This window comes from Schistocerca serialis, chromosome 5, assembly GCF_023864345.2.
Source record: "Schistocerca serialis cubense isolate TAMUIC-IGC-003099 chromosome 5, iqSchSeri2.2, whole genome shotgun sequence".
Classification (NCBI taxonomy): domain Eukaryota; kingdom Metazoa; phylum Arthropoda; class Insecta; order Orthoptera; family Acrididae; genus Schistocerca; species Schistocerca serialis.
In genome coordinates, this window is record NC_064642.1 from 564,786,944 (window position 1) to 565,075,301 (window position 288,358).

At 40.0% G+C, this 288,358-nt stretch overlaps 3 protein-coding genes and 1 long non-coding RNA gene across 4 annotated transcripts in view; 2 read left to right on the forward strand and 2 right to left on the reverse strand.

The window, feature by feature from the left end:
* The first annotated feature begins 7,587 nt into the window (after positions 1-7,587).
* LOC126481063 (tetratricopeptide repeat protein 37) lies at positions 7,588-166,032 on the forward strand. Its single transcript, XM_050104546.1, has 20 exons — positions 7,588-7,742; positions 8,718-8,840; positions 8,984-9,216; positions 23,475-23,670; positions 29,311-29,671; positions 29,902-30,134; positions 36,671-36,970; positions 60,973-61,152; positions 90,420-90,580; positions 91,339-91,474; positions 91,623-91,807; positions 111,966-112,160; positions 128,148-128,362; positions 128,948-129,135; positions 129,601-129,820; positions 145,545-145,814; positions 159,976-160,129; positions 160,264-160,438; positions 160,530-160,715; positions 165,472-166,032. The coding sequence occupies exons 2-20, from the start codon at positions 8,751-8,753 to the stop codon at positions 165,766-165,768; spliced, it is 3,975 nt and encodes a 1,324-aa protein (XP_049960503.1). The 5' UTR covers positions 7,588-7,742; positions 8,718-8,750; the 3' UTR covers positions 165,769-166,032.
* A 29,312-nt stretch (positions 166,033-195,344) lies between these two features.
* On the reverse strand, positions 195,345-258,421 carry LOC126481359 (28S ribosomal protein S27, mitochondrial). The gene is made up of 7 exons (XM_050105057.1): positions 258,265-258,421; positions 232,777-232,866; positions 227,080-227,150; positions 222,168-222,420; positions 220,117-220,274; positions 195,966-196,196; positions 195,345-195,880 (listed from the first exon to the last, which is right to left on the reverse strand). Exons 1-7 carry the CDS (start codon positions 258,335-258,337, stop codon positions 195,395-195,397), a joined length of 1,362 nt encoding a protein of 453 aa, XP_049961014.1. The 5' UTR covers positions 258,338-258,421; the 3' UTR covers positions 195,345-195,394.
* Positions 258,422-279,074: 20,653 nt separating this feature from the next.
* Positions 279,075-283,627, reverse strand: LOC126481486 (ATP synthase subunit e, mitochondrial). Its single transcript, XM_050105267.1, has 3 exons — positions 283,496-283,627; positions 279,360-279,516; positions 279,075-279,235 (listed from the first exon to the last, which is right to left on the reverse strand). Exons 1-3 carry the CDS (start codon positions 283,589-283,591, stop codon positions 279,186-279,188), a joined length of 303 nt encoding a protein of 100 aa, XP_049961224.1. The 5' UTR covers positions 283,592-283,627; the 3' UTR covers positions 279,075-279,185.
* A 311-nt stretch (positions 283,628-283,938) lies between these two features.
* Positions 283,939-288,358, forward strand: part of LOC126481009 (uncharacterized) — an 18,235-nt gene continuing 13,815 nt past the window's right edge. Inside the window, exon 1 of the long non-coding RNA XR_007587497.1 lies at positions 283,939-284,290. This is a non-coding gene — a long non-coding RNA (uncharacterized LOC126481009). The remainder of the gene's footprint in view (positions 284,291-288,358) is intronic.

The following is a 288,358-nucleotide window of genomic DNA, read 5'->3' on the forward strand; positions in this document are numbered from 1 at the left end:
TAAATCGACTCCTGCTTCTTCTTCTATCACATCAGACAAATCTTCACCCTCATAGAGGCTTTCAGTGTATTCTTTCCACCTATCTGCTCTCTCCTCTGCATTTAACAGTGGAATTCCCGTTGCACTCTTAATGTTACCACCGTTGCTTTTAATGTCACCAAAGATTGTTTTGACTTTCCTGTATGCTGAGTCTTCCTTCCGACAATCATATCTTTTTCGATGTCTTCACATTTTTCCTGCAGCCATTTCGTCTTAGCTTCCCTGCACTTCCTATTTATTTCATTCCTCAGCAACTTGTATTTCTGTATTCCTGATTTTCCCGGAACATGTTTGTACTTCCTCCTTTCATCAATCAACTGAAGTATTTCTTCTGTTAGCCATGGTTTCTTCGCAGCTACCTTCTTTGTACCTATGTTTTCCTTCCCAACTTCTGTGATGGCCCTTTTTAGAGATGTCCATTCCTCTTCAACTGTACTGCCTACTGCGCTATTCCTTATTGCTGTATCTATAGCGTTAGAGAACTTCGAACGTATCTCGTCATTCCTTAGTACTTCCGTATCCCACTTCTTTGCGTATTGATTCTTCCTGGCTAATGTCTTGAACTTGAGTCTACTCTTCATCACTACTACACTCCTGGAAATTGAAATAAGAACACCGTGAATTCATTGTCCCAGGAAGGGGAAACTTTATTGACACATTCCTGGGGTCAGATAAATCACATGATCACACTGACAGAACCACAGGCACATAGACACAGGCAACAGAGCATGCACAATGTCGGCACTAGTACAGTGTATATCCACCTTTCGCAGCAATGCAGGCTGCTATTCTCCCATGGAGACGGTCGTAGAGATGCTGGATGTAGTCCTGTGGAACGGCTTGCCATGCCATTTCCACCTGGCGCCTCAGTTGGACCAGCGTTCGTGCTGGACGTGCAGACCGCGTGAGACGACGCTTCATCCAGTCCCAAACATGCTCAATGGGGGACAGATCCGGAGATCTTGCTGGCCAGGGTAGTTGACTTACACCTTCTAGAGCATGTTGGGTGGCACGGGATACATGCGGACGTGCATTGTCCTGTTGGAACAGCAAGTTCCCTTGCCGGTCTAGGAATGGTAGAACGATGGGTTCGATGACGGTTTGGATGTACTGTGCACTATTCAGTGTCCCCTCGACGATCACCAGTGGTGTACGGCCAGTGTAGGGAATCGCTCCCCACACCATGATGCCGGGTGTTGGCCCTGTGTGCCTCGGTCGTATGCAGTCCTGATTGTGGCGCTCACCTGCACGGCGCCAAACACGCATACGACCATCATTGGCACCAAGGCAGAAGCGACTCTCATCGCTGAAGACGACACGTCTCCATTCGTCCCTCCATTCACGCCTGTCGGGACACCACTGGAGGCGGGCTGCACGATGTTGGGGCGTGAGCGGGAGACGGCCTAACGGTGTGCGGGACCGTAGCCCAGCTTCATGGAGACGGTTGCGAATGGTCCTCGCCGATACCCCAGGAGCAACAGTGTCCCTAATTTGCTGGGAAGTGGCGGTGCGGTCCCCTACGGCACTACGTAGGATCCTACGGTCTTGGCGTGCATCCGTGCGTCGCTGCGGTCCGGTCCCAGGTCGACGGACACGTGCACCTTCCGCCGACCACTGGCGACAACATCGATGTACTGTGGAGACCTCACGCCCCACGTGTTGAGCAATTCGGCGGTACGTCCACCCGGCCTCCCGCATGCCCACTATACACCCTCGCTCAAAGTCCGTCAACTGTACATACGGTTCACGTCCACGCTGTCACGGCATGCTACCAGTGTTAAAGACTGCGATGGAGCTCCGTATGCCACGGCAAACTGGCTGACACTGACGGCGGCGGTGCACAAATGCTGCGCTGCTAGCGCCATTCGACGGCCAACACCGCGGTTCCTGGTGTGTCCGCTGTGCCATGCGTGTGATCATTGCTTGTACAGCCCTCTCGCAGTGTCCGGAGCAAGTATGATGGGTCTGACACACCGGTGTCAATGTGTTCTTTTTTCCATTTCCAGGAGTGTATATTGTGATCTGAGTCTATATCTGCTCCTGGGTACGCCTTACAATCCAGTATCTGATTTCGGAATCTCTGTCTGACCATGATGTAATCTAATTGAAATCTTCCTGTATCTCCCAGCCTTTTCCAAGTATACCTCCTCCTCTTGTGATTCTTGAACAGGGTATTCGCTATTACTAGCCGAAACTTGTTACAGAATTAGTCTTTCTCCTCTTTCATTCCTTGTCCCAAGCCCATATTCTCCTGTAACCTTTTCTTCTACTCCTTCCCCTACAACTGCATTCCAGTCGCCCATGACTATTAGATTTTCGTCCCCCTTTACATACTGCATTACCCTTTCAATATCCTCATACACTTTCTCTATCTGTTCATCTTCAGCTTGCGACATCGGCATGTATACCTGAACTATCGTTGTCGGTGTTGGTCTGCTGTCGATTCTGATTAGAACAACCCAGTCACTGAACTCTTCACAGTAACACACCCTCTGCCCTACCTTCCTATTCATAATGAATCCTACACCGGTTATACCATTTTCTGCTGCTGTTGATATTACCCGATACTCATCTGACCAGAAATCCTTGTCTTCCTTCCACTTTACTTCACTGACCCCTACTAATCTAGATTGAGCCTTTGCATTTCCCTCTTCAGATTTTCTAGTTTCCCTACCACGTTCAAGCTTCTGACGTTCCACGCCCCAACTCGTAGAACGTTATCCTTTCGTAGATTATTCAATCTTTTTCTCATGGTAACCTCCCCCTTGGCAGTCCCCTCCCAGAGATCCGAATGGGGGACTATTCCGGAATCTTTTGCCAATGGAGAGATCATCATGGCACTTCTTCAATTACAGGCCACATGTCCTGTGGATACACGTTACGTGTCTTTAATGCAATGGTTTCCATTGCCTTCTGCATCCTCATGTCGTTGATCATTGCTGATTCTTCCGCCTTTAGGAGCAATTTCCCACCCCCAGGACAAGAGAGTGCCCTGAACCTCTATCCGCTCCTCCGCCCTCTTTGACAAGGCCGTTGGCAGAATGAGGCTGACTTCTTATGCCGGAAGTCTTCGGCCGCCAATGCTGATTATTTATCAAAATTTAGGCAGTGGCGGGGATCGAACCCAGGACCGAAGAAGTTTTGATTGTGAATCAAAGACGTTACCCCTAGACCACGGGTACAGAGGCCCCATACACTTGAGTAATATTCTAGAACTGGTTGCAGGAGTGATTTGTAAGCAATCTCCTTTGATGTAATTATTCTATTTCATTTCTATACAGGCTGAATGCTGAAAGTGTTAACCCGATGGCCCCAAAACTCCACTTCTTTCTGCCTGAGAACACATTTGTCTTTGACATATCAATAACAGACTGAGGTGGCACAGTGGTTAGCACACTGGACTTGCATTAAGGATGACGGCGGTTCAAACTCGTATCTGGTCTTCCTGATTTAAGTTTTCTGTGATTTCTCTAAATCACTCCAGGCAAACGATGGGATGGTTCCTTTCAAATGGCATGGCCGATTTCCTTCCCCATCCTTCCCTAATCCGAGCTTGTGCTCCATCTCTAATGACCTCGTTGTCCATGACACGTTAAATACTAATCTCCTCCTCCTCCCTGATATATCAATAATAGATTATCGATTCGACATGCCAGAAAGAGTGACATGTCTGTTACTAGTTTGATTGTCACGAACTGACTCCAGAACATTTAAATGGGAGACCATTTATTCGCTGTGATGGTAGAGTGCAAGCAATTCATGTTAGGTTGACTGCTGTCATTTAGGTAGCTGCATGAAGGAGTGCTTTTTCTAGCTTATCGCCCGAAATAGATATGCTACTGACACCAGTTGCGCAAGCGCTTGCTGACGTCACGGTCCCAAAAGTACTGCTGGAGAGCGCTCAAATCGCGCCACTGGACTCGCATTCAGGAGAACGATGGTTCAAATGGTTCAAATGGCTCTGAGCGCTATGGGACCTAACATCTGAGGTCATCAGTCCCCTAGACTTAGAACTACTTAAATCTAACTAACCTAAGGACATCACACACATCCATGCCCGAGGCAGGATTCGAACCTGCGACTGTGGCAGTCGCGCGGTTCCAGACTGAAGCACCTAGAACCGCTCGGCCACAGAGGCCGGCACGACGGTTCAAACCCGCGTCTGGCCATCCAGATTTAGGTTTTCCGTGATTTCCCTAAATCGCTTCAGATAAATGCCTGGATGATTCCTTTCAAAGGGCAAGGCCGATTTCCTTCTCCATCCTTCCCTAACCAGAGCTTGTGCTCCGTCCTTATTGACATCGTTGTCGACGGAACGTTAAACACTAATCTCCTCCTCCTCAAATCGCGATGGAGTGACCCAAGTTCTTCAGATAGTGGAAGCTGCTCCCCTTTAATGGCGTACGCTGTAATTATATTCGCGATGCCCCTTCTAGTTTGTGGGGCGCCACATGCCTCGTCACATAACAAAATATTATGCAACCGGTCACCAAAAAGTAATTGGGAGTCACAGCTTAAGTTGTTATTTGAAGCTACAGAACTTCTGATTACGAAAGGAAACTGGTTGAACCACAATTGTTTTCACGTTACCTCAGACACTTCAAATTCAGTCATGACACAAGAATTCAAGAAGCGGTTTATCTTCGATATCCTAACTTTTCAAAATTGATGGGTTCGAAGATCTGTTGGTTTGTGCACTCAACGAAGCACATTTTCCTTAAAATGCCTGTATTTGCACACAGATGGCATGTCATGAACGATATCAGACAATAACAACAGAGTCCTGAGTGTCTTAAGCACTAACGGTAAGAATATATTGTAGGTTACCATTACAAATACATTAATGGTGAGCGAAAGTTCCAGAAGCGGGAACAATAGGTCCAGTTGTTGTGGCACGTATGATGGAGTGTTGAATTTTCCTAGCAGTACTAAAGAAGCGATACAGCTAATTGACGAATTGTCCATGTGCTGCGAATCACGCGAGGTTACCCGGTACTTGACCGACGTTTGTTGCCACTGGAGGAAAAGGAGTCACTTGTTGCGAACTGTACGACAATTCTTCTGTCAAGGTGGCGTCCACAGTAGCCATTGGACTATCCTCATGTTTAAAGTATGACCTTCTTTGTGGTCACCACTTGCGGGAACATCGATCCATTAAAGCATGGAAGATATTAATGCCACACACTTCACGGAACTGTCAAGTTAATACATGCAACAGCACAGAGAGGACACTCCCTACACCAAAAACATGAGCCGTACTAGTAGGAACAACTAAGAAAACAAAAAAAATCATCAGATTAGGAAACAAAGATATTCTACACTTCACTATTTTTGGTGATAGTCTTCGACTAACTGCGTCTCCACATATTTATATTGTTATTTATACCTGGTGTAGGTGTCACCTCTGTCCAGCTGTCGTAAAACCAACATAATTTTTCGCTTTCAGATATCTGGCCTCTCTTGTGGAAGAACACACAGTGTAAAAAATATCCAATGTGCATTACACATTTGCAGTGCGTCACGAACACATAGCAAAATAATATAATAATGATTTAGAAACCACAAAAGCGCGACATACACGACTATCTACATCTACATCATACTCCGCAAGCCACCTAATGGCGTGTGTGGCGGAAGGTACTTTCGGCACAACTATCTGATCCCTACAACACCGTTCCTCTAGCGAATAGTGAGTGGGAAAAATAACTGTCGGTAAGTCACTGTATTGGCTCTAATTTCTCGAATTTTCTCCTCATGGTCAATATGCGAAATGTATGTGGGGGGAAGCAATATGTTGTCTGATCTTAGAAGTGCTGTCCAGAAATTTCAATAGTAAATCTGTCCTTGATGCACAACGCCTCTCTTGTAACGTCTGCCAGTGGAGTTTGTTTAGCATCTCTGTAACGCTCTCTCGATCGCTAATCGATGCCACGACGAAATGCGCCGGTCTTCATTGGATCTTCTCTATCTCCTCTATCAATCTTACCTGACAGGCATCCCAGATAGATGAATAATACTCAAGAATCGGGCCAACAAGCGCCTTATAAGCCACTTCTTTCGTGGATGAGTTACACTTCCTTAAGATTCTTCCAATGAATCTGAGTCTGGTATCCGCTTTTCCCACTATCTGTTTTATGTGGTCGTTCCACTTAAGGTCACTCTGGATAGCTACGCCTAGATATTTTATGGCATACGCTGTCGCCAGCTATTTGTCTTCAATAGTGTAGCTGTACAATAATGGATTTCTTTTCCTATGAATGCGCAATATGTTACATTCATTTTTGTTCAGGGTCAACTGCCAGAGCCTTCACCATACACCAATTCTCTGCAGGTCGTTCTGCAAATTCTTACTATCTTCTGGCGTTGCTACTTTGGTATAGACAACTGCATCATCTGCGAATAGCCTTAAAGAGCATCCGACGCTTTCTACTAGATCATTTATGTATATTGTAAACAGCAACAGTCCTGTCACACTTCCCTGTGGTACTCCGGATATTACGTTTACATCTGTCGATTTTGTTCCTTTAAGAGCGACGTGTTGGGTTCTATCTGCAAGAAAGTCTTGAATCCAATCGCAAGTCTGCTCCGATAGGTCGTAAGCTCGTTTTTTTTTTCATTAAACGGCAATATGGGCTTGTGTCAAGTGGCTTACTGAAATTAAGGAACACGGCATCAATCTGAGCGTCGTTGTCCTCTGTGCTGTGGATCTCATGGAGGAACAGAACGAACTGAGTTTCGCAGGATTTCTGCTTGCGAAATCCATGTTGATTTTTATGGAGGAGATGTTCATTTTTCAAAAACGTCATAATTCTTGAGCATAAAACATGTACCATGATTCTACAACAGACTGACATCAACGATATAAGTCTATAATGGTGTGGATCTGTCTTGCGGCCTTTCTTAAAAACGGGAATGACCTACGCTTTTTTCTTCAGACTATGACGTAAGTGAACTCGGCAAAGATATTAGTAAACGACGGCACCGTGCCCTACCAATGTCACCTTCAAAACTTCCTTCCCGGAAAACCCTGACCTTGCCGTCTCGTTCCTTCTCGTACTGCCCCTTTCCGTTCCGTTGACAGCCTTTGTAGATGCCGTCATTTGAAATGTAGATTGTTTTGTTGGCCTGTTCAGTCCTGTTCCGTTCCGTCAAATGTTAATCGATCTGTTTATAGTTTTTGGTATTTTGTGAAAATAGTGAATAAAACATTACGATAATTTGAGGTGACCTGCTTGGTAAAAGCGTGCTCCAGAATTCTCAATTTATTGTGGTATTCAGCTGCATGCGTAATAGTGACAGAGCGTTTCCGCAAGAGATTCCACGAGTACATTTCTAAAATTCTCCAGTATCAAATGATGTCAACACGATAGAGAGCAGGTCTTCTCTCATAATGCTATGTGATAAAATTGACAGGAAAAACCAAGAGTCCACATAATCTCATTCTGCCTAGGAATTTGATACGGCGAGGGAGCATGCACTTTTTACAGTCAATACTCAACAGTCGATTATCCTTCACTCACTTCCGCGAAGAGAACGATAAAGAATATCCATGAGCCGCATCGTACATGCGGCAGCGGCTAGCAGAAGGCGTTGGTAGGAGAAATGACGTTTGTGACTGTAGAATTGTTTTATATTGATACAGATTCTTTTGAATAAATATTTTTTGTAGATGTAGCAACCTTTATCAAAAAATCATTTTGAAGGTAAGGGGAGAGGTTGCATTCTCTTTAGTGTACAATCATGTTCGATTAAAATATAAACAATGACAATGAATTAAGAACAAAACAACATAATCGTATTCGCTTATTACGGATCCATATTTTTTATAAAACAGTGATTATGCTTTCTTACATCCAGTTTTACTCATGCTGACACACTGTTCAAATTACAGTAGCCTCAATAGTGAAGCAGACACTAGGACAGAAAGTAAGATCGTGAACTTTTACGGCAGAAGATGAACAACATTTAAGACTCTCAGTTGCTTGCAGTCAGCGCCAGTTATGCAAACATAATGAAATTAATAAACTCCTCATACTATAATTCGTTGGTATTATATGGAATTCTGTTCATGCTCAAAATATATGTTTAGCTCGTAAGTGAGCGATCAGATCATTATGTGCTGCTGTTTCACGAAAATTTTGTAGCCTATTTTTAAGTAGCTTGGGTTCTTACTCTGGCACAATTTCTTGGCAATATTTGCGGTTAACATGAATGTGTAATAAGTAGCAGTAGCATTTATTCGTTGGACTGAGAACAGCAAATGAACTTGAGTATGACTACATCTTTAACCAATGTAGAAAATGTTAAGTAAGCTTTGAAAACAGCTAAAGGTCTTACAAGCAAACTAAAGATTAACTAAAGCATTAGTGGCAAATGTCAGCACAGTACCTATTACACAATTCACGCTAGATACCTTCTTTTTTCAATTCACATTTTTAAAATTTATTAAATGAAATAAACTGTTTTGCAGCTGCTGTTGTGTCGTATTAATAGAAAGGTCAAAACAAATAAAAATTTTACTCTTTCAGTTGGTTTCTTGCTCCGATACACTTCATATCCTTCAGCACAGTGAAGTTGTCAACAATAGCTTATAGGGCTACTCTTGTGGCCCTTTACTACTTGTTTATGAACTAAAATGCTTCCATGCAGTTTTCTTCCAGATTTTTTTTTATGTTTAGGGAAAGCATTTCTGATAGAATTGTAACCTGAGGATGGACGCCAAAGAAATAAAGACCAATTTGAAGGAGGCAAGGGAAGCTATTAAAAATAAAGACTTTAATACTGCACTGCAGAAATGCAAGGTATGTTCAGATATTTTAAAATGTGAAAATGTGCATTTGTAAACGAAAATTGATACATGGCAGTAGCAGTTCCCGAACATATTGTTTATTACTGTGGCCACTCTTGGATTATAAGAGCGATAATTTGTACTTCATTTTAACAGGCTGTTTTGAAAGCTGATCGTAATAATTATGTAGGCCTTGTGTTGTTTGGAGTTGCATTGCAAGAATCTGACAAGAGGGATCAAGCCCCCAATGCATTTAGAAAGGCTATTGAAGCTTCACCAAAGCAATTGCTTGCATGGCAAGGCCTTGCCTCGTTTTATGAAAAGGATGATTCTGAAACAGCCTACAAGGAACTCTACCCAGTATATCAGCAGCTACTTATTCTTGAAACGTATGTACATCTTTTCAGCGATAGAGTAATGACGATAAATTAGAATTTCATGTCTATGTGCCTTTGTACATCACCTCGCAACACTCGGCTATGTTCAGTATTGTTTGTTGCTTAGTAAATCATACACAAGCTCTATAAATGCAATTTGTTGTACATTTGTAAGGTAGGCTGTGTGTGTGTTTCAATTCCTTGTTTTAATTTCACATTTTGTTTCATGTTATATTATGTTCCTTCAGTCACACTTGGCATGTACACAGCATGTTTTTGCATATTGAATTAATTTTCCTGGCTCATCAAAGATTACATTTATTCCCATACTATAAATTACCATATATTTGTCCTTAATTTGAAATGAAAACTGTTAGTTTAATTAACCAGTGGTCATGGTAAAGATGATTTAACACACTGGCAGCAGGAGTAGTAACAAAAACAGTGTGCATCATAATGAAATTAAAATATGTGGTGGGCAGAGAACCTGATAAAGGTAAACAAATCATTCCTAGTATAAAATCTTGTCTTGAGATCCCGCAGAGTTATCGGAAAGTTATATTATGGAAATGATCAACACGCAGTGTTAGATTGTGACAGTGTGCAGTTGGAAGAGTGAATAGAAATAATGCAGGGCATTGTGCCTGGGGTTTTAGAGTGGACTAGATCACAAGTGATGAGTGACCATTAGCATTCAAAGCTAGTAATCCTGAAATATAAACCCCAGTTTTCACTAGATGACATTCTCTAAACTACACTGATTCAGAGAAAATCATACTTTTTACCATCTGTCCAGTTTCACAGAATGAGGCCAAAGTTCGGATAGTGCTAATTGGTTATATTACATTAACACATTAAAATTCTCATGCTTCAGACTTATATTAATTTTACATTTGAACTCTCAGAATAAAAGGCGGCAGAATTTTGAATTTCATGAAGACTAAGATTGAACCTTAACACAGAGCAGAATGGAGCAGGACATATGGGATGATGTGGGATGTAATAATATCTTTGCTGTTTTGTTGTTGCAGACATCTAGTGGCTCTGAAGTTAGTCTCTCCACTTGGTTTTGATCATCAAGATTTAATAAAGCAGATACATTGTATTTCACGTTAGTTTTGTTGGTAATTAATTCACAAAATATTTTTTTTTTCTTTTGATGTAGGGAGAGGAAAACTACGTGATATCTTCAGACCTCCTCCATAACTGAAAAACATGATTACATTTCTCAAAGTAACCAACAGTCTCAGACATGGAATTGAGGTTCTGTTGTACACAAATTATTGTGGTATTTTTGTCAGTAATTTATTCATGAGGTTATTTTGTTTAAATAATTGCCATTTTCAAGGATGAAGTGGGACATAGCCAGAAAGCACAAAAAAGGTTGCTGGGAGCACTGGCCTCTTTAAATATGACAAAAAAGCTATGAAAAAGTTATTGCAGAGGGTGAGAGATGTGGCAGAAGCTTAAGGAAAATAGCCAAGGAATATGTTGCCCCAAAAACACCCTGGGAGATAGGGTACATGGAAAAATTTAAGAGAAAATGTGGAGATCCGAAAGCTTTAAGTGAAGAACATGAAAAATTAACAGTAGAAGGGTTTTCAACCTGTGCACAGTGGGGATTTCCCCTTCAAAGTGGTGATTTTAGGGATATGGTAAAAACTTTTCCTTGAGTGGCATGGACATCAAGTGAACGAGTCCAAGGATACCAGATGTGAGAGAGAATGGGTTAAGAATCTCTTTCATCAACATGCTAATCTAACATTTTGTCTACCTGAAAATGTGAGATCAAGGGCTGTTGTTGAAGAAGAATGTCTAATTGGTTATGTACTTTAAGAATACGGTAGCTAATCTGAAAGATATTTCTCCAGAGAGGATACTAAATTGTGACGAGACAAATTTCACGTATGATCCTGGGTCTTCCAGGGTCATTGTGAGAAGAGGATGTCGACATCCAGAAAGAGTTATTGATTACAGCAAACAGCAAGTTAGTGTAATGTTTGCTGTATTCGAAAATGGAGAAATACTCCTACATTTTGTTGCCTACAGGAGTGTGGGCACAAGTCTCGACCTAACATGGACAAAAGGTCATGTTGAGGATTCACGCTATGCAGTAAGCAAATCTGGTTAGTATGACATGCCTTTATTTGAATAATGATTTGTGAAAGTAGCTCTGCCATACGTAATAAGGTTTAAGGGAAGAAAAACTGTTATGGGGGACAGTTTTCGAAGAGAGCTCTTCCAGGAAGTGTAAGCTGTTTAATGACCACAGTATATTGCTGTTTTATAATGCTGCCTCCGAATTCTACACATCTCACTCAGCCCTTGGATGTTGCAGTATTTAGACCCATTAAAGCAGCATTGAGGACTGTTTTGAAGAACTGGAAAAAACTGTACAAGAGATGTATGCCAAAGGTCTAGTTTCCAAGAAAACTGATGGAAACATTGTAAAAAATTGAGAATGTGCCAGAGAATGTCACCTTTGGCTTTACAGCATGGTGTATGATACTGTAGGTCCTGAAAACGCAAAATACTATTGGATCCTGGAAAAGCACTGCAGAAAGTGCAAGCAAATTTCCAACGCTCAGAGTCGAAGAAGATATGGATAGATATTCTATCAGAAAAGCTTGTCATAGCTGGATCTAGTGATTCAACAAGCTACCAATTTTGGCTTCATTGTTGCCACAATTGCCACCCATGGCAGTATCTCCAGGCATCAGATTTCCACTAATGTCCAACCAATTGAACCATTGACATATTAGATGACAAGAGTTGAACAAAAAATTTAGACTCATGCAGATGATAACAGCAGTAGCAAAATAAAATGTCAGTTTCCACTAAGAACTAGGAGACAAGCCAAGGACTACATTGTAATGTATTTTTTCACAGAGGAAAACCAAATGACAAAACTTGACTGGCACACCAAAGGATAAGATGATTTAAGTAAATTTTGTAAGAAAAAAGGAAGGGGAAAGAATGATGATGATCCATTTTCCTCTAGCTTCTGACATCCAAGATGATCTGTACAATAATACTGAATAGAGAATTGATGTGTATCAAGGCATCAGGAGAGAAAGATTTCCTCATTTTGTCCGAGAATGTTGACATAAAAGTGGAAATTAGCATGGTATTGCTTTTTTCTTTTTTTTACATGTTGCATTAAAATTTTCTCCGTTTCAGAAAATGTCCTGTTGTTAACATGAACCAATAAAAATTTGTTTACGAAAGCTTAAAATAAGCAGTTTCTGCTTACCGCACTGTGTAGCATTATTTCCCAGTGAGAAAGGAAAATTGCAAAATCTCTATCCCACTTTGCCTCCATAATGTACTGGAGGGAGAGAGCAGCACAGTTCTTAAACACACTGCTGCTCGTTTTGTATATTAATGACCTGAAGAAAAATATTATTACCAACTTCAGACTTTTTGCACATGATACAGTTATCTGTAATGAACTATTATCTACAAAGTTACTCAGACAGCTCTTGATGATAAATTTATATTTTCAAAATTGTACAATTGTGCACTCTCAAATATCTGGATGTAACAATTTGTGCGGCTATGAAACTGTGTTACCACACATTCTGTCATAGATAAAGCAGACTTACATTCATTGACATGATACTAGGAAAATAGTCCATCTACAAAGTGGCCTGCTTATGAAGCACTTGTGTTTCATTTTATAATACTGCTCAACTGTGTGGGACTCGTAGTGAATAGGATAAATAATTGCAGCTTTATTTGAGTCGTGGGAAGGTGTATGGAAGTACTGAAAAACCTGATTAGGCAGACACTTGAAGATAGATGCCCATTATCTCCTGAAAGCATAGTTACAAATTTTCAAGAACCAGTATTCAGTGAAGAATCTAGAATTATACTTCATCCTCCCACATATCACTCCTATGGAGACTGTAAAGACAACTTATGCTAATTACAGTGCACACAGATTACTTAAACTTCATTCTTCATGCATGCCATATGCTGTTGGTGTGGGAAGAAATCCTAACATGTAGTGCAGTGCTAAGCACCTACTACTCTGTACATCACATTGGTTTGCAGAATGGGTATGTAGATCATAGTCGAGGAGGCGTTCACAAAGTACCTGTTTTCAAAACACTTTTATGAAGAGTATTCAGTGATAAATTTCATTTTTTACCGTGTTATCACCATCTGAAACTCTGCAGGTGGTGACAGAAGTGTGTATAAACAAAGTTGTAATGTTTCATTGACATAAGTAGCTTCATGGAGGGAACACAAGTATTGGAAGTTATATTTGTTGTGACCACTTGTCCATTTTTCAAACATTGGGAATATGAACAGACAGCAAATTATTGGACTGATGACATTTCATTTCATGTTGGTTTATCACATGGGACTGTTCCCAGATAATCATAAATCCATTGTAAAAATATAGAATGAGGGACAGCAGCCATTTGACCCATTGTGGAAATATACACACTCAGTCATTATTTTTTTAACACTTTATTTAGGCTACTGGTTTCAACAGTGCTGTAGCATCGAATAGTCACAAGTAAGTAGTTATGAACTAAAAGGTACTGCCAATTGCCTTTTGTTACCTACAAGATATTTCTTAACACTTATTTCTGAAAGAAATGTATTCTGAACAAAAGGACACTTGGGTGTCAGTGAAAAGCAAGCTCATTGTGTTGCTCTACAACTCTCAGACAAAATTAAAATCAGTTGAATTCAAAACAAAACACCTTCTAAGAAAAAGGAATTTTGCTGTGGACAAAACCGAGGAAGTAGTGGTTGTGGAGATGTTTTTAGACTAAAAATTAATCATTCACTACATATTTATTCTATGAGGCCAGACTGGAAGTGTAGAATTGATGCGGACAGTATCTACTACCTACAAGGTGCTGTCATAAGCAAAAATCCAGTAAAATGGGCTGCAGACAACGAATTTTGCAGTATTATAAGGCCACTGTACACCAGTCATTATTTGTAAAATCTTACTTCACCACAAATGATGTTACCACATGAAACATTCATCCATATTACATAGCCTTATACCTGTCACTTCTGCATACTTCCATAATTATTAAATTTGTTTTGGGAATTGTAAAAAAAGTTAACAAAGAAGTTACATGAAACTTTCATATATTGAATGATAAAAATGTTCCAGGATTATTTTGATTAGTTGTGCTAATTTTTGAAGTGAAACATACACAACCATTACTTTAAATGTTGCCTTACTCTCTCAAACATTATTGTTGGCTGTTTACAAATGAGGACACATTGGTATTTTATGAACGAAATCCTCCTCATTTCAGTGTGAGTTTTGTAAGGTAGTGGCTTTATATGATTCTGTAGGAACATATTGAGGAACTGATAAATGAACATAAGTTAAAGTATGTTGGTAACTGAGAGCATCCTTGAGCAGCAGTTACTCATTGACAGTTTCATGAAACAAGGCTCATGATACCTGCAGAAAATAGATGTTGAGATCCATATCATGGAACAACATGTCACCATAAAGCACAAACAGTTCTCAGTGCATCTCCATAATGTTGTCATTGGTAATTGTTAATGACTTTCCTGTACACCTGACACAGCTCATGATGAATTTTGGTCTGCATTCTTGTTTGTTTGTTTGTTTTTTTAATTTTATTTATTTATTTAATCTCAGTCCAAACCTCACATTCGCTGCAAGAAAGAATAAGAGCTGTCATTTCCAGCCACTGCTGCAGCGCTACTGACAATAGTTGACACTCACCCAGCCATTGTATTTTTTAATTTATTTATTTATTTCTTTTTCCACCTCTGTCATGCTTGTGTTGTATTGCCTACTAAGTATGTTTACTTAAAAAAGGGAAACATAATGTCTAGGCGACTGTTGCCTGCAACTGGTTTCTCCTGTCAACACACTGCAAATTGTCAGTAAGATTTGTTACTGGAGGATTGTTTTTATTTTGTGTTTTTTGTCTTTCTATTCACGTCTTGGGCATGGTGATAAAAACTGTGTCATGCCACTACAAACTATTAATCTAATTTTATCTTAATGGTCATTACAGAGTCAGGACGTACAAATGTAGATACCACCATGTATCTTGTAATCTTGTAAGTAAGTTTATACTACATAGGAAATCTATTTCTTTGAGTATCCTATACTTGAGATTGTTTAATGTATATGTGACAACCCTGTGAGCATTTGCATTGCTCCTCTTTTCACATGCTCCATGTTGGCTGTTAATCCAACTGAATACATTCCACAAACTACAGCAGTATTTCAGAATGAGGAATGAAAGTATTTTGTAAGAAAGCCATCATGTAGATAAACTTGTTACGTTACCATATTTTACTGCTGAATCGAAACTTGTCTTTTGATTGAACCATGTTGCAACTTTTGTAAAGATTTAACTTCATATTCCCACATAACAAACATTTGTACAGCATGACTGACTTGGTAATCATGTAAACTTTGGCTGCTATGTTTATATTTCCTGAAGTGCACTGCTTTTCATTACTATTTGTATAGAGCTAACTGAATCTTTGCACCAGGCTGACATCCTCTCAAGATTTGATTATAACTTAACTAAAGTATATAACAATATATGCTACATGACAAAAAAGGAAGCAACCAGAAGGCAACAGAATGAAACTTCATGGGTTGAGAAGGTACATGATGATATTTCAGTGACTACAAAATCAAGTCATATTTACGAAGTACTTGTTAGTATGAGCCCACTTATCAGCATGATATTGCACCACCTCTGTCCTGGAAGCAGCATCGATTCAGTTGGGAAGGGTGCTGTAAAATCACTGTATACTCCCGTGAAGCTCACTGGCCCAAAACTGCTGTAACTGGTCCATGCTATCAGGCAAGCTCTGGGTTGATACACATCTACAGAGCAGCAAGTTAAGTGTTTTTCTTTTCCTGTGTTTTCCTCATAGTATAGTTCTTAAATTTCATGTATGTTTTTCTGTGTAAGAGGTTTAACATCACATTTTTGTAAGTGTAAATGCTTTCAGTCTGTAGTGTAGTTTCGATTTCTTCTGAACAGCCAGCTACATCACTCATTAACGCACCAGCATCCATTGGTAACACATCAGGAGGATAGCAAGCTGCGTATCTAGGATTCTGTCTGCTTTTACAATCACTTCTTCAATTAGACTATTTAGGATGGGTTGGATGTGTACGTGCTGTGTGCAGACACAACTGCTGCAGTTCGTGAACAGCTGAATGTGCTTTGGCTACAGTCAGTCACATTCAGGCTGCTGTCTCGGGATGTAGTGGAGGTGGAGAATATGGCGTGTCATGTGTTTTGCCCATGGTCTCTGCTGCTCTGACACCTCCTTGTGTACCTGGTGCAGTGGGTCCACCCCCACAGCAGAGTGGTGGTGCTAATGTGTTCATTTCGCTAAAGTCGGAGGGCCATTGTAGAGACTGGCTGTCTGGCCACACACATTCGCTCTGAGTGGACATGTGGCTGCTGCTTCAGCAGGGTCTGAGCAAGCACATGGGGGTGGGGTGGGGGGGGGGGGGGGGGGAGGTTTACTAGTTGTCAAGAACTCCAACATTAGGCACTTTATGGAGCCCCTTAGACAGATAGCGTTCAGAGTTGGAAAGAAAGCCAATGTGCACTCAGTATGTCTGCTGGGGGACCTAATCCGAGATGCAGAGGTGGCCCTGCCTGCTGTTATCAAACATTTAGGGTGCAGTCACCTGCAAGTTGTGCTTCATGTTGGCACTGACGACGCCTGTCGCAAGGGTTCCGAGGTCATGCTCAGTTCTTACAGGCAGCTGGCGGAAATGGTGAAAGCTGCTGGTGTCACACATGGGGTGCAAAGAGAGCTCACAATTTGCAGCATTGTTCCAAATGTTGATCAAGGTCCTTTGATTTGTAGCTGAGTGGAGGCTCCCATCCAAAGACTTTGTCGACTCTGTGACTGTCTTGACTGCAGATTTCTGCACCTGCATTATCAGGTGGGGATTTGTAGGACTCCACTTGATAGGTCAGGGGATCACTACACAAAGGAAGCAGCTACTCGGGTAGCAGAGTATTTGTGTAGTGCACATGACAGTTTTTAGGCTAGGCAATAGTTTGAGAGGTACTCTGTTGAACACTCACCAGTTGATACTTAGTAAGGGAAGTCAGACCGCATTCAAATAAAGACACTTAGAATGTCAGAATTTTATTAGTAAACTGTCGAAGAGTTCATAACAAAGTTCCCAAATTTACTGCCCTCTAGGGAAGTTCTTGTGCTCAGATTATTCTCGGGATCGAGAGCTGGCTGAAACCGAAAGTGGAAGGCTCTTCAGTGCGTCACGGAATTTATATCAGAAAGACAGATTAGACGCCATAGGAGCTGGAGTGTTCATTGCTGTTGATAAAATTGTTGTCCCTATTGAGGTTGAAGTTGAGTGTGACAATGAAATTACCTGGTCACATATAACAGGTGTAGGTGCAACCAAGTTAATTGTTGGCTGTTTATACCGGGAACTCGATTCCGCTTTGACAGTTCTAGAATCATTAAAAGCAAGGCTGCAATTAGTAGTGCATAAATACCCAGATCATGCAGTACTAGTGGGAGATTACTTTAATCTATTAAGTGTAGACTGGAAAGTCTATGGATTCATTGCAGGGGTAAAGACAGACAGTCCTGCAAAGTACTTTTGAACACGGTTTTCTGAGAACTGTTTTGAGCAGCTAGTTCGGCATGAGAATATCTTACACCTTGTAGCTGCACATAGGCTGGATGTTATCAATGTCAGTATAAAAATCAGGATTAGTGATCATAATGTCATTATAGCAGCTATGGTTACAGAAGGTAATAAATCCGTCGAGAAGTCTAGGAGAGTGTTTCTGCTAGAAGAAGCAGTTAAGCAGTTGCTAGCATCTCATTTAGTGAATTGACATAGATGAATTATTTGTGAAGTTTAAGCAGATTGTAAATCGTGGTCTGGAGAGTTGTTTGCCCAGTAAGTGGACTAAGGAATTAAAAGATCCACTGTGGTCCAGTAAAAAAAATTCGGAAAATGCTGGGGAAGCAGAAGCAGTTGCTCTCTCTGTTAAAAAGAGAACGCCGAAATGACGACAGGTAAAGATTGGTAGAGATTCATGTCTCTGTGAAAAGATCTATGCATGAAGCATACAACTACTACCACTGCTATACCTCAGCAAAAGATCTAGCGAAGAACCCTAGAAAATTCTGGTCCTATGTAAATGCATTAAGTGTCTAAGATTTTCATTTAGTCCCTTGTTGGCCCAGGGTGGTGTGGCCGTTGGAGACAGTAAAACAAAAGCCAAAGTTTTGAATATTGCATTTAAGAAATTGTTCATGGGAGAAAATTGTACAAACATACTGTCATTTGACTATCGCACACACTACCATGTTGAGGACATAGTAATAGTCATGCCTGGTATAGAGAAACAAGTGAGTCACCAGGTCCTGATAGCATCCTAATTCACTTAAGTTTTACAGCACTGGCCCCTTACCTATCTTGCATTTGTCACAAATCTCTCCCCCAGTGCAAAGTTGCAAGCAATGGGAAAAAAGCACAGGTGACTTCAGTATATAAGAAAAGTAAAAGAATGGACCCGCAAAATTACCATCCAATCTCTAACTTTGGTTTGCTGCAGAGTCCTTGAACATATTCTCAGTTCGATTATAATAAATTTTCTTGAGACCGAGAACATTATTTTCACAAATCAGCATGGTTTTAGAAAGCATTGCTCATGCAAAACTCAGCTTGCCCTGTTTTCACATGATGTACTGTAAACTATAGAGGAAGGGCAACAGACAGACTCTATATTTATAGATTTGTGGAAAGTATTTGATATGGCGCCCCATTGCAGGCTGTTAACAAAGGTATGAGGATATGGAAGAGGTTCGCAGATATGTGAGTACCTTGAAGACAGAGCACAGTATGGTGAGTGTTCGTCAGAGACGAGGGTACCGGCAGGAGTGCCCCAGGGAAGTGTGACAGGTCTGCTGTTGTCTATGTACAGGTTGGGCAGCTATCTTCTGTTATTTTCTGATGATGCTGTGGTGTACACTAAGGTGTTAAAGTTGAGTGACTGTCGGAGGACACAAGGTGACTTGGACAAGATTTCTAGTTTGTGTGATTAATGACAGCTAGCTGCAAATGTAGAAAAAATTAAGCTAGTGTGGGTAAGTATAAAAAACAAACCTGTAATGTTCAGACACAGGGTCAGTAGTAGTGTCGCGCTTGACACAGTCGCATCATTTAAATATCTGGGCATAATGCTGTAGAGCAATATTAAATGGATCGAGCAGGTGAGGACTGTGGTAGGGAAGGCAAATGGTTGGCTTCATTTTATTGGGAGAATTTTAGAAAAGTGTGGTTCATTTGTAAAGGAAACCACATGTAGGACACTGGTGTGAACTATTCATGAGTACTGCTCGAACGTTTGGGATCCATACCAGGTCTGATTTAAGGAAGCGTCAAAGCAGTTCAGACCGAGTGGGATAGCACAGTGGTTAGCACAATGGACTTGCATTTAGGAGAACCATGGTTGAAACCCGCATATGGCCACCTTGATTAAAGTTTTCCGTGATTTCCCTTAACCGTGTATGGCAAATGCTAGGATGGTTTCTTTGAAAGGGCGTGTCTGCTTTCATTCTCCATCCTTCCCTAATCCAAGCATGTGCTCCATCCCTAATGATCTTGTCGTAGATGAGACTTGAACACTAATCTCCTCCTCCTCCCTCAAAGCAGTTAAGAGGCGGACTGCTAGATTTGTTGCAGGTAGATTCTGATAACACATAAGTGTAATGGAGATGCTTGGGGAACTCAAATGGGAATCCCAAGAAGGAAGGCAGCGTTCTTTTTGAGAAACGCTATTGAGAAAGTTTAGAGAACTGGCATGTGAAACTGACTGCCGAATGATTCTGCTGCCACCAAAGTACATTGCACATAAGGACCACAAAGATAAGATACAAGAAATGAGAGTTCATACGGAATCATATAGATAGTCATTTTTCCCTCGCTGTATTTGCAAGCGGAACAGGAAAGGGACTGACTAGTAGTATTATAGGGTACTCTCTGCAATGCACCACGCGGTGGCTTGTGGAGTATCTTTGTAGTTATAGATGTAGATACTGGCACTGGGATGGAGTATGATGAGTAAACTTGTTCTACACTTGTTCTGTTGGGGAAAGATTTTGGGATCGTGCTAGTTGTTAGAGTACCTCAAATCATGCAGACAGTTCATAGAGATAGGTTCTACGTATGAATAACCATTGTACTGTTGAAAAATGGCACCATGATACTGTCATATGGGAGTTACGGATTCAGGATGTCCATTATGCTCAGTTACCACTGGCCATGAACTGAAACCATACCCAATGGCTCCTCACACTGTGACACTAGGAGTAACACTGAGTTGCCTCACCAAAACATTGTAAGAAAGTGTCCTCTCCCCAGTTTCCACCGCACTCCCCACTGTTCATCAAGGGTAGTGTAGAAATACAATTCACTGCTGAACACAATGTGATGCCATTCATCAGCAGTGTATGCTTTCTGGTCACTGTACAACTCCAAACACAGTCATTGGTATTGTGGTTTTAACAGTAGCTTTTGCATTGGCTGGTAATGCCTTACACCGGCTGCTGATAGTCTCTTACAATGGTGCAAGATGACATGGAATGTTGCAGGGAGTCCATTACTTGTAGCTGGATGGCAGATGCAGATGTGGAGGGTTACAATGTGCTTGGTGTACAATACAGACATGGTCGACTGGAATCTTGAGAGTGAGTATACCTGCTCTCAAGTTCCCATCCAATCCAACATCGGGCATCTGTCATATCCAAATGCCATGCAAATATGGATTTTGTGTGCTTTGTCCAGCCTGCAACGTGGAGGCCCACAATGAGTCCCAACTCTGTCAGGTGCTGAGAGTGCTGTCTGATGAGTACACATCTTTCTGTCCATCATAGTGATCACTCAACATCTGATGCTGTTTGCACCCCCTTATATACCATATCAATCCTGGTAATAACACTGAACACCAACTAAACTGATTCACTCTGATTGACACTCTGCCTGTCACAGAGAATTGCAATTTAAACAATGGGAACTCCAGATAGGAACATAAACAGTGTAGGAAAAGATAGATTTGCTACTTACTGTAAAGAAGACACAAGCTGCAGACAGGCACAATTAAGACGCTTACATAAAACTTTTGGCCACAGTCTTCTGTCAGCAAAAGGGAAACACACACACCATTCATACACACAAGCAAGCACATCTCACACACACATGAGTGCCAACTCCGGCAACTTAGGTCAGAATACAACTATCAGCTGGGCCAGTTGCATTCTGTCCCAAGTTGCCAGTTGCTGGTCATGTGTACACGAGGTGTGCTTGCTTGTGTGTATGAAAGGTGTGTGTGTTTCCCTTTTGCTGACGGAAGACTGTGGCCAAAAGTTTTATGTAAGTGTCTTTTAATTGTGCCTGTGTGCAACTTGTCAATTTAATCATTTACATACCTGCTGTTGGTGTGTGTGTGTGTGTGTGTGTGTGTGTGTGTGTGTGTGTGTGTGTGTGTGTGAAATTACAGAGATCATGTCTCCAGAGTGCCTCACTTTTTTTTTTTATCAGGCAGTGTATAACACCATCATCTGCAGACTTCGAGATTAAATCTAAAAATATAGTCTGTACCCAGATCAGAATAAACAAACGGTGATAGTCAAGCGCAGTTGTGCCCAGAAGGAGGCAATGAAAGGCAACGAAAGTTAGTTGTTACCCACACTTAGAGTGACTCTCTGCAACAACTATGTAATCTGTATTTAGTATAGTTACACTGTTGAGTTCACTTTGCAGGTTGTAGTTGGTGTGCTACCTATCAACATATTGCATCAGTTGCTTTAAAGGATTACAAGTTATCTGTGTGTCTTTTTCTGTGCATGGTTTCTTACAGTGAAATATGCTTCATAGCTGCAAGCTTAAAACATTTGTGGCTAGCATAAGAACAACAATTCTGCTTGTCATGTTTCGTCATGTTTAAGTCGTCATTACTTTTTCAAATTTCCTGTTCATTTGCAGTCATAAATAACACGAGTTTCAACTCCAAAAATGCTTAGACCTTATTGAGTTGCCATCCCAATTTTATTACAGTTTTATTACTGTAAATGCTGTATATTTATTCAGGTGTCCTTTTCACCTCCATCATGTGCTGCAGATACATTTTGGATAAACTTTAAATTGTAATTGCAAATTATGCTTAAATAGAATACTGGAACATTGGCAAATTATGTGTGTCACATACTTGTGATCTCCGGTCGCAGTCAGTGACATCTTCTGACAAGCAGATTTTGAATACTTCAGTAAAGGTCTTGTCCTAAATAGTTGAGATATGTACTGTTACTTTTGTGTTATTGTAGTTTATTTTATGGCCAACACTATGCAGTGCTTACTAGCTGCAGACTTACTTGGCTTCAGAAAACAGTCACATTTAGAGCAGTGACTGTTAACAGTTCAAATAGTTTCCCCTTTATAAAGTAGTGCACTCATCATGAAATCCTTTACACATTTGGTGCCCCCCCCCCCCCCCCTTTTTCCACAATTAACAAAAATTTGTGCTGGAAAATGGCCTCTAACTGAAACTAGTCATACAATTTAAAATAAATTATATGGCTGTTTCACATTTTGAAATATGTTATTTCCAAGATTTGTCAAAGCTGTGGCCTGCAGTCAACAAAAACTGCCTAATTAAGGTTGTAAACTGCTGAACAGTACTCAAAAATTGGTAAAAAGAGGATTTTAGAAGCTAATTCTTTTATGGATGTATTCTTACAATTAACTGTGATTGTCAGCAGGTGTACTTCTATTTAATTGTGGTTGTAATTGAAGGTATGGTGTTAATGATAGTGTTTCTGTAGTGAAGGATCAGGATTGTAATCTAGCCCTTGGATCCCTATTTGGATTTTCCAATATTTTGCTAAATCATTCCAGGTGACTGCTGGTATGATTCCTAATAATAGGCAATGTCCATCACCCCCCAGTTATGTGACAGTAACTCGTCATTTGAAATTGACATACTATGCAATAGTATTATTACACAATGCATTTACTACAGCCTTAATTTAGTGAACATGTGCCATCAATATATGCCAGTGTAACAGTTATCCAATGGAATAAAAAAGAATTAAAATGATAAAGATGGAAGAATTAGTACTAAACAGAGTGTAAGGGTACTATCATTCTTGAAAACCGTGTAATCTAAGCACAACAGTTACAAAAATACTGATTTGTTAATTGCTTCATTCTTTTATTGTTGTTGCAGTGATATAGGCAAATATAGAGAAATTTGCAATAAATTAGCGGAACTAACTCTGAAGAGCAAGAAATGTGACACTTTTGCTGAAATTCTGGATTATCAAATTGAGATTGTAAGTGATGAGAAGAAATCTATAGCATTGAGAACTCTGGTAACAGTTCTGGGACAAATTCCAGACCTAAATGCAAAATTATCAGCAAAAGTAAGTTACCTGTCAACATACTTTTATGCAATTGTAGAGATCATTGTTAAAAATAATTTATGTGACAGTTGCAGATTTTAATTTTCTTAATTTTGAAGCGAGTATATTTATTGTACATTACTTTGAGTTCCGAAGAACAAATTCCTTAATTCTGAAGCTAGAAATAGCTACCCCAATTTGTTACAGGTGACTGATGAGATGGTCGCTTCGGTTGGTACACAGCCTTTTTTCTTCTACATCCTTGTCCAACTGAACTAATACTGTACTTAACAATGATCTTGATGTTAATGTACCTGTGCTATGTAGCACTCCCACCCCACCCCCACCCTTCCAATCCATGCCATCTTCCTTTTTTTCTTTTTAGGACTACTCCAATAATGAAATAACAGTAAAGAAACTGAGTTTCAAACATTATGATGACGTGAAGGATTTTTGTTTATAGGCACATTCGTAATAAATTAATTAGCTCTTTCATTTAGCCAATGCTCATACCCTTTTCCTTTAAATGACTTCATAGGCAAGAAGCCATGGACCTTGCCGTTGGTGGGGAGGCTTGCGTGCCTCAGCGATACAGATAGCCGTACCATAGGTGCAACCACAACGGAGGGGTATCTGTTGAGAGGCCAGACAAACGTGTGGTTCCTGAAGAGGGGCAGCAGCCTTTTCAGTAGTTGCAAGGGCAACAGTCTGGATGATTGACTGATCTGGCCTTGTAACAATAACCAAAACGGCCTTGCTGTGCTGGTACTGCGAACGGCTGAAAGCAAGGGGAAACTACAGCCGTAATTTTTCCCGAGGGCATGCAGCTTTACTGTATGATTACATGATGATGGCGTCCTCTTGGGTAAAATATTCCGGAGGTAAAATAGTCCCCCATTCGGATCTCCGGGCGGGGACTACTCAAGAGGATGTCGTTATCAGGAGAAAGAAAACTGGCGTTCTACGGATCGGAGCGTGGAATGTCAGATCCCTTAATCAGGCAGGTAGGTTAGAAAATTTAAAAAGGGAAATGGATAGGTTGAAGTTAGATATAGTGGGAATTAGTGAAGTTCGGTGGCAGGAGGAACAAGACTTCTGGTCAGGTGACTACAGGGTTATAAACACAAAATCAAATAGGGGGAATGCAGGAGTAGGTTTAATAATGAATAGGAAAATAGGAATGCGGGTAAGCTACTACAAACAGCATAGTGAACGCATTATTGTGGCCAAGATAGATACGAAGCCCACACCTACTACAGTAGTACAAGTTTATATGCCAACTAGCTATGCAGATGACGAAGAAATTGAAGAAATGTATGATGAAATAAAAGAAATTATTCAGATTGTGAAGGGAGACGAAAATTTAATAGTCATGGGTGACTGGAATTCGAGTGTAGGAAAAGGGAGAGAAGGAAACATAGTAGGTGAATATGGATTGGGGGACAGAAATGAAAGAGGAAGCCGCCTGGTAGAATTTTGCACAGAGCACAACATAATCATAACTAACACTTGGTTTAAGAATCATGAAAGAAGGTTGTATACATGGAAGAACCCTGGAGATACTAAAAGGTATCAGATAGATTATATAATGGTAAGACAGAGATTTAGGAACCAGGTTTTAAATTGTAAGACATTTCCAGGGGCAGATGTGGACTCTGACCACAATCTATTGGTTATGATCTGTAGATTAAAACTGAAGAAACTGCAAAAAGGTGGGAATTTAAGGAGATGGGACCTGGATAAACTAAAAGAACCAGAGGTTGTACAGAGATTCAGGGAGAGCATAAGGGAGCAATTGACAGGAATGGGGGAAATAGATACAGTGGAAGAAGAATGGGTAGCTTTGAGGGATGAAGTAGTGAAGGCAGCAGAGGATCAAGTAGGTAAAAAGACGAGGGCTAGTAGAAATCCTTGGGTAACAGAAGAAATATTGAATTCAATTGATGAAAGGAGAAAATATAAAAATGCAGTAAGTGAAACAGGCAAAAAGGAATACAAACGTCTCAAAAATGAGATTGACAGGAAGTGCAAAATGGCTAAGCAGGGATGGCTAGAGGACAAATGTAAGGATGTAGAGGCCTATCTCACTAGGGGTAAGATAGATACCGCCTACAGGAAAATTAGAGAGACCTTTGGAGAAAAGAGAACGACTTGTATGAATATCAAGAGCTCAGATGGAAACCCAGTTCTAAGCAAAGAAGGGAAAGCAGAAAGGTGGAAGGAGTATATAGAGGGTCTATACAAGGGCGATGTACTTGAGGACAATATTATGGAAATGGAAGAGGATGTAGATGAAGATGAAATGGGAGATACGATACTGCGTGAAGAGTTTGACAGAGCACTGAAAGACCTGAGCCGAAACAAGGCCCCCGGAGTAGACAATATTCCATTGGAACTACTGACGGCCGTGGGAGAGCCAGTCCTGACAAAACTCTACCATCTGGTGAGCAAGATGTATGAAACAGGCGAAATACCCTCAGACTTCAAGAAGAATATAATAATTCCAATCCCAAAGAAAGCAGGTGTTGACAGATGTGAAAATTACCAAACTATCAGCTTAATAAGTCACAGCTGCAAAATACTAACACGAATTCTTTACAGACGAATGGAAAAACTAGTAGAAGCCAACCTCGGGGAAGATCAGTTTGGATTCCGTAGAAACACTGGAACACGTGAGGCAATACTGACCTTACGACTTATCTTAGAAGAAAGATTAAGGAAAGGTAAACCTACGTTTCTAGCATTCCTAGACTTAGAGAAAGCTTTTGACAATGTTGACTGGAATACTCTCTTTAAAATTCTAAAGGTGGCAGGGGTAAAATACAGGGAGCGAAAGGCTATTTACAATTTGTACAGAAACCAGATGGCAGTTATAAGAGTCGAGGGACATGAAAGGGAAGCAGTGGTTGGGAAGGGAGTAAGACAGGGTTGTAGCCTCTCCCCGATGTTGTTCAATCTGTATATTGAGCAAGCAGTAAAGGAAACAAAAGAAAAATTCGGAGTAGGTATTAAAATTCATGGAGAAGAAATAAAAACTTTGAGGTTCGCCGATGACATTGTAATTCTGTCAGAGACAGCAAAGGACTTGGAAGAGCAGTTGAATGGAATGGACAGTGTCTTGAAAGGAGGATATAAGATGAACATCAACAAAAACAAAACAAGGATAATGGAATGTAGTCTAACTAAGTCGGGTGATGCTGAGGGAATTAGATTAGGAAATGAGGCACTTAAAGTAGTAAAGGAGTTTTGCTATTTGGGGAGCAAAATAACTGATGATGGTCGAAGTAGAGAGGATATAAAATGTAGGCTGGCAATGGCAAGGAAAGCGTTTCTGAAGAAGAGAAATTTGTTAACATCCAGTATTGATTTAAGTGTCAGGAAGTCATTTCTGAAAGTATTCGTATGGAGTGTAGCCATGTATGGAAGTGAAACATGGACGATAAATAGTTTGGACAAGAAGAGAATAGAAGCTTTTGAAATGTGGTGCTACAGAAGAATGCTGAAGATTAGATGGATAGATCACATAACTAATGAGGAAGTATTGAATAGGATTGGGGAGAAGAGAAGTTTGTGGCACAACTTGACCAGAAGAAGGGATCGGTTGGTAGGACATGTTCTGAGGCATCAAGGGATCACCAATTTAGTATTGGAGGGCAGCGTGGAGGGTAAAAATCGTAGAGGGAGACCAAGACATGAATACACTAAGCAGATTCAGAAGGATGTAGGTTGCAGTAGGTACTGGGAGATGAAAAAGCTTGCACAGGATAGAGTAGCATGGAGAGCTGCATCAAACCAGTCTCAGTACTGAAGACAACAACAACAGGCAAGAAGGAATAACACTTCAGCAGCCTGTACCTAGACATGTTTCACTTCTACTTGTATCCTTTCTCTTGTGTGTTTAGGGTTTATTCTATATTCTCCAATATTGAAAAGCCTTTTGTTTGTTTGGTTTTTTTTTTAACATTTGTGAAAATTTTGCCACACTATAAGACTAGACCAAACAAATACAAATTGTGAGGAAAGTTTGAACGATGTACCAGCAATATGTAACTAAATTTACAAAGAGGTCGTGTTCAAAAATTTCTGGTAGAACCCTTTCATCTGTGACCGGAAAGATCTTAATGACAAACAGGCTTATTAGAAAGTGGATGAAGTGGAAACTTGAAAGCAAATGCCACTATACCTCATTAATGTGCAATATCAGCATGAGTGAGCTCCAACAGAGCAGGATGACCGTATTTGGAAAACAGATTGTACTGCAACATTTTGTGTGTGCAGGGCACACTATCTAAACAGATAATTGAATTAACCACCTTATGTGGTTACAACACAGACAATCAACATGTTGTCCACATGGCTGTAAAGGAGCATACATGTTGTGCACGGTATAGATTCAAAGGGGAAGCACTGCACTGAGTGTGAACCTAGATGTGTGTTAAAGGTGTCACGGAATATACTACAAACAGGACTGGTGGTGTACATGCCACAGTGTCATTTTCTATTGTCCAAATACTAGAACCATCTTATTCTGACATTTCTGAAATGTGCATGTAAATGCTGATGTTGCTTTGCTTAAAGGCAAAATTTAGTGATTTCATGTGAGTCCCACTTCAACCTGTACTATATTGATGGTTTCATGTTTGTTAAATGCTACTGTGTTGGCAGCTCTCTGACAGCCTGTATTTTTTAGTTACGTGGCTGCCAAACACTAAAGTGTGATGGTTGAGGGTGACATTGTATAGTATGTGTGATCTCAACCTATGTATATTGACGGTATTATGACAAGGATAGATTGCTACTCACCATATGGCAGAGATGTTGAGTCTCAGACAGGAACAACAAAAAGGCTGCTAACCTTATGCTTTCAACCAGAAGGCCTTCTCCTGAATTAGACAGCATATATACATTCACACAAACACAGCTGACACACACATGACCACTGTTGTCTGCGACTGCCAAAGCTGTCCTCTGTTGCCAGAGATAGTTATTGCACGTGTGTGTGTGTGTGTGTGTGTGTGTGTGTGTGTGTGTGTGTGTGTGCGTGTGCGTGTGTGTGCGCGCGCGCGTTGTCCAATTCAGGGGAAGGCCTCATGGCCAAAAGCTTACTTGTCTAGTAGTTTTTGCATTGTGTCTGTCTGTGACTCAACATCTCTGCGATATGGTAAGTAGCAATCTATCCTTTTCATAATGCTCTCACTATTCCAGCCTGTATTTTCCATTGTTTGATTTTGCCTTTACATTTGAGGTTTTAGAGTGTAACATGTGTTTCCTCGTGCGGGCAATTCCACAGTCAGTATTTGTTTTTTTTTTTTTTTATGTATTCATTCTGATTACAGTATTTGGCGGCCTCACGCCATACTTTAATGTCAAAGTCAGAGATTATGTATTGCTTTGCAAACTTTATCACTGGTGTATTGTCAGTCATGTGACATTCCTAATCTGTAGTGTAAAGTTCTTTCGGTCACCTGTGCCCTTTGTGTTACAGTTTACACTGATGATGCTGTATTATTGATGTTACTATAGTGAAATGAATTTTGTTTGCTAAGTGTGTTACTTTCACAAAGGTTAGCGATCCACCAGCCGCCTTTCTTTCCTGCAAGTGCATAAAATTTTTATGTTTGTTAGACTAAATTCAAACTTTTTTTTCCTGTCTATTAACAGCTGGAAGATGCATTGTCTCTCATCCTGCAAGATGATTTGGAAGAGGAAAAGGAGGACTATTACAAGAAATACTTAAAATTACTTTATAAGTGTAAAAAGTATAAGGAACTTATGAATGAAGCAATAAATATGCATCTTTTGTATAAAAAAATGGAATATCCATTAGAATGGATATGCAAATGTTACAGTGAAGCTACAGTACATTGTCTTCAATCTGTTAATCATGTTAACAGTTGTATTGAAGATTACATTACTAGACTTCTTGCCCTAAACCAGAACTCAGGCCTAGCACTGCTTGCAAAAGGTGCTAAACTTTTTAATGATGGTAGTTTTACTGATGCCTGTGAGGTATTGAAACAAGGTGAGTACTACTGGTAGTTTCTGTTTTTGTAAGGGAAAAGCTAAAGCTGGTTTTTTGTGTGTGTGTGTGTGTGTGTGTGTGTGTGTGTGTGTGTGTGTGAGAGAGAGAGAGAGAGAGAGAGAGAGAGAGAGAGAGAGAGAAATTTAGTTGATTTCCTTCTCTTACAAATTAAAAAAGCCCGAAAGATTGTTTCATTTTGGCTCTGCAGCTAATTTTTATTGCTTTTTCAGTGGTACCAATGATGCCAAACTCGTGTTATGTTTATGTTTTGCTGTGCCAGTGCTACCTTGCAACATACTGTTTTGTTGATTCAGAATTCTGTGCTAGAGAGGCACTATCAAAATTAGTAAATCTCAACCAGCCACAGGAAGATATGAAACATCTCTTGAATTTTGCCCTTGTAAAATCATTGTGTATGCAAGGTAGAGAAAAGTGTGAGGAAGCTGTCAGCAAATGCGAGGAGGTGAGTTCATAGTTTCCAGTGAACCCAAGCGAGCATCTTTTGTCTTTCCTTTTAATTTATTTGATACTTGAAGTACTTCAGCAACACTTCACAAAACTAGTACTGCTTGATGCTGGTTTCTTTTCTTTTTACTGTCTCTCTATTCATTGCAACCTCCGTAAAGACAAAAACGTGCCAGTATCATCATATTTGTTCAGTATACTATAGAACCCATAATCAAAACGTGCCAGTATTGTCTTATTTGTTCAGTATACTACAAAACCCACAATGAAAGCCAGAATCTTATATTATTTCGTATTCTCAGTGTAACCTTCGCTTTTTAATGAAATGTCATTACTGCCATAAAATTTGTTTGCTAAGTAGTATTTTATGGCCTACACAATCAGACACTTTGGTAAGGTCACAGAATATACCAACAGAGTAATATTTTTTGTTTAGATGTGCCATAACTTCAGCTGTGAAGTCTTGTGTGGAGAACCCTTCACAAATGCCAAACTGGGTAGCAGTTAAACAAGTTCTCCGAAAAATGAGTTGGTCTTCTATCATAAGCCACTGTCTCAAAAACATTTTACAACAATAGGAATAATGAAATGCACATGTAATTAGAAGTGGTTTGCTTACCTCCAGTTTTATAGAGGAGCATGCTAATTATAATTTAAATCTGTCAAGAAACCTACACTGAGTTAATGACTGAAAGACAGCTTAATAATAGTCCTCCTAAGTTAGCTGAAGACTTGACTACTCTGCTAGAAACACCATCATAACAAGAATTAGCACTTTTTAGTGATGTAAGTAATTTTCTCTCTTCCCCAGTGTATGTTTTACACCATCTTAATATCCGAATGAAGGATTTTACTATACTGGTGCTAAAGGAGTTTCGGCTCTTGACTACTGCTTGTCCTCTGAGTGAGAGAGTACTTGAGATATTTTAATCCCTGTAGTTGTCCATCCTTGATCCATCTTTCTGTTTAATTTTCTCCCCCATCCCCCCTTTATATATATTGTCTGCTTTACAACTCACTTCCCATCATTATTGTTATTTGTGTATAAGCACTGTTACTGATTCATTATTTATGGTCCTATGTTATGGTACTTTTCTTGTATGACCTGAATCTAATTGGTTGGGATATTTTGTTGTTAACAGATGGCCAGGTGAGATTCTTGACAGTTTCGCAGCATAATGAGTGTGTCTGATTTCAACGTAAATATCTCAGAAACTAAGATTGCTAGAAAAATGCAAAAAGCATTATGTTTATTGTGAAAACTGTAAGAATTTTATATAAGAGTTTCGAAATAGTTCAGTGATCTGCTGACAGATGGTAGTGTAATCACAATACATAATGCCTATAAATAATATGCTGCAGCTCTGAGCAATAAGTTCCACCATTGAAATGTGAAAGGAGGTTTGTGAACCAAAAAAAAAGAGGTTCAAGTCATTTATTCCTTTGAACAAAATATAACATGTTAGCTCACCAACCTACAGCAGCAAGGCACAAGCTTCAAACATGATTTAATGTTCCAAAAAAACCCTGTGCAAAAACCATTTGCAAGCTCTTTGCCAAATTCCAGTGTACTGACCGTGTGGCTGGTGATCTAGAGGGGATTATTGGCCCCAGGCCATATCTGTACAAGCTTTGCAGCAGAGAGCTGACTTTGCAAACCAAATTTTCACAACGATTGGTAATGAAGGATCTCATGTTGGCTGCTTCTGGTTCACAGATGACGATCACTTCCTTCTGAATGGTGTCATGAATAAACAAAACTGGTGATTTTGAGGTTTCAAACATCCCCATTTGTGTGATGTGGAACCTCTGTATTCTCCCAAAGTTACTGTTTGGACTGTGGTATGCAGCAGAGGCATTATTGGCCCCTTTTTCATGTGAGAAATGATCACTAGTGAATGTTATGTTACAATTTTGTAACAGTTTGTCACCACGCGGCCAGCACTGCAGGACTGACCAGGCACCAAGTGGTTCATACAGGATGGAGCAAGACCATATCGCACCGAACAAGTGTTTCACTGTAATGATGAATACTTTAGGAATAATGTCATTGCATTGGATTATTGCAAATTTACTGGCACAGGCCTGGATTGAGTTTTGTATTCACATGATCTGACTCCTTGTTGTGATAACTTTTTGTGGGACACATTAAAAGACACCGTCTACAAACCCATCCCATCCCACTGGGTGAGCTTGAATCGTCTATCTGCATGGCATCTGGATCCATTTCCATTAAGACACTACAAGATACGATGGCAACTTTCAACTTTTGTTTGTGCCACCTCTGTACTGCGAGTGGTGGGCATTTTGAAAAGATTTTGATGTGATTGAAGGGACTGCTTGCAGAGTACAAGTTAAATTGTGCACGCTGATATTATATGAGCTGCACAGCATACAGCACGTCTATTAGCACCTTTTAGAACTATTTTGAAACTTCTGTATAACTTAAATGTAAAATTCTCAGAACTTTCACAGTAAACATACCTATCATTGCACACATCTATCAGTCGTAGTTTTCAAGGTATTTAATTTTGAAATCAGGGAGTCCTTTGCTGGACACCCTCTACCATCCTCTCCCTTCCTTTTGTCGGTATTTTCCATATTTTCCTCTTCACTGATGCTGCAGAGAACCACCTCATTCCTTCTAATATCAGTTCGCCCGATTTTCGACATTCTTCTGTAGCACCACATCTTAAACTCTTTGATTCTCTTTTGTTTTGGTTTTCCCACTGTCCACAATTCACTGTCATACATTGCTGTGCTCCAAATGTACATTATCAGGAATTTCTTCCTCAAATTAAGGCCTACGTTTGACACCAGTACACTACTTCCTGCTTTTTATGTCCTCCTGGCTTCGTACATTGTGGGTTATTTTACTACCAAGATAGCAGAATTCCTTAATTCTTTTACTTCATGATGGCCAGTTTTGATATAATTTCTCGCTGTTCTCATTTCCACTACTTCTCGTTATTATCTTTTTTCTGATTTACTCTCAATCCATATTCTGTACTTATTACCGGTAGACTGTTCATTCCATACAACAGATCCTGTAATTGGTTTTTATGCATATTGTATATCACAGGTCTTCCCCTTTAGCTTACTCCCATTTTTCTCAGAATATCAAACATATTGCACCATTACACAGTGTCAAATGTTTTTTCTAGATAGACAAATTCTGTGAGTGTATATTGAGTTTTCTTCATCTTTGATTCCATTATCCAGTGCAGTAAGAACTGCTTCTCTGATGCCTTTACCTTTCCTAAAGCCAAACTGATCATTATCTAACAGATCTTTAGTTTTATTTTCCATTCTCCTGTATGTTATTCTTGTCAGCAGCTTGAATGCATCAGATGTTAAGCTGATTGTGCCTATCTGCCCTCGCTATCTTTGGAATTGTGTATAATATTTTTCCAGTAGTCAGATGACATGTTGCCAGTCTCATAGATTCTACACACCAACTGGAATAGTAATTTGGTTACTATTTCCCTTTAATGATTTTAGAAATTCTGATTTGACATCAGGTTTTCCAGAGCACTTTTAAATTGTAACTCGCTAATACATGATCCCCTATATAAACACTTGTTGGCTCCAGTTGCTTCTTCTGAAACGTTATCAGACAAGTCCTCCCACTTGTTTAGGCCTTTAGTACTCTTTCCATCTATCTGTTCTTTCGTTTGCATTTGACAGTGGAGTTCCCATTGCATTCTTAATGTTACCACCTTTGCTTTCAATTTCGCTAGAGGTTGTTTTGACTTTTCTATATGTGAGTCAGTCTTACCGACAATGATTTCTTTTTTGATTTCTTAACATTTTTCCTGCAGCCATTTCACTTTAGCTGCCTTGCAGTTCCTATTTATTTCATTCTTGAATGATTTATATTGCTGTATTCGTGTCTTTACCGGAACAATTTTGTACTTCCTCCTTTCGTCAACCAGTTGAAGTATTTCTTTGTTACCAAGTTTTCTTAGAAGTTAACTTCCTTGTACTCATGTCCGAATGTGCAGCATCAGTGATTTCCCTTTTTAGAGATGTCCACTCATCTTCAACAGGAATGCCTACTGTGATATTCCTTATCACAGTATCCATATTGTTAGCAAACACCTCTTATCATTCCTCAGTGCTTCTGTATCCCACTTCCCTTCCACACTGATTCTTCTGTATGATTCTCATAAACTTCAGGTTACTCTTCTTCATTGCTGAATTATGGTTGAGTATGTATCAGCTCCTTTGTATGTCTTAAATCCAGTATCAGATTTCAAAAGTTCCATCTAGCTATGATGTAGTCCATTTGGAATCTTCGTGTGTCTCCAGGTCATTTCCAATCATTTCTCTCTTCTTATGATTCTTGCACCGAGTAATCACTATTACTACCTGAAATTTATTGCAAAATACAATTAGTCTTTCTCGTCTCTCATTCCTACTCTCTAGCCAGTATTCTGCCATAATCCTTTCTACTATTCCTTCCCCTATAACCACATTTCTATCCCCAGCAATTATTAGATTATTATTTTCCTTTAAATACTTAATTACCAAATCAACACCCTCATATACTTCCCAATCTCTTCTTATTCTGCTTACGAAATTGGTGTGTTTATCTGACCTATCGTTGTCAGCATTGGTTTGCTCTCTAATCTAAACCGTTCACAGTAACTCACTGTCTGCCCTACTTTCCTATTCGTAATGAACCAAACTCACATTATGCCATTTTCTGCTGTTGGTCCTGTTATCCTATATTCATCTGACCAGAAATCCGTATCTTCTTTCCATTTCACTTCACTGACCTCCACTGTATCAGGATTGAGCCTTTGCATTTTCCTTTTCAGATTTTCTAGCTTTCCTACTGCATTCAAACTTCTGACATTCCATGCCCTGACTCATAGAATTTTATCCCTTCATTGGGTATTCCATCTTTTTCTCATGGTCACCACCCCCATTGACAGTCCATTCCCATAGATCCAAATGGGGGACTAATCCAAGATCTTCTACCAATGGAGAAATCACCATCACACTTTTCCAGTAACAGACCACACGTACTATGGATACACATTAGCCCATGTGTCCTTAGTGCATAGCCTTCTACATGCTCATGCCATTGATAATTGCTGATTCTTCCACCTTTTTGATGGTTTTCCAGCCCAAGAGAAAGGCAGTGTCCTGAACCTTTGTCCACTCGTCCACTCTCTTTGAAAAGGCCAACCTTTGTCAACTCCTCCACAGTCTTTGACAAGGCCATTGGAAAAACAAGGATGACTTTTCTTGTCAGAAATCTTCAGCTGCCATTGCTGACAATTTTTATTCAAAATTTAAGCAAACCTGGAACCCGTGACATTTTGATTACTAATCAAAGGCCCTACTCCAAGACCATGAGTTCCCATTGTCAGATACCTTTTAATTCTAAATCACAGAAGATAGATCTAAAACCAAATTCTAAATGCTGTTGCACTATGTTCATCTATCTTCATTGAGAACATTGCTGTGGGAAGTAATCTAAAGCTCGAAAACAACTACTCAGGGCATCCTTGATAAGTACTGTCTTCCCACCTTTCTGTAGTGTAACTCCACCACCCACCCAGTCTTTACAACACTCTAATCCATTCTTACACTGCACCCTCTCCTAACCCTTTGTCACATGACAATGGAAGACCAAAGCACAAGACCTTTCCAATGCAGTTTACTGTGACATCCTCCTCCAAACCCACCAAAGGTTTATCCTTTCCTATCATAGGCCTATTAAAGCAGTCATACCAGCTCTGCTGCACTTTATGCACAGAATTTTATGCGGGCATGACCATCAATCAGCTGTCCATTCAGATGAACGGGTACTGCCAAACTGTGGCTAAGAGCACAACTGACCACCCAGTGGTGGAACATACAGATTAGCACAACATGCTAGATTTTAGTAGCTACTTTTCAAACTCTCCAATACCAGCTTCTCTGAACTAGGAAGATGGGTGTTGTCCTTGCAATGCATCCTTTGATCCTATAATCCTCCTGACCTCAGTCTCTGATAGCCCCCTGCCTTGCGACGCTAATTTCACTCATTCTGCACCTACACACTCTTCCTCACAATATCCCCTACTCTTGTTCTGTCTCCCTCCCTCCTCCGTTCTCTCTCTCTTACTCTCCCAGTCCACTCCCCTACATCTTTGTGAACTGCAGGAGATCACTGGTGCCCGTGCCACATTGCTGTCCCATGCATCAGCTCTCTCTCCCTCCCAGCTGTTAGCCACCATTCACCCTTCACCCCACATCCTTTGTTTCACCTCTCACCCACTTCATCCAACATAACCCCTCGCCCGATACGAACTGCAGATGTACAATGTTTGCACGGTGTAGTCAGCCAGCCCAATGAAAAATTAGAAAACACACATCAGTACACTGCAGTAAATTATACTGTATCCTGAATTGCATCCTAGTATGCACTACAATGCCAAAATGGAATAGAAGATTTATCTTTGTACAGTGTGTGACATTTGTGTATAATAATTAAGTAATTCTACACTTACAGATTCCTATGTGGTTTCTTTCTTGCAGATTTTGTCATCTTATGGCTTGAGTGCTGACATTCTCATCTGTATGGCAAGAGCATACATCTCTCTAGATGAGTTTGAACAAGCAAGAAAGTGTTTCGACATAATAGGGAATGAGAACAAATCATCTGCGTTACTACTTGAAGCACTTATGTTGAAAAAAGATGGTAAATTTGAAGAAGCTCTGGCTGCATTAAATGCAGCAGCAGCTACTGATCCCAGCCAGTCAGAAATATGGTTGGAAAAAGGAAAATTGCTTTGGGAGAAAGGAGAGCATGATGAGAGTTTGATAGCTTTCCTAAAGGTAGCGCATTTATTTATAAAATTTTGCACAGTTTAAACTTTAAATGAGTCAGAGTGTGAACTTTTATTACAAGTTAACCAAATTTTATATATTAAATTTCTTATGACCTAGTTTAATAACTGTCATTCAATACAGTAGTTTTCAAATAGTGAATTGCTGCAGATTATCATACTGCACTTTTACAACCTTCTTTGTGGCAAAGGTAATTCTCTTAATTGAAGAAAGTAATTTTTGGCAGACCTCGTTGTGCTCATTTAATTTGTCTACACATTACTCTGTGTCCTTACTTTTTGCCTTAAGTCTGAATGTACAAGTAACCTTCCATGTAATTGATTCTGAACTTTCTTCTAACCAAAATCATTAGTTACGTTAGGAAAGTCAAAATTCATTCTCAGTTGCTAAAATTGCTGATGGGTAAGACAACTTTTGGTTCTTGTGCTCCTTTGCAAGGTTTTTAGTGTGTTTACCAGTTTACTAAAAGACAGTTCAGCCATAGACACTATTACTGGAATTGTACAAAAATGTCTAATTGCAGTACATCGGTTCAGAAAAATTGGTTGAAATTTTTTCTCATGTATGGAGTTGAAAAGCTTCATCGGGTCCTTTTCTGATTGGAAGACTTAGATTAGATTACATTAGTTTTTCGTTCCATAGTTCCGTGCTGAGGAGATCCTCGTGGATGTAGAACATATCCTTTTTTTTTAAAAAGCTGAAATAACAATACTAATAGTAGGAATGTACGAGGTTTGACCGGAAAATACATATAAAAGTTGAATAATGTCTTTATGTTACAAGTTGCAGTCACCGCCAGGTGGGACTGCTGCTGTAATCAATCCCATCAACGCTCAGTTCGAGTGAGAGCACTCTGTGTGAAGGTGGGAGTGTGCAGCAGCTTGTTGACAGTTACCTTTTTTCATCCGCCGTCGGCATGGAGCTCTCTCTGATTGAGGAACAGCGCGTCAACATCAAGTTTCTTGCAAAGCTACGCAAGAATGGCCGTGAGATTTTTGAGCGTTTGAAACAGGTTTACGGAGACAATTCTCTGAAGGAACCAACCGTGAACAAGTGGTTAAAAAGGTTCCGGGATGGCTGAGAAGAAGTGAATGATGACCCTCGCCCAGGACGCCCGTCGACATTGAGTTCCGATGCAAATGTTGAACGAATTCGGGCTTGTGTTCTTAAAGACCATAGATTGACAGTCAGAATGATTGCTGACGAGCTGTCAATCCCCAAAACAATCGTTCACGAAATCCTGACACACAAACTTGAAATGAAGAAATTGTGTGCGAAAATCGTACCGAAGTTCTTGACGCCAGAACAGAAAGCAAAGAGGGTTGAGTGCTGTGAGGATTGGTTGGAAGCAGAGGAACGAGTGGACTTTCTCAACCGAGTCATCACTGGAGACGAGTCCTGGTTTTACGAATTCGATGTGGAGCTCAAATCTCAAAGCAAGAAATGGAAACTAGCAGGAGAACCGAGAACAAAAAAGTCATGAGAATCAAGGTCCAATGTGAAGACAATGTTGATTGTTTTCTTTGATTCTAGGGGCATTGTTCACAAGGAATTTGTCCTTCCCGGTCAGAGAGTGAACGGAAATGTTTACGTTGAAGTTCTGACACGTCTCGGAGCTCGTGTGGCCCGATTTCGACCGGAGTTGGCATAAGGGGGCAGGTGGATCCTTCATCACGACAATGCGCCTGCTCACACGTCGCTCGTTGTGCGCGAGTTTTTGGCCCGAAGCTCAACCACTGTTACAGACCACTCGCCTTTCTCACCCGATTTAGCCCCGTGTGACTTCTCAATGTTCCCGAAATGCAAAATGGTGCTTTGGGGGCGGCACTTGGGAGATGTGGAAGCCATCAAGGCGGAAACGACACTGCAACTGAACAACAACACAACTGAAGACTTTCAGCAATGTTATCAACAGTGGAAACGGCGTTGGCAGAAGTGTATCGCGTCTCAGGGTGAGTACTTGGAAGGAGACCATATTGTAATACCTGAATAATTGTAAAATAAAGCTATTATTCAACTTTTATACGTATTTTCCAGACAAACCTCGTATACAGTACATCATTTGTTTCTATTAAAAAATTCGTCAATGGAGTAGGAGGAGTTGGCCACTAGTAAGTCTTTCAGGCTCCTTTTAAACTGATCTTTATTTGTAACTAAATTTTTTATGTTTGCTGGCAAATTATTGAAGATGAGTGTTCCTGAGTAGTGGACCCCTTTTTGAACTAAAGTAAGTGCTTTTAAGTCCTTGTGCAGATCATTTTTGTTCCTGGTATTGTATGTATGAACTGAGCTGTTTGTTGGAAAAAGAGGTATATCATTTAGGACCAATTTCATTAAGGAGTAAATATACTGAGAGGCAGTAGTTAGTATAGCCAGTTCTTTGAAGAGGTTTCTACAGGACGTCCGTGAATTTACTCCACAAATAATACATATTACACACTTTTGGACTCTGAAAACTTTTGTTTGACTTGAAGAGTTACCCCAAAATATTATACCATATGACATTATGGAATGAAATTAGGCAAAGTATGCAAACTTTTTCATTTTTATGTCACCTATGTCTGCTAACACTCGAATTGCAAATACAGATTTGTTAAGGTGTTTCTGCAGTTCTGTGGTGTGCTCCTCCCAACTGAATTTATTATCAAGCTGTAATCCCAGGAATTTAAGACCGTCAACCTCTTCTATCTGCTCTTCTTCATACTTTATGCATATGCTGGGTGGAAACCTCTTACAGGTTCTGAATTGCATGTAGTGAGTCTTTTCAAAGTTTAATGTCAATGAGTTGGCTTTAAACCATTTATTAATATCCATGAAAATATCATTAGCAGATCTTTCTAGAACTACACTCTACATACTATTTATTGCAATACTTGTGTCATCTGCAAACAAAATGAACTCTGCTTCTAGCAGTGTAACTGATGAGAGATCATTAACGTACATAAGAAAAAGCAATGGCCCTAAGATGGATCCTTGTGGGACACCACATGTAATTTCTTCCCATTCTGATGATGACTGATGACTTAATTCACTAGTCCCTTTCACTGACACCCTTTGTTTCCTGTTAGCGAGGTATGACTTGAACCATTTTGCAGCACTACCCGTGACACCATAGAATTCTAATTTATTTAAAAGGATGTTGTGGTTCACACAATCGAATGCCTTTGACAAATCACAGAAAATACCTGCTGCTTGTAACTTGTTATTTAATGAATTAAGTACATTTTCACTGTAGGTGTAAATAGCCTTCTCAATATCAGAACCCTTCAGAAATCCAAACTGTGTTCTTGATAATATGTAATTTTTCTTGATAATATGTTATTTGTGGTCAGATGGTTGAGAAGCTGCCTGTACACTACTTTTTCTAAAATTTTTGAGAATGCTGGCAAAACTGAAATCGGTCTGTACTTTGATGGTATCTCTTTATCCCCTTTCTTGAATAGAGGCTTAACATCTGCATATTTTAGCCAGCCAGGAAATGTCCCAGTTATAATTGACTGGTTACACAAGTAACTTAGAATTGTACTAAACTCACAAGAACATGCCTTAATTAACTTTGTTGATATTTCATCGTAACCAGTAGAATGCTTTGTTTTTAAAGATTTTATTATGGAAGTTATTTCTTTCGGTGAAGTGAGTGACATATTCACGTACCTGAAGCTATTTGTAAAGGCTAGTTTCAGATATTCAAGGGCATTATTTACTGATCCTGACAATCCCATTCTATCAGTAACGGATATAAAGTACTTGTTAAATAGATTTGCCATACTTTGCCCATTGGTTACTAATGTGTCATCTACCCTTAATGCTATTTGCTCCTGTTCCTTTCTGGTTCTACAAGTCTCCTCTTTCACTATATCCCATATTGTTTTTATTTTGTTCCCTGACATTGCTATCTTCTTCTCGTAGTGCATTTGTTTAGATGTCTGAATTACTTTTTTAAATATTTTACCGTATTCCTTGTATTTAGCTAAATCATCAGCATTGAGCTATTGTTGGTCGACAGATACATTTTCCTTTTTGTCTTACAGGAAATCTTTATTCCTTGTGTAATCCATGGTTTTATTATAGACTTCTGTTTAATTTGAGTAACTTTTAGAGGAAAACAGGTGTCAACCATGGTACTGACATTGTTCATGAATGTGTTATATTTTTCATTCATGTCATGAGCACTATAAACATCTTTCCAGTTCATATCTTTGAGCAGTTTTCTAAAACAATTTTTGGTTGATTGACTACTCTCCTGTACTCAGATTTAGCAGTCTTGATAAACTGCTTAGAATTTACATCTAAAACAAGGAGCTGCATGTCATGATCTGATAGTCCATTTATTACAGGTTTTATGATATGATTTTGTTCAAAGTAGACTGTAGTATATAAGCTCTTAATGTGGAAAACACTTTGATCTGATCTGAAAAGCTGAGAAAAAAGTGTAAGATGATTATATTTCCTGTCACAGTGTATCACTCGTCACTGGAGGTAAAGTACCAGGATTATCCAAAATATAAGTGTTTGCGTCATCAGTATTTGTGCTAAGATCTAGATTAGCATATTTTTCATTACTTGGTGTACAATAAGACAATTTCTATTGTTTTTTGTTTCCTCTGATTCAGTTAGCTGCTCAGAATCGAAGGTATCTTGTTATTGTTTGATATGTTGTACATATTTTTAGTCTGAAACTGGCTGAACGACGGAGCATGAAAGTTGGCTACCTGAGGCTGTTGTAGGTGCTGCTGTCTATGGGGCTAAACTTTGTGTAACTCTTCATCTTCATGACACTATAAATATTTTGTAATAGTCTGACAACCTGTAGCTGCTTTTCCTAATTTGTCTTATGACAGCTTTCTTTTCAAAGCCACAGATTTTGTTTATAGCTTGACATCTTAACATGTTGTGTTATGTAATCTGAAATGAAACAATATGTTCCTGCCAGACTATATTTATTTATAACACAAATATACATTTCTCAAATTGGATTATTAGTAAAAGTTACTCTTACCTTATCCTGTTCAATAATATTTTCACATAAATAAAATCGTATCAAAACAAAACACTCATATACAAAATAACTTAATGTGAAACTTAACCAAAGAAACATAATCACTCACAGTAGCAGCAGGCAAAAAGGAAGAATTTAACACATGTCACATGGTGTTGACAGGTGGACTCCAACTGATACGCAATGTGCCTGTTTATAGAGCAGAGAGGAAGAAGGGAAATGGCTAGTCAGAAAATACCCAAGACAGGGAGGGCAGATGCGATTGATAAGAGGGGATGTGTAGGGGAATGGGCCTTACTGTATTAATACACACATAAGTTCACTAACAAATGCAATGACAATAACTGCCAGTGACAATTTTATTAAACATTTATGATAAGCAATTTGTCATAAATATCTGTTTTAAATTTTGGGCCATGATTAACTGTAGAATCTTCTAAAATTTCATTTGTTAAAAAAATATCCAAACTATTTTTTGTAGTTTGCATTAAGTAATGATAATTAAAAAATTAGACTGCCTAGGACTGGCCCCAAGCCCCCATCAGGCCCGGGCTCTGGTCGCAGTGATCTACCCAAACCCACCAGTGTGGGGGCCATATTTTAAGTTGCACACTCGTGCGATGTTCTCATGCATTTCACTGCAAAATAGCAGTTTTGGCAATTTTTTTCGTAGGAATCGTATTTATTGCCCTGAAGTAAAAGTGTGTTAGGTTTTAGACAAACATTGTGAGGAATTCGTTTCACATAGCAGTTAAAATTTATTTGATTTTTCTTCCAAATTCTTGTCTACAAATGGTCAGGTTAATAAAGGGGAGAAACTTTTATTTAAGCACAGGACTGCCAGTAAGCTCAAGTCTGTTAATGACTTTATTCAAATATTTGAATACATGGAATACATGCAGTACACAGTTTGTTCAATCCTGCGTAGCCGTCAAAATATGGGGTGTCTAGGAAACCTGCTTTCTCGAATTGCTATACAACATTCAAACAACATTTATTACAAAATGTAAAATATAACAATATTTAACTTTGTGTTAAACAGATGTGTCGCAAGCAAAGGGCGACAAACAATAAGCAAGTTCTTCAGTATATACAATTCCTAATACAAGTGAAGTAATACAGTTGATGCTCCTGTTCAGGTTGCTAATCTTGAGGCTTCTTGTAGAACTGGGCAGCGACCAGTCGGGCGCAGCACTTATGTTCTATTTGCATAGAGGCCGCTGCTGCCATGTTGTCATCCTGAAGAGGGGTCAGTTAGCATGGAATTGGCTGACATCATCTTCACAGACCTCTCTGCTCTCTCGTGTCCGAATGTCATTCCGGTGCTTGACTTTACGCCGCAAAACAGTTACTGGTTGTAAACTACCTTAAGTGACTGGTGTCACACTTTTAATAGAAATGCATCCTTACTTGAAGGTAGTGGTAAAACTTTTCATTTAAGAAAGTATCTGCAGCTACAGAGGTACCAGCTGAATTTAACGTGGTTCTGCTATCACTGTAAGTTTTACATGTTCCTGGTATCTAGTTGGAACTTTTTTATAAAGAACTGGTTGACAAAATATGTGCTGCTTATGAAGTGGTTGATGTGGTTAGTAAACTGTGTAAAAAATTTGTATGTCACCTTCCGTACTTGTTTAGTTTTTTAATCAGAAAGCTTATTTCTGAATAATCTTTTGACCGGAGAAGATCACTGCATAAAGCAGCTTGTGTAATAGGGATCACAATAAATCATCTTTGTCAGAGGAGCATACTTAGTTTCCAGTTATGAATAGTAAAGTGCTGCTTATGGCTGCTGTGCTATCTGTTGACAAGCCTCAAAGTTTTGTTTCATATAATAGATTATGCGTATAATAGATTCATATAATATAAAATAATAGATTCATATAGATAATAGATAGAAATAATAGATTCATATAATAGATTATTCATATAATAGAGTATTTCATATAATAGATTATATAATGGTAAGACAGAGATTTAGGAACCAGTTTTTAAATTGTAAGACATTTCCAGGGGCAGATGTGGACTCTAGCCGCAGTCTATTGGTTATGAACTGTAGATTAAAACTGAAGAAACTGCAAAAAGGTGGGAATTTAAGGAGATGGGACCTGGATAAACTAAAAGAACCAGAGGTTGTACAGGGTTTCAGGGAGAGCATAAGGGAACAATTGACAGGAATGGGGGAAAGAAATACAGTAGAAGAAGAATGGGTAGCTTTGAGGGATGAAATAGTGAAGACAGCAGAGGATCAAGTAGGTAAAAAGACGAGGGCTAGTAGAAACCCTTGGGTCACAGAAGAAATATTGAATTTAATTGATGAAAGGAGGAAATATAAAAATGCAGTAAATGAAGCAGGCAAAAAGGAGTAAAAACGTCTCAAAAACGAGATCGACGGGAAGTGCAAAATGGCTTAGCAGGAATGGCTAGAGGACAAATGTAAGGATGTAGAGGCTTATCTCACTAGGGGTAAGATAGATACTGCCTACAGGAAAATTAGAGAGACCTTTGGAGAAAGGAGAATCACTTGCATGAATATCAAGAGTTTTGATGGAAACCCAGTTCTAAGCAAAGAAGGCAAAGCAGAAAGGTGGAAGGAGTATATAGAGGGCTATACAAGGGCGATGTACTTGAGGACAATATTATGGAAATGGAAGAGGATGTAGATGAAGATGAAATGGGTGATATGATACTGCGTGAAGAGTTTGACAGAACACTGAAAGACTTGAGTTGAAACAAGGCCCCGGGAGTAGACAATATTCCATTAGAACTACTGACGGCCTTGGGAGAGCCAGTCCTGACAAAACTCTACCATCTGGTGAGTTACAGTTTTAGAACCTTACAAGGCCACAGTTCTGCTACTCGGCCCATCAAATGTCAGAGGAGTTTCATCCACATTCATTACTTGGCTTAATTCCACACTGCTTTTCTTTCAGTATTGAATAATAAAGCAATGGAAAGATAATATTTTCTCCTCATACTCGCATAGCATTTTCTGAGATATTTTGATTTTGGTTCGCATGCTATGACCGTGACGCTTCGTAAACATGTAGCATCAACCAACTCCACCCTTAAAGTCTGTTAAGTTCCACTGTAGTGCTATCTTACGAGCATGTACTTGAATCATTTTTGTATTGATCCCAATGCCAATGTGATGGTGTTCTTGAATCCATTTCAATACATCATCATCTTGCCTTAGTCATTTTGCTTTCAGTGCCGTGTTTGCACATTTTGTCTTTGTCATTTTTTCAGTTCTTCTTTACTAGCCCGCCAGTCACTAATGGTTTTTTCTATTGGTGGAGGGCCGAAATGCCGCTCAGTTTCCATGATCTTCTGCATATGCTATTACTTTCAATTTATAGCCTGCATCATAGGAATACCTTTTATTTTTTTTCCATTATGAAACTAGCTACTAACAAAAATATTGTACTATCACCAATAAAACAAATCACTTTCAATTCAAGTTCACTGGCACTGTAGACTGTAATGATGCATCTTAGGCTATACAGTGTTCTGGGTTTGTGATGGTGGGGCAGGAGGGAGACAGCGTTAGCAAGATGGTCAAGTGCACACAACCCTCACTGTAGCCTCCAAATTGGGTGCAATGTCCAAGGGACATTTATGCACCATAATTTGTGTTGTGGACTGGCAATACAGCCAATCCACAGTGACGGGTAACCGAAAGGCACGCGTTTAAACTCACGCAGGCTGGCGTGAGGTCTGAAACAGGATACGTAATGAATGCTATAAAGAAAAGTACGTAGCTGCTGGAATACTTAACTTTAATCCACAATTGGTGAACATTGGTCTTGTTGATACAGTATATGCGTCATTAGATACATAGCAAAGGATAATTGGCGCCTTGCTAGGTCGTAGCAATTGACGTAGCTGAAGGCTATGCTAACTATCGTCTCGGCAATTGAGAGCGTAATTCTCAGTGAACCATGGCTAGCAACGTCGGCTGTACAACTGGGGCGAGTGCTAGTAAGTCTCACCAGACCTGCCGTGTGGTGGCGCTCGGTCTGCGATCACTGACAGTGGCGACACTCGGGTCCGATATGTACTAATGGACCGCGGCCGATTTAAAGCTATCACCTAGCAAGTGTGATGTCTGGCGATGACACCACAATTTGTAAGTAGTGGCCTTAAGATGGTGCTGTTGATGGCGGGTGTCCATTGCAAGGTGGACCATCAATGTTATTCCATGATAGTGGCTGAATGTTGGAATGCCGTTGTCATGATGGATTCAAATCTGGCAGACAGCCTCCCATGCTGATAACACTTCTTGAAAACTGACAACACTCACATGATCTGTTGTTGTTGTTGTTGTTGTGGTCTTCAGTCCTGAGACTGGTTTGATGCAGCTCTCCATGCTACTCTATCCTGTGCAAGCTTCTTCATCTCCCAGTACCTACATCCTTCTGAATCTCCTTAGTGTATTCATCTCTTGGTCTCCCCGTCGATTTTTACCCTCCACGCTGCCCTCCAATACTAAATTGGTGACCCCTCTATGTCTCAGAACATGTCCTACCAACCGATCCCTTGTTCTAGTCAAGTTGTGCCACAAGCTCCTCTTCTCCCCAATTCTATTCAATACCTCCTCATTAGTTATGTGATCTACCCATCTAATCTTCAGCATTCTTCTGTAGCACCACATTTTGAAGCTTCTATTCTCTTCTTGTTGAAACTATTTATCGTCCATGTTTCACTTCCATACATGGCTACACTCCATACAAATACTTTTAGAAACGACTTCCTGACACTTAAATCTATACTCGATGTTAACAAATTTCTCTTCTTCAGAAACGCTTTCCTTTCCATTGCCGGTCTACATTTTATATCCTCTCTACTTCCACCATCATCAGTTATTTTGCTCTCCAAATAGCAAAACTCCTTTACTACTTTAAGTGTCTCATTTCCTAATCTAATACGCTCAGCATCACCCGACTTAATTCGACTACATTCCATTATCCTCGTTTTGCTTTTGTTGATGTTCATCTTACATCCTCCTTTCAAGACACTGTCCATTCCATTCAACTGCTCTTCCAAGTCCTTTGCTGTCTCTGACAAAATTACAATGTCATCGGCCAACCTCAGTGTTTTTATTTCTTCTCCACGGATCTTAATACCTACTCCGAACTTTTCTTTTGTTTCCTTTACTCTTGCTCAATATACAGATTGAATAACATCGGGGAGAGGCTACAACCCTGTCTCGCTCCCTTCCCAACCACTGCTTCCCTTTCATGTCCCTCGACTCTTATAACTGTCATCTGCTTTCTGCACAAATTGTAAATAGCCTTTCGCTCCCTGTATTTTACCCCTTCCACCTTCAGAATTTGAAAGAGAGTATTCCAATCAACATTGTCGAAAGCTTCATCTAAGTCTACAAATGCTAGAAACGTAGGTTTGCCTTTCCTTAATCTAGCTTTTAAGATAAGTCGTAGGGTCAGTATTGCCTCACGTGTTCCAATATTTTTACGGAATCCAAACTGATCTTCCCCGAGGTCGGCTTCTACTAGTTTTTCCATTCGTCTGTAAAGAATTCGCGTTAGTATTTTGCAGCCATGACTTATTAAACTGGTAGTTCGGTAATTTTCACGTTTGTCAACACCTGCTTTCTTTGGGATTGGGATTATTATTTTCTTCTTGAAGTCTGAGGGTATTTTGCCTGTCTCATAGGCAGAACTCATAGGAATGGACATGAAAAAATGGACTACGTTGTTGTCCTTTCATATTGTGCTGTGGTACTAAACTTATCCAATGATCATATTCAAGTGCAAAACAATGCCAAAACCTTCTGAAATGCCATCACATGTTGTCGTTCATGTACATGACAAGGGTCAGATGGATGAGGCTGGTACGAAATTATGAATTAACAGAATGTGGGAGAGAAGGAAAGGTGCTTTATTGAAGAATAGTTCTCATCTTGTGCTAGATCAGTTTAATAGTTATTTGAAAAATTCTGTGAAAGGGAAGTTGAGACAGGGAAATACCGAGCTTGCTGTTATTCCGGAAGGATGTACTTCACAATTACAACCTCTTGATTTCATGATAAATAAAGAATTTAAAGTGTATATAAAGAGGACTGGAACAAATGGATGCTGGATGAAACACAACATGACTTCATGCCGAAGGGAGCTTGAAATGACGTAGAATCAAAAAAGTATGTCGATGGATAAAACAATCATGGTCTAGGGTGAGAGAAGACATTATTGTTAAATCTTTCAAGGAGTGCAGCCTAAGTAACACTCTTGATGGCAGTGAAGACTATCTTATATATGAAGAGGATAACGATGATGATGATGATGAAGAAGAAGAAGAAGAAGAAGAAGAGGAGGAGGAGGAGGGAGAAGAAAAAGAAGAGGATGAAGAAGAAAGTTCAGATGACAATTTTCAGGGATTTTAAAGGCCAGTTCAGTTTTATAAACTAATATTTTTAGTCTGTCTTTGCAGTCTAATAATAAAAATGCTATTTTTAACAAAAATTATTTAAAAATTATGGTGCGTCTTAGTCTGTAGTTCTCATAGGCCATAAAATACAGTATATAAATGATCTAATAGAAATCATCAGAAGTGCTTTAAGGCAGTTTGCAGAGGCGGTTGTCTGTAAGAAAGTAGCAGTGCCAGAAGACTATTGATTTGTAAAATGACCAGCTGAGGACTGAGGAATACTGCATGTCTGACAATTGACACCAAACATAAATAAATGTAACATATTGCACCTACATAAGAAAAGAAATCCAGTACTTTATAACTACACAATTGGTGACAAATTGCTGGAAACTGTATCTACCATAAAATATGTAGGATTAACTACCCAGAGCAACCTTAAGTGGAATGATCACATAAAACAAATAGTTGAAAAAACAGATGCCAGACTGAGATTCATAGGAAGAATCTTAAGGAGATGTAACTCTTTTTCGATTGGTTTTCGACTATTGGTCATCAGTCTGGGATTCTTACCGCGTAGGACTGATAGAATGGATAGAGAAGATCCAACAAAGAGTGTGTGTTTTGTGACAGGTTCATTTAATCTGCATGAGAGCAGTACAGAGATGCTCAACAAACTCCAGTGACAGATGTTGCAAGAGAGGTGTTGGGCATCACAGAGAGGTTTAGTATCAAAATTTAGAGTAAGCATTTTCTGGGAGGAGTCAGACAACATATTACTTCCTCCCACATACATTCATGAAATGACCACAACGAGAAAATTTGACATATTAGAGCTAATACAGAGGCTTTCCAACAATCATTCTACCAATGTGCCATTTGCGAGTGGAACAGCGAAGGGGGGGATCAGTTAGTGTTAGGTGGTTTGCACAGTGTGATGTAGGTGTAGATTTACCCAAAAAGACCATCAGACCTTCCATAAGTGCATATCACCCGTACGACCTTCTGCATTTCGCACTTTAAAGTTTGTCCAACCACTTAGCCTAGTCATTGCACTGTGTATGGCATGCTGGTGCTATTTAGTACAGTATTCTGTTTCAATCTTGAAACAGTCTGAGTAGCTATACTGAGAGAACTAAGGGCTTGACGGTCTCTGGTAGGCCCTACATAGCCAATGTTTCGTTGTAATACCCAGGGTGCGGCCTATTGGTTCACATTGACTTAAGGAATAGACCTACTTTGTCAATAAGGATCCTGTCCCATATTTTGTGGGGAATTAGGTAGGGCACAAATATGTGCAGAAGTGTGCCAGGTTTTCTGCCCACCTCCCATAACCACATTGTTGTTGTTGTTGTTGTTGTGGTCTTCAGTCCTGAGACTGGTTTGATGCAGCTCTCCATGCTACTCTATCCTGTGCAAGCTTCTTCATCTCCCAGTACATACTGCAACCTACATCCTTCTGAATCTGCTCGGTGTATTCATCTCTTAGTCTCCCTCTACAATTTTTACCCTCCACGCTGTCCTCCAATACTAAATTGGTGATCCCTTGATGCCTCAGAACTTGTCCTACCAACTGATCCCTTCTTCTAGTCAAGTTATGCCACAAACTCCTCTTCTCCCCAATCCTATTCAACACCTCCTCATTAGTTATGTAATTTACCCATCTAATCTTCAGCATTCTTCTGTAGCACCACATTTCGAACGCTTCTATTCTCTTCTTGTCCAAACTATTTATCGTCCATGTTTCACTTCCATACATGGCTACACTCCATACAAATACTTTCAGAAACGACTTCCTGACACTTAAATCTATACTCGATGTTAACAAATTTCTCTTCTTCAGAAACGCTTTCCTTGTCATTGCCAGTCTACATTTGATATCCTCTCTACTTCCACCATCATCAGTTATTTTGCTCCCCAAATAGCAGAACTCCTTTACTACTTTAAGTGTCTCATTTCCTAATCTAATACCCTCATCATCACCCAACTTAATTCGACTACATTCCATTATCCTCGTTTTGCTCTTGTTGATGTTCGTCTTATATCCTCCCTTCAAGACACTATCCATTCCGTTCAACTGCTCTTCCAAGTCCTTTGCTGTCTCTGACAGAATTACAATGTCATCGGCGAACCTCAACGTTTTTATTTCTGAATTTTAATACCTACTCCGAATTTTTCTTTTGTTTCCTTCACTGCTTGCTCAATATACAGGTTGAATAACATCGGGGAGAGGCTACAACCCTGTCTCACTCCCTTCCCAACCACTGCTTCCCTTTCATGCCCCTCAACTCTTATAACTGCCATTTGGTTTCTATACAAATTGTAAATAGCCTTTCACTCCCTTTATTTTACCCCTGCCACCTTCAGAATTTGAAAGAGAGTGTTCCCGTCAACATTGTCAAAAGCTTTCTCTAAGTCTACAAATGCAAGAAATGTAGGTTTGCCTTTCCTTAATCTAGCTTCTAAGATAAGCCGTAGGGTCAGTATTGCCTCATGTGTTCCAATATTTCTACGGAATCCAAACTGATCTTCCCCAAGGTTTTTCCGTTCGTCTGTAAAGAATTCGTGTTAGTATTTTGCAGCCGTGACTTATTAAACTGATAGTTCAGTAATTTTCACATCTGTCAACACCTGCTTTCTTTGGGATTGGAATTATTATATTCTTCTTGAAGTCTGAGGGTATTTTGCCTGTCTCATACATCTTGCTTACCAGATGGTAGAGTTTTGTCAGGACTGGCTCTCCCAAGGCCGTCAGTAGTTCTAATGGAATATTGTACACTCCCGGGGCCTTGTTTTGACTTAGGTCTATCAGTGCTCTGTCAAACTCTTCACGCAGTATCATATCTCCCATTTCATCTTCGTCTGCATCCTCTTCCGTTTCCATAATATTGTCCTCAAGTACATCACCCTTGTATAGACCCTCTATATACTCCTTCCACCTTTCTGCTTTCCCTTCTTTGCTTAGAACTGGGTTTCCATCTGAGCTCTAGATATTCATACAACCACATTATGAGAAGGAAAGTTGTTACTCACCATACAGCGGAGATGCAGAGTTGCAGAGAGGCACAACAAAAAGACTTTCACACTTAAAGCTTTCGGCCAGTGGCCTTCGTCAACAATATCTCACACACACACACACACACACACACACACACACACAGACACACACACACACACACACACACACACACACACACACGCACAAATGCAAGCAAACACAATTCACACACACAGCTGCAGTCTCAGGCATCTGAAATCACACTGCGAGCAGCAGCACTAGTGCATGATGGGAGTGGCGACTAGGTGGGGGTAAGGAGGAGACTGGGGCAGGGAGGGGGAGTGTGTGTGTGTGTGTGTGTGTGTGTGTGTGTGTGTGTGTGTGTGTGTGTGTGTGTATTGTTGACAAAGGCCATTGGCTGAAAGCTTTTAAGTGTGAAAATCTTTTTGTTGTGCCTATCTGCGCCTCAGCATTTCTGCTATATGGTGAGTAGCAACAGTGCTCCTCATAATGCCCCAGAGGCCCATGATTTGATCTTGAAAGATCTGGGGATGACCAGAAAGTTCTCGTCTCATTGTGTGTGCAGCTTAGTGACACCTTCTGTTAGCCAAAGGCAAAGGCACAGCATAAAGTAAGCAAGCAGAGAGACTGGATAATGTGGAATCCCTGTGGGCCAACCATATAGGGGGCATGATAAGAGTTGCTGGAGACCATAATCATTCTCAATTTACTGTGTTACCTTTACAGAGGGAACAGAGCCAGTGGGAAATAATAAGAGTAAATCACTGTTTACATTCTATTACATTGGTTTAAAATAAATCTCGTAGTTAAAAGCATGTCATCGTTTAGACCCACAAGCCACAAGGTTAGGTATAGAATTTGTTATTGGAGTATTTTAATACTGATGCCTCCTACATAATCTGGGAATAATTTTTGTGGGCTCTGATTAAGGGCTTGGAGATATATTGGTTTTTTGAAGCCATCAGAACTACATTGTGATAGTGTGATAGTCTGATCCATATTTGGAAATACCAGCTGCCAAAATCAACATGCTGCCAAGCATGAAGTTTGCTAAGTAGGATGCAGTGTAATAACGGCTTTAATTTCACATATGCCCTGTCACAGTTAATGTTCATTTAAATGGAACACCTTTTTTCCACAGGCCATCACTGCTACACTGCTAGATGTGCTGAGCTTTCATGAACAGTAGGCTTATTTGTAAGTAATCATAATCATTGGCTATGTTAGTCGTGAAGAATCACTTTCTGCTGGTGAACTGGAAGAGAAATTCTTTGGTACAGGAAATTGAATAAATGTCATCCTTGGCCTGTGTTAATGTTTGCTTTGAAGTTGTCACAAATATGATTTGCCAGTAGGCTTCTTGAAGATAACCAGTGACATGGCTCATTGGCTTGATGTTATCAGAGACTTTTTGTTGTTCAAGTTGGTTTAGTTCAAATTTGATGGTTTTCTTGAGAGCAAATGTAATCAGTAAAGGTTAGAAAAGTTTGTTTCCACTGAGGGATTTTATGTTATGTATGCCATGTAGCTCATTACAAACCCATAATTCATGAACAAAGGGTTTAAATCCTTCACAGAGGCTTGATACCCAAAGTCCAGAAAACAAGAAGTATCTTGGCCTCTTTTGATTAACAGTCAGTAACAGGTGAATGAGATGAAAAAATAATTGGTGTAGTTGACAGTAATTTTTTTCAAAGGCATAGTAATAATATGTTTAAAATGGTTTTTTAGTAAGGCTACATGAATCTACAAATGTATTACATACATTGACTGTAAATTGAGTTGAAAGACATGATCTGTTATAATGATGAAGACACTGATGTTAATTTTGCAATGGAAATAGTGTACCTGAACTATGAAAGGAGGGGTTTTTGATTACCACTGATGTTTGAGGTAGCTGTGGAGTGGCTCTCAGCTTCACTGAATTGCGATGCTAGAATGTGTATTATGTGATATGGAGAATAAACATAAGGAAACCAGCATTTTCTCTTCCTTAATAATTGTTGCTAAAGAAAAAATGTGGAAATGTCATTTATATCTATTATTGCATATTTGAGTTTCCATTACATACTCTCTTGCATATGGGTTCATCAATAGAACTACTTATTTATGGCTGGTTTGACTAGGTAAGGGAGACAGAGAACAGGCAAATAAAACTCAATGTGGGAAAACTAATAATAAGAGATAATAGACAATAACTAAAAAATAAGGTGCCTCAATAAGGCACAATAAGGTGCCTCAATAATTTTTACAGATTGCATCAACTGTGTCATTGTTGATGAATTGTGATGATGGTATGTGTCCATACTCATCATAGTAGGCAAATATGCTGTGTTAACTTGAAAAGTTATCTGGTGGGAAGGGATGAGAAGAAACGTTCATGCAGTCATCTAGATATCCTGAAATTTCCATCACTGTGTTTATGCGCCCATCTGATTAATTCTACCTTGTTTGCCAGCTGATGACCTGTTTTTATGATAAACATGGCCAGACCCACTTCCTGTATAATCTCATTAATAGGTGCCTCCACATAATCCTGTTAGCTCTTCAATTGACAGATGCAGTATTCACAATAACAGCACAGTGTTAAAATCTCATATTTGTGGCAACATATCGGCGACACACATCAACAGTCGAGGAATCGATGTGAGTGCGTGGAGTTGACAGATGATCTGCAATTTTAGATTATACTTGCTTTATCTAGTTGTTGGTATTTGGTGTCGATGTTTTATATGAAAGTTAAAATAAAGTATCTTGCATTGTTACCATTTACCAGCACTCCTTATGCTGGGCTAAAACAAGAAACTACAGTGGTAACCTTGCAATTCAGAGATTAATTCATCCACATCATATAACATATTATGCCACCACAAAATGGTAGATCAAGTGCCTCCCCTCTTCACACGGGAAGATAGGCAGCAGCAGAATCACAGTTCTCTCATTTTGTCATCAATTTCTTCACAAATGAATATTTCACCTACATCAAAATCAGTACAAATACCAACTTTCTGGTCAACTTTTCCCGAAGAGTGGTTTGTTCAAGTGAAATGCATCTTTCAGTAATACAGTGTGCACAATGACGAAGACAAACTAAACCTAATCTCCACCAACATGGATCAGGAGCTGGTTAAAGTGGTGCAAGACTTGATATTGAAGCCAGTCACCAAGCAATCATATTAGAGTCTTAAGGACACAGTAATAAAGCACCTGTCAGTGCAAAAGGAACAAGGTATGCAACGCGTCCTACATAAGGAGGAAATCAGAAATGGAAATCCATCAGAAGTATTATGACAACTGCTTGATTTGGCAGGTCAGAACCTTTCTTCAGAAGACACATTATTTGCAATATGTCTCCACTGTCTTCCATCTGTGATGAGTATCATTTTGGTACCATATGACAGTTTACATTATCAATTTCAACAGAGAAAATAGATGCAATTTTCCATTTTCCCCCTACTGCACTCACTCAGAATAAGCGTGCAACAACAAGCTCAGTTCTGGACATTGTGTGTTGTGATAATGTTAAAGAAAGCAACACACAATAAATTCAGATTGACACCACTCTTGTTGAAACAAATCAGGAAAAGGGTAAACTTTTGGACACTTTAAAAGATTTACAGCACCGTTTTAGTATTTTAGAGGACGATATTGATGTCTACCACCACACAAATGGTTTTCAACCTGCACAACAACACAGCTGCAATTCGAGGGTCGACAAAAGTCACGCTTCCACGTGGTGCTGGTATCATGTCAAATTCTGATATCAGGTAGGAAGTGTGATCAACTGTGCTGTTACTCAAATGCCAAAAGCAAGCGATAAGGGACATTATCAGCCACAAACAACAGTTCAATCATCCTGCAGGCACTAAGCGAAAGCAAGTCCATGACAACTGCACTTCCTCACAGTGCGCATATCAGCAAATACAAAGTGCTTCAGAAAAGCATATCTTTGCGAAAGACATAGTGAACGGCATCAAATTATTTAATTGGCAGTAGCTTGGACATTAGCATCGCATCCCCACAGTGCACTAAAACTGCACATTGTAAGGAGAGCTGCACACTAAAAGCTGCAAACAGTACAGTCATTCCTACCTTGGGGTGGACTTTTTAAAACCATTTTGAGCTTCTTGTGGATGTACATAATTGTCAGCTAATCAAGATGGATCTACAACATAGAATCCCTATAACAATAATGAAAAGTCCAAATATAACCATCATTGCTAGTGAGGATAACGATCCATTTCAGCAACTCCTACAAAGCTTTTCAGACTTAGTCATGCCAAGCGTACCTCAAAAGAAAATGCGGCATGCAGCAATGCACTACATTCGAACAGTTCCTGAACAGCCTCTCTCTGCCTGTGCCCGCCGCTTAGCACCAGAACATTAAGCGGCAACCAAGCAGCATTTCAACAAGTAGTTGGACACAAGTATTACATGCAGATCAGACAGCCTCTGGGTGTCACCACTTCATTTGGTGAGTAAAAAAAGGTGGTACCTATCATCCTTGCTGCAATTTTAGGGCTCTGAATGCTAGGACTGTCGCAGATCACTATGCGATTACTAATGTCCAGTACTTTGCAAGTGCGTTACACGGTGCTACGATTTGCAGTGCAATTGATTGTGACAAGGCCTATATGCAAGTTCCTGTAGCCCCCTTTGATATTCCTAAGGTTGTCGCCATTATCCTGTTCGGGTTATTTGAATTCCATTATTTTCATTTTGGATTGTGCAGCACATTTGAGACATCGTAACACTTTACATATTGTAATTTGAAGAGGCCAGAATTTTTGTTTCATGTATATACATTACATCTTTTTTTCGTTCAAGTGGTGAGCCAGAGCACAAGGAGCATTTACAGTTATGATTTCAACATCTCCAGCAGTATAGTGTCCTCCTAAACATAAACAAGTGCATGTTAGGGAAGCTGTCTGTTAAATTTCTAGGATATGAAGTGTTGACACAGGGTACCAAACCACTCCCAGACAATATTCAGGTAATTTTGAATATGCTTCAGTCAAAACCTTATGAAGAGTTAAGATGTTTTGTAGGCATCAGAAACTTTTACTGAAGAGATTGACCAAATGTTGTGCAAATACAAGCCCCACCCATTGTCGCTCTTAAAGGAAAATATACCTCCAGCAATCACCCAGTATCATGGACACAAACAACGACTGGAACCTTTAATAGACTTAAGGATGCATTGGCAATGGCTACCTTGTTCTTTCATCCAAATCACTCTGAGCCGTTAGCTTTAACAGTAGACACTAGCCAAACGGCCATTGGTGCAGCATTACAGTAGTGGGTATTGGGAACTTGGTAGCCGTTAGCTTTTTTCCCTGTAAACTTATGCAGGCTCAAACCCCTTGGTCTGCAAGAGACTGAGAGTTACTGCAGTGTACAAAACAGCAAAATAGTTCTGCAGCGAATTTGAAGCAAAGACATTCACTGTCTTCACAGATCATCAACCTCTCATCACAGCTTTCCAGAGAATGTCAGCACAGCCGACCTTGCCTCATAAGACATTTAGAGTATATAGGACAGTTTACTACGGACAATCACCTTATAAGTGGACTAAAAACATTGTGTCACATTGCCTCTCATGAGCATACAATGCAGTCAGTGGAATGTTGTGGACGGGCATCACTGACAGTGCACGGACCCAGAACTACAAATGCTATTGCACAGTTGTAACTCCAGTTGCAAATTTAAGGAAATATTTGTTCCAGCATTGGAAGTCACCTTATCGTGTGACACACCACAAGATCAACTGCGCCTCCACATTCCCACAACATACCATGAGAAGATATTCCATGTTGTTCGTGATCTTTCTCACTCTGGAAAGGTAACTCAGTGTTTTACGTGGCCAGGAGCTGATGAGAAGTGCTGCCAGCTAGTGCGAGCATGTTTACATTGCCAGCAAAATGAAGTCAGTCAACATGGCTTCACACTTATTGGAGATACAGTCACTTCAGAAACAAGATTTACACATATGCACCTGGATGTCACTGGACCATTCCCTTACTCCATTGCGTACAGGTACTTATTGACTATAATAGACAGCTCTATCTGTTGGCCAGAAGAGACACCAATATTTTGGCAGAGGCTGTGGCTAATGAGTTTGTTTGCATGTGGATGTCATATTTGAAGTTCTGCCTACAGTGACTACGGATTGTGGCCATCAGTTTGATTGTTTGCTTTTTTCAGAACTCTCAGAAGTAATTGAAACTCCCACCTCAAGGCTACAAGCTGCCACCTGATGAGTAATGGAATGGTGGAAAGGCAGTGCTCATGGTGCACGGCAATACTTGGAGTGATACGTTGCCTATTGTACTACTCAGCTTGAGAACTATTAAAATATACATTGGTCTGGCCCAGAGTCAACTAGTTTACAGACAGCAAATTCATGTTCCTACGTGATCAGTGCGTGCAATTAATGGCCACACCTCGTGATCAGACTAAGAGTCAAATTGCGCCCAAATTCCTATGTATTCCCAGCATCCTCAGATCCTGCAAGCAAAATCTTCAGTCAGTGATAATGAGCTATAATTTGCTTTTACAGAGATTTGTGGCTCAACTGGTAATGACACTCCAACACAGGAGCAGTACAGCTGTGCTGTACTTTGGGCAATATCGTTCAGCTGGTCGTTCTCTGTCCTACTCTCAAGAGGGGGCTACTGTGGTGGAGTATTGGCACACAAATCAACAGTTGAGGAATTGATGCAAGCACATGGAGTTCGGAGATGACCTGCAAGAATTTGAATTTTAAATGATTCTTAGTTTTTCTAGTCACTGATATTCAGTACTGATCTGTTGTTTGAAAACTAAAATATTTTGCTTCGCTACCATTTATCAGTGCTCCTTACTTCACAGTAAAATGATTAATTAGATATTTAAACCTTTCTTCTTATAAAGGGTGTCCCGCAAAAGGGGTTTACACTGTTTAAACTTTAATAGCTGAAGTATTAATGATAAACAGATCCAATTGTGATTGTATCATGCTCTCATGACTAGTGTGTGTAGCCCTTCAACTGTTTTTCTTTTGTTCAATTTTTAGTCACCAGTAACTACACGTAAATAACAAGATGCCTGGAAACTTGTCCTTGGAGCAAAGAAAGTGGTTTTTATTTGAAATGTCAAAACATGAAAGAAGTGCAAAGACGGATGGTGGGCAGAGTTTGAGATTGTACCTCCTTTACATGTAATGTTAACAGAATATCATGACGAATCTGAGAGAGAAGGCTTTCACAAGGTCCTCAAAGAAGTCCATAAGGCAAGCTGCATGTGAGTCAGGTGCAAGCAAATAGTGTTCACTACATTTTAAAGCAAGCAAGGTGCGGGACCGTACATTTCCAGGATGCTTCGTGCAATGAGTGAGGATGATCTGGATATGGGCCTTCAATTTTGTGAACGGATTTGTGATAATAACCAGTTGACTGATGTCAGTGTTTGGTCTGATGATATGACATTTAAATTGAATGGAAGCATCAGTTGATATAACTGTTTGAACTGGACAAAAGATAATCCCCATGTCAAAGAACGAGCTGTTAATATTCCTGGATTATCAGTGTGGTGTGGTATGTGTCAGAAGACTTGTAGGACCATTCTTTTTTAGAGCAACAGTGACAAGTGTAAAGTACCTTACCATGTTGCATGAAAGAATAGTAGCTGCTGTTCATCAACTGTTACAAACATGATTTTTTTCCTCTTTCTTTCGCCTTATTGTGACATGCGGCAGTTCCTGGGTGAAACAGTGTTGAGTTTCCACCCAGACCTCCTGATCTAACGCCATTAGACTTCTTTCTGTGGAGAACTCTGAAGGACACCATGTATACCACAAAGCCACATAAGCTGGATAACATGAGAGAGAGGCAGTTGTGACCGCCTTTGACTGCATTCCAATGGCAACCATTTCAGTTTGTGTTGATCTGTTCTGCAACATTGCAGACTCTGTATTGTTGTCAATTGAAGACATTTTGAAGTCTTCAACAGTAAAACATCATCAGTAATGTTGTGAGCATGTATATGACTTAAAAATTCATGGTTTTCATTAATTTTTGTTAGTGTTATTAAAGTTCAAACAGTGTAAACCCCTTTGTGGGAAACACTGTATTTGAAGAACTGTCTGCTACAGCCGTTTTCAATATTTAAACAGTTACTGAATATGCTTAATGTTGTTCTAATTATAATATACTTTCTCGGGTCAGAAACTCTTTTCGCAGATATTGCACTTTTGTTCTTCCTAGTTGCTGTTGGGATTTTCTTAGTCTTTGATGTTGATTTTACTCAAATAAATGGGTAATGTTTTTGAATTTGGAAAAAAAAACACCATCATTTCAACCTATTGTCTTGTTTGAGTAACTATTTTCTGTAGTAAAAAAAGTCTGGAACTGTACCTATAAGACTCATGTAACCAACTGAGAAGCTGCAATGTAGCAGTGTGGCTCTCAAACCACCAAAGTGACATTGCAGAAATTAGTGAGCCGCACATGTTTTACTCCTTGAAGAACGAGAATTATCACTGATGGAAGTATTATCTAAGTATCCGACACTGAGTGGCAAAAACTGCTTTAACATATAAACAAACATCATCTGGATCTCAGCTTTTTACTGCCAACTACTGATTTCAGTCTGCGCCTCCACATCATCTATGAGCCATTGAAGGTTGAGTGATGGAAGGATTTCGACAGAGACTGCCGCATATTTCATGCATAAACACACTAATTCATTGATTGTCACTCAACCTATTATGACCTGAAGGTGATCTGTTGTGAAGATTGAAACAAGTAGTCAGTAATAAAAAGTTGTGATCCATAAGGTGTTTGTCTATTTATTATAACAAAAGAGATCACAGTTCCATACTCATAGCATCAATTACGAAAAACTGCCTTTCTGGAATGTAAAATCTGCTATCTTTTTAGCTCATTTTGTGAATATTTTATTTCGTTAAGATGTTGGGTAAAATAAATCCAAGTGAAACAGTTGCTATCAGATTAATACACCTAGAAGGGGGTTGATTAATCATTTTAAATCCTATCATTACATCAAATGGTCTTTATGAAAAGACTAGTTTGTGAATGTACATTGTTTAATATAATCAATATGCTGAACATGCTAAGCATCTGATATAGTCCTGATTACAGTAAGTAGCTTCTGACATTGACAGCACTTTATTCCTTGTGTTTTCTCTGTGGTAATATTTAGAAAATTATGTTATTCTGTAGAACTTTTGCATTACCAACATTTTGTTTCAGTAGTTTTTTGATACCCTAAAATTGGTGCCACACTGATTTTCCACACGTACCCTCAGTTATTCCATATATTTGAAAGACATTTGAAATGAATAACTGTGTCCAGTGTGCATAATGTCACCTCATTCAGAATGATATATTCATCAGAAATGTACCCCCCCGTTTTTTTTTTTTTTTTTTTTTTTTTTTTTTTTTTTTTTTTTTTTTTTTTTTTTTTTAGCTGTCTTCTGTTTTAGTTGTGTAAAGCTTGCAGCACATAGTGAATCTTTTAACATAGAAAATATACAAACTATATTTTGATTTCATCAATAATTCAAATTGTGTGTTTTGTTAACAGGCAACCAAACTGGACCCAAATAGCTATTATTGTTTTGTGTATTTGGGAAGATATTACAGTCTAAATGACAAAGATCTTGATAAAGCTCGACGCTGTTATCAGAAAGCATTTCAACTTAATCCTCGGGGTGATGAGGCTGGGATTGGACTCAGTGATACCTACAGGCGACAGAAGTATGTGGTAAGTACATGGTTGATCATCTGGAATAAGTTGGAGTTACACAGAACTTGGGTGTTTAGATCAGCCCGTTGTAAAGTGATACATCTACTTAACTTGCACACTTCTTGGACTGATAATAAACACAAGTGATATCTGTGCATATGTTATCACAGATTCCTCCTGGAAAAGATATCTTAGTAAATTTAACATTATTAATAAACTGAATATAAAGTATTTTTGTTAACTGAAATTTTCAAGTTTTGTTCACTCACCACGTTTGAAATAAAGAATTGAATACCAGATGGAGACACAGAAAGAATAAACTGTGCCTAACTCTCAAGAATATATGTGTATTTTTGATTTTATGCAGGATTGTACTGGCAAGGTGGAGCGAAAAGTACTGAAAAATATTCTTCATGTAAAGAATTTATGTTCAGCATTCCTGCAAGCTGACTTTTCAATTTTTGTGCCTCATTCATCAATACAGCATAAAGCTGAGTAGGAAGGGTGAGATGGATTTGGGTAACAATCTATTCAATCATAGCATTCAGTGACACAAGGACCTGGGATGTGGCAAATAATGAGCACCACAAGAAATTAGTCAAGCTCCGACTGGGTTTGGGTTTAGCTAACCTGAGATCTTAAGCAGGAGGTTGGTGCCCTGTTACTGCTATAACCTCTTGACGTGTTGCAGTGACTATCATTGGTCAGGAAACTCAGGTGTCGGGGAACATGGGTAATAGATATCTTGGTTGCTTAACTGCTTGGATCACATGGATAGTACAAACCACTCTAAAACATCCTCATACTCAAGATGCCCTATATGTATATGGGGTGGAAAGCTATTGAGGCAAAGGAGTTGTTTGGAGACAACCACTGGGACTTCGGACGCTGATCACACTCTTAATTGCAGTAGACTTACTCAGGAATGGGAACAAGGTGGGGGAAATTCTGCCTGAAGTAAGCCTATAATCCCCCCCCCCCCCCCCCCCCGGGGCCTTATAAGTCTTTTGTGAGTACATGCTTGACTACCATGGCTCCCCAACATTTGCGGCATTACTTCCTTTCCATGTTGCATGCTTATACTTCCACTATCCCTTTTCCCTCTGCTTCTTCATTGGATGGTTTTATTGGTGAAAAATTCTCCAGAAGTGCAGATTGTGAAAGGAAAGTTACCCAATGCGGTGTGTGCTAAACCATTGTCCCTTTTAACGTGTGTACCCTTCCCTTTAATATGGTAATACACCCCAAACCCAACATGGCCTCCAACCCATTGTGGGGGCGGGTTGTCAAGTACCTGCATGGTGGTAGCCTCCTGACCATGCAGGGATTGCACTGTTGATGCTTGAGCTGAAAACTCCCCATGTATGCCAAGGAGTATGTGCCCTTCATGACTGGTGCATGGGGACTCCGAGGAATGGATTGCTGCTGAGGCTCGGTGGTGCCCATTGGGAGAGCCCCCGTCCGGAGTGGGGGGGGAGGGGGGTCACCATGGTGGATCAGCCACAAATGAAGCGAATAAAGTTATCTCCTACTGGTGGCCCAATGGCCCAGCAGTCTATGAAAGCACAGTCCTGTTTCAATGCAGAGATACACAACCATAAAATGTTCCCTTCACTTGCTACGCCTTGGGAAGAAAATACTCCCAGCAATACTGTAAAATGAGGTGAATCCGACCAAAAATGGCAGTTTTATTATTTTATTTAATTTCATCTACTTATTGTTGTGCTATCGGAATAAAAATTCAGTATGTTAATTTCACAACCTTGATAATTATATATTCATGTATTACATTAGTTTTAGCTTATAATTGCAGTTATTATTTTAAGTCAATTGTAGATAGGTTTCCCCTCCTCAGTTGGGGTGAATCCGATCACCATTATATTTAAAAAATATATTGCTGTATTTGGAACAAAATTTTACAATTTTTAGACCAAACAAATTTTTACAAGGTCATTAAATTTGAGATTTTTGCTATAGAAAAACTTGCATTCACAAAAATTGACAAACAAATATTAATTTTTAGTTATTGTGTGTCATTATCAATGTGAAAGGTATTTACTCAATGTCATAATCATCTATCCCTTCAAAAATAAATTTACCTTGCCGTCTATGTTCTGGAACAACTTTCTTAATAATTTGGGCTCTTTTTACATAAGTTGCATAGTCACTGGAAAGACAAACTAAAAGTTACCATCAAGAACTTCCTTTCTCAGAAATGTCATTTCATAGGTTTTTTTTAGAGATGCTTTCAATTTTACCAATAAAAAAACCTAACGTGTTTTTTAGGAAATGTTACTACGGTGAAATCATTTTCTTTAAATTTATGCCGATCTGTATCCTTCTCCTTGTCCATTTCTTCATTTTCATTTGACTTGTGCTGTTATAGATCACTGTTAGATGTTCCGTATAGGGAATCCCTGGTTGCAGCCACATCACTATCATTTTCATTGAAGTCGCTGATAACAAATCCCTTTCCTGGAGTTAATGCTAAATGCTTTGCTTGGCACAACTTTCCTTTTGTTTCATTAGAGCAAATCTGTTTCAATTGCATTTCAAAGGCTGCTGCCCAAGAGCTTTCTGATGAGCTGGTGCCATGTGCATTGTTATCTGTAATTTGTGAAATGGCTTTATCGTGACAGACAGGAAAAATTCCTGCTTTTCTGAACCCAGATATTACATTTGATTTGGACTTGATAGCTTTATTTTCAAAGGTGTCTTTTTCCCCTTCAACCACCTAGGAAATTTGAATTTTGGCACCACTCCTCTATTCTTCCGTTTCCAATCATTTAGCACATTTCTCCAAGCAAGTTTTAAAGGTTTAAAAAAGGCCACATCAGGTGGCTCATTCAAATGAGTAGAATTATGTGGTAGAAGCACAAATTTAATGTCCTGTTCCAGGCACAGTTTAATCACGTTATATGACAGATGACTTGAGAGATTGTCCCTATAATCATTTAGGTCCCTTTAATTGCCAGGCATAAGGCAAGACAATTTCAACAAACCATGATTTAAACATTGTTAGGTCAAACCAACCACTTTGATATCTATTGTAACCTGCACCAGTTACGCCCCCTTCTGTCCAAGTATCTTAAAGGTGTTTTGCCCTATAAACTGTGTATGGTGGGAGGACTGAGCCGTCGGTAGGTACTGCTATCATCACACTGATACTTGACTTAGAACTATCCACTATTCTTTCAGGATGTCTTGTGCTTCACTTCACTATTACTTTCACCTGTCCAGGATCGTCACAAAATTTTGTCTTGTCATAGTTTATAATGTTGGAGGGAGGGAGACCACTCAAGGTCACTTCAAGGTTTTTAAAATAATCAGTCACTGTTTCTTGGGTAACTGCTGCCTTTGCTCTCTTCACATTTTCATTTACTCTAATCGTTAGTTCTTTATTTCTTTTCAAAAAAGATTTTACCCACTCATGCCCAGGTTGATTGTCATGAAATCTCTTTTCAGTCCTCCCTGCTCGATTGAGATAAGCCTGTACAATGTCCCTAACACCATTATTCCTCCAAGGAAACCCCCATTTTGCACAACACAATAATCCTTCAATAAGGCTTTTTTCCTAACTATTTTTTAATGCTGGTTGGCTGCCTATTTTGTTTGTACCTTTCCTTGAGTTTGTCATCTAATGTGGTATATGGAACTGTGTATTGCTCGGAAGCTTTCCAGATGCTTAATTTTCCTGATTTGACCTTGCACTTTGTCCATCATGTACATAGGGGGTCAAAGGACAATAGGGTTACTACTGGTGTCCTTATCTTGGCCTTTGAGGGTGATTCATTGCCTGAAATTGTGGATGAGTGCAGCATGTGAACACTCCCTGTGCACTTCCCCCATCTGTGTCAACTTTGGAAATTACCATTCTCCCTGCTCACCAGACTACACTATTTTCCAGAGAGGAAAGAAGACAAGAATTCAAGACTGTGGATAAACTCAGTTACCAAGAGGCCAAGAAGTAGTACAAGTGGTTGCACTCAGCATGTCAAACAATATCATATTCTATAGCTATGATGATGATGCCCCCTTTGGCGACGGTGGTACTCCTGTTCGTTACACCTCTTACAGTGGGCACTCAGGGCTGCTCAACTATGCGTCCTTGTCTTCTCTCATCCATCCACAATGACCTGTGTAGTAGTGACCACTTCCCAATCTTCCTGTGTCTCCCTCAGTTTCACTCCCCTGAACGCCTGCCCAGATGGGCTCTCAACAGTGCTGACTAGGATGCTTTCACATCTGCTGTTGACCTTGGCTTCCCCCCCATATGGAGATATCGATGAAAAAGTTCAGAATACAACTACGGTCATTCCACCCAACGGAAGACAGTATCTTGGTGTTCCTTGAAAATCCCAGACGCCCTTCGAGATCGTGGGCAGGCTCTCCAAAGCCATAAGGGACACCCACCTATTGAGCACCTCATTGCCTACAAGCGGCTTGGTGCTCGGGTCCGCCACATAATAAAAAGAAGGAAGCAGGAATGTGGGAACAGTATGTTTCAACCATTGGACAACGTACCTCTCCTTTGCAGGTTTGGGCTAAAATCAGATGTGTGTATGGATACCAGACACCTGAAGGCGTACCTGGTATTACCTTGAATGGCACTGTCTACGCTGACCAAGATGCTGTCGCTCAACATTTTACTCTGCTGTATGCTAAGCCTCAGTGTCTGATAATTATCATCCTGCCTTTCGTGTCCTAAAACAGCAGTTGGAGTGAAAGCAATTATCTTTGGGCTGGAATTTGTCAGTGTCCTAGCCCACTGCCCTGATACAGCCCCAGGGCTGGACCACATCCACAACCAAATAATGAAGCACTTATCAGTGGCCTGTTAACGTCATATCCTTGCCATCTTTAACCGCACCTTCAGCGTGGGTGAGTTCCCATTGCAACTGCAAGAAAGCGTCATTGCTCCAGTACTGAAACAGGGTAAGCACTCTTTAGAGATGGACAGTTATCACCCAATTAAGTCTCACCAATGTTCTCTGTAAGTTGCTGGAACACATAATGAGCAGGCGACTATGTTGGCACCTTGAGTCTCGGATTCTTCTGGCACCGTTCTCAGGGTGGTTTTCACCAAGGCACTACTGATAATCTGGTTTCCTTGGAGTCTGCCATCCGTAAAGCTTTTGCCTGACATCAACGTCTTTTAGCCATTGTCTTCGACCTCCAAAAGGCTTATGACGCTACAGGGCAACAAAACATCCTTACTACCTGACACGAGTATGGTCCTTGGGTTTCTGTCCCTGATTTTCATCCCAAACTTCCTGTTCAAGTTAGTGCTTCCCACAGTCCGCCCCCCCCCCCCCCTCCCATATCCAAGAGAATGGGGTCCCTCAGGGCATTGTACTGAGTGTCCCTCTCTTTCTGGTAGCCATCAATGGTCTAGCAGCAGCTGCGGGGGCCTCAGTATCACCCTCTTTGTATGCTGACGACTATTACCTCTACTACTGCTCTTCTGTGTGGGTGTTGCTATACATCGACTGCAAGAGACATACGAAAGGTGCAGGCATGGGCCCCTCAACTATGGCTTTGATTTTCCACGGCCAAGACTCATGTCATGCACTTCTGTCGACATCATACTGTTCACCCACAACCAGAACTTTACCCCAACAACCAACTACTCAATTTGTTGGAGACTTACTGCTTTCTAGGACTGGTCTTCAATTCTCAGTTGATGTGGATTCCCCCATCTTCAGCTTAAGCAAAAGTGCTGGCTGCACTTTCATACATTTTGCTGCCTGAGTTAACACCAGCTGCTGTGCAGATTGCACTACCCTTGTGCAACTTTACAAAGCCCTGATGCAATCCCGTCATGATTATGGGAGTCTGGCATACGGTTCTACATCAACCTCAGCATTGCAGATACTGGATCTGATACCCAACTGTGGGGCTCAACAAGCAACAAGAGCCTTTTGAATTAGCCCTGTGTACAGCTTACGCATGGAGTCTGGGGTCTTAGCATTGTGGATCAGGTGCCAACAACAGCTTGTCGATTATGCTACACGCGTTAGCAGCTCCCCTAATCATGTGAACTACTGGATCACTATCTGCATCCAGTCTATCCTTTCTGAACTTCAGTTTTTTTCTCTTCCAACTCTCCTCTGGACCTGCTCCCTTATTTCTCCATGATGCATCCCTCTACCACAGCTTCATCTTGACCTACCACAGGGTCCAAAAAACTCGACTCATCTAGAGGTCCTCTGCCGCCAATTTTTCTCTATCTTTGGCACATCCCAGTGTTCACAAGTAGTCTACAATGATGGCTTGATGGTTGCTGGTCTTGTAGGCTTTGCTTATATTCATGCAGGACATAGTGAACTGCTCTCCTCACCAGATGGCTGTAGTGTTTCACTGCAAAGTTGGTAGCCATCTCTCGTGCTGTTGAGCATATCCATTCCTGCACTGGTGGGTCCTTTCTCATCTGCAGTGACTCCTTGAGCAGTTTGCAAGTTCTTGACCAGTGCTATCCCTTGGTCAGTATAGCCTGGAGAAACTGGCTGCCAATAAATCGACCGTTGAGATTGGTATTCCAGAAACCGATCACCAGTTGGTATTACGCTGTCAGGTTTTAGGTGCCTGGAATATAGAATGGCTTGTCTCTTGGCTTCACCAGGTGAACTATGGATGATAAAGGAGACTACGACTCTGAGAAGGTCCTCCATGGAGGCCTCTCGCAAGAACTCAACCACCCTTTTCTGGCTCTGTATCGGCCATACTTGGCTAACTCATGGTCATCTCCTCCATAGCAAAGACCTACCGCATTGTAGTTGTGGTTCCTGTTTGACGGGGTTCCACATTTTGCTAGACTGCCCCAATCTAGCTGTCCTGTGGTGGACTCTTAATCTCCCTGACGTGCTGCTACCACTGGTGTTAGGAGACGATGCTCCAGTGGCTGACTTAGTTTTACGTTTTATTCATGAAGTGGGCTTTTACCACTCTCTTTAAGGGAGGGGCATTTAACCTTATTGGCCCATTGAGGCATTGGCAGAAACTCTGTTCCCTCATCTACCCATACCAGGCTGTAACTGTTTGGGCTTGGTGGTCCAGGCCAGTCCTCACCCTACCTGCTCTTTTATTCTTCTTTTCCCACCCCACCTCCCCCCCCCCCCCCCCAATCCCCCCCCTTCCCTGTCGCGGTGGTCTGTTAGACTTGTTCATCTTTTGGCCCTGTGTGCTTCTCTTGCCCTGTCCACATTTCTAGTCTTTACAAGGCAGTCTCGGAGGAGAGTACCTCTGGTAAGTGGTGGGGGCTGGGGGATGTGTGTCACCTCATTGCACTCTAATTTTTGGGGCTTCCAGCTGGGGCATCTTGTTTTGCCTTTCTTTCTCTGTCTCCGTTTCTTCTTACTGAATCCTAGCTCAGCTTGCTACCATTGGTAGACCTTCGGATTTTCTTCCCCGTGGTTTTGTGCGGTAGGCTGTCTCTGATCTACAGTTATATAGATCTGTTGTTTGAAGAAAAAGATACTGATGGCCTAGTAGTTTGGTCCCTTTAACCATCCAGCCAACCAATTTGTATTTTCATAGTTTCTCATGAAACTCCAGTGTTTCCTACATCATAAACTAAAAACAGTCTCAACAAAACAAAAGAGATTGTCCACAGACCACTAATGTATATCGTATTTACAGCTGATACCACAATTTATCTCACTGACTGTCAAATTGTTATAGTATGCAGACAGTATCTGCCTATATGCAATTGTCACGTAACTCTGGAGTATTTGGCATAGACTAGATTTTTCTACCTTTTTTTCTTGATTTATAAATATTGGACTAGCTGTATCACCTTGCAAATTATTAGTAGTGGTGTTTACTTGCAAATTGTGTGGCATCTTGTTCCACAGATGAATTTGGGGGACTACACAATACCAGTAACCTCAACTAAGCATTTCCTGTCTTTATCTACAACTTGTGACTGACATTGGGTTCCAAGGTTCATTAAATGATAAACATCCTCTGTGCATCGGTTTGTACCTGGTAGGGTGCACATGCTACCGTAACGCTTGCCCTGTAACAGTTCATTGATATGACCACGGTTGGATTACAGTGCAGTCTCATCCTACTGCTTCATCGAGTTACAACTCACCAGTTAGACAAAAACAGCACTGTTGCATCAGAATCAGCATTGAAATGATGCCTTCAACACTGTCCAGTGCTCTGTTCTTGAAAGGAGCAGAGAAGACTCTTCATATCCAGTTCCAGTTTGTAGTAGATAAATTTATATTGTGGAAAATCCAAACTCTGGAGCTTCCCGTTGCTCAGAAATTAACTAAGCTACAGTAGCTTCTTTGGGCCAGTTCTGGTATTTCCTTTGAGACAAAAAGTGTGCTTCCTGTAGTAGGTAGCCCAGGTTTCACAATCTTGTATATATAAAGCCCTGCAGTGTATTGCTAAAACACGTCAATCTACGAAACAACTTAAGACTAGCCTGAGAATGTTTGTTTCACGTACAACGTGAAACACCACATCTACGTGCTGTAATCACTTCTGGATACCTGATGACAGACAAATTCCAAAACTCATCATATGAGCAATAAAGTCATTTTCTCCTGATGTTTGACTTTTACCATTGCCACCCAGTCAGCCTGAATGCAGAACTACTGATTATTATAATAATGGTTGCCTGCCTCCTGCATGACTGTTGTCAAATTTATGTTATTGGAATTAAAACATTCTCGAAAATCTTGGAGTCCCTGGGATCGATATCTAGCCAGTATCAATATTGATACAAGCAAAAATGGTCAAGATTCTTGATTCCTGGAATGGATTAACTGTCTATAAACATAAATAAGTTGTCCAGAACCCCAAGTGGGTGAGATCTAGTAGCACCTGTCCAGTTTGTAGTAATATTTTATATGATTGCTACACTTTAACATGCTACACAGGCAGGTAAAAACAAAGATGTCCTTGGCTGTTCATTGATTTTTCCTTAGGTATGTCTCCAGGATCTGCCTACCAGATGCCATCATGGTGTATAAAGTCATATTGTACTGGTGTACAATGATGAGTTGTTTTGTAGGAGTTTGAAGTCTTCTTTGGTATTTCTAAATTAGGGCATTAAAGTTTTGGGGTTTCAGTTAAAAAAGTTGGAAGAACCTATTCCCGTCCATTCTTTTGACGTGACTGTAAAATCGTGCATGTCTTTCGTGGATTGTGTCCGTAATGTTATCTATTGCTGCCATAGACTTCCTTGTTGGACTTTTTTTTTTTTTTTTTGTGGTGTATGCCATTCTTGTAATGAAATCCCATGATTGTTATACTGATTCTGCACACTTTTTTTTTCTTCAGTTCTTTGAGGAGGAACTTATTTGCATTTCAGGACAGGGTTTCAGCTGCATATTTTCTATAATAAAGATTTTAATGACTGAAATTGTTGACCATTCGTCTTCATGAACAGCCTTCAGGCAAGTGGGGCAAATCAAGAAACACTGTGGTAAAAAGAGAGGAAGCATGCAGCTCTTATAAATTGTATCAGTACACTATATTAACAAATAATGATTACAAATTTCAGTCAGAGAAAAAAAAATGGTGTTTATTTTCTTTCATACATTGCTTTCCTTGTGGGAAATAATGTTCAGGAGTCTTTTATTGATTACAAAAGAAGTCCCATCCATTTGTCCAAAATTGCATTACATTGTCATTTTTCCTGAAAAAAAATGTTGCAATGTGGTAGAATAATTATCAGTGCGCTTTGTGTTTTGGTTGGTTAGTGTACAACACTGCCCATGAATGATGGATCTGGGTGAGGTGGGATGTCTTGTGTGCCTCTATGATCCAGATAGCTGTACCGTGAGTGCAACCACAATGGAGGAAAGTTGTAGAGAGGCCAAACAAACATGTAGGCAAACACGTGGTTCAGTAGCTAGAGTGGCAACAGTGTAGATGGTTGACTGATCTACCCTTGCAACACCAGCCATCATGGCCTTTCTGTTTGTAATGGCAGTTTAAAATTAAATGTAAACTGACTCTAACTCTGTTCTTTCTGTTGACAATCTCCTCACCTACCTTTAACACTAAGTTATGATTAAAAAATTCTATGCAAAAGACACACATTTCAGATGAAACAATATCTAATAATAATGGCCCACCAAATTCATTGATATTAGTTGTGAATTATTGATAAAATTTCTTTTTATATATGAGCCAGCAATTTAACTGTAGCTGTGTATTAAATTTAAACAATCTCTCCCAAATAGATTGTTCACCTACAATACCAGACGAAAGAGGTTTGTCAGCAGATAATGCAGTATTTTGTTGAACCTTTTGCTTAATTCAAATGTCCACAGATTCCTCCATTGTTGTCAAAGAAAAGTATGAAGTTTCTAATTTATTTGAATCTGTACCTTGTTCTGCAATCTTAAGTCTGACACTAGTGTCTGAAATGCCTTCAAAATCTATATTAATTCGAGAGAATATTCATTCACTTTTTTTATAATTAGGGCAGACCATTCAAGTACTTCAGACTGTATCTACCATGTTATATTTAAGATAATGGCTCCTAATTCTAATAGATTTCTATTTATTTCTAATTTTTCTTGATGTGAATCAGTAATGTGTTGATCTATCTTGATATTAGTCACATCTAACTTTGCATGTGTCTCAGCAGTAGGTTGTTCAGCTTTAACATCCAGATCATCTATAAACACACATTTAATTTGTTAATTGTTTTAGCCAGAACCTTTAAGTCAAAGCTGGTTTGACCTACCTTGTCATTCATCTCACCTGATCTGGCATTCCATTCAGCCTTTAACTCAATACCTTCAGCATTTAAATCTACTTCTGTTTGTATCTAGTTTGGCTTCTAACTCGTTTGGCTTCTAACTTGTTTGGCTGTTCCTTAAATTGTTCACTCTAATTTGTAAAAAATTCTTTAAACTGCTCCTCCATACCAAGTGAGGTGGTGCAGTGGTTAGAACACTGAATTCACATTTAGGATAATGACAGTTCAAACCCACATAAGCCCATTCTGTTTAGGTTTTCTGTGATTTCCCTAAATCGCTCCAGGCAAATGCCGGGATGGTTCCTTTGAAAGGGAACAGCTAACTTCCTTTGTCGTTCTTCCCTAATCAGATGAGACTGATGACCTCGCTGTCTGGTCTCCTCCCCCAAACAACCCTGCAGATGCTGGGATGGTTCCTTTCTATCTATTGTGTAAGCCATTTGGGGAGAACTCCATCCCTAGAATCTATGGTGTGGATACCTCTTCCCCCCTTCTTTACCCTCTTCCTTTCCCACCATAGTCCTCCTCTGCCCCACTAAGTCACCAGCACGTGTAGCCAGTGCATGTTGTGGGACTGTTATGTACCCATCTGGCTGAGCTCGCTGACAACACAGGGATCACATTTTTTACGTATGCCTAGGAGTAGTTGCTTGTCATTTGGGAGCAATGGTCGCTGTGCCAGACAGCCCTTGCTGTGGCTGGGCTGTGCCCTTGGGGAGAGCCCCTGATCAGTGTGGGTGGTATCAGGGTAGATAATTTGTGTATGAAATGTATTGAGCTTCAAAAAACTGCCCATTCTTCTACAGCCATCTCTTTGGTTGGTAATGGATCATTGCATGCTGCTTCTTACTTGCAGCCTTTCTGTCCCTGGCTATACCGTGGTAGGATGGCCAGGCTCCGTGGCTTCGGATGAAACACTTCCCCACTACCTGATCTACGCTAGGACAGATGGGGACACGTTCACAGCCACGAAGCCATTATTTTTTGTGGAAAATATTGAAGACAAGTTTGCTAAAGTGAAGTCTCTCATTAAGATGCTGTCAGGTTCACTGTTGATCAAAGCTTCTTCTGCTGCTCAGTCTGGAGTCCTTGCTTGAGCTCATCTTGCTGGTGTCCAGGAGCTCATCTTGCTGGTGTCCAGTCTTTGAATATGGTTCTGGGAGTCATTTTTCATAGGGACATCATCTTTCAAACTTATGAGGAACTCCAGGCCAATCTGGAATGATGATGCATTCATTTTGCTCAGCATGTGCAGAAAGGTCATAAGGACAATTGCACTGATACCAATGCTTTATTCTGGCTTTTGAGATAGATAGATACCTTCCAGGAGAAGGTCAAGGTATGTGTCATCGGGGTGATGTGAAGCTGTACGTTCCGCCACCCATGACATGCTTTCACTGCTTGCGTTTCGAACACGTCTTCCTGATGAATTGCGGACCCTCTATGTGGTGAATGTGGACACCCACTCCATGAGTTGTGACAACACACACATTGCCCTTCCCCCCCACCCCCTCCTCCCATGGGGATTCACAACTCTTTTATGGATACGTGCGTAGCGAGCACGAGACTCCGAGCTAGTGTGGCCCTCCTTCCTTTCCGGGATGCATACCTTCCTTTTCCACATCCTCCCCCCCCCCCCCATATCCCCCCCTCCCCCCACCTCCGCCTCTTCCTTTCCCTTTCTCCCACTCTGGGAGTATGTTTAGTGCCTACATCCAGAGACGGACGCTCAAAACAGTATAACAGTCTCTCTTCTTCTTTTTCTCTACTGGCAAGTCTTTGTCCTTCCTTTGTCCTTCTCTTTTCCTTACCTCTTCTCTTTGCCATTTTCTCTGCTGCAGTGTTTGAGACCTCTCTTCTTTCCTTTCCTTTCCTTTGTTCCTCCCTTTCTCTTTTTTCATCCCTGTTCATGTCTGAAGGCCGACCTACCCATTCCCACGCGTAGCCGGTGACGGGGTAACGCGTAATTCCCTGCCCCGGGTAGACAGGTAGGACACGTACGTACCCCCTGGTAACGGCCAGGCCCAGGGAGGGATGATTACCCGAGCTGATACCTTCTGAAAGTGCCGATTGGTCCATCCGTCCATGTCCATTTCTCGGGCGGTGTGACCTGAGGTGTGAACAATCACCTAAGGCAGGAGTGCCCTCAGAGAGGGCCCCCACAAGGAAGGAGCACGCCATCGGGGACGCCGGTAATCATGGGGGATACTTCCGCAATGGTTTCCTCATCATCTACTATGTCTGCTCACAAGCGAAAATTAAACGAGTCTCAGCCACGGACAATTCTTCCATCATTGCCACAGTTCCTTGTTGTTTCTCGGTCGGATGAAGGTCAAGACTTCTCCACAGTCAACCCTTTCATTATTCAGAAAGGTGTCAATGCAATTGCAGGTCATGTAAAGTCTTGCTCCCGATTACCAAATGGCACCTTGTTGTTAGAAACAGTCAGTGCCCTCCAGGCACAAAAATTGCTGTGTACTTCACTCTATACACCTTCCCTGTCCTGGTGGAAGCGCACTGCACTTTAAATTCCTCACATGGGGTCGTTTATACACACTCCCTTGACAGATTGTCCGACGAGGAAATTCAAAATTATCCGTCTGACCAGGGCATCACGGCTGTTCATCGCGTTGACAATGGTTGACAAGAACATCGTTCCAACCCTTACTGTCTTCTTGACATTTGACAGAGTTCAGCTTCCATTGAACATAATAGCGGGCTATGAGATAATTTCCGTTCGCCCTTACATCCCAAACTCTACGTGTTGCTCTCGGTGTCAGAGGTTCAATCATACCAGCCAGTCGTGTTCCAATCCGGCCAAATGTGTTACGTGTGGCAAGGATGCCCATGAGGGTGCTCGTTCACCTCCATCCCCTCGTTGCATCAACTGTATGGGTGACCACACTGCTTCCTCTAGAGGTTGCCCCATTTTTAAAGACGAACGGCTCAGCCAGGAAATCAGAGTGAAGGGAAAGGTATCGACCTTTGCTGCTCGAAAGTTATTTGCCAGTTGAAAGCCCACTGTGCTTCACGCAGGTCAGTACAGCACTGTCCTTGCCTCTCCTTGGCCAACAAAGGAGGCAGCCACGCAGACTTGTGACCTCACCTTTAGTGCCACAGTCGTCAGATCGGCCAGCACAAAGATTGCCCATTCAACCTCCCCATTCTGACCTGCTCATTCTATGGCACAACCTTCATCGGGTTCTGCTAAATCCTGAGCCCCAACATCAGACACCCAGACTTCCAAAAAAGAGCCTAATCGTGAAGATTTTTTACGTACCCCGACTTCACAACCATTGATTCCTCCTTCATCTCAACGTCCTGTTTCCAAGAAGGCTAATAAGAAACCCAGTTCCTCTCCTCCCCCGTCACGGTGTGTCTCATCTACAGCACCACCTGGTGGTAACCGCCCTCGGCCATCTTCTGTGTCGCCGAGGCGCACTGCTGGCGGCCGATCAACCGGCCGATCGCTGGTGGCAGGAGCTGGTCACGATCAACCTATGGATCAGGATCTTCTGCCTTTGGCTGAATGCCGCTCCACGCTGTCGGTCACCGGCTCTGAGCAGTCGCTGAGTTGAGGGCAATCTTGGTCACATACTTCACTTTTCTGTCGACCCCATGTCCATTATCCATTGGAATATCCGCGGCATTCGAGCCAATCGGGATGAATGGTCGATCCTCTTACGATCCTACTCGCCGGTCATCTTCTGTCTTCAGGAAACAAAGCTGCGTCCCCACGATCGCTTTGTTTTCCCCCACTTTCAGTCAGTCCGATTTGATCTCCCCTCTGTTGAAGGCACTCCAGCACATGGAGGACTCATGATTCTTCTCCATGATACTCTCCATTATCACCGAATCCTCTTAAACAGTTCCTTCCAAGCTGTCGCTGTCTGTCTTTCCCTTTCTGGATACACCTTCTCTCTTTGTACTGTATACATTCCATCGCCCACACCAATGGCAAGAGCTGATCTCCTTCATCTTCTTTGTCATTTTCCGCCTCCCTATTTGCTGGTTTGGGACTTCAATGCCCACCACCCGCTTTGGGGATCTCCGCGTCCTTGTCCACACGGCTCACTATTGATAGACATCTTCCACCACACAGATCTTGTTTGCCTCAACACTGGGGGCCCTACATTTTTGTCTGCCTCCACGACAAATTTCTCGCATTTGGACCTATCGGTCGGTACTGTTCTGCTAGCTCTTGCTGATACACTCTCGAGTGACCACTTTCCATGTGTCCTTAGATTGCAGCCGCAACTGCCATATATGCGCCCGAGCCACTGGAAGTTTGCCCAAGCCAATTGGACACTTTTTTCGTCTCTTGCGACATTTGATGACCGTCACTTTCCTAGTGTCGACGCTGAGGTCACTCATATTACAGAAGTTATTCTTACAGTTGCGGAACGTTCAATGCCTCGCACCTCGGATTTGCCCCAGCGTCCCCCAGTTCCTTGGTGGAACAAGGCATGCCGTGACGCAATACGTGAGCGGCGATGTGCTCTTCGTGTTTTTCAGCACCATCTTACTTTGGCCAACTGTATCCGCTATAAGCAGTTCCGTGCACGATGCCGTCGCATCATCCACGATAGCAGGAAGGCAAGCTGGGACTTCTTTACTAGCTCTTTTAACACCTTCACTCCCTCCTCGGAAGTTTGGAGTCGGATTCGACGGTTATCTGGTGCTCCTAGTTTCTCCTCAGTCTCTGGGCTCACTGTCGCTAACGATACATTAGTGGACCCCGTCGCAATTTGTAACTCATTGGGTCAACACTTTGCTGAGATTTCGAGCTCTTCAAATTACCCACCAGCTTTTCTCCCGAAGAGACGTGCAGCGGAAGTGCAACCTCTTGCTTTCTCCTCTCAAAATCGAGAAAGCTGTAATACTGTTTTCTCAATGCGGGAACTCCAACACGTGCTCACTTCTTCTCGCTCTTCCGCCCCAGGACCGGATGGTATCCACATCCAAATGTTGCTGCACTTATCACACCATAGTCTGCGTTACCTCCTTCGCCTTTATAATCGAATTTGGACCGACAGTACTTTTCCCAGAAGATGGCGGGAAGCTATCGTGATTCCTATTCCGAAACCTGGGAAGGACAAACATCTCCCCTCTAGCTATTGCCCCATTTCTCACGCGAGTAGTGTATGTAAGGTTTTCAAGCGTATGGTAAATTGTCGCTTAGCCTGGTGGCTGGAGTCCCGAAGTCTTTTAACACCTGCCCAATGCAGTTTCCGAAAGCATCGTTCTGCAGTTGACCATCTTGTTGCTCTCTCCACTTATATCATGAACAATTTTCTCAGGAAACGCCAAACATTAGCAATATTTTTTGATCTGGAGAGAGCATACGATACCTGTTGGAGGACAGGCATCCTCCACACACTGTTCTCTTGGGGGTTTCGAGGTCGGCTGCCCCTTTTTCTTCGTGAATTTGTGGCAGAGCGCGCATTTAAAGTGCAGGTGAACACTACTTTCTCCCGTACTTTCTCCCAAGAAAATGGGGTACCCCAGGGCTCCATGCTAAGTGTTGTTCTGTTTGCCATTGCCATAAATCCAATTATGGATTGTCTCCTTCCTGATGTCTCGGGCTCCCTCTTTGTGGACTATTTTGCGATCTACTATAGCTCTCAACGGACCAGCCTTCTTGAATGACGTCTTCAAGGATGTCTCGATCGCTTCCACTCTTGGAGCATCGAAACAGGCCCTGTCAACCTTCTGCTCGCGGACATCGCTAAATTCTTGGGTCTTAATGTTTGACAGAAAACTGTGCTGGTCCTCCCATGTTTCCTATGTTTCGGCTCGCTGTCTGCGATCCTCAACACCCTCTGTGTCCTGAATGGTACCTCCTGGGGAGCGGACCGAGTGGTCCTTTTCCACCTATATCGCACCGTAGTGCGCTCGAAATTGGACTATGGAAGCATAGTTTACACCTCTGCTCGGCCATCTATTCTTCGGCATCTCGACTCTGTCCACCACCGTGGATTACGTTTAGTGTCTGGAGCTTTTTACACCAGCCCTGTGGAAAACCTTTATGCTGAGACTGCTGAACCTCCGCTGTCCAATCGGCGAGCTGTCCTTCTGAGCCGTTGTGCTAGCCATCTGTCTTCCATGCCTGCTAATCCGGCCCATGACATTTTTTTTGACACCTCTTTGGATTTAGGGTATGCAGGCCGCCCTTCCTCCCTATTACCACCGGGAGTCCACTTCGGTCAACTGCTACATTCGGTTTCATTTTACTTTCCTAAGACTTTCTTGACAACTTGGGGTACAGCACCACCTTGGCTCCGGCCCCGGACCTGCCTGCTCCATGACCTTTGTCAGTTTGCCAAGGAAGGTACTCCTTCTCTTGTTTATCATCGGGCATTTGTTGCTCTATGTGCACAAATGAAGGATGTCACATTTATTTACACTGATGGCTCAAAAACATCGTTTTGTGTTGGGAGTGCCTATATTGTTGGCGACACCCCAAATCGATTTTGGCTTCCCGACCAGTGTTCGGTTTTTACTGCGGAGCCTTACACCGTTCTCCAGGCTGTCAAATACATCCGTCGCCTTCAGCGGATACAGTATGTTATCTGCTCAGATTCGCTCAGCTCTCTCCTCAGTCTCCAAGCTCTCCACCCTGTCCACCCTCTGGTGCACCGGATTCAGGACTGCCTCCACTTGCTCGGCATCTCTGTGGGATTCCTCTGGATCCCAGGACATGTTGGCATCTGTGGAAATGAGGCGGCCGATATAGTGGCCAAGGCTGCAGTCTCTCTTGTTCAGCCTGCTATTCGCATGATTCCCTTCGCCGATCTACGGAGTGTTTCATTTGTCGTGTTGCTCTTTTATGGCATGCACATTGTTCAACTCTTCCCGATAATAAATTGCGGGATGTGAAAGCTCTTCCCTGTGCTTGGACCTCTTCCTCCCGAACTTGTCGTCGAGAGGAGGTAATTTTAACTAGACTCCGGATAGGGCACTGTCTTTTTAGCCATTGACATCTTTTAAGTGGCGATCCTCCCCCACTCTGTCCCCACTGCTCTCAACTGTGGGCGGTGAGACGCCTTTTACTTGAGTGCCCCTATTTTACTCTGATATGCGCCCGGCTAGAGCTGTCACTTGATATATCTTCCATTCTAGCAGATGACATGCGCTTAGCCGATCACGTTCTCGAGTTTATTAGTGCCAGTGAGATGACGTCAGTCATTTGAAGCTCTTTTTGGGGACAAACAACCCCCTTCTGTAGTGGTTTTTTAAGCTTTCCTTCTGGTTTTAGTTTCCCCACTTTTTGAGTTTCGCTGCCATTGGTGCTGGTTTCCAGTTTTGTTTTTTTACCTTTTCCTAAGTCACAGACCAGGCGCTAATGACCGTAGCAGTTTTGCGCCCTAAAACCATAAATAAAAATTAAAAAATGCCCTTTCTGGGCAATGCTTTTTTGTCTGTTCGGGGGGCTCCTCATTGACCAATTTCATGCAGACCATGAGCTGTGCTTTCTTAGTGCTGGTTCCCCTGCTCATTTTAGTGCTGCATATGGTAGTTTCTCTGCCATAGATCTTTTGTGTTGTCATACCGTCACTCTCCATGCTTACCAGATTTCTCAGCTTATAAGAAAGGAAAGAAGATTCAGGAGTATAAGTCCCTTGATCGTTTGTCTTGGATTGAGGCTCATCAGAAATTTAATTAACTTCACTCACATGTGTCACTCACATCTACTTTTGCCTCTGTTACATTCTTTCCTCCTCCTCCCTTCCTTACTCCAGTCCCATCCCTCTCTCCTCTAACCTTCCCCTGCAGTTTGCATGTCATCCCTTCCATGTGCCTCTCACCCTCCCCGGCTGAAGAAGTGTCCCACTTCTTCGGCGTCCGCCAGTAATGGGGCTCCCTCCCGGGAAGCATCCTTCCCAGTGTTTCTTAGGCCGGAGGCCTGCTACCTTAACTTGGCCATGGGACAAACAGTCTGTGTGCCCCAAGGTCGCCTGCTCTCTTTCAGTTCCAGATCTTGCAGAAGCCTACTTTATCTAGATGCCCTGCTCTCTTCAACCTATGAAAGAGATGACAGAAGAAGAAGAAGAAGAAGAAGAAGAAACAAAATTTCCAGGACAATGCCCCCCCCCCTCCCCAATGCCCTCCAGAATTACCATCTCCCCTCTCACAATTTGAGTCTGACTTCATAAATAAGAGGTCAGCTTTATGGATGTTACCCTGTCCTCATTTGTGGTGGATGTTGACCCAGTGGCATGATTGGCTTTAGCCCATTTGCCTCCCATTTGTATACCTGCTCTGTGTTTATTCAGTGGCACTGTAATGGATACTACCATCGCCTCCCTGAGCTGCAATGCCTTATTGCCTTTTACTCAGCTTGTGTTGTTCTTGAGAAATCTCATTTTACTGATGCTCACTTACCGACCCTTCATGGGTTCCGTGCTTTCTGTTGGAACCGGCTGAGCCATTTGAGGGCCTCTGGTGGCGTTTGCATGTTGATCCTTACAGGTATTGTTAGTACATGGATCCCACTTTGTTCAGCATTGTCAGCAGTTATTGTCTGGATCCATTTGGACTCTGCAGTCATGGTTTGAAATCTCTATCTCCCTCCTGACAGGCCACCTATATCTGCTGCCCTAACTGCCCTCCTTCAGCAATTCCCACCTCCCTTCCTTCTGCGTGTGGTCCCTTCCTCCTGCTTGTGGTTTTTTATTGTTCATCACCCTTTGTGGGCAATGTTTTTTTGTCTGCTCGGGGGGCTCCTCATTGACCAATTTCATGCAGACCATGAGCTGCGCTTTCTTAGTGCTGGTTCTCCTGCTCATTTTAGTGCTGCATATGGTAGTTTCTCTGCCATAGATCTTTTGCTCTCTTCCCCTCTGCTTCTTCGTTCGTTAATCTGGTTGCCAAGTGATGATCCTGTGATAATGACCAGTTCCCATTGATTCTCTCATTCCCTTCCCACCTCCTGATGACCAGGTTACCCAGCTGGGCTTTCCATTATGCTGATTGGTCTCTATATACCTCCCATGTTGTGTTTACACCTTCTTTGTCAGGTTGTATTGATGAATTCATCTGTGATCTGTCTGATAAGATAATCCAGGCCAATGGCATTGCCGTTCCTCACTTGGCAGGCCCAATTTGCTGTTGGCCAGTTCCTTGGTGGAGCAAGGCCATTGCCATCACTATCTGTGATCACCACCACACCTTGCAACATCTTAAGCGGCACCCATCCTCTGCTGGTCTTATTACCTTTAAACATGTTCAGGCCAAAGCACATTACTTAATCAAATAGAGGAAGTGGGTGTGTTGGAGTGCTTTGTCCCTTCTCTAGGTTCTTCTGTCCCTTCACCTTCAGTGTAGGGTACACACAACACCCTCCAAGGTTGTCAGTGGCAGTCTTCCATTCCGGGTCTTGCCTTTCCTGGTGGCCTTTGTACAGAAACGTAAGTTTTTGTGAAATAACTTGCATCCCATTTTGCAACTGCATTACTGTCTGCTTCCTATCCAACCATCTTCCTTCTCCGGAAACAGAGGGCTGAAGCTTCTTTCTTATATTTTACCACTCGTCAGGTGGAATCCTACAGTTAACTTTTTACTGTGCGGGAGCTTCTTCTTGCCCTCTCCTTCTTCCCACAATTCAGCTCCTGGCCCTGATTCCATCAATAACCAATTGCTTCAACACCTCAGCCCTCCACAATGACAATATCTCCTCCAGGTATTTAACCAATTTTGGCTTCAAGGCATTTTCCTCTATCAGTGGCAAGACAGTATTGTGTTTCCTGTGCTTATGCCTGGCAGGTATCTGTTGTCCCTTGATAGTTACTGGCTAATTACCGTGACCAGTGTCCTCTGCAAGTTACTAGAATGGATGGTGGTTCGTCAGCTCTTTGGGTCCTTGAATCTCGGGGCCTCTTATCTCCTTACCAGTGTGGCTTTCGGGAGGGACGGTCTCCGATCAATCATCTGCTTCAATTGGAAACCACAGTTCAGGTCTTTTCTCAGTGCCACCATCTTGTCATAGTTTTCTTTGATCTTCGGAAGGCCTACGACACAGCTTGGTGCCATCACATCCTCCTTATGCCATCTGTCAGGCCCTCTGATTCATTAAATGGTTGTCACCAACCCGTGTTTTGCTATATACAGACTCAATGAGTGGCCTTCAGGCTGTCACTCGGAATTTTTCCCACCACCCCTTGGGCTCTGCCATCCGTGACCTTCTCGCTGATCTTGGTGATGCTGTTTATTCAGTTGACTTCCTTTGGATTCCTTGCCATGTGTGTATCCTGGGTAATAAATTCGTTGTCTGACTAGCTGGTAGGGGCAGCCACATACCCCCCCTTGGGGAGTGAATTTGCAGCTTTACATCAAATCCCTTTTTTCTCAATTGTGAGTCGACTCATGGGAGGCTACCCACCTGTTTAATAAACTTCACGCAATCAAGGGTACTCCCACCACATGATATTCTTCCCTCTGTCTCTGTCGGTAGGAATCTACCATCCTCTGCCATCTTTGTATTGTCCGTACTAGTTTGATCTGTGGCTTTTTACTCCACAACGATTTGTATTTATTGAATAGTATTTAGTTTGATGAATTCTAGACCTTGACTGTGCAAATATCTTGGACTACTTCTTTTCTGCAATTTGTAATATAGCTGGAAGTAAGAGGCCTTAACATAAAGTTCTTGGAAAGAGCTGTGAAGAGTTTCTTTGAGAACTTTTCAATATCTTCTTTGAAAACTGAGTTGTAAACTCTTCTATATAATAGTTTCTTAATACAGGAACATCACACATTCTGTTTTCTCCAGGTCTGACATAAGAATACAAACATCAACTTGGCAGTTCTAAGTATCACCAGAGAATGAATAAATTTAAATTGTTTATTTGTTTTCTTCCATGGCTATCAATATTATGAACTGTGGCTCACGCTCAAGTGCCAATGAGCTTCTCCAAACTGAGGTGACAATCTGTGAAGTGTGCACAAAAACCATGCACATACTTCCTCTTATGAAGTTAATTCAATTGTGATCCCACTTCGAAGACACCGCATTCCCCAAGATGACTCACCATATGCAAAATACATAACAAATCCACAAAACAATTTTGCTCTCCTGAATGTTAGCTTATTGTGTCATTTTATAATTCATGAGTAAGATTCAAATGGTTCAAATGGCTCTGAGCACTATGGGACTTAACATCTGAGGTCATTAGTCCCCTAGAACTTAGAACCACTTAAACCTAACTAACCTAAGGACATCACACACATCCATGCCCGAGGCAGGATTCGAACCTGCGACTGTAGCGGTCGCGCAGTTCCAGACTGAAGAGCCTAAAACTGCTCGGCCACACTGGCCGGTGTGAGTAAGATTCATCAACAAGATAGACATAGGGTTACACATCACTTTTCCAGATTGATATGTAACACAATTGATGCAGAGCCAAAATGCACACAGTAGGATAGGTTTATATGCCAACTAATGCTACATATGGAAAGATGAAGAGATATAATGAATATATAATGATATTAAAGAATTTTTTTTTATAGTTAAGGGAGATGAAAATTAATTGTGACAGGTGAATGGCTTTCAATTGTACAAAAACTGAAGAGAATGAAAAATAGCTGGAGTACATGGACTGATGGAAAGGAATGAAAGATGGAGCTGTTGGACAGAATTTTGCACAGAGCATAATTTATTCCTCACTAACACTTGGTTTAAGAGTCAGGAAAAGATGTTATTTATGTGGAAGAGGCCTTAGGACTCTGGAAGGTTTCATGTTGATTGTATAATGATAAGACAGAGTTTTTTAAATAAGTTTTTAAACTGTAAGATGTTTTCAGAGACGGGCTTGGACACAGTTTGTATTTTGTAGATTATGAAATGAAGATTAAAACTGAAAAAAGTGCAAAAAGTAGGAATTTAAGCAGATGGAACCTGGAAAAACTGAAAGAACCAGAGGTTGTTGAGCTTGTGAGGGAGTGTAAGATAGTGTTGGACTGAAACAGAAAAAGATTACAATAGAAGATGAGATAGTGAAAGCAGCAGATGATCACATAGGTAAAAAGATAAGGCTTATTAGAAATTCTTGAATAACACAGAAGATATCGAATTTAATTGTTGTAAGGAGAAGATATAAAATGTAGCAAATGAAGCAGGTGAAAGGGAACACAAACATTTAAAGAATGAGACTGACAGAAAATGCAATATGGCTAAAGAAGAATGGCTAGATGACATGCATGGATGTAAAAGGATGCAAAACTAAGGGAAAGATAGATGCCACCAATAGGAAGATTAAAGAGACCTTTGGAGAAAAGAGAATCAGCTGCATGAATATCAAGACTGAGATGGTAAGCTAGTACTAAGCAAAGAAAGGAAAGCTGAAAGGTGGAAGGGATATACAGAGGTGTGTATTGGAGGAACAAACTTGAGTTCAGATTGTAGAAGGAAGAAGAAGAAGAAGAAGAAGAAGAAGAAGAAGAGGGTGAAAATGAGATGGGAGATAGGGTACTGTAAGAAGAATTTGACAAACACTGAAAGACCTAATTGGAAACCAGGCCCCTGGAGTAGACAACATTCCCTCAGAATTACTGAGATTTTGGAAACCTGTTCCCATGACAAAACTGCTGCACAAGGTTGCAAGATCTGTGAGCTGAGCAAGAGGATTTGCAGAAATTTATTCAAGAGGACGACTGACAAGAGTCATTAAAATTGCAACTTTTTGTGTATGAGTTGATCATTTTTGAGAAGCTGTAATATTGTCCCACAGCGATCAGAAACCTAAAAGATTTAGCACGATCACAGGAAATCACTTCTAGAAGTGGTTGAGAATTCCGTAATGAATAAAAAACTCTACATTCTAGATGTGATGTCCTTCCAAAGAAGGCAGGTGCTGACAGATTTGAATGTTATCAAACCACCATTTGCAGAATGTTGACACAAATTAGTCATAGAAAAATAGAAAAACTGATAGAAACCAGCCATGGGATTCCAGGAAAATGTAAAAACACGTGAAGCAATACTGATCTTTTGTCTTCTCTTAAAAGATATGTTGAAGAAAAGGAAACATACATTTGTAGCATTAGAGAAAGCTTTTGGGAACGTGAACTTAACTACATAGTTTAAAATTTTGAAAGTAGCAGGGAGGGAATAAAGGGAGCAAAAGGTTATGTACAACTTGTATAGAAACCAGGCTGCAGTTATGAGTTGAACATGAAGTCATTGGGCGTGATGTACAGCTGTAGCCTGTTCCCCACGTTACACAGTCTGTACATTGAGCAAGCAGTAAAGGAAATAAGGAGAAATTTGAAAAGGGAATTAAAGGTCAGAGAGAAAAAATAAAAACTTTGAGGTTTGCTGACAACATTGTAATTTCATCAGAGATGGCAAAGGTCTTGGAAGATATGTTGAAAGATATGGGTAGTGTCTCAAAAGATTGTAAGATGAACATCAGTGAAAGTAAAACAATGGCAGTGGAATGTAGGCCTAGTCAAATTAAGTCAAGTGATACTGATGTAATTAGATTAGGAAATGAGATATTAAAAGTAGTAGATGCGTTTTGCTATTTGGCTGGAATGGAGATGATATAAAATGCAGACTGGCAATAGCAAGAAAGGCATATGTGAAAAAGAGGAATTTATTAACATATAATATCAATGTAAGTCTTTTTTGAAGGTATTTGTCTGGAATGTAACTTTGTACAAGAGTACAACTAGCACTTCAGACAAGAGGATAATAAAAGCTTTTCAGCTGTGATGCTGCAGAAGAATGCTGAAGATTATGTGTAGATTGAATGGCAAGTGAGAAGGCACTAAATCTAATTGAGAAAAAAAGAAATTCATGTCCGAACTTGACTAAAAGAAGGGATCATTGATGGGGGTGGGGGGGTGGGGGGGGAGACTTCCTGAGGCATCAAGGAAAGACAATTTAGTAATGGAGTAAAGTATGGTGGTTACAAATTGTAGAGAGAGACCTAGCCACAGTACAGTAAGCAGGCTCTGATGGATGTTGGTTGCAGTAGTTATTCAGAGATGAAGAGGTTTGTGCAGGACAGGCAAGCATTTTGAGCTATACCAAATCAGTCATCTGACTAAAAAACACAAAAGCAATAAAATCGAACAATAATATGTCAGAAACCAACTTAAGCTCAACCCCACAAAAACACAGATTTGAACTTTCATATCTGCAACATGCATTCGGAGACTCCCAGGGTACATAGAGAGGAATGTTGTTGGGGCACTGGACCTACCCAAAATAGTTGAATGTTACCCTGGGCAGGGTACTTACAAATGGGCAGCACTGCGCCAGCATCAGAATGAAAGCCACTGACGGAATTAATATCTCCATCTTTATACATACTTTGCAAGCCACTGTACAGTGTGTGGTGGAGGGTACCCTGTACCACTACTCATTTCCGTTCTTGTTCCACTTGCAGATAGAGCAAGGGAAAATGTGCCTCCGTATGAGCCCTAATTTATCATATCTTATCTTCATGTTCCTTGTACAAAATGTATGTTAGCAACATTCGAATTTTTCTGCAGTTAGCTTCAAAAGTCAATTCTCTAAATTCTCTCAGTAGTGCTCCTTGAAAAGAATGTCACCTTTTCTCCAGGAATTCCCATTTGAGTTCCTGGACACTTACATGTTCTTCAAACCTACCAGTAACAAACCTAGCAGTCCACCTCGGAATTGTTTTGATGTCTGCCTTTAAATCAACTAGGTACGAATCCCAAACACTTGAGGAGTACTAAAGAACAGGTCGCACTAATGTCCTACATAGCTTCCTTTACAGATGAGCCACACTTTCCCAAAACTCTCCCAATAAATTAATGTCAGCTGTACGCACCTTCCCTACCACAGTCCTCAAGTGCTCGTTGCATTTCATATTGCTCTGCAGTGTTACACCCAGATATTTAAATGATGTGAAGGCATCAAGCGGGATACTAGTAATGCTGTATTCAAACCTTACTGGTTTGTTTTTCCTACTCATCTGCATTAACTTACTTTTTTCTACATTTAACACTAGTTGTCATTCATTACACCAACTAGAAATTTTATCTAAGTCATCTTGTATCATCCTACAGTAGCTCAACTTCAACACATTCCTGTACAGCACAGTGTCATCAGCAAACAGCTACAGATTGCTGCTCACGCTGTCTGCCAGATCATTTATATATATAGAAAATAATAGTGGTCCTATTACATTTCACTTATGATGTACTTGTCTCTGGCAATCACTCACCTTCGAGGACAGTATACTGGGTTCTATTATTTAAGAAGTTTTTGAGCCATTCGCATATCTGGGAACCTATTCCATATGCTCATACCTTCATTAATAGTAGAAATACAGAGTCTGCCTGTTGCTCTTCATCCATATTTCACAGTGTATCATTTGAGAAAAGGGTAAGCTGAGTTTCACAAGAGTGATGCTCTTTAAAACCATGAATATTCATAGACAAGCTTCTCAATCTCAAGGAAATTATATTCGAACTGGGATTATATTCAAGGATTCTGCAGCAAACCAATGTTAGGGATGTTGATGTGTAATTTTTTGGGTCCGTTCTTTTACCCTTCTTATATACAGGAGTCACCTGCATGTTTTTCCAATCACTTGGGATTTTGCGCTGGGCGAGAGATTCACGATAAATCTAAGTTAAGTAAGGTGCCAATGCCACAGAGTACTCTTTGTAAAACTGAATAGGGATTCCATCCAAACCTGGTGACTTATTTGTTTTCAGCTCTTTCAGTTGTTTCTCCTCGCCAAGGATGTTTATTGCTATGTCGTCCATTTGAGAGTGTTTGATGGTTAAATCATGGTATGTTTGTATGATTCTCCTGCATGAATGATAACTTAAATGGGAAATTTAGTACTTTGGCTTTCATTTCACTATCTTAAGCACCACACCAGATTGGTCAAAAAGTGGCTGGATAGAAGCCTTAGACCTACTTAGCAATTTTACATAGGACCAGAATTTTCTCAGGTGTTGGCCGTATCTCTTGCTAAGGTATGTCAGTGGCAGTTGCTGTATGCTTCTTGCATAATTTTTTTCTTAGACATGTGGATCTCTACTAACCTTTGCTTGTCATCATTTGTGCATTCTCTTTTGAACTGAGAGAGCAACTGCCTCTTCTTCCTCACTATTTTCCGAATTTCGTTACTGAACCATGGTGAGTCTTTTCCATTCTTAATCGTTTACCAGGCATAGAGTTTTCCAGACTATGATTTAAATCTATTTAAACTTAAGCTATAATTCCTATACATCCATCTTACTGGAACTAAGTGATGTCAGTTGTGATATATAACCACAAATCCCCATCTGTATACTGATGCTGTCGATAAGGTCCAACTTTTTTGTAGCTACAAGGTCTTAGATATTTACATTGTGTGTGGGCTTTTCTAACTAGCTGCTCAAGGCAGTTTTCCGAAAAACACATTCAAAAGTACTTCACAAGACTGTTTTGTCCGTACCTCTCTGCAATGAATCTCTATTCCTCTCATTCTAAAGACTGTTTTGTCTGTTCCCCTTGACAATGAACCGTATTCCTCTGAGTCTACACTTGATAGGTTGAAGTCACCTCCAATTAATATTGCGTGATCCTGGGTATTTGCACACTACTGGCCATAGACTTTCTTTGAGTGACTCTAGAAATGTCACTGCAGAATTGTGTGGCTGGTAAAAACATCCAACAATTAACTTTGTTCCCTTTGGACCTGTTATACGTGACCAGATAACTTCATTGTCACATGCAACTTTGACCTCGATAGAGACAATACGTTTGTCAACTGCAGTGATCACTCCCTCTCCTGTGGTTTCTAATGTGTCTTTATGATGAATGTTCCATGACTTGATAAATATTTTGGAGCCTTCTACTTTGGGATTTCAGCCAGCCCTCTGTGTCAAGAATAATATGAGTGTGGAACTTTCCTGCAGGGCAGTAAATTTGGGATCTTTGTTATGAATGCTCCTCTGGAAAATTAGGTGCTAAACCACAAGTAGTTAAAACAACAGCACTGGTATACCACTAGTGAATGTGCCTCTCCCATCTGGTACAAATCTACCCAAACTAAGCAGGTTGATGTTGCACTCAGCAAAATTTTGAAAGTTACTAGACCAGTTAAACATTATCATATGGTTGTAATTACACTGCCAACAATTTAGTGGAATATGATACCTGCAAAGAGAGAATGAAGCCCTCCTCATCAGTATAACACCTGCCTTATGGCATTTGACTAGCTGAAACAATCAGAAGAATTAATCTCTGGCCAATTCAAAAATTTGGAAACCTCTCAACAAACTGTAAACAGAAACAAGAAGATCAAAAGTAAATCTTGTAGAATGTGGATACGCAGTACAGTCTGACGCATGTGATTGCAGTGACGTCTAGTCTTCCAAACACATGTATTCCTGCCTTGAGTGCCTCATCCAGTGCGATCTCGAGGACCACTTGTCAGCAATACCCAATCAGTTGGCATTGCTCACTTCTGAAACAAACTAGTCTATCTAATGCACTCTCTTTTGTAACGACCGGTGTGGCCGAGCGGTGCTAGGCACTTGAGTCTGGAACCGCGCGACCGCTACGGTCGCAGGTTCGAATCCTGCCTCGGGCATGGATATGTGTGATGTCCTTAGGTTAGTGAGGTTTAAGTAGTTCTAAGTCTAGGGGACTGATGAGCTCAGATGTTAAGTCCCAAAGTGCTCAGAGTCATTTGAACCATATTGAACACTCTTTTGTAATATATAATTTGCAGTGTCTAATTTGTTTTTTAAGTATCGTAAGTGTAGAACAGTAATGTCAAAAGGACAGCAGGCACATCAAAGAAAAAAAAGGAAAAAAAACTGCTGCTAGATATTATTAGCTGTTGAAGTAAGTTCATCAGGCATAGACAAAACAAAATACATGCACTTTCACACATTCAAAACACACACACATGCTCATTGTCATCTATGATCACTAAGGCTCGATTGTGTCTGAAGTGGGTGGCAGTCTTTGCTGGGGTGATAGTTGGGGTACAGAAATGGCATGAGGGAGAGAAGGGGAGGGGTAACCAGATAAGGGTGAGGGAATATGCTAGTGCTACCTTTGGGAGTGGGGGGGGGGGGGTAGGGTCGTGGGGCTGCTGAGAGGGCTAAAAGGAGATGAAAGAAGTAGAAGAATGGAAATAACTATCCAGGTGCACTGGCATGTGTGGGCTGGGATGGTGACCAGTCACGGTCAGGCCTTGGCAACTGGGAATGACTGTGGCTGTGTGTGTGTGTGTGTGTGTGTGTGTGTGTGTGTGTGTGTGTGTGTGTGTGTGTGTGTGTGTGTGTCTTGTCTTGTCTTGTCTTGTCTTGTCCTGTCTACGTCTAATGAAGCACTTACTCCAGTACCTAAAGATATCTAGCAGCCTTTTTTCGGTGTGCTTGTCTGCCATTCAACTCCTCCTCCAGGTGGTGAGTAGCAATTTTCCTTTTCATATTGTTGTTATTCCATCCAAGATGTGGCATTGTTTGATGTTGATAAGTGTATAACAGTTCTATTGCCATAATGTGTAGTTCTGTTTTATTTTTTAAACTTGTAATTTGATGGTTCTGAGATGAATAAATATTGTTATAGGATCTGAATCTGCAACTTTTGAACTACATAACTGAAAAAGCAGGTCCTGGAGGTGCCAAGTGGGCATGGCTTAGGCTTGGATTACATCACCAGGATCAAGGTAACATTGATGAGGCTATTAACTGCCTACAGTCTGCTGTACGTGCCGACCTGTGTGACAGGTAAGATGAAGGTTGTCTTCTTTTAGCTAATTTCAAGTGAGTAATTTCTTTTACAACATTTAAGATTGATTTTATGCTAATTGCAACATAATAATATTAATTATTATTATTATTTTAAATTTTGTGGTAATAGGTACTGGAATGTTTTTCATGTTGTGAGGGAATTGAGGTTGTGGCACTCCAATTCAACAGGAGTTTATTCTTTAGCTTATGCATCATCAGTGGTATCATCTTCCAGACTAAAACAGTAAAATGTTTAATTTTCTGTTGTATTTGTTGCATTACAAAGCCACAGAGTACTCTTTTCCGGAAAACTTTTTCTTGCTTGCTGTAACAGTTCATTAGCTTGAAAACATTAGTTTCAGAAACATATAATGAAGGCTTTCACAACCAGTTGTCTTAGTTGCTGATGAATCTTCTGGGTTGTAGGGTCGTAGGCCATGAAATCCTTTTGTTCGTAACATTTCATCCAGCCCCCTTTTTTCCATGATATTGAAGTCACTGTCTGATGTCTGGCCAAACAGTAGGCAAAACTAAGTACAACCACAAGCACTTCTGAACAAAACATTAGGAATTAGGAAGAATCTCATGGACCATGACCATATAACCTGGAAGATTCACTAGCAACTATTACATTTGATCAGTTAACCAAGTAGGTTTCCTGTAATAAACAACTTAGTGATATTAATTTTACTTTTTAATATTTTTTTAAAAAAATATTCAATACTAATTTATTTTTGTGTTTTCACATATTTAAGCCATTGTTGGGAGAGTTTAGCTGATGCTTATTATGCAAGAGGATCATATAATGCAGCACTAAAATGTTATGAACATGTTCAGGAGCTGTCTCCTGATGCCTTGTATCCAGCATATCAAATTGCTTCTGTAAAACAAGTAAGCTGGATTTACTTTTTCCTAGAAATGATACTGTCATGTTGGTGCATTAGTTTAATTATTCATAACACTAATAATTGCACTTTTATTTAAATGTAACATACTATATACATGTAACTTACTATGGCTTATCTCATCTCTATTCCAGCTTGTAGGCTCCTTTGTTGAATCTGTGAGTGACTACAGAGCTGTGGTTGCTGCCAATCCAAAGTATGTGCCTGCACTTAAAGGACTGGGTGAAACCTGTTTGCTGTTGGCAAGATCGTACGCATCACAGAAGCTTATTGGTCGTTGTAAGGATTCCTGTCAGGAGGCAGTTGATGCCCTCTCTAGGTAAACACTATTTTCTTTCCTGTTGGAAAACATACATTGAAACCTACAGTTATGGGTAAAGGGATGTAAGGTGAAAGGTTAGGGCCCGTGTACCGTCATGTGTCATTGCCTGTTACTACCTTATTGACCTCTGAAACAGGTAGGCATTTGGTAATCACAATTTCGGTTAACGACAACACAGATTGAGTAAGATATCAGATCTCAGTAATAGGACTTGAATAATAAGAGTTTATGAAATAGCTCTTAATTTAGTTAGAAAGAAACAGGCAGTTCTTCGGTAATAACAGTTTCAGCTAAGTAGAATTGCCAAATAGAAAATAGGCAAGCCTTCAATAATAACAGCTTTAGTTAAGTAAAATTATCAAATGAAAGTAGCCATGCCTTCTTTAATAACAGCTTCAGGTAAGCAAAATTACCAAATAGAAAACAGACAGGCCTTCATTGATAACAGCTTCAGTTAAGCAAAATTATCAAATGCATTTGAATGCCTCCTCAGCAGGGGTACATCAAGAGGCTTATACACAAGGAGCACAACACTACACCAAATAGGAAGACCAAGAAAGGTTAAAATGAGAGAACTGGCCTTCCGAGGCCCTTTTCGTTGGGTACAGACCGGAAAAAGAAATATTAACACAGCAAGGTTAATTACGTGAAAGCAACACTAACTAGCCAAATGATATACCCACATCACTGTAAGATACAACCAGTACAATGATGGTGAAATGCCCGATAGAAAACTAGGCTGCCAAACCCAATTAAATAGCCTCAGTAATTGTAAATTTTGAGACCCAGGCATCTCCTAAGCCTATATTGTCGCAGAAGAAGCTGAGTAGCACAGTCATTGTGATGTAGTGGTTATGATACTAAACTGTTGCATGGAGGTTCACGAGTTCAAAACTCACCTGGACTGTACGATTTTAATTTCTGTATTCGGTTCGAGTACATTCTAGAAGTATCCACAAATGTCAAGCAGCATTGTACTGGAATGTTCTGTAGCTGTATATATACTGTATGTGTTCTGGCTGGAGGCAGTTCGCTCCGTGCTCTTGTATGTGCATGTGCTGAATAAACCTTCATTAAGTCATGTTAGTGTTCGTCATTCATGTAATTACACTGTCTTCTATGTGACATTATCCTGGTGGAGATGCTGAGTATTGGAACTTCTGATAGTGCACACTATCGACGACTCAGTGCCTCCCTATCAGGCCATGACAGAGCCGCCATTTATGTGGCAAGAAACCAGAGTTCAAGCGATATTCAACACATTGCAATCTACCAGAGACAGAAGAAGAAGAGGATGTTACGATGACAGCAATGGTGTGCCGCCACGTGAGACATCCTTCTGGGTTCTCTGGTGACAATGGCAAAGATCCAAACAAGAGGCTGAAGGTATATGAGCATATAGCCAAATTTAACAAATGGAATGACACCATATATTTGGCTAACGTATTTTTCTACTTGGCGGGCACTACCAAGCAATGGTATGAGAACAACGAGGAGAAGTTCACAAGCTGGGAAGTATTCCAGGCGGAACTGCGCAAGTATTTTGGCAACACAAAGACAGAAGAGCAAGGCTGAAGATAAATTAAAGTGCAGGGCACAGCGTTCAGGAGAAACTACAGCATCCTACATTCAAGACGTCTTGGAGCTGTGTAAAATAGTGGATCCTAGAATGAAAGAGGAAGACAAGGTTGCACATATCATGAAGGGCATTGCTGAGGACATGTATCAAGCCTTACTCCTTAAGGAAGTTTCAACAGCAGACAACTTCATAAAATGGAGCCAATATGTCGAGACAATGCATCAAAAAAAGAATTACACACAAGAAGTTTGAATGGCTTCCAAACATCATATCGATGTCTGTGATGGAGGAAGCAACTGATTTCAGAAGTGTTCTTCGTCATATAGTGAGAGAGAAAGTTCAGAAGACACTTGGATTGCACGGCGAGCAAAAAATCAAGACGCTTCAAGAGGTCATAAGGGAGGAAGTGGAACAGACGTTGAACCCAATCTCTCGTCCTTCATTTCTCTTTAAAACAATGAAAAAGTTGAGACCCAGACAAAGTTACGTTCCTACAATGCTGCATGAGGAACCTGTTTGGGCACCAAGGAAGACTGACGTCTGGAGGACCCAGGATAACCAACCAGTGTGTTTCCACTGTGGATGACTGGGACATGAGGTGAGCTATTGTCGAGAAAGGCGGCTGAAATTTGATGACGCCCACACCAGAAGACAGCAGACCGATCTTAGCCGACGCCAACTCCGGTATGACGAAGATGAACAAGAAGATGTGGGTACAGTAAGACATTGGTCACCATCGCCGCAAGCTAGCCGCTGGAGAGGACACTCGCCAACATGCCAATCAAGGTCTCCATCGGCATTTGAAACTCCAGCCAATCACCTAGCTGCCGTAACCTGGAAAACTAAAGGGTGCGACCGTCCTTGGAGGTGAGGCCGCTGAGGAGAAAAATCCTCCACCATCAATCACTACAAAAATGATAGGAAACTACGCCAATATCCTCATGGATGGCCGACCAGCCCCAGCTCTTGTGGACTCTTGAGCATCATATTCAGTCATTTCAGAGAAGTACCATCGCCAGTTGCAAAAAATCATTCGTTGACAGCAAAACATCTCTGCTGAAGGTGGCTAATGGGAAATATGTAAAACCTACAGGAAGATGTACCATTCATGTGGGTATAACTGGCCCTACACAGCCTGTAGAATTCATTGTCTTACAAGAGTGTAGTCATGACGCCATTCTCGGTTGGGACTTTTTGAAAGCTTCTCAGGCAATTATCGATTGTGGTCGCTTGAAGATTATGCTAGGCGAGGTGAGAGACTGTGGACAGGAAGATGCGCATCTGAGTATGTGGAGACTATGTGTGCTGGATGAAGTGATCATTCCTGCAGTCAGCGCTAGAAAGGTAACTGTCTTATGTCATGCCAAGCATCAATCCATGGATCTTGTAGTGGAATGTAAGAGAAGCATACCACTGCAGAATAACTTGGTCATCCCAGCCTCTATCGTCTCGTTTAAGAATGGATTCGGTGAATTGTGGATAGTTAACTGTCACCGAGAACCACAGATCCTTCCAAGATGCATGTGCATAGCAAACACTGACCCATTAATTGAAGAACAGCTGAGCATCATAGAAACCTACCATGCCAAGTTTGTTGGCGAAATTAACAGTACCACTACGAGACAAGATCTTCTAGCTCGACTATCACCAGATCTCACTAAGGAACAACAGAAAAAGCTACTTGCCATTCTTCACGAGTTCTCAGGGTGCTTCAATCCACAGGTGAAGAGCAAATTAGACAAATAAACAGTGAAGGACTAGATTAGCACTGAAGACCATCAACCAGTAAGCCAGAGAGCATACCATATGTCATCAACGGAACGTCAAATAATTCGTGATGAGGTAGAAAAAATGATGAAGAATGACATCATTCAGCCTTCACAGAGCCCATGGTCGTCACCAGTGGTTCTCGTCAGGAAGGAGGATGGCAGTTATCGCTTTTGTGTTTATTACAGGAAGCTTAATAAGATAACTATGAAGTACATTTACCCTCTTCCACGTATTGACGATACACTAAATTGTCTGAAGGGGGCTAAGTTTTTCTCAACCATGGATATGTACTCAGGATACTGGCAAATCAAAGTAGATGAGGCTGATCGTGAGAAAACTGCATTCATCACCCCTGAGAGCGTGTATGAGTTTAAGGTAATGGTGTTTGGTTTGTGTAATGCACCAGCAACTTTTGAACGGATGATGGATAATCTTCTACGTCACCTGAAGTGGACAATGTGTCTTTGTTATTTAGATGACATTGTAGTGTTCTCAGAGACATTTGATGAACATATAAAAAGACTGAAGGCCATTCTTAAGTGTCTCCAACAAGGCGGACTGAAACTTAATCAAGAAAGCATCTCTTTGGAGCAAAAGAAATCAAAATACTTTGACACCTTGCGTCAACCGAAAGTGTGCGGCCAGACCCAGAAAAGTTGAGATCTATAATGGAATTTCCTATTCCTAAAAGTATTAGAGATGTGAGTAGCTTCCTCAGATTATGTTCTTATTACCATTGATTTATCAAAGACTTTTGTATCAAAGCCAGGCCACTCCAAGAGTTGGTAAAAGCTGATGCTAAATTTATCTGGGGCAGTGCTCAACAAGATTCTTTTGATGTGCTGCGAAAAGCTCTGATGCCTGACCCTGTCCTTGGTATGTATGATGAGAGAGCACCTACAGACATACACAAAGGTGCCAGTGGGTATGGGATTGGTGCTGTTCTGGTGCAAATTTCAGATGGAAAACAGGAGGTTATAGCCTGTGCTTCTAGGACATTGACAAAAGCAGAGAAACTACTCAACTACAGAAAGAGAATGTCTTGTTGTGATCTGGGCCATGTGCAAATTTCGACAGTATCTCTGTGGAAGGCCATTCACAGTTGTTACAGACTTTGTTGGCTGATAGGTCTTAAGGATCCAACAGGATGACTTGCCAGGTGGGCACTATGTCTTCAAGAGTATGACATTACCATAGTGTACAGAAGTGGAACAAAAGCCAAGATGCCAACTGTCTCTCAAGAAACCCTGTGCTAGACCATCAAGACTTTGATGAATGTAGTGACTGTCTCCCTGCACTCCAGGATCTCTCTGCTGAGCAGGACGACGACACCAAAATACCTCAAATTATGCTTGCCTTAAATTGGTCAGAAGATATGAATGAACAGTTTAATGTAGTTAATGGTTACTTTGCAAGAAAAACTTTGATCCTTTTGGAAAGAGGTGGCTACTAGTAATTCCTAAACACATGTGCTTAGATGTCCTACAGAAATTCCATGACACACCTGAGGCCGGGCATTTAGGATTTATTAAGACAAACGATAGAATCCTCAAGAGATCTTTCTGGCCAGGTTTATTTAGGAGTGTCCGTCACTATGTGTCGCACTGTCGAGAGTGCCAGAGGAGAAAGACAGTCCCTCAGAAACCACCTGGCCAACTCGTACCAATTCCACCAGCCGTAACGCCTTTCCAGCGTCTTGGGATTGACCTCCTCGGGCGATTTCCAATGTCTGCTAGTGGCAATAGACGGATTATTGTTTCCACTGATTGTCTGACACGCTATGCCATTACAAAAGCCGTAAAAACAGCCGAAGCATTCAAGGTAGCCAAATTCATCGTGGAAGACATTTTATTAAAACACGGTGCCCCAAGGTTTTTAATTACGGATCGAGTGAAAGTTTTTCAATCAAATCTTGTCACAGAGATAAACCGTCGTTGCAACATTGCTCATCACATGACGACTACCTACCATCCGCAAACTAGCAGGTTAACTGAATGCCTTGGTCGAGATGCTATCAGTGTTCGTCAATGTTGAGCAGAGCAACTGGGATGAGGTGCTACCTTTTGTGATGTTTGCCTACAACACCGCCAAACAAGACACCACAAGATTTACGCCATTTTTCCTGCTGCATGTGCGTGAGGCGACTACGATGATGGACACTGTGTTTCCGTTACATCCTGATGACGTGGACGACGACTACATTGGCCAGGTGTTAACCAGAGCTGAGGAAGCTCGGCAGTTAGCTTGACTCTGCACGCTGCAGGCTCAAGAAAATTTACGCCGAAGGTATGATGCAAGCCACCGCCCTGTTGTTTACCAGCCCGGAGACCTCATCTGGATCTTCACTCCTGTTTGGAAGGTTAGTCTCTTTGAGAAGCTCCTCAGGCACCACTTTGGACCTTATAAAGTTGTAAGACAGTTGTCTGATGTTACTTATGAAGTTGAAGTTTTCGACCCAAACACAAGACGACGAAAGATCAGAGATACGGTCCATGTCATTTGAATGAAGCCCCACAAGGATCCTGCAACCCAGGGTAAATTCGAAGCTCCAGCGACAGGCAACAAATGGAAAAGTGATGAAGATCGTAGAGGCAAAAGAAGTTCTAAGAACATCACCACCAGGGCGAGCATCAGTCATCGGGAGTAGGAGTATGCAGGATCGATGACTTGTTCCCAGACTAGGAGGACATAACACCGAGACGCTTTTCTCTTAAGGAGGGAGCAATGTTGCAGAAGAAGCTGAGTAGCACAGTCACTGTGGTGTAGTGGTTATGATACTAAACTGTTGCACGGAGGCTCATGAGTTCAAAACTCACCTGGACTGTACAATTTTAATTTCTATATTCAGTCCGAATACATTCTAGAAGTATCAACAAATGTCAAGCATCATTGTACTGGAATGTTCTGTAGCTGTGTATATACTTTGTGTTCTGGTCGGAGGCAGTTCGCTCTGCACTCTTGTGTGTGCAAGTGCTGAATAAACCTTTGTTACATCATCTACGTAACAATATAATTAACAGAGCAATGTCATCTGCAATGCTGAAAGGTATCTCGAAACCGGCATCTGGCCGTATTTCAAGAGAAGGCATCCGGACACAACATAGAAGAAACACAGTATCGCCACGACTCAGGAAACAGGAAAAGCAAACAGCAGCTCCATTTCAAGGAGCCAAGTGGTGGTGAAATAGGTCAGCTAAGAAACTGAAATGATCACAACAGACCTGTAGGTGCCATTAAGAAAATAACAGTTAAGACCAATCGAAGCTGAAACTTGTTGGTTCCAAAGGGAGCCCAGAATTTTCAATACAACAAAATTGACTTCAACTTTTTCATTGATTTGTCATGCCCTAGAGTTGGCTGGCCAGGCTTCACACGAACACGGCACTCAGAGTCAGCCATGGATTCAAATCGGCACAAAAATATGCCCAGCAACAACTCGCCGGACTCTGTGCCCGAGAAGCTGGCCCAAGTGCCCACCTTATTCACTGGGGGACCTCTCACACTGTCCTCCTCGCTCCATTACCACTCCCCAACTCCACACCCCAAGACACCCCGTCCCCATCAACAACCTTGAACAAAGATCTTAGTGGCCTCAAACCAGGGGAAAATCACATGACAGATCAAGCTAGTGGTGCCAGGAATTTGAAAGGCAATGCCAGCAACCCTGCCATGGCTCATATGTTATTCATCAAATGAAAAGGTACAAAAGAAAATAGAAAGTAGTTCTCAGAACAACAGATAGGATGTATCCAACACTGGAAAAAATTCTCAATTAGCATATTAAAGCTTTAAACAATGGCAATGTTTTGACTGACTCCAGAAATTGTTGCTCATCTGCTAAAGACGAAGCATTGTTGATGTAGCCATTCTTCCATGTCTCTCACTGATATGCTCAAGTTTTCTATCATAAGATGAACAGTGAATAGCTGAATAAAGAAATTCAGAGTACATATCCTTGTCAAATTTCACCTTTTTAAAAACTTTAAATTGCGTGGTCCATAAAATCAAAAGTTCTCTCTCTCTCTCTCTCTCTCTCTCTCTCTCTCTCTCTCTCTCACCACCAATGTTGTTGATATTTGCCTTTCACACTCATCCCAGTCTCTTCTTCATATATATCTATCTGACTTTTCACATGGAAGTTGAAACGTCTCAAAGTTTTGGAATTGGCCTGAAACTTTTTACTGTGTCATTCTTATTTTAGATGACATTTCTGAATATTTCCTAGTGAGTAGAGAGTTGTCCTAGTATTATTTGATGCTTTTATCACTTGACTTGTACAGATTCAGCTGAAGCAGATTTAAGCTGACATAAGTGGAACCTCAATTTTACATTTTCCGATTGTATGTTTTTCACGATTCTACACCATAATTTCGTAGCTCCCGTGAAAAGTCCATAAAATCAATGCTAAAAATTCCCTGATTTTACATTTCTTCCTAGTAAGGTTTACCTCAAGTCTAAGTTCTTACTCGGCGTCCGTTTTCTTCCTATTGACATTTGATGTGACTGAATGAATTATAAGTGGCACAAAAGACAGATGGTCCCCACCATGGGTGGTTGCGGAGTTAAGGGAATATTTTAGGCTGTTGTGGAGATGTGAGAGAGGAAATGCTGACGTAATCCACGATTGGTGTTGCCAGCAAAACTTGGAACATTTACCTTCACTGCACAATTATTATACAACTAATGTTATGTTGCAGCAGTAATGGAAAAACAAGACAGTCAAGGCGAAGTGTTCTGAACTGAGTCAATATATGATGAAGGGGCTGAGATGTCATCTTTTCTTGTGGCACTTGTAACTTAGTCTCATGTTTTTGCATGTATTTCTATGTACTGTATTCAACAACAATATAAGTGTCAATAATAATTCAAACACTGAGTCTCAAAGAATCTGATTGGTCATAATTGAAGAAATGTTGCCCAATTCTAGCTAATGAACTCTTATTGGCTGGTGACTTGTTAAGTCGCCCAATAGCCAGCGCAGCCACCACACCACTCCACACTAATGCACATAAAATGAGCTTATCTACTGGATGTATGGAAAGGGGGAGTGGCCCTTCAGTGACGGGATTGGAGTTAGGGGTGAAAGCATTTTCTGATGTGGTGAAAGTATACTTTTCATGTAAATGATGTCCTTTGACTGAGATGTTACATGGAAATACACTGAAGCACCAAAGAAAGGTATAGGCATGCATATTCAAATACAGAGATTTGTGAGCAGGCAGAAAACGGCACTGCAGTCAGCGATGCCTATATAAGACAACAAGTGTTTTGTGCAGTTGTTAGATAGATTACTGCTGCTACAATGTCAGGTTATGAAGATTTAAGTGAGTTTGAACGTGGTTTTATACTTGGCGCACGAGCGATGGGCCACAGCGTCTCCAAGGTAGCGATGAATTGGGGATTTTCCCATATAACCATTTCTTGAGTCCTTTGTGAATATCAGGAATCCGGTTAAAACATCAAATCCCTGACATCACTGTAGCCAGAAAAAGATCCTGCAAGAATGGGACCAACGACAACTGAAGAGAGTCGTTCGACATGACAGAAGTGCAACCTTTCCATAAGTTGCTGCAGATTTCAATGTTCGGCCATCAGCAAGTGTCCACGTGCAAATCATTCAACAAAACATCATTGACATGGTCTTTTTGGAGGCAAAGGCCCACTCGTGTGCTCTTGATGACTGCACGCTGCCTCGCCTGGGCCTGTCAACACTGACATTGGACTGTTGATGAGTGCAAACATGTTGCCTGCTCAGATGAGCAGATGGACGTGTATGGGTATGGAGAAAACCTCATGAATCCATGGACCCTGCATATCATCAGAGAACTGTTCAAGCTAGTGGAGGCTCTGTAACGGTGTGGGGCATGTGCAGTTGGAGTGATATGGGACCCCTGATACATCTAGATACGACGCTGACAGGTGAGACGTACATAAGCATCCTGTCTGATCATCTGCATCCATTCATGTCCATTTTGTATTCCAACAGACTTGGGCAATTCCTGCAGGCTGATGTGACACCCCATATATCCAGAATTACTACAGAGTGGCTCCAGGAACACTCTTCTGAATTTAAACACTTCCGCTGGCCACCAAAGTCCCAGAAATGAACATTATGGAGCATATCTGGGATGCCTTGCAACGTGCTGTTCAGAAGAGATATCCACACCCTCATACTCTTACAGATTTATGGACCGCCCTGCAGGATTCATGGTATCATTTCCTCCAGAACTACTTCAGACATTAGTCAAGTCCTGCCACGTAGTGTTGGCTACATGATATTAGGCAGGTGTACCAGTTTCTTTGGATATTCAGTGTAGAAGACAGGTTTTGCGATAGCACATGTTAAAGACTTCCGTGTTTATATCTGACTTGATACAGTTGCAGCTACTACATACACAACTCACTTGTATGCTTTCCACCACATGCTGTAAATCATAAAAATTGGCAGCAGTGACAGAGGGCATTAAGTGAAACTGTAGCACCTGAGCCTTCTTTCAAATTTACCTTTTACACAATGTACAGAAATTCACCGAACTGACTTGTAATAAGCTTGTAACATCATTTGGGGAAGTAAACTCATTTTTTTCAAGTCTCTGTTTCTCTCATCAAGCCTAAAACAAAACTTTAACAGAGGTCAGCATATGAAGTGCGGCTCATAAGAAAAGTATTAAACAATAACAGCGATGGTGACAAAGTATGTCATTAAGCAGATATCTGCATTTATGCATACGGTTTAACCATTTATTTCCTGTAATGTTTTTTGGTTTAATTCAACATGTTCCTCAATTTTGCTTTATTCTGGATGAGGACAAAGGATGATCTCTCAAAAACCCATGTTTTGAACATACAATTTGTAGTCGTAACATGTTGGAAAACAGCTCAATTACCTTGTACCCAGATAAAAGTTTCAATTTTTTGATGAGTTTTTACTTGCTGTTACAAATGTGTGATTTTTTGAGAACTGGTGAAATTTATTACCACAAATTATTGTATAAACATTGTATTGTACATTTAATTTCCTTCACTTAGACAGATTTTATGCAAATTATTGGAGAGTATTGTGATATTTAATCATATAAGGCAATTACGTTTCTTTTTGCTCATTTTTTATATATATCTTTATATATTTTCATCATTTCTGCATTTTCCTCAATTTTGTGTTTTTTAAGTCTGGACCACATGAAAATGTAAAATAGGGGTTTCACAGTAGTAACAGTCTCTAAGTGTGTATGCGCACGCACACCCGCACGTGCGCACAGGCGCGCGCGCACACACCCCCGCACGCGCGCACCACACCTGCACACACACACTCTTTACACTACTGTAGGTCTGCAAACTGAGGACCAACCAGCCAAAACCCATTCTTTCTACCGTTCTACATTACAAGAAGCAACTACAGAGTGTTTTATAAAGTTATGCCAGCTCTTCAGTGGCACACCTTATGAATCACTGGTAACAATGTGCAAACACGCTTGGGAGGGTGTTTATTTTTCACAGAGTACTTTAACACTACACAGAATGCAGATATTAGTTACTACTAATACTAGTACACATAAGGCATATGGACTCATTCTGTGTAAATCTCTGCACGATGTTCTACACAGCTAGAGGGGAAATTGATTCTTAAGGATGATGTATGGCAGTTGTATCATTCTTCCAGGAAAGGCAACCTGTTATGCCATGAGTGGTGCTCACTTTTCAATTTAGACAGACTATACCTCCACAACATTTCCTGCCCAGATCTCGTATGCAAGTGGGCAACATAACTTCACTGAGCTCATATTTAATAGTGGAGTTATTTTTTGTGTATTTACTTAAATTGTAGTTGTTAAGTGAGCTTTTATGTAAAATATGTTCCTACATAACAAACAATGCCTGAGGAGCATTTAATTTGGAAATGTAATGTCAGTGACCTATGTAGTATTGGTGGGAAGGGGACTGGGTTGGTAAATGTGGCACATTCTTGCCGCCGGTCATTGACAGCATATTGTAAAGCAATTGAACCATATTGTAATCACTTCATGGTGAATTAATGAGTGACAAGAAAGTAACTGCACTTCTCTCACTATTATGTGTGTTACTGATGGAGCGCATAAATCTCTCCCATTTGCAAAGTGCTGACACTCTAAGGTGGGCTACAATGAGTGCAATGAGTGGATCCACTTACCATACATCGTCAGTATATCTTACAAATGGTTTTGAATATCATGCTGTGAAAAATGTTCCAGCCACTAGTAGTGGAGACAGTGAAATTCACATTGTCAAATACTTACCGTATTTACTCGAACCTAAGCTGCACTTTTCTCCGGTTTTTGTACTCCAAAAAACCGCCTGGGGCTTAGAATCGAGTGCAAAGCAAGCGGAAGTTCTGTAAAATGTTGGTGGGTGCCGCCACAACTAACTTCTGCCGTCGAATATATGTAGCGCTACATAGGCATGCTTTGTAGGCACAAAGATAAATACTGGCACCAAATCCTCTGCGTCAGTAAATAAATTTTAAAAAAAGGGTGGAAGACGAGCTTTTTTCTCTGCCCTGAGTTTCGACCACTGCATTTCCGTACGTTATCCAACGAAGTAAATACAAATTCCGTACTGTTCATCTTCGAATGTAGCAGCATTTCAATGTACTATGAAAATCCGACTGGCAAGACTGTTTGGGATGTTTGTCAATACGGCCAACTCTACGTTCTGAATTTTTTCCTACCTGTGAGAAGAGATGGTTGCTAATAGAAACTTTTATGAATTGTGAATCACATGAGTATTCTCTTCACCATAAGAATAATACGAATATAAATATTTTGCCATGTATTGTTTCGTGTTTGCTGCTATCTCATTTAAATCCTGTCTGCCTAATAAACTACGAAACTAGAGTGAGACAACAGCAAACGCGGAAGAATATACATATCATGTCATGTTTATATTCATATTATTCTTATGCCTAATAGTGATACAGTCAGAAATGAAGCACAGCAATTGACTAGATTTTTAAATCTAAGATGACTCTAATTTCTGTGCAGAATGTAATGTACTAAAGAGGCGCCTGCAAAGATTTTCGAATGGAGAAAAATTTTCGCAATACTCTCGTTCAGAACATCTTCTATCATACGCAGTCTATTATCTGGTTCTTGTTGGATCATTATCAAAGGAAGCAGCAGTGTAAGTAACAACAAATAGTAGTCTCTTGCCATTGTTTAGCTAATGAGACGATTCCTCTCTTTTTTCTTTTTTTTTAATTGTAAGCGGCGGTAGCACGCATAAAAGCAAGCCATGCCGCAAGTGGCGACAGGCCGTAAACACGCACTATCAGAATGCGACAAACAGTGCATGACACAGTACAGTAACTAATTTTCAGCTTAGAGTGACGTAAACACATATAACAAAGAAAACGGCGCTTATCAGAAGAAAGAAAAATAGGCAATCAATTCAAAGCAGACAAAGCACGTGAAAAAGGAAGGATACCTGTATAAATACGGACGGAGTGCCTGACGCATAGCAATGGCTACCTGGTAAAGCTTAACTGCTAAGCTTACGACTCGAACCAAACTACTGTAGCTGTATCGTCATTCATTCAGCCTAAATTGTGTCTCATATTACAATGGACCAACTTTGTTTCGATTTAGAGATGCGGCCTAAAACTTTTCTCTCCCTTTGAATTTTGAGTCTCAAATTTCAGGTGCGGCTTAGAATCGGGAAAATTTTTTTCCCTAGATTTCGAGTCTCAATTTTCAAGTGCGGCTTAGATTCGAGTAAATACAGTATTGACAGTATGTTACACTTGTGCAGCCTTTAGAGTGTGCTAGATAGTGACAGCTCCAGCTGTCACTATTGTTTAGACAATAGATCACTTAACAACTGAAAATAACTATTAACTTAATAAATTGAAAATATCTTCACTATTTAAACATGAGATCAGTGAATTTATTTTGTCTACTCACATAAGAGAATTGGACAGGAAATGTAGAGGAGATAGTCTGTATGTAGACTGAAAATTGAGCAGCACTTGTGATAGGGTTGATGCCTTTCTCTGAAGAACACTACATTTGCTGTATAGAATGACCAAGAATCAGCTTCCCCTTCAGCAGTGTAGAGAAATTTGCAAAGATTTTAGTAGGTGATCGTCATATGTGTTACTCGTGTGTATGTATTGTATGTAGTGTTAATACACTTCGTGGAAAATAAACACCACCAGCATGTTTGTGCACTGTGTCACCAGTGATTCATAAGATGCACTGCAAAGAGGTCAGTATAACTTTGTGAAATACAGCATGTTGCAGGGCATCCCAGATATGCTCCATAATGTTTATGTCTGGGGGGGGGTTTGGTGACCAGCAGAAGTGTTTAAACTCTGAAGAAAGTTCCTGGAGTCACTCTGTAGCAATTCTGTTCTGGATGTGTGGGGTGTTGCATTGTCCTCCTGGAATTTCCCAACTCCATTGGAATGCACAATGGACATGGATGGATGCATGTTACCAGACATATTAATGGAAATAAGCCTCCTGACTCCACATGTAACAAGACAAAAGAATCGTATAGAAGGTGTAACATAAACGATGTGCAGAACAACTGATGTGAATGGAATGGTACAAACTAAAACAACATAGTCAGGGTGAGTCAGTGCTGCTCCATGCATGGATAGGCAGGCCTAGTCAGTAGATGACATGACGGAGACTGTCCTATGTGCATGCTTCTGGCCTGTAGTGGAGGGCCTGCGCTGATACAGTCGGCAATTGATTTAAGTACACATGTGCAGCGACTCTACACTTGGCATGCTCACATTCACATTCACACGCTCTAGTACTAGAATACAGCACAGTGCAAGGCATTCACTTGCATAAACACATTCTGGTTTCGGTGCTATGTTCTAATGCATGATTTTTGTATTTCTCAATGTGCACTTTATTATTGTAATACTTTTATTTTTTCCATAAGCCTTTTTAATTTTGTGTATTCTTTCGTATTTGGCAGATTTTTGTCGCCCATTGAACTACCTCTCACACACACTTGAACTTTTTTCAACCTTTTCTATTTTACCAATGTCTGTCCATAAAAACTTTGGTGCATTTATGTTAGTGATAAAATTGGTTTTATCTGCAGAGATTTGTAAACCTTTATTGGCTATCACTTTCAGGAGACCAGTTTACTTCTGCACTTCTTGGTTTTGAAGATGCTACACAAGTCATGGGCACATTCCAGGTTGCTTACTTCAATGTACCTTTCTTTCTTCATGGTTTTATTGGTGATATTTGATACACTTTTAATTTCTCTACTTCACATCTCTCAATATTTTTAATACACAGCTGATGAGCAGATAAGCCGTCACCTCATCTTACACCAGTAAGGGCTTAGAAATTTTGCCTATGACCTTTATTTTTGTGAACTGTGTCTGGAAGCATTTCACAGACTAGATCTGCCAATTTAATTTTAGCACCACATGCTTGGATTACTTTGTCTACAGTTCTATTATCGATAGTGAAATGTCTTCTTAAAATCCACAAGTGTTGCAAGTATGTCTGTGAGGTCAATGGTCTGTGACTGATTATAGATTTTAAATTGATTATCTGTTGTGAGCAGGATTTGCCTTTTCTGAAGACCCTCTGATATTTATCTAATTGTTACCAAGAGTTTTTACTGTTTTGTACAGTGGAATTTTTGAAAATAATGTATATTCAACGGGGAAGAGAGATATTCCTCTATACTTATTGAAGTCTTTATTGCCTTTCTTATGACAGATGTATTAGTGTGCCTTCCCAGAGAAATCTTTTCTGTTTTCCACATTTTTTTTTTCAAAAACCGTTTGCAGATGTTTTATAATCTTTGTTTGTGACCATTTCAGAAGTTCAGCTGATATGGAATCTTCCTCATTGACATTATTATTTTTTTCAGAGATTTAATTGTTTATCTGAGTTCTTCAGTGGCTTGTGGTGTATATTGTTCTTGATTCTCACAAATGATTGAGAAATCTAATTTATGACGAAGTTCTGGGATGTTTAACAATTTATCAGAATATTTTGCAAGTATTTCATGATTTTCATTGTTATGTAAGCCATCGCTACCTCTTTCAGTCTTGGAGAAAATGCTTATCAGCCTTTTTATTTATTCTTGAAGGTCTGATATAAATATCGGAATTATTATTTTTGAAGTTTTCTTGTGTTTCAGTATTGTTGTTTCTCAAATTATGTTTGGATTACCCATATTATCCTAGATGTCTCTTTTCTTTGTTGTTTAAATTTCTCATAGCATTCAGTGTTCAAAAACTTTTCCATTCTCTCCATTTTTCTGATCTTGCAGTTAGTGATTTTTCACATCTTTAATTCCGCCATTATTTTTTTGTTTCTGGCAAACCCAAGTGTCCTTGGTGAATTTTTTTGTATTCATTCTGCTGTGGTCTAAGGCATATTGCTGTGTCTAAAGTTCATCTTTGAATATTGGAGACATCATCAGAGCCTATGAAGATCCAGAGATCAGTTTGAAACTTAAATTCAAAAAGCCAAGCTTTTTATATGTAGCTACACAATGGTGAGGTTGTGATGTTATCAGACCACTGCCTAAGTTCGTGGAGTCGCACTAATGTGTGTTATGGAGCTTGTAGTGTGGAAGATATAGTGCTGTTTACTTCACATAGCACTAAGGCTAATTATTTTCAATCCTTCTTTCCATTAAAGTTTCATTGTGCTTTTGAGTTCCTGTGGCCTCTTTTGCATAGTAATGATTGGATTTTGATAAAACCATAGTATCAAAGAAATGAATTTGGAGGTTCCCTGATCTCAGTGCGTGATCTGATCCTTGTTTTGCAGGCACAGTTGCTGTTGTGTTCTTTAAGCGACGTGTTGATGCTTCTTTTTGTAGTTACTATGTATATTTGACCTATTATGCAAGGGAGTTTATACAGGGTGTTTACAAATGAATATCGGGGTTTTAACGCTTTACAATATTTATTATAGTAAACTTACAGTTATAAATGATATGTCAAATGAAAGAGCAACTCAAACAGTTTTACCAAGAACCTTATAAATGTTCAATGTGAGCACCATTTGTCACATGGCACACATCAAGTCTATAGCAGAGTTCTTCCCAAATGTTGATAAGTGTGTCTTCAGTGATTGTAGCAGCAGCTGCTTCAATCCAGCTTCTTAATTCAGGAAGGTCTTCTGGTAGTGGAGGCACGTACACACGATCCTTGATGAAGCCCCAAAGGAAAAAATTGCATGGCGTTAGGTTGGGCGAGCGTGGAGGCCATGCAAAGCATGCCCTGTTATTGGGCCCCTTGCAACCTATACAGTGCTTGGGTACAGTGAAATTCAACCAATCGCGTACTGTGCTATGCCAGTGAGGTGGTGCACCATCTTGCTGGAAAATGAAGTTCTTTGGCTCATCTTCTTCCAACTGAGGGAAGAGCCATTGCTCTAGTGTATGAAGGTAAGAAGTGCCAGTTACAGTAGGTGTACCAAAAAAGAAAGACCCATAAACCTTTCGCCGGGATTTTGGCACAAAAAAAGTCACTTTAGGAGAATCTCATTGCATTTGTACCACCTCGTGAGGATTTTGTGAGCCACGGATGCACGCATTTGTGAGTGTTAATATGTCCACTAAGGTGAAAGGTTGATTCATCACTGAAGACAACATGATCCAGAAAATCTTCATCATGAAACAACATTTTGTTTGTGAAGTTGGCATGGAATCCATGGTCTATCAGCTTTAGAGCCTGTAATAACTGTAAATGGTAAGGACATAGTTGTATGCGTTTTCTTAAAACTTTCCAAACAGTCAACATGGGAACTTGTAATTCACGACAAGCCTTCTGGACTGATTTCTTTGGGCTACGAGTGAACGACTCACTCTCTAACTCAACAGTCTCTTCACTAACTCTTGGTCGTCCTGTACTGTTCTCTTTATGAAGGCAGCCGATATCTTCAAATTGATGGTACCATCTACAAATGTTATTATCACTTGGAGGATCACAACCGAATTTCAGCTGGAACGAAAGTTGCACAGTAACTACAGATTCGGTCTTTGCAAACTGCAAAACACGAAACGCTTTCTGTTCACAAGTCACCATCTTTGCTACTATTGCTGTCCTGCAGATTGCAGTGGAAACATGCGCGCTGCGCATGGGCACTGGTGCCAAACACATCTGTTTGAGTTGCTCCTTCATGTGACATATCATTTATAAGTGTAAGTTTAATTTGATAAATATTATAATGCGTTAAAACCCCAATATTCATTTATGAACACCCTGTATACTCTTGCTGTGGCAAGTGGCTGGTGTGAATCCTTTGCAATGTTCAAATATTCACTCACATTTCTTGGTGATTTAAACACAGGGCCAATATTGTGTCGTCTTAGTATTATGCTGGTGTGATCTGTGACCTTTTTTTTTTTTTTTAATGTAGGCAAACCTACCCTTAGTGGATTCTCTTTCACTAGAACTCCAGATCTTTTAGGATTGTGTGCCATATTTATCTCTGTCAGAGTAGCCATTTCTTCTGAAAGTAGTTCTTAAATGATTGGGCTCTCCCTCAGAGTAAAGTGATTCACAAATTCTTTTATCCCTGTCCACCAGTTTTTTGATCACTCTTCTTTTAGTAAGCAGAAGAGCTCTGTCTTAGGTCCACTGTTTTTTTCTCACACGTGTAAATGACCTTCTGTGTAATAAACAACTAGTAGAATTATTTGTTTTTGCAGATGACACTAATATTGTAACCATTCCAAACATACATACAGCAACAGAACAAATGGTAAATAATGTTGTTAAAAGTACTGTTGAAGTGTTTTCCAGAAATTATTCTCCCTCTCAATTTCAAAAAGCGCAACATACACTAAAACCTTGTTTTTATATTTCCACATTTTACATGTGCCCTCATTTTACATTGATTTTTGTCAGTCCCAGCAGAAGTCCTATTCTCTCAGTACAATGCTTTCTCACCATTAATGATTCCATGTTACAACATTTTAAGTTTTCTTTGATGTTATCATGACCTGTAACATTGATTTTCATACAGATTTCTGCAAGACGTGCATCATATTCCTGCTCAAATTCAACCTTGGAACAAAGCAGAAAACACAGATTAGATACAAAGTTTACACAATGAGCAAGATTTTTGTCGTTGGTGTGTTGGGTCGTGGCTGCCTGTATAATAGGTTCTTAGTGCTTGGAAGAGACGGAAAGTATCATAAGTCACTGCCTTAATGATCATGATCTGACAATAGTGACTCAAGTAGCAACCTTCTTTGTACTCATTATGTTGTATTACAACAGCTTTAATTTAATTTCAGTCATTATTCAAATAAGCGCTGCTTTTGAAGATGGCCGTCTCTATAATGGGCTTTCACAAACCATTGTTACTTCCATGTGAAATATACTAATCCATTCTAGGCATGCAGTCTTCAGGCATAAAAATCCCTCCTGAAGGTGCTTCTTAACATGACAACAATTTCCGCCCTCATTCTCACCGAGGATGTCCCTGAATTGAGTGACCTCATCTGCAACAAGCTATAATCCTCATGCCTATTGTTGTGTGTTTACGAAGACTGCCAACTTTTGCTATTTTAACCAATATTGTGTTAAAAGTTTTATAATGATTATCAATTAAAAGTTTCTTGAATGTTATTGTAATGTGGTTTCATGAAAGACTTTCGCTTCAGTGTTTCAGATTTTTTTAAAACAGGCAAAATGAAATTGCTTTAGTGTCATAGTTTGAACAGTATAAAGAAAGTGGCAGTAATTTTTCCATTTTTCTGTGTTATATTTCCTATGCTTCCCTGTATTTTATATTTTCATACGTTTTACACTTTTTGGGGTCAGTCTGTTGAAAAGTGTAAACAGGGGGTTTTACTGTATTCAGTTCCACACTATCCCAGTGGTAAATATAACACATGGTGAAGAAATGACAACTTCGGTGCAAACTTCAAATATTTTGTATGTCCATGCGCGCGCGCGCGCGCGCGCACACACACACACACACACACACACACACACACACACACACACACACACACACACACGCGCGCGCGCGCGCATGTTTGAACTCTTAAACAGCTGAGATCAGCTACATTAGTACTACACCAATTGTTTCAAATATTGAGGAGATAGAAATCAGTAAGTTTACATATTTTGAATATTTACATTCAACAATGTCGTATAGAAAAATTTTCTGGGATAACTCATCTTTAAGAAAATATGTCTTCATAGTTCAAAAACGTGCTGTAGCAATAATGTGTGGTGCTCTCTCGTAATCATCTAGTAGACATCTGTTTTGATCACTGCTTCACAGTATATTTTTGTGATGTTTGTTGTAAATAACCTATAACAGTTCCAAAGGAACAATGATTTATTACAATGCAAGAAGAAACAAATGACATTCATTATTTCATATTAAGGTTGTGTTTAATACAAAAAGAGGCTCACAATGCTTCCACGAAAAGTATTGTTCAGTTATCAGATTATATTAAAGTCTGACAAACAGCAAACTGAAAAATTTTCTCTTCAACAATTACTTCTATTATATAGAAGAATGTCAATTTATGTAGTATGGTAAGAGTGGTAGATTGGAATTAATAATTCACATCTATATTTTATTTATTTTTTAAGTTAACTATCGGCATGGTCGCTATATTTACATATGATTAATTGTACAACTGATCCATGGAATATAAAAAAAGAATTATTTGTTGCCTTAAGTGAATTTTCTGTTCTGTACTCTTTCTCTCTCTGTTATTAGAATGAAAGATTTGAAGACAGTACTAATCACTTCACATTTACATCCACTAACATTATTTCTGTATTCTTTATCATGATTCTGTTCTCAGAGCTGTAGAAGAAAGAAGAAATTTGGCTTGTCTTTGGAAGCTGTTGGGAGATGTATTCAATCTAATACAAGGCTTTCCAGAAGAGCTTGCTACACTTCGGGTTCAGTCATGGCTTGCTCAGACAGAACCAACTGTTAATCTTGAGGAAGGAGTGAAATATTTAAGCAAAGAAGAAGTGTTACAGCTCGGAGCTCGGTAATTACTTTGAATTCTTAAGAATCTTTTGTTTGAACTTTTTGATGATGAAACATATTTTGTTGTCTTACACAGATAACCATACTTCATTAAACATAATTGATGATCTATCGTGATTACGTACTCTGCTTGAATTTTCTTGTCTGAAAAAGAATGCTGAAATTTTACATTGTTAGCCGATCATTAAAATAAAGCCTTTGCATATTCAACAGTTTTACCCGCAGTGTAATGTTTCAAAACCTCCTGATTGAGACTGTGTATCAGACTGGGACTCCGTCCCAGACCCTAGCTTTCTGCATTGCACTTGCTTAAAGCTTCAATCCCTCAGGTGATTTTTTTAACAGATCTGAAAAGATTTATTCTGGAAACAATTCCAATTTTGTACCATCCTTTATCTTCAGTGAGCTCAGCCGGTAATATATGCAGCTTAACTCCTGGAGTTTGCGAAGCAGCAGATAGCCAAGGGCAGATTAAAGCAGTAAGGAAACAGGCACATACCAAATGTGTGGCTAATGTAAATGTGTGGCTGCTTTTTGTGTTGGCATTTTTAGTGTCTGATAATATGTTAATAACAATTACCCTGTTTGCAGATACTGTTAACTAGTTTACACATTCATCTTGTTGGTCATCAATATTCTGCTGTCTGCCACAGCTCTTTTAAAAGCTAATGATGAATTATTTTTAAAGTTCCCCTTAGTTCTGTTAAATGGCACTGTATTTGTTAATTATTCTTTTATGACAACTGTAATTGTCATCTAAATGTGCTACTTTAATGAACTCTATCTGCAAAACAGGTTGGAAAAAAATAGTAAGTATGCTACCACATTTTCATTTCCATCACTGAAAAGCTTTGTGGATTGAGTCTATCATCTATGTAGGTGACTGGATGATGATGTTTTGGTCATCAGCCCACAGACTGGTTTGATGCAGCTCTCCACGCTGCTATATCCTGTGCAAAATTCTTCAATTCCGAGTAACTACTGCAACCTACATCCTTCTGAATCTGCTTAGTGTATTCATCCCTTGGTCGCCCTCTACAATTTTTACCCTCCACACTTTCCTCCAGTACTAAATTGGTGATCCCTTGATGCCTCAGAATGTGTCCTACCAACCAATCCCTTCTTCTAATCAAGTTGTGCCAGAAATTCTTCTTCTCCCCAATTCTGTTCCGTACTTCCTCATTAGTTACATGATCAACCCATCTAATCTTCAGCATTCTTCTGTAGCATCACATTTCGAAAGCTTCTATTCTCTTCTTGTCTAAACTATTTATCGTCCATGTTTGACTTCCTAATACCTAAATCTATACTCATTGTTAACAAATTTCTCTTCTTCAGAAACGCTTTCCTTGCTGTAGCCAGTCTACATTTTATATCCTTTCTACTTCGACCATGATCAGTTATTTTGCACCCCAAATAGCAAACCTCATTTACTACTTTAAGTGTCTCATTTCATAATCTAATTCCCTCAGCATCACCTGATTTAATTCGACTACATTACATTATCCTCATTTTGCTTTTGTTGATGTTCATCTTATATCCTCCTTTCAAGACACCATCCATTCCATTCAACTGCTCTTCCAAGCCCTCTGTCTCTGACAGAATTACAATGTCATCGGCAAACCTCAAAGTTTTTATTTCTTCACTGTGGATTTTAATTTCTACTCCAAATTTTTCTTTAGTTTCCTTTACTGCTTGCTCAATATACAGGTTGAATAACGTCGGGGATAGGCTGCAACCCTGTGTCACCCCCTTCCCAACCACTGCTTCCCTTTCATGCCCCTCGACTCATAACTGCCATCTGATTTCTGTACAAATTATAAATATACTTTTGTTCCCTGTATTTGACCCCTGCCACCTTCAGAATTTGAAAGAAAGTATTCCAGTCAACATTTTCAAAAGCTTTCTCAAAGTCTACAAATGCTAGAAATGTAAGTTTGCGTTTCCTTAATCTGTCTTCTAAGATAAGTTGTACAGTCAGTATTGCCTCACGTGTTCCAACATTTCTACAGAATCCAAACTGATCTTCCACAAGGTCAGCTTCTACCAGTTTTTCTGTTTGTCTGTAAAGAATTCGTGTTAGTATTTTGCAGCTGTGAGTAATTAAACTGATAGTTTGGTAATTTTCACACCTGTCAACACCTGCTTTCATAGAGATGGGAATTATTATAATCTTCTTGAGGTCTGAGGATATTTCACCTGTCTCATACATCTTGCTGCTGGATTTTTGTCATGGCTGGCTCTTGCAAGGCTGTCAGTAGTTCTAAAGGAATGTTGTCTGCTCCTGGGGCCTTGTTTTGACTTGGGTTTTTCAGTGCTCTGTCAAATTCTTCACGCAGTATCATGTCTCCCATTTCACTTTCATCTATGTCCTCTACCATTTCCATAATATTGCCCTCAAGTACATGGCCCTTGTATAGACCCTCTACTACTCCTTCCACCTTTCTACTTTTCCTTCTTTGCTTATAAATGGTTTTTCATCTGAGCTCTTGATATTCACACAGGTGGTTCCCTTTTGTCCAAAGGTCTCTTTAATTTCCCTGTAGGCAGCATCTATTTTAGCCTTAATGATATGTGCCTCTACATCCTTACATTTGTCCTCTAGCCATCCCTGCTTAGCCATTTTGCACTTTCTGTTGATCTTATTTTTGAGATGTTTGTATTCCTTTTTGCCTGCTTCATTTACTGCATTTTTATATTTTCTCCTTCCATCAATTAAATTCAGTATCTCTTCTGTTACCCACAGGATTTCTACTAGCCCTCATCTTTCTACCTACTTGATCCTCTGCTGCCTTCACTATTTCATCTGTCAAAGCTAGGCATTCTTCTTCTGTTGTATTTCTTTTCCTCGTTCTTGTCAATCGTTCCCTAATGCTCTCTCTGAAACTCCCTATAACATCCGGTTCTTTCAGTTTATCCAGGTCCCATCTCCTTAAATTGCCACCTTTTTGCAGTTTCTTCAGTTTTAATCTACAGTTTACAACCAATAAATATGGGTCAGAGCCCACATTTGCCCTTGGATATATCTTAAAATTTAAAACCTGGTTCCTAAATTTCTGTCTTACCATTACATAATCTATCTGAAACCTTGCAGTGTCTCCAGGCCTCTTCCACATATACAACCTTCTTTCATGATTCTTAAACCAAGTGTTAGCTATGATCCAGTTAAGCTCTGCGCAGAATTCTACCAGGCAGCTTCCTCTTTCATTCCTTACCTCCATTCTATACTCACCTTTTATTTTTCTTTCTCTTCCTTTTCCTACTATCGAATTCCAGTGTCCCATGACTACTAAATTTTCATCTGCTTTCACTACCTGAATAATTTCTTTTCATCGCATCATACATTTCTTCAGTCTCTTCATCATCTGAGGAGCTATTTGGCATACAAATTTGCACTACTGTGGTAGGCATGAGCTTCGTGTCTATCTTGGCTACAATAATGCATTCACTATGCTGTTCATAGTAGCTTACCCAAGCTCCTATTTTTTTTAAATGTATTGTTAAACCTACTCCTGCATTATCTCTATTTGATTTTGTATTTATAACCCTGTAGTCACCTGACCACAAGTCTTGTTCCTCCTGCCACCGAACTTCACTAATTCCCACTATATCTAACTTGAACCTATCCATTTCCCTTTTTAAATTTTCTAACCTACCTGCCCGATTAAGGGATCTGCCATTCCGCACTCCGATCCACAGAATGCCAGTTTTCTTTCTCCTGATATTGACGTCCTCCTGAGTAATCTGTGCCTGGAGATCTGAATGGGGGACTTTTTTTACCTCCAGAATATTTTATCCAAGAGGACACCATCATCATTTAGCCATAAAGTAGAGCTGCATGCCCTCGGGGAAAAATTGCAGCTGTAGTTTCCCCTTGCTTTCAGCCGTTTGCAGTACCAGCACAGCTAGACCATTTTGGTTAATGTTACAAGGCCAGATCAGTCAATCATCCAGACTGTTGCCCCTGCAGCTACTGAAAAGGCTGCTGCCCCTCTTCAGGAACCACACATTTGTCTGGCCTCTCAACAGATACCCCTCTGTTGTGGTTTCACCTATGGTACAGCTATCTGTATCACTGTGGCACACAAACCTCCCAACCAATGGCAAGGTCCGTGGTTCATGAATGGGAAGGGGGGGGGGGGGTAACTGGATACTGTACTGTTATTATTGGGAGGAGGATGGTAAATGCTCACTACATTCATAGCATTTCCTAAGCCACATGCATTGTTCCTCCCATTTACCATTAAACATCAAAAGAGGAATTCTTTTCTGTACCTCAAGCTCGCAACAGAAGAATAAAAATACTCGACAAAGTGTCTACCAGCACTAAAAAAGCAATGGAAAAGTCATTTTACCATACATTATTTTGCTGTGTTGTGGTGATTAGTATATTGCACACTTCGAAAGTGCAGCAGGCAACCCCTTAAGTTTGTCTTTGCAAGCCACCATTAGATAAGATTACATTCAGTTTTCGTTCCTTACACCCAAAAATGAGACGACTTTCGAGGGTGTGGAATAACTTGGGGCCCCAAGCTGAGAGGAGTGCCAGAGTTGCTCAAACCGTAAGTTTTCTATACAGGACATATCACTGTATTACAATTAGTACCAACCACTTGGGGTGCCATGGATGTCCAAGTGCAAGATTTGTATACCGTGTGTATCACAATTAGTAGTGGAAATTGACATGTGGTTGTGTGTGAGGGAAAAGAGGGGAGCGGATGACAAATGATAAGATGCTTATGTGCAGAAATGTTCTCAAACAAGCCCTGCGTCTCCCTTTCAAGACATATCACTGAACATAGAGAGAATTCACAATAATGACTCCTAAATGTCTCAGAATGGGGCACAATCTTTTGCCTGAAAATTACCTCCTTTAGAGAGGTGCCCATCTCTCTTCAGTCTGTTTTACACTCAGTTTCTGTCACTCTTCATGCATCCCCAATGATCACCATTTGTTTTGTATCTCACAAATTGTTTCACTGCTTGATCTGCCACCATATTGGCTTGAGTTTCAACATTCTCAGATACCAAAGTGAATTCTAGTTTCTTACTCCAGTCTTAAAGGAAGAGGAATATTGTGCCCTGGGCACATTTTCCTGCTGGGTGTAACTGTCACTGGACAGACTGAAGTGTACCCAGAAATTTCGAGTTCTTGAGAAGTTTCAATGCACAATGAAAATAATGTGAAACTCTATAACGAAGAAAATGAATTCCAGTGTGGATGAAGTCATAAGATTATCTCTGAGAAAAGAAAATTGTAGTCAACTAATTTGTCAGAAAAGGGCTCCATAAGTAGACAATTTTAAAAAATAATAATTCATGAATGAATTATTGACCGATAAGGGGATAATTCGTCTGTGAATACAAATAATTATTTGTTGTTAATTAGTTGTCACTTAGCTAATAAATAACATACACTACAACTGCACTATTATTATTATTATTATTATTATTATTTCCTTTCTCAGACGTTATGTCTGGTTAAAAATGGGAAGTGACACGGACCTTGATCAAGTGTTACTTCCTTTTAACTGTACAGTATATGTTACATTGCATTTAGGACCTTTCGTGTAATTGAACATGTATCAGTAATTACAGATTTCTGTAGTTGTATATATACGTTTGGATGTAGCTGTATTGTGTTGATGTACTGGTGGATATTGTGTGGTATAACTCCTGTAGTTGATAGTATAATTGGTATAATGCCAACTTTATCCTGATGCCTTGACTTCCTCAGCCAGTTGGATGTATTTTTCAATTTTTTTCTCCTGTTATCTTCTGTATATTTGTTGTATTGAGTATGTATATTTTGATTAGTTGTGTTAATTTCTTCTTTTTATTGGTGAGTATGATGTCAGATTTATATGTGGTGTTGTTTTCTCTGTTATAATGGTTCTGTTCCAGTATAATTTGTATTCATCATTCTCCAGTACATTTTGTGGTGCAATTTATTAGTTTATGTTGTAAGGCAAGCTGTTGATGTATTATTTTTGCTACATTGTCATGTCTTCTGGGGTATTCTGTATTTGCTAGTATTGTACATCCGCTTGTGATGTGATCTACTGTTTTTATTTGTTGTTTGCAAAGTCTGCATTTATCTGTTGTGGTATTGGGATCTTTAATAATATGCTTGCTGTAATATCTGGTGTTTATTGTTTGATCCTGTATTGCAATCATGAATCCTTCCGTCTCACTGTACGAGGTGCATTCAAGTTCTAAGGCCTCCGATTTTTTTTCTAATTAACTACTCACCCGAAAACGATGAAACTGGCGTTACTTTTCGACGCAATCGCCCTGCAGACGCACACATTTTTCACAACACTGACGCCATGATTCCATGGCAGCGGCGAAGGCTTCTTTAGGAGTCTGTTTTGACCACTGGAAAATCGCTGAGGCAATAGCAGCACGGCTGGTGAATGTGCTGCCATGGAGAGTTTTCTTTCATTGTTGGAAAAAGCCAAAAGTCACTAGGAGCCAGGTCAGGTGAGTAGGGAGCATGAGAAATCACTTCAAAGTTGTTATCACGAAGAAACTGTTGCTTAACGTTAGCTCGATGTGCGGGTGCGTTGTCTTGGTGAAACAGCACACGCGCAGCCCTTCCCGGATTTTTTTGTTGCAGTGCAGGAAGGAATTCGTTCTTCAAAACATTTTCATAGGATGCACCTGTTACCGTAGTGCCCTTTGGAACGCAATGGGTAAAGATTACGCCCTCGCTGTCCCAGAACATGGACACCATCATTTTTTCAGCACTGGCGGTTACCCGAAATGTTTTTGGTGGCGGTGAATCTGTGTGCTTCCATTGAGCTGACTGGCGCTTTGTTTCTGGATTGAAAGATGGCATCCACGTCTCATCCATTGTCACAACCGACAAAAAGAAAGTCCCATTCATGCTGTCGTTGCGCGTCAACATTGCTTAGCAACATGCCACACAGGCAGCCATGTGGTCGTCCGTCAGCATTCGTGGCACCCACCTGCATGACACTTTTCGCATTTTCAGGTCGTCATGCAGGGTTGTGTGCACAGAACCCGCAGAAATGCCAACTCTGGAGGCGATCTGTTCAACAGTCATTCGGCGATCCCCCAAAACAATTCTCTCCACTTTCTCGATCATGTCGTCAGACCGGCTTGTGCGAGCCCGAGGTTGTTTCGGTTTGTTTTCACTCGATGTTCTGCCCTCATTAAACTGTCGCACCCACGAACGCACTTTCAACACATCCATAACTCCATCACCACATGTCTCCTTCAACTGTCGATGAATTTCAATTGGTTTCACACCACGCAAATTCAGAAAACGAATGATTGCACGCTGTTCAAGTAAGGAAAACGTCACCATTTTAAGTATTTAAAACAGTTCTCATTCTCGCCGCTGGCGGTAAAATTCCATCTGCCGTACGGTGCTGCCATCTCTGGGACGCATTGACAATGAATGCGGCCTCATTTTAAAACAATGCGCATGTTTCTATCTCTTTCCAGTCCGGAGAAAAAAAATTGGAGGCCTTAGAACTTGAATGCACCTCGTATATATTGCCTTTTCTTAGCCATGTGTTGGATGCGTCTTGATCGATGTGTGGCTGTGTTAGATGATACGGGTGCTTGCCATGTAGTGTTTTCTTTTTCCAATTTACTTTTTTCGTATCTGTTGATGTTATGTGATCTAAAGGGTTGTAGAAGTGGTTATGAAATTGCAATGGTGTAGCCGATGTATTTATAGGAGTGATTGCTTTGTGTATTTTGCTAGTACCTGCTCGTTCTATAAAGAATTTTCTTAAGTTGTGTACCTGTCCATAATGTAGGTTTTTTATGTCGATAAATTCCCTTCCTCCTTCCTTTCTGCTTAATGTGAATCTTTCTGTTGCTGAATGTATGTGATGTATTCCATATTTCTAGCATTGTGATCGTGTAAGTGTATTGAGTGCTTCTAGGCCTGTGTTACTCCATTTCACTACTCCAAATGAGTAGGTCAGTATTGGTATAGCATAAGTATTTATAGCTTTTGTCTTGTTTCTTGCTGTCAATTCTGTTTTCAGTATTTTTGTTAGTCTTTGTCTATATTTTTCTTTTAGTTCCTCTTTAATATTTGTATTATCTGTTCCTATTTTTTGTCTGTATCTTAGATATTTATAGGCATCTGTTTTTTCCATCACTTCTATGCAGTCACTGTGGTTATCCAATAAGTAATCTTCTTGTTTAGTGTGTTTTCCCTTGACTATGCTATTTTTCTTGCATATGTCTGTTCCAAAAGACATATTTATATCATCGCTAAATACTTCTGTTATCTTTAGTAATTGGTTGAGTCATTGATTTGTTGCTGCCAGTAGTTTTAGATCATCCATGTATAGCAAATGTGTGATTTTGTGTTGGTATGTTCCAGTAATATTGTATCCATAATTTGTATTATTTAGCATGTTGGATAGTGGGTTCAGAGCAAGGCAGAACCAGAAAGGACTTAATGAGTCTCCTTGGTATATTCCACGCTTAATCTGTATTGGCTGTGATGTGATATTATTTGAATTTGTTTGGATATTAAGTGTGGTTTTCCAATTTTTCATTACTATGTTTAGGAACTGTATCAATTTAGGATCTACTTTGTATCAAAAGCTTTTTGGTAATCAATGTATGCATAGTGTAGCGACCTTTGTTTAGTTTTAGCTTGATATGTCAACTTGGCATCTATTATCAGTTGCTCTTTACATCCTCGTGCTCCTTTGCAGCAGCCTTTTTGTTCTTCATTTATAATTTTGTTCTGTGTTGTATGCGTCATTAATTTCTGTGTAATGACTGAAGTTAATATTTTGTATATTGTTGGTAGGCATGTTATGGGGCAATATTTTGCTGGGTCTGCTTGATCTTTAGGTTTCAGATAAGTTATTCCATGTGTAAGTGTATCAGTGACTGTGTATGGGTCTGCAATGTAACTGTTAAGTAATTTAGTTAGATGTGAATGTGTTGAGGTGAACTTCTTTAGCCAGAAATTTGCTATTTTATCTTTTCCACGGGCTTTCCAATTGTGCATAGAATTAATTGCTCGGGTGACTTCATGTTGCATAATTATCACTTCAGGCATTTGTGGTACCATCTTGTATGTGTCTGTTTCTGCTTGTATCCACCGTGCATGCCTGTTATGTTGTACCAGGTTTGCCATATGTTGCTCCAGAAGTGTTCCATGTCTGCTATGTTTGGTGGATTGTCTATTTTAATGTGTGTGTTATCTATTGTCTGGTAAAATTTCTTTTGGTTTGTGTTGAATGTTTGGTTTTGTTTCCTTCTATTTTCACTTTTTTTGTATCTTCTAAGTCATTTGGCCAATGCTTGTAATTTTTGCTTCTTTTCATCTAATTGCTCTATCGCTTCTTGTTGTGAGATTTTACCTAACCTTTTACGTTTTTTTTTTTTTTTTTTTTTTCCCTGGCATTTCATTTCTTATAAATTGTGTTAGCTGTCCGATGCCTTTTCTCAGTTTTTCTATTCTGATCTGCAGCCTGTGTTGCCATGCTGGTTTTGTGGGTTTCTTCTGTGTGTTTGTTGGTTCTGATCTCTGCCTAGTGTGTATATTTAGTGTAGTGAGTGCTCCTATATAAACCAGTAGTTGTAACTCTTCCATAGTTGTGTTTTCATTTATTTTGTTGTGTATGATTGTGTTGATAGTTTTTATTGTTGTTTCGACTTGTGGGTTATTTGGCGGTCTATGGAAGAATGGTCTAATGTCTGTATTTGTGTCTTTGTATTCTATATATGTCAGCTGAAATTTTTCTTCTATATCTAACATGTGTGTCACTTCGTGTTCTATTTGTGCTTGTTCTGGTGGCTGTCTTAAGATTTCGTTTTCCTCTGATTGTTTAATTGATGCATGTTGTTCTTTGTTTGTTTGCTCTGGGATGTTTGAGTCCATTACTGTATTTTCTTCTTCTTCTGATTGCACATTATGTTGTTCCAGCATTTGTTGTACTTGTTGTTTGATGTTTTCTAATTCTGACTGGGGTATCCTGTTATTTTTGACTATTACACGGATCTGATCAGCTAGTCGTTGTTCTGTTAAAAATTTTAATTCTGGGTATCTGGTAATAAATGTTATGTATACTTGTGATCTGTATCCAGTTGTGTTGGTTCCTAGGTTTGTTGCTTGGTAATAACAGAACATGAGGTGTCGATTAATTTCATCTGACCATCTCATCCTCTGTCTTTGTTTTCCTTCTAGGGTGGTTGCAGGAAGCATATCCTGCAAAACACCTCTATTTGGATTTGAATCATTTTCCAGTTGGCTAGCAGTGTCGTTACCATTGTGGGTGGGCATAGGGTTCAAGCGTCGTCCCCGACCATGACGGCGCTTGTCCAAGGCTTCTTTAGTTCTGTCCTGAACCAACTAATCACACTAAAAGGGGGGTTAGCCCTATTGGTGGTTTGTTCTTTTCGTCGCCTTTTACGACTGGCAGAACATACCGGAGGCCTATTCTTTTCCCGGGCCTCCACGGGAATGTTATTGTATATATTATTATTATTTTTATCTTCACTTTCTCAGACGTTAAGTCCGGTTAAAAATGGAGTGACGCGGACCTTCATCAAGCGTCACTTCCTTTAAATGTACGGTATGTGTTATATTGCATTTAGGAACTTTCGGGTAATTGAACATGTATCAATAATTACGGATTTCTGTAGCTGTATATATATGTTTGGATGTAACTGTATTGCATTGATGTACTGGTGGATATTGTGTGGTATGACTCCTGTAGTTGATAGTATAATTGGTACGATGTCAACTTTATCCTGATTATTATTATTATTATTATTATTATTACTATTACTATTACTACTATTATTACTATTACTATTTCTCAGTGAGCACTGTGACACACGCAATCAGTGTTTGTTGAGGAGGCTCAATGAGCTTTCTGATTTATAAACATTTAATTAATGGCGTATAAGTGCTAGACTACCAGAATTCAGTCCCCCAGTAGATCAACAGATCCCTGCACATGGCAGTGCTTCCTCTCCTACTTACCTACCTCTCTCCCTCTGCCAACATGTAGAAGTATTGCAGGTAACTAGGCAAAGATAAAAATGTAGCCAGTAGAGACTAATTTGCAATACCAAGACCGCTAAAGCTAACAGGTGCAGATCCACTTTATACGACGACACAGTTATCTCATGTTTGTAGTTCTACAAAATGAGTGAACAAGAGTAAGGCATCTGTGGGTGGTAACAGTCAACACCAAGATGCTTCAAATTTAACATCTCCAAAAATGGTGATAAGTGGTTTAGATGAAAATTATTCACTGTCATCATTGATCTTCTCTTTGGTAAGTTTTTCAGACTTGAAACTTTAAGTTTCACTCCAACTACCTCAGTTGTCATGTAGAAGATAGTGTACATGAGTAGTAATGTGGTATGTTTCGTGTTAACAACATTAAAAGACCCAACATATAGAGATGGTGGCAACATCTATACATGTCAGAAGATTTTTAGATTTTTAAATTTTTAAATGTGCTAAAACACAGTTACACACTTGATAATGGCCCTACATTTGAAATTACAATACTGCAATCAAATAACTTTTACAGTCAAAGACAACTATGGTGTCATTCACAAAATTGAAACTGAAAATCTGAATAAGATGTGTGTTGTGGCTACTTATTAGAATTGATCGCCTAATATTGTTCACCACCAAGTGGGGTGGCGCAGTGGTTAGACACTGAACTCGCATTCGGGAGGACGACGGTTCAATCCCGCATCCGGCCATCCTGATTTAGGTTTTCTGTGATTCCCCTAAATCACTCCAGGCAAATGCCGGGATGGTGCCTCTGAAAGGGCACGGCCGACTTCCTTCCCAATCCTTCCCTAATCCGATGAGACCGATGACTACGCTGTCTGGTCTCCGTCCCCAAAACCAACCAACCAACCAATATTGTTCAGATTAATGGAAATGCTTATTCACCATGAAACTTTTTAACCATTTACAATGGAAACACGGAGAACAAGCCATTTAATATCAAACTTACACTAATTAGATGAAACAAGACTGGAGGAAAGTTAAAAACTGCCATAGTCATAAATAATGATGAATCATCCATGTTTCATAAGATAAATTTGACATTTATCTTGTTAAGGTTTTGATCCATTCGATGGTCCTACTGAATGCTGTGAAGACCCATTTTTTACTGAAATGCTACACATTTCAGATTACAGTTTAAATGTAATTAGCCAAAGGACACTTACCAGAGAAATAGGCACTACTGCATGTCAAATGCATATATATATATATATATATATATATATATATATATATATATATATATATATATATAAAAACAAAGATGAGGTGACTTACCGAACAAAAGCGCTGGCAGGTCGATAGACACACAAACATACACACAAAATTCAAGCTTTCGCAACAAACTGTTGCCTCATCAGGAAAGAGGGAAGGAGAGGGGAAGACGAAAGGAAGTGGGTTTTAGGGAGAGGGTAAGGAGTCATTCCAATCCCGGGAGCGGAAAGACTTACCTTGGGGGGAAAAAAGGACAGGTATACACTCGCACACACGCACATATCCATCCACACATACAAACACAAGCAGACATTTCGTCTTCCCCTCTCCTTCCCTCTTTCCTGATGAGGCAACAGCTTGTTGCGAAAGCTTGAATTTTGTGTGTATGTTTGTGTTTGTTTGTGTGTCTATCAACCTGCCAGCGCTTTTGTTCGGTAAGTCACCTCATCTTTGTTTTTATATATAATTTTTCCCACGTGGAATGTTTCCTTCCATTATATATATATATATATATATATATATATATATATATATATATATATATATATATATATATATATAAATTGCTGACATAATTGTGAAGCTGCAAAGAAGTTTTTTTTGCAGTCAAGGCCCACTGAATTGATGATAATCTCTACTGACAATCCAAAATATTAGTATTCTCAAGAGTTCATATCTACAATCACGTAGCCACAATGCTAGATGAAATTCACAGAGAATTCAGTGTAGACTCAAAAATAGTCATTGCAACTGTAAATGATAATGGACACAATTTTGTAAAAGTCCTTAAAGAGTTTAGCATGTCTATCAGTAGATCAGTGGAGTCAGAGGAAAGCAAAGCTATGACTGCTGAAAGTGAAGTTAATTGACAGCGTTGGTGAAGATGGTTGTCTAGAAGAAAATAATATCCAGTCACCAAGACACTTTCAAGGTACTGCACTGCTCAGACTAAACTTCCGCGCTTCAAGTGATACTAACCATGTTCTTAAAAACCTGATGAAAATTTATGATACTTATCACTATCAGAAGTGCATCACAAAACAGTATGATATACAATGGTTTGTGGAATGCTGCTGGATGTCTAATAATAATAGGAAGTGTTTTAGGACAAACTCTCAGTAGGCTTGATGTTGCAAGATGGAACAGTGTGTATGGTGCAATGAAATAAATTTATTCAATGCAAGATAAATTGATGTCATTACATGTAACCTTGACTTTGGAAAATTTAGTGAGAGACACTGTATTAGAGTTGATAAGAGTTTATAACATGTTCAGGCCATGGATATTCTTCAAGGTGAAAAAATGTGTATTATGGACTTTTAGATCCATGCTATGTGGCCCCATGTAAAAGGGTGCAAAAACTGGAGAGTGACAAGAATCCACAGTGAAGTTGTCTGCCATGAACTATTGCAGAATTGATAACCTCTCCATTGTTTTGCAGGAGGAGATAATTATTTGGTCTGATGTTGTTATTCTGAAATAAAGACAATACTATACTACACTGTCCGGCACATGTGGAACATATTTTTTTGTATAGCATAATAGCAAATGTTCCAAAGTCAAATAAAATGGCTCAAAAATTGTTTAAAAAAAATTTTCTGAGAACTAATGTAAAAGCAACCAAAAGTACCTCAGTGCTATAAATGACAAAGAATTGGATGAATACATATCTGTGGATTTGAAAATTATCTTTTATTTGTGTACTCCTTTATTGCTAAATAATGAATAAATATTTGTATTCACATAAATGAACGATCACTTGAACAAATAATTTTGTGTTATTCATGAATGACTAATAATAAATTTTTTCTGTATATTATTAAAATATGCATTGTCCAATTTTGTATGAAATTTGCAGAACTTCTTTTTCATGATTGAGCAACTTAAAAATTATATTGGTCTCATTGATCAACCAAGTGGGCTTGTTGCTCAATATACCTGGGAGAGCTTCGTATTTGCTGCAGAGTGATCCATTGTAAACTGCTTTGCTAGCACCTGTAATGGCTCTGTAGCTCCTGAGTGACTAATGAATATTGACTGTATTGGTGTACAAGCAATTATGTGGAATGTAGGAGACTCTGCAGCTGACTTGGTATTAACAACAATATGGAAAAGATATTCACTGCTCGCAGCATTGAGGAGGCTTTGAGGCACAGTAAAAAAGAGTGCCAGAAATATTCAAACTTTCTTGAGAACTAAAAATCTCACGCACATTCAAGGGAGCACTACTCGCATACACACAGAGCTAACTGCTGTATCCAGGCAGTAACGGCCAGTGAGTCGCAGTTGGGCCTTAGTGCCCAAGATAGTGTGTGTGTGTGTGTGTGTGTGTGTGTGTGTGTGTGTGTGTGTGTGTGTGTCATAATGGAGAGTCACTAGTTTGCAATGGCTCACTAATTTCTGCTCACTTTCTTGGGGTGAAGCTTATTGTATTACTCTTAACTCTCGATGACCAGCTTAAAAATTTCCGAGTAGAAAGATCATAGGAAGACTATGTCTGTCTTAAGATGCTACAGCCAAAATGATGTTACCAAATAAACACATTTTAAAATTATGGTAGACATGTTTCCGCTATGTGGTTGAGGTATTCAAAATATTTATTGCCTTCATGACTGTGACCTTATGGCAGTTAGGTGGGTCTGAAACCAGATATGAGAATAAAAAACTTAACAAGCTTGAGTCACAACTGTGACAAATTAAAAATTCATTGCCCACATCTGAATGTAAAACAGTTTTCTCTGTGGAAAATGTAATGCATGTTCTTCTAGTTCTTTCTTCCAGACTTTAAACATCAATTCCTTTGGGGTTGAAGGAATAACAGTTCTTTAACTTGTCACTGGAGCCTTCCCTTTTTGTGCACTGTTGTCAAAGAGGATGTGCTTAATGTAGTTCCAGGTAGAACAGCATTCTATCAGATGAATTTATCTGAAACTGTGTTCCTAAATTGATAATTGTTGGATCACTCTGCAAGAAAGGGTTGTAGTAAAAGCTGCAAGCTGTCACAGATCGACAGCTACAAAGTAAGCTCAGAATGTAATACTTTCTTGTAGTGTCATTAATACATACTTCCAACAGGATCAGATTATTAAGGGACTTCCTGAATTTACCTGGGAGATAATAAAGAGTTTCTGTGACTCTTTTCAGTGGCATGTTCAATGTTTGATCAAGGACTTGTCGTCTCAAGCTGCTGATTGCAACACTGTTCCTATCTTCACAGTACTGCATAGATATCAGCTTCACTCAGTATCAAAATTCTTGGCAGCATATTGTTAGCAGCTTGGTACATCCATGTTCACTCTTGGTACTTCAATTTTCACTCTTTTGACAAAGCTCGACACCTCTGCTCTCATGATTGGCAGTGGTACACATTTGCAATTCAGTCTTTGAAATGAATACCAAAGCCCCATTCCACACTAAGCTTACAAGGTGATATCTGTGAGAAAAATGATCATTACTGGGGAATTACATCAGAAATTCAAACACACACACACACACTCTGGATTAAGGTATCACTGACACAGAAATCAAGATGTGAGACTTTTTCAAGCCCATGCCTTGCACTCGTTGATAAACTGTATTAGCCTGTATTAGCTTCTGTAATGATCATTCTGTTATTTTTTTATGTTATAGGGGTTTTAATTATGTTTAGACAAGATATGATGCACTGCATAAGTATTGTGTTTGTGTTTTAGTATGCAGCAAGTCTTATCATTGATATCTTTAATTCAGGTGTTACTGCAGAGCATTGACTCTCTCACCACATAGTGATCTCATATGGCATGATCTAGCTGTGAATTACCAATACCAAGCAGAAAATACTGCTATGCGAAATCTCAAAAATCAGCTGCGAAACTGGGCTCTCAAAGCTGCAAAGAAATGTGTTACACTGAGTCCCAGAAATTGCCAGCACTGGAATTTACTTGGAGTTGTTGCAGCATCTCCTGGTATGTGGATAGTAAATGTTTTTACATTATTGGTAGTGTGTTGCATCAAATGAGTGTTTAGTGTTACGCATTTAGTATGTCCTGTTGCAGGAAGCAAACCTGTATTAAACTTTGGCAAGGTAATTGTAAAATATTGCTTTGTCTTCAATTTTATCAGTACTGGTTTTGTACAAATGAGTTGGCCCTCCCCCTTTTGTTCCATAATTACCGTCACTTCTCAAGATGCTTCCACATGATTCGTTTTTGTGTACAGCTTAGTTACATGGATGATAGTTATGCCAAAATTTAGTCCAAGGCTCAGTTTACTGTTGTGTTTGATTCAGTTACATTTTGTGAATGTTGAACTTAATTATTTACTTCTGTACTTTGATTATAAATTTCCTATTTTTGCACAGGACATTGTAAAAAAGAAACTACTGGTGTAGAAAGTAACTTTTTCCATTATTGTAAATAGTGATTGTTGAATAAAAATACACATGGTAAAGTAGCATTTCTATGTAAAATCTAAGATGGTGGTGACGTCACTTTTTATGTGTAAATTTGACGAAAGTTATTTCGACAGAAACATATCTTATTTCTTCACAGAAATAAACAATTTGAAGTTAGCACAACATTCCTTCATAAAAGCAATAGAGCTGGAGAAAAACAATGCAGTACCATGGACCAACTTGGGGACACTCTATTTATGCCTCGGAGAAATAAAGCTTGCAAACAGAGCATTTGGTAAAGCTCAAAGGGCGGATCCAGAGTATGTGGAATGCTGGATTGGCCAGGTAAAATGATCAGTTGTGTATGTATGTGACTGTCCTGACAAAACCATTCCTCAAGTTGCAAGATTTTACAGGAAGAGGAATAAACATAATATTGGTGGAAAAAATATTGAGTGTTCAATTTCAGCTCTATCTGGTGGAGGGAACCTTGAACAACATGGTGGATGCAATCACAGCATTTTTATGGCTCGCAGAAGTTTTATAAGAGCCTTTCTAAGCAGATTATGCTTGTAAACAATTGTTTAATTTAAGTTTCTCATAATTCAGAAGATTCAGACTCTCGGTTCTGAAAATGCTCTAGAAAACCTGAGTTAAATCATAAAATTATAGTTTTCATATAACAGATTCTCATTTCAAATGCATGAGCTTTACAACTTCTGGTTTGGTTTTCTGGTGACAGGCACATATATTTGCTGTAGTCAATGAACTTGAAACAAATATTTCTGAAAATAAGTTATTTTTTTGCAGGCTCTCATAGCAGAAACTGTAGATGTCCAGGAAGCAATGGATCTTTTCAGACACACAACTGTGCTTGGAGTACACCCTGAGAGTTGCTTGGGCTATGCCCATTGGGTTTGCTCTACATTACTAAACACAAAAACTCATCAGAAAGATGCACATTACATTTACAGTGTAGAGAAAATGCATGCTGTACCTGTAGCGGGTGATTCTATGATGTGGTACACTGGTAAGTTGCCCTTTGTGAAAGTTGTGTTATAGCTTAACATAACATTTTAAGGCACAGTCACATATTCACAGATACAAACTGAAGCGAACTATAAAATTCTCTGAGGACTTCACACTGACCATTATTGTTCAGTTCTCAAAATTTGTTTGATTATGTTTTCAAATAGCCTTATTATTGTACCTTAGGGGAAGAACATAATGTTTTGTTTTGTGTTTACTGTGATCTGCTTCTTTGACAGTATCTCATAGTAAGGAATAAAGGTAACCATGTTTTGTATACTGTAGGTCAGACCAGCCATGGCTCGCCAAATCACTCGTGAGCTGAATGTGCGGAGCGCAGCTCTGCTTGTCTCAGCTTTTGTCAATACTTCCCAAAGATACCCAGTACAGAGTGACATTTCATTTAGTATTGTGAGGTGCATTTTTTGGTTGGCACAACTTTCCTCAGTTTGACAGAATTGTGGTGTCAATGCCATTTACCCATTGCTATTTGTTTGTGCTATGAACAGTGTTTTTAGGTCCAGTGGTTGTTTGCACAAAAAGAAGCAGTCTGACAATCTATTGGCACAAGCCTTTTCAAATGAATGGGAATGACAGAAGAGAGGGATGAGAATTCTCAGTACCTACACACATCAAAAAAAGTTTTGCATCACCTCAGTTCCAAGAGTTCTGGAACCTGTACAGAAAATTGGAATAGATATCAACATAAACATCATTTCCGCCCTTTTTATTGCTCATGAAAACCATACATTGCATGTTGTGCCACCATACACAGACACCTTCAGAGGTGGTGGTACAGATTGCTGTACACACCGGTACCTCTAATACCCAGTAGCACGTCCTCTTGCATTGATGCATGACTGTATTTGTCATGGCATACTATTCACAAATTCATCAAGGCACTGTTGGTCCAGATTGTCCCACTCCTCTACGGCGATTCGGCATAGATCCCTCAGAGTGGTTGGTGGGCCACCTCGTCCATAAACAGCCCTTTTCAATCTATCCCAGGCTTGTTGGATAGGGTTCATGTCTGGAGAACATGCTGGCCACTCCAGTCGAGCGATGTCATTATCCTGAAGGAAGCCATTCACAAGATGTGCACGATGTGGGCGCAAATTGTTGTCCATGAAGACGAATGCCTCGCCAACATGCTGCCGATATGGTTGCACTGTCGGTCAGAGGATGACATTCACATATTGTGCAGCAGTTACAGCACCTTCTATGACCACCAGTGGCATATGTCAGCCCCACATAATGCCACCCCAAAACAGCAGGTAACCTCCACCTTGCTGCACTCGCTGGACAGTGGGTCTAAGGCATTCAGCGTGACCAGGTTGCCTTCAAACACATCTTCGATGATTGTCTGGTTGAAGGCGTATGCGACACTCATCGGTGAAGAGAACGTGATGCCAGTCCTGAGCGGTCCATTCGGCACGTTGTTGGGCCCACCTGTACCGTCCTGCATGGTGTCATGGTTGCAACATGGTTGCAAAGATGGACCTTGCCATGGGTGTCAGGAGTGAAGTTGCGCATCATGCAGCCTATTGCACTCAGTTTGAGTCGTAACATGAGGTCCAGTGGCTGCACGAAAAGCATTATTATACGTGGTGGCATTGCAGTCAAGGTTCCTCTGAGCCATAATCCGTAGGTATTGGTCGTCCACTGCAGTAGTAGCCCTTGGGCAGCCTGAGTGAGGCATGTCATCAACAGTTCCTGTCTCTTATCTCCTCCATGTCCGAACAACATTGCTTTTGTTCACTCTGAGACCCCTGGACACTTCCCTTGTTGAGAGCCCTTCCTGACACAAAGTAACAAAGCAGATGCAATCGAATGGCAGTGTTGACCGTCTAGGCATGGTTGAACTACAGACAACGGAAACCATGTACCTCTTTACTGGTGGGCCAGCCGGAGTGGCTGAGCAGTTCTAGGCGCTACAGTCTGGAACCGCGCGACCGCTACGGTCGTGGGTTCGAATCCTGCCTCGGGCATGGATGTGTGTGATGTCCTTAGGTTAGTTCTAAGTTCTAGGGGACTGATGACCAAAGCAGTTAAGTCCCATAGTGCTCAGAGCCATTTTTTTCTTTACTGGCGGAATGACTGGGACTGATCAGCTGTCGGACCCCCCTCTCCCCCTCCATCTAATAGGTGCTGCTCATGTATGATTGTTTAGATCTTTGGGTGGGCTTAGTGACATCTCTGAACAGTCAAAGGGACTGTGTCTGTGATAAGATATCCACAGTCAACGTTTGTCTTCTGGAGTTCTGGGAGCCGGGGTGATGCAAAACATTTTTTGATGTGTGTATTATCTAGTTTTTTAATCAACGGGTATTGAATTTGCTATGAAGTGTCATTACAGTATCGTGCAGATAGAATTTAGACAATGAAAGAGCAAAAAAAGTTACATCAATTGACAGTATATATTCCTTGTTCTATACATTAAAAAGCTCTTTGTGATAAATTTGTGGGCATGGAGGGTGTGAAGTCGATTGTACAAATAGTAAAATTTCAGATGTCACACACATTACCGCATTTACTCGAATCTAAGCCGCACTTTTTTTTTCCGGCTTTTGTAATCCAACAAACCGCCTGTGGCTTAGAATCGAGTGCAAAATAAGCGGAAGTTCTGAAAAATGTTGGTAGGTGTCGCCACAACTAACTTCTGCCATCAAATATATGTAGCGCAACACAGGTATGCTTTGCAGGCACAAAGATAAATACTGGCGCCAAAACCTGTGCGTCAGTAAATAAATTAAACAAAAAGGTAGAAGAACGTAAACATTATGCTATGTATTCTTTCGTGTTTGATGCTATCTCATTTAAATCCTGTCTGCCTAATAAACTACGAAACTGGACCAAAACAACAGCAAACGCGGATGAATATACATATCATGTCATGTTTATATTCGTATTATTCTTATGCTGAATAGTGATACAGTCAGAAATGAAGCACGGCAGCTGACTAAATTTTTTAATCTAAGATGACTCTAATTTCTGTGCAGAATGTAATGTACTAAAGAGGCGTCTGCAAAGATTTTCAAATGGAGAAAAATTTTCGCTAAACTCTCGTTCAGAACATCTATCATACGCAGCTATTATTTGGTTCTTGTTGATCATTATCGGAGAAAGCAGCAGTGTAAGTAACAACAAATAGCAGTCTCTTGCCATTGTTTTGCTAATGAGATAATTCCTCTTTTTTTTATTGTAAGCGGCGGTAGCGCGCACTAAGCAAGCCACGCTGCGAGTGGCGGCAGGCCGTAAACACTTGTTATCAGAATGCGACAAACAAGGCATGTTTGTACATGTTATTGTACAATAATGCATTTTCAGCTGAGAGTGACGTAAACACCTATAACAAAGAGAATGGCACTTATCAGATCAAAGCAAAATAAGCAGTCGATTCAAACCAGACAAAGCACGTGAAAAAGGAAGGGTACCCATATAAATACGGATGGAGTGCCTGACACATAGCAATGGCTACTTGGTAAAGCTCAACTGTTAAGCTTACGACTCGAACCAAACTACTGTAGCTGTATCTTCATCCATTCGACCTCAATTGTGTTTCACGTTACAATGGACCAACTTTGTTTCTATTTGGTGGGGCGGTCTAAAACTTTTCTCTCACCTTGAATTTCGAGTCTCAAATTTCAGGAGCGGCTTAGATTCGGCAACATTTTTTTCCTTGATTTCAGGTGTGGCTTAGATTCGAGTGCGGCTTACATTCGAGTAAATACGGTACTCCACTATCAGTTGCAACAGTTTAGTATGGAATCGAACAAAGTGTATGGAGACTTCATATATTGTATTACAGCAAAGTTTGTTGCGTAAGTCAAGGGGCATTCTTTGAACAATTTTCAATTTAAAACCTGCTGTTGTTGAATTTATGAAGGCAAAAGAAGTGCAGGAATGAAAATTAGAACATTAGGTGGACTTGACTGCACACTGCCTACTGTAAGACATGGCAAGGTAGGGAGCAACTTATTTCTGATTTGGTGGAGATGTGTTTAGAAAGAAAATCACATTGTAGAAGGGACAAATTCTGACAGACACAGTCTATCTAGTCCCCTTAGCTGAGTGGTGTTAAAGAAAACATGAGGTTTGAGGAATTCATTGTGGCCTTGAAAGAATTAAGAGTAGTTTCCTAAACATTTTGAGGACACTATCAGTCTTACACATTTTTTTTTTTGAGCTTTTTCTCGTACTGTTTGACACTTCATTTGAAAGCAACCGTGTTCACATTTTTCCACCTCCCCGTCATGAGGCTGCTAAAGTCCTAAAATATTTCGGTCAACATAAGTGTGTGAAACACCTTTTTTTTTATTATGAAAATAAATGAGTCCCGATTAAGTGGCAACCTGAGTGCAAAAATCTTTGAAACTGTATGCATCTGTCTATATGCCAAAAGTTTATACCAGATGAAGAGATTTCTTCAGTGTGCCAAAAATAATTAAATTTACTGAAAATGTGTTTTCTTTGGATCGGTGTTGTTGAGAAATGTGAAATATAAAACCAAATTGTATACAGTGCACCTGCATTGTCATTTAAACACAGCTTGTTCAGTTTCCCCTCTTCCCCCTTCTCATGTCCATGTCCTCTTCCCCCTTCGCATGCCATGGTGGTGGGGAAAATATGCAGCCAAATTGAGGGCCATGGCATTCATACTGGAGCACTACTCGCAAGCTGAATTCTTGGCTGCCCCTGTTTTAGGTGTTAATTGTTTGACAAATATATTCACAGTATGTCACAATTCCATTAGGAGTCCTTGTGTGAAATTCCAAACTGCAGTGCTGTCTCCTGGTGAGTTGTGGTGTTACGATCCTTGAAATGTCAAAAATAGCTGTGTTGAAAATCAAAGCACTAGCATTGCTGCAGCAGTCAGCCTGACCACAAATGTAACATGACCTGTCTGACTTTCATCAGAAAATGGCAGTGGAGCAGTGAAGCAACATCAAATTTTTTGAGCACTCCAGCATTTGTAGGCAAGCATTCATCAAATTCGACCCGAATACCTAGAGGCTGCTTCCTGGTTGCTCCACCGTGTTGACACACTAGCCACAAAGCGAAGATTGTGCAAGCATGAGTTTTTGGCCAGCAAATGGATCACAGTCCTGGATTACCCACTGTATTTGGCCACAGCCGACTTCTGGTTATTCCTCAAGTTGGCAATGAAAGGATACTGTTATGATGCAATTAAGAAAGGCCAAGAAAATTGTACTGCAGTACTAAATGCAACTCCAGCGGAAGACTACAGTGGCTGTTTCAAAACACTTTTAAAATGATTTCAGCTGTGCTTTGATTCTGGGGGAGGCTATTTTGAATAGATACAGTGATTTTGTAAACATAATCCATGACTTTTATTTGTCATATCCACAGTCCTAACAGTAAGTAAAGTAGTAAGTGAGCCTGGATGGGTGAGGAGAAGGAGACTGACAGCTGGGAGGGAGGAGCAGCAATGGAATGGGATTGAAATGTGGCACTAGTGAGCTCACTCTGGCGCAGATAGGAGAAATTTCACATGGCGTACAATGAGTTTGGGGGGGGGGGGGGAGGTTGGCATGTTGTAATATGAGGAAGAGGGATCCTGAGGACAAGGGACAAAAATGTGTGGATGTAGATCAATCAAACAAAGTGGGAAGCTTGGAGTCAGGAGTGGAAGTTGGGTGGGATAGGGACTAGCAGAGTTGGAAGCCAGAAGGTTATGAGGTTGAAAGTTACATCGGAGGAAGATTTCAGTTTACATCCTGGCAACAGTGAGGAGATGTATTAAGACATTGATATTGGTGGGAGGGGGTTTCCATATGTGAAGCTCCTGTCGAGGTTGAGCATATAGTGCTCAGCTGCATTTTATGCCACTGCGTGGTTAACTTTGCTCTTGGCTACTATTTGGCTGTGATCATTGACTTGGATGGTCATTTTATTAACAATTAGCCAGCATAAAATACCATGCAAAAGTTACGGTAAATGTTGATATATGACACGACTTTGTTTCCTTAGTTTGCCCTGCCTCTGATAAGATAAAATATACCAGTGATGGAACAGCAAGTGCTGGGTGGGTGCTTGGGACATCGGGGGCTTCCACAGGAATTTGATCTATGTGGCAGTGAATTGAATTACATGCAGCTTAGGTATGGACCATAATTGGGGCAGATGTCAGAATATAGTTTCGGGAGAGGTCGGAAAGATGTTCCTTATTTCAGTGCAAGGTGATAGATACTCAGATCCCTGGCATAGGTTGTAGGTAAGTTGTCCCTTACAAAGATAATATGGGTTATGAGGCGAGTATTATTTCAGCTGGTTCATGGGGATTTTGAAGGATTAGGGGCTTGTGTGGATGTAGCACAAGATACCTGTGTACAAACTTTGTTTGGAGGGTAATGCCTGTCTGTGAAGGCCTCCTTAAGATTTGAAGTATGCTAAATATATTTTTAAGGCATTCATAAATAGGTATTACCCTTGAAATTTAACCCAGAAACAGATTTCCCATGCAATATGATGGTGGCTGATTGGTTAGGGCCATATGTAACTATAATGTCATTCCAGACATAATGGTAGACTAGGCGTGTAAAGCTATGAAGAAAGGAGAAGTACCAGATTATATTGAAATTATGAAAGCTGGAGGAAACGTAATGCAAAAGGAAGTGGAAAAATCATTTATATGATACATAATGAGGAAGATGATTCCCCAAAACAGGAACAATGCTGAAATTATTCTAGTTTATGAGAGAGGAGCCAGATAAGACATAAAAAGCTATGGACTAACCATTCTCCTGTTGGTAACGTACAAGATATTCTTTAAAATTATTAGCAGCTTGACAGAGAAAAATGTTAGACTTTGATCATGCAAAAGAAGAATTGGCTTTAGAAGTGGAGACAGCTCTATGGACCATTATAAAGTCATGAACAAATTTGTAGAACAAAGCAATGAATTACCAGTTAGTCTGTAATTCATAGATTTTGAGAGTGTTTTTGACTGATATGTATTAACAGCCCAAAGAAATAAGGCTTTAATTTGACGTATTTTAGTTTCCTGAAGAATATATACATCACTGCTGGAGTTTCTGTCAGATTTCATCAGAATGGTCAGAAATTCATAACTGAACAATGAGTCTGGCAGATAAATCCTGTATACAAAGTTTATTGTCAGCACTCCTAGAGGACGTTTTCAAATCCTTAAATTGAATGGAATATGTGTTGATGGAGAGAATCAGACCCACCTTGGTTTTTTGATGATATTGCACTGTCTGCTTCTAGTGCAAGTAAACTTCAGTAATGAATGGAAGTATTTAATCAAGGAAGTTTTAAAGTAGGCCTGTATATCAACTATAATTAGGTTAAAATAATGTACAGTCAACACATCAAATTAAGTAAAAAAAAAAAACACTTGATAAGCTTTCGTAATTAGGACTGCTGAAGGATATGACTAGGTAGGCACTGATTGGATGAACAGAAAAATACATATGCAGAAAAGAAAAAATGACCAGGAGAATATTTTTTGTAAACTAAACCAAGTTTTTAAAATGGCTCCAAAACAGAAATTTTACAAACATCGTATATTAACAGTTTTGATGGATGACAGTGAAACACAAACCTTTAATGGAAAAACCATTCAAAAACTAAGAGTTTCTCAGTAAACAGTGGAGAGATGCATGCTGGAAATTATCAGGGAACAGATTGCAATAGAAGTAAATATGGCTGTAATGGAAGTGAAATGAAGGTAGGCAGAACATGCAACCAGGCAAATGGATGGTAGGGGAGAGCAAAAAAGAACTTTTCTGGATTCTAAGAGATGAGAAAAGATGATAATGACCTAATGAGTAAGTATAGTTGAAGACTGTAACACATCATAAAATCTGAGCAGGCTTTTATTCATCAGTGGATGTTAGTTTCATGTTGCATGACTCATTTGTGCAATTAATATAATTATGTGGAATGATTCATTTTATTTTCACATAATATTGCACATTCATATGTAAATATGGCTACTTGCTGACCATATAGATTTTTTTTAAGGAAAAGAAACAGATGTGAGTTAAGTAATTTGTAACCATAAACTTGTACATATTATAAAAATAGAAATTATTCCACAACCCAACATGCCCAGTGAGGTGCACTGCAGAGTACTAAACAGATTCTCACCAGACAGTGTCATCCGGTAATTCTCCATGTAGGACTGTTCATACCCATCATACTCTCCTATACAAAGCCTAGATGGAACTTCAAAAAATCCAAATGGTCTGAATTTTTGAAATGAAAAGATGTTACTATAAGATGAATAAAACCTAATTTCAACAACAACATATTCATTGGTGTGCTGAAAAGTGCAAACTTTGGTGTGTGAGCATGTAAATAGTATTCTCAGTTGAGCAACTCTTCTGAGATCCAAACTGTGATTTACTGAGGGTACTATTGTTATTCAGGTGGGTACTATTCTCGAATACACAACCTTCTCAAAGATTTTGAAAAATGAAGGTGAACAACTACTGCCAAACTGTGTCGAAAAGAAAAGTAGACTACCCTATGACACAACATGTAGCTGAACATAACATCCTTGTCTTCACTGACTGCTTCACTACCCAAGCCATCTGGATCCTCCCCTCCACCACGAGCTTTTCTGAACTGCACATTCTACACCCCCAGAATTATCCCAGCCTCAGCCTACAGTAACTTACTGTCCCCATCCCCACTGTCCTATCACCCCCTCCCTATTCTTACCTCCCATCCTTTTTCTGTGCTGCACTTTGCTGATGCACCCATCCATTTTTCCCCTTCCCCCTCCTCTCCTATTTCACTCATCATCCCCCTCCCCTCTCCCCTGCCCCACAGCCTCCCAACACTGTGACAGACAGTGCTGTGCTCCCCCCCCCCCTCCCCCACCTTACTCTGCTATCCCTTCCCCTTTTCCGCCCCCTCCAGATTGCTGCTATCTTTCTGTAACAGTTGCATTCTGGTCCGAGCTGACTAAGATGGCAGTCATGTGTCCATGAGGAGTGCTTTCTTGTGTGAATGAATGTGTGTGTGTTTCCTTTTCTGACAAAGGCTTTGGCCAAAATCTGATGTGTAAGTGTCTTTTTGTTGTGCCTGTCGGCAATTTAATGTGTCATTTTTATGGTATGTAGTAATCTATCTTTTCCTTATATTGTTGATATTCTAATCTGGGGTTTCCATTGTTTGATGTTGCCTAACAGATTTTCTTCCATCCCAAAACCCTTTAATGCTTTCCTTTGTTACTGTTCTCTGTAGCATTACTCTTCTCAGTGTTCATCCTTTTTCTTCTTTCCTGTGTTTATTCACTGCATTCCAAACAGCATGCACTTCTGAGCCACACTGATCTTGTTCACATACAATACATGGCTTCTTGACTGTGCAGATTGCTGATGCAGCACATGATGCCCCAAATTCTTCCTACTGATAATTATATTTGTTCCTGTTGATCCCACTTCCTCTGATACCCTTACATATTTTAGCATTTTATTTTCCTCACCTACCTGAGCCACATGAACTTGCAATCCTCGATCTAACTGCTCCCCCTTCCCCCTCTCTTCCCACATCCCAACACATGCATACTCCCATACCTCATCTGTGTCGTTTTCCCATGCTTTTATATACTTTTTAATGTATTTGTGCATATTTTTATATGACTTCACACAGTTTAATGCATTTTTGTATATATTTACATATTTTTGCATATTTCACATATTTTTGCATATTTTACATGTTCTTGTATATCTTTGCTTGTTTTTGTGTGTCTTTGTGTGTCTTTATGTGTTTTGTTTGTGTCTTTTCTCTTATCCAGCTCCCCTCACAACCATCCAACACCGTCTTTTGCCCATTTCTGCATCCTTCCTGTTTCTCCTATGGCATCCCTGCCACAACGGACCTCCTGCTCCATCGTTCTACACCAGTTCAGAAAAATATCCCTTTCCCTGGCTAAAACCCAGTCACTCATCCTGTTTCTTAAATGCTCCCAAAACCACGGAATCATCCCCCACCCCCCAATGGCACAACCATAAAAGTTCCTTTTACTAGGTCCCACCCTCCTTTTATAGTAACCTTCACCTTTTCAGATTCCGTCAGTCCCTGTCCCTCACAAACCTGGTACTGCAGGAAGACCTCTCCATGGCACAGGCACCCCAGAACCATCTCTGCTCCCTCCACAAGATACTGCTACTGTGCAATCCCTACTACATAGTTACACTGTTGACATTGAATTCCTTGCTCTCCAGCATGTACAAGAGAGTTCCAGGACACCACCTCCAATCTGCTGACATCCTACTACTACCTTGGAGTACCACAGACTAACCCCTGTCCTACGCGCAGTGTTCCTCCTCATCAACCCCTCATAGCACCCAGATCCTGCCTAGCTGACATTTTTGACTTGCCACAATCCCCAAAATTCTCTAACAACACCTCATTAAATCTAGAGCTGAGACAATCCTGGAACACTGTTGTTAACCTCTCCATCAAAATCCTCAGCCACATATAAGTTCCAGCCCTATCCAAAGGCTTGACCTTCAACCCTACACCCAAATTTAACCTTGTTGGACTTGTCAATGAGTTACTCTCTCTTTTCCAATTCCTGCAGTGAAAACACTTCTTGGCCTCCAGTTCCTACAAACAAAACCAACATAATTCCAACACTGAACCCCGTTTCTTCCAGTTCATACCACCATTCAACTGTGTTCAACTCTCCTCCGACCTAACCACCCCTGGTCACTTTCCAGGAATTCCTTACCTCCAACTTGTCCTCACCATCCTTCCTCAGATTGTTTCCTCAGAGCATCAACCTTTCAGCACAAGAAAGGAGAGCCATAAACAATATCAAAACAAATCCAGACATAATCATCCTACATGCAGACAAAGGTTCACCACTGTTGTTATGACACAGTGACTAACTGATGAAAGGCCTCTGCCAATTCTCTGACTTCTCCACCTATACACTCTGCCGTAATGATCCTATCCCATAAGTCCAACATAAATGCCAATCCCTGCTTAAAGTCTCTGGCCCAGCCCAGAACCTCTCCCCTGAATCCGTTTCACTCCTCACCCCTATGACGCCCCACACACCCACCTTCTACAAGCTCCCCAAAATTCACTAACCCAACAGTCCTGGACATTCCATTTTAGCTGGTTATTGTGCCCCCACTGAAAAAATTTGAACCTCATTGAGCAACATCTTCAACCAATTGCCCATAATGTAGCCTCCCATGTCAAAATACCAACTACTTCCTTCACCAATCCTCCACCACCCCACCTCTTTATCTCTTGGATCCGTACTCATCACCATTGATGCCACTTCCCTATATATCAACATCCCTCATGCCCATGATCATACCTCTGTTGAAAACCATATTTCCAAACGTCTTCAGACTCCTAACCAACCACATCATTACTCATACACCTTACTAGCTTCATCCTAATCCACGACTAGTTCTCCTTTGATGGGAAGGTATACAAATAAATCTCCAGCACAGCTGTAGATAACCACGTGGCATCATCCGATGCTAACTTGTTCATAGGGCATCTAGGGGAGACCTTCCTAGTCTCCCAAAACACCAAACCTTTAGCCTGGTTTAGGTTCATTGATAATATCTGCATGATGTGGACTCAGGGCCAAGACACCCTATATTCATTCCTTGATAACCTGAACACCTTCTCTCCCATCCACTTCTCCTGGTCCTTGTCAATCCAGCATGTCACCTTCTTGGACATTGATCTCCTCGTGTCTGATGGCTCCATTCACACCTCATCCATATTAAACCCACCAACCGCCAGCAGTATCTGCATTTCGACAGCTGTGATCCATTCCACACCGAAAAATCCCTTCCATACAGCCTGGTCACCTGGGGCCATCAGTGAAGAGAACTCCCTTGCCCAATATGCTGTATGCTAAGAGTCTCACCAAGGCCTTCACAGAGAGGCTTTATCCCCAAACGTAGTCCAAAAACAGATCTCCCATGGCATTTGCCTTCACAGCTGCAATCCTCCCACTACCCCCAAGAACCAGCTACAAGGAAGTGCTCCCATTGTCACCCACTACCATGCCGAACTGGAACTACCAAACCACATTCTTTGTGAGTGCTTTGAATATCTATCATCATACCCTGAAATGATGGTCATCCTACTAAAGGTGCTTCCTACCATCCCTAAAGTGGCATTCTGTTGCCCACCCAACCTCCACAACATTTTAGTCTATCCCTATGCCACTCCCAATGCCAACCAATTGCCACAGGAATCATATCCCTGTGGAAGACCCAGGTGTAATACCTTCCCGATCCTTCCACCCAGCACTTCCTATTCAAGTCCTGACAGGCTTATGCTACCCCATCAAAGGCCAGACCACCTGTAAATGCAGCCATGGCATTACCAGCTTCGCTGCAATCATCGCACAGCTTTATATTGGTGTGACTACCAACCAGCCATCCAACAGTATGAACGGCCACTGCCAAACTACGGCTAAAAGGAAAGTAGACCATCCTGTGGTACAACATGTAGCTGAACGTAACATGCTTGACTTCAGTGGCTGCTTCACTGCCCGAGCCATCTGGATCCTCCCCTCCAACACCAGCTTTTCTGAACTGCGCAGGTGGGAGTTATCCTTAGAACACATTCTCTGCTCCCAAAATTATCCCATCCTCAACTTCCCCAGACTCTCCACTCAACAGTTTCCACACCCCTCTATGCTATCACCTCCTCCCTATTCCTGTTTCCCACACTTTTTGTGTGCGACCCCCTGTTGATGCACCCAACCATCTTTACCCCTCCCTACCCCTCTCCTTTTTCACTCCTCATACTCACCCCCCATCTCTGCTGCCACACAACCTCCCAACACTGTGACAGACAGCCCTTTACTCTCCCCCCACCCATACCCTGCTATCCCTTCCCCTTTCCCGCCCGCTCCAGATTACTGGTATCTTTCTATGTGACAGTGGCATCCAGTCCAAGCTGCCAGGGATGGTGGTCGTGTGTGTGTGTGTGTGTGTGTGTGTGTGTGTGTGTGTGTGTGTGAGAGAGAGAGAGAGAGAGAGAGAGAGAGAGAGAGAGAGAGAGAGAGAGAGATCTGTAATTTTCATTGTTTGATGTAGCCTTTCCTAAAGAGGTGTTTGACAAGAGCATATTTCAATCTCTCTGCAAAAATGCATTAAGTTGGCAATGCATTACCTACTTCAGAAAAGACTGCACTTATTATAGAGAAATAAGTCCTCAGTATTTGGTTGGAAACACTAACAAATCCAGGCAAGCTTTTATTTTTGGAAGAATATATAATTATCTTAATTTCAGAAGAAGTGGGTGAAACATCCATATGATTGAAATTTATATGAGATGCTTTGTCGACATACTGCTTTGATTTTTCTCTTTACCTGTTGTTCTTATATTACTATTAGATTTAAAAAGTGATTCTTAAACATGCCTGCTGCCTGTGACTGATCATTTATAGCCCTTTCATTTAAATCAGTAGTGATGTTATACTGTTTTGTGGCCTGTTGTTCAATCTTTTCTTTTACTACATTCCGTATAGACTTAATTACTGATTTCTACCATAGTGTCAGATAGCTTACACACTGTCACATGGCTTATGTTGATGTTGTTGGTGTTGTTTACAATGCATCACAGTCCGTTGCAACAATGCGTTATTCGCAAAAATAAATAATTTCAACAGTGAGTTACGTCGTCCTTCCAGAAGGACGTCAGGGTTATCTAGGTTAAAAGCAATAACAGCATCACTGACCCTCCACTCTTCATTCCAACAAAAACATTTTTTGGTAAGCGAGTCCATATAAGATTAGTGACTGACACATTGGGACTTTGAGTCTGACCATGCAGACACTTCTTCAGTACTTCAGGATTTTCCAGGTCTCTGTAAATAGGTTTTATGATATCCATGACTGCTGCTGGGATGGAATGTTTATGGCTGTATGAACTGTTTGAGTACTGGGCATTGCGGTAATTGCGCCATGAATCAGGTCCAGGAGAGCAAAGGTGGTGTACTGCTTTTTCATCAGTTGACAGTTGGTGGAAGAAGGTAGCCCGTACTGCCTGCTTCAGTTTCAACAAATCCTCAGTATTATTTCTAATGGCCATCCCATAATACTGCTGTAGTTCATCAATCATTTTGTCTGTCAGCCTGCCTCTTATGGTGTTACCATCAGAAAGTTTCTTGTGTCTCAAACTTTGTTTCAACTTCCTCAATCTGGTGCCCATCCTCTTCTGGACATGACCAACACATTCCAGTTTTGTGATAATCTTCTCACTATAAGGCTGAGTGGCTGCTACACTGTTATATGCTTTTGAGTCTCCATCACCTAAGAACTTAGTGTAACACACTCCCCTTTCGTTCACAGATCAACTAAAAATTTCAATAGCTGCAGAGGCCTCCATGCCACCTCTTGTTCCTTCATTATTTCTGTCACAGATATGCCCTTCTTCATTCCCTGATTTACACTTATAACAATGTTTGGTTAAAATATGGAAATCTATTACCTTTCCAGTATCCACACTGGTCACCATAGCAACAGAATTCTTAGAACTGTAGCCACACTTCTGCCAAGTGCCATCAAAAGCAACTGGTATGTTGAATATACCATCATTTATTTCATCAGCTTCATTTGTAGCCCCTTTCATTGACTTACATGCAACAGGTTCCACAGCAGCTCCAATAAATTGTGCACACTTCTCAATTTTACAAGGTGGACGTGGCATATTAACCAAAGCATACATTGTTTCTGCTGTAGTGTATCCTTTGCCAGTCACTCTCAATCCATAAAACCACCTAACATTTACTTAAAAATAATTATCTTTACACTTATCAGAATTCCAAAATGACTGAGTATATTTACAGTTGGCACAATTAATGATAACTTTCCTGGTTAGTCCATTTGATACCTCACTGTCTTCATTTAAACTAACTGGCCCTCCACATATTTTACAACATACACATTCACCTAACACCCTTGTTAGAACGTGTAAATCTATCAGAATATAACCTATCCTACCATTTACATCACTTTCGTTTCGAGAAAACTGTGTATCACAAAGTTTTATTTTAATCTTCGAAGCACTTATGGGTGTTTCTCTAGATACTGACAAGTTTGCCTGTATTTCATTGTCTGTAACATCACATGCCACAAATTGAACACAGTGTTTCCCTTTATTCAAAAATCTATTACCATGAAACCCAAGTTTCTTAAAAAAACACTTCATTTTGGTATCATACTTTACTTTTTGAGAGATTTACCAATTTATTCATCACTTTTCCTCGGAAAAACATTAGCACTTCAACATACAGTGCATGTTTATACCACAAAATGATACGATACTGTTTCTGACAGTGCTACCAATACAAACACGTTATTTAACCTTTATGACACAGCAATCCAAAGCCTTCTGTATAAAAAATTACCAATTTTATAAGATCTTGAAGTAATGTGCATGAAAATGAGTGAAATATAATGCAAGTCATTTCTCAAGCCTATAATTAATACAGCATCTTAGTTCATCTAGTAGGAGATGATGTATAAATGAAGAAACTGGTTTATTCTGCATCTTCCCATTCATTAATAAGCTTGGGAGCCTGTTTTGGTGAAACTCAACTTACAGCGACAGTATTTTCAGGATACAGAAGGGTGTTGTAAGAATTGTATTTGGTTTTAATTGTAGAACCTCTTCAGAAAAATTTGGTTCCTCAACAACTACTACACTTGACCTAAAAAAAAATCTTTCTTTTTTTATAGGTGTGATACCAAAAGATGCATGTGCACTTAATATGCTTGGTCTGCTGATGGAAAGACAGCAGTTGTACGGGACTGCAGCTGCTGCATTTTGTAAGGCTTTGCAGCTGCTTGAATCTGAGGAAGGTGATGAAAAGCGAGACATAGTTTTTGCCAATTATGGAAGGGTTTTGGTACAGCTACAGCAATATGACGCAGCAATCAAATCATACTTACAAGTGAAGAAAGCTACATTCAAGACACAGTGTGGATTGGCTGTTGCTTATTTCAAAGGTAACAAAAAAGTCTATTATCAGGGCATTTGTATTACTGAAACACTATCCCAGAACCTAGTGCCAGTTGCAGCATAACAGCAACAAAAATACGATTTTCAGTATTTCTCATAATTATTGACTGAATTTAAAAAGTTAAAATACTCTCCTAATCTAATCATTAAGAGGCATAATATTATGTTAAAGTTTAACATAATAAGACAAGTAGTACAGTTAGAAACTGTTTGTTTCGAGGTAATGTGAGAATGCTTAATGATTTGCAACCAACTTTCACATATTTTCTTACCTTTTCAAAACTTTTTCTCACTGACACCCCCCACAAAATTACAAAAGGAAAAAATGTTATTGCTTGCTACACTTTTGCTGTTCATGCAGTCAGACTCCAGCATCAGGCATGGTGTTTTAATTTGTTACTTCTTTACTACTAACTCTCTTCACACCACAGTTTGCAGATAGTATACACATATACCACTGAATGTACTTGCAAAAAATATTAATGTACAACATACAACATATAGTTGAAGAGATATGACATCGTAAGCATTTAGATGCATGAAAAACTAACTTTTGTATAAAATGGAGTGCAAATTACTCAGTTTGTATTCATCCAGTTTTTCATAATGAGAACACCTAGTGACTTCCAGCAAACTTTAAGCATAATTTCAAACCTTTCCTAAATTTTTCTTGCTTACTTGATAAATGCAAATATTTAACTCATTTGTAAAATCATCAGGCATTTTGTACATGGGAATTTCATTCTTTAAAGAATTGGGGGTTTACTGGTTTATAAATCATCACCACTCAATTTTAATTTGTCTTCTGATGGTAAGGAGGAGATTATGGCAGTGTTCATTACACATACCAGTTCTGCTGCATCAGACAGGAACGCTGTTTTTCCACATTATAACCCATTGCCAAAACTGAAAGGTTTAAGGTGCATGTACCACAACCTAATGAAATACTTTTTAGGGTAGTCAAAATGCATTACAAATCCTTAAGTTTTTAATACCTATCCTCATCTAGCTGGCAGTGGTTATTGGACTGATCTCGATTTTATTTTGTCCTCATACCTGATATATTGCTCATTAGACACACACTCTCTCTCTCTCTCTCTCTCTCTCTCTCTCTCTCTTTCTCTCTCCATTACCAAACTGATAGTTCTTTGATGTCTCAAAATGTGCCCTGCAGAGAGATCCCTTCCTTTTGTTAAGTTGTGCAGTGTATTTCAATTTTTCAACAATAGCGTTCAGTATCTCTTTGTTATTTGAATTTCCCATTTAATCTTCAGCATGCTTCTGTAGCTTCACATTGTAAAATCTTCTATTCTCATCCATCCCACACAAATACCTTTGGAAAAGACTAGCTAACAGCTAAACTGATATTAAAGGTTAACAAATTCCTCTTTTTTCCAGAAATGCTTTACTTGCTATTGCCAGTCTGCATTTTATATCCTCCTCACTTGCACCCTTATCAGTTATTTTGCTCCTCAAATGCAATACTCACCTACTAATTTAGTGACTCATTTCATAACCTAATTCCCACAGCCTCTCATGATTTAATTTGGCAACATTCCATTAGTGTCTCATTTCCTAGTTTAATTCCCTTAGTATCACCTTATAGGCTGTTTTCAAGACACTGTCCATTCCATTTAACGACTAATTTGCCATCTCTTGATAGAATTACAGTGTCATCATCATACCTCAAGTTCTTATTTCCTCTCCCAGAAATTTAATTCCCTTTCCATTTTGTCTTCATTTCCATCACAGATTGCTTGATCTACAGATTGAATTACATGGGAAATAGGCTACAACCCTGCCTCATTCCCTTTTTAGCTACAGATTCTCTATCATGTCCTTTGACTCATAACTGCTTATTGTAGACGACTATATGCTCCTTATCTGCTACTGCAGTTTTTCCCCTCTTTAAAAATTGTTACATTAGAAAAGAGAACTTCCTGCAATGACACATTACTGTGTCGAACAAACTAACCACAAAAGTTGTTGTTTGTGGAAGGTTGCATGTGGAGGGCTACGCTGGATGAACCACCAAGGTAAATTACAGCAAACTGCCCTTGATTCTACCCTATATGACCAAGTAGATGCTTGCTTACCTTATATCCTCTAAAGCTGTCTTGATATTCCCATTGAATTTCTTCTCTGTAGGCCACAGCTTCTGACATGCGATTGTAAACAATAATGTTTGAAATGGCTTTTGGGAATGGTACTACACAATAATGTCTCAATACTTGGGATGCAGACTCATTTATTAATTCAAACCACCACGGGCAAAAGACTTCCTTATCACAGTCAATGCTTTGATAGCCAATCTAAACTCATTAATCACAGTAACAATCGTGGAATCTGAATGTAACACTTTGAGCTCCACAATATTCATAAAATAATGCACAGTACCTATTTCCATGTTTCTTCAGTTAAATTACCATTTCATCAATTTAATTTTAACTTTCTTAAGTAAAATGAAGCACTTGTGATTAAAATGTGTTCACCTCATGTACAGCATAGCTATACTGCATTGAACATCATTTTGCTGTTTCCCACCTGGTTGCGCAGGGTGCACTTTCGTGATGGATCAACACTTAAATTAATTCTTTTGTTAATTTCTGTGGGTCAGTTTTTAATAATTGAAATTGTAATTGTACAGAATGTAAACAGTAACTGCTTACAGTATACCACAGTGGTGTAGTTGAAGTTTAGATGAACAAATTGCTAAAGGACTCTTGTGGTCTATCAGACTGGAAAACAACCTCAAATTGGTCTGCAAAAGCCACCTAACCTACAGTGCATGTGTGTCACAGGAGATTCAGGCAAAAAATGCTCCTTGAATATTAAAAACCCCGTGTTCTTGCACTTACAAAATGTAAAATTCATGTCTGTGTAAATTTTACTCCAAAATATTGTGAATTTTAACAGCATAAAATTAACAATTAAAATGTTTTGTTTGTATGGCCTTCTTACTATGAAACTATTGTGCTTGTAAGTGTTAAATTTAGACTGAATTGTAAATATAATTAATTTTTGCACAATGTTTACAGTAGTCTCTTTTCTTTTGCCCTTGTGGAAAAGTTTAAATTAATATGTTTAACAAAACACCCAACAAAACCAGTGGCTTAAGAGTGAGAGGCTATTGAAAATGCATGTGTGTTGTAGCTTAGGTTGCTTTTGTAGACCAGTTTTAAGTGTGATAGACCACAAGTGTCCTATATCAAGTTGTTCATATAGACTTCCCCTCCACCACAGTGATACATTATAAATTGTTTACAACCTCTATGGATATCAATATAGGTAAAGTCTTCAGCACTGTCAGATTGGTTTCTTAGCCAGTTAAACATTAATATTGGGAAGTTCTGACGTAATGTAAATACATTAGGAGTAAAGGGGAGCACTTACTAAAAGCAGAAGCACTGAATTGTTGAGAGGCAATCAGAAGTGCCTGTGAATGACTCAGTGCTTCTGCTGTTACGTGAGTCGTCTGCTTTACTCCTAAAGTATTTATATATTAATAATGGATGTTGTGCATCTTGGCACCAAATCTGATATTGAGTTGCCTTCGATCTGTCATTGCTCAAGGACAATGTAGCCTATTCACATTGTTCTCCCACATTCCCAGTCCATATGGCATAGAGTGGCTAACCTGTCCTTGCTACCGGCTTGCATAGCAACAACGGCATATGCAGTTCTACACAATATGATATATCACAGATTGCAGAGTAGCATAAATGCTAAAATACCTGGAAAATTTCAAAGAGTGTATTCCAGTCATTATTGTCAAAAGCTTTCTGATTGTAAATTATGCTGTGGAGACATATGTACCAAGTAAATGGATTAAACATAAAATGACCCTCCAGAGTTTAATATTAAAATTCAGAAGTGGCTGAAAAAACGGAGATTGTTGAACTCTCAGTTTAAAAAAGAGTGCGCAAATGGTGAAAAGCGAAAGTTAGTACAACTTCATGCATTCATAAGACGATCAGTGTACGAAGCATCCAACTACTTCCACCATCGTACCTTAGTGAAAGATCTTGCCAAGAATCCAAAAAAATTCAAGTCATACATAAAACTGCGAAGTGAGTCAAAGGCTTCTATCCAGTCACATGTCGGCCAGTCTAGGTTGGCAATAGACGACAGCAAAAGGGAGGATCATATAAACACGTGTTCGTTTGACTGTTGCAGACTCCCTCTTGGAAGACACATAAATTGGCATCCATGGTGTAGAGAAGCAACTGGAAAAAGTTGAAAACAAATAAGTTGCCAAGTCCAGATTCAGGTGACTCCTGTATATAAGAAAGATAAAAGAACAGACCCCCATAATTACAGACCAATATTCTTAACATCACTCTATTTGTGAGTGGTACAGGAAAAGAAATTATTAGTAGTGGTACAAGGTACCCTCCGCAATATACCGTACAATGGTTTTCGGAGTATGTATGTAGATATAAATGCAGAATCTACAAACACTGTAAACAGAAATTTTGCCTAAGTCGTATGGTCAATATTGTTTTGTACACCCTTGCATTTCTCCAGAACGCAAATTGATCTTCTCCATCACTGGCTTCTACCAGTTTTTGCTTCTACCAGTTTTTCCATTCTTTTGTAAATAATTCATTTCAGTATTTAGCTACCATGACATATTAAACTGCTAGTTCAGTAATATGCACTGTCAGCGTCTACATTCTTTGGAATTGGAATTATTTCAGCCTTCTTGAATCTTGAGATATTTGTCCAGGTTTACTAGTTTCATCTTCTCTGATTCTCCCAAATATTTAAATTCTTCTGAGATATTTCATGTTCTCCAGAAACATTGTTTTGAGTTAGGTCTTTCAATGGTCTATCAGATTCTTTTTGCAGTATCATATCTACCATCTCATCTTTTTTTCTTTCCCTACAATATTGTCTTTGAGTTCATTTCCCTTTAATAGACCTTCTAAATATACCAACAACTTTTCCTTCTTTGCTTTATACTGGCTTGCCATCTGAGCCCTTATTATTTATACAGCTGCTTCTCTTTTTCCCATATGTCTCTTTAATTTTCCTGTAGGTGGAATCTGTCTTGACCCTAATTATGCCTGGTTCTACAACCTTGCATTTGTCCTCTAACCATATCAGTTTACCCATTTTTCATTTTCTGTCAGTTTCATTTTTTAAACATATCTATTTCTTTTCATATGCTTCATTTGGTGCATTTTTTTAAATTAAATTCAGTCCCTTTTGTGTTATGCAAAGACTTCTACTGTACTTTGTATTTTTGTTGATTTGATTATCTTGTGCCTTCACTATTTCATCTTCTATTTTATTCCTGTTTTCTGTTTCCCTCAATCATTGTCTAATGCTCCCTTTCAAACTCAACTACTCTGGTTCTTTCAATTTGTCCAGATTCCATCTTAATTTTTTACGTTTTTGCAATTCATATCCAGTAAATTACAGCCACAGTTCACATATGGCTCTGGAGGTGTTTTGCATTTTCAAATCTGATTTTAGAAATAAATTTCTCACCCTTATATAAACAATATTGAGTCCAGTGTGCTAATCACTGTAGCATCTTGCTCGGTAGTTTATAGGTGGAGGAGTCAAACAATTGGCAGAGGGTACAAATTCATAATGACAGTGGTGGAATCTATGTCTACAGTAGGATGATTAGGTCAGGATCTGTTTTGAGGCTGTGTATGGCTCCCCTTTCTTCTGTGAAAAGATTGGTGTTCTTGGAAAGTAACTTGGGGGAGGAAGGTGAGGCAGTGTTGGAGGTAAGGAATTCCTGGAGGGGGCCACAAGCTGGTTGGGTGGGAGGTGGGAAGGATCATGGTTGGATGGTGGTTTGAACTGAGTAGGGCGAGGTTCAATGCTAGGATTAGACTGTCTTTGGGTGGAGGCAAAGAAGTGTTTCCATTGCAGGAGTTGAGAAAAAATAGGTAGCTCACTGGCAAGTCCAATCAGTTCTAGATTTGATGGGATGTGGCAAATCGAAAAGGTCAGCTAGGCAGGATCTGGGTGCAGTGAGGGGTTGATGATGAGGAGCACTGTTGGTAGGACAGGGGTTGGACAGTGGTGCCCCAAGATGGCAGTAGGATGTCGGCAGGTTGGATAACTTATGGAGGTGGTGTTTGGAATGCTCCTCTACATGTTGGAGAGCAAGGGATTCAGTTTCAAAGGTGTGACTATGTATTAGAGATTACACAGTAGCAGTATCTTGTGAAGGGACTAGAGGTTCTGGGATGCTTGTGTCGTGGAGAGGTCTTTCTTCAGTACCAGGTTTTTGAGGGACAGGGACTGATGGAATCTGAAAAGATGAAGGTCACTGTGAAAGGAGGAGTGGGATCCAGAAAAAGAAAATTTTGTGGTTATACTATTGGGAGGGGGGGGGGGGAGATTCTTTGTTTTAGGCAGCATTTAAAGAACAGGGTGTGGGACTGGGTTTTAATCAGGGAAAGGGATACTTTTCTGAACTAGTGCAAAAGATGGGACAGGAGTCCACTGTGGCAGGGATGGTGTTGGGGAAATGAGAAATGACGTAGGCAATGGGCATATGAAGGCGCTCCCCAAAAGCCGCAAACCCAACAAACCTAGACACTACATTGTAGCTGGGTATTGTGCCCCCACTGTAATAATTTCGGTTCTCATTGGCCAACACCTCCAACCAATTGCCCATAATCCCACATCAAAGATACCATCCACTTCCTTCATTGACTCTCCATCATCCCCCCCATCCCTTTATCTCCTGGATCACTATTCGTCACTGTTGATGTCACTTCCCTATACACCTACATCCCTCATGCTCATGGTCTTGCCACTATTAAATACCATCTTTCCCAACGTCCTTCAGACTCCAAACCCACTACCTCATTCCCTGTACACTTTACTTACTGTATCCTAACACACAACTATTTCTCCTTTGAAGGGTAGGTATACAAACAAGGCCATAACACAGCCATGGGCACTCACATAGCACCCTCATTTGTCGACCTGTTTATGGGCCATTTAGATGATATCTTCCTAGCTCCTCAAAACCCCAAACTCCTGCTCTGGTTCAGTTTCACTTTCATGATCTGGACTCAGGGCCAAGACATACTATCCTCATTCCTTCACAAACTCAACGCCTTCTCCCCCGTCCTTATCACCTAGTCTTCCTCCTCAACTCAGCATGCTACCTTCCTGGGCATTGACATCCCCTTCTCTGAAGGCTCCATTCACACATCTGTCCATGTTAAACACACCGACGACAAACAGTACCAACATTTTGACAGCTGAGATTGTTGCCACACCAAAAAGTCCTACCCATACAGTCTGGCCACACATGGACAGTGTATTTGCAGTGACAACAACTTTGTTGCGTAGTATGCTGAAGGTCTCACAACCAACCACTATCCCTCATACCTAGTCCACAAACAGATCTCCAGTGCCATATACCCACACATTCCAATCCTCTCACCTCCACCAACAAACAGCTACAAAGGAGTGCAACTGAACATCATCATTCGTCATGACTGTGGCCAAGAGCAAAGGGGTCCACTCTGTGGCACTACATGCAACTGAACATAACATGCTTGATTTCAATGCCTGCTTCACAACCTGGGCCATCTGAAGCCTTCCTTCCACCATCAGCTTTTCTGAACTGTGCAGATGGGAGTTATTTTAACAACACATTCTTTGCTTTTGAAATCATCCCATCCTTAACCTATAGGAACCTACTTTCACTCAAACTCCACCTCCACAGCCTCCCATTGCTGTGCCAGGCAGTCCTGTCCTGCCACTGTTTAACCCGTGGACTCTACACCAGACTGTGCTCATATCTTACCCGCAACCATGCCCTGCTATCTTCCCTCTTCCCCACTCCACTCCAGATTGCTGCTTTTGTTCAGTGGGACAGTTGCATTCTGGCTGGAGTAGCTAGAGGTAGCAGTCACATACATTTGATGTGTGCCTGTTTGTGTGAATGTGTGCGGGTTTTTTTTTTTTTTTTTTTTTTTTTTTTTTTTTTTTGAAGAAAGCTTTGGCTGAAAGCTCAATGTGTAACAGTTTTTTTTATTGTTCCTGTGTACACCACAGTGTGTCATCAGGGAAGATGAAAGTTCAAATCCACGTCCAGCCATTCAGATTAAGGTTTTCAGTGATTTCCCTAAAGTGTTCTACACAAATGTCGGGATAGTTCCTTTAGAAAGGGCACGACTGATTTCCTTCCCCATCCTTGACATAGTCTGAGCTTGTGCTCCATCTCCAATGACCTCGATGTCAATGGGTTGTTAAACCTAAGCTTCCTTCCATCCACCTTTAAATTTTGCCAGAGTGATCCCATCTCAGAAGCCTGACCTAACCTTCTGTCCCTGCTCAAAGCCTTAGACCCTTCCCAGAACCTCTCCCTGAATCTATTTCCCTTCTCACTCGTATGACACCCCAAACACCCATCTTCTACATGCTCCCCAAAATCCACACACCAGCAGTCTTGGATGCCCTATTGTAGCTGGTTGTTGTGCCCCCACTGAAAGAATTTTGGCCCTCACTGACCAACACCTCCAACAAATTGCTCAGAATCTAGCTGTCAAAGATACCTTCACCATCAAAGATTCCTTCACTGACTCTCCACTATCCCCCAATTCTTTTACGTCCTGGATCCCTACTCGTCAGTGTGGACACCACTTCCCTATACACCAAAACCCTCATGCCCATAGTTTTGCCACTATTGAACAGTACCTCTCCCAGTATGCTTCAGACTCCAAACCCACTACTTCATTTCTCAGAAACATTACTAGTTTCTTCCTAACACACAACTGCTTTTCCTTTCAAAGGAAGGTACATAAAAAAGCCCATAACACAGCTATGGGCACCTGCATGGCATCCTTGTGTGCCTATCTGTTTATGGGGTGTCTAAAGGAAACCTTCACAGCCTATGAAAACCCTAAGCCTCTGCTCTGGTTCAGGTACATTGATGATATCTACATGATCTGGACTCGTAGCCAAGACAACCTATCCTCATTCCTTCACAACCTCAACACCTTCTCCCCCCTCCACTTCACCAGGCTCTCTTCAGCTCTGCATGCCATCTTCCTGGAGGTTGACGTGCTCCTCTCTGATGGCTGGATCCACACCTCTGAATAGATGTGCTCCTCTTTGATGGCTTGATACACACCTCTGACCACATCAAACCCACCAACCATCAAAAGTACCTGTATTTCTACAGCTGCTCTCTTTTCCACAACAAAAAATCCCTCTCATGCAGCCTGGCCACCTGGGAGCTCCTTTGCTCAGTATGCGGAAAGTCTCACAAAGGCCTTCACAGACAGCCACTATCCCACAGACCTAGTACACAATTAGGTTTCCTGTGCAATATCCATACACATCCCCAGTCCTCCCACCACCTTTAACAACCAGCTACAAAGTAGTGCCCCCTTTGTCACCCAGTACCACCCTGGGCTGGAACAACTGAGCCACATCCTTCATCAAAGCTTTGATTATCTTTCATCAGTTACTGAAATAATGAACATCCTACCCAAGTTCCTTCTCAACCCTCCTAAAGTGGTTTTCCATCCCTATGTCACTCCCAGTTCTAACCCCTTGCCACAGGGATGTGATCTCTGCAAGTCCTTCCCAGTCCAGCCACCCAGCACTTCCTATTCCAGTCCTGTCACAGGCTTATTCTACCCGTCAGAGGCCTGTACACCTGAAAGTAGACATGTCAAATACCAACTCTGCTGCAATGATTGCAAAGCTTTCCACATTCTTATGATTACCAACCAGCTGTTCACCGGGATGAATGTCTGCCGCAAAACAGTGGACGAGACCAAAGTGAGCCACCTTGTGGGCCACAACATGCAGCTGAACGTAACATGCTTGATTTCAGTGTCTGTTTCCCAACCCGGACCATCTGGACCCTCCTCTCCACCACCCACTTATTTGAACTGCGCAGTTGGGAGTTATTCTTACAATACTTTCTCTGCTTTTGAAATTATCCTGTTCTCAACCTATGGTAACCTACTTTCACCCCACCTCCCTCCATACAGCCTTCTCGACACTGTGCCAAGCAGCCCTGTCCTGCCATGCCACAGTGCTCTTTTCTGCCCATGACCCATACTCTCTCTCTTCCCCTTCCCCACCCCACTCCGAATCGCTGCTTTCCTTCAATGCAACACTTGCATTCTGGCTGCAGTGACTGGAGATAGTGGTCATTTGTGCATGAGGTGTGCATGCTTGTGTGTGTGTGTGTGTGTGTGTGTGTGTGTGTGTGTGTGTGTTTTAAAGAAGGCTTTGGCTGAAAGCTCAATGTGGAACAGCCATTTCGTTGTGACTGTCTGTAACTCAATGTGTCATCTTTATTTACAATGAGTAGCAATATATCTTTTTCAATGTTGTTTATATTCCAACCTGGAGTTTCCACTGCTTGATTTTACCATTGTATAATATCTCAAACTTTCCTGTGTCTCCAGGTCTCTACCAAATATACAACCTTCTTTCATGATTTTTAAACTAACAAGGAGAAGTCCCAAGTGGTGGGATCAACTTTCTGAAACCACATGCACAGTTATATAAGTTAAGAAACTGGGTGTCGTACACTGTAGGCATTCATCTTATTGGGCCTTGTTTGCAGGCAAAAAATTGTAATTTTTTGTGATACTCAGCAGCATGAAAAAAGTCGTATTGTATGGACTGGTTGTATGGCAATAATAGGGTAAGGCCTTAGCATGCAGATGGTCAGGTGTTTTGAAACCCATCAGATATTTTAAATTTTGAAACTTCCTGGCAGATTAAAACTGTGTGCCCGACCAAGACTCGAACTCGGGACCTTTGCCTTTCGCGGGCAAGTGCTCTACCATCTGAGCTACCGAAGCACAACTCACGCCCGGTACTCACAGCTTTACTTCTGCCAGTACCTCGTCTCCTACCTTCCAAACTTTACAGAAGCTCTCCTGCGAACCTTGCAGAACCTTCTGCAAGGTTCGCAGAAGAGCTTCTGTAAAATTTGGAAGGTAGTAGACGAGGTACTGGCAGAAGTAAAGCTGTGAGTACCGGGCGTGAGTTGTGCTTCGGTAGCTCAGATGGTAGAGCACTTGCCCGCGAAAGGCAAAGGTCCCGAGTTCGAGTCTCGGTCGGGCACACAGTTTTAATCTGCCAGGAAGTTTCATATCAGCGCACACTCCGCTGCAGAGTGAAAATCTCATTCTGGATTTTAAATTTTATTTATTTTTTGCTGAAATGACTTTGATCATTATTTTTATTCAATTAATTTGTTTAAATGTATTTTTTATTTCTGTTCCTTTGTCACATCATTTGATTATTCTATCAATTTAAATGTATTTTTTATTTCTGTTCCTTTGTCACATCATTTGATTATTCTATCAATTTCTTCATTTGCTGTCATTTTTCTTACTGTCATTCCTTTTCTGCCTGTAATCTTTGTTCATGTGATTTTAATTAAATTTATGTATTGTTGTTGTGTGGTCTTCAGTCCAGAGACTGGTTAGAGGCAGCTCTCCATACCATTTCCCTTTTTAAATTTTCTAACCTACCTGCCCGATTAACGGATCTGACATTCCTTGCTCTGATCCATAGAACGCCAGTTTTCTTTCTCCTGGTAATGACGTCCTCTTGAGTAGTCCCCACCCAGAGATCCGAATGGGGGACTATTTTACCTCAGGAATATTTTACCCACGAGGACGCCATCATCATTTAACCGTACAGTAAAGCTGCATGCCCTCGGGAAAAATTACGGCTGTAGTTTCCCTTTGCTTTCAGGTGTTCGCAGTACCAGGATAGCAAGGCCATTTTGGTTAGTGTTACAAGGCCAGGTCAGTCAGTCATCCAGACTCTTGCCCCTGCAACTACTGAAAAGGCTGCTGCCCCTCTTTGGTTTTTTATTTATTATTTTTTTTTTTTCTCACATGTAATTTTGCATCCCCCCCTCTCTGTTTATTTGTTTCCCTTTTTAGCACTTTTTAAGGTGTGACATACATCAATAAACATTTTGCTAAGCAATTTGGAGCCTAGCCTGTTTAGATGAAGGCCATCTATCGCCAGGCATTTGTTACACAAGAGCTTGTTTGGGTCTATAAATATTGGTATGGTGGTAGTGGTAGTGACCATTTTACAGAAATGCCAAGTATCTCAGCAGATTTGCCTTCTACACTAGAATTCTCATCTAATTGGAAGAAGGAACCTTGCTTTTGAACTGAATGTATAGCACTTGAAAATAATTGGGTTAAAGCTTACCTGGAGAAATTTTAGCTCCTTGGGCAGTTAATAACCATTATACAAGTAACTGGATAGATTAAAAAATCCACTCACCAAGTGACAGCAGGAGAATATACATATAAAAAAATTCAGTCCACAAGCTTTCATAGCCAGTGGCTCCTTCTTGTGGCAGAAATGTTGACAGGGAAGGGAAGGGAGCGAAGAAAAAGGACTGTTGAGGTTTAGGAAATGGGGTAGAGTTTGAACAAGTCCCATGCCATTTTCCTTGACATTGATCTCGTCCTCAATGAAGGTCAGCTACACGCTTCTGTTCACATTAAACCTACTAACAAACGTCAGTACTTATGTTTTAACAGTTGCCATCCTTTCCGTGTCAAACATTCCCTCCCACATAGCCTTGGCATTTGTAGCAAACATATTTTTGTAATGCAGACTTTTTACAGCAGTATACCTCAGCCTTCACTGTATGTAATTACCCCACAAGCCTAGTTCAAAAGCAGATTTTGTGGGTCATCACATCCGATCCTGGTGCCACTGATCTCTCCAAAAGCAGCTTAGAAGTACACCTTGTATTACTCAGTATGATCCTAGTCTTGAATTTATCTCCCTAAAATCATGCCCTGAAATGGGGTCCATTCTGTTTGAGATTTTTCCCACCACTCCTAGAATAGCTTTCTGTCACCCTCCGATCCCCAGGATATACTTGTCAGACCATATGCTGCTCCTGTACCCATCTCCCTACCTTATGGCTCCTGCCCCTGTGACCATCCCACTGCAAAACTTGCCCTGTGCACCATCACCTATATCAGCCCTGTAACTGGCAAAACATGTACTATCAAAGGGAAAGCCACCTACGATATGACGCATCATATACTTGCTGTTATGTGAACACTGTTTGGCCTTTTACATCAACATGACTACTACCAAGTTATTGTTTAGGATGAATGGGCATAAAACAAGGATGTGTTGTGACACCACACAATATCCTGTTGCAGAATGTGCTCTACAACATGACATTCATGGCCTTGTTTCTTGTTTCACCACACTTGTCATCTGAATTCTTCCCCCAGACATCAGTTTCTCAGAACTCCAAAGGTGCAAATAATTCTTGCCACCCACCTGGCCTTAATTTATGTTAATTTCTTCAGACTCAGCATTTCTTCACAGTAACTATTCCTGTCTTCACTCCCTATTAGTTTTCTACATCTTTCATTTTCTGACCTGTCTATCTTTTGCCATCGCTCCTCCCACCTGTATCGCATAAAATGCACTTAGCTTTTCACTCTTATTAACTTGTGCACAGTATTTTAGCAGTAATCTCTGTCTTGCATATTACCTCATCTTCCATCTTTAAGCTCTCAGGTTTTTTTAATCTCGTTCAGTGCAGTCCTCGCCAATCAGCCTTTCGTTCTCATCCCATCCGTTAAGTCTCCCCTATGCGTGGTTCTGGACAACTTTTCCAAACTGAAAAGTCTTACCCTTTTTCTAAATGTCACCAGTCATTTTCCTTTACCTCTCTTCCGTGCCCCTTCACCCTCCTGCCAGGAGGAGCCACTGATCCCGATAGCTTGTAAACTGTAATACCTTTTGTATGTATTTTCTCCTTTCTTTAATAAATGACCAATATATGAATGACAATAGGAGAGGTTTTGAACTACCTCCCACTGATATGCTGAAGGACAGTGTACAGGGAAGGGACCTTCTTACTGGTGAAAATGTAAATAGTGGGTTGACTTATCGTAACAGACGTATACATGTACTTAAACATACAGTAAAAGTGTTTGCTATTACTACACATAGCCGAGGAAAAGTATTAATGGAAAAGATATATTTCTTGCCTACTATGGAAATTTATTATGCATGAAAGTATTTAAAATTTATAAAATTGCATTCTGTAATTGAAAATAAAGTTGTTTTTAACTGCAAGCCATGTCACTATATTTCTGTTAATATCTTTTGTAATGGTTTCAGCTGAAAAATATGAGGAATCATATGAAACGTATGACAGTGTCCTTCATTGGCTTGCTTCTGATGATGGCTTGAAATCTCATGTTCTTGTTGCTATGGCAACAATGGCTTATAAATTCCAGGGAGTTGAAGACTCAAAGACATTGCTGTTACAAAGGTAAACACTTTTTCCCTGAGAAATATGTACCTAGAGGAGGGTGAAAGTTTGAATTTTTTCTTACACCACATAGATACAAATTTCAGGGAAGTTTTACATTAAAATTGTAAATAATAATACCCTGTTTGTTCCAGTGCACAACTAAAACCACCATCAGTTGAAGGATATTTTGCTTTATGTGCTCTTGGAATGCTCAATGAAGATCTGAACTTGACAGAAGTTGTTCTAAAGGAACTTGTTAGCTATGATGATGATCCAAATTATGTTATGCATATTGCAGTTTTCAGAGCATACATGCATTTTATTCAGGTAAAGTAAGACATTTACAACTACCACAACTGTCTGTTGTAGTGACAAAAATATTCAGTCATTTTTATAGTTGAAAATGTAAATGTTTCAGAGACGCACAGTTGAATCGAAGCGCAGCCTGAGTGGTGCCGTTCATCGTCATCCTGGCGAAGCATCACTGTGGTTGTCTCTTGCCCTGATGTTGCTGCATCTTTATCCTCGTTGCAATCCTGCCGGAGCTGCACAGTGTGCGCAGGTTGCACTCAGTCTTGGTCGTGGAAGCATGGATGTTTCTAAGGTCAGTTGACAAAGGTGTGATAAGTTTAGTGGTACACTTGGGTTCAAGTGTTTTTAACTGTAGAACAATATTGTCTGGTCTGTTACAGAAATCTGCCAATTTCCACTCCACCAGACTTCTCTCCTTCTACAAAACCCTGCAGTTATCCACCCCTCATGTTTCCTTGGATGGTATCATCCGCCAAGCCAACTTCAGACTGCAGCAACATAAAAGACTTCATCTCAAAAAGCTATCACACGTTCTCCTAAACTACCTCAACAGTGGTGTTTACCTTCCTGTCCCTCTGCACCTCCCCAAACAGCCACACCTTCAGTCACCACTCCTCTCATACAAACCAAGCTTGGCCAACCTCTTTAACATCTCACAGTCTACACCACTGCCTCCCAGACCAATAGTAACTCATAATGACAAGGACCAGTCACTACAGTACAGAGTTCTCAACCTCTCATATAAAGCTCTCTCCCCTCCTGAATTTACTGTACTATCCAAGGGTTTCACTTTCAGCCTTAATGCTGCCTTTAATCGTGGTGCTTTGGTGAAGGACCTAGTTTCCTTTACACTTAATCTCAACCGGAAATATCACTTTTCAGCCCAATCCCAAAACTTTTGCAAGAGCAAACCTGGCATTAAGCACTGCCTTGAACAGTTCTGACCACAATCAAACTTGATCCACCACAGTTAACTCAAAATTATCCCTTCCAAGCCTTCCTCACATCCAGCATTGCTTCACAACCCTTCCTCAGGTTCCTACAATATAACCCTAACCTGCAGAACTCCAGGCTCTGTGTTCACTAAAAGTTGATGGCTCCATCATTATCCTCCCAGCAGACAAAGGATCTACCACTGTGGTACTTGACTGACAGGAGTATGTTAGTGAAAGTCTATGCCAGCTGCTGTCTGACATTTCTGCATACAGCATCTGCCATCAAGATTCTATCCTTGTGATTCAAACTGACCAGGAGATCCTCCTAAAAGCCTGAAGCCCCTCACAAGGACTTACACCGCAATCCATAGAATTTCTTACCCCACTGAAACCAAACAGCCACATCTTTTACCTTCTTCGTAAGATCCGCAAACCCAGTCATCCTGGCCACCCTATAGTTGCCGGTTTCAAAGCACCCACCAAACATATATGTGCCTTAGTTGATCAATCCCTGAAACCCATAGTACAATGACTTCCCTCTTATATAAAAGATACCAACCATTTCCTAGAGCATCTGAAATCTGTGCCCATCCCACTCCCACCACATGCCTTGCATGTCACCATTGATGCTATCTCCCTCTATACCAACAGCCCCCGTGTACATGATGTTGTCCACTGCCGAACATTTCCTCAGTCAGTGCCCACCTGATTCCAAACCTATGACATCCTTCTTTCTGTCCTTAATTAACTTTGTACTTACCAACAAATACTTCACCGTTGAGTCAGACATACAAACAAATCACAGGTATGACCATGGGAACCAGGATGGCTCGTACCTATGCCAACCTTTTCATGGGTCACTTGGAGGGTCTTTCCTGGGATCCAAAAGCCTTCAGCCTCTGGTTTGGTTTAAATACATTGATGACATCTTTGCCATATGGACTCATGGTGAGGTTGACTTGTTAAAATTCCTAGAATCTGTAAATACCTTCTCCCAATCAAATTTCATGTAGTCCTATTCCAAATCCCTTGCCTTTCCTTGATGTTGATATCATCCTCACCAAAGGCCAGCTACACACTACTGTCCATATTAAACCTACTAACAAACAACAGTAATTACATTTTCACATTTGTCATTCTTTCCATCTCAAACGTTCCCTCCCATGCAGCCATGGAATTCGAGGCAAACATATTTGTTCAAATGCACATTCTTTACATCAATACACCCCATTCTCACCCCACCAGCCTAGTTCAAAAGCAAATTTCCCAGGCCATCACATTTGGCACTGCTGGTCCCTGCAAAGACAACTTCAGAGAACACCAATTTGTCACTCAGTATTATCCTGGTTATCCTGGTCTTGAATCTATTAATCAGCTACTTCGACAGGGCCATGACTTCCTAAAATCATGCTCTGAAATGAGATCAATTCTGTCTGAGATTTTGCCCAGCACACGTAAAATAGCTTTCCGTCGCCCTCCCAATCTTCGCAATAATCTTGTCAGGCCCTATGCTCCTTCTGCACCCACCTCCCTACCCTATGACTCCCACCCTGCGACTGTCCCCACTGCAAGACTTGCCCTATGCACCCTTCTACCACCACCTACACCAACCCCTTAACTGGCAAAACGTGTACTATCAAATGGAGTGCCAACCGTGAAACGACACATCATATACCAGCTGTTATGTAAACACAGTTAGGCCTTTCACATTGGCGTAACTACCATCCAGTTACCAGTCAGGATGAATGGACACAGCAGAGGAGTGTATACCAGCAACAAACAACATGACAGTCATGATCTTGGTGCCTGTTTCACTACAAATGCCATCTGGATTCTTCCTCCAGACACCAGTTTCTCAGAACTCCACTTGTGGTAAATAGCACTACAACATGTCCTTGGTTCTTACCACCCACCTGGCCTTCATTTATGTTGATTCCTCCCATCTCAGCATTTCTTCACAGTAATTACTCCTTTCTTCACACCATTTTAATTTTCTACATCTTTCATTTTCTGACCTGTGTATTTTTTGCCATCCCTCCTCCCACCACTGTTACATAGAGTACACCTAGCTTTTCACTCTTAGTGGCTTGTGTGCAGTGTTTTGGTAGTAATCTCTATCTTGCATTTTACCCTGTCTACCACCTTTAAGCTCCGAGGTTCTCAAATCTCGTCCTGTGCAGTCCCCAACAATCAGTTGTTCCGTCTCATCCCATCCAGTAATTCTTCCCTGACCTGCGATTCTGGGTGACCTTGCCAAAATAATGTACCCCTTTTCCTATACCTCTCCACACCTTTTTCTTCACCACCTCTCATCCTTCTCCATCAGCTCTTCTTCTGGCAGGTGGAGGAGCAACTGGCTGTGAAATCTTTCATAAGTTAAACCTCTCTCTCTCTCTCTCTCTCTCTCTCTCTCTCTCTCTGTGTGTGTGTGTGTGTGTGTGTGTGTGTGTGTGTGTGTGTGTGTCTATAGATATATTTAGATTTAGTTTCCATAACAGTGCACAAAAATTTAACAGAACATAGAGGATGCTGAACAATTTGAGGTAGGGAACCTGGGGTCAGAGAAGCCATCTTGAGAAGACAATAGTAATAAAACCACATTACTGTGGATTTCTTTATTTACATTAGTTACTGTTAACTGCAAATACCATCATTGAAACAGTGATGGTATTTGTACCGTATCTTACAAAACGTCTGAAACTGATGGCCATCAACATCCAATGCATGGATGACATCAGCGAACAAGTTTCTGACACACCTTGATAAATATTGATGTGTTTTGGATCACATAACAGGCAGCTACAATCCTGGCAACTAATTCCATATCCGTAGCCACTAGGGTCTCGAACACAAGTGACTTTAGATATCCCCATAGGAAATAATCAAGGGGATTCAGGTCAGGTGACCTCGCAGGCCATGGAATAGGACCTCCCTTTCCAATCCAGCGACCAGGAAAAACCACATTGAGATGGTTGCAGACATCCCCACTGAAGTGAGGCAGTGTACTCTACTGTTGTTGATTCATAGCACATTTTGTCATGGGACAATGCAAATATGATACAACAGAGCCACCTTATGGACAATTAGTGTAAACAAAACTAGCATCATGACTTCCTAGTAATCAGGCCCATTGTCTTTGCTTTCTTGCGTGAAATAAAGAACATGCATACAAATAAACAGCACAGTATGTGTAAACTTTTATGCATGTTAGTTGTACATACACTGGAAAACAGTAATGCTAGACAAATCAGTAGAGAAGTTTACTTCAATATCTCCTTACGCTGGCGTCTCCGATCCCAGGTTCCCTGCATCAAATTGTTCAGTGGAGCATTCTCTATGTCCTGTTGCATTTTTGCATGCTCTTACGGAAAACATCATATGTATATAACAATGAAAACAATTATTGACAAAATTATTTAATTGGATAGATAAAAAATCTACTCGCCAAGTGGCGGCAGAACACACACCCAAGAAACTATTGTAATTGGCAACCGTATGGGATGAAAAGGAAAGACTGACTGACTGGGGACTGCATTGGATGAGATTCGAAAATCACGTCCGATGCATTCCCCAATAATCAGTCTTTCCTTCTCATCAACTAAAAAGGACTTGCAATATGGCGACCGAACTCCTCCGAATGGGGCCTCCCAGCCAACAATGCCATACGACCATTTCATTCATTTCATCCCGTACAATATGTCTCCCCTGACCTGTGGTTTTGGATGACTTTCCCAAAATCTACCCCTTTTCCTAGACCTCTCCAGTCCTTTTCCTTTACCCTTCTTCCTTCCCCTTCATCCCTTCTACCTGAAGAAGGAGCCACTGGCTCCAAAAGCTTGCCAATTACAACAGTCTTCTATGTGTGTGTTCTGCCGCTGCTTGGTGAGTAGATTTTTTAGCTATCCAATTAAATAATTTTACACACACACACACACACACACACACACACACACACACACACACAGACAGAGAGAGAGAGAGAGAGAGAGAGAGAGAGAGAGAGAGAGAGAGAGACTAAGACTGACTGGAAGCAGTTTTGGCAGATTGGACACAATCCTCATATAACTAAATATGTTGTGAAAGGACAATTACTGAACAATTTTCTTGTTTCAGGTCATGTCATTGGTGAGCTTAAGCCACTTGCTTTCTGGAAAAGCTAAAGCCAGTCTAAGTAGCTCACAGAAAGCAGTCCACATGTTTCCTGACATACCTGAAAACTGGGTAGTGCTTATAGCATCATTTTTACCATGGTGCATTTTGAGCAGCTCTTGTCAGAGCTTGCACTGGATGAAGCAGTTAATAGGACACGTTCGCCGAAAAATGGAAGCTTCGAGGCAAATGAACAAGTGGCTCAGTAGCCATGAGCGCAAGGTTACACTGCTTGCTGAGGAGTTCACAGTCAAAGCATAGGCTTGGTATCTGTCTTCCAAATGAATTGTGATAAAAGGTGGTGCTTTAACTTTTTTGTTTGATGTGTATACTGAAGTGCACTTTGAAGAAAACACCAATGTTTAAAAGAAAGAAGACTGAAACTCTTATTTATGCAGTACAAGCATTTAATATCAAATGTTTTATGAATGTACTTTAATAAAGACCTTTGTCTAAGCCACTACCTATACAAGAAGTATTTTATTGCTCATGACTAAAGTAAAATAAAGAGCGATTGGAATAGCACTGAACTTTTTCAGACCTGATCCTAACCAGATCTCCCATGGGTTTTTACTACTTGGCACAGGGTGATGAATATTTTTAAGGAAAACTATGTATGTCTTATCAGTTGGACCAATCAATGTTAATGTAAGGCACAAAGAAATGCTGCGCAGAGTGGCCGCGCAGTTTGATGCTCCATGTCACAGACAACGTGGCCTTCCCCGCCGGAGGTTTGAGTCCTCCCTCGGGCATGGGGGTGTGTGGCGTTCTTAGCATAAGTTAGTTTACGTAGTGTGTACGTCTAGGGACCAATGACCAGTTTGGTCCCTAAGGAATTCATGCATATTTGAACACAGGAAATTCCTCCCAGAGACCGAGCAAGGTGGCGCATTGGTTAGCACACTGGACTCGCATTTGGGAGGACGATGGTTCAATCCCGCGTCCGGCCATACAGATTTAGGTTTTCTGTGATTTCCCTAAATCGTTCCTGGTAAATGCCATGATGGTTCCTTTGAAAGGGCACGGCCGACTTCCTTCCATGTCCTTCCCTAAACCGATGAGACCGATGACCTCGCAGTTTCGTCTCTTCCCCCAAAACAACCCAACCCAACCCTCCCAGAGATGAAACAATTAAAATTCTACTAGCTCAGCTGTCAAAGCATTCACAACATAATCCCATAGTTTGAAGCAGTGCTAAAAGGCAGCAGAACTCTCTATTACTAGATACAAAAACCTGGCTCACGCCCATAATTGATAGTAGTGAAATTTTTGGGGTAAATTTAAGCGTATATCAAAAGGATGGGCAAATGAGAAACAGAGGTGGTGTATTCGTCACAGTAGACAGTACGTATACATCCATTGACAGACGATTTGCAGCTGTGTGAGAGATTATTTGGACAAGATTAAGTATCAAGGTTGGGCATAAACTTGTAATTGGGTCCTTCTTTGACCACCAGGCTTGTATCAAAATGGAATAGAAAACCTCAACTCATTAATAAAAATGTCCCACAATCACATTGCTGTCATTAAAATATCTGGTAGATGTGGTACTGCTGCAGCTTGAAAATATTGGATATGCATATATTTTCAATGTAATATCATTATTGGAGAAAACTTAAATATATCAGCCATCAAATGAGAGAACTAAAAGTTTTGTAAGTTGCAGGCATGACGAGATCCTGCAGTATAATATTAAATGCTCTCTGACAGCTAATTCAAACAAACAGTTCATGTTGGAAATGTCTCATGGCAACAAATAGACTTGACCCCTTTGAAGATAGCCATGTTGAAACTGGTGTCAGTGTCCATCAGGCAGTTGAAGCAATAATGATTACTAAAGTCTATATTTATATATCACACTGACACTGGCAAGATGTTGCTCGCAGAGGTTCCAAGACTCTTGAAAATGTTTTAATATATTTATTTCGTGTGATATAATTGCAAATTAATAATTTTATGATTTTTTTTTTCCTTTACTTGTACTTTGAAACCTAGCTTCTTGCCAAATTTTATGATTCTACATCAAGCAGAAGTACCTATGGGTTTCAACAAGTGAGTTTTTGAGTATCAAAATTTGTGATGTAAATGGCACATTTTTGATTGCATTGACTTAGAGGGTTAACTTTTTTGGAACCAAAGGACCATAGACCTCAGTATGTGACATAAATTTCAACTTACGTCTACCTGTTCCTGAGGGAAAGGGTTTTCAGCAATTGAACAGACAGACGGACAAACAGAATGATGCTGCAAGGATGCCATTTTTAACAACTGAGATGTAGAACCCTAAAAAGGTAGAAAGATTTAAAAGTTCAGCAAGCTACATACAGAGACAGTTTCGACATATTTCAAAGAGTAATTCAAACATTCAGTTCTGGACAGGAGCATATACAGGGACAGTGGCTAAGAATATTGCCATCGAGAGGACAATGCAGAAGGCCTTGAATGACTAGCATAGTAGAATCTTATCAAAAGATCTCTCTCTGTCAGTGGTACCAAAATTAGTGATTCGTGGATGACAGAGAAATTGAGATTACTTAGTACACCTACATACACATATATGTGATTACTCTGCTATTCACAATAAAGTGCCTGGCAGAGGGTTCAATAAACCACCTTCAAGCTGTGTCTCTACCGTTTCACTCTCAAACGGCATGCGGGAAAAACGAGCACTTAAATTTTTCTGTGCAAGCCCCGATTTCTCTTATTTTACAGTGATGATCATATCTCCCTATGTAGGTGGGTGCCAACAGAATGTTTTCGCAATTGTAGGAGTAAACTGGTGATTGAAATTTCATGAGAAGATCCCGTCGCAACAAAAACCGCCTTTGTTTTTATGATTGCCACTCCAATTCACATTTCACAATAATACAAAACGAGCTGCCCTTCTTTGAACTTTTTTGGTGTCATCCGTCAGTCCCACCTGATGCGGATCCCACTCTGCACAGCAGTACTCCGGAATAGGGCAGACAAGCATGGTGTAAGCAGTCTTTAGAAGACCTGTTGCATCTTCTAAATGTTCGCCAATGAATCGCACTCTGCTCCACCCACAACATTATCTATGTGATTGTTCCAATTTAGGTTATTTGTAACTATAATCCCTAAGTATTTAGTTAAATTTACAGCCTTCAGATTTGTGTGATTTATCGCGTAATCGAAATTTAGCGGATTGCTTTTAGTACTCATGTGAATAACTTGACACTTTTCCTTATTCATGGCCAATTGCCACTTTTCACACCATACAGATATCTTATCTAAATCATTTTGCAATTCGTTTTGGTCATTTGATGACTTTACAAGATGGTAAACGACAGCATCATCTCCAAACAATCTAAAACGGTTGATTTGATTTGATTTTGACGGGGAAGCTAAAACAGCTTTGGTCTAACCCACCACTGCTCGCACCAAAACTGAGCTTACTGTGCACTATCACTCCCTGTATATCTAGTAAAGCCAACGAATGCTTTTAAATAGTGCAAGGAGTCCCTTTGCCAGTTTTTTGTTAGACACAGTTTCTTCAGGTCTAGTTGTCCCAAAAATTTTGTATCTGTTGCTCTCCAATGTCATGTACCTCGTCTCCTACCTTCCAAACATTACAGAAGCTCTCCTGCGAACCTTGCAGGTACTGGCAGAAGTAAAGCTGTGAGGACTGGGCGTGAGTCGTGCTTGGGTAGCTCAGTTGGTAGAGCACTTGCCCGCGAAAGGCAAAGGTCCCGAGTTCGAGTTTCGGTCCGGCACACAGTTTTAATCTGCCAGGAAGTTTCATATCAGCGCACACTCCGCTGCAGAGTGAAAATCTCATTCTGGAAACATCCCCCAGGCTGTGGCTAAGCCATGTCTCCGCAATATCCTTTCTCTCAGGAGTGCTAGTTCTGCAGGGTTTGCAGGAGAGCTTGTGTAAAGTTTGGAAGGTAGGAGACGAGGTACTGGCAGAAGTAAAGCTGTGAGGATGGGGTGTGAGTTGTGCTTGGGTAGCTCAGTTGGTAGAGCACTTGCCCGCGAAAGGCAAAGGTCCCGAGTTCAAGTCTCGGTCCGGCACACAGTTTTAATCTCCCAGGAAGTTTCATTAGAAAAACTGATGGAGCACCGAATCAACAAATATCTAAATGACCATAATTTACTAAACAGAAATCAGCATGGCTTCCAAGCATGTAAAAATACCAAAACAGCTGTAATGTGCTACACTGAACAAATAATTAAAAATCTAGAAAAAGATTATAGTGTAGTAGGAGTAAATTTAGACGTCTCCAAAGCTTTTAACACTGTGAACCAGGACATTCTTTTAGAAAAATTGGAAGTGTTGGGTATACATGGGATAGGAAAAAAATGGTTTGAATCATACCTAAAAAACAGAACACAGGTTGTAGGACTGACATCAACTTACTCCTACCACAAAATAAATTCAGGATCAGAGGCAAAAAAAAAAATTGTAGAAATAGGAGTACCACAAGGCGGCATCCTAGGGTCCATATTGTTTCTTGTCTATATAAATGATTTTCACACCTCAGATGATGTAGCCAAAGCAATAATATTTGCAGATGATACTAGTGTGATAATAAGTGCACCAAACCAATTGCTACCAACTGCTGATAAAGTACTAAATTACATCCATTCTTGGTTCAATGCAAACAGGTTGACACTGAATGTAAATAAAACAAATTATATGCAGTTTGGGAAAAGATGTCAAAATGTAAATCTTGATCTGGTGTGGGGTGACAAAGCTTTAGACAGAGTGACATCCACAAAATTGCTAGGGATTCATGTGGATGAAAACTTAAATTTTAATGACCATGTAATAAAACTTGCACAGAAACTTAATTCAGCCTGTTTTGCCCTCAGAATTATTGCAAATGTTTGTACCTCAGAGGGTGCCAGAATGGCATATTTCGGCTATTTCCTATCACTTGCCACATACGGAATAATATTTTGGGGTTCCACAATAGGGCGTCTAAAACAAATTTTTTTGTTGCAGAAGAGGGCCATCCGAATAATAACTCACAGTCATCCACAGACACATTGCAAACCCATATTCAAAAAGCTTAGAATACTTACTATACCATCATTCTACATATACAAATATGTATTGTATTTCAGGACCCACATTGCAGATTTTCAGACAAATGCCGACTTTCATAACTACAATACCCGTAATAGCGCAGCACTCCATATTCAGCGAACAAAAAGAACGAATACACACAGGCATGTGAGCCATATTGGTGCAAAACTGTACAATGCACTGCCAGTCAACATCAGGCAGTTAGAAGATGATAACAAATTTAAAACAGAATTTAAAAAATTTCTAGTAGAACAATGTTTTTATTCTGTAAATGACTATGTAGGTCAATAAATTTTTTTCTGATGATATTTATAAAGGCAAATGGAAAATACTCTATCTGTACCTAATCATTCATTACATTTACATACTTGAAGGACAACTGTTGTGTGATGTAAATATATACTTAAGCAGTGTTGTGTATATAAGGACTTGCCGTTTAGGGAGGACAAAACTAAAGCCTTATGAAAAACAGACTATACATTTAAAATAACAAGCACGGATGTATATAGGCTATATTAATTTCATTGTATTATTATTAACTTCATTGTATTATTTTGTTTTGTGCCTTTTTACGTATATATTGTTTGTGTCCCATTTATTTGAAATGGCTTACATGTACCATTGACAACATCCATACAATATGTATTGTCAACAGATGGATAAATAAAATAAATAAATAAATAACCTTCCATACATACTAGACAACCGCAGGACGGCCACCGTCAAAGAAAGGGTGAGGCCCAAGCAGTACATATCATACGGCATGCCAAGGAGGATCAATAGTTGTCACAATGTGTAGGTGGAAAATACTGTATTGAATATTATCCAGCAGAAGATTTTGATTTCACAAATATGCTCTTTCAAAAAGACTACTTTCATTTTGGTAATTGTTTTGTTTCTATCTCACCATAAAGTTGCATTTTTAGTTTCGTAAGATTATCTTTCAGTCCCTGCTGCCCTTTAATTTAAGCCTACATATTAGGAAATTCAAGTGGTGCAGTTCTCTTCCCCCCCCCCCCCGCCCCCCCCCCCTCCCCTCAGGAACTTGTTTCTGTGGTTGCAAAAGATTGTCAGATTATGAATTACAGCTTGTGATTGTCACTGGCAGACATTGATAGTGGTATACCCAGAAAGTGCTATAGGATGTTAAGTGATGTCACCAATACATAGGAAATGACATGGTATGCTTCAGAGTTTGCAAGTTGAAAATAGCATCATTGAGATTTTCGATTGTTCTGCCTATAAAAAGACACACCTATTTACAGGGAGCTGTTGAAGACGAGAAATTCTATGTTTCAACTCCTCTAGTGGCCTTACTATCAATGCAAGTCAGGGAAACTGACAGAGCAGTCAAGGAAAGCACCTTCCTTGATTCATTGGTGTTTATTATTGTAGAGTCAAACCTCATCTGAAATATAAAAAAAAATGTGGACTGAAATGCTCTATCACCTCTTTGGGCACAGCTCCACAGTTCATAATGATAATCCAATAAAGATCATATACAAGTTATAATGAAACACTCCCAGAACTGATGAAACTATTATTGTGTTTATGCAATTTTAAATCACATTTTCTGCTCCAATATACACAAACCCTTCTGCAATCAAATGAAACTATGTGGTTCCAGAGACAATTTCAAATCTCAAACATCTACATCGTACATCTGGAGACAAATGAAAATTTGCACCAAGGCCAGGATACGAACCTGGACTCCTGCTCAGTAGTAAAATGTGTTAACCACCACACCACCTTGGGACAGTGGGTTTGCAAAACTGCATGGACTATCCTAGCATGCTTGTCTCCTCAATACAAACTCCCATTCAGGGCTCAGTTCACTTGGTACCCCCCTGGTCATGGTACAAATTTTCATTCATCGCTTCATTCTGTGCATGTACATCATAGATGTCTTAGGTATTAAAAGGCCTGTGGAACCATATAGTTTCATTTGATTAAAACACTTATGCCTGGGTTTCAGGCAGGATCCACTGTTCCATCATTGCTGAGGTGTTATTCCAACCAATACAGCTGGAGAGCCTCCACAATGCTGTTCGAGTTTAAGGGGAATACCAAGCGGGCTGGGGCGTGAATGGGAACCATTGAGGAGGGAGGTGTGCTAGGATAGTCCGTGCAGTTGTGCAAAGCCACTGTGCGAGGGTGGTGTAGTGGTTAGCACATTTGTCTTGTTGGGAAGTGACTGAGGTTTCTTCTGCAACACTTGATCAGAAAATTCTGTCAACCATTATTGCTCTTTTGGCAGCAACACTTTCTGTGAATTTGTAAAACGCTGTCAATACAGTTTCATTTCTTGCCCTGGGGATGTCTCCACTAGGCCTTCTGTAATGGTAAATTTATCCAAGTGATAAGAGTTTGAGAGTAAATATAGCTACAAAATGTGTGACAGGTAGTGATTTAAAAAAATGCAAAGCAAAATCCTGCAGGTTCAACAGAATCATGGAAATGAAAGAATACACATTCAACAAATTCCATCAAAGCGTTTGACTCTGTAATTTCAATGTAGCAAAATGAAAGAACAAATGGAATGTCAACAGATATACACATTAAAATTCATTTGGACCAAGTACACTTGGATAAATATAAACTAATATCGTATTGTTCTAGAATCAATAAAAGGGGAGTGGATGTACCACATACTTCAGAATCCGTGTTCATACACAAATTGAAAAAAATTAGAAAATACTATGCCATAATAGTGGATTTGGAAAAACAAAAGCTTGTAGTATTGACTGCATACAGCCCATAAGCAGAACATATCCTCAGTTTTGTGAGACATTTGAGTATCAATGAACAAAGCTGACTAGACATGTGTTATTTGTGAGATTTTAATGTAAATTACCTGCCCCATAGTTCTGACTGAAAACACCTATAATTTCTGATGACTAGTTTGTAATTATTATGCAGTGTAAGTCCTAATGTTGGTTGAAACTTATTGCACAACCATGATAAATTGTGTATCTAGTCACAGTAGTAATATTTCGCCAATAAATCATAGTGACCGGTTAGAAACTGATGTAAAAATTATGTATGCTGTGTGTAACTGATCAGAATTAATCACAGTGTTGAGAGAGAACTTGAAGGAAATATGTTGGGGAGGAAGTGTTGAAGCAGACAATGTTCATGACAACACTTACTCTTTCTTCCTTCTTAAACGTTTTTCTACAACATTTTGAATCCTTTTACATCTGTATACATCTGAAAGGACAGATTGTAATCAAGAACAGAAACTGTTGCCACAGGTATTGTAAATTCATCCAGTCTATCATCAAAAACACAAAACATAAATACTACACCCAATAAATAAATTACAAGAATAAAGTAAAATCTATCTGGAGCAATATTTATTAGGAAAGAGATCAAGACAATGGTGATTAGTTCCTAATAATAGCAGCAAGAAATGGATCTAATAATAAAAAAACTGTCAAATGTAGCTGTGTGGAATTATTCTAGTAGACCTTATACAATACCTTGATGTACTATTGTGATCTATCAATGATTCATGGTATGTTTGCTGGACAATGTAAATGTGCAGTGCTACAGTTCATCTATAAAATGTAGATGACCAAATCATCTCCAATTACAAATGAATTTCACTCCTTCCAGTCATTTCAAAGCTTTTGAGACAGTGGCTTAAATAGAATCCTAACTCACTTTTCAATTGCTTGCATTCAAATGGCTCTGAGCACTATGGGACTTAACATCTGAGATCATTAGTCCCCTAGACTTAGAACTACTTAAACCTAACTAACCTAAGGACATCAAACACATCCATGCCCAAGGCAGTATTCGAACCTGTGACTATAGCAGCAGCATGGTTCCCGACTGAAGTGCCTAGAACCTCTTGGCCACAGCAGCCGGTCTTTCAATTGTAAACTGCATCTCAGTTTGGCTTCTGTATTTTGAGAAAGTAATGTACAATAGAACACTAACTCAGTTTGGCTCTGTATGGGATTCTCTACAAATAAAACTATAAATTATCTACTAATATTGGGCAAAGCCAAATGAGACGAAAGATTACACTGGTATTTTCTGTTACCTTTCCACGTAATGACATTACTGGCATTCCTCTTATGTGGATGGAGTGTCACCTTCATAATAAAATGGCAAAGATCAATGTGTCAAACTGGGCCACAGGATTAAAGCTAAAAGTGTCCAGTGCTGATTCTGTTCCTAAACTTAACGTATATGAAGAACCCTCCAAAGACTTCAAAAAGCTGTTAACAACTGAAATGCTGACTGAGCTTACAAGCCTATTGATCAATAATGTGAACACTACCTTTTATGAGCAGGGTGTGGCATATTACACTATCTGAACACACCTTGAAAGTCCAGCTTAACACTAGTTGCTCACTATATCTGCTGACAGTGAACTGCCTGTGACAAGCTGGTCTAGCATGTAACTAAACAAGTCCAGCATTAATGTGTTCATCACTCTCTCATGCTATACCATGTGATCATCAATTGTGTTTGTTTTTTTGTGATCTTATAAACATTTACATCTGCCACAGTTGTATTATTCCATGCCAAATTTTACATGTAAATATTTTTGGACTTACAGTGAAAAATATTGAAAAATTTCAAAATAAGGAGCTAAATGGCAACAGACAAAGACCTGGAAGAGAGAATTAAACTGAGACCATAGAAAACTGTAAAGTCAGTCTGTGTATTTGAACTCTCAACACAAAATTGATTTGGGTCCGAGATCAGTGCCAGTATCTTGATGTCATCTTCCCTTATTACTTTTTCTCCAACTGTCCATCTTATTCTAATGCAAGATTTTTGTTCCATTTCACTTTAAACAATTTCACTTTAGCAATTGTATCATGTCTGACATTCAGAGACGTAAACAAATTGACCATTAGTCCAGGAAGCTGTCAATACACCATGGTTACTCAGCTGTGGGAAAGATTACTACCCATCAAAGACATATAAAAAGAATAAAAATTTGATACGATGAACTATATACAGCCACAACATTCTCTGAGTTCTTCTTTAAATTGATCAGCAGAGAACATAGCAAGGATTAAAAGTAATTTCTTGTTACATTAGAGAATCTCAAATATGGATTATAAGAAAAACTCTGTCATCAATTGATTTAGACCAACTAAAAAGGATTCAATTTTTTTTGTATAATTTGGTGGCTCAGGAGGAACTGCCAGATCACAGATCCAAAGGCCTGGGATTCAATCCCCAGTCAGTCCTAGGATTTTTACCTGTTACTTATCACTTCTTTCACACTTAGCAATGTTTGTTAACCAGAAAAATCCTGAGTTGCACCATGGTTCAGAGTCCAAATTAAACTGTAGGGCCCCCTTTAACTTCCAAGGGCTGGAGGAAGACAGGAGCATACCATCTCCAGTAGGACTATTTCTGGAAAAGCACTGGCATTCAGGTCAACCTTTTGAGTTTGTGAAAGCTTTATTTACTTTTACCACATCAGATCAGTCGACATAGTCTGTCCAAATTTGAAATAATTTGTGCCTGTGATTCCATCGTAGCTGTCATAAAATGTCTCTTATCATCTTCAACAAAATAAAACACTATAAAACTCTGTTTCTGTAATTAAAAATTGTAATAATGAATGAGACAGCAATAAAGTACAGGGAGAAAGCATTCTTGAGGGGAGTGCAATAAAACACCACCTGTCATTTCATCACAATTTAATCAACATGGTGGGCTTTAATGAATCCATGGGAATTAATCAGGGATTCCAGCCATGGATCCAGTGTTTGGTTCTAGCCATATTAACAGTTTCTTTTATCATTTTCCCTTATCCACCCCCAAACAAGACTTGCCATCACCCCCCCCCCCCCCCCACTTCTTTATCCTTGCACACACACACACACACCGTCTCTCTCTCTCTCTCTCTCTCTCTCTCTCTCTCTTTCTCCCCCCCCCCTCCCCCTCTCTCTCTAGAAACATGTCACTGAGGCATATTCTTATAATAAATGACGACAATATTATGAACAAGATAGATTGCTACTCACAATATCGAGAAGATGTTGAATTGCAGACAGGCACAACGAATAGTCTGTTATACATTTGAGCTTCAAAAAGGCCTTTTTCTAAAGCAGAAAACACACACACGCAACCACTGTCTTTGAACACTGAACGTGAACTGCGAGCAACTGCATCTGATGGGAGAAGCAATTTGTAGATGGTGGTGTCAAAGAGAAGGCTGTGGTGGGGAAGGGGAGGTATAGCAGGGTAGGGGTGGGGGGGTGTAGTGCTGCTTGTAGGCGGATGCAGGTATGGAGTGAAGACAGAGAAGGGCTTCTACTTGTAATTGGGAGATTTGAGTCAGGGTGAGGGGAGGAAGGGAGTGGAAAAGAAGAGAAGCAGAGGAGGGGAAAAAGACTAGTGTGTATGTTGGTGGAATAGAAGGTTATATATTGCTGGAATGGGAGCAGGGAAGGGAATAGGTTGATGAAGGACAGGGACAAGGAAAGGTTGGGCCAGGGGCTTATGGGAACATAGAATATATTGCAGAAGTACCTGTGGAAGCAATAATCTAATTTACAAATTTACTTGCAACCACTATGCTGCTTTCTATGTGGGCATGATACTCAACAAGATGTCTGTCCATACGAATTGCCACTGACAAACTACAGCCAAGAGACACCTGGACCAACCAGTTGCTGAACATGTAGCCCAGCACAACGTGCTTCACCTCAGTGAAAGCTTCACAGCCTGCATCATCTGGATCCTTCCAATCAACACCAGCTTTTCCGAACTGTGCAGGTGGGGATTCTCTCTGCACTATATCCTATGTTCCCTTAACCCTCATGACTCTAACCTTCACTTGCCCTGTCCTCAACCACATAACCCTTCCCCTGCTGCCACTCCAGCACTACACAGCCTTCAATTCCACCAATGTACCCATTAATCTTTTTCCTCCTCTAATTCTCTCCTTTTTCCACTCCCCCCCGCCCCTCCCTCCCCCACCCCCCACCCCCATCCCCCGCTCCAATCTCAACTGCACCTAGCAGCCCTAGTCCATCCCCACCACATCCCTGCATGCTCCCACAAGTCGCACTACACTCTCCCCCAACCCTAACGTGCTGCATTTCCCCTTCCCAGCCCCAGCCTCCTCCACACCCACATCACCTATGGCTTGCTTGTTCTGTCACGTGCACTTGCTCACAGTCCAGCGTCATTGATCAAAGACACAGTGGTGACGTATGTGTGAGTTGTGCTTGTGTGAATGTGGTTTCTACATTAGAAGAGGGCATTTTGGCCTCCTCATTAGTTATGTGATCTACCCATCTAATCTTCAGCAGTCTTCTGTAGCACCACATTTCGAAAGCTTCTATTCTCTTCCTTTCCAAACTATTTATCATCCACATTTCACTTCCATACATGGCTACACTCCATACAAATACTTTCAGAAACGACTTCCTGACACTTAAATCTATACTCAATGTTAATAAAAATTTTTCTTCTTCAGAAACACTTTCCTTGCAATTGCCAGTCTACATTTTATATCCTCTCTACTTCGACCATCTTGAGTTATTTTGCTCTCCAAATAGCAAAACTCATTTACTACTTTAAGCGTCTCATTTCCTAATCTAATTCCCTCAGTATCACACAATTAAATTCAACTACATTCCATTATCCTCGTTTTGCTTTTGTTGATGTTCATCTTATACCCTCCTTTCAAGACACTGTCCATTCCATTCAACTGCTCTTCCAAGTCCTTTGCTGTCTCTGACAGAATTACAATGTCATTGGCGAACCTCAAAGTTTTTATTTCTTCTCCATGGATTTTAATACCTACTCCGAACTTTTCTTTTGTTTCCTTTACTGCTTGCTCAATATACAGATTGAATAGCAACGGGGAGAGGCTACAACCCTGTCTCACTCCCTTCCCAACCACTGCTTCCCTTTCGTGTCCCTCAACTCTTATAACTGCCGTCTGCTTTCTGTACAAATTGTAAATAGCCTTTCGCTCCCTGTATTTTACCCCTGCCACCTTTAGAATTTGAAAGAGAGTATTCCAGTCAACATTGTCAAAAGCTTTCTCTAAGTCTACAAATGCCAGAAACGTAGGTTTGCCTTTCCTTAATCTTTCTTTTAAGATAAGTCGTAGGGTCAGTACTGCCTCACATGTTCCATCATTTCTACGGATCCAAACTGATCTTCCCCAAGGTCAGCTTCTACCAGTTTTCCCATTTGTCTGTAAAGAATTCGTGTTAGTATTTCCCAGCCATGGCTTATTAAACTGATAGTTTGGTAATTTTCACATCTGTCAACACCTGCTTCCTTTGGGATTGGAATTATTATACTCTTCTTGAAGCCTGAGGGTATTTCGCCTGTCTCATACATCTTGCTCATCTGATGGTAGAGTTTTGTTAGGACTGACTCTCCCAAGGCTGTCAATAGTTCTAATGGAATGTTGTCTGCTCCCGGGCCTTGTTTTGACTTAGGTCTTTCAGTGCTCTGTCAAACTCTTCATGCAGTATCATATCTCCCATTTCATCTTCATCTACCTCCTCTTCCATTTCCATAATATTGTCCACAAGAACATAACCTTGTATAGACCTTCTATATACTCCTTCCACCTTCCTGCTTTCCCTTCTTTGCTTAGAACTGGGTTTCCATCTGTGCTCTTGATATTCATGCAAGTGTTTCTCTTTTCTCCAAAGGTCTCTCTAATTTTCCTGTAGGCAGTATCTATCTTACCCCTAGTGATATACATCTCTACATCCTTACATTTGTCCTCTAGCCACCCCTGCTTAGCCATTTTGCACTTCCTGTCAATCTCATTTTTGAAACGTTTGTATTCCTTTTTGCCTGCTTCACTTACTGCATTTTTGTATTTTCTCCTTTCATCAATTAAATTCAATATCTCTTCTGTTACCCAAGGATTTCTACTAGCCCTCATCTAATTACCTACTTGATCCTCTGCTGCTTTCACTATTTCATCTCTCAAAGCTAGCCATTCTTCTTCTAATGTATTTCTTTCCCTCATTTGTGTCAGTTGTTCCCTAATGCTCTCCCTGAAACTCTCTACAACCTCTGGTTCTTCAACTTATCCAGATCCCTTCTCCTTAAATTCCCACCTTTTTGCAGTTTCTTCAGTTTTAATCTACAGTTCATAACCAATAGATTGTGGTCAGAGTCCACATCTGCCCCTGGAAATGTCTTACAATTTAAAACCTGGTTCCTAAATCTCTGTCTTACCATAACCTTCCAGAATCTCCAGGCTTCTTCAATGTATACAACCTTCTTGTATGATTCTTGAACCAAGAGTTATCTATAATTAATTTGTGCTCTGTGCAAAATTCTACATTCCTTACCCCCATTCCATATTCACCTACTACGTTTCCTTCTCTTCCTTTTCCTACTATCGAATTCCAGTCACCCATGACTATTAAATTTTTGTCTCCCTTCACTATCTGAATAATTTCTTTTATCTCATCATACATTTCATCGATTTCTTCATCATCTGCAGAGCTAGTTGGCATATAAACTTGTACTACTGTAGTAGGCATGGGCTTCATGTCTGTCTTGGCCACAATAATGCGTTCACTATGCTGTTTGTAGCAGCTTACCCACACTCCTATTTTTTTATTCGTTATTAAACCTACTCCTGCATTACCCCTATTTGATTTTGTATTTATAACCTTGTATTCATCTGACCAGAAGTCTTGTTCCTCCTGCCACCAAACTTCACTAATTCCCACTATATCTAACTTTAACCTATCCATTTCCCCTTTTATATTTTGTAACCTACCTACCCTTTTAAGGGATCTGACATTCCATCCTCCGACCCGTAGAATGCCAGTTTTCTTTCTCCTGATAACAACATCCTCCTGAGTAGACCCCATCCAGAGATCCAAATGTGGGACTATTTTACCTCCGGAATATTTTACCCAAGAGGACGTTATCATCATTTAACCATACAGTAAAGCTGCATGCCCTTGGGAAAAATTACAGCCGTAGTTTCCCCTTGCTTTCAGCCGTTTGTAGTACCAGCACAACAAGGCCATTTCGGTTAGTGTTACAAGGCCAGATCAGTCAATCATCCAGACTGTTGCCCCTGCAACTACTGAAAAGGCTGCTGCCCCTCTTCAGGAACCACACATTTGTCTGGCCTCTCAACAGATACCCCTCTGTTGTGGTTGCACCTACGGTACGGCTATCTGTATCTTTGAGGCACGCAAGCCTCTCCACCAACGGCAAGGTCTGTGGTTCATGGGGGTCAGTTTATTATTATAAATTTTCCTTCGATACTTGTCCCTGTTTTCTAGTGTAACCATGGCTTGTTCGATTTTGTCTTGTAGTGTCATTTCTGTAGTGCGTATCTTTGGTATGAGCGACTCCCACTCACTTATTTGGTCCAGAACATCAATTCATTAGGTGTTAAACCTGTTGAAGAATGTGGAAGGGTATTGACCACTTGCATGAAAGGAGTTACATATTCTACCTATCGGGTGTTTTTGTGAGGTGTGTATGTCCTAATAAACTGGTTAAATTCTTTAAAGACTCATTCAACTGGGCTTGCTTCTGGCTGAAAAAGGCTTACTAATATGTGCTTTATGCCCTGTGAGGTCACAAATTGTTTCTACTTTTGCCTAACAATATATGAAACATTGTCAGTTAGTAGTACCCAGTACCTTTGGTTTACCTACTCTTCTAGTCTCCCTCAATTCTTTTTCTGATATGTGTGGCTATTCCATTTTTAATGGTATACATTTCAATATGTTTCGAGAAAATATCATATAGTGCTGCTACGTATCTTCGTCCTCCTTTACTTCTTGGATATGGACCAGCCATGTTCAGGGATACTATATCTGGAGGATTTTTGTGAGTACTGGGTGTAACTCAGTATATTTTGACACATTGGACTGTTTTGATTTTTGACATATTGCACATTTCCTTAATACCTGTAGGACTCACCTTCTCAAATATGGAAAATAACAAAGTGTTGCAAGTCTTTCAGTACATTTGCCTATGCCATAATGTCCCCATACATCATGTGTCTGTCCTATAAATTCGTTGATATAATCTTCAGGAATCCACACACACCACTGAGCAGATTTTTCATGTTTCCTATGAAACAAAATGCCCTTGTACTCCTGATACTTACTTACCTTTCCACCTTCATCTTGCTTAAGGTTTTGCATGACTTTACTCCATCTGCGATCTTGCTGTAGTATAATTTTCATTGACTTACAAAACTTACGGTAATCAGACTGTTGTGCTGTACCTTGCATTAATAACGTTGTAATTTCTGCATCCTGCTCTGTTAATTCACCAAATTCCTCTAAACATTGTGGTAACCTGGACAAGGCATCCGCAATAAAGGCATTCGAGTCAATTCCGCACTGTTGCTTGCTCCAAAAAGTGCACGCTTATGGTCTATCCGATGACATATGCGGTTGGATAGAAAGTTTTCTAACAAACAGAGAGCAGTATGTCATCCTGAATGGGGAGACTTCAACAGAAATAAGTGTAACTTCAGGTGTGCCCCAGGGCAGTGTAATAGGTCCACTGCTTTTTACAATTAACATAAATGATCTGGTTGGTGGTATTGACAGCGGCATTAGACTGTTTGCCCATGATGCTGTACTCTACAGGAAAGTAGTATCACACAAAAGTTGTGAACAAATCAGTGAGGATTTGCAGAAAATAAATGTGTGGTATAATGACTCTCAATATTAGTAGGTGTAACAAACTGCGTATAACAAGGCAAAAATCCCCATTAATGTATGAGTACAAAATAAATGCCCAGTCTTTGGAAGCGGTAACATCCGTCAAGTATCTGGGTGTGACTATTCAAAATGATCTCAAATGGAATGATCAGATTACACAAGTAACAGGCAAGACAAATTCTAGATTGTGGTTTATTGGTAGAATCCTGAAGTGATGCACTTCTTCAACAAAGGAAATTGCTTACAATACGTTAGTTCGTCCAGTCTTAGAGTATTGTTCGTCTGTATGGGTCCCTTACCAGTTGAGTCTCATTCAAGAGATTAAAAAGGTCCAAAGAAGATCAGCAAGATTTGTGACTGGTACATTTAGCCATCGTGAGAGCGTTACAAATCTCAGAGAAAGTTTGAAGTGGAATATACTAGCTGATAGATGATGCGCTAAACAGATGGGGCTGCTCACTAAATTCCGAAATCCGATCTTTGCCAACTTTCAAATAGCGCAATGATCACCATTCAAAGATAAGGGATATTAGAATTCATGCTGAGGCATTCAGACAGTTGTTTTTCCCTCGTGTGATCTGCGAGTGGAACAGAGAGGAGGAAATATGACTTTGGTACGAATTGTGCCCTCTGCTTGGTGGTTAGCGGAGTATATATGTAGATGTAGAACCTTCTGACTTCCTTTAATATAAATGATCTCAAAATTGAATTCTTGTAAATATACACACCACCTAGCTAATCGACAGCATAATAGTTTACATGTTAAAAGAAATGACAGTGACTGATGGTCACAGTAAACTTCGGTATTCTTGCCCCATAAAAAATGTTCAAACTTTTTAAATGCCCATATTACAGCTACACTTTCCAATTCTGACATGGAGTAAGATCTTTCTGCTTCTGATAATGTGCAACTTGAGTACTTCCTTACCTTCTTTCTTTTGCATCTAGAACAAGCATGCCCTCAGCCCTTGAGATGGGGCATCATGCGTAGACAAAAATCCTTGGAATGTCAAAGTGGCTAAGAATGTTTGCATTGACCAACGCCTGCTTAATGTTATTAAAGTCCTCTTGACACTTATCATCCCACAACCAAAACGTATTTCTTCATAACAAGTTGAGCAGTGCATCACTGTTCATCAGTTGTTGTGGTATGAACTTACAAAAAAACAAAACTAGTCCTAAAAAGATCTTTAGTTGTTTTTTATTCCTTGGAGCTGGACAATTGCATATGGCATCAAGTTTCTTGAGATCAGGTAACATACCTTGTCCTGACACAACATTTCCCAAAAATTTGACTTGCTCCTTACCAAAACTAGATTTTTTAAAAATTGGCTGTTGTTACTCCGTAATCTGCAAAGTGTTGAAGCACCTGTTCAATGAGCCTGATATGTTCTAACCAAGTGGGTGTGGCTATTTGCATATCATCTACATAAACAGTGACTGCTAAGCAATTCAAAACCTTGTCCAATGCAGATATAAACACTCCCACGCTAATGTTCTGTCCAAAAGGTAGAATACGGAATTCGTGACTTCTGCCACCACAGACAAATGCTGTATATTTTCAACTTTCTTCATGGTACTTTATTTGCCAGTAGGACATATTGAGACTAAGTATACTGAAATATCTTGTATAGTAAAACTTTAGAAGCTGTTCGTCTATGTTGTCTGGTCTTATGCGTACAGGTACTATAATCTTATTAATACCTCTAGCATCAAGAACTAATCTTACAGAACCATCTGATTTGCTTACTGGTAATATTGGACTACAATAGGGTGAAAATGAAGGTTGTATAATTCCCCGTTTAATCATATGATTGATCTCTTCCCTTACTGCCTCTCATTTTGCCCATGGAATAGCATATGACATTACAAAAAATGCTTCATGTGGATAGACTTCAAATTTATGTTTATAATCTTTGATTACTCCTGTCTGCTTACTGGAAACACTGGTATATTTAAATAACAAGTTAGAAAGTTCTCGTCATTGCATCTCATTTTGTACCTGTGGTTCACTTAGTTTCTGCTCTACCATATCATAACTAACCTCAGTGTTTGCTTCTTGTTCAGTATCAAATTTGCTTTTGTTACTTTCATCAGATGTTCTGACTAAATCAATAGAAAAGATCTGATCTTTTACAAAAGGGGCATCTACCATTACCTATATCAATCTGCATTTTGTATGTTCTAAGCGTGTCCATGCCAATAAGACAATTATAAGAAAGTTGCACCGTAAAATGTTCAATTTGTAATGGAATAAGTGCCTGATGTTTAACCAATTTAGTCTTACTGCCTGTAGCAGTTTGCACCTTGTAATTTTGGACAGGAAAAAAGTTGAGAACTTGCCTCTCTTCTACAATTCACAAAAAAATGAATTTGACATTAGGTTAGTAGTTGAACCAGTATCTAAAATTAACTGTATGTCAATGTTAAATATTTTCACCGTAATGACTCCTTCTGTTTGCTCTTCCTTGACTTTATCTATGATATCTAACTCATGCTGATACAAATCATCCTTGATGTCACCTTGTTTGTCTAACCTTATAAAACATGTTTGTGGTTCTGCGTTGCCACTGCTCCCCGAGAGGTCAATAGCCTGGGTCTTAACTATGACTGGTTGGTGTTTTCCAACGGTGTAGTGTGACTTAATTCATTACCTGGAGAAATTTCAGTTAGTCGCACTGTGTGGGTACTTCGCCAATTTGTGTCGTTAGCTGCTGTGCAGTTATTTTGCTGCCCAAAAGGTCGGCTGCGGTACAGCGTAAGACATGGCATTGTCGCTGTGCGTCAGCCGCTGCTGTGGCTGACTGTTTCCATTCATATTCGGCACAGGGCCTTGTGATGATGAATTGTAATTCACTCATGCATTGAAAGTACATTTATTGTTTTGGAAATTTCTTTTAAATTGTTTGGTTTTTCCATTCCCACTACCATACTCATTACCTCCGGGTATGTAATTTTGCTGTCATGTGTACCATCCTTGCTGTGTGTTTAGATCACATTTTACCGACTAATTTACATAACTACTTTTGGGTACAGGTCTTTCCTCATAGATTAAGTCAATAGAATCAAGCACTGACAGCAAATATTCAGTGTTGTGCTATGGCATTTTGACTGATTTTTCTCTAATGTGCGATGGTAAACGACTTTTCAAAATTTTTAACACGTCTACCTGTGATATTGGGTTCGTCCAGTAGCGTGTCCCGTTCAGGTGTTTTTTCAAAGTATCCACATTTGCCATTGAATGGTGCAGGGTTGAAAACCTCGTGTCTGAGTCATTCTTGCACTGCCTCAGAACAGCATTTCTCGAGAAAAGCGCGTACAAATTGGATGTAAGTGCTGCAACGTTCGCCCACTTCACTTGCCCATAAAAGCACATGACCTTGCGTATATCCCACAACAAATCTGGTTTTCTGTGCTTCTGTCCAGTTGCATGGAAATACATGATGAAAAGCACTGATAAATAAAATGGAATTCATTCTTTTACCTTTGGTAGTGAATGTAGGAAACTATTGATGTATCGGCAAACCTTCGTCTGCAAAAATACACTACTAGCCATTAAAATTGCTACACCAAGAAGAAATGCAGATGATAAACGGTTATTCATTGGACAAATATATTATACTAGAACTGACATGTGATTAAATTTTCACGCAATTTGGGTGCACAGATCCTGAGAAATCAGTACCCAGAACAACCACCTCTGGCCGTAATAACAGCCCTGATACGCCCGGGCATTGGGTCAAACAAAGCTTGGATGGCGTGTGCAGGTAAAGCTGCCCATGCAGCTTCAACACGATACCACAGTTCACAAAGAGTAGTGACCAAGACATGTAACCAATGGCACCCCATACCATCATGCTGTGTGATATGCCAGTGTGGCGGTGACGAATACACGCTTCCCTTGTGCGTTCACCACAATGTAGCCAAACATGGATGCGACCATGATGATGCTGTAAACAGAACCTGGATTCATCTGAAAAAATGACGTTTTGCCGTTCGTGGACCCAGGTTCATCATTGAGTACACCATCGCAGGCACTCCTGTCTGTGATGCAGCGTCAAGGGTAACCGCAACCATGGTCTCCGAACTGATAGTCCATGCTGCTGCAAACGTTGTCAAACTGTTCGTGCAGATGGTTGTTGTCTTGCAAACGTCCCCATCTGTTGACTCAGGGATCGAGACGTGGCTGCACAATCCGTTACAGCCATGTGGATAAGATGCCTGTCATCTCGACTGCTAGTGATACGAGGCCATTGGGATCCAGCACGGCATTCTGTATTACCCTCCTGAACCCACTGATTCCATATTCTGCTAACAGACATTGGATATCGACCAATGTAAGCAGCAATGATACGATATGGTAACCTGCAATCACGATAGGTTACAATCCGACCTTTATCAAAGTCGGAAACATGATGGTACGCATTTCTCCTCCTTACACGAGGGCATAACAACAACATTTCACCAGGCAACGCTGGTCAACTGCTGTTTGTGTATGAGAAATCGGTTGGAAACTTTCCTCATGTCAGCATGTTGTAGGTGTCACCACCGATGCCAACCTTGTGTGAATGCTCTGAAAAGCTAATCATTTGCATATCACAGCATCTTCTTCCTGTTGATTAAATTTCGTGTCTGTAGCACGTCATCTTCGTGGTGTAGCAATTTTAATGACCAGTAGTGTAATTGCTAGACACATGGCATTTTCGGTCATATTTAGGTGGTTATTGTAGTTACCTGTAATTCAGGCTGGTAATTGTTCAGGTATTGGAGTTGTGGGTATGTTTACACTTTGCACTCCTGTCACTGGTATCTGCTGCGGGACTTGTGACAATTTGTGGATAAATACCAACAGGCTGTGGTTAGCCTGTGTATTCCTTCGAGATCTGGTAATATTTTCTTCTAAAAGATTGCGGGGCTTATTTTTTGCGGCTAGTAGATTAATGTTTACCTTGTTCACTATTTCATTTTCTGTTTTCTGATGATATCACTCAAATTTTCATTGATCTTCTCTCTCTCCTTCTTAGCTCATGCTGAGTCAACTTCTAATGCTGCTACTCTTAAAGGAAGCTCTTCTACAGCTAGAGGTACACCTTCATAGTCTTTATTTAGTTTGTTTACGTCAGTGGTTACTTTTTTACTGTCGAACACAACTGGTTTTGTGTGGCTTCAATGACTGTGGTTGTCTCTGTGATTTTCTTTATCTGTTGTTCTACTAGATCATTATGATTGTTGAAAGAATCTACCTTCTGTTTCGACTCTGTAATATTACTGTTAACTTCAGAAAGCACTTCAAGCTTCACCTGTGTTTTCATATCATTCAATTTTTCGTCAATTTCAGTGCGAAAAATTTTGGCTAAGTCATCGAATTTCTGTGAGACCGCGTTTTGCAAATCCTTGAATACTTGTTTTTGTTCTTGTTTCATTGTATTTAGATCTTGTGTGATGGTATTCAGATTGTGTGTCAAACTATTAATTTTGATATTCATATCTTGTTTCATATCACTGAAATTGGTGTTCATACTGTGTTTCACATAATCAAATTTCACGTTTATTTTGGATAATAACTGCCATAGCAGTGCTTCTGTTGTACCACTGTGGTTGCTATCAGCTGTACTTTCCAAGTTAATGTACGTGTTGTGACCAAGTGGTGTTTGTAACTTGTTGTCAAAATTCGTATTGGAATTGCTCTCCAATATTTCATTCGTGAGCAGTATGTCGCTCTGGGAGATATGTGACATTGTCTCAGCAATTGTAAACATTGTGTCATCAAGGTTGTTCTGCTGCCGAGTGTCACTATCATTTGTCATTCCTGCAACCCTCATCTCTGATCAACTTAAACTTTCTGCAGTAGGCATGGTTGGTTGGTTGGTTGGTTGGGGAAGGAGACCAGACAGCGTGGTCATCGGTCTCATCGGATTAGGGAAGGATGGGGAAGGAAGTCGGCCGTGCCCTTACAGAGGAACCATCCCGGCATTTGCCTGGAGCGATTTAGGGAAATCACGGAAAACCTAAATCAGGATGGCCGGACGCGGGATTGAACCGTCGTCCTCCCGAATGCGAGTCCAGTGTCTAATCACTGCGCCACCTCGCTCGGTGCAGTAGGCATGCATGGCGCCTGAATTTCAATTGTTCGATCTTGCAATTCTACGCCATCTTGGCTGATTGCGTTTTTGCTATTGTTATCAACAACAGGCATATAATTTTCGGCCATGTTGTATGAATATGCAAAAAATAAAATTCTCACAAAAATGTTAAAAATTTCATATGCTAACCATTACACTTGACAAATGCAATTCAAGTGATGTCAAAGCCTGTTTTATGTCTATTATGATGTGCAAAGTATTGTGGCAAAATTCTTTATGTTTTACTGACAATATGTATCACACTGAAAAATTGCTGTAAATTTTTTGCAAATAACATCCAAGGAAGGGAATAATGAGGAAAAGGTTTTTATCTACATAAAGGGAAGCACTACCAAGTGTAACCATGTAAGCAACTTGTGTAGCCATCCTAACTTTGCTGTGCCGAACGAAACAGCTTACTATTGAAAATTTTTACGTAATCTGTGTCCAATTCTGATTCCTTTCCAAAATTTCTCCTCAATTTTTGCCTCTTTGCTTTACTTGTTCCCCGTTGTGATTAGTGCAAACAGAAAATACAGGCAATTAGTTTTTATGATTCATAACGTCATAGAAATTTGTTACTATAACAATAGTTAACAAACCCTACTCACAACTGGTGCCCTAAAGTTTTAGCACATCGGTCGACAGTTGTAATAAAAAAAGAATTAAATAAATTAATTAAATATTACTAAACATTACTGACTATGCGAATGAAAACACATTTTTGTAGAATGTAATACAATTGCATTATTAAAATGTCCTGTGCTTATTTGTATCTTTTGGCCATCAGACTTTGCTTACATTTTAATTGTACCTGCAGGAGGCAGACTCCAAGAAACACAGGTGCTTGTCATAATCCAGAAATCCTCCTCATATTTTCTTCTCTTCACCTCAATAAATAAAAAAATACTTGCTACTGTTGTTCAATACAATATTATTCACGCACACATATGATGCATAGAGCTCGCAATACTTCGTATCTAAAATCGCACATTTTCATTGACCTTCTACATACAAGAGAGTGTAAGAGTAAAACCAAAAAAACTGTACAAAAATTGAATGTTTTTTCTTTCATTTGTCTGTGCCTTATTGCGCATTCATATTTAACATCTTTGCCAACTTTTTGGTCGTTCAGTGTTCCATTTTTTAATAAATCTTAATTTTACGGCATCCTGGGAGCCTTTCATCATGTAACTACAAACCTCTGCAAGTGACAGGCAGAATATTTCATGACGTCCCACACAGCCAACATCGAGAAGGTCTGATGGAAATAGGAGTAAGCACTCCCCTGCCCAATGTGGTTCGCAATGCTTTCTCCTTGAAACAACTGTGAAGAAAATGAGTCCCAGGTATGCAATTATGTATTTCTGCAAGTCAAGTCAGCTCGCCAATCAGCACCATGTTTAGTGATTTATATACCCAGAAACATATTAACTGTAGTCACAGTATGGAATTAGATATCTTGATTGTGCTCTTGTGCTCTATGCCATTAAAAAGTCATGTTTGTATAGATTTTATTTTGTTCAGTGACCTTAACCCTACTACTACTACTTTATTATGCTTTCTGGGCATAAAGCTAGGTCACAAATAAGTCTAATGACTACAAAGGCAGGTTTTATTCTTGAATACATATGAATATAAATTAGTATGCAAGACCTACGTGGCTTGTGGTCTAACAGTTAGCATCGTTGCCTCTTGATCGTGGGGTACTGGGCTCAATTCTTGGCTGGTTATTTTCTTCACTTGGGGACTGGATGTTTGTGATGTCCAAATCATTTCATCTCATCTTCATTATGAAGATGCACAAGTTGCTGAATTGGTGTCAGGTAGAAAGACTTGCACCAGGCTGTCCAACCACCTCAGACGGGGTCTACTAGCAAATAATGCTATATGAGAATTTCGGAATACAAGACAAATAAAAATGAGTTGCTGGTACCAGAGGTAGGTGCTGATGATCATAAATTAAATAAAACCCGGTGTAAAATGCATTAAGATCCACATGTAAAAAAAAAAATCAGTAAAATGGAGTTGACATATAAATAAGCTAATTAAGCAGTTCTATTTGCCTTTTGCTCTAGTAAAACACTTTCTTGATGTTTCTTCGGTACCCCTGAAGCCCAGTTGTGTGTGACATTAACAGTAAACTTAATGTTCCTTTGTACTGATCAGAGTTTGAAGAGAAAATTACCTCAAAGCACATTTCCTTTCTGGAGAAGATAGTGTGTTTAAATTCCACTCACAATTGTGTGGTACCTCCTATTCAACTTTTTTTACATACTGGAGTCTTGGTTGCTCATACTATCAACCTTTCGCTTTGGCTTTCTCCCTCTTCTTCTATTCTTCTGGTCATCTGTTGCCTTAAATGTTATTAACAGCAAGCACTGTCCATGAATGAATTTCTGTTACCACAGGTAAACTAGAGAAGAACAGGTTACACAACAGAATAAATGCCTCCAAAAGTGTAAATACTGAAGAAACATACAGAGTCTGGCAGATGACCCTCAACCTATGCAAATGTAAGCTTTTTTGTACAAATAGGTGAAGCAATCATTTATTGTTTGTTGACAATACACCACTTGAAATAACAACACCCACAATATACCTAGGACTATACTGGTCAACAAATGGTCTGGCACATATTTTCGATTTTTACCATCGAATTATTTCAATGTTGATTGCAGCTGGCATCAGTATTTCCTTTGAGATTTGGTATTTGTGGTCGCTGTATCAACAACAGTGTGTTGTCTGTTGTGTTGGACTTGTTTTGTAAACTTCAGCTTGTATGTACAACAGGATCAAAGCCTCTTGCAGCAACACAGGACTTGTTGAGCGCATGTAGGCGACTGGACAGTGGACACGACTAACGTGTGATTAGTTGAGAATTAGAGTGAGATGAGATGTCTGTCCAGGTGGCCAAGGCAGTTGAGGCAACCACTTACATTAAGCAGGAGTTCTGGGTTCGAGTCCCAGTTCAGCACAAATTTTCAGCATTCACCATCAAATTTTTCGATGCCCAATTTCAGCTGGCATTGCTCTTTTCTTCACATAATGAAATTTTATTTTCGTTGCCTGCAATGTTTCAACACTTTTAGGGTATTTTGTGGCTTCCGAGTCCAAATATGACACAGGTTTTGTCTATGAGCTCTAGTTCATGTGATATGGTATACCATTCCTTTACTGTTGTATGTAGGTGTGGACATATGACTTTAAACAGCAGAGCCTCTGTAAACCACCCAGATGCCTTTTGTTACATATGCAGCAATATATGCCACAGAAACACATGAAAAACTTCAGTGACTTTATGAAACAAGCATATCTTACTCACTTCAGCATACAGCTCTCAGACCAAGATAAGGCGAGGGCTTTCCATGGAGTAAGCAACATGTGTGTGCAGTGTTTGTGACAGTGGAAAATGGGACCATTCTAGTGTGCTTGTGGTGTGGAGAGAACCCTCAAACCACCAGAAAGACTGATATTTTTGTATAGTGAGTGTGAAAGGGTTCAGCAGATACAATAAACATACAGGGATAGGCAAAATAATGTGAACACCTGTACTTACTTGGGAATAGTTTATTCATAAAAGGTTGGACCCCATTTTTGCCCATAATAATGGTTTATTAATAAAGGGTTGGACCCCCATTTGCCCACAATACAGCTGCGATTTTTCTTGGAATACTGGCATATAATGACTGTACAGTCTCCAATGGAATGATAAGTCACTCTTCAATCAGAACCTCTTCTATCTCCTTAGTGACGAGGGAGGCAGAAATCTGCTCCGGAGTCTGTGCTCAATACCGCCCACAAGAACTGTTCTGGCCAGGGAAGATGCTGCAGTTCAGTTGCATGCTCCTCATACCATGATTGTAGTGTCCTGGCTGTGTGAATGGGTGCACTATCATCCTGAAATATGACATCATTGTTGGGGGACAACATTTGAACCATGGGTTGCACCTGACCACCTAAAATGTTCACATAATCATTGGCTGTAACATTGCATTTGAGAGTAATGATGGGACTAGCAGAATACCATGATGTTGCTGCCCACACCATCACACTTCCACCTCCTTGATTAACCATTTGAATCAAGCAATCAGGATTGTAGGCTTATTTTAGTGTCCTCCAGACCTGAACCCGGCCAAATGTTGGACCATATGATATGTTTCCACTGATCAGCTGTCCAGGCTGCTTTTTAATTATTTCCCTCTCTTCTAGCATGACTTAATAATCTGGCAAATTATTGTGTAGGTGCTGCTTTACCTTGCGACCACAATGTCACAACTATAACAAATAAAGAAAATAACCCAACAGTAAACGTAACTAGAAAATAAAAACGTGAACTAAAAGATAAAAACGTTGTTGAGATGTACCATAAAATTAAACTATTGTCACGGTCACGACACTCGTTTCAGTCACTATTACTCAGCCACGAAAACATCACCCCTGCCTCTGATGCTTACTGACAATTACTGAGAGTAAATCGTACCGCTACCACTGTACGCAGTCTAACAGTGTGACACCGTATTATTCCAGCGTGTATTCTTTTGTTGTGACTTACAGTGTGTGAGTGAACATAAGCGAAATTCTTGTGACTTCTCAAACGCCATGTAGTAAGCCTGCGATACACAGTCTGGTGCGAAAAATAATTCTGAATGAGTACGAGTACTGCAAAGAAGAAAAAAATTAAATTAATTTATACTATCATTTGTAGCAATCCATGAAGTGTACTGCAACAGACACAGAATTCAGCAATTTGGCTGAAATAGTCCTGGAAAATCTCCCAGTATTTTGGGGAGGCAAAGATGAGCATTTATTCAATACATTCATTTGACAGCCCACTGTGACTCGCAGCATCCTCTGTAGTACAAACCACATATTAAAATTCAGTGTAATGAACCAAATTAGGCATGCAGCATGTTATCATGGCTGCATATTTGAATTATTTAACTTAATGAAAAGAGTTTTGTCAAGCTACCATTGTTGTAATTATTATCAAGAATAATAACTGCTCTCTTTTTGCGAGTGAGTTGCTGGCACTGACAATAGCCGTTCCCTGAACGCTTTACAGAAAGGGCCCACGGTTTTGTGGTTGAGTAGCACACAGTACCATTTTTTGGAAAGTAATAAAATACCCTATTTAGTTTAGCCTAAAGTCTGATCAATTACAATAATGTTCACAATTCACTAAGTATTGACCCATTCCAGCTAATTTTTAGAAAGAAGTGTAATGAAATGAACTATTATTTTGTTTCAATCATTCGTTAATAACTTCAGAACTACTTCACTTCACAAAATACTTACTGGAACTTCCCAGTAAATCATTCTGCATTTAGACTGAGCTATGTCACGCTGTCAAGAGCTGTATTTCCAAGGTGTTCCATCAGATGATGATAGCATTGTTTTCACAGTTCATTGGACTTTAATCCATCATTCATATATAGACAGAAACTTTGCTTGCCCCGTCCCCTTACTGTCGTGTGGGTGCCCTTGGTTACATGATGGAGAATCGTGTAATTCATTCTTTCTCAATACCAATTCCTTTCATGATCAATCACACCTTATACTTTTTACTGATTTTATCTGTGACCAATTTCAAATAAGTATCGTAAATGTCATCGCACTACTAACATCTACTAAATCAGAGCTTTTTTCAATAACACTTTTAGGTATCTTCAAAAATCCTCAAGTTTTATAAAATGAATGTTTTTAAGATACTGTTTAAGTACCACAAACATTGAAATATTGTGGTATATTTAGACCCACATTGTTCATCTTATTTAGTATCTTTGTTTTTAGACACGCATTAGCAAGTGCAGTGCCCTTGGGCCCTGACGCCCTGCACGACTGCATGAGTCGCCCCCACCCCCATAAAGCAGGCACTGTCCACAGTCATTCTTGCCATGCACCCTACACAAATATAACAGGAAAAGACGGAAATAATGATGTTACCAGAAGCACTCTCTGCCACACACCATAAAGTGGCCTTTTTTGTGTAGATGGAGATGGAAGGAGCACCATTCTGGTCCACTTGCCCTTGATGAAACCACCTAGCAGAATGCCTTAGCTGTCCAAAATCAGCATGTCCATGACCTTTGCAGCAGATAACCATGTCCTGGCCCTCGCTAGTGCCCAGTTTCCTTCACCACTCCCTGTTGGCTCTCTTAGCTTATGGTTGTAAAGGTGAACATGTGACCTCTTTTGTGAACGAAATCACCACTTACTTTCTCATTCTCTTGAGAAGCGTGTGAGAAATTTGAAGTCCTACAACTTTCTGCTCTCATTCAGTAACAACAGAATCAAATAAGCTGCTGCTTTACGGAATCCCTACTCCTCCTTAAAGAGTAACTGAACAGGTGACTTGATATCTCACAGAGCTTTATAAAGCACAGCTAACAATAAGTATCAACTGCCTTCAACCAGTTTACGAGTAACTTCAACTTACTGTGCTCTATAGTGCTGAGACAGTGCATGTGGGCAAAAATATTGAGGCAGCCCAATCTCAGCAGTCTCTTCCAATATACTTCTCCACATATTACTTAAAAGCCTTGAACTACTCACACATCTGACAGGTGCCCAATCAAAGGAGAATCACTTGTATTCATCTTTTTATTAATAAATAATACTTTTTAAATCATTCAAAGTAAACATTCTTTTCCCCACAGACCAAAAAAATTGTCTGAAGAGAGTTCACAAAGTAGAAAACATGCTAAACATGAGATCACTCAATTAATAAGCTAAGAAGGAAAAGTAATGTACAAGTAACTAAAACTACAGGGTGAAGGAGTATTTTTGCTAAGCACCTGCACTTTGTCAATCTTCACATTAGCTCTTTATATTTTCTTAGTTTCAGTACATTCTATATCAAGTCGAGATAGCATCACATACTGATATAATTCCATATATGTAGCAATACAGCACTGCCCAAGAAAAAGACTTGAAATCACAAGAAAATGAAGGAAGGATACACAAAATTAAAAATGAACATGACACTACTACTTAAGACATTCTTTAATTATTTGCTTAATGTTCATAATTTACAATCATTATTTTTTTCTTTTAGTTACTTCTGGTGGTATGTAACTTTCGTCGTCTTCTTTCTTTTTCCCTTTCCTTTTTACCTCCTCCTTTGGTACAGACTTGGCTTCTTTTATAATAAGGTTAAGTTTCTGTAAATTATCAAAAAAGAATAATTCCTCCTCTTGTTTTGCTAGCCGCTCCTTTTCCTCTTGAATTTGCTGCAATCTTTTCTGTGTCTTCACTTTGTCCAATTCTTTCTGGAGGACTTCTTCACGCAGCTTCTCCCATTCCTTATATACACTACGTTGTGCAGTTATCATCTGCTGCTCATGCTCGGCCACTACAGCTTTAACTTTACTCACGACTGCTGTATGTAAACACTCATTTGAAACAAGGCCCAAAGTTCTTATGTTTTCTATTTTTTGTATGCATGTATCTCTTACACTACTTCCAGGGTCCTGTTTTTCTGGATCCTTTTCCATTTTCTGGAGTTCACGTTCAAGTATTTTTATCTGGAACCAAAACAGAAAGAATCAGTTCTCTGAAGATTCACCAGTTTGACATCATTTTTTTACATAAACACACCAGCACACTTACCCCTTCATTGAATACTGTTTGTTTTTTCTCTAACACTTCATCCAGACATTTAACAACTTTGTTCCATTTTTTATATAGTGCCCAACCCACTAACTGGTATGTGTATCCAACAGAATCAGACAAAGCTATGCCAATGGTAGCAAAAGTCTTTCCGAGCAAGAGCTGAGGATCACGTAGATCAAAATGGTCATCAAAATATGGGTTTCGTATGTACTTTACACGTACTTTCACCTGAAAAAATATTGAAATGTAACTAACAATACCTCAAAATATTTATTTTACATGCACTTCATTATCACCTTCCCGCCACGGAAAGTCATGGGAATAATGGAAGAAATTTGTGCGACTATCTAATGCTCGATGCCTCAACTATACACTGAGGGAACAAAAGTTATGGGATACTTCCTAATATCATGTTGAGCCTCCTTTCCCCCAGCGTAGTGCAGCAACTCGATATGGCATGGATTCAACAAGCTGTTGGAAGTCCCCTGCAGAAATATTGAGCTTTGCTACCTCTACAGCCATCCATAATTGCGAAAGTGTTGCTAGTTCAGGAAGTTGTGCACTAACTGACCTCTCGATTATGTCCCGTAAATGTTTCATGGTATTCTGTTGGGTGATCTAGGTGGCCAAAACATTCACTAGAACTGACAGAATTTTCTTCAAACCAATCATGAACAACTGTGGCCCTGTGACACGACATTTCTGGGGAGTATGAAGCCCATAAATGGCTGAAAATGGTCTCCAAGTAGCCAAATACAACCATTTCCAGTCAGTGATCAGTTCAGTTGGACCAGAGGACCAGTCCATTCTATATTAACACAGTGCATTTATTATTATTATTATTATTTCTTTCTTGTCTCAGACGTTATGTCTGGTTAAAAATGGAAGGTGACGCGGACCTTGATCAAGCGTGACTTCCTTTTAACTGTACGGTATATGTTACATTGCGTTTAGGAACTTTCGGGTAATTGAACAAGTGTCAATAATTACAGATTTCTGTAGTTGTATATATAAGTTTGGATGTAGCTGTATTGCATTGATGTACTGGTGGATACTGTGTGGTATGACTCCTGTAGTTGATAGTATAATTGGTATAATGTGAACTTTATCCTGATGCCACATGTCCTTGACTTCCTCAGCCAGTTGGATGTATTTCTCAATTTTTTCTCCTGTTTTCTTTTGTATATTTGTTGTATTGGGTATGGATATTTCGATTAGTTGCGTTAATTTCTTCTTTTTATTGGTGAGTATGATGTCTGGTTTGTTATGTGGTGTTGTTTTATCTCTTATAATGGTTCTGTTCCAGAATAATTTGTATTCATCGTTCTCCAGTACATTTTGTGGTGCATACTTGTATGTGGGAACATGTTGTTTTATAAGTTTATGTTGTAAGGCAAGTTGTTGATGTATTATTTTTGCTACATTGTCATGTCTTCTGGTGTATTCTGTATTTGCTAGTATTGTACATCCGCTTGTGATGTGATCTACGGTTTCTATTTGTTGTTTGCAAAGTCTGCATTTATCTGTTGTGGTATTGGGATCTTTAATAATATGCTTGCTGTAATATCTGGTGTTTATTGTTTGATCCTGTATTGCAATCATGAATCCTTCCGTCTCACCGTATATATTGCCTTTTCTTAGCCATGTGTTGGATGCGTCTTGGTCGATGTGTGGCTGTGTTAGATGATACGGGTGCTAACCATGTAGCGTTTTCTTTTTCCAATTTACTTTCTTCGTATCTGTTGATATTATGTGATCTAAAGGGTTGTAGAAGTGGTTATGAAATTGCAGTGGTGTAGCCGATGTATTTATATGAGTGATTGCTTTGTGTATTTTGCTAGTTTCTGCTCGTTCTAGAAAGAATTTTCTTAAATTGTCTACCTGTCCATAATGTAGGTTTTTTACGTCGATAAATCCCCTTCCTCCTTCCTTTCTGCTTAATGTGAATCTTTCAGTTGATGAATGTATGTGATGTATTCTATATTTGTGGCATTGTGATCGTGTAAGTGTATTGAGTGCTTCTACGTCTGTGTTACTCCATTTCACTACTCCAAATGAGTAGGTCAATATTGGTATAGCATAAGTATTTACAGCTTTTGTCTTGTTTCTTGCTGTCAATTCTGTTTTCAGTATTTTTGTTAGTCTTTGTCTATATTTTTCTTTCAGTTCTTCTTTAACATTTGTATTATCTATTCCTATTTTTTGTCTGTATCCTAGATATTTATAGGCATCTGTTTTTTCCATCGCTTCTATGCAGTCGCTATGGTTATCCAATATGTAATCTTCTTGTTTAGTGTGTTTTCCCTTGACTATGCTATTTTTCTTACATTTATCTGTTCCAAAAGCCATATTTATATCATTGCTGAATACTTCTGTTATCTTCAGTAATTGGTTGAGTTGTTGATTTGTTGCTGCCAGTAGTTTTAGATCATCCATGTATAGCAAATGTGTGATTTTGTGTGGGTATGTTCCAGTAATATTGTATCCATAATTTGTATTATTTAGCATGTTGGATAGTGGGTTCAGAGCAAGGCAGAACCAGAAAGGACTTAATGAGTCTCCTTGGTATATTCCACGCTTAATCTGTATTGGCTGTGATGTGATATTATTTGAATTTGTTTGGATATTAAGTGTGGTTTTCCAATTTTTCATTACTATGTTTAGGAACTGTATCAATTTAGGATCTACTTTGTATATTTCCAATATTTGTAGTAACCGTGAGTGGGGTACACTATCAAAAGCTTTTTGGTAATCAATGTATGCATAGTGTAGCGACCTTGTTTAGTTTTAGCTTGGTATGTCACCTCTGCATCTATTATCAGTTGCTCTTTATATCCTCGTGCTCCTTTGCAACAGCCTTTTTGTTCTTCATTTATAATTTTGTTCTGTGTTGTATGTGTCATTAATTTCTGTGTAATGACTGAAGTTAATATTTTGTATATTGTTGGTAGGCATGTTATGGGGCAATATTTTGCTGGGTTTGCTGTGCCTGCTTGATCTTTTCCACGGGCTTTCCAATTGTGCGTAGAATTAATTGCTCGGGTGACTTCATGTTGCATAATTATCACTTCAGGCATTTGTGGTACCATCTTGTATGTGTCTGTTTCTGCTTGTATTGTATCCACCGTGCATGCCTGTTATGTTGTACCGGGTTTGACCATATGTTGCTCCAGAAGTGTTCCATGTCTGTTATGTTTGGTGGATTGTCTATTTTAATGTGTGTTTTATCTATTGTCTGGTAAAATTTCTTTTGGTTTGTGTTGAATGCTTGGTTTTGTTTCCTTCTATTTTCACTTTTTTTGTATCTTCCAAGTCATTTGGCCAATGCTTGTAATTTTTGCTGCTTTTCATCTAATTGCTCTATCGCTTCTTCTTGTGAGATTTTATCTAACCTTTTTCGTTTTTTTTCTGACATTTCATTTCTTATAAATTGTGTTAGTTGTCCGATGTCTTTTCTCAGTTTTTCTATTCTGATCTGCAGCCTGTGTTGCCATGCTGGTTTTGTGGGTTTCTTCTGTGTGTTGGTTGGTTCTGATCTCTGCCTAGTGTGTATATTTAGTGTAGTGAGTGCTCCTATATAAACCAGTAGTTGTAACTCTTCCATAGTTGTGTTTTCATTTATTTTGTTGTGTATGATTGTGTTGATAGTTTTTATTGTTGTTTCGACTTGTGGGTTATTTGGCGGTCTATGCAAGAATGGTCTAATGCCTGTATTTGTGTCTTTGTATTCTATATATGTCTGCTGAAATTTTTCTTCTATATCTAACATGTGTGTCACTTCGTGTTCTATTTGTGATTGTTCTGGTGACTGTCTTAAGATTTCGTTTTCCTCTGATTGTTTAATTGATGCACGTTGTTCTTTGTTTGTTTGCTCTGGGATGTTTGAGTCCATTACTGTATTTTCTTCTTCTTCTGATTGCACATTATTTTGTTCCAGTATTTGTTGTACTTGTTGTTTGATGTTTTCTAATTCTGACTGGGGTATCCTGTTATTTTTTATTATTACACGGACCTGATCAGCTAGTCGTTGTTCTATTACAAATTTTAATTCCGGGTATCTGGTAATAAATGTTGTGTATACTTGTGATCTGTATCCAGTTGTGTTGGTTCCTAGGTTTGTTGCTTGGTAATAACAGAACATGAGGTGTCGATTAACTTCATCTGACCATCTCATCCTCTGTCTTTGTTTTCCTTCTAGGGTGGTTGCAGGAAACATATCCTGCAAAACACCTCCATTTGGATTTAAATCATTTTCCAGTTGGCTAGCAGTGTCGTTACCATTGTGGGCGGGCATAGGGTTCAAGCGTCGTCCCCGACCATGACGGCGCTTGTCCGAGGCTTCTTTAGTTTTGCCCTGAACCAACTAATCACACTAAAAGGGGGGTTAGCTCTATTAGTGGTTTGTTCTTTTCGTCGCCTTTTACGACTGGCAGAACATACCGGAGGCCTATTCTTTTTCCGGGCCTTCACGGGAATTATTATTATTATTATTATTATTATTATTATTACTATTATTCAAAACTACTTGCAATTATGTACAGCATGACCTAATACACAATTCATGTGTCAAATACGAGATACGAAAAACCAACATCAAAATCAAATAGATCTGCACTTTGTTAGGAAAACATTGAACAGTGGATATAGGTAAAATGGACAAATGCCAACATATCAAACATTGGCTGCCTCTAAATTTTGAAGGGAAGAAACTTTTGTGTGAGAAAATAAGTAAAATTATTGCAGAGCCTGATAGGGATGCTTTTGGAGAGTAAAACATAGCAATTTTAATCCTTACATATCAGAATGTCAGTATATAACAAATAAACCACAGCACTTTGACGTATACTTAAATGAATCGAAACTACATTTCTTCATAGCACATGAATTAGGTTGCAAGGAAGAGGAAACATACGGATACAGGCTGAGAAATTACAAACTAATGAACTTGTACTTTAGAAGGTGGAGGGGTAGGCGTTTACAGTAGAAATGATACATAATGTGAAAAAGACAATTGGATTGATGAGCTGAGTAAAGAAACGGTACTTGAGGTTGCATAAACAAATTTAAAACTAGAGAACAATAGCCTGATTATAGTAGCCCTGTATAGGTCACCTGGAAGCAATAATGTAGAATTTTTCTGTTGTCTGGAGGACTTACTGGAGAAGACATCAGCATACAAAAAATGTGCTTTTTGTTGGAGACATCAACACAGACTCTTTAAATAACAGCAATAATTATTTGCGTTACATTGACTTACTTCAGAGTTACAACTATTATCACATAAACTCAGCACCTACAAGAATTACTGTAGAAAGACAGACATGATTGACCACAATCTACATAACAAAGGAGAACATAAACATAACCACCGTAGAAAACAACAGATCTGAACACAGAGGCATTACTATGGAGATTGATTTAGGGAATGTAGATATAACTAAAAGTGATACATTTATGTATTAAAGAAAATTTAATTATAATAAACGTAAGAGGGCATTAGGCAATGAAAAATGGGAACTAGTTTACAATGCAACAAATGTGAATGATAAATGGGAAATGTTCTGTAAACTATTCAATAAGACTTTAAATGAAACATGTCCTTTTGTAAAACAAGTAAGCAAAGCTATTAATCACAAAGCTGATAATTTCCCTCCAAAAAATCATGGAACTGAGAGAACATGAAAGTCTGTTACATACTCTTTAGAGATACTAAATTACAATACTGTGTAACAAAATACAAACTGGGGAAAAAGAGAGAGAGAGAGAGAGAGAGAGAGAGAGAGAGAGAGAGAGAGAGAGAGAACAGAGATTTCTTGACTAAACTTAAAGCTCAGAAATATGCCTATCAAGAAAGCAAACTCAACCTGTGTTAGTAAATCAGCCTGGAAAATAGTGGGAAACAGCATCTCATCAACACACCAAAATAACATTAAAAGAAAATGACAATGTAACCAATGACCCAAAAGAGAAACACATACAGTTGTTTAATACAATTGTCACAAATGAAACACATGATTGGGCACTGAATTTAAGCCAATCCTTTTTCATCCATGGCATTACTGAGAGGGACTTCCTAGCAATCACTTCAAAACTTCAAGCTAAAATGTCTTGTGGGTGGGATGACATGTCACCTAAGCTGCTACAGGAATGCAGAGGAGAATTAGTGAAGCCTCTGACACATCTAATAAATATCTCCCTCTGCCATGGAGAATTCCCTGCTCTTTTGAAAATCACTGAAATTCTACTGGTGTATAAGAAGGGAATAAAAACTGACACAAAAATTAGAGACCAATATCACTAACTTCAGAGCTTGGGAAACTATTAGAGAGAGTAACATGAAATAAATTTGAGGTATATTTCATCAAACATAATCTATTTAACAATCTACAACATGGTTTTAGACAAGGAAGATCTACTGTAAAAGCAGTAGCAATTTTTATACATGAAATAGTAAAGAAGTTAGAAGAAGGAGACAGGGTACCGGGCACCTTCCTGGTTATGAGTAAAGCTGTTGATACTGTAAGTCATATGATTCTATTGCATAAATTAGAAGCATGTCGGTAGAGAGGGGTAGCGTTACAACTACTTACCTCCTATTTGAACGACAGGGAACAGTGTGTCAAGCTAACTTATAAAAGGAACAAACAGCTGGGAACAACCATATCAACCCAGGCGATACTTCAATGTGGTGTGCCCCAAGGAAGTGTATTGGGGCCTTTTCTGTGTCTCTTGTACATGAATGATTTAACCAAACCCCAAAATTGCATGTTTGTAAGCTATGCTGGTGACATCTCTTGTTAGCTGGGGCTGTGATGCGCAAACTACCACAAACAGTAGTGAAATCAATTATAATTTTCTGTCAAGTTATCTTATGGCAAATAAGCTAATCGTAAATAAACGGAAGACAGTGACAATGCAATTTATGCTTAACTATAGTAAGAACATAAATAGAACTCTATCTATACATCCACTGGCCTTTAGCTATGGAAACAAACACAAATTTTTGTGTATAATTGTTGACAAACAGTATAATTTTTGACAAACACCTGCCATGGAAAGAACATATAGACCATATTTATAAGAAAACCAGTACAAATGTGTACACTGAAAAGGGTCTCAGCCGCCGTGGATCATGATAGCTTGGGACAAACATACTTTGGAGCGATACATCCACATCTTCTGTATGGTATTGAGATACAGGGTGGGGCACCAGCTGCCTATACAGGCAAGTTCTTCAGACTACAAAAAGGTAGAAAGTGTGGTGTCACCGCCAGACACCACACTTGCTAGGTAGTAGCTTTTAAATCGGACGCGGTCTGCTAGTATACGACGGACCCGCGTGTCGCCACTGTCAGTAATTGCAGACCGAGCGCCGCCACACGGCAGGTCTAGAGAGACTTACTAGCACTCGCCCCAGTTGTACGGACGACTGTGTTAGCGACTACATGGACGGAGACTCTCTCATTTGCCGAGAATATAGATAGCATAGCCTTCAGCTAAGTCAATGGCTACGACCTAGCAAGGCGCCATTTATCCTTTGCTATGTATCTAATGAAGCATGTACAGTAACAAGACCAATGTTCACCAATTGTGGATTAAAGTTAAGTATTCCAGAAGCTACGTACTTTTCTTTATAGCATTCATTACGTATCCTGTTTCAGACCTCACGCCAGCCTGCGTGAGTTTAAGCGCGTGCCTTTCGGTTACCCGTCACTGTGGACTGGCTGTCTTGTCAGTCCACAACATTTCTGGCGACGAGTAAAAAACAGGGTCTTGTTCTTTCTACTTGCTTAGATTACTTGTGTCATGGCTTCGCCACAATCTCCAGATGTACTGTCCGAATTTTATCGCTTGCAGAATCAGCAGACGCAGGTGTTATTGGATGCCCTTGGACAGCTCGTCCAGGGTCAACGTGCAATGCAACACGATGCGGCAGCCACCGCTTCGCAGCTACCGCAGCCACAACACGCAGTTGCACTGCCGTTTCGACAATTCAATGCGGCGATGGAAAGCTGGCTGGAGTGGTCACGCCAACTTGGATTTCTTCTCGCCGCCTACAGAATTCAAGGTAACGAGCGGCAGCCTCATTTATTCGCGTGTGTAGGGGTGCAAACGTACCGTGTGATAGTGAAATTATTTCCCCGACGCGACGTAGCAACTCTGTCCTACGAAGAAATTTTGTCTGCTTTAGATGCCTATTTCAAAGAAACAGTTAATGTAGTTGCAAAAAGGTATACGTTCTTTCGTACAAAACGTACGGCCGGTCAGACTAATAGGGAGTGGGTTGCAACATTGCAAGGTCTTACTAGGGATTGTGCTTTTGAGTCTGAATGTGGACTCCCTTATTCAGATACAATGGTATGTGATGCAATTGCACAGAACGTTTCTGATGTTCGTATACGGGAGCAAATTTTGAAACTAGTCAATCCCCCCCTTCAACAAGTGATAGACATATTGGATAGGCAAGACACACTTGACTTTGCTCAGGAATCGTTCGAAACTTCGCCAGCAGTGTGTCACATTAACCGGCCCGCCGGGCGAGCTGCACGGAACTGTAAACAGCCCTCGCGCACGTCCGCGCAGCCACGTGTCCCGCGGCAGCAAGCAAATGCAGTGAAATCATGCCCACGGTGTGCTACTAGACATTCGCGTGAGAATTGCCCGTCACGCCAAGCTATCTGCTTTTTCCGTAATAAAAAAGGACATGTTCAGAGTGTTTTCCAGAAAAAGCTCAGATCGGACACTAAAAACCATTCCAGGCCCTTTGCTTCGTGCCGGAATCGAACCAAGACTACTCAGGCTCGTGAACCTTGACCCATGGACATTCATGTAGTTAATTCCACTCCGCCCAGTGCCACTCTCTCTAACAGTCACTGTGTTTGTCCCACAAAAAGTGTGCGTCGACATCGACGGAAATCACGTCAAGTCGCGAGTGATTCTGAACCAGTGTCGGTTCACGTTGCACACAACAGTCGCTCGTCATCAGCAGGACAATAAACTTTTTGTAGACTTGGACATTAATGGCAACGTGATCCCATTCCAGCTCGATACCGGAGCTGCAGTTTCATTGATCAATAAAGACACGTACAAACAACTGGGCACACCTCCGTTGCATGCCGCAAATGTTAAGCTCACTAGTTATTCAGGACAGCATCTCCCTGTGTTAGGACAGTGCAGCCTTCTTGCAACATACAAGGGACAAACAAAACTTGTGTCATTTTACGTCCTTCGTTCTTCTTCTGCAGTGAACTTGTTTGGTTTAGATTTATTTCAGTTGTTTAACTTGTCTATCGTAAATCAGGTCCTATCAGTGAACCAGACTGTGCCTTCAGCCAGTGTTTCTCGTCTATGTGAAGAGTTTGCAGACATTTTTGCACCGGGCCTTGGTTGCGCTAAGAACTATGAAGCACATTTGGAACTGAAAGTAAACGCGCAACCGAAATTTTTCAGAGCGCGCAATGTTCCCCACGCATTGCGTGATGAGGTCGCAAGAACATTACACGATTTAGAATCACAAGGTGTGATTGAACGTGTGCAGGCTTCTCTCTGGGCATCACCCTTAGTAATTTTGCCAAAACCTTCCGGAAAACTGAGACTTTGTGTGGACTTCCACGCTACAGTGAATCCACAGACTATTGTTTCTGACAATGGCCCACAATTCATGTCTGCAGACTTTCAGTCATTCAGCAAGGCCAATGGTATTCAACATCTGACATCCGCGCCGTTTTCACCTCAGTCAAATGGTGCCGCTGAACGATTGGTCCGGACTTTCACGTCGCAGATGTTGAAGTTGAAAGAGTCACATTCTCGGGAGGACGCGTTATTGCTCTTTTTGTCTTCGTATCGCTCTCAGCCCCGAGATGGTCGCTCGCCGGCTGAGTTGCTCCACGGTCGTCCTCATCGAACCTTGATGTCTTTGTTGCATCCGCCACATCAGGTTCTTGTGCAGCGGCAGCCACCTGCTTTTGTTCCAGGCGACGTTGTATACTATCGCCACTATCGAGGTTCACGGCATTGGCTCGCAGGGCGCATTCTTCGCTGCCTCGGCCGCGCTATGTATCTGGTTTTGGGGGCCTCTGGTGAGGTGCGTCGGCATCTCAATCAGCTGCGCCTCTGTCGTCGCACGGGTTCTGCCGCTCCCCGTCTGATTTCAGTGACGGTGCCGTCCGGTCAGCGCCCTGGGGACCCACCTACTGGCTCGCCTCATCCCCAGGTGTTACCGACGATGCCTTCCATTTTGTCCCATGGCGTCGCGCCGCCGCCGCAGCCGCCGCCCGCAGTGGACGCTTCGCTGCAGCCGCCCAGCGCCTCCTTGGGTCACGCGCCGCCGTTTGCTTCCCGTGACCGGCTGTCCTCTGGCATGGAACTCTTGCCCGCTCCGGACCAGATGTTGTCTTCGCCCGTCGGGTACCCCGACGCGATGGAGGTCGACCCTTCGGCCCCTCCTATCTCTTTACAGGCGCATACACCGCATGTTGGCGTGCACCCTGGACTAGGTTTTCAGGCGTTTCCTAGCTCCCCTCGGACCGAATGGCAGGGTGCGGGTGGCACAGCCTCGCCTGTTGTTAGGGTCCCCACCTCGTTGTATACGTCAACATGCGGTCCTCCCCACGGCGGGCGGAAGCCTTATAACACAACCGTTCACCGATTTGCGGGGGAGGAATGTGGTGTCACCACCAGACACCACACTTGCTAGGTGGTAGCTTTTAAATCGGCTGCGGTCCGCTAGTATACGATGGACCCGCGTGTCGCCACTGTCAGTAATTGCAGACCGAGCGCCGCCACATGTCAGGTCTAGAGAGACTTACTAGCACTCGCCCCAGTTGTACGGACGACTGTGCTAGCGACTACATGGATGGAGACTCTCTCATTTGCCGAGAATATAGATAGCATAGCCTTCAGCTAAGTCAATGGCTACGACCTAGCAAGGCGCCATTTATCCTTTGCTATGTATCTAATGAAGCATGTACAGTAACAAGACCAATGTTCACCAATTGTGGATTAAAGTTAAGTATTCCAGAAGCTACGTACTTTTCTTTATAGCATTCATTACGTATCCTGTTTCAGACCTCACGCCAGCCTGCGTGAGTTTAAGCGCATGCCTTTCGGTTACCCGTCACTGTGGACTGGCTGTCTTGTCAGTCCACAACAGAAAGAATGGTAGTCAAGGTAAATAGGAGAGACCCTCGTAGAGAAATCTTCAGAAAATATGAGCGCTATTCAAAAAGTAGGGAACATTTCCATCTGACGCCGGTAGGCGTGCACCAATTGTGTGTGCTCTGCAGCTCAGTCGGCATTCATCTGTGACAGCGGGAACGTCTCTGCGCATCTGTTTTTTTTTTTTTTTTTTTTTTTCCGATATTCGAATTTGAAATGTGTGCTGCAATCAAAAAACTCTCCAGTTGTGAGGTGCGATCTGTGATATGGTTTTGTTGGCAAAAAACCTAAAACCTATAGAAATTTATCGTGAACTGTGTGAAGTGTACGGAAACAACGTAATGAGTGAATGTTCCGTCCAGAAATGGTGCATTCGGTTCAAAAATGGCCAAACCAATGTTAATGACAAAGAGAAGAGCAGATGCCCTTGCATTGTGACTGACGATCTTGCCGCTAATGTTGTTGAAACGATTCGTGAAACCCATCGCATCACAATAATGGAGCTTTCGCTTTCTTTTCTGGAAGTTTCGCGGACTTTGTTGTTTGAAATTGTCACTCACAAGCTAGGCTACCACAAATTTTGTTTTTGCACAACAATGCCCGACCTCACATGGCAAACTGCACTAAAGAACTCCTTAATTCATTTAAATGGGAACTTTTCCCTCATCCACCCTACAGTCTTGCACCAAGCGACTTCCACTTGTTTCCCAAGATGAAGAACTAGCTTGCAACGCAGTGCTTTGATGAGGACACGGAACTCCCGGCGGGCGTGATTTACTGGGTGAAGTCTCATGCGGCAGAATTTTATCACACTGGTCTTTCAAAGCTTGTCCACCACTATGATAAGTGCCCCAATGTGTTTTGTGATTATGTGGAAAAGTAGTATGTCAATTGATCTTTCAGATGTATATAATAAAATGTATTTCTTGTACTTAGTTTTTTAAATGCCAAAATGTTCCCTACTTTCTGAATAGCCCTCATATAAGGTACTAATCATCTACTCTATGTACATCCTGCAGGCAGTAATGTTTATTCAAACAAAAACCAGTATATCATGTAACAAACAGTAATGTGCATAGGCACAATACATGGCAAGGCAAAATTGTCACAGAACAGAACTGAAAAAAACGGGAGGGGGGGGGGGGGGGGGGGGGCTACCGACTGTAGTCCACATACAATAGGAACTACCTTTTATACTTCTATAACAGACTTCCATCTGACCTCAAGAGAGCTAATTTAAACGCTTTAAAGAATAAACTTAAGCATTTATTAATAGAGAAAAGCTGTTATTCAGTAGAAGGTTTCAAGCTGTAATCTCCCTTTGTAAAACAGTGTATGTAGCTTAAGTATGTTTCTGCAATGCAAAAATAATAATTTCTAATCTTCACACACTATGTCAATGTATGCATTTATATTTCAAGTCCCTCTATAAAACAGTGAATATAGCATACGTTTGTTTTTGCAACAAAAAAGTCATAATTTCTCACCTACCCTATTATATCAATGTTTGCACTTACATATGTTAACTAAACCTCTGTATATGTGAACTAAAATCTATTACCATGCCCAAAAACTGACTATATAGGAACAGCAAACAAACAAATAAATACACACATAAATAAAAATAAATAAGTAAGCAAAAGTTCTACGATTTAGACTGGTTATAAAATGTCTCAAAATAACCACACTTTAATTCCTGCAAATCCCGTAAATACACTTTGTTTTGTTGAGTAATACACATCACATTCAAAAATAAATGTTTGATACAACATGAAGAGACTGACAGATGACCCTATGAATAAAGTTGTTTATTCAGTATGATGTGTTTCCAAGTTGAAAACAGGATGAGGTTTTGATTGATGGAATGTTTAATAGCAAATGTATGAAAAGTCTCAAAATGTAAATTGTTTTGATGGTGTGCAGTGATCTCATTTTAAAGTAAATGCTGAACATATATGGTTTTCAATACATGGCTGAAATAAGGTAATGGACCATAGTAGTGTAAGAGATGCACACGTTGAACAGTGGCTTGAATAGGTAATCTATCCCTCATAACCATGGACACAAAAAAAATGATAGAAGGTAAACACAATTATAACTAGCAGATTCATAAGAGTCAGATATTAGGTATTATTTGGGGAAAAGTTCAATATTTGCTTTAAACAACATATGTTAAGACATGCAATATTTATAGTCATACCTTCCAAACTAGAATGGAACAGTAAGAACATTTGACAAGGGTGGCATGTGAACACACTACGTTATTTTTGATGAATATAGTGATATCATCAAATAATGCAACAAGAGTATCTACTTTGTAACACATTTTGGTGCAGAATGTTTGTTGTTGATACGGATTGAAGATGATGATGATGATGATGATGAAAAATCAATCACGTAAAATGTGACCTGTGATTTATTAATCCCCAGCGTACATCATCATCACAGTGCATTCTCAAGTATACAAAATCAATAAGATATTTGGCATTTAGTTTTTACCGTCTAAAAACATGTACATACAGGGGTTGGTAGTATTTTCAATGTAACATCCTTGTTGGGAAATCTATTTTCCATCAGACTGTAGTCTTTATGTTTTCACAAGGAGTTGCAAAATACCAGGCCCCACTCTCTAGCATGTTCTCTGAGGAACACATATAAAAAGCTTTCCATGTGTTCACAAGTCATTTTTCCACTTTTACTCATTTCAACATGGGTGTTTCACTAACACATTTATCCCAGTTTTTTTTGCAATTTCTTTGCAATCTGTATACAAAATATCTCATGGGTTCGGTGTAAACAAGTATAAAGATTGTTTGCTAAACCACCATCCATGGGCAAAGCAACATAAGCAACATCCATCGTGGAATTGTGTGTGGTCCTATGAACAGATTGTACTACACCAGTCCAGTTGTTGAGTCCCTCCACCAGCCCAACACTCCCCCACTGCTGAACTGCTGAACACACACACACACACACACACACACACACACACACACAAAATGGATGGTGTTGAAGAAGGCAATAGTTCAACGGGGGGGGGGGGGGGGGAGAAGGAAAGGATCTGGATACCGTTTAACAAATGGGAGCTATGACTGTAACAATACATCTTGAACAAATATATTCTTCGTTGCAAACACTGTGAAGTGCAAATAAGCTTTAAAACTGTCCACATTAACTGCTCTAGTAGGTTCCATAAGCAATATTTGATTGTATGCACCAATAGTGGCTACTGATACAATGTCTCTATCTCTGGCAAACTGTGCCCTTGTTGTTATGGTCTTCAGTCCTGAGACTGGTTTGATGCAGCTCTCCATGCTACTCTATCCTGTGCAAGCTTCTTCATCTCCCAGTACCTACCGCAACCTACATCCTTCTGAAGCTGTTTAGTGTATTCATCTCTTGGTCTCCCTCTATGATTTTTACCCTCCACACTGCCCTCCAATACTAAATTGGTGATCACTTGATGCCTCAGAACATGTCCTACCAACCAATCCCTTCTTCTAGTCAAATTTTGCCACAAACTTCTCTTCTCCCCAATCCTATTCAATACCTCCTTATTAGTTATATGATCTACCCATCTAATCTTCAGCATTCTTCTATAGCACCACATTTCGAAAGCTTCTATTCTCTTCTTGTCCAAACTAGTTATCATCTATGTTTCACTTCCATACATGGCTATACTCCATACAAATACTTTCAGAAACGACTTCCTGACACTTAAATATATACTCGATGATAACAAATTTCTCTTCTTCAAAAACACTTTCCTTGCCATTGCCAGTCTACATTTTATACCCTCTCTACTTTGATCATCATCAGTTATTTTGCTCCCCAAATAGCAAAACTCCGTTACTACTTAAGTGTCTCATTTCCTAATCTAATTCCCTCAGCATCACCCGATTTAATTTGACTATATTCCATTATCCTTGTTTTGCTTTTGTTGATATTCATCTTATATCTTCCTTTCAAGACACTATCCATTCCGTTCAGCTGCTCTTCCAGGTCCTTTGCTGCCTCTGACAGAATTACAATGTCATTGGCGAACCTCAAAGTTTTTATTTCTTTTCCATGGATTTTAATACCTACTCCAAATTTTTCTTTTGTTTCCTACTGTGCCCTTATAATCTCTTTAAGACTTTATTTTGGATGTCTTGTTGCTGCTGAAACTTAGATCTTGCCTTTTGTGTGGCATATTACCTAAAATTATATTGTAATTGGATTTCGAACGAATGCAGCAATAACAGTTCATTAAATGAGGGGAAATCCATGATGGAGCAACAACAATGGAAAATGTTAGATTGCTACACATCACATGGAGGAGACACTGAGTGGAAGTCATACTTAAAGTCCATTTAACGGTACATCCGGCTATTAGAAAACGCCCTCCTTCAGGCATGTGCACGCGCGCACGCGCCCCCCCCCCCCCCCCCCCCCCCCCACACACACACACACACACACACACACACACACACACACACACACACACACACACAGTGGAAGTGTACAGAAGAGGTATGGAGCACAATGTGGGGTGGGGGGGAGGGGGGGGGGGATAGCAGGATAGGGGTATGGCAAGATGCTGTAGTGCTGCCAGTGGGAGTGTGCAGGAATGAGGTAGGGACAAAATAGTGGGCTGTTAGCTGCAGCATAGGGAGGCTGTGCTTCGAGGGAAAAGGGGAGATGAAAGAAGCTGAGAAGGGGACTATGCAGATATATTGGTGGGCAGATAGGAGGCATGAGTGAGACTGAAGTGGGAGCAGGGAAGGGAACAGAGGCAGGAGGGGACAGGAAATAGCAAAAGTTGAGGCCAAAGGGATTATGAGAATGAAGGATACATTGCGGGGAGAGTTCCCCACCTGTGCAATTCAGGAAAGTTGGTGTTGGTAGAAAGAATACTGAAGGCACAGTCTGTGAAACAGACACTGAAGTCAAACACATGGTGTTGCATGGCATGCTAGGCAACTGGGTGGTCCAGCTGCCTCTTGGCCACAGTTTGACAGTGGCCATTCATGTGGACAAAAAGCTTATTGGTGGACATGCGATTGTACAATGCCACACATTGTTTGCAGTTGGTAGACCAATTGGCTGCTTTAGTAGGTGGCCGTGTGTTTGATGAGTTAGGACAAGCCTATGGCAGGACTGGTGTAGGTGGTAGCAGGAAAATGTATGAAACAGGTCCTGTAGCTAGTCTACTGCAGAGATGTGAGTCATGGGGCAAGGGGTTGGGAGCAGGGGTGGAATAAGAACATACAAGGACATTGCACAGATTGGGTGGATGTCAGAGGTGCACTGTGGGAACAGTGAGGAGGATGTCTGCTGCTCATTGCCTCCTCTTGGTGGTGAGTAACAATCTCTCTTATTTCATTGTTTTAATGACTCATTCGTTACTTATTAGATTTGGAACCATAGTTACAATAATTCTCAGTATCCAATGTTCACTTATCAACACTCTTAGCTCATTTTTTAGGTTAGACAGTCTTGAAAGAAATTAGAACAGAACAGGACCGTGATATACATAAGTTTCCAGAAAAGTAAAATTAATTCATTTCAACAGAACATTAATGGGATGAACAAAAAGATGTGGAAAACTCTGATGTGTTAAATGTTCTGTGCCTCTATGAAAACCATATAACTACAGGAATAGAGACATTAAATAAAGGTGATTAAAGACCAGTATCATTTTCATCTAGAGTGAACATGGAGAGAGAGAGACTTTAAATACAAGGAGTTATAGACCAACATCTTTTTCATGTACAGTGAACATGGAAAAAGAAGGTGCTACATCATATGTAAAAGTTGAACACACAGTCAAAAATACAGATATAAGCAATTTCTATGTAGATCAGAATCTAGAAGCATGTATTTTTGAATCATTATTGCAGAGTACTTCTCTTTTAATGCAACAGTCTACAGATCCACATCGGGAAACACAGCTATTTACAAAAAAATTAGGTGCATTATTAAGCTACCTGTAAGACAATAAGAAACAGTCAGTAGTTTTATTATTTTATTCACTGCTATAATTCTCAGCAATTGTAGTATATATTTCAGAACAAAATTCAGTCGTCAGTTGCAAATATATTTTTATTTTATTTTATCAGTTCCCACCATAAAGTAATTTCAGTTCCTCTAAATTGTACATTTGTGTTCACAATAATCACACACAATATGTACATTTTTGGACATATCATGGCATTATACTTCTATGGAGAAGATACTGACATCTGCTAAACTAACACTAAACTTCTGAAGATGACAAATTAATTTTTCAAACCCAGCAAAGCAAAATAAAAATATATTTGCAACCGATGGTTCAATTTTATTCTGAAGTTAGTAGTTTGTGGAGATTTCTGTACATATTTCTTAACAGATTCTGATATAAACAATGAACTCCAATCATTATTTGGCTGTTTCTGGTTGATTTCAGAGGTAAATTTTCCAACAAATATGCAGCAAGATAGTGGGACTCTTATAACATTTTCACAAAAAGTGCTCACACTGAAACAATTAATGTGTACCCAATTGTTAATGAACTATCTGAGCATGATGCACAATTTATGGAAATATACAAAATAGCACCTTAGAATTCTGGGACAGTGAAGATTATTAAAGAGAACAGAGTACAAAGTTTTAAGAATAAGTTAAAAGAGGCAGTTGGAGTGAAGCATGTATAGAAACAGATGCTAATGTGAAATACAATAAATTCCACACCAAATTTGTTTCAGTATTTGAAAGCAGTTTTTCTAAAAACTTATAGAAAATGCTCATTAAGAAAACAAGTGACTCAAGGATAAATAACTGGGTTAAAATTTCATGTAAGGTGAAAAGGGGAATTTATGTAGAAGCCAGAATATGATCTGATGTTACTTGCATTCTACAAAAATAATATTTAAGGGAAAGGCATTAAAATGTCCAGAAATATGCACATCCTGACAAAAATTAATAAGGCAGATAATACAATTAAAACTATATGGGATATTGTGAAATGGGAGACAGGAAAGCCAATCAGTGCACAAAAATTAAACTAAATGACAATGGTGTGTCTGACAACCCACAAGTTGCAAGTATTTTTAACAACTACTTTATAAATGTAGCAGCAACAATAGGATTAAATGGTAAAATTGAAGTAGTAAAAGAATATATTATAAATGTTATTCCACAAAACTTTACACAACTACAAGTAACACCTACACCCTTTACTGAAATTCATGTAGTCATAAAAATCTGAAACGTTGTTCTAACTTAATAAGTAATGTCCATACTAATATATCCAATGCATCACTAACACAGAATTTTTCCAGACAGATTAAAATACGCAACTGGTAAACTTTCTTATAAGAAAGGTAACAACAAAGACTTAAATAATTACTGTCCAGTTTCCCTAACGACATCTTTTTCCATAATATTTGAAAAAGTAATGTATTCAAGAGTAGTTGAACATTTAGATACAAACAACTTACTTAGTACCTCCTATTTTGGATTCCAGAAGGTTGCTCAACTGAGTATGCTATTTATATATTCATTTGCCAAATATTATGAGCCTTAAATAATAAAATATCACCATGCAATTGATGGCTTCACACACAACTGGTTTGAATCACACTTAACAAATAGAATGCAAAAAGTTTGCTGAATAATTCAAACAACGTAAAAAGGAGAGAAAATTTTAATGACTACAAAGTAATCGAGGAAGGAGTCCCACGAGGTTCAATTTTGGATCCATTTCTATTTCTTACATATGTGGGAATGGCCTTCCACTTAACATTCAGAACTGGCACTTTTGCAGATGACTGATCAAATAAATCCCACTGGAAAGACAGCAACACAAGATTCTGTAATGATATTTTCCAAACAATTATTAATTGGTTCTCTGAAAATGGACTCTACCTTAATTTTGGGAAACCACACTATATTCAGTTCTGTAGAACATAGAGAATATGAACAATTGATGTAGCACATAAACAGGAGTCAGTAAACAGGGTGGAATGTTCCAAATTTTTGGGTGTACGTACTGATGAAAACCTGAAGCTCTACTGAGCTGGTTGAACAATTAAGTTCAGCAACTTTTTTTACATATAACTGCTGGTCCTCAAAACAAGCAAATCAATCTGTTGAAATTTTCCATATTTCCATTCATTAATGTCTTATGGAATAATTTTCTGGGTAATTCATCACTTAGAAAGAAAGTATTGCCTGCACAAAAGCGAGCAGTATGAATAATATGCAGTGTTCACCCGCAGTCATCATGTAGGGACCTCTTCAAGGAGTAATGCATTTTAATTGCATTGTCACAACACATATACTCACTAGTGAAATTCATCAAAAATAATCTATTACAATTTGAGAACAATAGTGATGTCCATACCTACAACACCCATTATTAATGCTGTCTGTGGCTCAGAAAGGAGATCAATATGCAGCAACAAAAATTTTTGATCATTTTCCCAATGCTATAAAATGTCTGGAAGGTAGAAAACAAGCTTTAAATCTAACCTAAAATAATTTCCTCAGGACAACTCCTCCTACTCCATGCATGAATTTTTTATTTAATAACTGGCAGCCTGGAAAAAACCGATTTTTAAGTTTACTTGCATGACTGGGACTAAAAAATTATACATTCATTAATTTTAATGCTAACCACAAATATGTATACTGTAAGCTGAATCGTTCCATGCCTTCTCGATATAAGAATCATCAAATTACCTACGGAATGCAAAAATAACTAACTAGCACACCTTTCTGTGATAGTTGTGGGCGTAAAGGTGCATATTCGCTTTGACTTTTAGTTCACTCAGTTGCTGAGTAAGATGTTTCAAAATTTCTCAATCTCTCTTACCCTTGCAGTGTTTCTTCTCAGACATCAGATTCACACTCAGTAGTCCTCTGGAAAGTGTCAATGTTTTTGCATTAAGATAACATGAGACATGCATGCAAACAGCTTATTTTCCACTCCAGTTACATCCATATTAACCAGTGTATAAATTCAAGGTACATATTTGTGCAGTAGCTTAACATTGGTCACAGCATTAACTGGTTTTTGTCTACTCATGTCGTCTATTTGTATGGCAATAACACAGTGAGGCTATTACACTAACCTACAGATGATCCTAGTGGCTGCACATTTTACAGACAAATGGCATTCTTTTACTTGGACTAATACAATGCTATAATTTAACAACAGAAAATCAAAGATGAAATAATGACTATATTATGAAAAGGATAGTTGCTACTCACCATGCAGCAGAGCTGATGAGTTGCAGAGAGGCATAACTGCCTATCTGCAACTCTGCATCTACACTATGTGGTAACAACTATACTTTTCATAAAGTTATACTTTAAACGTGTTTCCAGTTTGTTTCAGTTGTTTGAGCTCAGGTGCTTGCCTTGTAACTGTTGACTGATCTGATTGTGAGAGAACTTGCTTCCTTCCTCTATGCACAGTAATGGTACTGGCCAGTGCAAGCCAGCACTGCCACAACTACAGATTGCAGTCATTAGTTGATGCAGCATATCATCAGCATGGCCAGCCCAAGTACATTGGTACAGCCATTCAGTTGGCAACCACGACTATCAGGAAAATCCAGGCTGCTTCTGCAGCATTTTGACAGGCGAGCATGTGACACTTGGAACATCTGCATCTCAACACGCCTGACCCTGGTATATGTACTAGCCACCCTGGTGGCAGAGAAGGCATTGAATTGACAACTGCCCAGAGAAACACTGTTGCTCTACTGCTGTCTGTTGGTGAAGTCATCATCATCCATCATCCTGCAGGACCATTCGTTGTACAGTATGGCATCAGCTTCAATGGGCTGAGTGTCCAAGAAAGACTCTTCTAGTCTCTAACTTGCTTTGTTACTGAGTGAAGACAGCCAGACATCAGGAAGGGGAGGGGGGGGGGGGGGGTGCAGCAGAGTTTGCTCCCTGGATGTCATCACTTCCATCACCAGTCACTGCTGGGGCAGGCTGCCAGCCCATCGTGCACGTGGCATAGCGGCATGGGTCTGCAACACCAGCACATGATACAGCTATGCCACCTGCTGGGAATGCCTACCTCACAATATCACTCTGCTCATGGGCTGTGCTGAGCCGTGCCGGACACAGACAATGATACAACAAAACATTGCTGTCGATGATTGAAGTTTGATGCCCATTCTAGCTCAGTGTGGGTATATGATTTCTGATGTATGCTTTACCAGAGAAATAAATCAAGTAGTGCCAACCTGAGTGTGGTTGGGTTTGCTCCTGCCCCCAAGAAAGAAGCCACATGCTTATGGGGTCATACTCACCTCCCTGACAATTCTGCTCCTGACCTCCTCACCCTGCAACAGGGTGACTCTACCCAGCAATGTTGATGCTGTGGCAGCACACTTCATGTCTTTCATAACATGAATACTACAAATGATCAAAGAGCTACTTCGTTCCAGTTAGTAGTGCCACTTAGGCTGCCATGATTCAGAATAATTGTTGTGGTTTTTTTCTTACTTAATGAGCCTTTAACAAAGGAGACCACAGACTAAACTATTACTGCAGCATACATTTACACACTGTTGTCATGCCTACACAAACACTGTTGTCCTATCTACACAAACTACCTGCAAAAACCTTCATGGCTTTTAAGACTGAGAAAATTTTCAAGAAAAGTTCCTTCATGTCTCTGATATTATCGAGGCAATATGCATCACAATGTTTGTACTGCAAAAAATGTGTTGAGCTCTTCTTTATGAGATACATCTTCAACTGAAAACAATTCTCCATCTGCAAATCTGTCAAAATAATCTTCCAAACATGATCACGAACTCAGGTGTTGCAGGCAACAAATCTACGCACTTAAACTGTAATATATGTTCATCCCACACAGCAACAGACAAGAACATATTGATGCTCTTCCATTCAGACTTTACATGTTACTAAAGCCACTCTCCCATGGAACAAAAGATGTTTGCAGACATAGAACAGGTCAAGTTTAGTGATGTCACTGTGTAGAATTTCAGTTTCCATAGCTTTTGGTACCATACAAATTTTTTATAATAAAATGTTAGGGCAGGAAATGTTTTTATAATTAAAATGGCAGGAAATGCAGCACATCGGGCACTTGTGCGTGCACACACACACACACACACACACACACACACACACACTCTCTCTCTCTCTCTCTCTCTCTCTCTCTCTCTCTCTCTCTCTCTCTCTCAGGGTTTTACTGCTTGAAAGTGAGGATGATGAAGTAATCTTTATCTTATCTGGAAGACTTGTAAATTTGTATCACACTATTTGTACATAAAGTTTTAAAAGTTGATGTCCTTACTGACAGGACAAAGAACTCTCCTTTATGTCTTGTATCATGGTCATGGATATGGCAGTATTTATTCATGTATGCTACAAAGGCATTAACGTGGCTAGCATATGGACAAGAGCAGAAATGTGTGTTACACTAGAGGCAACATAGCAATGTTACATGTGCCCACTTTCTTAAACAAAATGTGTAGTTTAAGCACCAGAACCGATGCTGGAGAGAGCTGCAGTTGCAAATGAAAATGAGGAGCACATTCCGTGTGATGCACCAGCTTTTTTATAAGAGTGCACCAACCATGACAGAAACCATGTCTAACATGCTTCACAATAAGAAACTCACTTCGTGTGAGGATGGCATTGTGGACTGCCATGCCTCACTTCAAATTTTACTTGTGTACTGCACAACATCACCAACTGTCTGTCATAAATGTTTCTTTAAGCTTGGTTTTCAGTATTTCTCTTTAACAGTACCAATATTCTAAAAAAAAAAAAAAAACCTTTCCCATGGGATGTACAAATAATTGCTGTATCCTGCTATTAGTGCATGTGAGTGACTGCACCAAGTGTAGTGTCGCTGTGCGTATGTACTCCAATCAATCACCAACTGTATTAGTGCAGGCTGGCCACTAGAGGCCACGTGTAAAAACCTTTCCCTCAGCATGGTCTGTGCCACGCCGTTTACAGGCGACTCACATCTATACACACACAGAGCAGTGCTGACTCACCCTCATTATGTTCTTTTAGTTTGCACTGCTTACATAAGTCATTCTGTGCATCCCTTAGGTTGCACCTTCTGTATGATTCTTTTGTACTGTTACGTGTGGAGTCACAAGAGACTTATTTCCATTATTGTTCAGAGGTTTTTGAATGAAGCCATATTTCTGTTACTTGGGTCAGTTTCATGCATTACTTGCTTACTACAAAAACAATAATAATATAAAATGTTATTTTGATTTTCATTTCATTCTTTGAAATGTAGTCAGTTGGCAAGTTTCTTGCACTGTTTCTCTTGGTGATTGAATCTTTTCATACTTTTTGTTGCACAGAGCTAGTTTCCTAGCATTTCTTGTTCTGGTGGACAAGCTAATGTTTTATCATGCTGAATTCAGTACCTCTGATTGTGGGCTGGTAACTCTTAAGAAATTGACATTGACAGGCATCTGTAATAAGTTATCTTTAGACAAAGAGGCTATATTATCATGAGCTTTCCTACACTTAAATCTTCTTCTGCATCACATTTTTAACCCATGTTCCACACATCAAGAAATACAGTTTAATAAGTGAAATGAGAACATTTAAATTCACACATGTATGTCTCTAGAGCTGCATGTATAAAAAACACTCTTCTGTTGCAACACGTTTCCTTTCAAAATTTGTTTCTTTTTGTTTTCTTGGCAAATATAAAGTTAGCACCTACAAAACAGCGTTTCCTGCCTGCCTTTCAGTACCAAAGAACATAGTTTATGCTGAGAACTTTTCCAGTTATTTGTACAATGTTCAAGTTTGTATGTCTATCAGTACCCAGATAGGTACACCATAATTAGTAGTTTTACTAATGTCTCCAGGACAATTTGAAATGTTAGCACTAGATAAATCATCTCTAGAACCAACATTTTTCTGGTTTAAATATATTAATAATCTCTTTACATATCTATTTGCTTAATTCATGAAAGAAAAAAACTTTAACTTCAATTCTTGCCTCTTCTTCAGTGTCATTTTCTTCCACCACCTCCTCTTTCCAAGGTTCAGGCCCAGGATCCTTTAAGTACATATGGCACGAATAGAGGGCAAGGTGTGTAGTAAGAGGATTGGACCAGTCCTCCTGTAGCATTTCCATTGCAGCAACTTTTGCAGCAGCTGTAAAATAAAAATGTCTAATTACACAAGAAAATGGTCTTAAACTGAAATCTATCAAATAAACATACTCATACAATAACAGACATAAATACATGTGGCTTGCTATCAGAAACATAAGCCACTTGTTTCCCTAAAGAGAAAAATGTTTGACAAAATCTGACACTCCAGTCAACCCAAGAACCTAGGTTAAGTGAGCTACAGCAGCACAGCAAATGAGCAACAGCATGGTCACAACATTTGAAAACCTGAGAGGTCGAATGTTAGATCTCTCTTTCTGGACCTACAGCTTTGAGTAACTATTTCTTACATGCATTGTTTGTACAGTGTCAATCTGAATGAGGGGTCTATAACACCACAGTTTCCTACGATGGTTTTTGATGATTCAGGGCATGTAAATGTGAGGGGTTTCTGTTTTCTTTTTTTAAATCAAACAGGTTCAAATATTTCCTTATGGTCCTGATTTAATTAAGTCCACGCACTTTATCTGACATTTTCCAGAGAATAGATTCCATTCCCAACTATGTAGAAAGTATAAACTGAAGGGGGAGTGCTGCCATCAGCTGCAGCGGGACCTTAAGCGGGATCAGTGGCAACGAGTGAAAACGTGTACCAGACCGGGATTCGAACCTGGAATCTCCAGCTTACTAGGAAGGAGCGGTAACCACTGTGACATCCGGGACACAGCATTATCGCAACTGCACGGACTATCTTGGTACGCCTCAAGGTCAATCCACACTACCGCCAAGCACCATCTGTCGACAGTCCCTGTCCATTACACTCCTGTTTGCTACTGAGAGATTCCCACAGGAGGTCAGATATATTTGTGCCTGTGCACTGAAGAAAGTGGATCCATTGCTCAGCCAGGCTTATCAATTATTTGAAAGCATGGTGTCTGCTCGTACGGACAGGGACCGCAGACAGGTGGCACTCGGTGGGAATGTGGACTGGCCGTGAGGCGTAGCAGGATAATCTGTGCAGTTGCGATAACACTGTGTCCCCGATGTTGCAATGGTTACCGCACCTTCCTAGTAAGCAAGAGATCCCGGGTTTGAATCCCAGTCTGGTAAACATTTTTGCTCATTGCTGCTGATTCCGCTTAATGTCCCACTACAGCTGATAGCAGCGCTCCCCCTTCACTTTACATGCAGTGTTTCACAGCTGCGGGATCTGAATGGTGTCTGTTCTTTCAAACGAACAGACATCATGCATTCAAATATGTAGAAAGTTTTCAAAATAACTACCTTCAGTTGCCATAACCTTCTACGGAATTCAATACATTAAGCAGTTAAAAATTTCTGTAGATAGGAGGATAAATGGAAACCAGCAATGCCCAATCTGGGGAAAAGGATGGACGTTCCAACAATACTTTCTTCAAACCTATCAGTTTTCTCATTGCTAAAAACCTTTACACATCATCCTGCTGAAAGACTTTAATCCCTCCTTTTGCAATCCAGATCTCTTTGCACATACTTATTCACATAGTTGATCCACAAGTCTTGTATAGCATTCACTGACAGTATGAACACACACTTTTCCATCCTGGAAAATACTGGCCAGCACATGGAACTGACTTTGCCATTTCTGGTGTAGAGCGACCAGCTTCCACCCACTGTATTCTTTGCTGTTTTGTTTCTGTCCTTTTATTGCACACTATTCGTGCTCAAATGAAACACAGATTAGATGAAGGTAATGGTAAGCTATGTTCACATAGACCAGAGGGCAACACAACATGGGCTTACCTAAATTATGCCTGAAGACGGTGTTGAATAACTGCATTTGAACAGTGACAGTTGTGTTATAAAACAGCCTATTTATGATCACGATGCAATACAACTCAGTAAATGATTGAACTGCATTTATTGCTTTTTTAGCTTTTGCTATAATATAATTTACCTGCATAATTTCCTGATTTTAGGAATGTATCCATTAACAAACATGAACAATAATAATCAGGAAAGATTCCATAGTTAATTCTGTCATTCAAAATGTTCAACAGCTGTTCATGCCTGCCAAGTTCTAGTAAGATACGAATGACAGCGTGTGGTGTGGAAGGTAACATAGATGATGTGTTTTCACTTAATCGAAGCTTATGAACCAAATCTTCCAACTCATCAGCATGTTCTTCAGTCTTCACAGCATTTGCAAACTGTAACAGAAATGAAAATGACATTACTACACCCATGAAAATGTTACTGCACAAAGGAAACAAAATAAGCCTGTGCTGAGTAGATACATTTAAAATGGCAAACTGTGCAACAACACACGAAAAGTATTCCAAGGTTCCTCATATACATGTTTAGTTTGCAAGATGGAACATCAACACAAGCAATTAATAATGAAAATGATCTAATCATCATCTCTTCATTGACAGTGCTCTAACAGAAGGCTTGTTTGCAGATTAAATTACAGGAATAGCGTTCTGCAGGATTATGTAAATATTAAAATCTTCGCAAGAGATTTTGTGGTGTGCATAATCAGTAGAACCCTATTCCCACAATTTGAAATAACACCATACAAGATGTAATGCCAGATTAAGTGCATTTTACCATTTGATATATGAAGACAGGAATTTAAACTGGACATGATGGTGTTTCAATGCAAAGGATTAAACCTGGAGGGAAAATAATAAACAAAATGAACTTATAAAATCTGTTTATCTGTCATCAGAGGAACACAATTCTGCAAAAAAGAAGCAATTCATTATTACTCTTGCAACATAATAATCCATACACCTATCTGCCTCCTCTCTCACTGTACAAAACAATCACTGAAATTGTAACAAACCACACAGAAAAAAAAACATTAGATTTTAATCTGATAAAGCAAGTGACCTTTAGACAAGTATATGTTACAGTGTACCATTTAAAAGTTTCAAATAAAATTATATGATGGGGTGATTACAAAGTAACAATATTATGAAAAGGATAGTTGTCACTCACCATATAGCGGAGATGCTGAGTCGCAGATAGGCACAACAAAATGTCTGTCACAAATAAGCTTTCGGCCAACAATGCCTTTATCAAAAATAGATGAGACACACACACACACACACACACACACACACACACACACACACACACACACACACACACGACTGCAGTCTCTGGCAGCTGAAGCCACACTGCGAGCAGCAGCAACAGCATTGCATAATGGGAGTGGCAACTGGGTGGGGGTAAGGAGGAGAATAGGTTGGGGAGGGGGAGGGATAGTAAGGTAGGGGGTGGGGACAGTGAAGTACTGCTGGGGAGCGTACAGGGACAAGGTGGAGGGAGGGTAGGGCAGACAGGTGCAGTCGGGAGGTTAGACGGTGGAAGGGGAGAGGGGGCGGTAGCAGAGAAGTAAAAAGACTGGGTGTGTTGATGGAATGAGGGTTGTGTAGTGCTGAAATGGGGACAGGGAAGGTGCTGGATGGGTGAGGACAATGACTAACAATGGTTTGAGTCAGGAGAGTCACGGGAACATACGATATATTGCAGCGACAGTTCCCACCTGCGTAATTCAGAAAAGCTGGTGTTGGTGGGAAGGATCCGTATGGCACAGGGTGTGAAGCAGTCACTGAGATGAAAGATGTTGTGTTGGGCAGCATGTACAGCAACAGGCTAATCCACTTGTTTCTTGGCCACAATTTGTCGGTGGCCATTCATGCCGACAGACAGCTTGTTGGTTGTCATGCCCACATAGAATGCTGCAAAAATGCAAAAACAAATCTCCTGTGCCTTATCTTTCCAGTCTCCCACCACCTCCCAAAGTCTCACCATCCAGCCACAGAGGAGCATTTCCCCCATAACTCAGTACCACCCTGGACTGGAGCAACTGAACAACGTTCTCCGCCTGCGTTTCAACTACCTCTCATCATGTGTTGAAATGATAAATGTCCTGCCCACTATCGTTCCCACACCTCCCACAGTGGTATTCCACTGTCCACTGAAACTACAAAATATACTCATTCATCTCTAAACACAAGCCCTGCTCCCAGCCACTTACCTCATGGTTGACATCCCTGTAATAGACCTAGATGCAAGACCTGGCCCAGACATCCTCCCACCACCACCTACTCCAGTCTGGTCACAAACATCACCTATCCTATCAAAAGGAGGACTACCTGTGAAACCAGGCATTTGATCTACAAGCTAACCTGCAACCACTGTACTGCACTCTATGTGGGAATGACAACCAACAAGCTGTCTGTGCACATGAATCGCCACCCACAAAATGTAGCCAAGAAACAAGTGGGCCACCCTGTTGCTGAGCACACTGACCAACACGACATTCTTCATTTCATTGACTGCTTCACACCCTATGCCATGTGGATCCTTCCCAGTAACACCAGCTTTTCTGAATTGCACAGGTGGGAACTCTCCTGGCATCAACCTTCATTAGTCATTGTCCTCACCATCCAACCCCTTCCCTGTTCTCATTCCAGCACTACACATCCCTCATTCCACTGACGCACCCAGTCTTTTTACTTCTCTCCTTTTCACAAGTTTTCATATTTTGGTAAGCTCAACAGGTTTCATTAAACCAAGTTCTGGCACGTACACAAAGGGAAATGTACATCGTGGTTCATTATCTGTTTTGATTTGTGGTGGGGAGGTAAGTAATTTTAATGTGAGAACTATTCAAAAACTGAGAACTGTTCTAGAAACAAGAAAACAAATAACTGGAACAGGGAACAGATTAGAACGAATGAAATAATCGAAAGTGTAATGGAGATGAGCAAGGTACGTCCAAGACAAGGCCTTTATCAAACAGTGCATGTCAAATGTTGTTGTTGTTGTTGTTGTTGTTGTTGTTGGTGGTGGTGGTGGTGGTGGTGGTGGTAGTGGTGGTGGCGGCTGCGGCTATGGTGACTGTGATTGTTGTTATTATTATTGTTATGTTGATTACTTTATGCAATACTTCCTTCATAAAAAAATTAATCGAACCAGTTTTCATTGATTTTATAAATCTACAAATTTTGTCATGATGTACGAATAGAATGAGGACTATATTAAAATGACCTTAAAATGGACATGGTTTATTTTCCCCAAGAAATAATCATACCAAGATCTGTCAACAGACTTAAGTGTAAAACGTAATTTGAACAAAAAAGTTACAGGAAAATTAGAATGAATCTAGGTTCCAAAGGAAGTAAAACATTATTAATAAACATTTACATTAGAAGCAATCAGCTGTTGGGAGGATCTAGGAATCTAAGAATAAATTCAAATGCAATTTGAGAAGAACAATTATGGAAGGAACAGTAATAGACTAGTCCGATAAGGACACATTCATGAACATTAAATCAAGTCACAAGCAGGTACTTTTTAGTGATAGAATTACTACTTCATTCTGAGAAATCTCTTTCTCAGCACTTTCCACGAGTTTTGTTTTCATAGTTTGCAGTGCTCTTAGCTTTCCTCTACTCACTTTTTATTTGTCTCATAGTCTTTCAAAGACTTCTCAGTTGCCCTTTTCTCTGTTACTGATTCACTGTATCTACCATGTGCATTTTGGAAATTATGTATTAACTGCTTTGTGACAGTTACAGATACCACACACATTCTGTGACTGCATCATGAACAGCACTAACAGTATGAGAGTGGCTTCTGTCAAATTTTTGACCAAAACAGAGAAATCTCTTTCAAGGCTGATATTGCCATGGAAGAGACTGCAAGTATCCTTGATAAATCTCTTCACACTTTCACGTTCACTCTTAACCTGAATGACCATTATCCAGAACTGATTGATGCAAAGACAAACTCCATCAAATTCTTGGAGGATATCCTTCACTGACATGATCCCTACTAGATTTTGAAACTTTTAGACAATGGCATCAGCCTTATGATCATTAAAGCATTTTAAGGTACTGAGATGTATTAATGCTATGCTTAAGTGTCTTTCTTATGATCAGCATTAATTGCCACTTCTGGGTCTAAACATGGAATGGCCTTTGCAAAAGAGTATGCCAGGGGCAATTTACCCTGAATTTTGGATACCATACTTTTTATAAATGTAAGACACTCATTTCAGAATGCCAAGATATGTTTCTTCAATGTGTCACATTGACCAAGGGCTTCTTTGGCTCTGTGTCTGATGTTGTCCATTTTCTGAGGTTACAACTAATTAATATTGTTATTCAGATCTATTTTGAAGCTAGTCTGCAGGTGACTTAGACGCGTCCATGGCTGGCGGCCTCTGATGGGCACCTGGAGCAGCCAAATGGAGTGCTGCTCGAATTGCATGATGCGGTGAATGTGTTGTAAAGGAAGGATTACTACAGTAACGTCTCAACATATAGTTGAAGCACTGAGTGCGCACACACACACACACACACACACACACACACAAAACAGCAACAGCATGGTTGGTCTGGGGCACGAGGGTAGTCGTGAAAGTGGGTGTGGGGGCAAGGACTAACAGCGAATGAGGCCATGAGTCTAGGAGAACAAAGGATGTTTTATAAGACAATACCCTTCTATATAATTAAGGCAAGCTGGTACTGAGGATAGGGAGTGAGGATGAATTTCAAATAGTATGGGTTGTGAAGCATCCACTGACATCAAGCACATTGTGTTAAGCGGGTGGTCTTGGCCACATTTTGGCAGTGGCCATTCATTCAGATAGATAGCTGGTTAGTGGCCATGCCCACGTAAAAGAATGGGCAGTAATTACTCCGGGGCTGATATATGACTGCCTTCGCCAGTGGCATAGCTTCTGATAGAGTAGGATTAGGATATGCCTATGATGACATTAAAGTAGGCTGTTGTGAGAAGGTATAGACAGCAGGTCTTGCTCTTGGATCTTTCATATTCTGATTACATACCAGATCAATGTCAACAGCAGCAGCTTTTCCTTCTTGCTGAAACCTTATATCCAACTCGTGGTACATCTCATCTACAAAAAAGAGGGGAAAATCAAGTTTTAATAAAAAAATCTTTATATTGAGCATTAACACTGGTTTTACTAATGCCACAACAAATTTGGTCTGCATATATCTGCATCCAAACTGATAAGTAATTATAAATCAGGCTTAATTCTAATAAGAGAGACAAAATATGTCATTCCATATGTCCAACTGATGCCATAGGAATGGAGAGAGCTGAGATGACAAACACAGAAGTAAATATGTTAAACTTATAACTTTAAGAATTTCTCTGTCTGAAAGAAAAGAAAGTAGCTATTAAAAGAACTGAAACTGAAAGGGATACATATGTTCTTCAGGAATGGATATTCACCAAATTCCTAGACTATGGCACAAGAAAGATAACCAGAAACAGGCTTCCAGCCACTTTATGGATTTCAGAGTACAAATACTGAGCTGCTGCTAATGAGAGCGATCAAAGAAGAGAACTTAATTCAATAGAAATAAAATGAAACAAATGAAAATGGACAATAAATTAATTGATAAAGAAAAAGAAGAATTAAAAGCAGAAAACAGAAAATATAACTGAAAGAAATTTTTAAGAGAGGGAGAGAGGGGGCAGAATAGTACAGAGGCAGGTGTTGAAAATCATTTACATGATTAAACAAGTACCCCTGTAATACATCACAAGTATGTTCAAAATGGTTCAAATGGCTCTGAGCACTATGGGACTTAACATCTATGGTTTTCAGTCCCCTAGAACTTAGAACTACTTAACCCTAACTAACCTAAGGACATCATACAACACCCAGTCATCATGAGGCAGATAAAATCCCTGACTCCGCCGGGAATTGAACCCGGGAATCCGGACGTGGGAAGCGAGAATGCTACCGCACAACCACGAGCTGTGGACCAAGTATGTTCAGAAATAGTATACAGTTTGTGTCCACTCAGCATGGCTATGGACATGATAGTAAAAAAAGAGAGAGAAAACTTATTGATTGGTTGATACAGACAACATTTATTGTCATAAATAATTGCTTTGTTGATTACATATGTTTCACCATTTGCACTAATGAGTACAACTACTATCTTATCACCATTCATCAACTTGACTGTGAGTGGCATGTCCGAGGTAGGTCTAGGAGACCCATACAAGTGGAGTCAGGGTCCAGGGAAAACTTGGGGTACTACACCCACACCTCAACCAATGAGTTTCAGGTGCTATTTCTCATTGAAACTGAGCCAGTACAACACACTCCACCTGTTGGAAGTCATACTGTGTTTTGTGATGCAGGAGACAAGCTCAGAAGAGTAGGGGTCTGCTAATAATTAGTTCAAACATAGAGCAAATAACACCCCTTATGGAAATGACAACAAGGGATAAGAATGACCCCAGGGTACTCAGTATGCTTGTCTGGGAGGATAATTGAACATGATGATGTGACTGTTTTGGCAGTCATTGAGGAAACAGGATGCAATTAGCCGTAGATTATGGTGCACACTGGAACAAACAATGACTGTCATCTGGGCTCTGTGATCATTTTTGGAATTTTTCAGTGACTGGCAGAGAATGCTGATATGGCTAGTCTTACTTGGGGGCTTTTCAATGAAGTCCCTAGTCTGCAGAATTGTCCCTTGGACTGATTTGTCACCCTGGTTCCGAATGAAATGGACAACAGGAGACATTGAAGGTTCTGTAACAAGCTAGGCTGAAATTTTCTACATTTGTACCACAGGATTGAGAACTGTAGGGTCCATCTAAATGGTTCAGGGGTACATTACGTATCAGAGGCTGCTACCTAGGGAGTCGACTTTGTGTAGGGAGCACTAACAGGAAGTGGATTTTGTGACTCTCCATTCTTTCCTGTTAATGATACCTGTAAAAGACTCAAGTAATTGTATAAGATTCAAAGAGTGACCATCCACATACGAGACTATTAAAATCTTAGTGATAAACTGATGAAAACACCACATCAATACTTACTAACAAAATTACAATCATAAGGATATCAAGTGAAATTTATGACTTGACTGAGGATCTCTTGGAAGGAAGGATGCTGCCTGTTATCTCAGATTGAGAGTCATCGAAAGATATAAAAGTAACTTCAGAAATGATCCAGGCAAGTGTGTTGAGATCATTTCTGTTTGTGTTACACTCTAATGAGCTGGTAGACAGTATTAACACACTTTTTGCAGATGATGCTGGTATCTATAATGAAGTACTATCCACAAAATGTTGCACAAATAAACAGTCAGACCTTGATAAGATTTTTTAGTGGCAGTAAGATTGGCAATTTGCTTTAAATTTTCAAAAATGAAAAAAACTGCAGTTCATAAAACACAATATGCTATGAGTTAAATATCAATCAGTTACAAAGGGAATCAATCAACTTACACAATTCCTGAATTTAACAATTGGTGGAAATATGAATGGAATAATCACATAGTGTCTGTTGGAGATAAAGCAGAATTTGGTTAATTGGTATGATGTTTGGAAAATGCAATCTGCATTTCATTTGCAATCAGTTTATAAAGGTAATTACTTACAAAATACTCATGAACCCATCCTAGAACATTGCTCAAGTGTGTGGAACCCAGACTGAATATGATTAACACGTGATTAAAAAAAAAAGGGCAGCGTAATGATCACAGATTTATAGGAGAGTGACACGGAAATGGTGAAGACCTGAACAGGGAGATGCTTGAGATAGATGCCAAGTATTTTGAGTATTATGGAAATGCTTCATGAACTCAAATGGAAATTCCAAGAAGGAAGAGGATATTCTTTTTGCGAAACACTATTGAGAAAATTTAGACTACTGGCATTTGCGGCTGACTACAGAATGATTCTACCACTGTCCATGTACATTTCATGTATGGACCCTAAAGAAAAGATAAGAGAAATCAGGGCTTGTACGGGGGCATATAAACAGTCATTTTCCCTCACTCTATTTGGGAATGGAATGTGAAAGGGTATAACTTGCAGATGCAGATAATATCCAAAACAACCATTGTTTGCAGCACACACAGAAGCAAGGAAAGTTGAGAGTGTGTTAGGACCTAGGAACTTTGCTGTCTATAGTGTTTGCTATAGCTGCTGAAGGGTGTACAGCAAAGTTACACAGCAAAGATGATCAACAGGGTGATTCCACAGTTGTTAAACTGGGAATACAAGAAATTATGTCTCAAGCACTTGGTATCATGTCATCCATTCCGTCTTCCAAGAGATTTGTCAGTGCACGATTTGGCAAAGAGCTCTTACAAAGAACACAGGACCTATCAAAACAATCATTGTATGTATTTCAATTAACACATTATCAGTTCAAAAAAAAAAACTGCTATGTTAGAAAAAGTAACTTTTAGTCAAACCCACACAATGGATTACAAGTCCTTTCTAATTACTCTAATACCCTCCATTCCACTTTCAACAAAACAGTTTTGACACCTCAGGGGAAGTCTGCTGTTAACTATATGATCAGCTGCTACATCCATTTCATAAATTCCCCGCACTATGTGGACAATGTGTCCACACCCTAAAGTATGATTACAATTACATGAAAAATGGATGATCTAAAAGTCACTGACCAAAACACCCAGAACTCAATAGTTCCCAATCCCTCTAAAATCTTATTAGATTCAGTCAAAACATTCTACTTGTCTTCTCCAATAAAGGAAGACAGTTTATCACCACTGCAATGCCATTACTTACATCTTACTCTCATCCTTAACAGAGTTTGAACCTGTCTGATGGAAAACAGCAACTCATGAAGAGATACACAGATTTGCCACTGATAAAAAGATAACAAAAGGATAATGGCAATACATTGTGGATCTGTGTTGTTCCAGCAGGATCACTCCAACAGCCCACACTATCACTATCATAGGACCTTTGTTACCATATTCATGAAGGTTTCAACCCTAATTCATCATTGTCATCAATGCTCTAATGAATTTACCCTTGTGATGCAGAAGTTATTCATTTTAGCACAAACAACAAAAAGGGGCCCTGAATGGTTTTTACCCTAAAATGAGTAATGGATGGGATAATCTCCAATAATGAGTCCCAAATCCAGACTCAAATGTTTGTTTCATATATTATATAACAACATAGCTGCATGGTTCATTCAAGCATTCAGGGTACAGCACCACAAGATGTAAATTGCAACATAGAACTCAGAAAATCTCCCATAGTATCTTCCACACAATAAACATCAAAAAGGAAAGCCCTGTCATGATACTACTAGGGCTCAAGTTGAGAACAGCACTCTGCATTCTCAGTCACCTTTTTCAGAGTAACACATATTCTGACAGCAGAACCTGATGATTATTTACAGGAATGGAAACTAGTTCAGCTTTATATCCAGAACCACTCTCAAACTTCATATAAAAACAATAGCACCAGCATAAAACCAAAATGAGGTAGTGCAGGACCACATATATCAGATTCAACCTCATTGTTTACCTCAGTGACAATTTGAAGGCAGATACAATCGAACTGTATTGTACAGGTGACTAGCAAACACTTGTCACTTTTGTGACCTCAATTCAAGCACACACTTCACATTGTCAAGTTGTATTTAAAGCCTTAATTTGCTGGTACTGTTCTTGAATCAGATCTATGAGCAGAAATCTGCTTCTTACTGATTTTTCCTTTTGTATTCACTATCTTCTGTCAGCTTGCATTTATAGATAACACCCTGGGTGTCTGTGAATTATGATATAGAATAAAATGCTTCCACTACAAAATTATGCCAAGTGTTACATGAAGTTATAATATGAAGTATGCTCAATTGTATCAAAAAATAATGATGTTGTTTTTCTTATTTTATAGACAAGACAAGAAACAACACATTGATAAAACAGTACAGTAGCAACTTTATTGAAGAATCAGCTCATGTGTATCCTTAGTTCCCATGTGCAATCACACAGAGGCTGCAAAGAGCTTGTGTTTCTTTTCTTAATTAACTTCTCACCACGGCAGGTTCTCTTTGATGGAATCAAAAGAATATCTATATCTATATCTCTATCTCCATCTATACTCAGCAAATCACTGAGAAGAGCGTTGTACCATTTGTTGCAGCTAGTTTCCCTTCAATTCATGTATGCATTTCAGGAAGTATGATTGCTGAATGCTTCTGTGAGCATTATAATTAATCTTGTCTTTGTGATACTCACAGGAGTGATTTGTAGAGGGTTATAGTTTATTGCCAGATTCCTCACTTAAAGTTGATACTCAAAACTCATTAAGTAGGACTTCACCAGATCTACCTTCAAGGAACTACCATTTCCAGTTTTTAACAGCTCTGTGACACTCTCCCAAGGGTCAAACAAACCTGTAACTATTCATGTTGCCTGGTTTGTATACATTCAATGTCCCCTGTTAGCCCTACTGGGTATGGTTATCACACACTTGAGCAATGTAGTACGATGGGTCAAATAAATGTTTTGCGAGCAATCAACTGAGCTTACGTGATCGTTCCATTTCATGTTCTTTCAAATTGTTACAGCCAGGTGTTTGCACGAGTTGCCTGTTGTATTGAGGTGTGTGTGTGTGTGTGTGTGTGTGTGTGTGTGTGTGTGTGTGTGTGTGTGTGTGTGTGCGTGTGTGTGCATGTGTGTGTGTGTGTGTGTGTGACAAAGAGAAAAAATACTCACCCAATTTAATTTTCTGGATGACTGGAGAGGAATACCGATTATTCCATGCATCTTCACAACGATATGCTTCAGATAGTACGTATCGCCTCCCTGTCAACATTTTTAAGTAGCTTTGAAAAACAATTTCTGTAGAGTACCAACAAAAAAAGCATTTATTGACAAAAAAATCTATCCAGTGAGAAACACTATTTAAATGCAAAAACTCTGGGCAAAATCAAATTCAAAATTACAGAAAAATTATAGCAATGTATTTGTGAGAACTGCAGACAGGCTTTTGAGAATACCACTAGTTCTCTCATCATATTCATACAACATGCACCATTAACAATCACACCTTCATCAGCACTTGGAAAAACCCATTAGGTTCTATTGAAAACTGGGGATTTGTCATCACTTGCTGTCCCTGCTGTCAGTATTGTGGATTGGGTGGAAGATAGGCAAAACTGGAAAAGAGTAAATAATAACTAGAAATATTAGGAGGAATCATTATGTTAGAACTATTACAATATACCACTTTTTAGTTAAAATAGGATGATTTTGTATTAAAAGATGATGGTTTAGGGCCTAAACAGAAAGGTTACTAGTGCCTTTGGTTGAATTAAAGAGAGTTTGGCTGTTTGTTGGAGATCATCAGTGCCTTTATCCTATATGTATCTAACCAGGAATAACCCTCAGTAGAAAGATACAAAAGGCGAATACTGGGCAGCCCAACTGTAAGCAAGATACGGTAAGACAGAGATAAAATCAAGGAGAAATTGGAGGGAAGTGAGAAAGGGCAAGGTGGGCAAGCCACCCTGCCCAGAATGCAGTTGGAGGTCACCGAAGCAAGGTATGCAGTGGGACATGCACACTCTCCTCACACCAGCACCACCTCACCATCCCTTAGCCCAAGGAATTAAGCAATACAGACATGATGAGAAAAGTTTAGGACAAAAAAAAATTACAAATAGCAGACAAAGAAGAACAAGGAGAATAAAAAGGTGGGAATGGCAGAGGCCAACCAGAAGACCATCGAACAAGGGCCACCACTGGTCCCCTAGGTCAAAGCAGACAAGGGGTGCCCCTCAAACTCCAACTGCTCTGGCGGTCGATGAGGCTGAAGTGTCCCACCTCACAATGAAACATAAAACCAGGTCAGCAGCCTTGGCAACAACCACTACCACCAGAGGTAGCATGTCAAGAAGCTGAAGATATCGCCACAAAGCAGCCAAATTTTTGCAGTCTTGTAGCATGTGGGCCACTGTCAGGCATACGCCATATTGGCAGTAAGAAGGGTCCTAACGTCAGAGAATATGACTGTGGGTCAGGCAAGTGTGGCCAATGTATAGCTGACAAAAGACACTGGATTTCCTGTGAGAGGCATGAAGAGAAGACTGCCATGTGGTCCTGGTCTCCTTTATTGCCCTCAGTTTGTTTGTGGACTCTAAGGTGAACAATTCTGAGTTCTGGACATCCAACAACTGATAGAGTCAACCACAGGTCACAGTTCTGAGACCTCCATTTCCAAAATTGGTATCCTGATAGCCAACTTTGCCAAGCGGTTGGCATGTTCATTCCCTGAGATCCCAACATGCCCAAGGGTCCACACAAAGATGTTGGGTGCCCAGCTTGATGGAGGTCAGAAAGAAGATCCTGGATAGTCGAGACTACTGGGTGACGAGATTAGCACTGGTCTATAGCCTGAGGGCTACTCATGGAGGCGCTGTAGATTAGAAGCATCTTCCTGGTGCAAGAACAAGCGTAGCTAAGTGCTTGTTAAATGGCCACAATTTAGCAGTGAAGATGCAGAATCCATTCAGCAAGGAGCCTAGTTCACTGCACCTTGCGCACGTGTATGTAACTGGTTCATCTGTCCACCAATGAGCCTTTAGTGTGTGTAACTTTCAAACTTGGAAATGCATTGAGGACAGCCAGGAACAGATGGCAACACACCATGGGGTCAACTGAATCTTTTGGTCCAAATGATAAATTGAGACAGATCCAAGATCAGGGCACATGCCATGGGGGGGAGGGGGGGGGGGCATGATCAATTGCTCCCTGATGAGAGGTGACAATGGAGGAAGTTGGAGTTCAGAACAAAGACACTGTAATCAAACAACAATTGTGACCCCTCTTCCGTGTCTCTGTTGTGGGAGGTGGAATCCCTACTAGGAAAAAGGACATGTTAGTTTGGATGCTTAGGAGAGCATCTTGGTGGCAGAAAACTGAAAGCTGTTGGTGGGGTCCCATGACTGTGCCTTTCGAATGGTGCCTTGCAGTCGGCATTCAGCAACGCCTACATTAGAGGAGCAATAGTAAAAGCAAAAATTGTCAGCATACAAGGAGAGTGATACTGAAGACCCCACAGCTGCTGCTAGACCACTGACGGCCACTGAAAAGAGAGGGGCAATTAATGCAGAGCCCTGTGGGACCTCATTTTCTTGAATATAGGGGCTACTGTGGAAATTAAAAAGTTGAACTCGAAAGTATGGTGCAACAAGAAATTCTGGACAAAAATCGGAAGTGGGCCTGGAGACCCAACTCACATAATGTAGCAAGGATGTGGTGTTGCCATGTCATGTCATAAAAATTTTATAGGTTGAAGAAGACAGTAATAAGGTGTTTACATCAGTCAAAAGCTGCCTGGATTGCAGACTACAGCAAACCAAATTATCAGCAGTTGAACAGTCTTGCTAAACACCACCTTGGGACAGAACCAGAAGGCCCCGAGGCTCAAGGAACCAATGCAGCGATGGGGATTGGTATTACTGGCGGGTGAGAATCAATTGTTCCCAAACTGGGTGTGTGGGAAATAGCAGCAGGAGAGCACCCAACCATCAAGGTGACAGCACAGTCGAGCAGCACTGAGGGCTTGCTGTAGGGTGCATAATGGAGGAGAGTACTGTTAGGAGAGAGGACAATGTCATCATAGCTGTAGCAAACGACATTGTCATCTCCGGAGGATGTAGACACTCATACTTTCTCTTGTTCTCTTGGTATGTCAGTCTATCTGAGTACTATATTCTTGTATCTTTTCTCTCTTTCTCAAAGACAGTACAGTCTGGTGAGCAAGGCGAATGGTGCTCTCCACAGATGATGCACACGGGGAAAGGGGAGGGGGGGGGCAGGGGCAGAGCACAAGGAATGTTCATGTGCAGCAGTTGTCCGCAATCCAGACAGATCTGGCATCACGATGTGAAGACATGTGCCCGACTTTCATACGTTTGAAGCACCACATGGGGAGAAACATACGATTTCATGTCACATTTGTATATCAACACCTTGAACTTTTCAGCCAAGATGAACATATTGGAGCAACCCTATTGTTCTTTGGCCCCCTATGGACATGGCAGATAAAGTGTACAACATGTCACTCCAAATTGGCACACAGCTCAGCATCAGACTGTAAGGAGAGGTCAAGATCAAAAATTAAGCCTTGAACCACATTTAGACTATTACAGGGAACGATAGTACCAGAATGCATGCATGTTCAAAGGAACTTTACATTGTAATTCAGAATAATACAGGCAATGCAATATCATATTTATCTGCCAAACCAGGCAAGTGACTTTCAAGTAAAATGTCTCCCCTGTATGGGTACATACATGACCGAGTATTAGTACAGGTTGTAGACACATGGTTGACATATGGAAGTTTGGGTCTGGTCGTGAGTCATGCTCGGATAACTTAACGGTAAGGTGACCACTCCTGGTAAGTGGGAAATCTGGGTTCGAGTTCCGGTCTGGCACAAATTTTCATTGGTGCCATTTCATTATACAGATGATGTAGTCCATGTTTGCAACTGTGAATATATTCCATGTATTTCATGATGGCTGTAATTACCGCAGTGCCTTTTCCTTTGGACATGCATACATGTTCAAAGGAACTTTCCATCGTAATTTGGAATAACACAGGCATTGCAATCTCACATTGCTTGGAACATTTTATTTATTTTATTTACTTACACATCTAGTTCCATACGAACAAATTGAGGATCAAATCTCCAAGGTCATGCACGAAATTACAACGTAAAAGTAACAAAAAATAAAATGAAATGTTTATGAACCCAAATAAAAGTCAAGCCATAAGTTTAAGTAAACACAATCAACAATATAACATACGAATTAGCTTAATTTTTCAAGGAACTCCCTAACAGAATAGAAGGATTGACCCATGAGGAAACACTTCAGTTTCAATTTAAAAGTACGTGGATTACTGTTAAGATTTTTGAATTCTTGGGGTAGCTTATTGAAAATGGATGCAGCAGTATACTGCACACCTTTCTGCACAAGAGTTAAGGAAGTGCGATTCAAATGCAAATTGCATTTCTGCCGAGTATTAACTGAGTGAAAGCTGCTAATTCTTGGGAATAAGCTGATATTGTTAACAAGAAATGACAACAAAGAAAATATATATTGAGAGAGCAATGTCAAAATACCCACACTAGTGAACAGGAGTTGACAACATGTTCGCAACCTTACACCACTTATTGCCCTAACTGTCCATTTATGAGCCAAAAATATTCTTTGAGTATGGGAAGAGTTACCCCAAAATATAATACCATACGAAACAAGCAAATGAAAATAAGCAAAGTACATTACTTTTCATGTCGAACGATCACTCACTTCAGATATCGTTCGAGTAGTGAAAATGACAGGATTAAACCTTTGAACAAGATCCTGAGCATGGGCTTTCCACAACAGCTTACTATCTGAACACCTAGAAATTTGAACTGTTCAGTTTCACAAATCATATGCCCATTCTGTGAAATTAAAACATCAAGTTTTGTAGAATTGTTTGTTAGAAACTGTAAAAACTGAGTCTTAGTGTGATTTAGCATTAGTTTATTTTCTGCAAGCCACAAACTTCTGTCATGAACAGCACTATTTGAAACAGACAAATGTTACACATAACATCCTTTACTACCATGCTAGTGTCATCAGGAAACAGAAATATTTTAGGATTATCACTGATCCCTGGGGCACCCCCCATTTGACTGTACTGCACTCAGACCTCACGTCACAGTCATTCTCAACACTGTGAATAATGACCTGTCTGTTGGTAAAGCAAGAAGTGAACCAAATGTGAGCTACTCCCTGTACTCCGTAATGGTCCAACTTCTGGAGCAATATTTTGTGATCAACACAATCAAATGCCTTAGTAAATCAAAAAATATGCCTAGCATTCGAAACCTTTTGTTTAATCCATCCAGTACCTCACAGAGAAAAGAGAATATAGCATTTTCAGTTGTTAAACAATTTCTAGAGCTGAACTGTACATTTGATAACAAATTATGTGATATAAAATGATCAATTATCCTTACATACACAGCCTTTTCAATAACTTCGGCGAACAGTGATGGCATACAAATAGGCCTAAAATTGTCTACATTATTCCTTTCTCCCTTTTTATAATATGGCTTTACTACCGAGTACTTTAAACATTCAGGAAACTGACCATTCCTAAAGGAAAAATTACAAATATGGCTAAGTACGGGGCTAACATGCGCAGCACTACACTTTAATATTCAGCTAGGCACTCCATCATATCCACGAGAGTCCGTAGTCTTCAGTATTTTAATTATTGAGTCAATCTCTCCCTTGTCAGTAGCACAGAGGAGTATTTCAGACATGTCACGGAAAGCCATTTTCCAAGAGAGTTATATAATTCCCTGACGAAACTAAGTCTTTATTTAACTCACCAGTAATGATCATTAAATACTGTACATATATCTGACTTATCAGCAACAGAAATATTTTTACTATGAACTGACTCTATATTTTCAACCTTGTGCTGCTGACCAGCCACTTCCATTTCATTTTATCCAGTAATTGGCTATTCTATTTGCATACCACATACTCTTTACCTCCCTAATAACATTTTTAAGCACTTTACAATACTGTTTGTAACGGACTACTGTAGCTTGATTGTGAATACTTCTAACATTTTGATGTAATTCTTGCTTTGTTCTACATGATATCTTCATCCCACTAGTCAGCCACCCAGGCTGCCTTTTACTGCTAACACTCTGTTTAAAATGTTGTAATGGAAAGCAACTCTCAAAAAACATGAGAAATGTGTTAAGGAAAGGATTATATTTGTCATCTATGTTATCGGCAGTATAAACATCCTGCCACTATAGTTCCTTGAAGAGGTTTAAAAAACTCTCTACTGCCATTGGATTAGCTTTCCTACACAGTTTGTAATTATATGTGACATTTGTTTGAGTGCAAAAGCCTTTTAGTGTTAAAACTTTTGTCTCACGGTCTGAAAGACCATTCACCTTTTTACTAACAGAATGCCCTTCTAGTAATGAAGAAAGAATAAAAATACTGTCCATGGCTGTGCCAGCATTCCCCTGCACCCTAGTTGGAAGAAACACAGTCTGCATCAGAGCATATGAGTTTAGGAGATATACCAACATCATTTTTCTTGCACAATCATATACAAAATTAATATAACTAATTTCTGTTACTTCCTGTAAGTGAATCAAGAACCCTCTCTAGCTTGAGCAGAAATGCTCTGAAGTCAGAGTTAGGGGATATATATATATAAAAAATAAGAATTACAAGTTTAGTTTCACTAAATTCAACTGCCTCTGCACAACATTCAAATATCTGTTCAGTTTAGTGCCATGATACATCTGTGGACTCAAACGGAATACAGTTTTTATATGTACATGGCCACTCCTCTACTTCGCAAGGAACTCCTCGAAAAACAACCAGCTAATCTGTATCCTGGTAAAGGAAGCCTCTGATTTGTCAAATTATTTAAGTGGTGTTCTGATATACCAATAATGTCAGAGTCAATATCTATAAACAAGTTCACTAACTTTGTATCTAATACCTCTTATATTTTGATGAAATATGCTGCTTCCTTCTCTACTTGGATACCTGACCACCTCTGAAGGTGATTCCTTAGTCAGGGGGACTTCCTTTAAACAGGTATTCCTATCAGCTGACTTCAATAAAAAAAAAAAAAGTGCTGCTCTAACACCAACTACAACAGGAATTTTTCTAAATGGCTCTGAGCACTATGGGACTTAACTGCTGAGGTCATCAGTCCCCTAGAACTTAGAACTACTTAAACCTAACTAACCTAAGAACATCACACACATCCATGCCCGAGGCACGATTCGAACCCGCGACTGTAGTGGTCGCACGGTTCCAGACTGTAGCACCTAGAACAGCTCGGCCACTCTGGCCGGCTGGAATTTTTCCATGAGTGATCCCACCCCCACCCACTACACTGCCACCTATAAGCTATGCCAGCCTCCCCTTTCCATACCTATTGAGGTGCAGGCCATGCCTAGTGAAATGGGCACATGTGGAATCGAATGTGTCCTTGACGAAAAATGCTACCCATCCTTCATCCTGTCACCAGTAAGGTTGTCTTTCTTGTGGATGTGATAGCCTCCAAGTACTTGCACATGTTTCTTTAAAATGAGTCTCTCCAAGACAGAGGCAAAAAGATCTCGCCTGTACAATGAGTCTCAATTCCTCCAAATATGTCCTGTATCCATTCATATTCCACTCAACTGATGGGAGACATTTCAGTGGCACAGTTTTGATTTACCCCTCTCTTTGGCCCAGGCACTGAGGCATTTCTAGAGTGAGAAGGAGTAGAGGGGCTGCCTGGGCCTGGTGATGAGGCATCTACCACCTTGATGATGTCCTCATCAGTTTCGCGTGCCATAACGACACTTGGTGGTGCCCAGTGCAGCTTTAGATCCAAAAGCCATGGCCATTTAGCCACTCTCTTTACTTTTGATGATGATGGGAAAGTGGAAAGTTGAGAGGTTCTCTGCTTTTAGAGCACTTTCTTGATGCTCACTGTGGAAATGTCCTAACACTCTTGTGCCACAGCTGTCTCGATTGCTATATGCGGTGTGCGAGAAAAGTAGTGAGACAGACAACACTGTGAGCTATCTAGCAATGCTGTGTTGTTCTACTTGTGTAGACTGGAGTCTTCGTCCATTCAAGAACCTCAGTCTGAGTTTCAGCCCAGTAAAGCCATCAGGTGATTTCTGAGAGTGCCATCAGTGAAGTTGAGACTTTTTGTGTGTTACGAAAAACAGAACAATGGAATGTAGAGCGATGTTATGCGATCAAGTTTTGTGTTAAACTTGGGGAATCCTTTAGGACAATCTTTGAGAATTTAAAACAGGCCTATGGGGAACATTCTCTATCAAGAGCATAAGTTTTTTCGCTGACACAAATCATTTTTGGAAGGCCATGAACATGAAGATGAACCTCGTTCAGGGCGGTCTTAAAATCCACATACCGACAAAAATGTCCAGCATGTGTGCTTTAGTGAGATCAGATCAACATTTAACAATAAGGATGAACAGTGACCTATTAAACTTAAACACTTTCACTGTACATCAAATTTTGATCAAAGATTTTGAGTCATGCTGCAAGGTCAATACCTCGGGCCAGACTCGCGAGTATGTCTGTGGTGTTGCAAAATGAGACTCTCTTTGGTTTGTTTAGAGATAGCAGGCTATGCAGCTGTCACTGGCAATCTGATTTGACTACAAGGTGCTGGGTATGGACGGACTCTGTTAGGAGATCGCTGGGCAAGTCAGGAGAAACAATGTAAACATGCCAAGGAGGACATTCCTGAACAGGGGACATGTCACATGTTCTGTTTTCCAGATCTCTCTGTTGATGCTGGTTTATCTAGAGAACAAAGCCTTGCTGCTGCTGGACACATTAAGACTGAGTGAGCGCCGTAATTATCCTCATGTGTTAGTGGTTTTCCTCACATCTGAGCAGTGGAATGTTTAGCACTGTTCTTGGAATATTATTCGACAGTTTATCTGTTTGCCCTGTTGGGGTCATCACTTTCTTCTTCCTTTTGACACCTGCCCATATTGCTTATTAATGCGTCTTTGACATGTTCATGTCAATCTAACAATGCTATACTCATTCTCCCTCTTGGATGTCATTTGTTTTCACTTTGGGCTTCTAATGCCAAGTGTCTCCGTTTTATTGTGTTCACCTGTTGGCCGTACTTTATAAGTTATAATGTCCAGTTATCATGTCCAGGCTACTGCACAGGCTGTAATTTTTTCCCATTTTTTGGTATTTCATGTTTGAATTTATTGAAAGTTGGAACCTGCCTCAAAGCAATCTTTTTTTCAATTAAATTAAAATGGGTTGTTGTAATACACATTTTCTCACTTTTCTTAAAGAGTTTTATTGTATTATAGAAGGCAGTTATAATCTGGAAGCCTTGACTGGTCTTAGGATACACTGTTGGTGATCACTTCTTAAGGCACCACTGCTGTCTGTATTCTGCCAATTATGTTTGGTATTTTTATCTTTTACTGTTTGTAAAGTTTACTATTTTTTTTTTGTGTGTGTGTGTGTGTGTGTGTGTGTGTGTGTGTGTGTGTGTGTGTCTGTGTCTGTGTCTGTGTGTGCACGCAAGCATGCGTTTTTCTTAACTAAGGAATCTTAAACCTGCCAAATTCTGTTACCTATCATGACAGATTAAGGCAGACATAGAAGAACCACATCAGGTGATCAGGGTGGATGTATTGCGCAAGGGGCAGTTTAGGTACGAGTTCATGATTTGTGGCCAGTCTGAAGACAGTGACATATGGGATATGTACTCACAGTGTCCTTGCTCTCCCAGTGAAATTATGCCACATCATATTGGGCAGGTAAGTGCCACACAGGAATAATGTTTGGCCTCTCTCAGTGATTTGGGAAAGAATATCAACTTCTTAAAAGTCAGTTCCCCTTCTCAGTCCCAAATCTATAGGTTTCAGGCACAGAATACTCACTCAAGTAATTGCACTAAGGATATAAGTTTGGTAATGACTGACCTTCTTTAAAAGGCAGAGTTAGCGAATTACTCATTGGGGTAATGGCCTTCCAGATGAGGTTAAGTGCTTTTAGAGTGGGAAAAGGAGTTTATGTGGAAGCACTGACCGATCAGGACCAAGGTCCACCAGGCGTGTATGAACATGCTATGATTCTGCTAATTTCACCTAGCTTCTGATTCCCCTTTGCAGGGTGATACAAGGAATATACTATTTAGCAATTGATGCTATACCTTATTTAGTGAAGGTTTTGTGTTTCCAGTCAACCTGGAAAGGCAGCTCAGTGTTTTTAATATTCCTTGGGAGGTATAGTAGTTTTTCATGTGATATCCTCTTTGTGTAAAGATTCATTCAGCAACTGTCTTAGATAGTCATTGCAGTGTATGAGAATTGTGTACCTGCATTTTAAGAGAACGGCTCTCTGAAAGAGTTCTGAATGATTTAATCAATCAGCATATTTTTCGTGTTCAGCGCACTGTGGAATTCATTGTACAAGGAATTCATCCCGAGGATCATTCCCACATTTTGTTTTCAAAAGAACCAGTCACTTACCAAGGCCTAGATATTTTGGTTACTAATATCATTGGGTTACTAATATCATTGGGTTTCTCACACTAAACCTAACACCTCGGACCAGGGCAAGAAGATGCAAGGGCTTTGCTATTGTTGCAATGAACTCAGACATTTTACTCGGAACTGTCATGCTCCCCAAGAGAAGATTTTGAACAGTTGGATAAAGGTAGATGCTCAGCTTGATATATCTTTCTGCGATCTTGTAACAACATGGTGGGTGTAAAGTTCCTTCCTTGCCTTTCGCTTGTACTTACCTCAACAATGAGCCAGTATGTGCCTTGCTTGACACAGGTTGTACTATGTCCTTGTTGGACTACCAGTGATATTTCAGATATTGGTGTATTTGTAAACTATCCAAGGTACACAATAGGAAGCTGTAGGGCAGTTAACAGGCAGCAATTGGATGCACTGAGACATTGAGGAATTTTCCTGCCCTGTTCGGGACACTGTGGTGAAGGGCTAGCGTACCAATGTCCTGTAAGGATGAGTTTTTATAGGAAAAACTGGGTTAGTGTTGCACTATGCTCAGGTTTCATACTTATTTAAAGATTTTGTTCTGCAAGCATACTCATCATTTAGGTGTTTGTACTATGGTTTCTGAATCTAGTGAGTTTGAGTTGAGTCATTTATCTAATTGCAACTACTTCGTGAAATGCTTCTGTTCTACATTTGTTCCAATGAAATATTGATCCCTTGTTAAAATCACTTTAATTCACAACAATTATCTGGTGCTCAATTTGCATTTGTAATAATAATAATAATAATAATAATAATAATAATAATAATTTTGTGGCTCAATAAATTTAAAACTGTTTTGAATGAACAATGAACAACGCTCAATTCCCCCACATACTCCTGTCACTCCTAATGTGTTAAGCTGAACACACGTCATGGTACCACAGTGCCACGTTACAGATTTGCACATGCAAAAGGTTGTGCCAAAATGTTACCGTAAAACCTCACAACTGAGCAGGACAATCAAAGAAACATGTGCCTTGATCTTTCTGAGACAATTGCCAATGACCACGAATGGTTCAGTCGTGAGATCACAGGTGATGAATCCTGGATTTTTGAGTATGATCCTGAGACAAAGTGAGGAGAGGCACTGAAACATCTCCTTGAAAGAAAAAAGCTCAAATGACCAAATCAAAGATCAAAACAATGATGATTTGCTTTTTTGACAGTATGGGTTGTTATGCACAAAGAATTTGTTCCGCCAGAACAAACTGTCAACCATGTGTTTTACAAAGATGTCTTTGAAGGGCTCAGGAAAAGGGTGACTTGAGTGAGGCTAGACATTGCAGACAAGTGGATGCTGCATCATGGCAATGCCATGTCACAAGACCTTGTGACTTTTTCCTTTTTCTGAAATTGAAAAATTCTTAAAAGGATGTCATTTTTGGAGTCTGGAGAACAGTCAAAAGAATGTGACTGACACGTTAAATGCCCTACCTGCTGTAGCCTTTCAGCACTGCTACTAAGACTGGGAACAATGATTCTGCTGCTGTACAGCTGCCGAAGGGAACTACTTTGAAGGGGACAATACTGTTGTTCGAAAACAATAAAAACTTTAATAGATAAAAAGTCAGTCTCATTACTCTTCTCACACATCTCATATATTTACTCTCTCTGCTTTCAAAAGTACTGGTTGAGGTGGTTTTTTCCTTGATGTGGGTTGACTTCAAGTAATCTATATATTGTGAGATGCAAAGTCTTCGCTCGTTCTCCTGTAATAATAGTTACATTCTTTTCCAAATTTCCTGGTCAGCATCTTGTTTTCTCTTGTATTTCAGGTATTGCTATTAAGTGCCACGTATTTAACCACGGACTTTGTTTCCACTTGCAGTGGGGTGAGGGCTATAAGAGAGCTTCTGCATTTAAATAAACTCACTATGAAATCACAAAACACTGTCTCTATAATTCTTCTATATTCAAATAAGTTATAAACTCACAACAATTATTAATTAACAAAGCTTTTCAGACATTTCATACATGATGCTTCAATGCTTTGGCAAAACCAGAAGTCCGTAATTAACTCCAGACAGCATGGCATAGAGTCTATATAACAACATTCATTTTTCTTTTGTGCTTGGCCATTGTCATCAGGCCCCTTTCTTCTTTGGAGTCCACAGCACTCCCAAAGCATCACTGCAAAGTGCAAGCGACCTGTCACTGGCCAGTTCAAGTTACACAGCCGTTGTTGTGTCCTGCGATGTGCCCACATTTTTCTTTCTCATATCTGCACATAAATTCCATCATATCTGGGCACAGTAGATGCTTTTTACTCTACTGCTAATTAAGTCACATTTTTCACACACACAGCTTTCATCGGTCTAGTAAAAGGAAAGTGAGACGTGTTGCTATGCTTTATAGCAATATGTACCACCATATGATGCACCTACAGGTATGGATGATGGATAATGGGACACTGGACGTTATTCCCCCCCCCTCAAAACTTCTGGCTTTGTAACAGATTTCTTTGCAAAGGAAGCACATAAAGAGGTAAAGATAGGAGGCTTTGTCGCCTTTAAATCTTTTCTGGTTTCAGCACAGGGAATCTGCTTCATCAGTTATTTTCTGAATTTTGCATTCCTCTGAGAAAACTGGGTAGTCTCCGCCACAGCCTGCGTAGCTCTCAGGACAGTGAAATGCTTATTGCTGGAGAGGGATATTCAGTTCCAGATTCGTGGGCTGCCTTTCCACACTTCATGCATCATGTCCAAAACTCACCATGTATGGCGAAATAGCTAGCATTTGTAGCAATCATAGGGTTAGGCAAGTAAGAACCTTAAGTCAGAGGAACCGTGCCATGGTGTGTTCCAGCAGTGTTTGAGAATTGAAGGGCACAATGAAGTTAGCAGTCTCCTCAATCACTCCATTAATTTCTCACATCCTTTGTTCCGCATCTACTATCCCCTGTGATGCTCATTCTTGTTTTGAGTTCTGAGATGTCTATGCCCGTAATATCATGAAATGTGACCACATCCTTGCCTGACCTGAGAGCATTGTGTAACTCAACAATTATGTCATAGTCACTTAATTTTTGTGACTTCCCAAGAGGTCCCACCTGCTTTGCCCTGATAGTCTCAACCAACATGGTGCCATTTAAAATCCATTTAACGGACTTTAAGGTACCAGGAAGCCCTTCTTATGCTTTATGAATATGGAAAGGGGACACTTTCTCACACATCCCTCCTCCCTCTTGAGCACTACAAACAATTTCTGACTGAAGACTCCCTGAGCCCCATTAATAAATGCAATATTATTTTCATGAGGATTATGGTGATACAGACATCACACTGGGAGTAAAGGTACCGAGTGGATTCGCCACGGTGTTTCCCAAAGCAGCTAGGAACATATAGGTCCACCAAGACAGACTCTCAATTGCATGGGTAAGCCTTATACAACTGAGATTGCCTGCTAATGACTCTTGCTCCACAACCGTCACACATCTCATCAGTGTGCAGCAGATCTAGAGATTGTGGGTCTTTTATAGAGGTTTCTACCATCCTCACGATCTGCGCAGATGAGGTAATATCCCCATTCCCCTTGACACACAACCTTCCACCACTGTGCCATACGGTGGTCACTGAAACATGCCCAGAGCTTATGGTTACAAAGAACTGGTGGCAATTTGCCAGGCCCAGCTCAGCAGAACTGGGTTCACCGAGCCCTTCCCCAGCAAGCGAATGCTGAGCTCCCCGAGATACTTGTCAGCCATTTAGAAGGACTCAGGGGAAGTGTTGGTGTGTGTGTGTGTGTGTGTGTGTGTGTGTGTGTGTGTGTGTGTGTGTGTGTGTGAGGGGGGGAGGGTGGCTTGATGTGTGGCTTTTCAAGTGCCATGGGTGCATCAAGCAGTACCCTCGTGATTTTATATAAAAACTCATTGTTATGGAATGGTAGTACTACCTGAGGTAAAACACGCTAAAAGCAACAACGGTGAAATTAGATGCTTAGAAAAAATTGTATCTTATAAAATATGACAATTCACATGGAGTATCAGGCTGGTGGCTTCTTTGCAATACCATGTATTTTACTTACATTTATAAACAAATTACATCTACATCCATACTCCGCAAGCCACCTGAAAGTGTGTGGTGGAGGGAATTACTGCTGCAGCGTGAGATTGTATATAGCAAAGATTATTTCTGTGTTTCAAAATATATACTCGTGTACTCTGGAAATGCATATAATCAGGACAGGGCTAGGAAGCTGTACTTATTTGTTACTTGGTTAATTATTCATTCATAGATCATTTCGACATGTCAGTCTAATAGAAAGAAAACATACAAAAAAGATAACTAATTCATATATACATGCACAGAATGTCTACTCTGATGATTATTTATATGTTGTGCATTTTTTGTTTGTTTGTTTGTACAAAAGTGCTAATGAATGAGGAACAAAATGACACTTTAACCAAAATTTCCAGCCATACATAATTAAACTAATTTGATGCTTTTTATACAATGAGTATCTTGTGCTCAGTCTACAGCCACATCAGAAAATTATTTCAGCCTCTATTAATATATTGTAATTGATTAATAGGAAATGATCTTACATTTTCTCTAGATTAATTCAAAACCCTCTTTATAGCATTATGAGAGCTGTCAAGTGTGTGTTTTCAGCACAATTTCACAAGTCTAAATACACAAATATTTTGAACCCTGCTTCACATATTGTCTTTGCCTCATTCTCTCATTATTGATGAATAAGTTCTCCAAGAAGTAAAAACTGAACAACCTGTACATTCAACATTTTCTGTATCTCTGCTGAAAGTCTGTCCATTAATGATTCTCACTAATTTTTGTTGCAACATGAGAAAACTCTCTGTCAATATGGACGTCTATAGTGGACAGAAACGTCTTGCTGAAATCGTGGAATTTAACGAATGCAATGAAAGATTATTTACAAATGTGAGCCCAATGACAAATATAGTGCCCTACAAGTAGTGATTTGTTTTAGAAATTATCATTTCCGTCTCAGGACAAAACTATGGTACCAAAACCACATTCTGTGCAAAGACCCTTTGGCAGTCCAGAATGTTGATTGGTTCAGTATTTTATTCCAGCAGAGAAATTAGAAGTTAGAGAAGGAAGAAATTGTATAGTTTAACACCCCAAGACCATTAAAAGCATGAACACGGATAGGAGGAGAAAGGGGAAGGAAATCGGCCATGGCTTTGTTGTAGGAACAATTTCAGCATTCATCATATATTGTAACAGCTGAAAATCTACATAAGGGTGAATAGATGGGGATTACAATCCTGCTCCTTCCAAATACAGATCAAGTTCCATAACCAATGAGTTGCTTCTCTTACGAACTAAACATTTCTCGAGCAAAATTATTTTCTGCAAAGGTTTACTATGAGTTGCTAGCAGTTAATGTGGCCAATAATTATCAATACTATTTCTGAAATACACATCTACCAATTAAATATTTTTGTCTATTTCAAAATACAAACTGTGAAAGTGGTGTAGTATAATGAGTACGCTATGGTAATTATCAAAATATCTGAACAAACATGACTAACATAATGATAGGCTATCCTTAAGCTAGTGAACAATTGGAATTTTCTGCCAAGTAAAATTTGTACAATTCACAAAGCAGTGCAGCAACTACTTTTAGAAAGAAAATGCATTGTAATGTCTACTCTTGAAATGTAGTTGAGTGACTAGGCAGGTACGGTAGACAGAGTTTATTCACTAAATTTAAGACTGTAGATGGTAAAGAGTTCAGGTTGATGATACATTTGTTGACTTTCAGGAAACCTTCACTACAACTCCATATTGTTTAGCTTGTAAAACATGTTCCTTCAAAATAATGAAACAAGTATACTGCTGGATTGAAAATATCATATTAACAACCCAGAACACTGCTCTTAATGGGGAAGACACTATCAAACATTTATTTACTTAGCACCCATTTTATTACATTCAAAGTTCAATTACACTGTCAAAGAAACTTGTAATTTTACATCAAGGCAAGATCCTTTCTTATGAACACATCTTCAGGACTGTAGTAACATAAACAGTTTGCAACTTAATGAGGCACAAGCGAAATAAAATTTTGTACATAAATACAGAGAAAATAGACATATTGCTGAAAAATCACTTCAATATCTTGGTCAATTTTACTAAAGTATTAAATATTGCAGTTAAAGAGGCATAACAACATGTGGAATTTCATATCCGCTTAAATAGCACAGAAGACAGGTACATATTTAAGACACATGAGTACATTAGTGAAAGGAGTTTAGTTTTGCCTAGGAATACTTTGATAACTATGAACTTTTGTTTACAGAGATTAATGTTTGGTATTTATTTTACATTATCTGGCAGTGCACAGTAGAAGATTTTGGCTCATACACTACACTGTCCTGATACTCAGATTTACTGTGTACATCCCTATGACAGCCATCCCTATCTCTTGTTTGAAAACTCTCTACGGCTCTTAATGAAGCCTATACTTTCAAATATAAATTTAGATGGCATGGTCATGATTTTTAATTCCTTAAAAATACCTCTATATGATTTTCTGTAAGCAAAATCCTTTATTAATCTAATAGCTTTCTTTTGAAGTTTAAAAAGATTGCTTAACAAAAGAGGTATTTACTCAGAATTGTATGTCATATCTTAATAGACTGTGCATGTAGGCATGGCAAGCATTTAATACTGTTTCAGCATTGCAACAATCTTTAAGCATTCTTAATATGTTACACAATTTGCTAAATTTTTTGTTAAGCATTTCTATATGTTTTTCCCTAATTATATAAATTGATAAGACTCCTTACACAGATGGGGTAAACTTCCTTCGGCCGCTCGTCTCAGCAGAGACAGACGGTCAAACACATCGTGCAGGAATGCCCACTAAGGGCATATGAGGGTGACCCACAGGATTTCCTAATGGCGACCCAAGAGGCAATCTACTATATATTATCTAAGCTGGACGTTTGTTTGTGATTGCTCTTCTGTGAGTGTAAATTTACAATTGGTGGTGTCCTTATATACAAACTGTTATTTATTGTTCTGTTTATACATATGTGATTTTTTTTTTTTAAATCATGTTGTTTCTGTAATTTTTACTGTGATGTTATGAGGCATACACTAAATAAATAAATAATATGTTTTTCCCATCTTAAATGTCCATCAACCAACAATTCTAAAATTTTATGTGATTCTGTTGCTGAATTTGGCTATTCCCTAATGTAAACTTTATGTTGGACCTATTTTTGTTCCTTATATGGCTGAAATTTATCAATACAGTTTTCTTGTCTTTAATAATTAGACAGTTATCTTTAAATCATTTTTCAGCCATTTCTACACTTTTACCCATGAATAGGTTGGCGTACGAGGGGGCCATCCTGGTACCCATGGCTGTGTTACACCATCCGGGTTATCTGGATACTTCCCACTAACACCAACCTGTCAGAACTCCGGAGATGGGAACTTGCCCTTCAGTATATCCTCTCTTCTCGTTATCCGCCAGGCCTCAACCTCCGCTAATTTCAAGTTGCCGCCGCTCATACCTCACCTGTCTATCAACAACATCTTTGACTCTGTACTTCCGCCTCGACTGACATCTCTGCCCAAACTCTTTGCCTTTACAAATGTCTGCTTGTGTCTGTGTATGTGCGGATGGATATGTGTACCTGTCCTTTTTTCCCCCTAAGGTAAGTCTTTCCTCTCCCGGGACTGGAATGACTCCTTACCCTTTCCCTTAAAACCCACATCCTTTCGTCTTTCCCTCTCCTTCCCTCTTTCCTGATGAAGCAACCGTTGGTTGCGAAAGCTTGAATTTTGTGTGTATGTTTGTGTTTGTTTGTGTGTCTATCGACCTGTCAGCGCTTTCATTTGGTCACATCATCTTTGTTTTTAGATATATTTTTCCCACGTGAAATGTTTCTCTCTATTATATTCATATCATTAATTTGAACCCAACAATTACGTTTGTTATTGTCACTGTTGCATTTTGAAATCTTTTCTGTCGTCTTATTTTCCCTTTCTGTTTTTGCCAGTAGTTTCACTTTGTATTCACCTTCTCCTTTTTACCGTAATCTACTATACGATTTTATCCCGCCTATATATACTCAATAATGCGTAACCCACTTCCAAACCATAACCAAAAAATTTTTTTTCCGCTTTCAACACTACCGCTGCTATAAAATCCACCGTTTCTAGTTCACAAACAGTATCTTTCACCTTTTAAATAACCATTTCGGCTAGTTCTAATAACTTTCGCTTTATTTCCATTTCCGTTTTCCCACATCACTGATCATTTTTAGCCGCTTCCCACAGGTTTTAACGTCATTATTTCTTCGTCAGACAATCGTTAGCCTCATTCTCATAATCTGCCCCCACAAAACCACTCCTTTTAATACATTTACACGCAGTTTTTTCGAAATTTTCCCGAATTTCTCCACCCTTTAATGTGTTTTGGCGGCAACACAACCACCTAACCTTTGCGCACATCGTTGTCTACCAACCCAAGTTCACCACAGGATCAACATAGCCCAGCTTTTACCAACACCTTTTCGCCTTTTTTCACACTAGATCTCCAGTTGCTTTCTAGTTCACCTTTATCTCTCCCCATATATTTTTTTTTATTTTCATTTTCATTTCAGCCTCATGTTACACTTTCCACCTTCTAATACCATGTCACCCTCACAATACCCCCACAAAGACCCCATTAAGTTTTATTTACATTCCCTCCGCAAACATGCCTTCGCCCTAGCCAGATTACGCTCCCATATTTTATTTTCTCAGGCTTGTCTGACATTTGGCATTACCCCCAAAGGCCTCACACTTAAAGTTCCCATCTCTGGCTGCAACCCTTCTTTCCATCAGTCCCTATACCAGTTCCAAACTGAACAATCCATTGCCCTCACCCACCTAATCCTTCACCTACACATCAACTCAGCCAATGAACACACCCGTCAACTCCTATCCAATAAAAGTCCTTAATCTTTCCTCTCCCACATCCACACCGGCTGTTCAGAGCATCCTCCTACAGGCCAACCACAAATTAGAACAGCATGCCACCCTCCACCTCAAAAAAACTATCCAACCTCCTGGTTTCCCACCTCCGGAAAGGCAACTCACTCACCCTTCACAACCTTTCCAGCAAACCTCAACCTCCTCTCATTGCACACCAACCCAGTCTCTCCCATCTACTCAATCTCCCACTTCCAGCTCCACTCCCTCCAAAACCTCAAAATTCCAATCAACACAACCTGGAACCACAACACCCTAATTCAGTAGTTAACCTTTCCTCCAAACCTCTCACCCAATCCGAAACCTCCGTCCTATCCAAAGGTCTCACCTTCAGCCCCACTCCCAGAATAAACCAAACAGCCCTTGTCAATAATTTACTATCCTACACTCGTACTCCCTGCTGGAAATATCACTTTGCCATGAAGAAAAATGATCCTAATCCTAGTCCTAATGATCCAACTCCCCAAGACGCTATCCAAATTGAACCCTGCCTGGAACAGTTCCGTCCTCCGTCACAGCGGGACCCACCTCCTCTTCCTCAAAATCACCCTCTCCAAACCTTCCAGGAATTTCTGACTTCCAGCCTTGCCTCTCAATCCTTCCTAAAAAACCTTAATCCTACTCACAACATCACCACTGCTGAAGCCCAGGCTATCTGTGATCTTAAGGCTGACCGATCCATCGTCATTCTTTCGGCGGACAAGGGTTCCACGACCACGGTACTTGATCGTCGGGAGTAATTGGCTGAGGGACTGCGTCAGCTTTCAGACAACACCACATACAAAGTTTACCAAGGTAATCCCATTCCTTATGTCCAGACGGAGCTTCAAGGAATCCTCAGAACCTTAGGCCCCCTACAAAACCTTTCAACTGACTCCATCAACCTCTTGACACCACCGACCCCTACCTTCTTCCTAAAATTCACAAACCCAATCATCCCGGCCGCCCCATTGTAGCTGGTTACCAAGCCCCCACAGAACGTATCTCTGCCTACGTAGATCAACACTTTCAACCCATTACATGCAGTCTCCCATTCTTCATCAAAGACACCAACCACTTTCTCGAACGCCTGGAATCCTTACCCAATCTGTTACCCCCAGAAACCATCCTTGTAACCATTGATGCCACTTCCTTATATACAAATATTCCGCATGTCCAGGGCCTCGCTGCGATGGAGCACTTCCTTTCACGCCGATCACCTGCCACCCTATCTAAAACCTCATTGCTCATTACCTTAGCCAGCTTCATCCTGACCCACAACTTCTTCACTTTTGAAGGCCACACATACCAACAATTAAAGGGAACAGCCATGGGTACCAGGATGGCCCCCTCGTACGCCAACCTATTCATGGGTCGCTTAGAGGAAGCCTTCTTGGTTACCCAGACCTGCCAACCCAAAATTTGGTACAGTTTTATTGATGACATCTTCACGATCTGGACTCACAGTGAAGAAGAACTTCAGAATTTCCTCTCCAACCTCAACTCCTTTGGTTCCATCAGATTCACCTGGTCCTACTCCAAATCCCATGCCACTTTCCTTGACGTTGACCTCCATCTGTCCAATGGCCAGCTTCACATGTCCGTCCACATCAAACCAAGCAACAGTACCTCCATTATGACAGCTGCCACCCATTCCACATCAAACGGTCCCTTCCCTACAGCCTAGGTCTTCGTGGCAAACGAATCTGCTCCAGTCCGGAATCCCTGAACCATTACACCAACCAACTGAAAGAAGCTTTCGCATCCCGCACGTACCCTCCCGTCCTGGTACAGAAGCAAATAACCAGAGCCACTTCCTCATCCCCTCAAACCCAGAACCTCCCACAGAAGATGCACAAAAGTGCCCCACTTGTGACAGGATACTTTCCGGGACTGGATCAGACTCTGAATGTGGCTCTCCAGCAGGGATACGACTTCCTCAAATCCTGCCCTGAAATGAGATCCATCCTTCATGAAATCCTCCCCACTCCACCAAGAGTGTCTTTCTGCCGTCCACCTAACCTTTGTAACCTCTTAGTTCATCCCTATGAAATACCCAAACCACCTACCCTACCCTCTGGCTCCTACCCTTGTAACCGCCCCCGGTGTAAAACCTGTCCCATGCACCCTGCCACCACCACCTACTCCAGTCCTGTAACCCGGAAGGTGTACACGATCAAAGGCAGAGCCACATGTGAAAGCACCCACGTGATTTACCAACTGACCTGCCTACACTGTGAAGCTTTCTATGTGGGAATGACCAGCAACAACCTGTCCATTCACACGAATGGACACAGGCAGACGGTGTTTGCTGGTGATGAGGATCACCCTGTGGCTAAACATGCCTTGGTGCACGGCCAGCACATCTTGGCACAGAGTTACACCGTCCGGGTTATCTGGATACTTCCCACTAACACCAACCTGTCAGAACTCCGGAGATGGGAACTTGCCCTTCAGTATATCCTCTCTTCTCGTTATCCGCCAGGCCTCAACCTCTGCTAATTTCAAGTTGCCGCCGCTCATACCTCACCTGTCTTTCAACATCTTTGCCTCTGTACTTCCGCCTCGACTGACATCTCTGTCCAAACTCTTTGCCTTTACAAATGTCTGCTTGTGTGTGCGTGTGTGCGCGCGTGCCCGCGCACCTGTCCTCTTTCCCCCCTAAGGTAAGTCTTTCCGCTCCCGGGATTGAAATGACTCCTTACCCTCTCCCTTAAAACCCACATCCTTTCGTCTTTCCCTCTCCTTCCCTCTTTCCTGATGAGGCAACAGTTTGTTGCGAAAGCTTGAATTTTGTGTGTTTGTTTGTGTGTCTGTCGACCTGCCAGCACTTTCATTTGGTAAGTCACATCATCTTTGTTTTTAGATATATTTTTCCTACGTGGAATGTTTCCCTTTATTATAACCATATATATATATATATATATATACACACACACACACACACACACACACACACACACACACACACACAAAGATGATGTGACTTACCATACGAAAGTGCTGGCAGGTCGATAGAAACACAAACAGACTCAAATACACACAAAATTCTAGCTTTTGCAACCAATGGTTGCTTCATCAGGAAAGAGGGAAGGAGAGGGAAAGACGAAAGGATGTGGGTTTGAAGGGAGAGGGTAAGGAGTCATTCCAATCCCGGGAGCGGAAAGACTTACCTTAGGGCGAAAAAAGGACAGGCGCGCGCACACACACACACACACACACACACACACACACACACACACACACACACACACAGACACAAGCAGACATTTGTAAAGGCCAAATGTCTGCCTGCGCCCGTGCACGTGAGGCCTGAAATAATTTTCTGATGTGGCTGTAGACTGAGCACAAGATACTCATTGTATAAAAAGCATCAAATTAGTTTAATTATGTATGGCTGGAAATTTTGGTTACAGTGTCATTTTGTTCCTCATTCATTAGCACTATTGTACAAACAATCAAACAAAAAATGCACAACATATAAATAATCATCAGAGTAGACATTCTGTGCATGTATATATGAATTAGTTATCTTTTTTGTATGTTTTCTTTCTATTAGACTGACATGTCAAAATGATCTATGAATGAATAATTAACCAAGTAACAAATAAGTACAGCTTCCTAGCCCTGTCATGATTATATGCATTTCCAGAGTACACGAGTATATATTTTGAAACACAGAAATAATCTTTGCTATATACAATCTCACGCTGCAGCAGTAATTCCCTCCACCACACACTGTCGGGTGGCTTGCGGAGTATGGATGTAGATGTAATTTCTTTATAAATGTAAGTAAAATACATGGTATTGCAAAGAAGCCAGCAGCCTGATTCTCCACAACATTTGCTTTATGTGAATTGTCATATTTTATAAGATACAATTTTTTCTAAGCATCTAATTTCACCGTTGTTGCTTTTAGCTTGTTTTACCTCAGGTAGTACTACCATTCCATAACAATGAGTTTTTATATAAAATCACGAGGGTACTGCTTGATGCACCCATGGCACTTGAAAAGCCACACATCAAGGCGCCCCCCCCCCCTCTCTCTCTCACACACACACACACACACACACACACACACACACACACACACAATGATCATCAAGCATTTAAATTAATTTTTAAAAAATCTGTGTTTTAAGGTGATTTTATTACTTGCTTTATCGTGTCTGCCTGTATAATCATTAATAATTTTCCACATTAATTTCATTTTGTTGTTTCTCTTTCTGATTTAGGGATCACTGTGCTTCTTTTTTGCCGCAACTACAGCTTCCCTGTACTTTTTCCTATAGTACTTCAAGTGTGGTTTCAAGGTAGTATTTTGCTTTTCACATTTATATAGCATTCAAAGACTTTCTGATGACTATTTGATTTCACTTGTAATCCATATATTTGATTTTTTGTTAATTTTCAGAGGAAATGAAATATTATAGCAGTCTATATAATTAGACAAGAACATACTGCATTTTATATCTACAGAACCATTGGTTTCTGTATCCCAGTTTCCATTTTTAAAACATGATAAACATGATATTAAAGACCCTAATGCTGTCATCATTAATTAATCTTCTCTCAACGTAGTTCTCAGTTATATTTCTTATGAGATTTTTTTAAAATTAATTTAAATGCTTGATGATCAAAGAAAACTGTATCCAATACCTCAGCTTTACTGGTACATATTGATTTATCAGTGAATATTTGATCAATACTAGTTTCATTTCTGCTGGTGTATCTGGTGGCATCCTCTGCATTTACATTCATAGACTATGTTTTTAGCAGATTAACATGTTTCTGCCCCTTTGTGCAGCTGTTCTCGAAATTAACATTGAAACCTCCAGTATAATTTTGTATTTTGATTGACTATTTAAATAGTTTAGAAGGTTTTCCAAATCATCAGATAACAGTTTCAAATGAAAGTAGTGTCAAGTGTACCTCAAGTAAATATATCTGGTTAGATGCTAAATATAGCTCCAATATCATTTGACTATTAAGGTGTGTGTTCACTAGAACGTAAACTTCCGCACATCACTTTCAGAAGCCACACCTGCAAATTCTTTGGCTTGTCAACATCCTCAGCAAGTTGAGTTCCACAAGTTTTTTCAACTTCCAGAAGTAGCTTGTGTAAATTAGTGGAAACAGTTTCTTGCATCTTGCTGCAAATACTTGCCAATTTTGCCAGTTGCGGGAAGTTGTTCTCAAACTTGCACAAGTTTTGTTTGTCAATACTGGTACAAAAATGTCTGTGTGAAAAAGGAGAATGTACAAAGACAGACGGGCCACAGCTAATATAGCACTGGAACCCATGAACATGTATAATTGGCCACAGTCAACTGAAGAAATGCAAAATGAGTGTATTGATTACTTTGTTTCAACAGAAAGGGAAGTAGAATGGCAATACAGATGTCTTTAAATTTTAGCAGATTTTTAGTGTTAACATAAATGATTTACCATAAATGATTTACATTATAACAAAAGTAAAAATACTGTTCATAGAAATCAAAGAGTAATTAAAAGGGGGCCTCTTGGCAAGGTACTTGCCATATTTTTGTATCCGGTTTTCAAACATTTGATTGTAAAATAGACAAGAGATACTTAACAATTGCATATAACATACTCAGAAATTTTCTTCAGCATGTGATGATAGCAGCCATTTGTGATTTGGTGGCTACTGAGATTGGTGAGGAGTGGGACCAGAGCCCTTCAAAACAAGTAATACATCAGTTCCTTTAATATGGGGACAAAAGTTCAAGCAACTTTCTCTTAACAAGCTTCAGTTCTTCTCACAAGTCTTGAATCCTTCATTATTCATCTGCATTATGTGAACTTTATCTTCATTCTAGTGATGTGACCAAGAAGATGGACAAGACGTCTGCCAGGATTTGTTTGCTTCATAGTTCCTATATGCTGGCGATATAAAGTGGGTGAACGAATTTGAATGGCAGTTCTTTTCTGATTCCGGTATCTGAATTTATTTACACTCTTATATTTACCACGACTTGATGTACCGATTGATTTAAAGCTAATAGTCGCCAATAGTTGAACAGTGTAGTACGTTATACCAACACCATGAGGCTGATTATTTCGTTTTACCGCCACGCAACGTTTATGCTACACATTATCAATAAAACTTACCTTCTTTTGTAATATATGATACTGCTTCACATCTCTTACATAATAGTCGTACTTTCCTTACAGCCCTAAACATTGTGAACTACATTACAGAACACAACACAAGACCATAGCAGACGCACAAAGCGTTTGTTTACCGAAATATTATTGAAGTATCTTTGACCAGAGTTAATTTTTTCCACCACAGTTCAGTGTATACCACCCCGCTGGAGCGAGGCCGAAAATAATAATAATAATAATAATACAGGGTCATAGCGGGAATGACTAATAGCATGCTACCCCAAATGAAAAACAAAGAAAAACGTAGGACAGAAAACAACAGTTGATACATATGTTCCGCTGAACTGAAGGAATTTCTTGCATCAAGAAAACGAAGTTTTATACTTCCACGTAATAAGTCATTATTGACCACAGTATTTCGCGTTTCATCTAAGGGCTCAACGACAGCAAGAAGCTCCTGAAACATAAAAAAGTTTCGAAACTCGTACATTACTTTTGTATGTTTCGGATCTCAGTACCAACTTCTCGCAAAAACACTGTGGCTTTTCAAGTGCAGCTCATTTAGTTACCCACCCATCTATAATGAACGTTGATCTCTAATTATTTCTTCAACTTTTGCAAACTTTGTATCAGTAGCTTGACTGCAACAAACACAATGGCACAAATAATGTCTATTTGCCTTGGCAAGTGCCTCCATGAAAAGCGCGTAATGCCTATAGGGTGCTTGTACATACAAGCTACCTGATGCAATAGATAGGGCCAGCATTTGATTGACAAATTTTAAGAGTACCCTGATATTTATCTTTATGTGGGCATTAAGGGTGCACATCCTGCAAAGTGTGCATTTGGAATGCTTAAATACCACTGTGTGATCTGTAATTAGTGCAATCTTGTATTCCCAGTCCCTACACGGCAGATCCAAGGGGGAGCAGAGAAGAGTGTATTGTACAGCTAGGTTTGTCAATATTGGTTCTCCAGGTTGTGTATGTAGTCTTTCATGGGACAGTTGATGTCTGTGCACAAGCACCTGTCAGTTTAGGGTTTTTAATTTCTATGTAAATTCCCCCACAGAGCAAACAAAACTGTTGCCCATTCAAGCTGCCCTTCTTTGTATACCCACACATTTAGTATTTGATTTTGATTATAGTTGATACCATACTTGGATTTAGTGTTCAGTTCCAGAGAGTTTACAGTTTGTCAATCTCCCTCCCCCCCCTCCCCCAGATGTAACTTAATGTGATAATTTACACAATATAAATAAAAGTGTGCGTTCATCATTAACAGAATTTCTTGTAGCACTAGGACTGTGAACACAGATCTGCATACTATAACCTCTAGTATATGAGTATGTAAACGTTGTGGAATGCTACAGCTATCAATCATCTCTCCCTGCATTTGGGAAAGTCAGTCTCTCTGACCTTTTTCTTAGTGAAAGATCTTTCACTTACTGTCTAGTTTTATTCAATATCCCGTAATTTCTGATTCTGCTTGTGGACTCGTGAAGCATGTCAGATTTATTGTTGGCAGAAACTATGAATGGGTGCCTTTTCTTAGCTGGAATGTTTTTTGTAGCTAGTCAAGCTGCAAGACCATCCACACGGTCTACCCATTCGACAAGCAATTAGAAAGTATCCTCTGGTAATTATAGCTTGTAATTTTTTAGAATCCTATCCACCTCCGAGATCTTCATTTTTATGCTACTTTAATCTATGAAAGTTTATTACAGATAATTTCATCAACTGCAAAAAGCTAAGGTCAACATTAACATTGTCCACAGGTCATCATTATACACTATGTGATCAAAAGTATCCAGACACCTCCAAAAACATATGTTTTTCATATTAGGTACATTGTGCCGCCACCTACTGCCAGGTACTCCATATCAGCGACCTCAGTAGTCATTAGACATTGTGAGAGTGCAGAATGGGGTGCTCTGTGGAACTCATAGACTTCAAACGTGGTCAGGTGATAGGGCGTCACTTGTGTCATACGTCTGTATGCAAGATTTCCACATTCCTAAAAATCCCTAGGTCCACTGTTTCCAATGTGATAGTGAAGTAGAAAAGTGAAGGGATACATACAGCACAAAAGCATACAGACCGACCTCGTCCGTTGTCTGACAGAGACAGCCAACAATTGAAGAGGGTTGTAATGTGTAATAGGCAGACATCTATCCAGACCATCACACAGGAATTCCAAGTTGCATCAGGATTCACTGCAAGACTTCACGGTCAAGTGGCTGCCCATAAGCCACACATTACACTGGTAAATGCCAAACGACACCTCATTTAGTGTAAGGAGCATAAACACTGGACGATTGAACAGTGGAAAAATGTTGCCTGGAGCGATGAATCATGATACACTGTGTAGTGATCCAATGGCAGGGTGTGGGTATGATGAATACCTGGTGAACGTCATTTACCAGCGTGTGTAGTGCCAACAGTAAAATCCGGAGGCAGTGGGGTTACGGTGTGGTCGTGTCTTTCAGGCAGGGACCTTGCACCCCTTGTTGTTTTGCGTGGCACTTTCATAGCACAGGCCTACATTGATATTTCAAGCACCTTCCTGCTTCCCATTGTTGAAGGGCAATTCGGGGAAGGCGATGGAGCACTTGTTCATAATGCTCAGCCTGTGGTGGAGTGGTTACATGACAATAACATCCCTGTAATGGACTGGCCTGCACAGAGTCCTGACCTAAATCCTATAGAACACGTTTGGGATGTTTTTGAATAGCAACTTTGTGCCAGGCCTCACCGACCGAAATTGATACCTCTCCTCAGTGCAGCACTCCGTGATGAATGGGCTTCCATTCCCCAAGAAACCTTCCAGCATCTGACTGAACATATGCCTGTGAGAGTGGAAGCTGTCATCAAGGCTAAGGATGTGCCAACACCATATTGAATTCTGGCATCACCAATGGATGGTGCCACAAACTTGTAAGTAATTTTCAACCAGGTGTCTGGATACTTCTGACTACATAGTGTATAATGTGAACATTAAGGGTCCCACCACACTTATCTGGGCCACTTCTGAAGTTTTTTCTACATCTGTTGAAGCCTCTGCATCCAGCACTAACATATTATGTTGCAACCTCCCTCCCAAGAAATTTTCAGTCCAGTCACCAATCACATTTTCTGTCACATATTAGCATACCTGGCAATCCTTCACAACTGCTAAATATGCATGGGAAATCAATGTATGTCCTAATCTTGTGTATCCCCACAAATTGTGTCAGGACACAAATTTTGGCTTCTCACTGTGACTTCGCTCACTCTGAGGGCATGGAACTTGAAAATGTAATAGACCATATAGAACAATTACTTCAAATGTTCGCATGTTTACATGGAACTCTAATAAATGTGTATTTTCCTGCTGCTGCTTGGAGAGCAGATTGTATTAGCTATCTGCTGCTGCCACTTTGTGAGTAAATTCTTTTATCTATCCGATTATGTGTGTTCTCCAGATGCTGCTGTTCTCTGGTTGCTGCTTGGTGAATAAATTTTTTTTGTCTGTCCAATTACATTACATAATTTTTAATAAACATTCAGATGGACATAGGCTGTATATTTAGGAAAGTAACAGTTTACAGGTTTTATGTTAGAACAGACTGCAAAAAAATACTGTGCTGTTAAAATGTGTGGTTTCATTTTCTTTCTCACTGTTAGTTTTAACTATAACAGCAACAATTAGATAAATTGTTACTCCAAGTATATAATTTTAAACAAAAATTACACACACAAAAGTGTGCCATGCTGTTTTCTTTCTCACAGTCATTTCTAATGGGAAACTTGCCTATATTAGGGAGATTGTATTTCTGGCTTATCGCTTATGATTAAAATACAACTACACAATATGAATTATTTGAAACTTTGCGATGATACCCCTTGATACCACCACCGTCAACAGAAAATATTACCAAACTAGCCGTTTGTATGCCAACTACAAGCTCAGGCAGCTGAACCTGGGAAAAGGAAACAAAACCAGATGTGCAAGTCAATCTACAGTGGAGTGCAAAATCCGTATACAACACTGTAACTGGATATGCCTCTCAGATACATTTGTATCAACTGGAAAGTAAGCAGCAGCCAACTGTATGGATGTTCCAAGAGTAATATACAACAAAAGTCGTTTGTTCATGACTTCTTTCTGTTCCCTATATGGAAACAAAAAACATATCGATAATGATTTTTATCTTCTCCAGAATCTGTTGAATTCTTCCAAAACCATATTACTGAAGTACCAACAATAAAGTGGAAAAAAATGCTTCCAGAATAGCTTCAAACAGGTGCAGAAGTGTATGAAATACAGAGGCAAATATGTTGAGAAACAATAAAACAATTTGTACAGGGTCTGCCAGATTAAGTAGTAGGGCATAAAAAGGACAGGGCTTCAAAACAAACTGACAAATTTGTGGAAATACACACTGAAAACAAAGAAAAATATGCCATTACATATAACATACACCTTTTATTTGGTTCTGAACATAATACCATACAGGTGGTTGCAATCATGTTTGACACAATCCTCCAGGTGGCAAATGAATGCTTCTGTCACCCCATTCAGCATTTCAAAGGCATGTCCTCCACAGCTGTACACATCCCTTCCTTGAGTCCAGCCACAGTATGAGGATGTGAAGTGTACACTTGATTCTTCAAGTAACCCCACAAGAAGTCAAGAGTAATCAAATTGGGTTACCATGTTGGCCAGTAAATATCTCCCACAACAGAAACCAATTGACTAGGAAAATGACAATACAAGACATTTGCTGATACATGGGCCGTATGAGCTGTTGCCCCACCTATTGGAACCATATGTAACTGTTCAAGCACCCAGATGAGATTTAATCAAGACAGTTATCTTCCTCATTTTTATTGTCTACAGTTCAGAAATCCACACACTTGTCAATTGCAGCAGATCAGATATTGGAGATATTAATCATTTAATCTTCGCTTCTCCCAAGTTCCAGCAATATAGAGAACAATAATTACTCATGGAAATGAGAAATCCAAGAGCATCATTCACTTGAGCATTACTAGTCTTTTAATACAGAATGATAAGGTAGTTCTTAGATATCTGATTAAGATTTGTTTTTGTTAGTAACTTTAAAATCTGACCATGGACAATAGAGAAAGTACGACTTCCATTTTAGTGATTAATTAATAAAATTTTCTTGCATGACATCAATTTTCAACAAAACATTGGAATTAATATAACTGTATCTCAAAAAGTTATGACTGTGCAAAGAAGACACATCAAGTTGCAGACAGGCACAATTAAAAGACACTTACATAAAGCTTTCAGCCACAACCTTCATCAGTAAAAGAGAAAAACACACACACACACACACACACACACACACACACACACACACACACACACAAAAAAAACCGCCAATTCAAGCATCTCGGGTTGAAATGCAACCATTGCATAGGATGCAGGCAGCAGTCTGGAAGGGGTGGGGAAAGAGATGAACTCTGTCTGGTGAAGTGTGCAGGGACTAGACTGCCAACAGGCATAATGTTAGGAGGTTGTGGGGCAGGGAGCTGGGGAAAAAAGGAGCAGAAAAGGAGAGAAGTGGGGAAAGATGGGCAGATGCATTGGCAGAGGGCTGCTAATAAACAGGGTGGGTAATGAGAATGGGAAGGAGGTGACAGGACACAGGGGTGGAAACTGTTCGGTGGAGGCTGTGGGCAGTATGTTATGTAGGTTGAGGCTGGGATCATTATGAAAGTGGAAACTGTGTTGTCAGAGTAACTCCTATCTATGCAGTTCATAAAAGTTGGTGGTGGTGGAGGGAAAGATCCAGGTGGCTCAGTTAGTGAAGCCGTCATTGAAATTAAGTGAGTTATGTTCAGCTGCATGTTGTACCACAGGGTTGTCTACTTTGCTCTTGGCCGCAGTTTTGCGGTGGCCACCCATCCTGATGGACAGCTGGTTGGTAGTCATACCAATATAAAAATATATAAACAGCTATGCAATGATTGGAGATCTGGTAAATGGCATGGATGCTTTCACAGGTGGCCCAGTCTCTGATGGGATATGATAAACCTGTGACAGGACTAGAATAGGAAGTGCTGGGTTGGTGGATTGGGCAGGTTTTGCACCTGAGTCTTCCGCAGGGATATGATCTTTGTGGCAAGGGGTTGGGATTAGGAGTGGCATAGGGATGGACTAGGTTGTTGTGAAGGTTGGGTGGGTGATGGAACACCAGTTTAGGAGGGGTGGGAAGTATCTCATTTCAGGGCATGACGATAGGTAATCAAAGCCCTGGCACAGGATGTGGTTCAGTTGTTCCAGTCTGGGGTGGTACTGGGTGATAAACAGAACACTTCTTTGTGGCTGGTTCTTCGGGGGGGGGGGGGGGGGGGGGAGGGTTGGGTTGTGAGGGGAAATGGCATGGGAGATCTGTTTGCGGACGAGGTTGGGGTAGTGCCCATCTGCGAAGGCCTTGGTGAAAGCCTCAACATAATGAGCAAGGGGGATTTTGTCACTGCAGATACACAATTCCCGAGTGGCTAGGCTGTATGTTAGGGATTGTTTGGTGTGAAAGGGATGACAGATGTCAAAATGGACTCAGGGCAAGAAACCTCGCCTTCATTCCTTTACAGCCTCAACACTTCCTCTCCCATTCACTTCATGTGGTGCTCCTCAACTCGGAATGCCACCTTCCTAGATGCTGACCTCTTCCTATCTAATGGTTCCCTCTGCACCTCCATCCACATTAAACCCACCAACCACCAATAGTACCTGCATTTTCATTTTGATAGCCGTCATCCCTTTCACACCAAAAAAAACCCTCCCATTCAGCCTAGCCACCCAAGGACAGCATATCTGCAGTGACAAAAACTCCTTTTCTCAGTCTGCTGGGGGTCTCAGCAAGATCTTCACAGATAGACAGTATCCCCCAGACCTAGTCTACAAACAGATCTCTCACACCATTTCTCCTCACTCTCCAAATCCTCCCACCACCCTCAAGAACCAGCCACAAAGGAGTGTTCCCTTCATCACTCAGTACCACCCTGGACAGGGACAACTGAACCACATCCTTTGCCAGGACATTGATTACCTATCATCATGCCTTGAAATGAGGGACATCCTACCAGAAATACTTCCCACCCCTCCTAAACTGGTGTTCCGTCACCCACCCAACTTTCACAACATCCTAATCCATCCCTACACAAGGATCATATCCCTGTGCAAGATACAGGTGCAAAACCTGCCCAGTCCTCCCACCCAGCACTTCCTATTCTCGTTCTGTCACAGATTTATCCTACCACATCAGGGGCCGGGTCACCTGTGAAAGCAGCCATGTCATTTACCAGCTCTGCAATCATTGCATAGCTATTTACGTATTTTTTTAAATTGGTATGACTACCAGCCTCCCCCCATGAACCATGGACCTTGCCATTGGTGGGGAGGCTTGCGTGCCTCAGCCATACAGATAGCCGTACCGTAGGTGCAACCACGACAGAGGGGTATCTGTTGAGCGGCCAGACAAATGTGTGGTTCCTGAAGAGGGGCAGCAGCCTTTTCAGTAGTTGCAAGGGCAACAGTCTGGATGATTGACTGATCTGGCCTTGTAACAATAACCAAAAAGGCCTTGCTGTGCTGGTACTGCGAACGGCTGAAAGCAAGGGGAAATTATGGCCGTAATTTTTCCCGAGGGCATGCACCTTTACTGTATGATTAAATGATGATGGCGTCCTCTTGGGTAAAATATTCCGGAGGTAAAATAGTCCCCCATTCGGATCTCCGAGCGGGGACTACTCAAGAGGATGTCGTTATCAGGAGAAAGAAAACTGGCGTTCTACGGATCGGAGTGTGGAATGTCAGATCACTTAATCGGGCAGGTAGGTTAGAAAATGTAAAAAGGGAAATGGATAGGTTAAAGTTAGATATAGTGGGAATTAGTGAAGTTCGGTGGCAACAGGAAGAAGACTTCTGGTCAGGTGACTACAGGGTTATAAACACAAAATCAAATAGGGGTAATGCAGGAGTAGGTTTAATAATGAATAGGAAAATAGGAGTGCGGGTAAGCTACTACAAACAGCATAGTGAACGCATTATTGTGGCCAAGATAGACATGAAGCCCATGCCCACTACAGTAGTACAAGTTTATATGCCAACTAGCTCTGCAGATGACGAAGAAACTGAAGAAATGTATGATGAGATAAAAGAAATTATTCAGATAGTGAAGCATGACGAAAATTTAATAGTCATGGGTGACTGGAATTCGAGAGTAGGAAAAGGGAGAGAAGGAAACGTAGTGGGTGACTATGGATTGGGGGAGAGAAATGAAAGAGGAAGCTGTCTGGTAGAATTTTGCACAGAGCATAACTTAATCATAGCTAACACTTGGTTTAAGAATCATGAAAGAAGGTTGTATACATGGGAGAACCCTGGATATACTAAAAGGTTTCAGATAGATTATATAATGGTAAGACAGAGATTTAGGAACCAGGTTTTAAATTGTAAGACATTTCCAGGGGCAGATGTGGACTCTGACCACAATCTATTGGTTATGAACTGTAGATTAAAACTGAAGAAATTGCAAAAACGTGGGAACTTAAGGAGATGGGACCTGGATAAACTGAAAGAACCAGAGGTTGTACAGAGTTTCAGGGAGAGCATAAGGGAACAATTGACAGGAACGGGGGAAAGAAATACAGTAGAAGAAGAATGGGTAGCTTTGAGGGATGAAATAGTGAAGGCAGCAGAGGATCAAGTAGGTAAAAAGACGAGAGCTAGTAGAAATCCTTGGGTAACAGAAGAAATATTGAATTTTATTCATGAAAGGAGAAAATATAAAAATGCAGTAAATGGAGCAGGCAAAAAGGAATACAAACGTCTCAAAAATGAGATCGACAGGAAGTGCAAAATGTCTAAGCAGGGATGGCTAGAGGACAAATGTAATGATGTAGAGGCTTATCTCACTAGGGGTAAGATAGATACTGCCTACAGGAAAATTAAAGAGACCTTTGGAGATAGGAGAACCACTTGTATGAACATCAAGAGCTCAGATGGAAACCCAGTTCTAAGCAAAGAAGGGAAAGCAGAAAGGTGGAAGGAGTATATAGAGGGTTTATACAAGGGCGATGTACTTGAGGACAATATTACGGAAATGGAAGAGGATGTAGATGAAATGGGAGATACGATACTGCGTGAAGAGTTTGACAGAGCACTGAAAGACCTGAGTCGAAACAAGGCCCCCGGAGTAGACAACATTCCATTGGAACTACTGACGGCCTTGGGAGAGCCAGTCCTGACAAAACTCTACCATCTGGTGAGCAAGATGTATGAAACAGGCTAAATACCCTCAGACTTCAAGAAGAATATAATAATTCCAATCCCAAAGAAAGCACGTGTTGACAGATGTGAAATTTCCAAACTATCAGTTTAATAAGTCACAGCTGCAACATACTAACGTGAATTCATTACAGACAAATGGAAAAACTGGTAGAAGCTGACCTCGGGGAAGATCAGTTTGGATTCCATAGAAATGTTGGAACACGTGAGGCAATACTGACCTTATGACTTATCTTAGAAGAAAGATTAAGGTAAGGCAAACCTACGTTTCTAGCATTTGTAGACTTAGAGAAAGCTTTTGACAATGTAGACTGGAATACTCTCTTTCAAATTCTGAAGGTGGCAGGGGTAAAATACAGGGAGCGAAAGGCTATTTACAATTTGCACAGAAACCAGATGGCAGATATAAGAGTTGAGGGGCACGAAAGGGAAGCAGTGGTTGGGAAGGGAGTAAGACAGGGTTGTAGCCTCTCCCCGATGTTATTCAATCTGTATATTGAGCAAGCAGTAAAGGAAACAAAAGAAAAATTCAGAAATGGTATTAAAATCCACGGAGAAGAAATAATAACTTTGATGTTTGCCAATGACATTGTAATTCTGTCAGAGACAGCAAAGGACTTGGAAGAGCAGTTGAATGGAACGGATAACATCTTGAAAGGAGGATATAAGATGAACATCAACAAAAGCAAAACGAGGATAATGGAATGTAATCAAATTAAGTCAGGTGATGCTGAGGGAATTAGATTAGGAAATGAGACACTTAAAGTAGTAAAGGAGTTTTGCTATTTGGGGAGCAAAAGAACTGATGATGGTCGAAGTAGAGAGGATATAAAATGTAGACTGGCAATGGCAAGGAAAGCGTTTCTGAAGAAGAGAAATTTGTTAACATCGAGTATAGATTTAAGTGTCAGGAAGTCATTTCTGAAAGTATCTGTATGGAGTGTAGCCATGTATGGAAGTGAAACATGGACGATAAATAGTTTGGACAAGAAGAGAATAGAAGCTTTCAAAATGTGGTGCTACAGAAGAATGCTGAAGATTAGATGGGTAGATCACATAACTAATGAGGAAGTATTGAATAGGATTGGGGAGAAGAGAAGTTTGTGGCACAACTTGACCGGAAGAAGGGATCGGTTTGTAGGACATGTTCTGAGGCATCAAGGGATCACCAATTTGGTATTGGAGGGCAGCGTGGAGGGTAAAAATCGTAGAGGGAGACCAAGAGATGAATACACTAAGCAGATTCAGAAGGATGTAGGCTGCAGTAGGTACTGGAAGATGAAGAAGCTTGCACAGGATAGAGTAGCATGGAGAGCTGCATCAAACCAGTCTCAGGACTGAAGACCACAACAACAATAACATGACTACCAGCCAACTATCCACCAGGATGAACAGCCACTGCCAAACTGTGGTCATGAGCAAAGTAGACAACCCTGTGGCACAACATGCAGCTGAAGATAAGAGAACGCACTTGGTTTCAATGGCTGCTTCACTACCTGAGCCATCTGGATCTTTCCCTCCACCAACAGCTTTTTTGAACCGTGAAGATGGGAGTTACCCTTACAACACAGTCTCCGCTCCTGTAGTAATCCAGCCTCAACCTTCAGTAACATATTGCCCCACACCCTTTACTCAACAGTTTCCACCCCTTTTTCTTTTCTTTTTTTTTTTTAAATCTCATTTTTTTTGTTCGCTTCTGTTCGTTGTATCTGCTCGGGGTGGACGTCGTAAGACATCCTTTTATGTTCGTTGTTGGTCGATTGACTCAGTTTTTTTATTACAGAGGGCAGCTAACCCCCTGACCGAACACGCTGAGCTACCATGCCGGCTGTCCTCTGTCCAATCATCTCCTCCCCATTCACATCTCCCACCCTGTTCATTTGCAGCCCTCTGCCAATGCATCTGCTCGTCTTTACCTGCTCCTCTCCTTTTTCCCCCACCTCCCTGCCCACAACCTCCTGATGTTGCACCTGTTGGCAGTCTACTTTTTGCACACTCCACCAGACAGCATTCGTCTCTCTCCCCATCTATACACTACAATCCCTTCCCCTTCCATGGTCCCTCCAGATTGCTGGTCGCATCCCACATAACAGGTTGCATCCCGGCGTGTGTGTGTGTGTGTGTGTGCAGGGGGAGGGGTCGCTTGTGTGTGAATGGTGCGTTTCTCTCTCTTACTGATGAAGGCTGTGGCTGAAAGCTTTATGCGCGTCTTTTAATTGTTACTGTCTGCAATCTGACCTGTCTTCTTTAAGGTAAGTAGCAATCTGGCTTTCCTACATTGAAGGTATTCCAACCTGGAGTTTCCATTGTTTGATCCGAGATATGACTGTGCAATTTTTTCCTTATTACGCCTTCATTCGGAAATTAAGAAGCTTTTTCCATTCTTGATAATACTTAAGAAATATTCTTTTTCCATTTTTCAGTAATTTGTACATTTATTTGTTTAAAAAAATAAGTTTGTCATCTTAATTGATGACTAAATGATGTATTCACCCTGAAGGCCAAATAGGTAAAATAATAATAATAACCCAGAACCTGTAATTCTGCTTATGTACACCACTGTCTAGATGGAAATGTGCCTCATCTGACACCAGTACGTTGTTTTGCACTGGTGGGTTGTTTGCTAAAAGTCCCAGGAAGTGCAAGGGTTCATCAGGCAACTTTATCTTGTTCAGCTAGTTTCTTTATGATCTGCAATTTGTATTGGTTATCATGGATAATGTGCCACAGAGAACAATCTCATGTTATTAGAGTCAAGACATGTATGGCAGCAGGATGGTGAGAACTTAGGATGAGTGAGAGACTTACTCATCCACTCACTCTGCAGCCCGCTACACCCTTCATCGCCCTGGACTTTTCTATTTTTCACAAGATGCAGTAGTCCTGAATTGTTGCACCAACTGTACAATCGTCCAATGATTTCATTTCAACTCAAAATGGTGACAAAAGAGATGCAGAACAGTGACAAGGGACTCGTAATTTTTAAATACAACTCAACAGCAAATATTCAATGCTTTGATCTCCACAAAGGCATAATTACAAATAGCCTTCTTTCCTCAATGCAATGCATGCATACTTATTTCATGCAGGCACAACAGTGACACCATACAATGTGACTCAAATCATGCTGTTCATTCTGCTGGACCGTAAAAATGTTTTTCTTTCATTGTTTAGCAGAAACTTAAAAAGGTAGCACTCGTAAATAAAGCTCTCTCTTCCTGGCACAAGGTACTATTGATGCAGATGTCAACTATTCCTCTTTTCTACTGGAATTTGTCCCAAAATTCTTGTAAAGTAAAATTGGATTTCAGGTGCTGCAAGAATAGTTTTATGAAAGAAATTTCTGATCTTTGTGCCCATGGTAAACTTTTTCCCATCGTTCAACCACTAAATTTCACTGAATAGTGTGACCAAGTCTACATTTTATCATTCTGTGACACTAATTTTCCTTTCTTTGCTAAATCTGGTTGTTGCTATGCGACCACCTATGTGTTCATATATAGTTGGATTTGAAAATAAACTATCAGTAGTTGTTGTGCTCTGTCCTGCTGACTGGAATTATTACTGTGTGCAACAAATCAAACTTGTACATCAGTAACTCTACTGGCTCTCAGTCCACACTAATATGAGGACAATACTGAAATTTACTCATACAATGCGTTCCTAGGTAATTGTACTATGTGTACATTCTCTGAATGCTTAATGAAGTTTAAAACTTTTCTGTTGGGGTTTTTACAGTGTCAAACACTATAATCCAAGTTTTCGCATATAACATTGAATAACAGTAATCAACAAAGAGCAGCTCAGTGCAGTACTCATTCAGATCTAGGGATGTTTATGTCCCTGCAGCTTATATACCGTGTCCAATCTTTCTTAATATTTGACTTGTTATGTCACATAATGGGACTATCTTAATATAGGTACTTTGCTTAGTAGTTGTTGATGATGATGATGATGATGATCTTTAAGTCCGCAGAACATTAAGCTAAACACAGATGTTGAAATATGAAGTAGACTGAACCACGGATAAAGTGTGGTACACTGCAAGTTACCTCTGCATCAGTCATCATAAACAAGATGTACATAATATTACATCATGCTAATGGAACCAGATTTAAGTGCTGGTAATTTCCCTTGGATAACTATTGATACCGTACTGACTTGGGGTAACTGAATAAAGGAAATGGCATGTAAAACTCAAGTCAAATATATGCTCTAAGAAAACTACCCTTTGAAACAGAGGAAGCTGGAATCTCCTCTCGGCTCTTATCGCATCTCTGCTAGTAATTAATTTTTTCCTATATTCCTTTAACTAGGATGAGTTTCACTTGGATTTATTGTACAGCCTTATTTTTAAAGTGTTGATTCTGGCAATACAGGTAATTTTTATGAAAACTTTATCAATTAAAAAATATTGATAATTGAGCTACTTAATGTAAATCAAGTTTAAATTTCTAGTCAGTTAATTGGCAGCTCTGGTAATAATGGTGCCACCCATTAGAAAGACTGACATCCCAACTTTGCTGGAATGTATTTTGATTTATCTACATACAATCAACTTATGAGATAATTAACATTAAATCTTATGACCAGTTACATTTTCCATTGTAGATTTTACTTTGTATTTATTAGATTTTGCTTTCTGCCATTATACCTTCATTGAACTGATTTGTTTATGAGCATGATGATACACCTCAATAACTGATTAAACCATTACTTAAAATTTTTGCGTAATTTACCATAATTTTCAATACAATGCTTGAACTCATGAATTAGGTACAATGGTTTCATTAACTTTTCCAACCTGTTAACTCACAACCTATTTCATACAGTTACTGTTAATACTTATAGTACATCGTAAGTAGCAAAATATAGCTTAAGAATGTTAAGGTTATAATACCAACAATACTACGAAAAGGATAGACTGCTACCCACAGTAACGACGACTCAATGAGTTACAGGCAGGCACAATGAAAGGCTGTTAAACTCTGAGCTTCGGTCCAAAGCATTCTTCAGAAAGGAAATGCACACAGTCACACAAGGGAATAAAACTCATGCACACGACTGCTATCTCTGGCTGCTTTTCAATTGATGGAAGTTGTTTAAAGTGGACGGTAATTGAGTCTTTTGCATCACTTTATGTTTCATCATGTTGATGACTATGTAAAAACTCAAGTGTGTGCACTTTTTATGTAATCTATAGCCAGTGTTCGGCTAATATTGTGTCTAAAACGGACTCTGTCTTCATGAAGTGATTTTGTTATTGATACTGAAGTGGAGAGATGGAGGTACATACTTCCATAAAAACATGTGGTGTGAAACTTGATCTTGTAATCATAATGTTTGTGGTGGTAATAAATGTAGGGAAAACCCACATTACTTGGAAGTCTGCGTAGTGTATATCATTTGCATAATTCGGCCTTAATGGACAATGCAGGTAAGCACTGTCGTGTGTTAATATTCCAGTGCTAAAATGTTTATTATGCACAATCATACAGCATAAGGCACCATACTGTGTGGTCATCAAATGAGAACCAATGCTTTTTTTTATACATTGCAAAAGAGGGCAGTGAAGATAATGTGCAACATGACACACAGAGGTCATTGTATATTCAGCTTTACAAAACTTCACAGTGTGGCTGCCACAGCATAGCCACACATTCAGTACCAAGAACAAACATGATCTAATACAGTTCCATTATAGCTGGACAAATAATGCATAAGTCTTTTCATACAAGTTGAAATCTTCACTGCCTTACCTAAGGCTAACATGCCACAATGCTAAAAAAATAAAAAAAAATGCTATTACAGCTGAGTGCATTAAACCAGATAAAACTGTGTGTGTGTTTTCTCTCTTATGCTGAAGAAACGAGGCATTCAAGACCAGATAATGTTAAGGCACTCACTAAGCAATATTGAGATTTTTACACTTTTTGTATCTGCTAGAAGATGTCAAAGCCACTAGCAGAGTAATATTTGAAGAAACCATACATCAATACAAAACACACAATTTTTTGTGCTTTAATATGATAAGCCACAAAACAATAATATGACACAGAGGAAACAACACGAGGCGTATGGAAGAAAAAATGAATTATGGAACTGATAAGGAAGCCGATTGTTATGAGAGTGAATCCTCACGTGATGATGCTCAGGCAAATCCATATGATACCACATCATTATCAGCGGTAAGCATAAAAAAAAGGCAATTATAAGGCTTGCCATATTATAGCATGTGATGTGGCTTATCATGACATGCAGTACTATATGTAACGTTGACTGTCATGAGGCTGGTGGTGGTCAAAGCAGAGTCTTACACCTGACACTGCATGCTCACCGGTGGCCACAGCAGGACATTATGCCGAACGCCATATGCCTAGCCCGGTGGGGAAACATCCATCACTATGCATGTGGCAGTCAATGTGTTAAATAATACCAATATTTAATGGAACCATTTACTATGGAGCTATTTCCTAGATATTTATCTGGAGCCCTTAACCATGAACAATTGTTATACTTGTAATAGGGAACACTGAAGTTGAGTTGAGCTATGGTGATCCCCGACAGATGCAGTAGGCTGAGCAAAGCAGCTTCATGCTCCTACTTCAACCAATCATGTAACACGCATCTGTAGATTTATCTATGACAAAGGCACAGTGTTGTCAAAGGTACACACTCCACTATTGCTTTTGCAAGCAGCGATTAGCACTATGCATCTGAAAGCTGGAACAGTCCTGTTGGCTGTCAGGGATCATCTTATACAGACTCAACTGAACTACATATGCCCACTATAGGGGTTATTGTGGCTTGTCATTATATAGCTGTTGAATTGCTGTATTGTCCAGTGTAGATTCATGGGTTCATGCTGTTGTTGTGGTCTTCAGTCCTGAGACTGGTTTGATGCAGCTCTCCATGCTACTCTATCCTGTGCAAGCTTCTTCATCTCCCAGTACCTACTGCAGCCTAAATCCTTCTGAATCTGCTTAGTGTATTCATCTCTTAGTCTCCCTCTACGATTTTTACCCTCCACGCTGCCCTCCAATACCAAATTGGTGATCCATTGATGCCTCAGAACATGTCCTACCAACCGATCCCTTCTTCTAGTCAAGTTGTGCCACAAACTCCTCTTCTCCCCAATTCTATTCAATACCTCCTCATTAGTTATGTGATCTACCCATCTAATCTTCAGCATTCTTCTATAGCACCACATTTTGAAAGCTTCTATTCTCTTCTTGTCCAAACTATTTATCGTCCATGTTTCACTTCCATATATGGCTACACTCCATACAAATACTTTCAGAAACGACTTCCTGACACTTAAACCTATACCCGATGTTAACAAATTTCTCTTCTTCAGAAACGCTTTCCTTGCCATTGCCAGTCTACATTTTATATCCTCTCTACTTCGACCATCATCAGTTATTTTGCTCCCCAAGTAGCAAAACTCCTTTACTACTTTAAGTGTCTCATTTCCTAATCTAATTCCCTCAGCATCACCCAACTTAATTCGACTACATTCCATTTTGCTTTTGTTGATGTTCATCTTATATCCTCTTTTCAAGACACTGTCCATTCCGTTCAACTGCTCTTCCAAGTCCTTCGCTCTCTCTCACAGAATTACAATGTCATTGGCGAACCTCAAAGTTATTATTTCTTCTCCGTGGATTTTAATACCATTTATGAATTTTTCTTTTGTTTCCTTTACTGCTTGCTCAGTATACAGATTGAATAGCAACTGGGAGAGGCTACAACCCTGTTTCACTCCCTTCCCAACCACTGTTTCCCTTTCATGTCCCTCGACTCTTATAACTGCCATCTGGTTTCTGTACAAATTGTAAATAGCCTTTCGCTCCCTGCATTTTACCCCTGCCACCTTTAGAATTTGAAAGAGAGTATTCCAGTCAACATTGTCAAAAGCTTTCTCTAAGTCTACAAATGCTAGAAACGTAGCTTTGCCTTTCCTTAATCTTTCTTCTAAGATAAGCCGTAGGGTCAGTATTGCTTCATGTGTTCCAATATTTCTATGGAATCCAAACTGATCTTCCCCGAGGTCAGCTTCTACTAGTTTTTCCATTCGTGTGTAAAGAATTCACATTAGTATTTTGCAGCCGTGACTTATTAAACTGATAGTTCGGTAATTTTCACATCTGTCAACACCTGCTTTCTTTGGGATTGGAATTACTATACTCTTCTAGAAGTCTGATGGAATTTCGCCTGTCTCATACATCTTGCTCACCAGATGGTAGAGTTTTGTCAGGACTGGCTCTCCCAAGGCTATCAGTACTTCTAATGGAATGTTGTCTACTCCCTGGGCCTTGTTTCGACTCAGGTCTTTCAATGCTCTGTCAAACTCTTCATGCAGAATCATATCTCCCATTTCATCTTCATCTACATCCTCTTCCATTTCCATAATATTGTCCTCAAGTACATCGCCCTTGTATAGACCCTCTATATACTCCTTCCACCTTTCTGCTTTCCCTTCTTTGCTTAGAACTGGGTTTCCATCTGAGCTCTTGATATTCATACAAGTGGTTCTCTTTTCTCCAAAGGTCTCTTTAATTTTCCTGTAGGCAGTATCTATCTTTCCACTAGTGAGATAAGCTTCTACATTCTTACATTTGTCCTCTAGCCATCCCTGCTTAGCCATTTTGCACTTCCTGTTGACCTCATTTTTGAGACGTTTGTAATCCTTTTTGCCTGCTTCACTAACTGCATTTTTGTATTTTCTCCTTTCATCAATAAAATTCAGTATCTCTTCTGTTACCCACAGGATTTCTACTAGCCCTCGTCTTTTTACCTACTTGATCCTCTGCTGCCTTTACTATCTCATCTCTCGAAGCTAGGCATTCTTCTTCTATTGTATTTCTTTCCCCCATTCTTGTCAATCGTTCCCTAATGCTCTCCCTGAAACTCTGTACAACCTCTGGTTTAGTCAGTTTATCCAGGTCCCATCTCCTTAAATTCCCACCTTTTTGCAGTTTCTTCAGTTTTAATCTACAGTTCATAACCAATAAATTGTGGCCAGAGTCCACATCTGCCCCTGGAAATGTCTTACAATTTAAAACCTGGCTCCTAAATCTCTGTCTTACCATTATATAATCTATCTGAAACCTTTTAGATCCTTCAGGATTCTTCCATGTTTACAACCTTCTTTCATGATTCTTGAACCAAGTGTTAGCTATGATTAAGTTATCTTCTGTGCAAAATTGTACCAGGCAGCTTCCTCTTTCATTTCTTAGCCCCAATCCATATTCACCTACTACGTTTCCTTCTCTCCCTTTTCCTACTGACGAATTCCAGTCACCCATGACTATTAAATTTTCGTCTCCCTTCACTATCTGAATAATTTCTTTTATCTCATCATACTTTTCATCAATTTCTTCATCATCTGCAGAGCTAGTTGGCATATAAACTTGTACTACTGTAGTAGGCAAGGGCTTCGTGTGTATCTTGGCCACAATAATGCGTTCTCTATGCTGTTTGTAGAAGCTTACTCGCACTCCTATTTTTTATTCATTATTAAACCTACTCCTGCATTACCCCTATTTGATTTTGTATTTATAACCCTGTATTCACCTGACCATAAGTCTTGTTCCTCCTGCCACCGAACTTCACTAATCCCCACTATATACAACTTTAACCTATCCATTTCCCTTTTTAAATTTTCTAACCCACCTGCCCGATTAGGGGATCTGACATTCCACACTCCGATCCGTAGAACGCCAGTTTTCTCTCTCTTGATAACGACGTCCTCTTGAGTAGTCCCCGCCCGGAGATCCGAATGGGGGACTATTTTACTTCCGGAATATTTTACCCAAGAGGACGCCATCATCATTTAATCATACAGGGTTCATGCTATTAGTGATTTTTGCATTGTTTTTAACTATTGCAATGTGGAAAACAAACTCCTGTTGAGGGTGTAGTCATCTCCCCTGCTAAGGACAAAAGTCGTGGCAGCCAACTCCAGATTTGAGTAAAAGGGATACACAACCACCAACATAATCTCATATGCATTAAAACAGATATTAACCAGAATCAAAGAACTTTAGAAAAATTATCATTATTTTACTTAAATAATAATTATTGTTAAAATTATTATTTAGCAGAACCAGCACAGAATAATAATGTATTATTATTACCGCAAATTTGATTTGTTTCATAAAAATGCTATAACATGGACATCACTTATTTTTAAGGATCAAGTGTAGGTAAATGATGCAATTAAAAGGAAAGAAGCTGCTAGAGAAATGGGACCTCAATGTGCTTGCCACTGGAAATGCACAACAAAGATAGGAGAAGTGGCTTCCACAATATTTCATGGCTTCTGAAACTTTGGGAATTTGTACGTGCGAAACAACTATGTTATTTCAGTACCTCAATGGCACCTCCAAACTGCACCAAACAGAAAAAAAGGAAAACTGAGCAGTATTCTAGAAAGATATTTTATATATTCCGTTAAGGTGCAAGGAAAAGTCATCAAAGTCTGTACGGCAGCATTTCTCTCTGGTGTTGGGCTACAAAAATCAAGAGGAAGAGTGGAAAACATCGCACAGCAAGTTGCTAGTGGTAAAAAGTTTGTTAGAAAGAGCAAAGGGGCACCATGAGGAGAACACGTGTTCACGACCATATGCAAAGTACATCCACTTGTCAAAGCTACTACAGCAGGCACAGGCACTTGTATGTGGTGACAAATACATGGAAATTGAACACAGGTTTTTTATTTCTGATCATGTGACTCCCATCAGATATTCTGCATCCATTGAGAAATATAAAAGGTGACTGAAGAGCCCAAGAGGCAATTGAGCTTTCCAAGAACATAAGTAACTTATAAAGGGAAGGCAGGCATGGGCTTCCTGCTTCATGGTTTCCTGTCATCAAGGAAGTAAATACACGACAACAGTGCACAAGAAACACAAACTACAACCAGGAGATCACCTCTGTGGCATGACAGTCACAGTTTGATAAACATTGTCCTTCTCATGCTATGCCTGTTTCACTTTCTATCCAATAACAATGACCCACTAACAGTAGCCAGAAGAATTTTATTCAGTAAATCTACTTCTTTAGCATAAGCATAGGAAGACTCCTTTTCATAAGTGAACATGACACCGGTGCTTGACAGTGCTTGGTTAACTGTGAACACCAGAAGATCCTGAATAAGATCCCAGAAGAAGCATTTAAATATCAATCATGTAGAAGAAACATAAGAGAATGTCCTGCAAGATTTAACCTTCAATTTCATTATTACTGTCAACCTCTTCTCAGAATGATACTTTTTCACACATGGCAAATTTTTCCCATACTTCCAATCTTTTCACTTTGTCAGCTCTTTGGCTGGACACTCAAAACCTTCACATACAATGGCCAAACATATACACTAGAATGATCCAAACATAATAATATATAGTGCCTATATATTACAAAGTTCTGTAGATGATGTATAAAATTTGGCTGTGTTAACAATATGCAAACGAACTGGGATTTTTCCATCTATCCGACAAACTAGATACAAAGATTTATACTTTTATTTCAACATAATATAATGTTAGCATACATATATACACAAAAATCCATATAGAGCAATGTGTAATACTACATTTAATTCTACAACAAATTGTTTATGGTTCTGGTTGCACTCCAGCAGCCCGTGCCAATTCTGCCATTTCAACTGGAAAAGAGGAATAGCAAAACTTAGTGCATCCACTGCAGTTAGTGTATAAAAATAAGTGAAAATTTCATAGGAAACTAGTGAGAACTACAGCTCTCATATGAACAACTACTGCTAAACTTACTTTTACTTAATCTAGCCTTTTCTTCCTTTAACTTAGCGTCACGAATTGCCTTTTCTTTTTCCTCTATTTCTCGCAATGCAGCTTCTTTCTTGGAAAGCGATCTTTGTCTTGATGCCCCATAAAGCACTCCAGCCAAAAGGAAACTCCATCGGCCAAACTAAAACAAATAAAAAAAATCACATCATAATACTGCTATTACAGCAATAAACCATAGTGGTTACCAGAAATGACTGCAACCAGTCACCTTTGCTGCTGATAGCTTGCTTTTTTTTTTTTTTTTTTTTTTTTTCCACTACCAGTTTCGAATTAGCAAGTGACTCATCATCAGATGGTATACAGTTCTCAATGTTTGACTTAAGAATTACCACCGACTTGACATAAAGATGTAAGTAATTCCAGATATTGATCACAAATTGATCTCTACAGGGCTACAAACGAACATTACGTACGATTTGCTGGGCATCTCAAAACTGGTAGCGGTAAAATAAAAATAATTTACCATCACAAAAGGTGACTGGCTGCAGTTGTTTCTGATACCCATTATACACCAAAATCTCACCATTCCACATCCATAATGGAAAAAGCTTTAATAAACCATAGTTGTCCCAGGCATGTAGTTGCAATAAATACTTATTTTCTTCTGGGCACTGAGGCTTCTGTATGAAATGATAATTACATATTTCTTTAGTAACAAATTTTTAAAAACCCCAATCTTATGTATGATGCTAAGACCAGCTGTTGTGCAAATAATGAATAGTAAAGGTCAAAAAGTCACCAATTATATTATACTGAAGACATGCCTTTAACCTCATTGGAAAACTAGAAACATTAACTAGGTTTACGAACATTGCCAATAGCATCAGTTCTGCTAATTTTCTATAACAGATTACGTCTCTTCAAAAAGCAACAGATCTACATGTAAATGATCTAATTAATCCCTACTAATGATTAGGTTCTGAGACCCTTTAGTCCTATTTTAACAGAAGGCTGGATAGAAGAGTAAATAACTCCAAGACAACAACTCCAAATCTATTTTTTCACTTCTGATAGAGCATCAAGAATACTGAGGAGAAAAGAATATATGATAAATCACACAGAAAGTAAGTTCTACTCCTGAATCACAGCTACACAACTATCTTTGCCTTCTGTGCAAGCACCAGGAAAGAATGATTTAACTAGGAAGAAGCAGCAATTGTGTGGATTTAAAAGGGCTATACATGTAAAAATCTCAAGCAGTAATTGAATTCCTCAACTGTGTGAATCTTAACACCAGATAAATTTATGATAAACTGTGCAAAACTGATGAAGGTGAGGCAATGAGCATACTAGTTGTTAACAGATGAGGGGCTATTCAATTCAGGATGTGAAAATCCCACAGTCTATAGAGAAAAGACTTTCCACTGTGACAAAGAGGATATACAAAACAAACTCTGGAACTAAGGTACAAGTGCACTTAATATACCATGGCTTTCCCCCTGCATGCAGCTGTTGGTAACAGTTGTTGCAATGAGTGATTGGAAGTGAATGCAATGAATCACGAGTTGGTTGTGGGTAGCCAGTGTGAATACTCACTTGTAATTTGCTATTCTTTGTAAATAAAATTAGGCCTAACTGCTATTTTGTTCTGCAAGATTAGAATTTAACCACACCGTCCAAATTTTTATTGAAACTGCAAATGATGAACTTATTTCTCAGGCTACACGACATCAATCTATGGCAGCAACTTTATTTTTGTGTTAAGTCGTTAGCTTCACCAACTCTCAACCAAACTGTCACATTCAAACCCTATCGAAGCCTTGGACTTCATTGCTTAACAGGCTGTCGGGAAATTTAGTTTTCTTCCATTCAAATTAGTTGGGTTCACCAACTCAACCAAACTGTCACCTTCCCAATTAACCCAGGCCTTTGGCTATTCAACTGGTTAGCCTTTCTTCCCAATCTCCATTTTGGAAAAAAACCAATTTGCATATTCTGCCAAAAGAAATCATTAGATTCCATGACTCAATGGGTACACTATAATATGGTTGACTGGCTATGACTGACATAAACAAACTGCCAACAATAGCATGAAGCTGAAGAGCCTGATACATAACTGCACTTAAGTTAGAATTAACGTATTGATAGAAGCAACTGTGTATGAAAGTAGTGAAAGGTATACTTCCATGTTTCATAAATACTGCTTACTGCCCTTACATGTGTTCCTTTTTTACATGGCCTATAACTGTCTGTGTATACTATTCCTAAGTACAGAATATGTGTGTGGGTTACCTTTACAGTAATTCAGACAATGTGCTTGTGGTTCACATACATATTTATAAAATCACAGTCTTCGTTATCGTGCACTTCACAAAACAGAATTGGCTTCAGTGGGTAGTCAAAAAATAGAGGAAGAATAAAATATGTCATTCCAACCAGCAAGATGACCTTTGCATGGAATGAAAGTGATAGCACCGATATTGTGCACAAACAATAGTTCACTTTGAAATGTACATCTAAGACATCAGGGTAAAAGTTATGTAGCGGAGCCACCTTTTTCCATTTTTCACAGTTTAAGAATGCTTGTACATAACGTGCACCAAACTGCTCTTTGGAGACTTCTCTATTATCTAGTACAGGTTTCTGAATTGACTTGCCATTTTATTTTTCAGAATGAAAAGTGCTACAGGTCACAGGTCAGCCTGTCACCAGAGCTTTTATTTGGCATGTGACATTCTCTTTCGTTGGTTTCACCAACTCTCAACAAAATTATTCCCATTCAACTTAACCTAGACTTCGGGCTATTGTACAGATCAGTATTGCCATAACCAAGATTCAAGAGGAGGGGGCAATACTACACTCTAGACCAGGTTTGACCTAAAATGTGTGTCCTATGGAAAAAGACTTTCATAAGGAAAGTCTTGGCTACTTCAATGGGCTGATTTAAGTCTGCTATATTTAACTAGGGGAAATTAACTCCATTTCGTCCAAATATCAGAACTGGGGCTCTATATCAGTGCTTCGAGTGAAAAATATAGCCTAACAGAACTGTTAAGCAGCATTTGTGATTGAGGTGATATGGGGACTATTTTACATACATCACATTTTGAGAGTGGTTTATGTCCTCTGTTATGATGACACAGGTGACAGCGAACGAGTGGTATCAGCAGGTCCAATGTTTCCAATCTAATACTTTACCAACAGTTGCAGACACAGGACAAAGCACAATTTTTCATGTTTACTAAACACCAATTTATATAATTTTGTAGATGCACAGAGCAAATAATTTATGGAAGGTACACGCACTGCCCTCTTTTACACACGATCACTCAAGCTGTTTGTCACTCTTTTAAGATGCCTGCATGTAGCTTTATCTGCATAATCAAATGGCAAGCTAGAGGACGAGGCAGGTTCTCTTGATTATGTGTTACTTCTCCGGTGTGTTAAGTGTTTTTCAAATTCACTCTTTTATCCGTGTGCCCAAACGATATTCCCAAATACATTGAAATGTACATACATTTAGCATGATGCCATGATAAGTACCCGAGATTCAGGAATGGCATCACGTTATGGGGCTTCTTCCCGGTCCAACTGCATAATGTGCGCTAGAAGAATAACTAATTATTCCGATCTTTCTCCACAATTCTTATTGGAGCGACACGAGGCCTGAAGAATAAATTCGTCACCTAATACCGGCTTTTTAAACATTGTTACTAAACTCTCACGGAATAATTTGCACCTATAGTCTTGGCCGTTCGTGTTTCTCAACGCGATAACCTCCCGTCTACTGAAATGATCTGGTGACGTATCCTCTCGGAAAAACGCTGTCCGACATTGATGGTACAGTATATTGAACCACAAAAGTATTGCCAGATCCCTAATGGGCAACTTCCAGTCAGATGGTTAAGATCGATTTTTTAAATTATTTATTAGCTATTCTCACATCTACACATCCGATACGTTCACCGTATACACATCTTTCCGATGGGGAAAAAATCTCACATTCAATTTCAGTGAGAGTGTGAGGACTACAGTCCTATCATGTAAATACAACGCATGTTAAGTTAGAATTACTTTTTAATAATGTTTGTACTGAGAGAATTGTTCTCAAACGGCTTTTTTTCTTTTCACTTTTAGAATGATGTTTAAAAAAATTCTACCTTTATCAGAGGAGATACCCTCACTGGTGGTGGATGATCCGCCATGATTGCACGAATGGCCACAATTAGAAGTTCACAGATATTATAGCCTGGCATAGATCCTTAGTAAAACTCAAAGTTCATAAACATATAAGGTAAGTAAAAATTAAGGATTTAAATATATAAGCTGCATCGCTTTTTTAACTACTGGATTTCCACTTTTTTTACTTCATTTACATGGTCAATAATTTATGAATAAAATTTTTTATTTACTTCCTAATGAAAAATTTGATTATTTATTTCTCGAACGTAAAGAAGCAGTACAATTATTGTTTCGAAAAGGGACCTCGACAGGTATTCATGATCAGGGTTCCTCAGATTTTCAAATAAAATTCTGCTTTGTAAACGTGGAGAAATATCTCTCCATTTTAACACTGAACAACAAGTTGTGGGAATGTCTTTGATTGTCAACAGTGTTGTGTAAATAGTATCGTTGTTGTTTTGGTGTTACGAAACGTCATTGTCAATCAAAAGCGTGAAGGTTTAAGAGGTTTGTTATAGCTGTGACAGTGTGTGTTAACTGATGCTGGACTGGGAACGAAAGGTTATAAATAGGAAAAATGTTTCATTATTTACTGATGTTCCTGGCTCTATGTCACTGCGCACAGGCAGCAAGCGATTTCGACTTTGGAGACGCTCTAGCGCTTATATTGGGCTTGATTATTAGCATGGTTGGAATTTGCGCTTGTCTTGGTTGTTATGCAAGGAGAAGAAGCAACATGGAAACACTTTAATAATGATGACGTTCTTAACGAGGTGCGTTTTGTTACAACATGCACAGACCATGGTGTTTATTGTTACGAGTTTTACAGGTGTTAACCTCTGACGTTACTATGTAATTATTCGTTTACAGCCAATGAAAATTTTCATGATATATATAGGTTCAGAGCTAGGACTTAACCTGTCTCTGTCGTCCTGTTTGCTGACTACAGAGGCTTAGTGCTGCTCGCAGAGTTACGCGGGCGAAATTGGTTTTATTTTCGTTGTAAATAAGTTGGCGACATAAATACATACAACACAATTAAATCCCTCCACCCCACTACCTGTAACACAATGCCAAGTCTGCAGGGCGCAGTAAAAACAGTATAAAACGATAGTTCTTCAGAGTATAAGGTATTCTTGAATCAGATGACACACAATCATTAATGACGGAAGGTTGATGATAAAATCGATCTTCTATTTTTAACGGTCCATTTCATTAGCCACTTTATTGTCTTCGGGATTACTACTGGCTATTAAGGAACCTTCATAACTGCCACAAGGCTTGACATATTTATTGAGTTTAAACGTATTGCAAATTCAATGGACACTGTATACTTTAATTTTCCATTCATTTCACTATCTTAAGTTTCTTAAACGAAGCAGCCTTCCATAAATACATTAAATTTTGGTTTATTATGTTATTTCACCTGCCTTGTTGCTCACATTTCAATACTGTGCAATACAAAGGCCCAGTCACTGGTAAAGGTGGTGGCAGACTTTGATTTATTGGTAGAATCCTGGGAAAGTGCAATCAGTTTACAAAAATGATTACCTAAAAAATCATTTGCGTTATGCATCCTAGAATATTACTTAAGTATGTGAGAACTGTACGAAGTAGGACTAACGGGAAATATTGGAAGTATACAGAGAAGAGCAGCATAAATAGTTGCAGGTTTGTTTGACCCATGGAAGGGCGTTACAGATGCTGAAGAAATTGAACTGGTGGGCACTGGAAGATAGACCCAATTTATTGCCAGAAAGTGTACTTGCATAGTTTCAAGAAACAGCTTTAAAAAGATTACTCTAGGAACATACTAAACCCCCCATGTACTGCTCCCATAGGGATTGTGAGGACAAGATTAGATTAATTATGATACACCCAGAGCCATATAAACAGTCAATCTTCCTGCATTCCCTTAGTGAATAGAATGAGAAACTGTAATAAATAGTACACTGGAAAGAACCCTATGCCATGCACTAGTCTGCAGAGTATGGTTGTAACTATAGACAGTTGTTCTACGAAGAGAAAAACAAGAAATCTCTTTAGATGGCCAGTTCTTTCCTACTTTTCAATTTCATTTATTGAGCTGTATTTTCCTTAAGACAGATCGGTTCATTTCTATAGGGAATAGCTTGTCAGTAGCACTGGACTTCCCTTGAGATCTTGTCTGTGGTGATATACTGATCTGTAGTGTAGCATCAGGCCCAGATTAGGTTGGAAGGTTGTAATCTGGTTGTGATTTGGTGAAACCAACAGAAGTGACTGCAAGATAAAGTTCGTCGTAACAGGCAGATCTGTAGTGTAGGGGTATACTTTTGTGCCATATTTAACACTCGTTTTGGTTTATAAACTAAAATGCTGATGTAAATTCAGAATATCTATATTAGACAATAAACAAGTCTTCTGTGAGTATTTTGATGTCTAGTACCAACATACATCTTGCTTAAACTAGAAAAATGCAAGGGAGCTCCACTATGTAACTTTTATCTCAGCAGTGTTCATTCTTTTTATTAGAGATTCCCATTATTCACCCTCAAACCTAGAATTGTTGTGTGTTTTACTTCAAGAATTGTTGCCTCTGCATGAGAGCTGAATGTCAGTGTGTGCATTACTTACTTACTCACTTACTTTGAACAAACTTGGAGGTATCTCCTGTAGTTAAATTAGAGTTATTAGTGTATATCTCGAAAAGTGAATCTGGTACGGAAGACTGTGCAATACCCACACTACCGCTATTACTGTGATATTCATCCTCCAGAAGACTCAAAACACTTCTGATTTGGTACATTTCTGCCTATATTTCCTTCCCTGCTATTTTAGTCATGTGTCATTGTCACCATTGTTAGACCTGCTGCCCCACCCCTCCTCCTCCATTTCTCTTAAATTTTCAGTGTGGAGGCCATGCAGGGAAGATTGCTTAAAGAGGCATATGTCCCAGGCCATGCAGGAAAGATTGCTTAAAGAGGCATATGTCCCATCAGTTGGGTTATTTCATCCTAAGCACATTATGAGAATGATACACAAATGTGCCAAAAATCCAGTAGAGTAGTCAACCTGATGATGTGAGCTGGGTTGTGAGAGGGTGTAAAGTACCTACATGGTGATGGCCCCCTGCCACACATGTATCACATGTTTCTTAAGGGCTGTCACCTCCCCATGAATATCCCATATGACATGTGCATCTATATAAATGCTCTGTAAGCCGTTATACAAGGTGTGATTCAAAAGTTTCAAGACTTAACTCAGAGCTAGAAATTTATTGGACATTTAAGTACAGCAGACTAAAATTCTTCAAAATATGATCCTTCAGCATCAACACTGCCAGCGCGTCTTCCACTGTTCTTAGCCCTTCTGGAAGGCCTCAAGCGTCATGCTGTCAAGGGCTCTCATCGAAGCCTGCTGAATGGTATTGATGGAGTCGAATTGCTTCCTTTTTAGGCCTGTCTTGATTCGGGAGAACAGGAAAAAGTCACTTGGAGCCATGTCGAGGTTGTAGGGTGGCTGCGGCAATGTTGTCACATTGAACTTGACCAAAATTTCGGTGGCGGGGCGTGACTTGTGAGCAGGTCAAGTTCAACGTGACAACACTGCTGCAGCCACCCTACAGCCCCGACTTGGCTCCAAGTGACTTTTTCCTCTTCCCCCGAATCAAGATAGGCATAAAAGGGAAGTGATTCGGCACCATCCAGCAGAATTCGACAAGAGCCCTTGACAGCATGATGCCTGAGGCCTTCTAGAAGGGTTACAAACAGTGGAAGACACGCTGGCAGCGCTGTGTTGATGCTGAAGGACCGTATTTCGAAGAATTTTAGTTCACTGTGCTTAAATGTCCATTAAATTTCTAGTTCTGAGTTAAGTCTTGGAACTTTTGGATCACACTCTGTATGTTACATGACGGAGTTTACCACAAAAGGTCATTTCCTCCATATGAGCCTTAGTTTCTCTTATCTTGTTTTTGCAGTCTGTATGTAAATTTTACATTGGTGGCAATAGAATTGTTCTACAGTCGGCTGCAAATGCCTATTTTCTAAATTTTCTTAGTACTGTTATCTAAGTCCTGGACATGTATAATAAACAAGTAAATCACCACAACACTTTGTTTTGATTGAACCAACTGGTAACAAATCTAATGGCGCACCTCTGACTTGCTGTCCTTTAATCTGGCATGGTGAGGATTCCGCGCACTTGAGCAGTACTCAAGGATGTGTTGCACTAGTGTTCTGCATATGTTCTATTTTATAGATGAGCTACACTTTCCTCAAATTCTCCCAATAATCCAGTTAACCATTTTCCTTCCCTACTACCGTCCTCATACTTGGCTTGCAATGTCACGCCTAGATATTTAATTGATGTAACTGTGTCAAGCAGTGCACTACTAATACTTGATTTAAAAAAAAATACAGGTTGTTTTTCCTATTCATCTGCATTAACTTAAGTTTTTCTACATTTAGAATGAGCTACCATTCATTACACCAAGAATAAATTCCATCTAAGTCATACAGTACTCTTCTATGGTCACTCAGTTGCAGCACTTTGCTACTTATTAAAGTGCCATGAGCATACAGTCGTAGATTACTGTTCATCCTATCCCTCAGATCATTTACGTTTATAGAAAACCATAGTGATCGTATTACACTTCCGTGGGACATTATTGATAATTTTCATTATATCATACTGGGTTCTGTTACATAAGGAAATCTTTGAGCCACTCACAGACCTGGGAATGTATTCCATATGCTCGGATTTTTATCAGTCTGCAGTGGGGCAACATGTCAAATGCTTTCTGGAATGTGGAATATGCCTCCTCATCCGTGTTTCACAGGGTATCATAAAAGGGCAAG

What these genes read in the sequence shown, in the direction of transcription:
- LOC126481063 (XM_050104546.1), top strand. Translation starts at nt 8,751, where the DNA reads ATGGACGCCAAAGAAATAAAGACCAATTTGAAGGAGGCAAGGGAAGCT. An exon ending in CTGCACTGCAGAAATGCAAG is followed by an intron (nt 8,841 to 8,983) that starts GTATGTTCAGAT and finishes TCATTTTAACAG; the next exon opens with GCTGTTTTGAAAGCTGATCG. An exon ending in CAGCTACTTATTCTTGAAAC is followed by an intron (nt 9,217 to 23,474) that starts GTATGTACATCT and finishes TTGTTGTTGCAG; the next exon opens with TGATATAGGCAAATATAGAG.
- LOC126481359 (XM_050105057.1), bottom strand. Translation starts at nt 258,337, where the DNA reads ATGTTTAGGGCTGTAAGGAAAGTACGACTATTATGTAAGAGATGTGAA. An exon ending in CATCCAGAAAATTAAATTGG is followed by an intron (nt 227,151 to 232,776) that starts GTGAGTATTTTT and finishes TCTTTTTTGTAG; the next exon opens with ATGAGATGTACCACGAGTTG. An exon ending in AAACAGTATTCAATGAAGGG is followed by an intron (nt 195,881 to 195,965) that starts GTAAGTGTGCTG and finishes TTTTGGTTCCAG; the next exon opens with ATAAAAATACTTGAACGTGA.
- LOC126481486 (XM_050105267.1), bottom strand. Translation starts at nt 283,591, where the DNA reads ATGCCAGGCTATAATATCTGTGAACTTCTAATTGTGGCCATTCGTGCA. An exon ending in GGGTATCTCCTCTGATAAAG is followed by an intron (nt 279,517 to 283,495) that starts GTAGAATTTTTT and finishes TATTTGTTTTAG; the next exon opens with TTTGGCCGATGGAGTTTCCT. An exon ending in AAAGGCTAGATTAAGTAAAA is followed by an intron (nt 279,236 to 279,359) that starts GTAAGTTTAGCA and finishes CCTCTTTTCCAG; the next exon opens with TTGAAATGGCAGAATTGGCA.